Genomic DNA, 288,358 nt, shown 5'->3' on the forward strand with positions numbered 1-288,358 from the left:
TGATGGACTCATGTAGTCTCCCTTCAGTCTTTGTCACAGTGTGTGCTAATCCTCCCCGTCAGTGGCGTGTCTAGAAAACTTTTGTTGGGGGGGCCAGGTAGGGGCACAGATTTGGAGAAGGGTGGCAGATGTAATTGGCAGATAATGTTAAAAACAAATCTACCAACCGTTAACCATAATTCAATAACCCTGTAAACCTAATAACCGAATGCACTTTTAACTCTTATTATAATGAGATTTTAACCACTACGGTGCAAAGTTTTTAGATACTGCGTTGATAAAGTACAAGAGATACAATCAGTGCTTTGTCAGTGCTTACTCAGCATTCAAGGACGGCAATATTTGCACAGTATTTTTACTGACATGTAGTGCACATATGTTTTGGGCAAAAACATTTTTGAATATTAAAATACGAACATTTTTAACATACAATTGACAAATTAGCCAATGCAAAACTTTATCTGCCTGTTAAAAAAGAAGATAATCTTCTCACAAACTGGTGTTTGATTTTGAAACAGGAAAAAAGTGGGGAAACAACTGAAAAGACTAACATTTGAATAAAACCTGAAAGCAAGTAAATACTTTCTATGCTGCCTTATGTAAACTTTGGTAATATTGATAAAGAACAACACTGGCTGATGATGAAATACAGTCAGCTGGCATGGTGACACTGCCAGTATTAACCTGCAGGGCTGGACTGGGACAGAAAATCAGGCATTTTCACTACAGACCGACCCCCCAGGTATTAAAGCCATAAAGACTTTGAATGAAAACAAACGCTGTTGTGACAGTGATGTACAGTCTTGTTGGTATATGTATGATTTCTATACATTTTACGTCAGATAAAAACTTTGGTTGTAAGATTTAGATAATTATTTAATAAAAGCTAGGTATTTTAAATGAGAATAAGAAAGAAAAGTATTTCTTTGTGCCCCCCTCTCCCTGTTAATGCCCTACCTGGCCCCCTGGCAAAACTTTCCTAGACCCGCCCCTGCACAGTTACCAGCTGTCAGCTGCTTAGAAAAGGATCCTGGTGTTATTTGTCTCTCAGAAACAGTTCATAACTTCAACTCATTCATGTCACCTAAAAGGTAAACCTGTTTCTCCATCACCTGTTCAGCTCTGATGATTCAGTAAGGACATCTCCTGGTTTCATCTTCATGTTTCCCTCTCACCACATATACAAACCATCATGACCAGCAGTTTTACAGCTGTGGCTCCAGCAAACATCAGCTGATACTAGACATTAATATTAAATAAATTCTAACAACAGCTGATCAAGCTTAAACGTGCTGCTGTTGTTTAGCGTGACATCCGCTGGTTTCCTCTTTCTGGCGCAAAGTGGGCGATAAATAAACAAGAGAGCCGATCAGCTGATCATTGATCAGTTTCATGATTGAAGTAGCAACAGGAGAGGCAGGGGGAGAGAATGAGAGAAGAAGAGGCAGCTGTGCAGCGTAACAACAGAATAACTCCAGCTTTGTGTCTTTTTCCATTCTAGCTAAAGTTCGGGACAAACTGCGTCTCTTCTCAGCTCAATACGAAACGTGTAATATTTTCTCTGAATGAGGGACCATTCCATTTTTTAAGGAGCCGTTGGCAACTCTACTAACCTTATGAATAAAATAAAGTTCACTATCAGTAACATCATAGCACCCACCCAGCTGTATAGAAACTCCGTCATGCTAGCTCACGCAGTATGAGGTATTGTAACTGACGGTAAAAAGTCAGCACAACGAAAACAAACTCCACCTAAACTTGGTTTATATCTGACCCAGATAGACTGCAGGTCATAACTTCTTACCTGAAGTTCAGTTCACCTGACACTCGGACTGGTGGCTGCCTCGGGGCTCTCCTCCTGCCTCCCCTTCCCTCATCCACCTGCTGGCCTCTGCGGAAGCCCCGCCATAGCCACCACCAAACAACGGAGTTATTTCTACAGATCGACCTGCATCTGGCGAATCTACCACCTCTCATTGTTCATGCCGTTACAAAAAAAATAAATAAAATAAGTCATCAGCACACCGGGCATTTGCCCGGTATGACCGATGGCCTGTCCAGCTATCTTAACCTGTTAATCTTTCTCCGAAAAACTGTTTTCTGCGGTGCCATCTTTCATGCTTGGCTCTCCTACCTTTGCTAACATGATGCACACAGCGCAGAAGCCGATGCTGCATTCACTTGCACTCGGATATCTGAGCTTCACTGTGAAAACATAATCGAACATTTGACATTTCATTGAATTTTATTGTTTTGCCTTTGGGGTGGCACCTGGGGTGGCCAGTCTGGTTGTGGGGGTGGCCTGTGCCCCCCCAGGCCACCCCGCTGGACACGCCACTGCTCCCCGTTATCCCTTCTTGACTTTTACCTGCCTGATTTTGGATTCTCTTCATTCTCATGTTCCCAAGTTCATATTTTGGATTTACTTGATTCTAGATGAATAACTAGATTCTTTGTGGATTTGTTTGGATCTCATTGACTTCAACACAAGGTCAGTTTTATGTTAAACTGCTTGAGAGTCGTGCATCTGAGTCTTATTTTCTGGTAAAACTTGACAGTTTACACTTCTGAGAGAAAATCCAAAATAAATTCATACTTATACAACTTTTGCACCTGTAACAGGGCAGCCCTTAGCGGCTGGAAACACAGTGAGATGGACCAAGGCAAGTGTAGTGGAACAACGTATTTATTTGCTATACAGCTCTCCTTACAACAATTAACTTGTCGAGCTTCTTCACAGCACAAAAATCCATCCTCTAATGACAACTGGCAGCCTTAAATATGTTCAGCTGTCACAGACTTAACCATCATTCCACTCTCAGGTAAATTCTTAAATCCCAACCTTCCACCACAGTATACAATATATCAATAAGAATAAATAAATACATAAATACATTTCACATTTACATATTAATAAATATTTCACACTTTAATGTTACACCAAACCCAATATTATAAAAACCCAGAAACCCAAGCACAACAAGATTCACCACACTCTCTTTACCAATGGACTCTCCCGGAACCTTTAAATGGTGTCTGGACCCCCAGGGAAACATTTGCCCAAACACCTTGAAGAGGACACAGGCAAGAAAGGTGAGTAATCATTAACTTACAAGCACTTATTTGCACCACTTTTATCCCTAGATTTCACACACACATTTGCATTAGTTTTCCTTACTGGTAAACCTTAATCACAATCTCAATCACCATTCTTCTCTCCTGACAGACAACCACCACATTCCTTGACGAGGAGCAGCTGTGCAGGATCTGAAACAAGGCCACCAACTGATTTTAAAATTCCCAACAAACAGTCAACAAATATTTAAACTTCTTGTGTGCAAATCCATGCTTAAAGTGCAATGCTCATAAAGTGCTTGATAAGGTGCTTTTAATAAAGTGAAAGGTGTGCTCCAAAGTGCTATACATATAATATAAATAAATGCAGTAAGGGAGTCCTCTTCCTTACAGCACCTATTTTTCCATCCATCCATCCATCTTCATCCGCTTTGTCCGGGGCCGGGTCGCGGGGGCAGCAGCCTAAGCAAAGAGGCCCAGACCTCCCTCTCCCCAGCCACCTCCTCCAGCTTATCCGGGGGAATACCAAGGCGTTCCCAGGCCAGCCGAGAGATATAATCTCTCCAGCGTGTCCTGGGTCTGCCCCGGGGCCTCCTCCCGGTGGGACATGCCTGGAACACCTCACCCAGGAGGCGCCCAGGGGGCATCCTTGTCAGATGCCCGAACCACCTCAGCTGGCTCCTTTCGATGTGGAGCAGCAGCTGCTCTACTCTGAGCCCCTCCCGGATGGCCGAACTTCTCACCCTATCTCTAAGGGAGAGGCCAGCCACCCTTCGGAGGAAGCTCATTTCTGCCGCTTGTATCCGCGATCTCGTTCTTTCGGTCACTACCCACAGCTCGTGGCCATAGGTGAGGGTAGGGACGTAGATCGACCGGTAAATTGAGAGCTTCGCTTTTACACTCAGCTCCCTCTTCACCACGACGGACCGGTGCAGCGTCCGCATTACTGCAGCTGCAGCCCCAATCCGTCTGTCGATCTCCGGCTCCCTTCTCCCATCACTCGCGAACAGGACCCCGAGATACTTGAACTCCTCCACTTGGGGCAGGAACTCATCCCCGACCCGGAGTGGGCACTCCACCCTTTTCCGGCTGAGAACCATGGCCTCAGATTTGGAGGTGCTGATCCTCATTCCCGCTGCTTCACACTCGGCTGCGAACCGTTCCAGTGCGAGCTGGAGGCCCTCACCCGATGAAGCCAACAGAACCACATCATCTGCAAAAATCAGAGATGAGATTCTGAGGCCACCAAAGCGAAAGCCCTCCGCCACTTGGCTGCGCCTAGAAATCCTGTCCATAAAAATTATGAACAGAACCGGAGACAAAGGGCAGCCCTGGCGGAGCCCATCACCCACCGGGAACGAGTCCGACTTATTGCCGGCAATGCGAACCAAGCTCTTGCAACGGTTGTATAGGGATCGAATGGCCCATAGCAATGGGCCAGACACCCCATATTCCCGCAACACCTCCCACAGGACACCCCGAGGGACACGGTCGAATGCCTTCTCCAAGTCCACAAAACACATGTAGACTGGTTGGGCAAACTCCCATGCACCCTCAAGTATCCTGGAGAGGATAAAGAGCTGGTCCAGTGTTCCGCGACCAGGACGAAAACCGCATTGTTCCTCCTGTATCCGAGGTTCGACTAACGGACGAACTCTCCTTTCCAGCACCCTGGCATAGACTTTCCCAGGGAGGCTGAGGAGTGTGATCCCCCTGTAGTTGGAACACACCCTCCGGTCCCCTTTCTTAAAGATGGGGACCACCACCCCGGTCTGCCAGTCCACAGGTACTGCCCCTGATCTCCACGCAACATTGCAGAGGCGTGTCAACCAGGACAGCCCTACAACGTCCAGAGCCTTCAGGAACTCGGGGCGGACCTCATCAACACCAGGGGCTCTGCCACCAAGGAGTTGTTTAACTGCCTCAGTGACCTCGCCCCCGGAAATTGGCGGGTCATTCCCCTCATCCCCAGACTCTGCTTCCTCCTCGGAAGACGTGTCAGTGGGATTAAGGAGGTCCTCGAAGTATTCCTTCCACCGCCTGACAATTTTCTCAGTCGACGTCAGCAGCGCTCCGCCAGCACTATACACAGTGCAGGTAGAGCACCGCTTTCCCCTCCTGAGACGTCTGACGGTTTGCCAGAATCTCTTCGAGGCAGTCCGAAAGTCTTTTTCCATGGCCTCTCCGAACTCCTCCCACACCCGAGTTTTTGCTTCAGCCACTGCCCGAGCCGCATTCCGCTTGGCCTGTCGATACCTGTCGGCTGCCTCCGGAGTCCCACAGGCTAACCAAGCCCGATAGGACTCCTTCTTCAGCCTAGTGGCTCCCTTCACCTCTGGTGTCCACCATTTGGTTCGGGGATTACCACCACGGCAGGCACCAACCACCTTGCGGCCGCAGCTCAATGCAGCAGCTTTGGCAATGGAGACGCTGAACATGGTCCATTCGGACTCAATGTCCCCAGTCTCCCTCGGAATGCTGTTGAAGCTCTGCCGGAGGTGTGCGTTGAAGATCTCGCGGACTGGGGCCTCTGCTAGACGTTCCCAGCACACCCTCACTACGCGTTTAGGTGCACCAGGTCTGTCCAGCGTCTTCCCCCGCCACCTGATCCAACTCACCACCAGGTGGTGATCAGTTGACAGCTCAGCCCCTCTCTTTACCCGAGTGTCCAGAACATATGGTCGCAGATCTGCTGATACGATTACAAAATCGATCATCGACCTACGGCCTAGAGCGTCCTGGTGCCACGTGCACTTATGGACACTCTTATGTTCGAACAGGGTGTTCGTTATGGCCAAACTGTGATTAGCACAGAAGTCCAATAACAGACCACCGCTCGGGTTCAGATCAGGGAGGCCGTTCCTCCCAATCACGCCCCTCCAGGTCTCGCTGTCGTTACCCACGTGAGCATTGAAGTCTCCCAGCAGGACAACAGAGTCTCCAGGTGGAGCACCCTCCAACACCCCCCCCCCCCCCCCCCCCCCAGGGACTCTAAGAAGGCTGGGTACTCTGAACTGCCACTCGGCGCATAAGCACAGATGACAGTCAGGACCCGTTCCCCGACCCTAAGGCGCAGGGAACAAACCCTCTCGTCCACCGGGAAAAACCCCAACGTACCGGCAGCAAGCCGAGGGGATATTAGGATACCCACCCCAGCCCGCCGCCTCTCACCAGGGGCAACTCCAGACTGAGACAGAGTCCAGCCCCTCTCCAGGAGACTGGTTCCAGAGCCCAAGCCATGTGTAGAGGTGAGCCCGACTATATCTAGCCGGTACCTCTCAACCTCACGCACTAACTCAGGCTCCTTCCCCACCAGAGAGGTGACATTCCATGTCCCTATTGCCAGTCTTGGCAGCCGGGGGTCAGTCCGCCAGGGCCTCCGCTCCTGGCCGCCACCCGGCACACAATGCACCCGACCCCTATGGCGCCTCCTGCGGGTGGTGGGCCTGCGGGAGGATGGGCCCATGTCTCCTCATCGGGCTGTGCCCGGCCGGGCCCCATGGACTAAGGCCCGGCCACCAGACGCTCGCCCTCGGGCACCCTCCCCGGGCCTGGCTCCAGGGCGAGGCCCCGGTGACCCTATCCCGGGCAGGGTAAACTGTTCCCTCGGTGTCCTTTTCATAAGGGTCTTATGAATCGCTCTTTGTCTGGTCCCTCACCCAGGGCCAATTTGCCATGGGAGACCCTACCAGGGGGCAAAAGCCCCCAGACAACATAGCCCCTGGGATCCCTGTGACACACAAACCCCTCCACCACGATAAGGTAGCGATTCAAGGAGGAGCACCTATTTTTCTTCTTTTCTAAATTAACCTCCTAGGACCTGGTGTCCACATATGTGGACATCACATTTTGGGTTATTTAGAACAAAATACAAAATTTTGCTCTACAAGGGCCTGATATCCACTTACGGGGACATTATCCTGCTACTGTCCTATTGAAATTTTAAACGAATATCCTCATATGTGGCTGTCATTTTTCTTAGAAACAAAAATAAGGTAAAGAAAAAAGATCTGGTAATTCTTTGTTTTTACATTTATCAGGTCCCAATCAGTCCAAATATCAAAGAGAAATAAAAAATGCATGCTGTGGAAGAGTTCAGGTTTTAGGAGGTTAAAGATATATGCTGTAAAATCATTCCACCCTGATAAAATAATTTTTCAAAGAAGTCTTTTACTGCCCCAATACTTGATATTTATGTCCATGATAAGTTTATGTAAACATCTGACCTCAACTGTAAGTCAAGTACACAGTTTAACACCTACCACACATGCGTAGGTATCAAACATGATCATTATAATCGTTAGAGATCATAAAAAAGAAGTGGAGTCAAAATGCAGCCCTGATGAGAGACAAAACAGAGGCGAGGGACTGAAACACTCACATTTGCTCAAAGATCTGTAAGGTCCAACTCATAATATTATGATCAAACTTAAATGTTTTAAGTGTTTTAAAATAAGTGGACATAAAATATTAAAAGCAGATGAGAAGTCAACAAATGAGATTTTAGCATGTGTTCTAAGACCTTCTAAATATTTAAAGATGTAGTTGAGAATCACAGTACTTCTGCCCTCGGCACCTAACACCATCTTATAAGCAATCTGCATATTCTCTAATTGCCTCTTAAATCTGTTTATTTTTGACCAATTTCTCAAATTACTTAATTACCAGAGTAGTTAATGGTCTGAAGTTGTTTATCCCCTTTAGCATTAGTGGGGACTTTTTTTTGTTATAACAACTGAATGAATAAATAACAAAACATGCCAATCAGTTGCTCTGCAAAGATTTATCAGGTGTGATCAAATCTCAAAAATGCATTTTGTGTATTTTGTAAGGATATACCTGCATGTGGCACCATCACTGTGAACATTCATGCATGTGTTTCATATTGATATCAGTTAAAATCACTTTAAAAAGAAGAACTTACTGACTTTAACAAGTCACCTGTCATCTGCAGGAGTATTCAAGGGAAACACAGACGCTCTTATTCTCAAATGAACGACTGGAGTCTTTTTCTTGTTTGAAAGACTGTATGTTCAGATGCGCCTCCTATCAACCTTCCTCTGAGTGTGGAAAGCATTTCTATACAAGGTTCAAACAACAAGCAAGGTCAATTTGATTACAGTCTCCTGAGTGAAGAGTCTGAAACATCTATTTTTTGGGGTTAATCTTCTAATCTTCTCTTTCAGTCCTTTAATGTATCATTACAAAAACACGACTTCAGCAGCCCTTCAAAGATTTGTTGTGGTGCTTTCAGGGAAACAACGATGATTCTTTTTAAAAGTCATGCTGAAGTATTGAACTAGTTTGCCTCTGGAGCTTTTACCTTTATCCCTTTTAAAACAGCATGGACATGATACCCAGAAAAACAAGAGCCCATCCACTAATGGAGCTTTAACCGGATTAGATGCTCTTTCATAACAACACCGAAGGTCAGTCTTCACAGTCACCCGGGGAGACAGAAATGGGGATATGCTGAATCTAACCTAGAGTTTGTTGGGAAGTAGCCACATTATTAGTTATTTGTGTTCTGCAGCAGTGAAAAGTGTTACTGTACTTGAGTTGAATTTTCAGGTATCCATATTTTACTTGACTAAAGTTTATTATTTATATTTTTTGATTTTTCTCCCTACATTTTAGGACTGTGATCGCTATTTTCTATTCAATTCAATTTAATTTATACAGCACCAAATCACAACAACAGTCACCTCAAGGCGCTTTATATTGTAAGGTAGGCACTACAATAATACATACAGAGAAAAACCCAACAATCATATGAGCCCCTATGAGCAAGCACTTTGGCGACAGTGGGAAGGAAAAACTCCCTTTTAACAGGAAGAAACCTCCAGCAGAACCAGGCTCAGGGAGGGGCGGCCATCTGCTGCGACTGGTTTGGGCAAGAGAAGGAAGACAGGATAAAAGACATGCTGTGGAAGAGAGACAGAGATTAATAACAGATATGATTCAGTGCAGAGAGGTCTATTAACACATAGTGAGTGGGAAAGGTGACTGAAGAAGAAATACTGAATGCATCATGTGAATCCCCCAGCAACCTACGCCTACTGCAGCATAACTAAGGGAGGATTCAGGGTCACCTTGTCCAGCCCTAACTATATGCTTTAGCAAAAAGGAAAGTTTGAAGCCCAATCTTAAAAGTAGAGATAGTATCTGTCTCCCGAATCCAAACTGGAAGCTGGTTCCACAGAAGAGGGGCCTGAAAACTGAAGGCTCTCCCTCCCATTCTACTTTTAAATACTCTAGGAACAACAAGTAGGCCTGCAGTGCAAGAGTGAAGTGCTCTAATGGGGTGATATGGTACTACAAGGTCATTAAGATAAGATGGGGCCTACTCTACTCCGTACATTTTCAAAACAGGTTCATTACTTTAGATTTAACATGTATGAGTTATTATTTCATATCACAACACATCTTTTAGACCTCAAACCAATTTGAATCTAAATGCAGGGATAAAAGACAACCCTATCGGTGTATCCATGACTGGTGTTTATTGCACATGGCCCAAGATGAAGTAGATGAAAAGATCTGTGAATTTTGTCAAACTGTGTGGCTAAGAGGTGGATGAAAGGTGTAAAAAAGGCAGAACAGGAGAGGGAGAAGAGGGATTATATTTAATAATTTGATTAAATGGTTAAGTTTACAATAAAGGACCATGTAAGACTGCTGCAGAGTGCCTGTGGTGTTCATGGTCATGTCTGATTATATCAAGTGTAGCAAAGATTGATTTAAATTTAAGCTGTTGCTGCTGAATAAATTTATTCTGTTTTTAGGTGGGAGATCTTTTTTTTTACTAATAGAATCCTGAGATTAAGATATCCCATTATGTTCTTATTATTAGTTAGAACAATGTGAATTAAATTGCTTTTCTTGTGCAATGTTTTAATTTTTTCTGCCTCTTGCCTGATTCTTTGATATAGTTTGTTGTTTGAAATGTTATGGTTGATCCTCTGTGACCTTTTATTTTCCTTCAATAGCTTTTCTTCTGTTCATGAACCAAGAACTAAGTTCAGAGTTAAGGCCACCAAAAACTATATTTTCTGAGACGAATTGTACTCCTTTGCTGGTGTTGTTTTAACTGCCATACCTGAAAACTGGAGCTGGGGACACAATGGTTTATATCAGAGGGCCATGGCTCTGTTATGACAGCTCCACCTTTTAGTTAGAGATCTTTGAGTTTTGTGCATCTACAGTAGTTTCTCTGCAGATGTTATTTGCAGATGTTAACTGTTGTCATGGCAGAAGATTGTTGCCCCTTTGTGCAACCAAGTAAATTTTACGAGAATGAACCTCTTTTTAATTTACCTTGATGGATTTCAGAAGCGCATGAATAACATCAGTAAAACTTGCTTTCTTTTATTTTTAAGGCAATCAGTTACTTGCTACTCCTGTTATAATAACTACAACTAAGAAACAGTATGTTGCAGGAACATTCACTGTTTAAAATAATAACAATTCTTTACTAAGTCAAGAGTACATCTGACTTGAAATAGGTGTAGGTTTTTTCATTACATAAACTTGTGTATGTAAAACACATTGTTAGTACAACATATGTTTTAACATGTTTCTTTTAAGGCAATCTGTTTGCATGCTTCTTTTAGTATGGTTGACTAACTAGAATTCACAGTGCAGATTACACTGCAGTCAGTATATTGAATAGTTTGTAAGAACATAATGTTATCAGCTTCAATCCAGAATCACAAGTGTCAGTCTTCCTATGTTTAAGGAACTGCTGCACTTTCATTATAACTATAGAGATCTGACCAGTTCAAAAAAAGTGACAGAAGCTTTTGAGGATAATGAAGCATTGCAGACTTCCAATCCATTCCCTGAACTGTGCTTATCACTCTGTAGAAAAGTAATATGTCTGGACTCTTTTCAGCATCACATCTTTTTGAATGACACCCCTGGGAGAGTGTGCCGAAGAATATACAGTACAAAGAAGCTGCTTATTATGACTCACCACTTATTTCTTTCCTTTCCACTGCAGCTATTCTATTCGAAAAATATTTACATTTTCCTAGATGGAAAAATTGCAGAAATTAATGTGACAGAATGATTCAGCCTGTGCCAACAGATGAGCTCTGGACTCTGTTTAGAAACTGCTGAGAGAATTTAAACATGAGTAAAACGACACCTTTTGCACTGTCTTCTTGTTTGTAAAAAACTAATTAAATCCCTAAATAGCCACGCAACTTCAGTTTCTGCAGTGGAGATTATCTTTCACTACAGTGGTGCCTTGACTTTAATTGATTCCTTGTGACTCAAACTACTCATATGTTTTGCAAAATAACTGCAAGCACAAATGGACTTGAAATGGTAAATGACAGCTGATCAGCCAATCACATGGCAGGTTATTAGACATGGTTATTAGCATGGTTATGAGCTGATCTCAGTGTTTCAGAAACTGCTGGCCTGGAAGACAACAGTAACCAAAGTAAAGGCTTGTTTATTTGAATGTGAATGAATGTGGGCAAAAAATATGATATTTTTTTAATTTTTATTGACTTTGTTTACATGTTTACTCTTAGCTGTTTTACTCTCTTACCTTTTGCTGTCTTTATCTAGTTCTCTCTCCTTCTTACCCTAACCTCTTCAGGTAAATGTAACAGTGAAAGAGAATTTACCATCTAATCAATGGCTGATTTACAGTGGGGCAAAAAAGTATTTAGTCAGCCACCGATTGTGCAAGTTCCCCCACCTAAAATGATGACAGAGGTCAGTAATTTGCACCAGAGGTACACTTCAACTGTGAGAGACAGAATGTGAAAAAAAAATCCATGAATCCACATGGTAGGATTTGTAAAGAATTTATTCGTAAATCAGGGTGGAAAATAAGTATTTGGTCAATAACAAAAATACAACTCAATACTTTGTAACATAACCTTTGTTGGCAATAACAGAGGTCAAACGTTTACTATAGGTCTTTACCAGGTTTGCACACACAGTAGCTGGTATTTTGGCCCATTCCTCCATGCAGATCTTCTCGAGAGCAGTGATGTTTTGGGGCTGTCGCCGAGCAACACGGACTTTCAACTCCCGCCACAGATTTTCTATGGGGTTGAGGTCTGGAGACTGGCTAGGCTACTCCAGGACTTTCAAATGCTTCTTACAGAGCCACTCCTTTGTTGCCCGGGCGGTGTGTTTTGGATCATTGTCATGTTGGAAGACCCAGCCTCGTTTCATCTTCAAAGTTCTCACTGATGGAAGGAGGTTTTGGCTCAAAATCTCACGATACATGGCCCCATTCATTCTGTCCTTAACACGGATCAGTCGTCCTGTCCCCTTGGCAGAAAAACAGCCCCACAGCATGATGTTTCCACCCCCATGCTTCACAGTAGGTATGGTGTTCTTGGGATGCAACTCAGTATTCTTCTTCCTCCAAACACGACGAGTTGAGTTTATACCAAAAAGTTCTACTTTGGTTTCATCTGACCACATGACATTCTCCCAATCCTCTGCTGTATCATCCATGTGCTCTCTGGCAAACTTCAGACGGGCCTGGACATGCACTGGCTTCAGCAGCGGAACATGTCTGGCACTGCGGGATTTGATTCCCTGCCGTTGTAGTGTGTTACTGATGGTGACCTTTGTTACTTTGGTCCCAGCTCTCTGTAGGTCATTCACCAGGTCCCCCCGTGTGGTTCTGGGATCTTTGCTCACCGTTCTCATGATCATTTTGACCCCACGGGATGAGATCTTGCGTGGAGCCCCAGATCAAGGGAGATTATCAGTGGTCTTGTATGTCTTCCATTTTCTGATGATTGCTCCCACAGTTGATTTTTTCACACCAAGCTGCTTGCCTATTGTAGATTCACTCTTCCCAGTCTGGTGCAGGTCTACAATACTTTTCCTGGTGTCCTTCGAAAGCTCTTTGGTCTTGGCCATGGCGGAGTTTGGAGTCTGGCTGTTTGAGGCTGTGGACAGGTGTCTTTTATACAGATGATGGGTTCAAACAGGTGCCATTCATACAGGTAACGAGTGGGGGACAGAAAAGCTTCTTACAGAAGACGTTACAGGTCTGTGAGAGCCAGAGATTTTCCTTGTTTGAGGTGACCAAATACTTATTTTCCACCCTAATTTACGAATAAATTCTTTACAAATCCTACCATGTGAATTCGTGGATTTTTTTTTCACATTCTGTCTCTCACAGTTGAAGTGTACCTCTGGTGCAAATTACTGACCTCTGTCATCATTTTAAGTGGGGGAACTTGCACAATCGGTGGCTGACTAAATACTTTTTTGCCCCACTGTATATAACATGACTTTATAAAAATATTTGAATTAATAGGTAACATCCTTCTGACTCCCTCTTACATGTGCCACTGTACTGTGATCAAAAAGTAAAGTCCAATTCACCCAGAACAGGAAACTGAGTACATGAGCTCCTTGACTGGTAACTAGCAAAGTGGTAGCAGACTTATGGCCAGTGTTGGGCAAGTTACTTTGAAAAAGCAATTAACTATAGTTACTAGTTACTTCTTCAAAAAAGTAACTGAGTTAGTAGCCGAGTTACAATATTCTAAAAGTAAATAATTACTTGAAAAGTAACTATTGCGTTACTTTAAAAAAAATGTTTAACCCTCTGGGGTCCAGGGTATAATTGGCCATTTTTCACAACTTTTGATTTGACCTCTACATTTCACCTATAAAAACTATTTACTTTGCCTTGTTTGGTATCATTCTTTTCAGCACAACCTCCTGTGTCTGAATTTACAGTCATGTTTTCATTTTGACATACCTTATTAACACAATTGATCTGAAATCAGACAAAAAACATAAAATCCAAGTAGAAAGTTATATTTTTTACTGTAACAACCACAAACATGTTTATTGAATCATATTTCCTAACTTTAAATGCAAATATAAATTGTCAATTTTAAAATCATATGCACAAGTTTTACAAACAACAAAGTTATTTGCAGCCATTTACCTTTTACTCTTTTTTTATAACCATTTCAAACTATTTACATAACAATCAGGTGTTCTGCATTCAATAAGATGCCACACAAATTATTTGTGCCACTCCAAAAAAAAAAAAAAGATTTCTGTCCACTATAAAGGAGAACATCACAGCCTGATACCTGCAGGTCTGACAGCAGCAGGTGTATCACTCATCCTGTTCTCTACCTGGAGACAGCAGTCGCCTCATTGTTCTGACACACAACACAAAACGATCCACAACACTACACACTAACAACACAAGACAACACATTAACTACACACTCCAAACATGCTGAACGTCACAAATCTCTCACATCTCAAAACTCGCTCTCTCTTTTTCTGCTCTCTCTCTCTCTCTCTCGCAGTCGCTCCTAAAACTTCCCCCTCTTCCTAAACAACTAAATGTCATGTTGCCATATCATTTTTTGATTGGTCTGTTTTTTGTCGATTGGTCGACAAAAAACAGCCCTCCAACACGAGCAGGCTGTGTTTTGTTTAGTTTTTTCATTTTTTGGTCATAAGCAGAGAGTGCTTGCTAGCGCTGTCCTCAGACACTAAACGTGACAAAACTATTGAGGAAAAAACGCCACGTATATATTGTTTATCATGACTCTGGTTTTATGTGGCCTAGTAACGGTAATACGGTAATTACTAGTAACAGTAATTCATTAGATTGCTCGTTACTGAAAAAAGTAACGCGTTACTTGTAACGCCGTTATCACTGCTTATGGCTCTGAAAGCTAATGATCTGTAACTGTAACTTCAGGTAAGATTTGACCAAGTTTAGGTGTAGTTTATTTTCGTTGTGCTAACTTTTTACAGTCAGTTACAATAACTTGTGCTGCGTACTAGCTAGTTTCTATACTGCTGGATGGGTGCTATGATGTTACTGATAATTAACTTTATTTTATTCGTAAGGTTAGTCAGTAGAGTTGCCAACCGTCCTGTAAAAGACAGAATTGTCGCATATTCAGAGAAAATATTACGCGTTTTGTATTGAGCTGAAAAGGAACACAGTTTGTCCCGGACTTCAGCTACAAAGGAAAAAGACACAAAGCTGGAGTTATTCTGCGTCTTTACGCTGCAGCTGCCTCTTCTTCTCTCATTCTCTCCCCCTCCCTCTCCTGTTGCTACTCCAATCATGAAACTGATCATTGGTTACCTGATCAGTATTTCTGACGCAAGTCCCGTCTCTCTTGTTTGTTTATGGCCCACTTTGCGCCAGAAAGAGGAAACCAGCGGATGTCGCGCTAAACAGCAGCAGCACGTTTAAGGTTGATCAGCTGTTGTTAGAATTTAATTTCTAGTATCAGCTGATGTTTGCTGGAGCCACAGCTGTAAAAGCTGCTGGTCATGATACCGGTTTGGTTATCTTACTGGATCATCAGAGCTGAACAGGTGATGGAGAAACAGGTTTACCTTTTAGGTGACATGAATGAGTTGAAGGGAAGTTATGAACTGTTTCTGAGAGATAAATAACACCAGGATCCTTTTCTAAGTAGCTGACAGCTGGTAACTGTGCAGGGGTCTAGCAAAGTTTTGTCAGGGGGGCCAGGTAGGGTATTAACAGGGAAAGCGGGGAACAAAGAAATACTTTTCTTTCTTATTCTCATTTAAACTGTCTAGTTTTTAATAAATAATTATCTGAATCTTACAACCAAAGTTTTTATCTGAACAAGACAGTGTACATCACTGTCACAGCAGCATCTGTTTTCATTCAAAGGCTTTATGGCTTTTCCTATAATACCCGGTGGGCTGCTCTCTAATCAAAATGCCCAGGCTGATTTTTTTTTCCCCCAGTCCAGCCCTGGGCACGACACACAGGGCTGGACTGTGTGTCGATAAGTTTTATCGTTGCTAGATAGCAGGGAGCAGACGACTGAGTTTATTAAACTCCACCAAAATAATTTGCAAATTTCATTAAAATTTAATAAACTATCATCTTGTCTTTATTTTTAGTTAGCACAGACCTTAAACACTAAAAGCTGTAAGCAAATGATAGTTATATAAGAGCAGATGCATGCTGGTGCAATAAGCTGTACGTTTTACGTCCAATGGATGCATGATCTGACTAGTCGACTATCAAAATAATCATTTGTGGCAGCCCTAAGTCACAACACTGGTACATTAAAAATAAGGACTTGAGCATTAACAACACAAAAAGTCTTTGTGATGGCCGGTACAGAAATTTCAAGTCAAGCAAATATTAAACAAAACAAGATGATGGAAAACAGTACAGACTAAACTGTAACCAATTAAAATTTAAAGGTCACTGAAAGTTTACTTAAATGCACTTTTGCAGTGAAGACAGTAGATATGGATCTAAGCCTTTTGCAGCCCTTTCACTCTGCAAAATCTTCTTTTCATGAGTCCGTTAGTCATGTGTATGAGGGCTAGAGTGGCTGTCACATCAGCTGCAAATGGGGACGGCAGTATCATTAATGTGCTAGTTAAGTCCAAAAGTGTGTGTTGCCAGCTTGCTAGACTCTGAGCTTGGAAAAAGAAAAAGGAAAGTATAAGAGTATTGCATTTTCACATTACTCTCATATTACTCTGTCCATTTGCACCTAAAGGACAAAGGTCAGTCTTTCGAGGATGCCAATGTTCACATTTTGGACAGAGAAGACAGATGGTTTGAAAAAGGAGTGAAAGAAGCCATTTGTCTATGTATTTTAACAGAGGGGGTTGCAATAATCTTCTCATGCACCTTAACGCCCACTCACACCTTGCTTCAGCTGATCTTAGTAAGTCACATGACCTTGACTCGTGTGATGAAGCACATGATCAACAGTGGGTTAACGACCCCCTTAAGGGAAAACTCCCACTAGAGCTTAAATACCAGGGACTCTCCATCATTTGGTCTTTGAACTGAAGAAGCTTCTCGAATGAGATGTGAAAAGTCTTGAAGAAACTTTAAAAAGTCCAGACGCTTTTCTTTCCAAGCTCCTTAGACTGCCGTTACCATGACTGAGAACCGACAGATATATTCATATTACTCACTTGCTTCCAGTAAAAAGAGATTAACAGCCAATGGCATGATGGATTTCTAAGGCTAGGATTTGTAGTTAAAGGATAATGACTCATTATCCCAAATATAAATATGGAGGTTCAGGTAATCTATATGTGTTCAATAGATTTTCGGCTTCAGCATGCTAGCATGTCACCAATAACGTTTGTGTAGTTTACTAAAGATTAGATTAAGTTTATAACACTTCAGGTCATTGCATTGGAGGCTTAGTGTTACAACTGTAGCTCTACAACTGAACAATGAACTTGTGCACATCCTCTGTCATCTCATACAGAGATTTGTTGTCTTTAATAAACAAAGGGTCACATAAAACTGACTTTCTTAATTACTATTACTGATATCCAGCTGTGCACATAGCTTTGTCATGAATAGGATGTAATTTTATATCAGTGAGCTGAATGGGAATTTGTTTGTTTTTCTTTTATAGACTTAAAAAAGAACACGTGTCTTTATTAAAGCAATATCTCACTTATTTTTTGGTAATGCGCAGAACACTGGCAGCAGAATGAAAAGCACCTTTCAATGTATGCTCTTGTCTAATAAAAAAAAAATGTCCACACATATTGTCTTGATGCATGCTCAATCTTCCGGGTAAGGAATCCTCAAAAGTTGACCTTGTTCATTTGGATGTAGGCTTTTCATTGGGAGAAATGGTTCGTCACTAATCCAAGTGACTTCTATGCTACATCTAGATGAACAGAATCCAGCTGTTGTAGGAGAGAGCAGTGTGTCATTAATCAGTATGGTATGAATCATCATTAATTTGCAAATTCTGAACACGCTTTTTGCTTTCCATAATAATTAGTTAATACACCTTTCAGCTTTTCATGTATTTTTTAAACAGTTAAACACTTGGGACTTCTGTTTCTTAAATTCTTAAAATATTTTGGGTGCTCAACATTGTTACTATGCCATAACAAGTATTTCCATCTTTAAAGTTGGCGTTGCATATATGAAAGGAAGACATAAACCCACGGAGAATAAACATTTTGTTCCTCTTTGTGTTTTACTTTCATGCCCTCCGCGAACAGAAAAGCAAACCGACACGGCTGCTCCCTGGCTTCTTCACGTCTTACATACACTGTCTGTTGTGTGACTTCACAGTAAATTGCCTTATCTTATCCGAAAGTGACAAAATGTGAATGAGTCGAGTCTGCCTGAAAGCTGTTCACAGATAAAGCCAAGTCAGCCTTGCTGTGACACTGACACACAGTAACCCTTAAAAATGTCATTTTCTCTTACAGTTCAGTCAGCTTAAATGCTTATTGCCTTAATGCGTTGACAACATCGTCGCATCTTGAGTGAATTGCATTCCCCCAATGAATCAACTGAAAGAATGGCCACCATCTGAATGCATCTCTGTAATTCTGTCAAAAAGGAAGAATTCAATTATTTTCTGACAAATGGTGTTGTGTGTATCAGTAAGGGTTGGATTTCAAATCAATATGTCTCTGTAGTTCAGTCAGCAGTGGCAATTAGTTTTCTGCTGCATTCATAAGCAGGAGAGATTTAGTAACATCCCGCTTTAACGTCACATCTTTGCACTGGGGATAATAAGTGTTTTTCCATCTGCTGCCAGACAAAGGACTCCTTTTCTCCAATCATGATTCGCTGGGACTGCTTCTCCCCTTCAGCTTCAATTATTATTAACATGATCCTGATGATGACAGGTGACTGGAAGCTGTTCATATTGGGGACACTGGGCACTAAGGTACAAATGTTTTTATTAGCACTGTTAATGTGCAGCATGTCTTTAAGCTCAGTTTTTAAAACCTTACAATCTAACTTCCTTCCTCTCATCACCACCAACAGGTCTCAGTAGATGGCCGCCCCTCCCTGTGCCTGGTTCTGCCTGAGGTTTTCTCTTGTTAAAAGCACGTTTTTCCTTCCCACTGTTTAGCCTATAATATAAAATGCATTGATGTTAGTGTTGTGATATGGAACTATATTTACTAGGGACAACACACAAGCGGTTTAAGGCCTGGACAATGGCTGAAAATAAATCACTTCATCCAGCTCATAATTTTATAAATTCTGCACTCAGAAGTCTCCAATATCCTTGAAACTCAGATGCTGCGCATCTTATATGGAATGATCTTTATATCATAACTCGCACAGGACTTATGATATAAAGATCATTCTAGATCATTTTACATCACTCGTTTCTTCACTTTTTCCCGACACGCTTGTATTTAAATCCGGCTCCCTCGTCTCTCTGTGTACCTGGCGTTTATCAATCCATTTGCTATCTTCAGAACATCTGGCCCCCTTCCTTCTTTCACATAATGGTATGAACCCAGTCTGTCTTTGCATGTCATTGGCCAGCTAACCCAACTTTGATAACCCTACAAACATTTCTACATTTTAGTTTCTGTCTTGATTTATGTTCAAACTAATAGCAGAATCTCATATTTAATTTTTTTTATTTTTATAAATCAGTCAGAACATCTAGTTTTATCCTTGGTTATGAGACCATTACAACCAACAATGACAAAAAAAATAAACTAGAAAAACAAGGAATCGCTTTAATCTTTATCATTTACTGTATCAAACCCCACTGAGCTCAGACTCATTTGTGATGCACCTTTATGGTAACAGCTGGGCGACTCACTGTAGGATATTTGTGCAGTCCATATGTCGTGGTACAGTACACAGCGTCCGTGTTGCATATGGTGCCCTGAAACTCTAGACTCTAGGGTGGTTCTGTGTTGATGCAATATGCTTTAGGCAATGTCACCCAGATTATCACTGTAATTCTCATAAAAACAATGGACAATACTGGTCCATTAACAATGTTCAGCTAGTGTGAGGCATGCAAATAAACCCATCAAACCGAGAAGGCCATACTTGAAATTACCCAGTGAGCACTTGACAAATTACAAACCTAAAAACTGCCCGTATTTGATATGATTACAGATGTTTTTACTTATATTTGAACAGTGACAGCTATTCAGTGCACAAAGGGTTTTGAGGCAAGGTCACTTTCATAATAACTGCAGTGTAAGTGGCAGTGCTGGAGGTATTTCCATCATTTACTGCTTTCATTTGGTTTATAAGAGCATTGGAATGGGCAGCGCTATAATTTCTGATGTGGGGGAATGGATGAGAATGACCCATATATTACTACACTCTTCTACGGAGTGTCAGGATTGCAGACAAAAGTAATTACTCTTTTCAAGAGTAATTACTTCCAGCAAGTGAAAACTGACTGCAGTTGAAGTTGAAGATGTAGCGGGCACTATCTAAAGCCCTTTACGTCACCTTGATAAATGTGTCCAATATCACTCAAAGACTAGTTTTTCTCGTTTTCCACTAAAGGCTGTGAATGCCCTTGTGCCAGTGGCTGGCAACTTTTGCTCCATTTACTATCTGAGAAAACAGTCCCAATTCTGAGAATGATTCTGTTAACTTTATGAACAGAGAAAACAGTGGGTTATTCATCATTTCTCACCACTGAGAAATCATTTCAGAAATATTGCAATACCTTTGGTCTTCATGGATGCATGATCCAATTACCTTCTGATGAGATGGCTGAATAGAACTGAGGAATTGAAGTTGAAATGTCATTTTAAGTTGAAATGTCAAATGAGATCATGCTGAATGTCTGAACAAGGACAGGGCAGAGAGAGAAAACTCACTGACATACACAGCAGTGCCTGACAGTGAGACGTGTCTCTTGACAGGGAATATTTTAAGATCTTACTACTTAACCTTTAAAATGTGGAAATATATGAGGGGCCATATTCATCATCAGGTGATGGCCACCATATGCCTGCCAGTGTCAAAGGACAATGACATGTCATATATGGCGCATTTACAATTATAACATTCATGCATTCACTGTAACTTTTTGCTGACCTTGTTGATTATTTTCATTTCGTCTTTAAAAATAAATTTTCTCCAGCGCTGTAAGAGCTTTGACAAGGCTGAGTTTTCACTTTTATGATTTAAAGTAAATGAATTTTCTTATTAAATTCCCCCATGATGTTAATTCATATATTACTACAAAATGAAACAAAATATAGTTTGATGTTGAACACCTTCTCAATGCCGGGATCAGCAAAATGTACAAATTTTATTGTTTGTGCAATTCCTTATTATGTTCTTCTGAGTTTTCTTTAGATACTAATGTTTTTTAAGCTTTATCATCTCTCCATTCATTTTTTTTTTACCACATATCATCCTGCTACAGAGTCGGCTCTTTGTCTGCATAATAGAAACTCTGATGGACTGAGGTGTAGCATGCATTAATGCAGCACAAACAAGTGCAAGTAAGTCATCATTGGTGAACCTAACCCTACTCCTGAACCCTAACCATATATTTTTGAGATGAATAAAAAGTACTTTTATGGGGGGGGGGGGGGGGGGGGGGGGGGGGGGGGGGGGGGAATGAAGAGCTAAAACAATATTGCAAGAAAACATACAACTACCAATAAGAGGTGAGGTTCGCTAACAGTCACTGGCCGAGTTAGTATTAATGGCTCAAATGGCTTTTCCTTCTGTCAATTCTTTCTCCTTCCCCTTTCTTGTATTTCCCTTCTCTGTCATTCTCTGTGATAAAATGGTCATTTGAAGGTTATTTTACTTTATGCCACTTTACAAGCTGGGGTCACCCTTAAGGGTTTTAGTTTATGTAAATGTAGTCACTATTAGATTTAGAAATAGCATTATTTCAATCCATGCCGCTGGTATGGATGACTTGATCCTGATATAGAATCAGTTCGTTAAAATACACTGTAGATGTGATATAATAAAAACCTTGCGAGAATGATATAATATTAGTAAAAGTTTTAATTTGTCCAGTCCCTGCTTTAAAATGTCACATTTCTGGAAGTTAACTTCAGTTTGTGGTTAATTTCGTCACTCTTCAAGTTTTCCTGCGTGCAGCTGACCTTTGAATGTGTATTCTTTTGGTCAGATGAGATGTCAGAAGCCTTCAGTGTTCACAGCCACTTCACTCTCACACTTTGAGTCACTGTGCAAAATGTCCTGCTATAGTCATTCGCACATGTTAATAAACTGGCTGAGGCAACCATACACATGGACATGATTTCCCCATTTAAATGACATGCAAAGGTCTCTTCTGTAAATATGAGTTAGTGTAATGTCTAAATGACAAAATAGCTACAAAGAAGCTGGTCAGTACCGCTTCAAGGCACACTGTGTACATGGGAAAGCACCTAATAACATATACAACGAATTTCTTCGTTTTTTCTGAGAATACTGAAGGTTAGGAGTGGAACACAATTTCTTCTTTGAAAGACAAAAACGGCCAAAGCAAACAGAACCCTAGTCCTCCTAAATAAGACAGACTTGATGAATAGTTGGACAGAACTGAATAACAACTGTAAACGCTCTGAAAATCTCATTATCAGAAAGCGACACTGTCACCTGATATGAATTGCTAATTTGATACCTACTGATGTTTTTGCAGACAAGCGGCAGCGTGTAATTTGTTTGTCCGCGTGATTATATTTATCTTGCGCTAATGCTAAATGATTCAGTTATTGTCTGATACGGGACCGAGCCTGGAAATGAAAAATGGAATAATCTCCCCGTAAATAAAGCGCCTCAGTCCATTCATTAGTGCTCAAACTCCTGTGTGTGCTGTTGTCTCTGCAGCACATCAGAGCGCTGTTAAGACTTGGGAACCGCACAGTTTATTGCATTGCCTGAGAAATTATATGATTACAGGCCAAAACTGGCCCCTTGTGGGCTCTCAAGTTTCAGCATGCCCCTGCTGTGGGTAGATTGGCTTTGGGCAAGAGTGGATGATTGCTAATAGAGACATTACCAACGATGCTATTTATTGTCCCTAAATAAAACTATCTAATATAATAGTTTATTACCCCTGAGTTACAACAATGGTTTAAAACATCCCTCCAAAATGGTTTATACCTCACCAAATATTAAACAATAAGATAACACAAGTCGTGCCCCCTAGCCCTCGCCGAGGATTCAAAAAACAAGATAAAAATGAATTTATTGTCCCTGTCCCCCAGTGTGGCATCTTTACCTTCATGCCCCCGCCATCACGGTTTGTGATTACTAACCTCTCCCGTTGCAGTATGATTCAATGACTGTTGAGGGAAAGACCAACACTGTAACAATTAGAAGGAAACTAACTCAGACAACTCATTCTTGGACATTTACTAACTCGACAGTCTAAAGAGTGTCACACTTTTGCCCAATAACCAAAGAGAAGTGTGTACAGACTACATGGCAACATTCTATCACAATTTAGTTTTATAAGTGCAAATCTCTATTAGTCAAATGAATGAATTGTTGTGCTGACTTGCACCTTAGTGTGCGACATGAAATCACTGATGCTATGCAGCCTTTGTTATCGCTCATTATCTGCTATTGTGCAAAACAAATTTTTCTTTTTTTTTTATGTATATAGATTACCCCTCCACAAGTTCCCTGAGAGGCAGGGAAAGCTTTCATCAAGTACTGCTAATCTCACCGGATCTCTCTCTCTCTCTCTCTCTCTCTCTCTCTCTCTCACACACACACACACACACACACACACACACACACACACACACACACACACACACACACACACACTTCTTTGTTTGTCGTCAGCTCATCAGCAGTAATCAGAAAAAGGAAACCTGCTTTTCATTATATCAATTATACCCCCCGGATGTGGAAGAGTAAATTATCTGTCACCGATCTTAACATGTTATTATGCAGACTAAATGAACATTCACTTGTTATTTTGACAAACACAGAACCTTTTCACACAGTGTGAAAAGGTTTAAGACAATAAATCTTGTTAAGCTACAAGGAATTTGCAGTGTGAGGGTCTCATAGATTTCACTCTTGAAATTTATGAGACCCTCATAAATCTAATATCTGATTAATCTATGTTGATGTGCCAAAAATGGAATTAAACTATGTCTTTTTTTTTTGGAGAAACCGTCCTCTACCCCCATTAGACTGCTAATGCTGAGGTTTTGAAGGGGCGATACCTATCATTCAAGAGAAGACTGCAGTGATAGTGCGTCCTCAGAGCCAGTATGAATGATAATGGGGTTGCAGTGGCATCATCATTTGGCTAAAGCTAAAACCAATTAAAACAAACCTTTGCTTTTGAAAATAAAAAGCAAAATTTCTCTTTCCTAAATGCATCTCTACTGCATTTAATCGTTTGCAATTACTAAACTCTCTTCCCCTTTCTCCTTCAAATTATTGGCCACGACAGAGGGCTACCCCTACCTGAGCCTTGTTCTGCTAGAGGTTTCTTCTTGTCAAAAGGGAGTTTCTCCTTCCCACTGTTGCCAAGTGCTTGCTCAAAAGGTTGCATGATGGCTTTACTTTACAATATAAAGTGCCTTCAAGTCACTGTTCTTGTGAATTGGTGCTTCATAAATGAAAGTGAAATGAGTTGAAGTGATGAGCTAAACAAAAATAGTTAGACTGAACTAAATTACCCCAAACCAAAAGTACAAGAAATTCATCCCTCTTTTGACCAGTAATAATTTGAAGGTCTGAAGCCCAACTGTGAATTCACTCACTGTGGTGGTTGAGGTGTGAAGTGAATTGAATTTATGTGCCCTCTGAGATGAGTTTCCATTATGTCTGCATGGTGTGATGAGAGATGTGCTCAGTAGGAATGCGTACAAGCAGGAGACTTCCCATTACTTCCTGGCACTGGCCATATAATGGCTACTTCTGAAACACCCAGGCATCATGTGCAGACTCTGACCAACTCGTGAATATACTGTATCTAGATACATCATTATTGATTTACACAGACCATCTTTTGATGGATGCCGTTTCCTGTTGTGTTAGTGCTGGGATGGGAAAGTTGTTTGGCTGGTCAGGAACCAAATACATGCAGTCTTTGATTCTCTCTCTTTCAAATAAAAACCCCACAAATTTTGTTATATATATTATTCAGTAAGAACATCCACCCAATGTCAAACTTACATCTGCAACATTGTACAATTTTCAGAGTAATTAGTTTCAGCTAGTTATTCAACATTTAAATATTACTTAGGGTTATTTTGAGTCGAATGAAGAATGACTTGTTTATTTTCTCAGATTTTCACATGGTTGGCACAATCATGTAATCATCTGTTTCGATTAAAAATTCAACATTTATAAATACAAAAAAAAGAAAAAGAAAATCACCATCCAGTGAAATATCCCACCACCTTAGAATCCATCAGTGAAGCCTGCTCAGTGAGATCTGTGTCCCATCTTTTTATAGTAGTTTTATGGTTAATATTTGAAAATAACAAAGCACAATATCTGGACCGGCTTCCAGTGCCTCCAGTCAACTTATAGGACAAATGCTAATCCATTTTACCAGTCTGGAAATCCCATGTGATGTACAAGATGCATGATTCAACAGGCTAAGTATAGCCAAAAAGACAGTTGTAATATTTATGAGAACGTTTGCTAAATCTCTGCTGAAAAAACTATTTTGCAGGCTGGGGGAGGGCTGTGGAGGTGGAGCTGACAAGGATAGCTGTGATAAACAAGCACTACTCTAATGGAGGGCGCTACAGCAAAATATGGATCTTCAAAGCTGGCTTCAGGGATAGCGCTTAAAAAAACAACAACAGCAACAAGAAACTAAACATTTCTTGTTGTTTGCCACAAAATATCAGACACTCAAAAATCCTCTATAAGATTTCTTCATCAATAAAACCAAATGCACTTAAGAATTGCTTTTTAAGAAATTCTGAATATAGAAGAGCTACTGTCTTGGTTTTTATCAATACATCTCTCCCTTTTAGCCAAGCTAACATCACAACTGCAGGAATGTTGATTTGCAGCTAATCTCTCCTACTGACTTTAGTGAGTTCCCTCACTTTTCCTCCTGTTTCAGCACATACAAGTCAGAAAGTAGTGTTTGCAGACTGCTGTAAAGTGCAATCATCACTTTTTCACTCAACAACTCCAAGCCCAAGCCCTGGGTTGACAATGATGAGTAGGAAAAGGGACATCAAATAGTGGTTTTTAGTCCTGTGGGGTCTGAGTCATCTTCACTGAACAACCCAAACCTTTGCAAAATGTCCAGCTGCTCTGAGACAGGCATGGTAGGTTCTCGTTAGTCCTTGACCTTAATCAGATGTCCCACAAGTGATAATGTCCTTGTAGGAAAACTGCTTGTAATGTCTTGTGTTTTCACCAGGAGTAGCAGCCTTCTGAGGTGAATTAAAAAAAAAAGGTTTATGGGATTTAAAAATCACAGCATTTTTTTAAATTTACATTTTACACAGCATCTCAATTTGCTTGGATTTTGAAAAAAAAATTGCAAGCATCCTTTCGGCTTCAAATTCAGATTCTGACCGACCCCACAAGGCATATGGTGTAGCTCAGTGTTTGCTTAACTGAAGGAGGCTGAAGAAGAGATCCTTTGACTCATGTGTTGCCACTTTGTAGTGGCTTTTATCAGAATCAGAATCAGAATCAGAATCAGAATGGGTTTATTGCCAGATGTTGAGGTTTACAACATTAGGAAATTGCTGCGGTGCTTCAGTGCAGACAATAAGAATTAAAGTGCTATGTAGAAAGAAAGATATGTGCATGAGATATACATGAGATATATACATGAGAATAAGAATTATGAGTGCTACGTAGAAAGATATATACATGAGTGCAGGTGGTGATCAGTGCCAAACATATATACATGAGAATAAGAATTATGAGTGCTACGTAGAAAGATATATACATGAGTGCAGGTGGTGATCAGTGCCAGACATGAAATGATGCAGTGACACAGCGTAGGGTCAAGTGTTAGTGGCGGGGACAGTCATGTGGTTATTGTTCATGTGTCCAACAGCAGAGGGGAAGAAACTGTTCTTGTGGCGAGAGGTTCTGGTGCGAATGGACCGGAGCCTCCTGCCTGAGGGGAGCAGGTCAAACAGACTGTGTCCAGGGTGAGAAGGGTCAGCTGAGATCCGGGCTGCACGCCGCAGTGTCCTGGAGGTGTACAGGTCCTGCAGAGATGGGAGTCTGCAGCCAATCACCTTCTCAGCGGAGCGCACAACACGCTGCAGTCTCTGTTTGTCCCTGATAGTGGCTCCAGCGTACCACACGGTGATGGAGGAGGTGAGGATGGACTCGATGATTGCAGTGTAGAATTGCATCATCGTCCGTGTTGGCAGGTTGAATTTCTTCAGCTGCCTCAGGAAGTACATCCTCTGCTGGGCTTTCTTGATGACGGAGGTGATGGTGGGCTCCCACTTCAGGTCCTGGGTGATGGTGGTACCCAGGAAGCGGAATGAGTCCACAGAGGTGATGGGGGTGTCAGTCAGGATGATGGGGGGGAGTGGGGCTGTGTGCTTCCTGAAGTCCACAATAATCTCCACTGTCTTCTGGGCATTCAGCACCAGGTTGTTGTGGCTGCACCAAGACACCAGACGTTCAACCTCCCTCCTGTAGGCAGACTCATCCCTGTCAGAGATGAGCCCAATAACGGTGGTGTCATCTGCGAACTTGATTAGCTTGACAGACTGGTGGGTGGAGGTGCAGCAGTTGGTGTACAGGGAGAAGAGCAGAGGAGAAAGAACACAGCCCTGAGGGGAGCCGGTGCTGATGGTCCGGGAGTCCGAGACATTCTTCCCCAGCCTCACGTGCTGCTTCCTGTCCGTCAGGAAGTCAGTGATCCACCGGCAGATGGGATCAGGCACATTCATCTGGGAAAGCTTGCCTCGGAGATGGTCTGGAAGGATGGTGTTGAAGGCAGAGCTGAAGTCCACAAACAGGATCCTGGCGTAGGTTCCTGGGGAGTCCAGATGCTGCAGGATGAAGTGTAGGGCCATGTTGATGGCGTCGTCTACAGACCTGTTGGCTCTATATGCAAACTGCAGGGGGTCCAGGAGGGGGGCCGTGAGGGTCTTGAGATGGGAGAGAACTAGGCGCTCAAATGACTTCATGACCACAGATGTCAGAGCCACGGGTCTGTAGTCATTTAGTCCAGTGATCCTAGGTTTCTTGGGGACAGGGATTATGGTAGAGGACTTGAAGCAGGCAGGCACATGACATGCCTGCAGTGAGGAGTTGAAGATGCCAGAAAACACTGGGGCCAGCTCGTTTGCACAGTGTCTGAGGGTGGCAGGAGACACACCGTCTGGGCCGGGAGCTTTTCGAGCATTCAGACTCCTAAATCGCTTCCTCACATCTGCTTCATGAATATGAAGAGTTGTGGTCGGAGGAGGTGGTGTGAAATCCTCTTTTGTGTGGGGTGAGGGGGCGGGTGTTGCAGGTGAACAGTTTGAAGGTGGTGATGGCTCTATGGAGGGGGGAGAGGTGGGGGAATGAGTGTCCAAAGTGCCTCTATTGTTGGGGTCGTTGGAGGTGTGAAGGCTGCCTGATGGCTCGTCAAAACGGCAGTAGAAGTCGTTGAGGGTGTTGGCTAAGAGCAAGTCATCAGTGGAGTGGGGGGTTTTAGGCTTGTAGTTTGTAATATTCCTAAAACCTTTCCACACAGAGGCCGAGTCATTCTCTGAGATCTGCTGCTGCATCTTCTCAGAGTGCTGATGTTTGGCAATGTCCACTTCCTTAGTGAACCTGTACTTGGCCTCTCTGTAGCAGTCCCTGTCTCCGCTTCTGAACGCCTTACTCTTTTCCAGCCACAGCTTTTTGAGTTTAGGAGTAAACCAGGGTTTGTCATTGTTATAACTCACCCTGGTGCGTGATGGCACAATGCTGTCCTCACAGAAGTGGATATAGGAGGTGACAGTGTCCGTAAACTCGTCCAAGCTGTTAGAAGCAGCCTTCATTGTGTCCCAGACTGTGGTCTCCAAACACGTGCGAAGCTCCTCCACAGCCTCGTTGCTCCACAGTTTTTTGGTCCTCACGACAGGTTTGGAGAGCTTCAGCCTCTGTCTGTACGCGGGGATTAGGTGGATCATGACGTGATCAGAAAGTCCGAGTGAAGCGCGCGGCACCGCGCGATAGGCCCCGCTGATCGTGCTGTAGCAGTGGTCCAATGTCCTCTCCTCTCTGGTCGGGCATTTAATATACTGCTTGTATTTCGGAAGCTCATGGCTCAGATTGGCTTTGTTAAAGTCCCCAAGAGCAATAATGAGAGAGTCCGGGTATGTCCGCTCCGTGTGGAGAATCTGCTCTGCGAGTGCGCACTGAGCTGCTTGCGCATCCGCGTCTGGCGGGATGTAAACAGCGGCCAGGATGAATGAAGCAAACTCCCGCGGAGAATAAAACGGTTTGCAGTGAATAAAAAGATATTCCAGAGAGGGAGAGCAGTGCTGAGCAATCACTGTTACATCTGTGCACCAGCCACTATTGATGTAGAAGCAGACACCTCCACCTTTGGTTTTACCGGAGAGAGCGGCCTGCCGGTCCGCGCGCAGCAGATGAAAGCCCTCCAGCTTGAGCGCGCAGTCCGGGATGTCCTCACTGAGCCACGACTCCGTAAAACATAAGACACAGGAGGAGGCAAAGTCTCTGTTCATGCTTCTCATCAGGGCCAGTTCGTCTATCTTATTCCAGAGTGAGCGTACATTAGAAAGGAAGATCCCAGGAAGGGCCGTTCTCAGTCCGCGTTTCCTCAAACGCACGAGTACGCCGGCTCGCTTACCTCTCTTTCGACGTCTCACTTTCCTGATCAGAGTCAGCAGTAAATCTGCCGCAGATGCGACAAATATTGGAAATAAATCCACAGGCGTTGTAGTCCTGCAGTTAAGGAGCTCTTCTCTGGTGTACGAGTATCCAGAGGAGTTCCCAGACACAGAAGAAATGCACAAAAACAAGACAAAAGTAACGCACTGAAGCACCAGGGCATCCATACGCGGCGCCATCATATGGTCGCATATAATAAAGTGCATCAAGTGATCTGGTTTGACAGTGTTGTTGAACCATCCACTAACACACAATATAAGGCTGCCTTGTTCACGCCTGCAGATGTATGTTTCTGTGAGGTCAGCTATTATCCAACATACGCTTTCAGAGGCATCATAAAAATGCCAGATTCTTCAAGTCAAAAATATGCTCTTGGAAATCATATTTACATAAAGCTGTAACAGTGTTACTTCAGACATACAAAACAACTGCAGTAAAATATATTTTGAATCACATTAAATAGAGGGTCCTGGCCACATTTTACAGCCAAACAGCCATAAGATTCATACATCACAATGAATTATACAGTAGACACATCAACACTAGCATAATGTATTTCCTGCAGTTTCTGCTGCCAGTAGTATGTTGGAGAAACAACAACAAATCTCGTGCCTGCGGACGAGATTCAAATGTCTGTACTGTACTGAAAAAAGGGAACCAAATACATTATTAATGTGTCACTTCCAGCTTCGCAAAGTAAAACATACAATAAAGGAGATGGAAACCTGTCCCACATGGAGGTGTGGGCAGCAAAGAGAATCAGTAGTCTGAATAATAAAGAGAAAATGGCAGATATGAAATAAAGATAATAATGTTTTTCTCTGGTCTCTCATGGTTGTATTTATTTTTTTATGTTTGTCTTCTCTGCTTCCCTTTTTTCTTTTCTTCAGGAAAATAAATAGAAGGTAATCAAAACTGAGCAGAGGTGGGAAGTAACAAAGTACAAATACTTTGTTACTGTACTTACATACAATTCTCAGGTATGTGTACTTTACTTGATTTTTTGTTTTACTTTTACTCCCCACATTTTTAAACAAATATCTGTACTTTCCACTCCTTACATTTTCAAAACAGGCTTGTTACTTTTAGTTTGACGCATTTGGGTCAAGTTATCATTTTGTCACTGCAAACCTTCAAACATCAAACCGATTTGAGCCTAAACAGAATGACTTGAAAGGCGGTCCTGTTCGTTTATTAATCACCAGAGGATGTCGCATAAAAAGAGATGACGTGTGCCAAAGTCAGGAGTTAAAAGCGGGACAGGTTTTTTTTCTTTTTGGGTTTTTTTTGGCACAACACTGGAATGACTGCAGTGCTCTATTTCAGCATCTAGCTCGCCCTAAAGGGAATTACTTTTTTTAAGTGTCAGGGTAATTTCAAATGCAACATTTCTATCAGCTCAACAAAATCAGCAATTTTCTTTGATTGTTTTTATTTTCATTTTAGAAAATTGAGAAACTTTAGGCTCCAGTAAAAGATATTTGCTCAAGATGATATTATAAGTCTTGCTTTTACATCCCACATATCTTGCACATAGTGTTGTACATGTCTACTTTTAGTGTCACGCGACTGCCATATTATGGCATCTGTGCCAATCTGCGAATGGTAGCTGTGTGCCTCACTGACTGATACATTAAGAAAAATGTAATCCTCATCATACATCTCCCCAGTGCTAAAATGTAGAATTGAATAGATTTTAGCTAGCCAGCTAACTTTCAATTCAATTCAATTCAATTCAATTTAACCCTACAATAATAAAGAAACCCCAACAATCAACAAGAAAAGCATTTTAAATTTGATTCTGGATTTAACCAGGAACCAATATTCTCTCTCTCTCTCTCTTTAACTCACTTCTAACTTGTAGTTATTCTCAACATCACAAACTGTCTTTTTTCTTGAATGCCTGGGAAAACAGCCAGAAAAATTGGAGCATTTTACTTTTAAAGCTTGTTTGTATTTCAGAACTGAATGCGCATTTGGATATGGCTACGAAATCCAACTTAACACGTGTATATACAGCAGGATTGACGGATTGATCAAAACTGTGCAGGTGAGGTGCCATGCAGGAGAAGTGGAATCCTACAAGGAAAATGAGAGGACAAATGGAAAAACAAGCTGAAACAGAGGCAAAGCCTGAGCCATGGCAGCCTGAGGTTTTCACATTGCATAGTGCTAACCTCAACAATTAACTTATGGCTATCTCAGCAGCAAATACCTGGCAGTGGAAATGTTTTTCCTAACTTTGGCCAAGGTCTGTCAACCCTCTAACAAGAGTGTGTTGGGCTCCAACTTTTCTGCTAGAGAAAGCAAGTAAAATTAGGTTACATTTGCCACCAGCTATTCTTAAAATGTGGGTTATAGAACTGCCTTGGGCTAAATAGCGTGTCTTCAAAACAGACTCCTTCCCACACTTAGACAGTGGTAAATGAATTGGTTGTGACTTAATAGATATAATTCCAATACATTGTGGTCTTTGGGACCTGCAGTAAACAAAATTTAAATATACACCTAAGTGATGAATTCAGGTCAGACCAACAAGGAACGATGCTTTTTTATCTTCACTTCTGTTATCATTTGTCACTTCATCAAACAGTGACAGTACATAAGACAATTAATGCAACCAGATGAATGTTTATTTTTCTTCTGTTCTGTGCAGATTAAATTTAGTGTTCCTTTGCAGGATTGTATCTATTGATGTGTGTGACACTCAAATGAGGAGCTGACTGATGAGCTCTGTGTCAGGCTTCTGTGCACAACTCCCTACTAGCCGTTAGTGAGTCTTCTACATTCCCGTGTCCATGGAGCAGGCCCCCAGAGTGAAAGCCACAGGTTCCATGTATGAACATTAATGTGCATTGTGAAAAAATGCAAATGTTGTGGGGGGGTTAATTCTTAAAGATGAATGAAAAAGATTTTTTCCATTTGCAAACTGCCCATGAATCATGGTATGTGATATATAGTTAGTCCCATAAGACAAAAGTGCACAGTGAGTTCTCCAATGTGCATTCTTACTTTCTTTAAGCCATGTGTGTAGCAGTATCTGGCCTGAGTAATTAATCCAGCACAGAAGAGCCAAAAACAGGAGCTTAAAGCTGTCGTTAATTTAGTCTCTGTAGATTCCCATGTTACATTTTCCACATTCACCCATTTCCCTCCTCATAACAACTATTTGGGGTGTTTTATGTAACTCTCCTGTTTGGATTTTGTTATGTCTTAAAGTTAAAGGTGTGACAGGATATGGTTGAGACAGCTGTAGCTATCAAGCTAGCTAGACCTAACTTCTGTTTATTGAACTGGACCTCTATGTTTGATGTGCAAGTCCTTTTGATAGGATTTTATTGGAAATATCTGAAAGATACTTTTCCCCTAAATGGTTAATCATACTAAAAGTGCTTCAGGGTGACATTCTTATATTTGATTAGTCTGATACTTTACACAAGTTAGGAGGTATTTGTGTCTCAGCATTCCACACATACATTTGTGGATGTCGCCTGCCAGCCAAGCTTGGTACTGCTAACTTACTGTATATAAAAGATGCCACTATCATGTTACCAGCTGGTTTGAGTTTCACATTTTGAAGCCTAAAAGTTATCAGTTAATGCTAACAGTGTTGGTCAATAAGTTGAATTCATAACCAGTACAGTGAAAAGGCACAGATATCGATTTCTGACAATTCGTGCCAAGCAACAAACGAATATAATTTTATTTAAAATATTCCAAGAGATGCAGATTAGTTACTGAATGAGGCTTAAAAATGCATTCTAGAAACCAATGGGTGATATCACCATAGCTGCATACATTTTTTATACATTCTACGGTTAATATCAGCTGTCTCTGTAGATTCCTGCTGTACCTGCAACTATTTGAATTGCACTGCGCATATAAAGTAAACTCTAGTAATTATAATGCTCAGTCAGCATCAAATGTGTTACATATTCAGTGTGATATTTATTTTACTCCAGTATCTACTTTATAAATGCATGCATTAGTAAAAGCATCCTGCAGCAGGACTCTGTAGTGAAACACTTGACAGCTTGGTTTTTATGAGAGTGTGACAAATTTCCAATGTTTCAAGAGTCGGGTTAAGCAAAAAATTCTGCTGCATTATTGAACAGGACATTTCCTAAATTCTGCTGTCTCTGCAGCATGTACCCGAGGGGAGATTGATGGGCAGGTATTACCAAAGGAGAAATATTTTCATAGATTCTTTCTATTGCCTTCCTCCTTTTTGCCTGCAGAGCAATTTATCAGCAGGTGGTATTTCAGATGACACTCTATCAAACAAAGCCTGAGAAAAAATGACTTTCTGCTCTTAACTATGATGCCTGCCACGTGTGCTTGCATTGGTGTGTTTGTGTGTGTAGGCTGAGAACATTATTTAAAAAAAAGGAAAAATATAAATTGTTGTTAAATTACAGGTAGAACTTAATTTCCCTAAGCAAATCAACCTCCTTAGGTTTAATACATTTAACAAAACATTGAACTGGCTAAAAATGTGATCGATATCATTCACGTGAGCTGAATTAATTCAAGCAGGGATACAAGGAGGAGGCAATTCCTGTGCGACTGCACCAGAAGACCACATCTAGATATTATTTTCACTCAGACGCATTGTTATTGATTTGCCAGCTGAGACGTTGCTTCATAAACTATTCACTATACATCATAAACTATACTATCCCCATTCCTTTGGTGATATAAGAGTTGAGCTATAATAAATAAAATTCTGGAGATTGCCATCGGCTTTACAGTGCAATGAAGTGCTGATTAGAAAAGGTGTTTTTTGTTTCCAGATAGGTCTGAAGTGAAATAACACAGGGAAACAAACCCTATCACTGCATTAGTTTGATTTTGCCAAATATCAATCTAAAAAGACAAATATTAATCTTGATTATTTATGCTTGGGGATATATGAAGTGTGACACTGGCCAATAGATGCCAAGGTTAATATGTTATATATCTATAAAGAAATCTATAAAGAATAACATCATTACTATCATGGCTGAACAGCCGGTGCGTTTTAGATATGGACCCAATTGCAGACACAGGAGAACAGAACTGGAGTTTAAACACAAGCGAGCCTATGTTGGATTGATGCACGAGAAACAAGGTGCAAGGTGAGATCAGCTTGGGCAAAACTAAACTAAACAGAAACAACTATGACCACTATGATAACTATGACAACTGTGACGAGAGGTACATGACTTGAAGGGAACCGAGTAGAACAGACATCCTGACAAAGACTTAATGACAACACTAAACACACGCACAGGAGGTGATACGGGGAAACAAATGGGGAAACAGCTAACACAAATGAAGGACATGGCACCACAGGGAAAGCAAAACTAAAACAATGAACATGGAACAAAAGACCTCTCCAAAATAAAACTGGAAACAAGGAGAGACATAGACATGAACCAGGCGTGACAACATGAAAACACAGACAGGAAATAAATGACCTGACACAGAAGACCTAGGAGAAACATAAACTAAACTCAAGTTCTAGGATTATTTGTTTTGCCTTAACATCCTTTCACATAAATCACAAATACAAAAATAAACACAGACCCAGCCACTGACAATTACATCATGCAGAGAAAGACAATACTATACAGTGGCTTGCAAAAGTATTTGGCCCCCTTGAACTTTTCCACATTTTGTCACATTACAGCCACAAACATGAATCAATTTTAGTGGAATTCCACGTGAAAGACCAACACAAAGTGGTGCACACGAGAGAAGTGGAACAAAAATCATACATGATTCCAAACATTTTCTACAAATAAATAATGTTTGGAATCATGTATGATTTTCATTCCACTTCTCTCGTGTACACCACTTTGTGTTGGTCTTTCACGTGGAATTCCACTAAAATTGATTCATGTCTGTGGCTGTAATGTGACAAAATGTGGAAAAGTTTTGCAAGCCACTGTATTTTGATTCAGGATTCTGTGTCATCCTAATTCAGTATTCCCTTCACATACTCAGTCATATATAAACCATTTTATAAAGATTCTTCATTTTTCCAGATGGAGATGTTTGACACTGGTTTCAATGCATGAGTGGGAAGCACTGGAAATTGATAGGTCCTAATAAGGAAGTGTTCTGTAATAAACTTATAGGGCACTTCCTGAAATTCTGCTACAGGAAGGGTCAATGTGACTTATATGAAATGATAAAATGAAAGGTACATAAACACATTGAGAATTAATTTTTTTTTAATATAATGAAAAATCTTCAAAATGTTATTTAATACAATGCAGTGTAGCAGCTGAACGATTAGAGATTCATTACAAGCACATAGACCTCGCATCCTTGCATGAGTGCTTGATCAGCAGTGCAATCACATTCAAATTGAAGTCACAGAAAAATGCCTTTAACGAAACGGAGACTTTACAGTGTAGAAGCTGCGCGATTTAAGTAATAATAAAGTGAGGTTGTAAGGTTAACAGAGCTTTATGACAGTTTAACATTATCAAGGTACACCAAAAGCATACCAGTAAATGAATATGTTGCCATGGCTACATAATTTAACATTAAAATTCAGGTTCATTATATTTCTAAAGTATCAGCTTGTGAACCTTTTTCATATCAAAGATACAGGTTGGTCACAGTATAGTTTGTTCAGCTTTTAGACTTCATCGCAACTGTTTAAACTCAAGAAACGACCTGAACACAGACATTTGATTCTGCACTTGAGGAATAGTTTCTCTAACTTCAGTCATGTTAAAGGGGACCCACTGTTTGGTTTATACTCATGCTCATATCTATCATGAGAACACAGAAGCCCCATCAATCCACCATTCCTTCCTAAATGGAGGAATTCATCTTCTATCACCAGGGGAGAGAGCTTCGGAAATAGCTGTGGGTGGTGAAAAGCTTAACTGAGGAGTTGCATCAATACACAGTATGAGACAAATAAGGATTATTCTGAAAAAAGCTACTTTAGCCCAAGAATAAAAACATGGAAGTGTAAATGAGTAAATAAGGTTTAAAACAAAGTTCAACAGCCTGAATCAGAGGATGCTTGTATTGTCAGATCAGATCAAAAACGCTGCTGAGCTCAGTTCATTAGGAGGGAAGAGTGCCTTTAAGTTTCTTTCTGTGTGATCCTGCAGTGTTTTCAGCTGTTTTTTTTTTTTTATTTTATTTTTTTTAGAAATGCTTCAGTACTAAGTAGCAAGACAAAAACTGATAAATAATGGATATTTTGAGCTAGAACAAACTAAAATAGATGGAAAGAGCTGGCATATAAAGACAAACAAACTGACAAGAGACAAAAAGGTCAAGATGTGTTTGAATGTGATTTGTTCCCACTATCTTTTGTCCTTTTCTATTTGATGTGTTATATGATTAAATTTAAGCTGACTTACTAACACTTTGTATTGTTGTCACTATTAATGTTCATACCTCCCACCATCGTCCTCAAGAAATGAAACGCTAAACTATTTCACTTTGTTTGTGCCACTTTGGAGAGAGTGTAATAAAGAAGATCAAATAAAGACGATATGATTCAGCGAGAGCAGCCGTAACCGGAGCAGTCACGGTTGGGCTGCCAGCACAGGCTGCCTGTCTATTGAAGCGACACTGGATCCAGAGCGGGACAGTGTTTGGACAGGTCTGGGCGACGCTGCTGCGTCAGCGGGACAGACACTCTCTCCTGGCTCATCCCGTCTACTTCAGCTGATGAACACAACCTGATAGGGTTCAGCAAACGCTTTAAGAGGGCGCTGACTGATATCAGCTAGCCAGCTGCTCAGCCCAACAGCGAGCGAGCTGACATCCCATTGACAAGAGGTTTTCATATCTTTTCCTGGGGAGCACATGCACTGCCCCAGCACACAAACACCCTTGTTTGTGTATGCCTGTATTTCTAGAGCTCAGAAATGACAGATCCATGATATCAAACTTCTACCAGAAAAGTTTTTTTTCTTTTAAGTAGATCCAAGAAACATAATCATGATGGTAGATCACATTGTTACCAGTTTTCTGGTATCCTAATTAATTCCTTCTGTATGAGTTACAGTCCAAAATAATTTCTTTTTATCTAATCCTGAGCCTTCTTCTATTCAAGTGAGACTTTTTTTTTTTTTTTATCTTTTTGAAACCACTCTGTCTTTAAGGTAGCTTTCTTCTGATTTGTGCACACACACACAACAACACGAAGGTTAATAACAGTCCTGTACTTAAAAACGGGATTTGTAGCACAGTGACACAAACTCTGATGTAACTGTGTTTGGTTTTTTGGTTCATTTCCTCCGTTGCTATACTAACTCATGCTGCTCCAAAACAGCTTACCATTGCAATGAGTGATCGGACATGTGTCTGCTGACCAACTGATTCTCCAGTAAATACCAATTTTATAAATGCAAATCATTTTATAACTTCTCCAAACCTAAATCCTGGGTGGCTGTGGCACAGGAGGTAGAGGCAGTCAGCTACTAATCAGAAGGTTGATAGTTTAATCCTTGACTGCTTCATTCTACATGCCCAAGTATCACTGAGCATGATACATAGCCCCAAGTTTTTCCCAAAGTTAATCAGAGTACAATGTTACATTTACATTTTGCAGCACTCTACACATTGTATAAAGCCTTTTCAGTGCTCAATTAGAAACGTGTTGCATAAGAACACGTCCATTTACCATTTAATATATCTGAAACTTTGAAGTTGCTAACCTTATACCGAATTTGCCCACTTACTAGTTTGAATTCTGCTTGATCTTTATTTGCATTCACACCATTTAAAACTGCAGCTGCTGCTGAAAAAACTGGACTAAAATGTTCCTACACACAATGTGCAAAGGATAGGCCACTAGCACCTTCATTTAACTGTAATCTCTGTGCAGTAATGATGGGCAGTGATAGTAATAAGTGAGTTAACTGATACAGTTTTTTTGTTTTTTTTACAGTTTTGATTTTAATTATCTCACCTTTAGAGTAGAGAGCGTGTCTGTCTCCGAATCCAAACTGGGAGCTGGTTCCACAGAGGAGGAGTCTACCTCCTATTCTACTATATACCCTAGAAACCAATAGTTGGATTTAATAGAAAGCCTATGAAGAGAAGCTGATGTGTATAATAATAATAATAACAATAAAAATAATATAGAAAAATATGTCCTTTCTAACTATCACATACATAACAACACCTCAAAGAATGCATCAGGGACAAAGTGGGGTTTAGTCTCTTGCCTGGAGCTCACTCAGAAGTCTACAATATCAGTCTAAATATACTAAATGATGCCAATCATTATTTGGATGTAATATCTAACTCTTTTAAGTGTTGCTGGTGGTGTGCATGTTTATATAAACGTCTTTTTAAATATATCAGTGATGATATTTTTTTCACCCTGTTTTAATGTGTTTTTTTACCTGTGAAGCCTTTTCAACCTTTGAATGAGATTTCTGGCTGCACAAATAAAACTGACTTGATTTGACCCTGGTAATCATTAAAACAGAGTTAAACACATTCTTGTTATTAACCACAGCAGTCTGACCTTTCCTACTAAGCTACCCAGCTGACCCCTTGTGACCTTTTCTCGTGCCACTCTACTGAGTCTATGAAAGTGTCTTTTCCCCTTTTTCATTTCTCTCATTTAGTTTTCCCTCGTCTTAAATACAGAGTTTGTCCCTCCATTCTAGATGTAGAGCAATCTGGGCATAAGCTTCATGTTTATACAAGTTTGTTTTGCACTATTTTGTCTTTTTTATAGAAGTGACAAAAGAAGGAATCTAAAAGATTCTAGTGCCTTAAAGTTGTACTCACAGGTGTCTCAGACTGTCAAAAGCAGTAATTCCTTGTGCCTCTAAAAGTGCTCTTTTTTTTAAAAAAAAATTAAGTGGTTTGTTTTAGGATTGAAGCTTTCCCAATGTGCAGCACTCTTTACACTTGGGGCATTGTTTGTGTAGAGCAGTATTTTCACTAACCATTAGACTAATTGAACCATTATAAGCTTAAGAGAGACGCAAACCCTCGGGTGGTCTTTACAAATGAATTTGTCTCAAATCTGTGCTAATTATCACATGGTCCATAAAGTGTTGGCTGTTTCTTGGCAGCTACTTGTTCGGTGTTGAATGGCAGCTGGAGACTCACATTACATGGCTTATTTTTTTCAAAATAAGCCCAAGTTTAAGATTTAGGAATAAATATTATATAAACTTTAATTAATTCTCTGCAATTGAATCCTCATGAGTGGAAGATGAAAGAGTGACATTTGACTGGAACAAATTTCTGGGCCATTTAATCCTAGCAGTCAAAACCAATTTAATGTTACAGCTGTGCAGCAGGCTGGTTATTATTTCTTTGACCTTAGAGTCCCAAACGCAAAGTCATCAATCAAATTAGACGGACCTCTTCTTCCCTCTGAGTTCTCATAGCACGTTTCCCTAAATTAGTCTGGGATTAAATGATCAAAAAATAGAATAACATCTGAAAACAGGCAGATTCTCAAACAGAGAGAGCATCTCATCATCTGCAGCATATTTTTGAAGCCAGCGCTGTGCCCTACTATACCAGGCAAACCAATCAAAATTCACACTAATGCAACTGACATTTCATTTGTCTAGAAAAATCCAAACTCCAGGTAATATGTTGCAGATTGATCATCTGTCTCCATGTTTGCTTCCACTGCTCAATCACTTGAAAAAGAGCAGGAAGGAGGATTAGCATATGACAAGCTGAATCTAGCATGTCAGAAGACCATGTTTCCATGTACATATAGAATTCTTGCCACCATAAATTTTAAATTTTCCTTCCAATATATCAAAAGCACACATAGATGTATTTGCTTTCTGAAATGTCCCCTCGGTGGCATTCATCCACTCCTCTCATCTGTATAGCCACACAGGAGATCTGAAAAACATTTCTCTTGGACAGATTTCAGTTATATAGTAATGTGTGGTGCAGTCCTTTTTTGGTACTGGCTAAACTCTGATGCTTTGGTGTCTATTACGCTCTCCTCCTTCACTCTCTCTCCTGTCCTGATCATTAAACTAAAGGAATCATCAAATGCCAAAGAATTCCAAATTAATCTTTCCATTTACATGTGAACTGTGTTGTTTATCCAGTGACTTCAATAGTGTTTTTCTTCCGACTGCTCCCTGTAGGGGTCACCACAGCAAATGATCCGATCCTTAGCATCCTCTTCTGTCACACCAATCTTCTGCATGTCCTCCTTCATTATATCCATGAATCTTCTCTCCTATGCAAATTTCCAAAGGATCTCAGTTTTGCTGTTCCTTCTCTGTCTTCAAACGCCTCAACAAGAGCTGTCCTTCTGATTCACTCATTTCTAATCCCGTCCATCCTGGTGTCTCTCAGTGAAAACCTTAACACCTTCAACTCTGCCACCTCTGTCTCCTGTCTTTTTTTTTTTCACTGTCAATGTCTACAAACCATACATCATAGCAGGTTTCATCTTGTACCTTCTCGTTCACTGTTGCTGCAACCTTTTTTTTCACAAATCACCCCTAACACTCATCTCCACCCACTCCACGCTGCCTGCACTCTCTTCTTCACCTCTCTTGTGCACTGTCCATTCCTTTGGATGGTTGGATGCTTTCTACTCTTCATTCTCTTCCCCTTACTTCCTCCTTACAAGCCCTTTGCACTTCCTGATTCACCAATTATCCTACATCTCTCATTGTATTTCTTTTTTCTTCATTTATCAGGCCCTGAAAGCACTCCTTCCACCTTCTCAACACTGTCTTCACTTGTTAGTATACTTGCATCTTTATCCTTAGCCACCGTCACCTGCTGCACATCCTTTCTAGCTCGATCTCTCTGCCTACCCAATAGATACAATTATTTTTCTCCTTCCTTAGTATCCAACCTCACAATGCAGCTCAAAATAAGCCTCGTCCTTTTTCTTTGTCACATTTCTCTTTGTTAAATGCATAGCTCCCCAATACTTTCTTCATCTCCCCAACTATCCCACCTTTTCTTTGATAGCATCTTCTGTTAAATACATTCTTGTACTTCCTCATTGCCCCACCAAGTCTCTTTGTCCTCTGTCCAGAACACACCAAATATCTTTGTGGCAGTTTCCCTTGGTTTTGAAAGGCATCCTACAGACTACCAATCATTGCTGGCTAATTTCATTATCTCCTGACACCACCTTGCAGTCTCCTGTCTATTTCAGATTGTACCTTCTACATCGGATGTTGTCCACATGTGTGCACCTTCGTACACTCTTTTACATCACCATATATTCCTATAGTATGTGTTCACCACAGCCACTTTGATCCATTTCCAATAATCCAGGTAAACAAGGCACAAGTTGCAAAGTGTTGACCAGCAAAAATGGGGGAAAAAAGCAATTATTTACTTTTTTTTCTCTATTTAAGAGAAAAAACAGAGAACCTTTCATTCTAAGATGCCAGTACCACCAGGGTCACTGCTACTAGTAAGTCTTTATCCCTAAAATAGCTTTTAGTACAGCCTGCAGACTTCATATAGAGACATTTTTCTCCTTTTATGATAACAACTCTTCAAATGGAAACTGCCTTTAATACAAATGCCATTTCTATACTACAAAGCATCTTTTGAAGGAAGCACAATTGTGACCCAATTACATAAAAATGAAAAAAAAAAAACAATTATGCATTTGGGGGATGCAGATACTTTGATTCTTATCTGATCTCGAGGTATGAAGGATAAACCGTGGGTGGTAGAGATGGTGTCGTGTAGTGTGGTCCTTCTTTTACATTTTATTTATTTATTTATTTTTTTATTTTGCCATGTCACTGGTGACAGTGCCATGAATTTTTAATGAGAATTCTTGAGGTTTGCAGAAACCATCCGCGAACCGGTGACAACTAAATGGAGGAATTCATCTTCTATCGCCAGCATGTTCCCAGTTACATTAAAGATGGGCAATATTCTTAAAGGGGTATGCTTCACACACACACACACACACACACACACACACACACACACACACACATACGGGTCTATGTGGTATGGCGGGACTATACTACGTCAATCCGCCCGGTGGTGGTTTAAGTGGACTACCCTTTTGAAAGGACTTAGAGCCAAGGGAGCGAGGTTAAAGTGTTCGAAAAAATCTGAAAAAAATTTGGGTCACTTCAGACCTCATACACTCCCTATAGAAGTCTAGATACACTGATACACACCAACCAGACACTATTGTGTTTTCTGGAGACATTGTCCACTTGACAACAATGTGTTTTATGAGGTCCAAAAAAAACAATATTGGGTCTTTAAAGGGACAATGATGTAATATGTAAATAGCTCATCATTACCATGAATACACATCTGACAGGACACAGGATTACTGGAACATCATTTTATTAGTGTTCTTGGATCTGAACATTAATTTTAACCATAAATAAAAAAAGAAATCTATGGACAAAAATGCCCACGCTTCCCACAGAAATATAAAAATATAGAAAACAGAAAAATTAAAAACATTTAAAATGAATTTTAATAGTTTAAAGGTAAATATTAAGGGGAGAAAATATGCATTTATAATTTTTTATTTTAAATATAACCCGTCAAAAAAAACCCTAAATAAATTAAATGTAAAAATTATGAAATACAAACTACTTCTGTATTTAACAAGAACTTTTTTTTCTTTAAACAGAACATCAGTGTTAACAACAATTGGCAATCTGACCAAGATGTAAAACCACAGCTCTCTAAACAGTTATTTTAGTTCATTTTTTTCTGCCTTTTTGCAGTTAATCCTCTGTTTCTTACAAAATCTCTTATGTTTTGAACTGTTCTTCCTGCCAACACCGGATCTTCTACCAATTTGCAATGACTGCATTCATTTTTGGTGGCTAGTTTCCCTTCGTTTATGTGGTCTTTAAAATGCCTCATCACTGCAGCAACCTCAGCCTTGGACCACATGTTTTTGGGAGCTCTTCGGGAATTGTGGGATTGAGCAGCATTTTTCTCTGGAAGATATATAAAGTAGTAGTAGTTAAAACAAACAAAAAACCAAACAAAAAAAACAAAAAACATTTGGTGGTTAAAAGAATGGATGCTACCCTGTACTAACTTCTGAAATGTGTTGCTACCATCAATATCAAAACGAGCTAAAATTCTCTTTGAAAATTTATCAAATTTCTAAAATGAGACATTTAGTGTTCCGCTGTGAATAAAAGACTGAATAAAAAGTTGAATAAAAGTCTCTTGATGCATGCTCAATCATCCAGGTAAGTAAATCCCAAAACGTTGATTCTGTTAATCTGGACGTAGCGTTTTCAGTGGGAGAAACATTTTGTCACTCATCCAAGTGACTTTTTGCCACCACTCTGCAGTTTGCCATATGTTGCAAAGTGATGAAACAATAATAAGCTTAGAGAACCAACTGCACCCCTTACCTTCAGAGGGAGCAGCAGTCTCACTTGCTGCAGGCATTGTGAGTGGTCCTTCATCTGCTGATTACACAATTTGATTAAGTTTTAATATTTGTAACAAACATTTTATCCACAGAAACCAAGCTAGTGGTAACTTACCACAATCTACAGTGTCTTGGAGCTGCGCTGTGTTTGTGGAATCAGCTACTGCATGTACAGGCTCACTGGTGCCACACGCCAACATTGTGAGTGCTGTGTCATCATCATCTGATTCACTCTCACTGTCCTTTGTTTCAGCATCACTTAATGCAATTTCATCTGAGAAATTGTGGGAAAACCCCCCCAAAAAACCAAACACAAACCCCCCAAAAACCTCACATTAACAACGAGATATGACAAAATACAGAACAAATACTGGAAATTATAGTACATAGTTTTACTATTTAAGGCCACCACTCTGCAGTTTGCCAAATGTTGCAAAGTGATGAAACAATAGACTTCAAGAACCTTAAATCATGGACATTTAACAGAATGGTCTGTGCTTTTAGGTTTTAATTCTGTTGATAAAGCATAATATTCAACTACTGCCCTAATATTTGCTCCTTTCAATACAAACCTTCTATTTTGATCTCATCCAGTGATTTCCCCTGGATCTGGGAAAGTTGTCCTTTTTCCAGTGTTAAAAGCAGTTTGGAAATCTTGGCCAGCTGTGTTGTGGGAACTGGTAATCTGTAGAATTCGCGGTGAACGCGGATATCATGACCCAGGAAATCTGCAACCTGATCAAGTTCGTTGTTTTTCAAATTAAGGACTTGTGAGAGTGTGGCAACATGTTTTCTGAGCTGTGTCGATCTTAGATACTCAGGCTGCTTTGCTCCACACTGGTGTGCATGAACACGCAAGGAGTCCATTCCTCTGTAATGACTCATTGATCGGGGTCTTGCAAAGAGGTAGATATTAGTGGCACAAATACCACAGTCAGGCCTCCTACTAACCAGTAGTGACAGAGCATCCAGCATGCTTGGTGTTAGCAGAACTGGAACATTTCTGTCCCTTTTTCCCATTATTTCTATTCTACAGAAATAGTTACAGAGTCTCTGTTCCATTTCTGAGAGCCCCATGGCAACATCTGTGTGGAGTGCTGTTTTGTCTCTTTCAAGAAAACTTTTGAGGCGCATCTTTGAAACCTCTCCAGAACGTCTTCGGTTGAACACAATGATTTGTGAGAGTGTAACTTGTGCAAGTTGGGCATAATTCTGAGCTGTGGCTTCGTTCTCCAAGCTGCAAAAGGCACTTTCTGCAGATTTTTGAAGGTAGTGATGGAGAATCCGAACATCTTCTGTAAAGGGCAATGTTGATGGCTTGTTAAACTTTGCCTCACTCAATGTGTTCAAGGCACGGTGAGACACCATCTCAGACCATTTGGAGACATACAACTTCTTGAACGCATCAGTGGACTTGATTAGGGCTTCATCCTCTGTCATGAGGGCACGACAATGGATAATGTCAGACATTTTATGCAGTGTATGTCCCAGTTTCAGCGCAAGGCTTGGAGTTTTGTATGACAGTGTCTCTTCATCAAAACCTGAAACTTTCTTTACTGCTTGCACAACTCTCTGGAAATTAGCAGGCTTAATAGCTTCTTCCATGTTATGCACTGAGAATTCTGTGCGCAGACACAACAACAAACGTCCCGCTTCACGAAGCTTCTGTCGTATATAATCATACTTTGTAGGGTCTTGTCCATGTTTATTGTAGAGGGACTGGGCAAACTGAATAACAGTAAAGTCATTTCGCACAGCTGAGGCAATCTCATCTTGTTTCATAACAGCAAGAACCTTCCAGACTCCACTTGACACCTGCGGATAACACTGAGACTCCAGAGTTAAAGCCAGGCCGAGTACTTTGGTTCTTCCAGGTTCTTTATCCGTGTCATCTTTTGGTTTGTTAGGACATCTGCGGACATGTCTCCAAAGATCCTTGCGAACATACATCCCTTGACAATAAAAGCAATGAGCAAACTTTCCCTCTACTGCTTTAATCTTGGGTCTTCTCTTCACTTTCAGTGGTCCCACTCCACCATGCAAAACTGCAGCATTATGCTTAAAATTTCCCTTATTTCTCAATTTCTCTAACAGACTTTTACGCTCGTTTGAGTCTCTAGGCAGGGAAAATGCATGCACAACATCAGGAGCCGTTTTGTGCGTTTTCAGGTGGCGGGAAATTTTAGCTTGTGGTTTGCCACAAAAATAGCAGTAATTTCTTTTACTTAAAGTCATTTTTTCTGATTCAGTTTCGCAAAGCTCACTTTTATCTTGTGGCTTGTCCTTTGTCAAGTTGTGGATTAAATTCGTTGAATCTGATTGTTCATGCGCTTTGGAGATGTCATCTTGGCATAGCAGACCTTTTGATGTGCTTGGCAATAATGAGATGTCTTCATCTGAATCTTCATCATATGACTCTGAATCTGGCACATATTCTTCTTCTGATATGCTGTGGTTGCCATCATCATCGCTTGATATTTGATCCAGAACTGAATGTGGCAATCCATCCTCCCCTGAATATTCAGAAATTTCTTCTTTCTGGAATGTAAGAACAAAAGTTTTTTTAATTGATCAATACTTTAGACAGGTAAAAAATAAACTGAAAAAAAGTCAAGCCAAATATGAATGGGATACACACCTGTGTTGACTGGTGGCAATTCTGATTTGCCAATTTTGCAAGGCAAGATTTGTGCCAGACCCCTAAACAAACTGAAACACATTTTGATAGACTTAATTTAGCTTTGCAGTTCTATTTAAGTGAAGTAGTTTTTTGTCAAAGCATTGCAGTAATGTCAAATGCTGAAAAAAAAAAAAAAAAAAAAAACTGTTCACATTAAGGATATTTTAATGACTACACATACACTGCTAATCCCCCCCCCCCAAAAAAGGACATCCCAGATGTGAATGAAGGAATTATTCTTATTAAATACTTTGTTCTTTAGGTAGTTGAGTGGCATGAAAGTGTGTAGTTGAATGTGTGTGGCCTCCAGATGCCTGTACGACTTCCCTACAATGCCTGGGCATGCTCGGGATGAGGTGGCGGATGGTCTCCTGAAGGATCTCCTCCAAGACCTGGACTAAAGCATCTGCCAACCCCTGGACAGTTTGTGGTGGATGGAGTGAGACATGATGTCCCAGATGTGCTCAATTGGATTCAGGTCTGGGGAACAGGCGGGCCAGTCCATAGCATCAATGCCTTTGTCATGGAGGAACTGCTGACATACTCCAGCCACATGAGGCCCAGTGTCGTCTCGCATTAGGTGGACCCCAGGGCCAAATGCACCAGCATGTGGTCTCACAAAGGGTCCGAGGACCTCATCTTGTTACCCAATGACAGTCAGGCTCTCTGGCAGGCACAGAAATGCCACCCCTCACCATTACTGACCCACTGCCAATATGATCATGCTGGAGGATGTTGCAGGCAGCAGAACATTCCCCACGGCATCTCCAGACTGTCACGTGCTCAGTTTGAACCTCCTTTCAGCTGTGAGGAGCATAGGGTGCCCGTGCTGAAGTTGCCAAACTTTGTGTTTTCTGGCAAATGCCAAACATCCTGCATGGTGTTGGACTGCAAGCTCAATCCCCACCTGTGGATGCTGGACCCTCAAGCCACCCTCATGAAGTCAGTTTCTGACCATTTGAGCAGACAGATGCACATTTGTGGCCTGTTTGAGGTCATTTTGCAGGGCTCCTCTTGTTCCTCCTTGCACAAAGGTGGAGGTAGCGGTCCTGCTGCTGGGTTGTTGCCCTCCTATGGCCTACTCCACATCCAGGTAGCACCTCCATGCTCTGGACACTACACTAACAGACACAGCAAACCTTCTTGCCACAGCTCACATTGATGTGCTACGCTAGATGAGCTGCACTACCTGAGCCCCTTGTGTGGGTTGTAGACTGTCTCATGCTACCACTAAAATGAAATCACCGCCAGCATTCAAAAGTGACCATAACATCAGCCAGAAAGCATAGGTGCTGAGAAGTGGTCTGTGGTCACCACCTGCAGAACCAGTCCTTTATTATGGTGAATTGACTATAATTTCCACTTGTTGTCTACTCTATTTGCAAAACAGCATGTGAAACTGGTTGTCAGTGTTACTTCCTAAGTGAACAGTTTGATTTCACAGAAGTGTGACTGACTTGGAGTAACATCGCATTGTTTAAGTGTTCCCTTTATTATTTTGAGCAGTTTATGTTATGGAATGGGGAATTGAGGACAAGTATACCATTTTTACAAGGTCCTGCACCAATGAGGTAATACTGCATTTCTTTAATTAGACGTGACCACCCATTAATTAAAAAGGGAGCAGTGTTCATTTCAGCACGTCTTAACTTGTTGAACTCTATTAATGCTTTTTACTATACACTGTACCTATTCACTAAATGTCTCACCTTTGCACTTAAAGCCAAGCCACTTGAGGGAGGAAACCGGTCCCACACACTGAATGCACTTGTCCAAAGATGATATTGTTGTGCACACCAGACGATGATTGTGACACTGTTAGCAAAATATTGCAACATTTATTTGTTTTGGACAGTTGGAAAGGTGTGTTTTCAATTCAGTTGCAGATATCAACTAATAAACTTCGTCCATGTAAATCACATCACACCCAGGTGACTGCCAAACACACACACACACAGCATCCATAAAGAATGATGATAGATTAAATTATTAGTTCATTAAGTGGTACACTGGATTATATTTACTCTTTCAGGCTCTGGATGTTTCAGGTCCAGATCATTGTTTGGAAAGCTGTTTGGTTGCGGCTTTAGGCAGCTCACAGTCTTCTGAATCTGGCTGGTCTCAGTCTTCGTGTGTAACAGATAGAGAATGAAGACAAAAGAACAGTAATCTGACAGTTACTAAAAATGCATCACTCAAGAGGATGAATAGACCATTTCACTATCGGCAAATAGCGTAAGGTACACATCGTGCATGAGAAACATTCATTAAAATCTGTCCTAGGTCAATGTTACCTCTTCAAAATCTTGCACTGAAGAAGAATGCATGGCTTCTGAGCCTTGCTGAGGCATTTCTTCATCAAGATCCTGCAACAAAGAAAAGATGGCACAAAGATTAGACCAAGTGCTCTTCTTGCAACTGTACTGGGCAGGCCTGTGCTTCTGTCTTTAATTTGCATGTGTGTGTGTGTGTGTGTGGGGGGGGGGGGGGGGGGGGGCTTTCCACTCAAGAAATGTTTTCTTCTGAAAAAAATACTGGCTACAATAGTTAACAACTGATTCCTTTGCAATCATCCATCCTCTTCCACTTATCCTTATCAGGATTGTGGGGTAGCAGTTTTGGGGCCTATACCAGCTACCATAGGGCAGTACAACCTGGACAGATCACCAGTCTAACATGGAAGGACAAGCATTTGCATTCACACCAAAGGGCAGTTTTGAATCACCAGTTAACCTAACCCCATAAGCTACATCTTTGGACTGTGGGAAGAAGCCAGAGTACACAGCCAGAGAGAGCCCATGCACTAAAGCAGTAAAAAGTGCCTAAAACAAGTTAAGAAGTTGTATAGTACTATCTATCTTAATGTTCAAGCCTGAGTTTCAAAAAATTTCAACATAGAAACAAAGCACATGCAGTCAGCTCTGCATGCTGTAGGTCAAACTGTCAAGACATACGAGAAGACCCCTCCTAAAACCAGAGTGATGTCACCATGAAGCAAACTTTGACGGAGTCCCCCAATAACAGTGTGGTCCTCCTAAGTCACATTTGGGTGGTTAACACACACACACACACACACTCAGATGTTATCCAGACTTGCACTTTGAAACAATGAAAAGGACCTACAAGCCACGGTCCATGTAAATCACATCACACCCAGGTGACTGCCAAACACACACACACACAGCATCCATAAAGAATGATGATAGATTAAATTATTAGTTCATTAAGTGGTACACTGGATTATATTTACCCTTTCAGGCTCTGGATGTTTCAGGTCCAGATCATTGTTTGGAAAGCTGTTTGGTTGCGGCTTTAGGCAGCTCACAGTCTTCTGAATCTGGCTGGTCTCCGTCTTCGTGTGTAACAGATAGAAAATGAATATACAGTGCATTTTTGAAGAGGCTTTTGAAACATTAAATAAACTGTATGAGAAAGATAAGTTTCAAGCTATTGTCTTTAAAATATTCACTGTCATGTATAGAGAATTTAAGGCCCTATGATTAAGAGACAAATAGTCAGTGTGATTTCTTTATTTTTTAAGCCATTGCTAAAGGAGTAAAACAATCACCTGTAGCAGCAACGAACTGTCACTAGGGCCCATTTATCTTCAAGGGACAAAATTTAAAATGAATCTAACTAAAGAGGCTACACAGCAAAATCTCCAGTGTTAAATTAACACTAGAGAGTGTCTATATGGGTCCACACAACACTGTTGAGTGTTGAATTAACACTTTTGACAGTGTTATATGTTTAAAAGTAACCTAGTCAGTTTTGAAGATTAACAAAGACTAACACTGAGCAGTGCTGATTTTCTAACACTGGAATATTTCTAACATTTTGAGTTATTTTCCAGTGTTAGAAAATCAGCACTGCTCAGTGTTAGCCATTGTTAATCTTCAAAACTGACTAGGTTACTTTTAAACATATAACACTGTCAAAAGTGTTAATTTAACACTCAACAGTGTTGTATTTAACACTCAGAGGTGTGGACCCTTATAGACACTCTCCAGTGTTAATTTAACACTGGAGATTTTGCTGTGTAGAATCACATTAAACATCAATCACTGTTAAAATTTAGAAACCGAAAGCCATTTTTTATTTCTGCATACCTGCTGATATTTTTTTAGTGCTTTTAGAGGGCTTTGATGTGGCAGCCATCACAATTGCCTGTTTTCCATTAGTACCTACCCCTGTTTTTCCAGTAGGTTATAGTACCATGTAGTTTTTCAGTAACTACTGCACCAAGGTTCCAAGTGATCCAAAGTGATCAGAAAATTTGACATAGACTGAATGCCACCAGGTGGCTGGTCAATGGTGTCACTCGATAAGTTATGAGTGCGCCTCCTTCGTGAAAATCCAAGCCATCATTTCTGAAACTCTGAAATGTTTGAAATAGCGACCAAAATTAACAGCGTGATCCCTGAATTGAACACTAAAGTATAGACTGAGCAGCAGGCATTTTGTCACCTTGACGTCCATGCTTGCTGTGGCATTTATATCACTGGATGCTCGGCTGCATTGCTATAGTTACCCCAGGCACAGTAGGTGATACTCAATTTCAGTGAAAAACTAGATGCCCTAAGTCACGTTAAGCCAATTTGAGTAGGTACAAATGTAAAAATGGCTTAGGGTATGCAATTTATCAGTTCCAAAAAGTACAATTGTAGAAATACCTTGCATCTCCAGAGCCAATCCGAGTCACCATAATTATAGTCTATTTCTTCGCCTGGACTTATGTCTCTGCTTGCAAATAAGCATAGATGGGGCTTTCCATTGATATTTAATATTTTCATCTTAGCACTTGGACTGATGTGGTTGTCGTTGACAAGTCTGCCTAATGACCCATCTTCTTGAGATGCATCCACACTGTGGGGTTAGGCAAAAAAGTATTAGCTTAACTAGTTAGTTAGGAAGCTTTTTTTTTCATAAATCAAAAGCAATGTGTCATTTAATCTTAATCAAACTACACTGATATAATACGCACCACCAGAGTTTTCCATCAAACTTGAATTCAAACATGAACACCTTCAGGCTGTCATGATAAACTCTGTGTCTCCGCTCACATTCTTCTTTTGTTATGAGTTTACCTCTGTATTCCAAAAGAAAGTCTCCTTTTTGGAATGGAACAGTCGTGAAAATGCCCCGACCTGAATTGCAGAGGCATACCAAGTGAGTGACAAAAGACAAAGTGACAAACTCCAAATCTAATCCAAACTAAAGACCAACTTACCTTTGAAGGCATTTATGTAGTGGATATCAAGTCCCAGTTTGTCCCTTCCAGCAGAAACATGACAGACTGCATCCTCCCGTGGAGGAATGCGTCTCCTTCGCATGTTCTCCTGTACGATTGGCTGTATTACCAAAGCATATAAAGTATTACGATTATCGTCATCATTGTCATCATCATCAGTAGTAGCAGAACTAGCAGTAGTGTAGTTTACAGCATAAACACAGCTGACTTATTCATAGTGCTAATTTATGCCTTCTTTTAAAATGTTAAAGGCCTAGTACTCAAAATGGCGACATGTGACATTTCTGTAATGGCGACTGCAGAGAGTGATACAAGTACTGAGAAAGCTTAGGCATCAAAACTGTAAGAAGTTTTTTCTTCAGGCATATAAATAAATACACGACTAAATACACTTATACCCTTGCTTTTATTTTAGGGCTGTCAGCAGAATGGACAGACATTGGACAAACTGCCCGAAATTAGCTAACAGCGACATCAGGGATTTTGACTCAGACTGCGCTGGTTTAATTGTTAATCGCGTTAGTCGCGATGTCGGCATTAACACGTTTAAGCCACAATAATGCTTTAACACCGAGTAAATCCTAACACGGGTTAGCCCGCTTTATCGCGTTGACGCGGTTAGTCGTCAGCCCTATTTTATTTACTCAATGACAAACGCTGGGGCCGTTTTACTTCTTCAAAGACTCACTAACAGTCCATAAAGCATAAATTAAACCAGTTTAATATAGGCCTGTGCACCTATAATTTCATATAGTATTAAAGTCATGGTGCATTTTACATTAAAAAAGGCTTACCTTTGTGTTTTTAATCCGTCTTCGTATTGCCGTCGACATACACTTGTTAAAGGGCACGCGCGCGAAAGTTGTGGCGCCGTTTCCTGTAGGTACCGCCTATATATATAGCCTACCAATCACAATGACTTCCGGCCGTGTGTATTGAAAATGTGTATTAAATTGCAGTACCTACACACATCCACTCTAACTCGAAACGTCGCTGTGCAATACACTGGAATACACAAAAATCAGGTGAGGGGTATAGGTGGACTTTTAAGAAAATCAGAAAATCTTTTAATTATAGTTTAATAAATGAATTTACACTACAGTTTAAGCAAATACAGGTCAAAAGATAAATAATGACCTCATAAGAAGTAGAAAAAATTATTATTTAGACACTTAAAAATGCATTTACAAGTCATGTTTTAGGGGGACACATGAATACACAGCAAAAAGTCGAAATGTCCCCGGAGCCCAGGTACAGCGCAGGTCAAATGTCAATCCATACCACATAGACGCACTCACACACACACACACACACACACACACACACACACACACACACACACACACACACACACACACACAAACAAACACACACACACTTTGGCCTATCATTTATTCCTTGGGATTTAGTAGTGACAGTTCCATTTACCCCATGGTGGGTGTCAAGAGATGGACAGTCTTCAGCCAACCCATCTCGAATGGAGACTGCATTCAAATCTACTTAGAGATAATCTGCCCTTCAAATGATTCTTAATTGCAATACCAGAAAGTCTTCATGCTTAATGTCAAACCAACTGCCAAGCAGAGAGTAGCACAACATGACATTAAGTACCAATTGCATCAAACTGTGGTTACATTACCATTTTTTTGTTTTATTTGAAATATTTTTCCAATAAAAACTAATCCTTAAATGGCAACACATTCCTTTCATGTTACTTATTTCATCAGGATCTCACTGACAAGTTCCAACACAACGTGGTATCCTGACAACACACAGTTGCCCGCTAATAGGGAGCCTAAAAAGATGAAAGTGCCTAATAAGATGAAGACATGCAGGTGAAATGTGAGCCAGTAGGTCTGGAAAAAGCAGAAAACACTGAATTATACACATACACACATATTTGAGCCTCCACTGGGACAATCCCATAACTGTCATTAGAGAATTCCAGCAGTACTGTCCACCCAGCCTGAAAATCAATAAGCTGGCAGCCTCTGGCCCAGAGCACATAATGGTGTCATCAGCACAGGCAGCAGTCAATACTGATAGGAGAACAGTGATTACAAGCTCCGTGTAATATTTAACTAGACAAAGCTGTGCAGTAGGGTGTAAGCACTGTTTTCTACTCGGTTACTGAGAAGCTCCGTGGTTAAATGTTTCGTTAAATGTTTGGTGAACACACCATCCTGATTTTGCTAAGTCATCAGTACAGATTAGCATTAGCACTGCTGTAATTATAGTGTTGTTAAATAACGTTCAACATTCAGAAGCGAGAAGATAGGCGGGTTATGAAACTGTGCAGCATGTTCCATTTCATCGCTTTATTATAGGTTCTTTTTAATACTCAAAACTTGGTGGTAAAAAAAATAAATGAGTCTCAAATATCTATGCAGGTTTGCTATTGTTGCCATCATGCCCTTTAGTCCACAAATATTACACTTAAATACTTTTTTATTACTGAGTGAATGATTGATTAAAACTGTGGGGCAGGCCAAAAGAAGTTTGAGAACCACAGCCTTAAAGCAACAGATTGTATAGAAAAGATGGAGTTATCCACTGGTTATTTGTGGCAGTGTGAGTTGTGGTAGTCTGTCCCTGTGGTTGCAAGTGGTAATCAGAGTACTCTTTTGCTGGCCTGAAATCCACCTTAAAACACAGAGGAGGTTAAACCTTTGTTAATTAAGCTGCTAATAAATTTTGGACTAAACTACCTACTTCTGTCAGAAATCTCCCCAGAAAGTCACTTTCAAAACCCATTTTTATTCTTTATTACTTTTCATATCTTCTGCTTTAGTTGTTTTTTCTCATTTTGTGTTCTTTCTTAAATCCACTTTATTGTTTTATGTATTTTACTCAGTTTAGCTGTATCGCACTGCAACGGCTGATGGTTTTAAAAATGCTTATGAATAGATGTTACACAGATGTTATACACTGAAGTTTGCTCATTAATAAGAAAACTTCCTTGCTTATTATTGGTAGAAGCATAATTCACTGATGCTCACAAGTATTTTAAGTCCTAAAGTATCTAAGTGTGTTTCAGATCAAGTTCAACACGAGAAGATGGAATTTATTCGCTGTATGTGCACATTTGTATTGTTACCAGTTATTGATACAAATGCTTAATAATACCCTAATTGCAAAGAAAGCTCATTTAGGATATGAAGAATGGGAAAGGATTCCTTAATATAAAACAAGAACATTAGTGGAATGAAATGTGCAAATAGGCTTACATGTTTATTTGATAACTGCATGATACTACTAATAATAATAATAATATATCATATTTCGTGAAATGTTTCAAGAACAGACTTCTGAGGGAAGTGATTCATGAAGATTTGATTAAGTCAGGAATCTTTTCTGGGAGTTTCCCTGATGTGTGCTTAACATGCAGATGAGCAACCTGAAAACACAACAAAGTGGACCTAATGTGCACACATGCACACACATAAACACACAGCATTTGAGTTAAATGCTAGGGGGGTCAGACGTTAATTAAAAGTACGTGGCTTGGATTTGCATACATTACTCTATGCCCTGCAGGTGCTGCTGATAAACGTGTGCCGCTCTACATGCAACATACAGCCCAACACAACAACATTGCACATGGTAAATATGCCCCTGTTGCAAAAGATTACATTTAACAAGAAGCAGTGTTAACTCACTGGAACATTTAACAAACCATTCCACACAGTTATGTGGAAAATGGCAGTGATCCAACTAAACACTTGTTGAATCTCTGAGGAGCAGCACACATAATGAGACACCGCACAAAAAAATCATGTGCAGCTAAAGGTCAGATTCTTTCTGTTGTCGTCTCTCTGCTATTAGAATAATCTTGAGGGAATGCATGCTGTCTTACAGTGAAAATGTTTTCAAGCTCTCCCGGGCTTTGAGATTGTTAGCAATTTGGAGGGAGGCCATCTTGCTGCCCTACAGGCCCATCAGTTATGAATGAGCAGCGATTGTGGCTGAATTACAGAGTGCCAGTTGGTAACCAGCATCAATTTCTGTTTCTGATAATTGCAAACATTTGATATGCAAATCCAGGAAAACTTGTTTGAATAAAGGAACACATTTGAAAAGCTGACAGATTTATGGTGGTGATGCTGTTTCCAGGAGACGACGTGTTTTTGGGCAGCTTATGGAAGGCCTACTTAAAAATGCCTGGTAAGTTTTTTTTAATGATCTGATTGTTAACAGACAGAACTGATTTGATTAGTGTCAACATATCAAGTCATCATTTCAAGAAAAAAAAATCCAGAAGTTGACTCCTTGTGGCTGTTGACACCTGACTTCTCTGTTAGTCTCACTTTTAACAGTCTTCCAGAAGCTCTTTCACAATGACACTGGAAATCCCCTTTCTTCAGCATCAACATGATGATGACATTTAAGAGTTATAGCTATCTGGATGCATTGCCAATGAATTTGTATCGATTTATTTGTTAAATGTTATTCTGTTAAATTCCTGCAACTCCCAACATCCTTAGCTGGATTGTTCTGGCTGATGTGAAACCCAACATTCTGGGTTTTGGTCCAAACACAACACACCAATAAGTAAGCATTTTCCCCCTCAGACTTTAGGCATAAATGTTACCCAGCAAAAGTCGATGTGCATGCAAATATCCAATGCATTTATATATTTCACTGGCCAGCGTCTTGGTGAAAATTTGTGTATATGACAACATAAATACACACACACAACAAAAAAGTTGCTAATAGTCTGATGCATAAACTGCTGCCATGTGTGCTGCCACCTTGCTCTCTAAGTAGCTTTCCATCTAAACCACACAAAATATTCCCAATACTGTGAATCATTCTGAAGCGGACTATTTCCTGCTGTGTGCTATGAGAAAGGATGATGAGAAAGAACAGCCATGGAAAAGAAAGGTTCAAAATCTGAAGTTTGTGTTTAAAAACAGCTAAATGCACCCGAAGAACAGAGGTATTTCTAACATTAACACAGTCACAGTAGAGAAGCCAGGCCATCAACGAGTCAAAGGTCTACATTTGATGAAAAAAAAGTTACAAAAGAGAATTTTGAGTTTAATGAACATGAGTGCAGCTAAGTTACAGATATATAAATAACTGCAGTACAAGCTCTTTGTTTCACGTGGATAAAAAGCACATTTCACTTTACTGTGGCAACTATTGCAGTGGAGGGTGATTTTTTTCTGGACAAGGTAAAGCAACCCTCAGGAATACTTCAGTTAAATGGATAAAAGAAGAAAGTTAAGAAATTAAGTAATGCATTTTGGTGGTGCAATGGTCAGCACTGCTGCATCACAGCAAGAAGGTTCTTGGCTTGAATGTCCTTTTTGGCTGAAGCCTTTTGTGTGTGTCTGTGTGGATCATCTGCAGCTTTTCAGTAAGTACTCCGGGTTCTTCCCAACATTTATATTAGCTTAATTGTTGATTCAACAACTGGCAAAGGATATGAAGTAGCTTTCTATACTTGTAAAAAATGAAATGCAACGAAGAAACTTGGCACAAGAAATGTTATGCTTAAGTAGAGCCTCCTGGAGTCACTACCAAGGCTAGACTCTCTGATGTAAATATGAACTTGGTATATTTACTATAGCCATATTTGCCATTGTAATTCTATAGACTGTATAAACTTTACACACACAATTTTTTTTTTTCTTTGTAACTCCAGAGAATGTAGAGAAATGAGACCTGGGTAAAACACAATAGTAGCCATTCTGGCTAACCACAGGTTAATAACATTGCTGGCAAATAAATCAAAACTGTTTCCACAGACCTCTCTGTTGATCTCTTTCCATCTTACGCAGACTTACAGCCACAGCAGTTTACTATAAAAGAAACCCAAGCTCAAATTACTTAACCTGTAAAGGTGCAGGCTTTGCTGATTGCAAGGAGCTGGTTATTTACCATCATATTTTACACTGCATGCTTTCTTCTCGTGTGTGATAAGCTAAGGAAGTGATTTACTTTTTGTGACTGAGGCTTTTTTTTGTGTATCCATGACCTCAGACTTAAAGACCGGACAACGGTCTTTAAGTCTGAGGTCATTAGCCGTGTCTGGGCCCAAACTCCGCTGCAGGTCCATAAGTCAAGTGATCACTGTGGCATCACTGAGAGTTGAAAAACTGTCTAAATTCTTTAATCTGTAATAAAATGATCAGCGTTCTGCTCTACCAGGTGTAACAATTAAGTTTAACATCCAGGCATCCATGAAAACGGAATATCTGACATTTAACAGAGTTAGAAGTTAGCACGGAGTTAGCTCGCTAGCTTCCATCTAAATACAACATAGCATGTCCTGACTGAGGGATTTCGGAAACCAATTAAGATGTACAGCTCTGCTATCACTTCTGACATAAATGAAGACAGAAAACTAAACAACAGTGATGTTTGTAGGGTTACTGAAGTTTGGCTACCTGGTATATAATGATGTGCAACGTGATCGCAAGCAACACAGCTATGTCAGCATAATAAACACAGTGAAGCTGGAGGATGAGATTAAATAGAACAAGATACAAAGCATTAAAACATGTTAAAAACACAAAAGCCTTATTAAACACGGGGTAGTTTGGACGCAGAAGCAGGATTCATCATGTCATCACTTAAAGACCGGATAGGTTCATGCACATTTCTGAACTCATGTAAGAATTTATAGTCTTGTAATACAGGGAGTGCAGAATTATTAGGCAAGTTGTATTTTTGAGGAATAATTTTATTATTGAACAACAACCATGTTCTCAATGAACCCAAAAAACTCATTAATATCAAAGCTGAATGTTTTTGGAAGTAGTTTTTAGTTTGTTTTTAGTTTTAGCTATTTTAGGGGGATATCTGTGTGTGCAGGTGACTATTACTGTGCATAATTATTAGGCAACTTAACAAAAAACAAATATATACCCATTTCAATTATTTATTTTTACCAGTGAAACCAATATAACATCTCCACATTCACAAATATACATTTCTGACATTCAAAAACAAAACAAAAACAAATCAGCGACCAATATAGCCACCTTTCTTTGCAAGGACACTCAAAAGCCTGCCATCCATGGATTCTGTCAGTGTTTTGATCTGTTCACCATCAACATTGCGTGCAGCAGCAACCACAGCCTCCCAGACACTGTTCAGAGAGGTGTACTGTTTTCCCTCCTTGTAAATCTCACATTTGATGATGGACCACAGGTTCTCAACGGGGTTCAGATCAGGTGAACAAGGAGGCCATGTCATTAGTTTTTCTTCTTTTATACCCTTTCTTGCCAGCCACGCTGTGGAGTACTTGGACGCATGTGATGGAGCATTGTCCTGCATGAAAATCATGTTTTTCTTGAAGGATGCAGACTTCTTCCTGTACCACTGCTTGAAGAAGGTGTCTTCCAGAAACTGGCAGTAGGACTGGGAGTTGAGCTTGACTCCATCCTCAACCCGAAAAGGCCCCACAAGCTCATCTTTGATGATACCAGCCCAAACCAGTACTCCACCTCCACCTTTCTGGCGTCTGAGTCGGACTGGAGCTCTCTGCCCTTTACCAATCCAGCCACGGGCCCATCCATCTGGCCCATCAAGACTCACTCTCATTTCATCAGTCCATAAAACCTTAGAAGAATCAGTCTTGAGATATTTCTTGGCCCAGTCTTGACGTTTCAGCTTGTGTGTCTTGTTCAGTGGTGGTCTTCTTTCAGCCTTTCTTACCTTGGCCATGTCTCTGAGTATTGCACACCTTGTGCTTTTGGGCACTCCAGTGATGTTGCAGCTTTGAAATATGGCCAAACTGGTGGCAAGTGGCATCTTGGCAGCTGCATGCTTGACTTTTCTCAGTTCATGGGCAGTTATTTTGCGCCTTGGTTTTTCCACACGCTTCTTGCGACCCTGTTGACTATTTTGAATGAAACGCTTGATTGTTCAATGATCACGCTTCAGAAGCTTTGCAATTTTGAGACTGCTGCATCCCTCTGCAAGATATCTCACTATTTTTGACTTTTCTGAGCCTGTCAAGTCCTTCTTTTGACCCATTTTGCCAAAGGAAAGGAAGTTGCCTAATAATTATGCACACCTGATATAGGGTGTTGATGTCATTAGACCACACCCCTTCTCATTACAGGGATGCACATCACCTAATATGCTTAATTGGTAGTAGGCTTTCGAGCCTATACAGCTTGGAGTAAGACAACATGCATGAAGAGGATGATGTGGACAAAATACTCATTTGCCTAATAATTCTGCACTCCCTGTATTTGTCTGTATGTGCCATCTCCCCTTCTTCCTCATCCCTGTATATCACGTGTAAAATTTACTTCAGTAACGAGAGCAGATTTGCAGAAGGCTTCAGGGAAAGTTAAAGAGCCCGTGTTCCTGCCTCAGGAAATTATGAGGCAAAAAATTTTTTATTAATGTACCATTAAAAATTGATTCATGTTCATTACTTTCTTTGATAACTTCCATCCACTTTGTATGCAGAGAGGGAATTTAATTTCCTCCAAAGAGGAAAGTGGTTTGATGCAATAAGTGCTAAATATTCTTTACAATAGATGGTTAAGGTAGGGGTCAGTACACATACACTTACAGGAAAGTAAGAAACGTGCATGTTTTCAGTGAAGGTGCTAACTTATAATAGAAAGACAAAATTCCTGGGGGAAGGTTTAAAAGCTATTTTTGGACTGCTTTCATTTTAGCAAAGACAGTGCATGTTGATCTAAAAAAAAAGGTGGCTTGCGACTCATCATATTGAGCTATTCTGTTGTCAATGAGTTTTAGTAGTGTAAATGTGTGGACTGAGAATAGAAATGGGAAAACGACAACAAACTGCAGATAAGGCTGTAGCATAACCCTCCATATTTTGAAGCTTTAAAGCCAGAGATTTGGTCACTAGCTAATAGCTAAGGTTAGCATTACAGGTTAGCAGAATTCTTGCTAACTTGTGTTAGCTAACTCGTGCATCCATTTTCTTCTCCTTATCCAATTCAGGGTTATGGAGTACAGTATGTTAGCTAACAGAATGATAAAATAGTAGAATTTCACTCACCAAAAACTGGAGTCCATACTTGTTGGAGAGGCTGTTAGTACAATTACCTGCATAGGAAGACATAGCCTACTGTTTGTGAGGTAATTCTAACAGCACTAAAAAGTTGTGAGGTGCAGTTAAATGACTGTAATAAGTGGAAGTGAGGCGTAGCAGACAATTTTCAGCAACAACTGGAAGTTTTCTAGACCAGTGTTTGTCCTCTGTCTCGAATGCTCCCCTCTGTTTTTTACTGTGTGATTTTTCCTTGTACTGTATGATTGAATTCCAGTTTGGTTAAACTTCAATATTCCACTGGGAATTTTTTCATGAGCCACAATAAAGGCTCACCTTATTCTTGGGTCACTCTGCTACTCTACTATAAATCTTCCTTATGAAACAATCTATATTACATAAATAGTGTTTAAACACATTATTCATGCCTTTGGAGTTACTGAAGATGCTATGTATATGGAATATAAAGAATCTGGTTATTTTCTCCTGGAATTTAAACTCACTTTGTCATTTGCACATAGTTCTTCAGCAAAGCTCCTTAATTCACTTGCTAATTCCTTCACTACAGGAAAAGAGCAATTTCACATATTTTGTATGCATCGCTACAGATAGCATTAGGGATTTGCACTGGATTGGTTTGGTTCTGTCCCAGATGTATATGGCTTCTTTTCTCAGTTCTTTCTCTTCTGTTTATTCTGTCTCCTAGCTTAAATTGGCACACATGTGAGGGTGAGCTCTGGGAAAAGGAATACAGATCTCATACTCATCCACAGTCCTCAAAAATCCTCCTTTTCCTTTAAAAACAAGGCAAGAACTGCACAATCCTCCCCAACTCTTTTTTTTTATTGCTCTCATCATGTTCAGGTACAGGAGTGAAAATCACAATTCAAGCAATCAAAAGAATACCTACACATAAGCTGTGACTTTGGGTATCATAGTGCTAGGGTGTGGAATCCAGTTAAAGAGCATCCAAATGACAATGCTTGCTTCAGCTATTTAAATAATCTCATAAAGCTTTAGTAAAACTGTTGAAAAAAAGGATTGTCATCAACTAACTCCTGCAGTCTTATGATGTTTTTGCATAATGATTGATGGCTTGGCATAAAAAAGTGATACTGACAAATTGATGAATGTATGTGGTAAGATAATTTAAATGACTGTTAGAGGTCAGCAACGATGCTTTGGTAACACTGTGGCTTCCTTCCCGGCACGCCTCCTCATGCAGAAACTAATTTGGGACCTTTTCCCATTTACATTCTATGATTCAAATTTTAAAGCAGTGAATTAATGAGTCTTGTCTCTTGATGGGCCGCTGTTGTCTGCATAGCTTAATTAGAATAATCTATCATCATGGGTCAGTACACACCAACCCACACTGCCGAAAAATTTCAGTAGGAAAAAAATGTAATGTAAGGAGCTCCAAAGTAGAGAATGAAGGATACATGTAGACGATTCAAAGAGAACCATCCTTTCTGATAATCTTCTTTATCTGTATGTACTGGATATGAATCACGCATATGAAATTAATCAAAGCCTTTCATTTGTGATTGTGATTGGATTGACTTTTTTGGATTTCCTTCCTTCCAGTGGTAGCAGTGGGTTTGTGATGGTCTGGGGAGGCATATCTTTGGTGAATGACAGTTGATCTGCTTAGTGCTTGGCTGTAAGCGCAAGGCCAGGGCCTAAAGGATTGCAGAGCCTCATGCCACCCTCATGGAGTCTCTGACAATTTGATTAGAAGCATGCACATGAGTAGCTCACTAAAGGTCATACCGTAGGACTCGGCAGTGCTTCCACAGTTCCTCCTCGTACAAAGGAGCATAAACTGGTCCTGCTGATTGGATGATGTCCTTGTACAATCCTGTTCAGCTGTACTTGTATATTTGTCCATTTGCTGGTATTTCCTCCCCACTCTTGAGACTGTGCTGAACCATTGATACTTTCATTTGCACCAAAGGTGCATGGCTTCATGATGGTTTAATGCTAACACCCATACTCACACCCATTTGAATGCTACAGTATGCTAGCCACAGTGGTTAAATATTGCCTTAAATTCTTGATAAATTGTCAACAACAGTAATGTCCATTTATTATTTCCGGATCCCAGATCTTCTCTCAGCAGTTGTTTCTTTGCACCATGAAGGAAAATGTTCATCATGTTTTTTTGTGTGTTTTATTTTCTTTATTTTCTTCTTTATTTTTGGGTCTTGAGAGAGCTCACTGGTTTTACCCATCATGAGATGTTTCTTGTGTGACACCTTGGTAATATGAAATCATTTTTATAGGCCATCAGTTGGGATTGAACCAGCTGATAAACTAAGTGGGAGGATTGCTTTCTAATTACTTATATTAGAAAGCAATCTAATATTATTAGTAATATTGGTATAATATCTAATTACTTATATATTTCAGATGATGTCATGACTTTCCATGCCTTTTTGCAACCCCCTTTCTTCATGTGTTCAATATTTTTTCACTGTGTTATTTCTCATTATTACACATAACTAAATTTATGGATGTCCATGGTTTGTTTTCTTTGCATGTGTAGATTGGATGGGGTGTTACCAACGTCTGGTGATAATTTTGTGTCAGTGGCACCTTTAGAAATATATTTACTTAGAAAATTGGTGATGTGTTCAGTGCTTACTTTACCCACTGTATAACGCATATATTTGCCACTTAAACAATCGTGAGTGGAAATTCCATAACACCACAGATGGCAGTTCTTCTGCCCATCTGCTGTTATAAGGACCAGACAACATTTGCGCATACAGTATGTAGCAAAGATACCATCTGTGAAGGAAAGAAAATCCCTTTAAAACTCAACTTTTTGGCAAACCTAACTAACATTTAGGGAGGTTTCACTCAATATTTTTAGACATAACATTTTAAATTTAAAGTTAGATCTGTTTCTGCATTAATTTAGATAAGTAGTAGTCTTGTTAGCTAGTAATATCTGCCTAGACACCTTATCAAAAAGGCTGCTGTACATACCACCTACTGTAGACAAACACACTATCTCTGCTCCAGCATGTCTTCAGTGTATCATCAGGAAGTTGCTTTAACCTCCTAAGACCCGAACTCTTTCACGCCATGCATTTTCCATTTCTCTTTGTTTTTACAATATGCACAAACATCAAAGAATTACCAGATTTTTTTTTACCTTATTTTTTTTTAAGAAAAATAAGAGCGACATATGAGGATATTCGTTTAAAATTTTAATAGAACAGTAGCAGTATATTGTCCTCGTAAGTGGATATCAGGCCCATGTAGAGCAAAATTTAATATTTTAGTCTAAATAACCCAAAATGTGATGTCCACATATGTGGACGCCAGGTCCTAGGACGTTAAATTCGTCGTCATGACGTCATGAGAATGTCTTTATCTTTGTGTACATATTTTTTCAAAAATCATAAAAAAACATTCTGAATGTTTGCCTATTGATGTAACCATGGATCTATATAGTACAGACTTTTAATGCAGGATCTAATTTAGATTACAATCTAATTACAATCAGGTGCCCTACCAATAGTTGCATTTTTTACTAAAAGTACAGTGGGGCAAAAAAGTATTTAGTCAGCCACCGATTGTGCAAGTTCCTCCACCTAAAATGATGACAGAGGTCAGTAATTTGCACCAGAGGTACACTTCAACTGTGAGAGACAGAATGTGAAAAAAAAATCCATGAATCCACATGGTAGGATTTGTAAAGAATTTATTCGTAAATCAGGGTGGAAAATAAGTATTTGGTCAATAACAAAAATACAACTCAATACTTTGTAACATAACCTTTGTTGGCAATAACAGAGGTCAAACGTTTACTATAGGTCTTTACCAGGTTTGCACACACAGTAGCTGGTATTTCGGCCCATTCCTCCATGCAGATCTTCTCGAGAGCAGTGATGTTTTGGGGCTGTCGCCGAGCAACACGGACTTTCAACTCCCGCCACAGATTTTCTATGGGGTTGAGGTCTGGAGACTGGCTAGGCCACTCCAGGACTTTCAAATGCTTCTTACGGAGCCACTCCTTTGTTGCCCGGGCGGTGTGTTTTGGATCATTGTCATGTTGGAAGACCCAGCCTCGTTTCATCTTCAAAGTTCTCACTGATGGAAGGAGGTTTTGGCTCAAAATCTCACGATACATGGCCCCATTCAATCTGTCCTTAACACGGATCAGTCGTCCTGTCCCCTTGGCAGAAAAACAGCCCCATAGCATGATGTTTCCACCCCCATGCTTCACAGTAGGTATGGTGTTCTTGGGATGCAACTCAGTATTCTTCTTCCTCCAAACACGACGAGTTGAGTTTATACCAAAAAGTTCTACTTTGGTTTCATCTGACCACATGACATTCTCCCAATCCTCTGCTGTATCATCCATGTGCTCTCTGGCAAACTTCAGACGGGCCTGGACATGCACTGGCTTCAGCAGCGGAACACGTCTGGCACTGCGGGATTTGATTCCCTGCCGTTGTAGTGTGTTACTGATGGTGACCTTTGTTACTTTGGTCCCAGCTCTCTGCAGGTCATTCACCAGGTCCCCCCGTGTGGTTCTGGGATCTTTGCTCACCGTTCTCATGATCATTTTGACCCCACGGGATGAGATCTTGCGTGGAGCCCCAGATCGAGGGAGATTATCAGTGGTCTTGTATGTCTTCCATTTTCTGATGATTGCTCCACAGTTGATTTTTTCACACCAAGCTGCTTGCCTATTGTAGATTCACTCTTCCCAGTCTGGTGCAGGTCTACAATACTTTTCCTGGTGTCCTTCGAAAGCTCTTTGGTCTTGGCCATGGCGGAGTTTGGAGTCTGACTGTTTGAGGCTGTGGACAGGTGTCTTTTATACAGATGATGAGTTCAAACAGGTGCCATTCATACAGGTAACGAGTGGGGGACAGAAAAGCTTCTTACAGGAGACGTTACAGGTCTGTGAGAGCCAGAGATTTTCCTTGTTTGAGGTGACCAAATACTTATTTTCCACCCTAATTTACGAATAAATTCTTTACAAATCCTACCATGTGAATTCATGGATTTTTTTTTCACATTCTGTCTCTCACAGTTGAAGTGTACCTCTGGTGCAAATTACTGACCTCTGTCATCATTTTAAGTGGGGGAACTTGCACAACCGGTGGCTGACTAAATACTTTTTTGCCCCACTGTATATCCTATTTAGGTATTTAGTAACATAAAGGGTATTTCTGGTCAACCGAGGTGGGTCTATAGGCATTTTGAATCATAAAGGAAAATTATAATTCTCTTTATTATGACACTCTAGTTCTTTATTGGGATAAAAACATTGTGATTATGATAGCTTGTCAGTCAAAGAGATTATACAGTCATGTGAAAAACAAAGGGTTCTATGCATTTCTGTGAACACCTAAATATACTTTACCATATGTCAAAATTGCGAGGATAAGAAACAACCAGGTCATGTTAATCAAATGCACTTGATTAATTGATGTTTGACGCAACAATACTATTACTACTACTACTACTAATCTTTTAATAGTAATAATAATACAATAATTGATAAAAACATACATTTTGTCAGTTTGTTTGTCTGAGGTTCAGGTGTGTGTTAAGGATTAGAAAGCAATCCTGCCAGGAGTGGATATCCTATCAAATTCACCCCAAAGTTAGGTGAAATGCTCAGAGAAACTGCAAAATCATAGAGTAAGTAATTTTATTTAGTATAAAATAAAATATTGTACTCGGAAACATACATTTATTAGTGTGTAATCATGTCTTCTAACGACCTTATGCATTTTTATTGGAATTAATCCACTGAAAAACTCATAAGCGCGAGCACCGTTTGTTAAACCCACCGTGGTGCAGAGATGGACACTCCACCTAATCACATTGTATATATGTGGTTATAGTCTAGTCGTACACATAGTACATCAAAGGCAGAGAAGAAAAGAACTCATAGGCATTCACGTTACATTGAGCTAAATATGTTTTATCATCCAAGAAGCTAAAAAGTGAAAGCAAAAGATGTGACCATCTTTTTATTCGCAAAAAGTAGTAGAAACAAACCAGCTGTTATGGAGAAAAGTCCTACAGTGGCCACCACAGCTAGGATTATGCACTTGAACTAGGAGTAAAAAATAACAGAATTCCTTAACACCAATCTGCACTCTACAGAGTGATGTGATTTTACATAGTCTAGTTTTAAGAGAGCTGTGCACAAAAAATGCCGACAAATATCAATGAAATGAAATGACCAAAATAAAAGTGCGCCATAAGTCCTCCTCAACAATGTGAAAGACTAATAGTCCCACAGAATACGATTACTTCAAGTTGTCACTGGTAACTGTGGTTCTACACTACTGACTCACTACCTTAAAAGTTTAATGTGTTCTGATAGGATTTTTTATAATTATTAAAAATAAGATGAAAAAGCAACACAATAAAATAAACAGAAAACAACTTACAGAAGAAATCATTGCAAGTGTCTTTTATTCGTTTCTCAGACACAATAAAGCACATAACCCAGAGCACAACAGGACTAGGGGGTGTATGAGCAAAGGACATCCTGTGATGAAGGAGAAATGACTGATTCAAAGCAACGCCTGGACAGAGACGTTATTACTCAGGCTGAGCAATGCAATTCATTTTTTTCCCTCGTTGCAATAACAAATCATACGTGCATGTCTTATTTGCAATATTTAAAAAACACATTTCTAGAAATTATTCATAATGTCGTTGGCGGTGGCATCTCACACATCAGCTGGCGGCTCTGACATCAGCCAGCGACAATTCTTCCACTTTTCAAATCGAGATGATAATCTTTTTCTTTTCCTCCACAGTACAAATCTCCAGCTCCATATTTAAGTGATTTCAGCTGTCAATAACCTTAGAGGGCTGAAAAATTAAACGCTTTAACGACACAGTCAAAGCTACATGTTAATCAAACACAGGTCTGCAGTTGACACAGCACTGAAAACGATAGTAGATAAAATCTCTTACATTGTAAACAGATAGCAATTACAACTTAATCTGGTCCACAACAGTGATATATTACTCATCTATAGTTTTCCTCATAGTGCTCATTTATACAATACTGGCTTTTAAGTCAACATCTTTAATTTCTTGACATGACATGTAAGAAAGAAGAATGCTACATAAGCTTTGAATAATATATATACTGTCTATATATGTAAAGCTGAATTACCCTTTAAAACACTTCACATCAATATCAAATACTGTGAAACCATTACAGTTATACTTCAGTCCTTTCTACCTCATCTACCAACACATTCTACAAGTCTCTATGGTGGAATGGATTCAGTACATTTGAATGTTCAGCTCTCAACAGCATTGTTAAATTTCACAAAAGCATCCAGTTACACCTCCCTGAGATGAAGACCATACTGAAATGAAAGGAAATATATATTTTTTGAAACACTGACTATATATAATAGACTGTATATGCTGCATTGGACAGCAATTTAAAACAAAACAAAGTCTCTCTTTTCAACGTGCGGTAGAGATCATGTCTGGTGACATCTTTTTATAACCAAGAGAAACCTAGCTGTTCTTTGTAACAGGTGTGATCAACAACTTCCTGGACGAGGCCTAGAAAAATTAAAAACTTTTCCCAATTTAAACCATACCTGAAAAATTCAAGATCAGCTTTTCAGATCAGTCTGTGGAAGTCGCATTTTGTCTACCACTACTTGTGCCTCTGTAATTTCCACTGGCTCTCCCAGCGCAGTGTGTTTGTGTGGCCAAACATGACAGATAATTACAGTATGGTGGCACAAGACAGGTAATTTTCTGTCAGTGTTCTCCCTCAGATCCCACAGGAGCATGGTGTTGACAGTCTCACTTTGTCATGGTGCAAAATCCAGTGAATGAGTAACAACAACCATGCTTCTGGTCTCGATCATCACCTACCATTAGGCTTTGAAATTTATGTCACTTCCAAACATAATTTGAAGGTGGTCCATTGTGAAAGTTTGTAAATGTAAATGGTCAGAACAGAACTTCCAGAGAGGGATCTAAAAATAGCTGCGCTGGAAGCTGTCTGAACCTAAAACGATGATCTTGAACTGATCCAAATTGAAATCAGGTAAGGTTTTAACGCACGCAAACATATGCATGTGTATTATATATATCAGGCCCAATCCCAGAACTTTTTTCACACCTTAAAAACAACTTTAATGTAATTTTTTGTTTGATTTTGACGTCGTTTCTGTCAATGATGATAACAGATAACTTTTTATTATTGAAGTCATCTGGGACTGCTTTAAAACAAAGACAAATTTCTACAGGGGCAAGAAACATGAAACCCAAACAACCAGACAGTTAGAGTAGCTCAACTTGAAGCCCAGAGTTAGCTGAAGATGTCGGATTACAATGGCACAACCAGTGTGGTAATAATGTCTGGATGGCCTTATACATGGAAAAGATTGAGTGTATGTGTGACTTTCAGTCTTTTGGAATGTTCTAGAAATTCTTTGAGGCAGCCCTTCACTTCCCATGATGCAAAGCTGTAGGACAAGGGTGCTCCAGACATCAAAGAGTTCTTTTAGTTAGACGGTTCCTGTTTCTAAGTCTAGTTTATGCAAATGATTTGGTACCAATGGAATCAACTGGTAATAGCGCTCTTTTCTTTTTATGTCTGCAGAAGAATACTCCCACCTCAAGAGCTTGCAACGCAAATCCTTTCATGCTGAAACGAAGCTAACTGGGTGGAGAACTTGGGGCAGATGAGCTAAGTATCCTGGAGGACCCGAGGAGAAAAATATCTGTGCTGCTTTGCTTGGGATGATGCTGGGGTACATGGATAGAGTTTGGGAAATCCTTCTTTGTTTCTCCTTTAGCAAAGTTTGGCTAACTTTTTCTGACTTGTCTGATTGTTTGACAGTTTCTTACCCCACTTGATTGCTTTACAGTGATGTTAGTTGTTCCCAGATCACAGCAATTAACATGGTGAAAGCAAAGTTCTTACCATGGTCCCAGTACTGGCAAATTAAAAGTGTTGAAAGCTTCTATTTGAAACTTGTAATCCTGTGTAGATGCAGACAAATCTCACCAGTTCTGGTGGTCTTCTTACAGCACAACCAAAACCCAAGAAAAAAGAGCAATTTAGTCTTCAGTATGGCCAATAGAAGACAATACCAATGCAACTTATTGTTAGACTTCTACTAGTGTCATTATTGCCATTAACCCCTTAAAAGCTACAAGGGGATTTAGGTCCAGAATGTATGCACTAAATTACACTGTTACCTTACATAATTTAGGGCAATGATTTAACAATGTTAGACACTATGCATGTGTTACATTAAAACTGAGCAAACGCAAACAAACCCTTATATTCTTAATTCCACTTACAGTACTTAACATGTGAAAAATAAAGCTAAATTCAGTCCATGCATGTTAGAAAGGCTGCTGCGTATCAGATCCACTTTAATATTCTCAGATGGTCAGTGGACTGAAAAAACAAATAATTAAAAACAAGAAAAAGGAAAAAAAAAAAAAGCAAGCAGAGAATACAGCCGCAGTGTGAAGGTTTATGGTTTGGGAGTGGCTAACAATGTGCAGGAACTGCACTTTATATTGAAAGGTGAGGGAGCTGATGCAGTTCTAGTGTTAGAAAAAAAAAATCCAAAACAGACAGAGTAAAAAGCCAGAGAGAGATGGAAATGGAGAGATGAGGAGAGAAATTGAAATAGTTTTGAGAGGAGCGAAAAGCATGGCGGAGGCAGAAAAAGCAGGGCAAGCTGAACACAGCTTGTCTGACATCAATCCAGTAGTAGTTTTTTTTTTTTTGTTGTTTTTAATCGGCATCCCACGCTCACTGGACACATATCTGATTCTTCAGACTGTTGGAGAAAAACAGAAAGAGACGGAAAAGATTCATCAGTGATACACTTCAGATATTGTATACACAGTTTATGCAGCACATGGCAAAATAAAGGAAAAGAAACATTTTGGTGCTGGCTGCTGTCGCCATTGATTTACACCAGTTAAGAATCATAAAAATGTCAAGAAACTCATCAGTTTCACAATGGATAAGAAAACGATGTCAAAGCTTACACTCACTGGACACTATTAGGTCCACTTTGCTAGTCCTGGGTCTGACCCTGCCTTGCAGATGTCGCAGAAGAAATTGAGACTCATCAGACGAGCTAATGTTTTTTCCAGTCATTTAATGTCCAACTTTGAGAACTGCGTGTGTTGCTGGACTGAAAAAAATCAACATCTTCCACACTGCAGAGCTTGGAATGACATATACCACCAAGATATGATAAATAGGTAGAAATTGGAGTTATTCAGTCTTCAAGCTCTTCTTCTTTTTCAGAGATGCTCTTCTACATACTTTGGCTCTAATGAGTGATTATCGGAGTTACTGTTGTCGCGTTTGTTTTCTGAGAGAGGATGAACAAACTCAAAGATGAATTTTATTTATAATGAAGTTTATTAAATGGTCGAAGGTTCCAGTTACAGCACTGCGGACCTCTCTCTGTCCAGCTGTCCTGACAGAGAAAGGGTGCCACTCCTCAGGGAATAAAGTTTTAATAATAGCATAGAAATATCACATGAATATGATTGGTTAAAAATTTGGCGAGAAGCCTCAGACTTGGCTTTCCATAGATAGTGTTTGCTCCAGTTTCTGTCTCCTCCAATCAGGCATCTTTCTCTCCGTAAAAGAAAACTCCTCCCCATTTCCCTGTTGCTATGCAGTTTAGTAGTTTTTCAATTCAAGCTCACCCTGACTGCACGTGTGTGTGGGTTCCACCCAGCACCTATCTCCACACCATAACATTTTCACTTCAAACCAGTCCAGCCATTCTCCTCTTTTATCAAAAACACATTTTCAACCAGAGAAATGAGCTCACTGGATATTTTCTTTCTTTCTTTCTTTTTTTTTAATTATTCTCTGTAAAGCCGAAAAGTGGTTGTGTGGGAAGTCTCTGAAATTTAAGACTAGCTTTGTTCCCCATTCTGATGCTCAAATTTCAGCAGGAAGTCTAAATGCATTGGGCTTCTGCCATGTGGTTGGCTACTTAGAAATTTATGTTAATGAGCAGGTATATGGCGTGCCTAGCAAAGTGACCAGTGTATATATATATCAAAAGACAAACCAAAAATCTTTCAAAAGTTTTAGGCTTCCTGTTGAATTTTGCAAAAGTTTTGAATTGAAAAGAGTAAATATGAATAATTGGTTTATGGAAACCATGCAGGGTTTGGTTTGTTATATATTCTGACAGGGCAAAAAAAAAAAGATTTTGTTTGTGTTTTCTCCTCTTCAGCTGAAATTTTAAAATAAATAGAACAGAATAAATAGAAAAAAGAATACAGGAAAAGAATAAAGGTGTTATTTGGATGTAGATTATTGGATGTAGATGTAGATTATCATTTAAATTGATATGCAGAGGCTTTACCTGTTTGTTTTCTTCCTATTTTTTAAACTAATACTGCTGAAAAAAACACCAACTTGTTCTTATCCAGTTAATAAGTTTTTAGATCTTTTAATGCTCCAAACAGATGAGAGAATCTGGCTGCTTGTGTTTCTTGTCATGTTCTGTCGCCTTCAGCCTCAGTTTTCCTTTATATATCGTGTTGAATCTCCATCAATCCTGCACATGCTGTACAAAAACAATATGAGTGTGTAGTTCCACACACATATTTAAATTTAAACTGCTGTGCACAACATACAACCATACCTCAGCTGCCATCCTCAGAGCATCCCAGGATGTATAGTAGTTTCTGTTTTACTATTTTATTACAAATACAAAACTTCATTCATGTTTTTGTGGCGTGGCCCTCCAGTGTTCTAAGTAAACATTAATTCGGTCTGTTCAAAATGAAATAGAGAGACACCAGTGCCAGAGTGGCCATCGGGGGCAACGGGAGAATTAAACACATAAATTAATCCGTTCACACATTGTAAAGTTGAACCTGCACACACAGCTCTTTTTCTCTTGGGTTTTTTTTTTTGTTTGTTTTGATATTGTGAAGTTTTAAAATGCCAGAGATGACTGCACAACTGCTGAGACATAATGGTAGTTATTGTTCAAAATAATGTTGCCGGTTTTGTATTATGAAAAATATGACAGCTCAGTATGCAGCAAAGATTTGAAGAAAAAAAATATTCTAAAAAGGTTTTGGTAATCAACTTGTATTTGCAGTCAATCATGTCTCTCATTAAATAGTAAAGAAAAGAAAACAGATGTGAATCAAATTAAGGTTAATGAATCTCTTGTCACATTGCAGTTTTGTATAGTACGTTCTACATGCAGAAACTTGGTGTGCTGAAATGACAGAAGAATAACCAAAGTGTCTGTAGCCTTCTGATTTTTATGCCAGTTAATAATCACTTCATTCATCCATCTTTCTGCCCCTTGTCCTGTCACAGTTCCTACCAGTAGGACATATCCACAAGACTTAATCTAGGAGGTGTGCATGAGGCATCCAAATCACAACCACTTCAACTTGCTACTTGTTATGTGGAAGAGGACTATAACCTGTCCTAAACTACGGAGCTTTTCCAAGACAAGCTCCCACAGAAGAAGAGGAACATCCACTACATGCATGTATGGCCATAGGTGAGGGTGGGATCATAGATCAACCAGTAAAAAAATACAGCCATACAGCTGTTTACTCAATGCATTTGAAGCACTTTATCTACAACCATGGTCAAGTTTGAATCAGGAATGAACCCACAGGCTATTCTCCACATAGATGACCTCCTCTGAGCAAGCACTTGCTGAAAGCGGGAAGGAAAAAAATCATTTTAAAAAAGTTCCGCAGAACCAGGCTCAGGGAGGGGCTGCTATCTCCCGTGACCGATTAGGGGTGAGAGGAGGAAGAAAGGACAAAACAGACGCTGATGTTCTTTGTGGAGAAAGGCCATAGTTGGGTTTGAATCAAGACGCCTGCACTACCAAGACTGCAACCTTATTCTTTCAGTCACTATCCAGAGCTTGTCACCATAGTTGAGGGAGGGAATGTAAAAACAAATGAATGGCTTTGGTTTCAAGCTCAGCTGTCTCTTCACCACAAGAGACTGGGGTACACTCATCCACTTTAATTTAGCCAATGCACCTGCCAGTCTTCCACTCCACAAAGTCCTCTAGGAGTTTTCAGTGGGTTGGGTGGAGTGAACTCACCTAATCCTCAATAAGACTGGAGGTTTTTTGTAGACCCTGATTCAATGAATTGAATGCAGTTCAAAACATGACAGCATGGCCTAAAATGTATGTCCAGTTTCCTGAGGGCCTGCATGTGTCAAGGCCTAGGGCCAAAGGCAGTCAAGGGGATCTAACACCTCTGCATGAATGAGTTATTGTTTGCATGTATCAGTGATACATAATGAAAAACAAACCTAAGACCAGGCAGCAGGAACACCTGACTTTATACTTTGAACTGAAATTATGTTTCAATGGAAATGTAATTTCTTTGTAAACGTAAACATATAACATGAAACATGATTTAAAATAGATCCTCATAAGGATTAGGCCAGGTGGTTTGTTTTTAAAGAATAAATTATTTAGCATTATTTCTTTTAAAATATTTGCCTTTGAAAAATCTGGAATGGAGATACAATAACTGTATAGAAATGTAGGTTTTCTGAAAGAAAGCTGACCTTGATTTACAATATTCTTAACTTTCTAGTTCAGTGTGTCAGGTCAGAAAATATTCTTATTTTTTCTGTGGCTCAGTCCCTGAAATTTGCACAAATCTGCATGTCTTTCAAACTACCGTCAATGACTGATGCACACTTGGCCTGCAATTCATTTCAACAGCCATGTTTCTGTACTTGTGCAATGTGAGACATCTGGAGAACATTCCTTTTGAACTTTTGAAAGTATAATCTGCTGCAGATAAGTTTCAGGACTCAGTTTATACAAGTGGTTAGTTTAAGCACCGTTTTAGAGACTAATGATGTATGGTTCCCTGGAGGAAATTCTTAAAGCTATTGCAGTTGATTGAAAAATCAGATAAGTATATATCAGCAATAAGTTGATTTGCAGAATCGAAAAGGTAGAGATCTGGTCCTGTCTACCATTCTGCTCCTTTTTGTTCCATGCACTCAATGAAATCGTTTTTCTTTCTCTTGACATCCAGTGTCAAAAAGTTGCCAAGTAATCACAATCGTTGTGTGATTGAATAGGTGACTTCAAGCTTTTTCTGCATTGGTCCAGCAACCCAGACCAACAGATGGCCTCATCTTATCGCTTTATCATTACAGAGTTGCTGTCCTGACGTCTCCTCGATTAGCAGGACTGATGTACTCCCAGGTTCAATCGGTCAACACAATAAAGACTCAGTCACGACACACCAAAGGCTGCCTGTCCCTCAGACAGCACAAACAAGTGTGCCCATGGTTTGATAGAGCAGATGGGGAAAAAAATTCAGAGGCATCGTGCAATTTGCCCCAGTGGGGACACACAATAACTGCACAATTGTGAGCAGGAACATGACAGACTGGCAGTTAGCATCGCTTCTGTTGTTTGTTGCACGTAATCAAATGGCTTTTTCTCTGTCAGTGCAATGGGAATTGCATGTTGTCCTTAGTCGAACTAAGCAGAGTAATCACAGTCTGCTCTGCAAAAAGAGCATCCTGCTGTGTTTGTCTTGCAAAGACAAAAACAACTACACAAAACAAACTGTTGTGCTTATTTCACTGGTAAGCTCAACGTGGCAGAATGCACCAATGCTTCAGACTTATACCTCGACACAGAAAGTGTTTTGACTTACTACCCTGAACCTTTCTTAACAAACAGATCTTGTAACCCTCTTCCTCGTACACCAAGTATTTGGGTAGAAAAAGAAGGACAGTTTGGTCACTCAGTTGCTCAGAAATGTCCTTGCTTTTTTAAGAAAAGCACATGTGATTCTATCTAATGTAAAACTGATAGAAATGAATGATTCATAATAAACATTTATCATTTCTGATGGAATATCTGCCCATATTCAGCAACAAACACTCCTCTATTCTAATGGCAGAGGTTTAACATCCTAAAAGGCTGATTGATTTAAAAAAAATTTTTTTTGCATAGCTAACAACTGTTGTGCCGATTAAATAAGCAATCACTTTGAATTATTTGACTTTCTTAAGCAGAGAAGTCAGGCTCATTTTACATTATGTGCCACATACAGCCCACTTTGGTCTGTACATTTTACAGAAAAAGTTCTGGTTGTTTACGTCTTGATGCATGCGCAATCAATCAGGTAAGCAAATCTCCAAAAGTTGATTCTGTTCATCTGGACGTAGCGTTTTGTGGGAGAAACGTTTCGTCACTCATCCAAGTGACTTCTTCAGTCTCAGCTGATTGCAGGTTTCCCCAATCTTATAAACAGTACATTTGCATAATGACTGAAACCAGCCCACTGAAGGAACAATGGGCTGGGAGGTCCTTGCAATCTTACCCTGGAACACCACCAAGCCATTGGTTCACATATGTGGATGAACCCTGGGTGAAAATGAAATCTCTGTACGTACCACAATTCACGGATCACATTAACTTGGTGGACCGACACATCAAATTCACCAGGGAGGATATGAAAAGGGGCAGGTTAGCCTTCTTAGACTGTGAGATTTCCATCAGTAATGGGGGACATCTAAAAGCTGACGTGTACCATAAACCTACGCATACGGATCAGTATTCAAGGTTTGACTCTCATCATCCACTGGAGCACAAACTGGGTGTCATTAGGACGCTATAACACAGAGCGAACACCATCCCCACTGACACAGTGGCCAGGGAGGCAGGAGGACATCACATCAAGAAGGCCCTGAGTAAATGTGGTTTTCCCAGCTGGACTTTTGTCAAAGCTGGAAAGGCACCTAAAGAAAGCTGATCCAGGAGAGAAGGACAACCGCTGCCCAAGCGAAAACCTGTAGTGATTCCATATGTGTCAGGAGTATCGGAGCAGTTGAGACGCATTTTTTCTAAACACCGGGTCTCTGTAGCTTTTAAACCCCAAAACACGCTGCGCCAAAAATTGGTCCACCCCAAGGATCGGGTCCCCCGACACAAACAGAGTAACGTAGTGTATGCTGTCCGGATTGCCAGGATTTATACACCGGGGAAACCAAACAACCTCTGGCGAAGCGGATGGCCCAACACAGAAGAGCTACCTCGTCAGGCCAGGACTCTGCAGTCTATTCACACCTACAGGCCAGTGGACACTCTTTCAATGATGAGGATGTACACATCCTGGACAGGGAGGAACGCTGGTTTGAGTGCGGAGTCAAGGAGGCCATTTACGTGAAATGGGAAAGACCATCTCTGAATCGAGGAGGGGGCCTTAGGGTACATCTTTCGCCATCTTACAATGCTGTGATTGCAGCCATTCCCCAACTGTCTGTGAATGGGACTCATGGCCATTGATCAGTGGGCTTTGATCAGTGGGTTTTGGTCAGTGGTTGTTGATCAATGGTCATGAGAATTTGCATAATTAAGATTAAGGAACTGACCTCCCAGCCCATTGTTCCTTCAGTGGGCTGGGTTCGTACATTATGCAAATGTACTGTTTATAAGGTTGGGGAAACCTGCAGGCAGCTGAGACTGAAGAAGTCACTTGGATGAGTGACGAAACGTTTCTCCCACAAAATGCTACGTCCAGATGAACAGAATCAACTTTTGGAGATTCTGGTAGTTTATTGTCCTGACACTCCTGTAATTACTAATTATAAAGAATCGCTGTGCTCAAGACAAAGCCATCGGGATATGCAATTCCCCCGAAATCATTTGAATTAACTCCTGAGTTCATGGTAAATTTACCCTGATGAAGTGAGCTAATGCTTTTTAAATTCTAAGGGCCAATCACAATTTTTATGCCACATTTCCATCGCTGAATGTCACACATTTCATTACTCTGCTTGGTTTCAGGTAGGTCTCCAGCGTATGTGATAAAAAAAAACACTTGCGCCTTAACCCATCATTAAATCTCCATGGAAATCCAAAAATAAACAGGCTAATTTGCATTCACGTATTTGACTGTTATTGGCAGCCATGTAAATCTACCCTTTATGAAAAATTGTGTGTATGTGGCTAAAAGAAAAGTATCACATTTTATGTAAAAATATAAATTTTCACACATTAATGAAAGAATTAGCACACTAGGGAACCTTATTTTAACGCTGAATAATTTTCACAATGTGAGTCAAACATGGGGAGATATTTCTGTCTCTCCACTCATTATCATGGAAATGCAGAGTGGGATGGTGTGATATTAAAATGAAAAGGCATAGTGGAATATAAGAGCATCTCCAAAGTGAAAGAGAGAGAAAGAAACAGGCAGGAAGCCAAAAATGGGGAAAAAGGAAACAAACAGAACTGAAGACACCTTAAGACCAATGAAAGAAGGGAGGGGGAATGGAGGGCAGAGGGATCTTTCTTTTTTTATTCTGACAACAGAATTGTTTCTCAGCACTATGGTGCTTTATATATCTGAGGGTTTCATATGTATAAGTCTATACTGAGTCAAATGCTTTACAACCCCATGTTAATTAGATTCAGTATTAGGTAGAATCTCCCTTTCTTCAACGATCCCAAGACAAAAAACAAAATTATGTCATTCAAAGTCAGTGTTCTCTTTCAAAGCATTCTAAATTATTTCTTCTTACATTAAGTCATGTTACATTTGATCTGATACAGCAGAAAAAAATAGTTTTAAACAGATTTGTGTTTGTTTAATTCAGTTAACGGGTAAATGGACTGCTGTATGTTCAGTGCCTTTTTACTCTATGCGAGGACTCAAAGTGCTCCCTAAACTTCACACAGTAACACGTATCCATGCTGTGCTTTTATCTATGCCTAAGCACTTTAATTAACATTCACACGCACAGCTGTGTCATGGGCAACTCAGGGTCCAGCATCCTACCTGAGAATATTCAATGAAGGAGAGGAGAGGCCAGGATTGAACGCTTGACCTTCAATGGGTAGAAAATCTGCTCTAAGACCTGAGTCACAGCCACCCAAACACAGCAACGGTGAGCAGTCTCACTGCTTACTGTTTTTTTTTTTTGTTTACACCATTTGTTTTCTCATTTGTGTGGCCAACATAGCAGGTAGTAAGTGAGGCAAACTGGTGCACAGAGGTTTGATTTCTATAGCAGTCATTATGTTTGTCCCTGTTCACATCCAGCAGTTACAGAATATCAAATTCAGCCACCATCCTGTTCCTGTGCATAATTTAACATTTTTGTTGTCACAATCTTTCCAGGCCAGAACTGTTTATGGATTATCTTTGTGTGGACCTTTGGAAGGAACTTGTTTTGTTCATGGTTGGTGTTATATTTCTACGGTAACAGCTGGTAACAGCTTATTTTCTAGTATGTGTGTATTGCTACCATACATGGTATGACACTAAGCTTACATAAACATGCACACACAAGCAAATAGTATTGTGCTCACCATTTTCATGCTAGTTTTGTTTCTAGCCAACTAGTCCACACACAAACCTTTCCTAATCAGCTTTCCTTCACATTGATGTGAAATATCATGAGGTGCCATGGAAAATGAATAAGAAGCAAGAAAAAAAGAACAGCGGAATCTAACTGCACTTAAAGACTCCTTGGTCTTAGATGCTTTACATGTTCTTACTGTATGTATTACTATATATAACATATCACTTCCTTACCAAGGTTGAAGGTTTAAAGAAAAGGAAGCACATGACCTATAAGGTGCAATTAAATCGTTCCTTAGTATTAAGAGAATTTGAATAGCTTTTATTATGACTGCTGCAGATGCTTCACTTAGCTCAGTTAGGAACCTTCCTTAGTAATCTTGACTATGGCTACGTTCACACTGCAGGCGAAAGCGCATCAAATCCGATTTTTTTGACCCTATGCGACCCATATCCGATCATGCTATGACAGTGTGAACGGCGCAAATCCGATATTTTCAAATCCGATCTGGGTCACTTTCGTATGTGGTACTAAATCCGATACATATCCGATGTTTTAGAAAGCGACTGCTGTGTGAATGGTCAAGTCGCATTAAATTCGCCTTTTACGTCACCGACACAAGACTGAAGCCAATTATCAGCGCCAGAGAAGCGCCCGAGAAGACATCGCGAACGCTTCCTGGCCATCCAGTGTAGATGTCAGTGAAACTGTTGGGAAGACAACGTGAACATTTTATTTGTACTGTATAATCTGCAGATTCTGACAGAAATCTGCAGCTATCCTTTGAAGCACCGCTCCTCTCTTAAACAGCAATAAGGATCATTATTAGGTTATTTACATTATTATGTAAATAACAAAATAACTTAAAGCAAAAATTGGGAAACGTGAAGTCCGAAGTCTTTATATTAAGGGCCATCAGTCAAACAATACTGTTGCTCTGGGTCTAAACAGAGCGCGTTGTGTGTGACATCTTTTGCGCATGCGGGCCGCTTTGAGCGTTCACACTAGAGCGCGTTTGCTGTCGCATTTTATTTGTAGTGTGAACGAGCAGACAAAAAAATCGGATTTGATCAAAAAATCGGAATTGAGCATTAAGACCTGCAGTGTGAACGTAGCCTATGTGACTCCAAATCTGCATAATTCTTGCCTCTGCGTGCTTCGCGTCTCACTTGTAGTCACTTCCTGTTTTCTTCTTTTTCTGGTATTTGGTTCTATTTTATGTTTTTGGTTTTTTTTACATCATGTCCTTTTTTGCCAACTTCTAATTCCTTGACTGTTTTCACCTGTATTGCTTTTAATTTTTCTAGATTATCTGCCTTCATTAAGTCATGTATTAAAACTTGAATTTTGTTCAGTAATCCTGCTGCAGTGTTCTGCATTTTGGTTATCATTCTGTCGAACATGTAGCAGATTTAATCTTCTCTGGCTTTTACAGATACAGCTGTGAGCTGGTCTGACTTGATCCGAGGTTGCAATATTACAAATGTTCTGATTCTGTCACAGGTTCTCTCAGGTTTGGTATTTGCATCTGATCTAACTGGGGTCTCTACTCAGAGTCAAGTGCAGAGCTCCTGAAGCACCCTTAGCACAGTGAGTGCTGTGGCTACCTATTGACCACTTAATTAGCATGTGAAAGTATCTGCAATTTGATGCATTTCTCTCCAGCACAGCCTCATATTTCACACATCACTGCTGAGCACTTATACGAGATGTATGCTTCAAATGACTGCAAAGAAATTTTCTCATCAACAGATTCAGTCAGCAGTCTTGTATGCAGACCGATGACTGGCTTTTAAATTAGCTGGACTGTGTCATAAAACATGTGGAAAATAAATTCAAAGAAGCAAGAGGAAGCCTTCTAGGAAGAGCTGGCAATCTAGTTGTGCTGTAGGCAGGGTGAGCCAGTCCACCCTCTGTATTCCACAGGATTGCCAAGACTTGGGAAAACAATTATCCAGGCCAAAAAACTTGTTCATTACCTTTCACTGAATGATAAGAATCAAATTCTGTGTGGTTTAGTTTGATTTATTTTTCTTTTGTTCTTATGGTTATATAACTTTTGATGCAGTCATGTGACATCACTGCACCAGTTTATCCTGGGAAAAATAAAAGATCTGTATAATATGATTGTGCATTAGGGCTAAAGTTATACAAGAATTATATAGAATTCCTAGAAAATATGAAGAAGTGGCTTAGACTTTAAGGAGCTTGAGGATGATACATGGCCTCAAACACTGCCCGAAGCAATGTGCTGCTCTGCACAATCATACTTTCACAGATTTAAGTCAAGAGTAAAATTTTTCACGCTACTACTGCATAAAAAGCCCCCCAGCTAACTTCTTAAGGTGGAGAAGGGTCTCTTAAGTAATTCACAGTACAGTCGGCGTAGGTTACACTGCTTCACAACCTTCAATGGCCGAGAGCAACAGCACAACCTGACTGCATCCACCCCTCCCACATGGCAACTCTGCAACTTATGTATTCCTGTGGTGTGTGACAAATTGTATCAGGACGTTGCTCTAGTGAAGCATTTTTCATGCATAATTCATTCTCCAGCCTACATTCCACATGGACATTTTCAAATCCCTTTGAAGTTAATTCTCTCTTCATGATAAACAGCCTCCCTCGCTGTGGCTGTGCGGGTCACGATTGTCAGTGTGGTCTGTGCTGGGAGAAATCACCTGTCCCAAGCAATTTCACAATACAAGAGGTTTACATCTAATAATTCACTGTGGGAAAATGATCTGTGCCTGATCAAAATGACAGGAGGACTTAATGCTGCATGATTTACAGTTAATTGAGCACTGAACTAGTTTTGTTCTACATAAAACAAACAGAACAAACAGGAGATTATGTATAACCCTTTTGTGTACCTTTACACAGTACACTGCATGCCCTAATGACAGGTATATAGAAATAGTGCATGGTGGATTCAGCTCAGCACTCAATATAATGTTCTGCATGAAACAAACAGACCACAGGCAGTTCAGATTGGCTGCCATACCATAGCTGGCAGGTGTCATCTGCCATACTACTAAACTTAGGACTAATTCATAAATTATCTTCAAAATTTGATATATTTCGACGTACGGTGACCGCAGCTGGCATTTTACTGTAATGACTTTGTGTTAGCATAAAGATATAATAAAAGCAGGGGTGTTTCTTGAATCATAAATTGTTTCATCAGGACTCCGTGGATAGGAATGTCAGTTTTGAAAGAAATAGTGCATGCACATCTTATAATATGTTTAAGTCAGCTGAAGAAAAAGGGAGGCTGAGAGCCCAAACACAGCTACTTTTCAATTCTGTGTATTTTTGGGGTCTGTACTAAATGTGAGGTTATTAAGCATTTTAAAGAACCACAACCAGAACCAAGTGTAGAACCGCAATTTGACTGTTCTATCATGATGATAGTGCAATAATTATATAGAAAGTAACTATACTCAGCACATCCCAAAGGTGCCTTTTTGGATAGGGATCTAGTGATGCTGGATGCCATTTGAGCACAGTTAACTCATGTCATGTTTAAGAAACCAGTTTCAGATTATTTAAGCTTTGTGACTTGCACGTTACCCTGCTGAAAGTAGCCATCAGAGGATGAGGTAGGCTGTGGTATTTAAACAATGCTCAGTTGGTACAACAGGAGCCCAAAGTGTGCCAAGAAACACACCATTACACCACCACCTCCAAACTGAACCAATGATACACGTCAGGATGGATACATGCTTTCCTGGTCCTTATGACAAATTCTGACCCAACGTTCGAAATGTCACAGCAGAAACTGAGATTCATCAGTACAGATAATGTTTTTTTTTTCAAGTCATCGAATGTCCACTTATGGTTATCCTGTGTGAATTCTAGCATCAAAGTTTAGTTACTCTTGCCCTCCTATCAGCTCAAAACAGTCTGGTCATTATTCTCTGACCTCGTGTCATCTTTGTTGTCCCATCCTTTGTAAACCCTAGAGATGGATATGCAGCAAAATCCCAGCTGATCAGCAGTTTCTGAAATGCTCAGTCTGACACCAACTACCGTGTCACATTCAAAGTCCTTTAAATCATCTCGCCTCATTCCTTTGCTCGGTTCCTTGACCACTGTGCTGCTGCCATTTGACTATAATTATAGACGTTATTCAAGGATTGCTTACAATCAGCCGCAAATGTGAACGTCACGGCAGAAGCGGTGGACAGATTAGACTGTCAAAATCACTTGGATCCAACTCTATGAACCGCTGATATCTTGACAAAATTTATGGGCTAAACTGCTGCTGCGGGTTAGGAATGTCCCATAAAAAGTGAGCACCATTTCTCCTGTCATGACCACACATGCCACTTACTTGATCTTCACCCAACAACTGTGGAAATTATTTGATCTGGACCAAAGTTGACTGGTGGATCAATGAAAACAAGGGCAGCTGACTGTGAGGAGACAAAATCCTCAACACATTTATAAATCAGTTACCATGATTTCTGCAGAAACTTCTGCTAACAAAACATTAAATTGTGTTTGCACTGTTATCACAGATATGGGTGTTTATGATTTTCATTACCAAAATTATATGAAATGAGTGTAACTTATATTCAAAAGGTACCAGGAGAATTTAACTGTGGGGGCACAGCGACTTTTAGTGGGCAGATCTGGAGCACAGAGCCCTGTCCATAATGCTGACGCTGACCACAAACAAAGCTCAGAGCAAAGAGAGGCTTGAGAACCTTGTTAACAGCACTAATCATACATTATCCTGTTAGGCAGAACTACTGTTTCAGAGAGGTTTTATTACAGGAGACATTGTTTTCTTCATCATTTGAACTGGCTCCCATCCACCACACGGAGTCTGGCCTTCTTCAACAGTGATAGATGGTTTTCAATAACAAACAACAAGGAACAAAGTGAATACTTGATTACACTCCAGTGAATGACAGGGAATTAAATTAATGAGGGTTTGCATCTCATCTAACAGCAGGCCCCTGGGGGACTATCAGCCTAAGAGAGAAGCAAAAAAACAAAACAAAAACAGGTGATCTGACAGGCACTTGCCCCACTTGGAGGTTGACAATTGCTCCTCTGTAGCCAACTGCATCCCTGTGTTATCTCCCTGTGCACAGGGGAATTAATTAGGGGCTTGATGATCGGGAGAAATGAGGCTGAATAATAAAAACCTTGACGAGCACTTTCTGTGGTATTGCTCTCTTTCGCCTTTGTCCTTCCCAGCTCATGATGACTGCCAGTCCTGGAAGCTGCTCTTTTCATCCATATCCGCCTGCTACGTGCACATAAAGTGGTTTTGAAAAATCCCTCTACTGAGCAGCTAATAGGTGTGAGGTGTAAAAAGGCCCGGTCCCTTTCAGAGCTTCCCATCGTGCGCTGTTGTAAATCGCAGAGCCATTACACGGGAGATGAGTGCAGGGAAAATATGGGCAGTGAAAAATCCCCCCCTGCCTTGGTCCCGGCTATTTTGTGCTTCAGGACACAATGCACTCCGAACCACAGGTGCTCCAAGACCATTACAAAAACAGTTTTCTTTTCATTCTTTCTTCATTTTTCATATCAGATGAAGTTGTTATAGCTGAAGATCATCACTCAGAAACACACAGGACACACAATCAGTCATTTTTCCAGTCAAATTATCCCAACAGCTCCTGGGACAAACCTCACCAGAGACCAAAATTAATAATGCACTTGGCTGTCCTGCTTGGTTCATGAAGCAGAAAGATAAATATGGCATAGTAAATATCACCGTGTGATGGCAGGCTGTTGGTGTTTTTTACTGACTACAAGACAATGACAGATCACATTCAACATGGTGATAAGTAAGTTTTGTTATCTGTGGCATATTGGAGGGAGCTTCATATTTTTGAACTTGCAAAGGAAAGTGGAGAAAGAAAATAAAGAAACTAGGAAACAGAATTGAAATCTATGAATTTTTTCATAGCACTGAGGAATGGATGCATGTTTTTAAAAGAAAGCTATACTCACAGCTGTCAGTTTGGGCACACCTAGCAGCGTAAAGGTATGCAACTTTGAGAGATAAGGGTATGCAAATTACTTTGAGTTCACATTTTCAAAGGATAAGAATGTGACAGTAAAGTGGAAAGAGCTTTTGTATCTTGTGTCAAGATTCCTGCCCTGTCCTTGACTCCTCTTTTGTTTCTCTTTCGTGTTTTAAAGTGTTTTTTCCTCGCTGCTTTCCTGTCTTAGTGTTACTGAATGTGTTTTGTTTCTCTATGAAATTTGTTTTCTGTTTTATTTTTTTTAATTACTTGTGGGCTTTTTTCAGCTGATGCGCCTCTCTGTTTCTAGCTTCCGCCTCTCTAGTGTTTACAGTCTGATACTGCTGGCTGCTTGGTTCTGATTTCTGTCTGCTTGGTCCTGCAGTCAGATACTATTTTGAACCAAAACCTAATCCTTTGTCTTTAGTTCACCCTACGCCATGCCGTGCATCAAGCAGCTAATGCTTTCCATCATTAAACAGCTAATAAGGATATGTTATTATGCTTTTTAAATCAAAAACCAAAACAATGATAATTCTGATGAATTATCATCTACCCCCCCAAAAAAACAAAACAACGAAAAAGAAAAGAAAAGAAGAGAAAAACAAACAAACTAACTAACTAACTAACAAAACAAAACAACAAAAAAAAGTATAGGCTCAGAGTTAAGAGTAGGGTTGGGGTCACCAGTCATGACTTGGACATGAACAACCCCGCTTTCCTGATTACAAAGCGCTGTGTAACTGCATGTGTGAATATATTAAGTATAACACTACATTAGAAAAGAGTAATTATGACTTATTGAATAAACAGCCCCAACACGGCTGATAACTGGAACAGTGCAGGAAAATAGACTTTTGTGTGTGTGTTTTCGGCCCTGAAATGCTAATTTATTTTTTTATTTTTATTTTTTTATTATTTATTTTAATTTCAGTTGTTATAGATGGGACAGACATGACTGAGGGATAGGAAAGGGAGAGAGAAAGATGAAGGAAAAGAAAAACAGAAGGGAAGAGGGACAGTGAGAAAAGGCGCTTAAAAAGAGAAAGAAGAGAAAAAAAAATCTCCTGGATCACTCCCTTGCCTGGCACCCACCAAGGCAAGGGAGCCCAGGCCCATCCAGACCGGGGCCTACGGCATCAGGACCGCCCAGCCCCACAGGACCCGGGGCAGCCCACCCGACCCCACCGCAGAGGAAACTGTACCCACCCTAACATTCAATCATCTCCCAGACAGCACAAGACAGTAGACACCCAGGTTAAGTTTATTCTCCACCTCTCCTGTGACTCTCCCCCACCTGCAGAGTGGACTCCTGCAAGGATGGAACAAACTCCCTGCTAGTTGAAGAGCCCCCCAGTTAGGCTGATGCACCAGAGGCCCCCTGCACCAGGGCTGAGCCCCCGTGCACCCACCCGCCCACAACCTCTGCAACACACCAAGGAGGACCGAAGCCCCCAAGGCCCAGCCAGAGCCCTAGCACAGAGCACCCCCAAATCCCAAGCCCCCACGCCTGCCCGGATCCACTCAGGGGCAGCCAGGCTACCAGGCCAGTAACCTACGTCCGCCAGCACAGACCCTCCCCCAGCCCTGCTGCACGCAGCCACAAGGAGAACACCCTCTAAGAGCGACCAGAGCCACTAACCAGGTTATGACCACAACCCCTGGGTTAAGCCCTCCAGGGATAACGTCCCTAGGGATTCTCCAGACACCCTAAGCCTGTCCCTACCTCCACATCAACCACAATGGCGAAGGCGGGACCAAACCACGATCCCCCACCCCCGCTAGGTGATGGAGCCGATCAAAGGAGCCCAGAGGGATTGATCTAATGTGGTGGCAGAGGCTGTCTCGAGACTAATGTGATCTATTAGATGGTTTCTATATTGGCTAGAATTAAGATTATTTTTATTTTTCCAGTTCATGAGGACCGTTTTCTTGGCGATGCATAGGGCAGTAAAAACCATGTGGACTGTATTAGTTTCTGTAGTGACATCATCCAATTTGCCCAACAAGCACACTAAAGGGGAGGTTGGAATTTCAGACACTTTGATAAGTCTTCACATATCTCGCGCCAAAACTTCTGCACTAGTGGACAGAACCAAAGAGCGTGGATGTAATTGTCTGGTGTATTGCCTTGACAGTGTGAGCAGTTGTTGGAAGATGTAAAGCCCATCTGGAACATCCGATGACCTGTATAGTGCACTCTATGTAGTATTTTGTGCTGTATTAATTGCAGACTGGGATTTCTAATCAATTTAAAGGTTTTTAAGCATATCTGAGACCAGAAGTTTTGGTCTAAGCCGACTGATAAATCTGCTTCCCACTTTGCAATAGGAAGGGATATTGATTCATCTATTTTAGAAAGTGTTCTGTATATTTTAGACAATAATTTGGGGGATTTAAGAGTAAGAAAATGTACCGCGCTTGGTGGTGTTTGCAATTCAACTTGACTGAGGTTAAATTTCTTTTTTACTATGGATTTAATTTGTTGATATTCTAAAAATATTTTCTTGTTGATCCCATATTGTATAACTAGCCTGTCAAATGGAATAAAGTCTGTTCCTTCCTGAAATGCTAATTTAGATGGAGGCAGAATTTCAAATGGGTACACTATCTCGGGTGACTGATGTTTCCCAAGTTTGTCTCAAAGGCCATTTTGTTTTTGTGTCTAAATAAGCAGAAGTTTATTTCCCTGCAGAGATAGCTTTACCAGCCTGCGTACACTGTACAGAAAACAAATGCTACCAGCTGGAACGTTCTTTCGTTTGAACACACCGGGTAAATATGCTATCTGAATTGCAATAAGGAAAAGTGTCAAGGCTTATTAGTGATAGCTCTTTTATGCTTTGAAGATGTGATCATTTGTATGCACACGTTTTACTTCTTTGAAACTGACTGAATAGAAGGGAAGGGGGGAAGTATCATGCAGGTGCTGATGGTGATTGGTGACAGGCTGGATTGAGCCTCAAGGGGCTGATTGCTCCCCAGGCTAGCCTATTGCATCGACTGAGAGCACACTAAAGAGAGACTGTGGATAGACCTGTCAGTGCCAACCAGAAGAATTCTTTGTCGTCAGACTGCTGCGGTTTATAATCAATGGGTGGCAAGTCATTCAAAAATAACATGCAGTTTTCATACTTTTATAATTATTAGGCCATGGAGTTTATGTGAAATTCCATGATAAGCACTGACTGGCACAAACATTAAAAAACAGACAATAATATAACAACAGAACAACAGTATAACACAACACCAGGCTGTTTATTATAGTTTGACTGAAGAGTTTAAAAAAATGTGGCTTAACCTTCCAATGCCAAGTGCAACTTATTTGATACATGAGTTTTTGAGACCTCACAGTATTTTAACTTTTTTGTAGTCTTTGGTTTCCTTTCTTTTAGTCTGTTTTTGTTAATATTACTAAATTGTTAATTTCCTTGGTCATGTATTATGTCTCATTATAGCCTCCCTGGGCTCCCTGTGTTCTGTCAACTTTGTATGTTCTTGGCCTGGTCTCTGTGTTAGTCACTTCCTGTTTTATTTTGTATGTCATTTTCAATTTTGCTTCCACTGTTAGATTTTGTTTAGCTATGTTCCCAGGTGTGTCCACTCTGCCTTTCTGGGTATATATTGTTCACTTCTCCCTCTGTTTTTAGTCGTGTCCTCCCTCATAGTGTGCAAATGTTCAGCCTTCTGTTTCAGCCTTCAGTCACCTTGTTCCTGTTCAGCAAATTATTGTTTGTGCTTTTTGTTTCCTTTTACCTTTTATCAGTATTAAATCTTTGATGTTCATGTACATCAGTGTGTTGCATCCAGCATCTGGGTCCACAATTTGTTACCACACAGCCATCCACATGCTCTACATTTCAATGTGATTTTTTTTAACACTATAACCTTCTTATATGCTTTTGTTTGTTTTAGTTAAACCGGAAGCAACAAATTTCAAATGTAGCATAAGTGACACAAAGTAAAATCCATATATGCAAACAGATTTTCTTTTTGATTTTTTTTTTTTTTATTTAACTGAAGGTTTAATAAACATTTTTATGGCAATTATTAAATAGTTAAAAAATAGCAGGTAACTAGTGCTGCCCTTCAGGCTCCTAGTAGTTGTACTCCTGGTTTAAATTTGAAAATCCTAGTTGACTTCCTTGTTGTTAGTTAGTGCAGTCACAAGATTTTCAGAAAAATGACCTCTAAACTTGACCTTGGGGTTAGGGTTACCTTCTACCTTGAAGCAGAGGTCACTGAGATTCTAACTTTTAATAAATAGCAGTGCTATGTGCTACTGAAAATTTTGAGGGCCTCTACTGCCAATATCAATACCAATACTAATGTGGATACTTTTAACCTTTAAAGGTCTCTTATGTAGGTGAGAGCAGTTTTCTGTTTTTGGACACATGCACAAAAGGTTTCAAACATTTTTCATAGTTCATGTGTGAGTCATATTTTTCAATATCCAAAAAAGCCCCAATTAATTTAATACATTTCAGCAGGCCAGGCTACGTACTGAAGTTAGAGGATAGCAACAAAAAAGTATCAATCCAACCGGACTAGTACCAATGTGATACCAACACTAGTGTGGGTACCGATACGATCACTGTTTTGAGCGATTCGCCCTTCTCTAATAGATACACTTATGATATCAATTTGAAAATCCCAGCCGACATCCTTCTTGAGTTATAATGTTCACAAGATTTTCAGAAAACTTTGCAGCTCTGAGATTTGGACTCATTGGAAATTTTTGGTAGATGCAACTATGTTATTTGTCACAAAGTTGGGTGTCCACACCCAACTTTGAACCTGTAAGGCTGCACCTGTGTTTGAAGTTAAAGTTGTATTTAATGTTTTAGCATAACAAAGTTTAAAAGGTGACAAAGTAAATATGTGAGCAGTTTTTAATTATGTTTATATTTAATTATGTTTATAATTTAATCATAATGTCACACTTGTTCGCATGTTGTTGTTGTGTAACAGTACACCATCCCTTAGAGGCTGCCTCAGTAACAATTATAATAATAAATAACAATAATAATACAGCCTCCTTGTAGAGGTCTTAACTACATACTGCATGTTGTAGCCTGCATTACACATTATGCAAAACACCTGCGTGCCAAATGACAACTTAAATGTGTTTGGTTGCTTTGCTAGCGTACAAACACTCAACAACTCCCCCATCGCCTTCAAATGTTTATGTTTTACAGATGTCTCATGATATTTATGTAGCTCAAAGCACAATGGTTTCCAAGTCCTAGCTCACAGAGCTGTCACTCTTCTCACTTCTGCTCGTACTATCAAAAGACTTGTAGGTCACACTGGATAAAGCAGAGATGATTAAGTCTCAGTTTGAAGCAATGGATTTACAGTTACCAGATACAGCATTAGGTTATTGTGTGGAAATCAGTCAGAGAGGCTGATTATCCTTTATTATCCATTACTTACTCTTATTGTAACCTGTGGGCTTCAATCTGTTGCTCCCTGTAAAGTTGTCCTTGGACAGCTCCTCACTGCCAGCTGCCAACACAGCACTGGTTGTGTTGACTAAAAGAAGCACCTGCATTGTCATTGGGTCTCTGAAATAGTGTTAATTTGACCTTACGGAGAAGTTTTATTCTCTTTATTTATTAGTAGCCTCAGAGTTAAAATGTTTCCATTCAGTATCATCCAAAAAGAACTTGCCATTAAAAAAGTATCTGATTCATGTTTCTTTTGCATAGAGATGATATAAATCTTATTGCATGCTCCCTTTCCATACAGAGAAACGACTGAAGGTTGGCTGTGGCACAGGAGGTAGAGAAGGTCATCTGCTAATCAGAAGGTTGGTGGTTTGATCCCTGGCTGCCCCAGGCTGCATGCCAAACTATCTTTATGCAGGTTACTGAACCGTGAGAATGTTAGACAGAAAACACTTAAAAGAAGAACAAAATGTGTGTGAATGAGGGATAAAATACTTTGAGTGGGAAATTAGAGTATAAAAGCACTACATAAGAACTGATTAACAACGAAACCAATTTAATTGATAAAAGCATTTCTATGCTAGTTTTTATGTGTGTCACCACTCTATAGTTTTCTATCTCTCCATTATCAAAAAATTAGCATAAATGGCTAAAAAAAATCCCAACCTCAATCTTTCAAGAAAGCGCAAATGAAAAAGGAGAGCCCCATTTTAATGACCTGTTTAAATTTCAAAGGCATCAGCAAAAGGACCTTCACATCTAATGTGTTTCTGCAGCCTATTAGCATTCTTAAAAGTCTATTTGTATGCAAACACATGTGTGCTTATACATTCAGGCTAAATACACACTCATACACACATAATGGCCACTGATGGATAGATGTCCTAGGACGATGTAATGGTACAATAATTATGGTGTCAGCCTGAGCTGACCAACTGATGACAGTGCAGTCCCATCTATGTTGCAGAAATGCAGCAATTAACAAGCAATTTGTCTTGTAGAATGAAGATAATTCAAGTGAAATAATAAGCAGGAAGAGAAGCTGTACAAATGATTCCATCTGCATTCTGCTGACCTAACTGAAGCTTAAAAACATCTCAAAACACATAAAGATAAACATTATTTGTCACAGTATTAAAAACTGATATTACACTCCAGAAAACAAAACAAAAAAACAAGTGATTTAAAATCCCTTATGAAACAGATGTCTGCGGTGAAGAATATGATTCAATTTTCTGTCACTATATTCTTGCTAAAAGACGGAACGCTACACTACTTCCACAGGCAGACCTTTTGTTGGTGAGTCATGGATCATTTTATCCATCTTTGTTTGAGAAACAGACCTCAGGATAGGGCTGGGCCATATCATACCGTTCACGGTAATACCAGTATAATGTTGGGCAACGATAAGAAAATGAAATATCGCAATAGAATATGGGTAAAATGCACATGCGCAGTGCCCTTGTTTTCATATGCACATGGCAGAAAAAGCATGGCAGCGACGGAGAATGAGAAGGGCGAAAGTGGACTGTTGAATGAAACTGATGAATCAGAATTGGTTTGTAAAAATGCTGCAACTTCAGTGGTGTGGAACTGGTTTAGCGTTCGTCCGTCAGATACACAACAAAGCACTATTTTTGGTAGAGCATGCTAGCGGGCCGTCGTTATTACAGTGTTTTTTGGAAAATACGGCACACTTAAAATCAATCCTTTGATTTTAAGAAAACTGGCAGTGCCCCTTATAATCCCGTGTGCCTTATGTATGAATTCTGGTTGTGTTTACTGACTTCGAAACGATTTTATGTCGTACACGGCGCTGGAAAATCTGTCAAATGTTTTAGTACGACTTTGCTAAGCTACGAACCCGCACCGCTTGATGGATTGTCGGAGCATTACAGCTATCATAGGCAGGAGCCTGGCCGAGTGATACGTACTGTGCTTCAACATAATATTACCGTATTGTGTGTGTATAACTTCTTTTCAAGTGTTGTGGATATTCTACATGGTTATGCTGAGGATATGTCAGCCAATTTCCACTGGAAATGCCTTTTGGTTAAACTGTCAGCAAGGAATTTGCATTTGCACCGTTAAATTTTTATATAACTTTAATGCACATAAAAAACAGCTGCTCATTTAAGTGAAAATCTTTTTTTTTCTGCTCATTCTGTTGGTTTTTGTCTTTTGCCCTTCTCCCCCGTCCCTCTTCTCAGCTGTTTCTCTTTCCCTCTTTCTTTCTCCCCTTCTTTCCCCCAGTCAAGTCTGTCCTGTATTCAGTAAGTGAAAATAAAATAAACAAAAAAAAAAAAAAAATAAGTGAAAATCATTGATGTTTTGTTTTTTTGCACTAATACAGTTGTGGAGTTGTGAAGTATTTTGTCTCGTGTCAATTATATCGTCAATTATATCGTTATTGCAAATTTTCAAATGTATATCGTGATAAGTATTTTTGGTCATATCGCCCTGCTCTACCTCAGGAACTCATTCCACTGGCTTTATTTATTCTCAGTCATCACCAGTGAAGACTTAAAGGACCCTGATGCTTTATATATATTTTGTTGTTTTCTCAGCAGGTCTTTGCAATCAGGGAAGGAAAACAAAAAGAAAAAAAGGACACAGTTCTTTTGTTGCGTTTTTGAACAAACCACCATAAAATAAGCTGCAAGTAAAGTTCTGCTTCATAATTCAACAATGTGGACTATAACATTTACCTCCCCATGCTGATGTCTTCAGTGCGGTGGCTAAAGATTAATCCCACTAAAGAGCCTTGAGGTCAAAGCACTGCAAAGGTCAGTGCTCGAAAATATCAACACATATCTCCACATTGATTTTTTAAATGGTTGCTATGCACTACTTGCTTATTGGCCACAGAAAGTGGCTTCAGCACCTGATTTTCCAAGCTATTTTCCAGTTTGGAAACAGAGGAGGCAAAACAGCGGCAGAAAGAAAACTGAAAGACAAGGGGGGAAAAAAGAAACTAAAACAGGCCATGAAGCCAAGTTCACCTAATAAAAGCCCACATTAGATTAGAGATTCCTGCTTTAGGTGCCGGCAGCAAATCAGATAGTTTAAACACCAGGATTGTTGTATTCTTTTAGCGCTCTCAATAGAGGAGTATAGATCACACTTCTCATTAGTGCACCTATCATGGTGTAATTAGTCCCCTTTCCTGAGTCAAAATTGAATTTCCTCTTTGCTTTCCTAACCTTAGTTCATTGAAGCAATAAAGGCCCATATAGCCCCGAAGCCTGTGGGCTTTGTTTCCCGTTTTGCACCACAACGTGACTCTCCTTGTATCGACCCGCACACAGATCCCAGCCTCACCTGACTCGGTGAACCATGCAAAGAGTACCCACTAATGGAGTGGCATCAATAACAGCAGATACAGACTTACAGACACTAAAAGTGTTTGAGTTGCTCTCGCTCATTCACGCTACACAGAAACGTAGAACACACTGGTTTCTCAGAAAGCAAAATCCAGTTTGGGCTGGTCTCACAGATCTTCTTTGTATAAGGCATAAACAACAAACCTAGTTGTTTGTGCATAAATGTAATCAAACCAGCATCAAATGGTAAAAATAAAGTTAATAGATGACTTCTGTGTAATGTAATTATGGCCTAATTAAGTTTTACAGCTCCAACCAGATTACAGATTTAACAGATTACTCACACATACAAGGACCTCATTATGTTACCACTGATCGATACAGTGTTTAGCTCTAACGCCTCGCAGCAAGCAGGTCCTGGGTTCTACTCCTGACTGGGGCCTTTCTGTGTGGAGTTCGCTTATTTCCCTGTGCCTGAGTGGATTCTCTGAGGTACTCCAACTTCTTCCCACAGTGCAAAGACATGCATGCTAGGTTACCTGTTGGTTTTAAATAAGTCCTAGGTGTGAATGTGAGCGTGACTCTGTCTCTGAGTTAGCCCTGACAAGCTGTCAAGGATGGACTGTGCCTCGGCTCCAGCCTTCCCACTCCCCATCCCACCCGTATAAGCCAGAACTGGACAATCAATTAACAAAATGGATGAATATAAGTCCCATTAGCCATAGTGAAATGAATGGTTTCCACTTTCATTAGCTTTTGTATTACGGTGTTATTCATGTGAAACAGCTCCGATATTATCCTTAGCCTCACTCTGTAGTTTTGGAGAGCAGAGAAGCCTTTGATTCACTCCATGTGAAACAGCATTAGGCAAATGACCTAAATAGACCTGAGGCAAAGTTGTGGACTATGTGGATAAAATCAGGCTGGTTGGATGGCAACGATGGGGTGGGGTGGTTAGACGAGTGGTCTGATGTGCCAGTCCTCTGCCCTGCTCAGAGTGTGAGGTGGGATGAAAGGTTTGTGTGCCACAGAAACCCAGCGGCTCTGACAAGGTGGAGTTTTCATCCATTAATAAAGCAAAGAGGCTGTTAAACGGCACGTCACGTCTCCTGATGCTAGCATCCCCATGGAGGTGTTCTGGCAGAGCTGGCCAACAGGGGGAATTAATTCTAGGACATGCACCATGTAAGCCCCATTAATTCACAGCGGCTGCCAAAGGTCCATGTGGAATCCCACACAGTGTGCAGTCCTAAAACTGCTTTAAGTCACGTAATCTGAGCAAAGGAGAATCCCCCAGAATAATAAACAAATACACAGATAGTTGTTAATTTGAGGTCGGAAGGGAAAACAAAGTTTACGCCTTACAAGTCACAAGTACATCGTTACCCCTGAATTCAGTGTCATGACACAAGCACGTGTTATTGTTACAGAGCTTTAAGTCTGAGCTTTCAGTCAACATAAATCTAAGCTTCCTATGACTTAACACTATGTTACCCCTTTCCCTAAAGACGGGAGAGGGATGCTTCCCATTAGACTGTAGCAAATATTTCTCTGTTTATTTTTCTAATAATTCAGTTACTCTACAGTCTTTCCGGATGTTTCCAGGACAAAGTTCCCTTTAACTACACGTTTCTGCTGCTGTGTCTTTCTTTAATGTGTTTTAGAAATTTAAAACAGGTAAAGATGGAAAAGTGTGACATCTCCAGTATCCCCAGTGAGATGGAACTCTACAGGGAGCAGCCAAATAAAAAACCAACCCTGCTTCCTGTAAATTAGCCAAGTATAGAGATTAAAAGCTGTTTTATTTGGCAGACAGTAAACACGTTAATTTCATCCCTACTGGAGAGGCCTCAGAACCATCTCGGGCCACAAACAGCAGAACTCTCTGCCTGGGAGGGATGTGAGATGGGCAAATGAACTGAATCATTTCTTCAACAGATTTGACTCAGCCATGAGGCAGTCTGCAACATCGGCTGCAGACTCACCCACCCCCACTGCTGCTGTTCCACCTCAGACACTTCACACCTCCTCTATTCACCCTGCTCACTCCCCCCCACCCCCAACAACAGCATCCAATACACACTCAACACAAGGCTCCAGCCTGTCTCTCTCAACCACCCAGGTTAGGAGGGAACTGAGGAGGATTAATGGCAAGAAGGCAGCGGGTCCAGATGGCATCAGCTCGAGGGTCGTCAGGTCCTGCGCGGACCAACTGTGTGGGGTGATGGAGCACCTCTTCAACCTGAGCCTGAGGTTGGGAAGAGTCCCACAGCTCTGGAAAACCTCCTGTATTGTACCAGTGCCAAAGACTTCACGCCCCAAGGACCTCAACAGCTACAGGCCGGTGGCTCTGACATCCCACCTGATGAAGACCCTGGAGCGGTTGGTCCTGGCTCAGCTTCGGCGCCTAATAAGCTCATCACTGGACCCACTTCAGTTTGCCTACCAGCCTGGCATTGGAGCGGATGATGCCGTCATTCACCTCCTACATCGTTCCCTCGCTCACCTGGAGACCGCTGGAAGCACTGTGAGAATCATGTTCTTTGATTTCTCCAGTGCCTTCAACACCATTCTTCCCTCGGTTCTAAAGGACAAGCTGGTGAACTCTGGAGTGGACCATCACCTCACTACCTGGATCCTGGACTACCTCACCGACCGACCACAGTATGTGAGGACTCAGGGCTGTGTGTCGGACAGGGTCGTCTGCAGTACGGGGGCCCCACAGGGAACGGTTCTGGCTCCGTTCCTCTTCACCATCTACACTGCAGACTTCTCCCACAATTCCACCCAGTGCTTCCTGCAGAAGTTCTCTGATGACTCTGCAATAGTCGGCCTCATCACTGATGGGGACGACAAGGAGTACAGAGGTCTGACCCAAGACTTTGTGGACTGGTGCCAGCAGAACTACCTCCAGATCAACGCCAGTAAAACCAAGGAACTGGTGGTAGACTTCCGCAGGCACAAGCATTCTCCACTGCAACCACTGAACATCCAAGGTATGGACATTGAGGCTGTGGACAGCTACAGGTACCTTGGTGTTCATCTGAACAATAGACTGGACTGGACTCATAACTCAGACGCCCTCTACAGGAAAGGGCTGAGCAGGCTGTACCTGCTGTGGAGACTCAGGTCGTTTGGAGTGGAGGGCCCACTCCTGAAGAAATTCTATGACTCTGTTGTGGCTTCTGCTATCTTTTATGGCGTGGTCTGCTGGGGCGGCAGCATCTCTGCTGGGGACAGGAAGAGACTGAACAGGGTGATCCGAAGGGCCAGCTCTGTTCTAGGATGCCCTCTGGACCCAGTGGAGGTGGTGAGTGACAGGAGAACGGCGGCTAAGCTGTCATCCCTGATGGACAACATCTCCCACCCCATGCAGCAGACTGTGACAGCACTGAGCAGCTCCTTCAGTGGGAGACTGCGGCACCCACGGTGTGGGACGGAGAGATTTCGCAGGTCTTTCCTCCCCACTGCTGTCAGACTCCATAATAAAGACTTTAACTGATCAAGCACACACATCCATACATATGCAATAATACTAAGTGCAATAATCCTTTCTGTCATCGTTGTATTTTTACTCAGTTGTATATAGTATTTGTATTTGTATTCTATTTTTATCTTATTGTATATTTATTTTATTTTATTCTACTGTATATAGTATTTTATTTTATTCTATTCTGTACAGTTGTGTACTGTATTTATTCTTATTGTATTCTAATTTTTGCCTCATAACTTTTGCACTGTCCACTTCCTGCTGTGACAAAACAAATTTCCCACGTGTGGGACTAATAAAGGTTATCTTATCTTATCTTATCTTATCTTACAGTTAATATGGAGCCAGCCTGAAGGGTTTTTTTAGAAATGTATTTTTTTTTCTGCATAGGAGGTTGCCGTTTGTTTAAAATGGTAATGATGGTAGTTTGAAGCAGGAAACAGGCGATGTCATGAATCTCGTGATGCCATATATCTTAGCAGGAATATATTTTGTGGTAATGTAAACAGGATATGTGTGGATATAGATTATAAAAAGCTGTGGTAAGGTTTAGCCATGAGGACTTATTGTCTAGAGTAGAGATGGCACGATACCACTTTTTTATGTCCGATACCGATATCACAAATTTGGATATCTGCCGATACCGATATGAATCCGATATAATGTTTTTTAATCAACAAAACTGTTTTTTTAAAATATCTTGCTGCATTTTGTATAAGTTCATACTCAAGTTTAAAACAACAACTACACTAAAGCTATTCTGTTATACCTGTATGCAAAAAAAAAAAATTTCATAGTTCAGCAATACTGATCAATCTAATAAACTTAAACCTGCACCAGCTCTAGTCTAGAGCTATATTTCTCTTGTAACTGGCTGCAGTTTTTTGCAGATTTGGGAAAAAGAGAGATGTACGTTCCCACAACTAACTACAAAAACCAAATTCAGCCCACAATTTTAAATTGACACTCTGCCCAGTCAGCCAGACTGATTAACTCGTAGACACTTTAAGCTGAACATCAATAAGTTAGCAACAACCTAAAAGACAAACAAGGCTAAATTAGAGAGTTAATTCCCATAATAGACTGTCCTTTAATTTGTTGACTGAAATTAATTCAGAGAAAAATCTCACTGCTTGCCTCCAGCAAAAGCTCAGCAATGGCACTCACTGCAACATTCTTATTATTAGTGTAGCATGTCTGGTTCTTTGTTGAGAAGTAGAAAGAAAAATGCAAGTGAAAGCAAAGAAAACAACATGTTGGCTTTTGCCAGAGCAGCATAAGTAGTTTGATGTGTAAAGGAGCTGTAAATGAACATTAGTGGGATCCACTCACTTGTTTTGGTGCTTTGAGCCCTGCAGATGTGCATGGTACTGTGCCACTGAGTTGAGTGTGACGCTGCAGACTTCACAGGAGTAGCTTCGCTTCAGACCTGGAATCAAACAGAATAGCGCACATTACAGAAACGAATCTGGCAACTGAACAAATGCTTTACTCCAGTGAATTTTTCAAAACTTGATTCAGTAATACAATTTTTGCTCTGCTGCACGTGGCCAATATGAATCAATCCATCACAGTGAGAAGGCATGTCTGCCTTCACGCAGACGGGTCTCAGTCCTGCAGCAGATGAGCATTCATGTGACTTTGCCTTAACAAACTGGTGTTTGCTAAAGAAGACTCCCATAACTGCACTGAAGGAGAAGACTCTTTGTGCAGCAGTCATAGCTCAAAGATCTTTATAGTAAATCCATAGCAGCTGAGACCTTGAGATGTCTGAATCATTTGGAATCTACAACATTTAATGAGTTGCCTATTTTTTTTTCTAAATAGCGACAGCAATGCCCTTGGGGTGATAATGGCTGTATTGAATCAGCGCCCTGTTGCTGCAAATTATAAGCATCCTGTGTAATCGCCTTCATGTTGCACTAATCTTATTGTGGTGTGAAAAATGGCCGTCTTGATTTCCTCGCTCTCGCAATTGAGTTAGCTCCTCTATAAATATGCCTCAGAGCAAAAGGCCAAGAGAAAATAAATGCCACCCTGCACTCATTGAATCACATTTCCATATCCTCCTCAATCAAATTTCCTCACTGAATGATTGTTTGTTAAATCGCTGCGGTGAGGAAAGCGCTGCCGAAACTTTGAAAGTCTTCTTGTTTTTCTGCTTTCAGGGTTGCGGAAGGTGAAAATCTGCAGTGGGCTTGGTCTCGGGTGTTGATGTCAGCTGTTTCCCTTCTACCATTTTGATGGAGGGCAATATTCCCCACAGAGAGCGGCAAATCCCTCCCTTTCACTTCCCCGCTGATAAGCTGTACAATAACCACTCTGTCAGCTGGTCGCCACCATGACTGAGATTTCAATTTTGCACCATCGTCCCCAGACGCAGTCATGAATCGACATTAAATTTCTGCAGCAGGCGGAGAAGCTCTGCCTTGCAGTGCCCCTTTGACAGCCTGCCTCTCAAACTATTTTTGAAAGGGTGAAAGATTATACTGTGACTTCGGTATCCATCATTGGCAGCCACCTGCGGCTCTTCCCACATGGCGCTATGGTGCATGAGCGATGAAGCATCAGAAGCTTTAGGCTTCTGCAATTCCTCCCCTTCATCAACTTTGCTTCCTACTTTCTGAGGCACTGGAGACTCGTTTGTTTTGGTTAACCTGTCCCTTTGCTGAGAAAAACGAGGGTGTGGGGAGCAGCCGATGAGTGGTTGCAGCAGAAGAAAAATGTGCTCTGCAGTCTCATTTGTTTGAGTTAACTTAGGAATTTGGTAACTGTTAAATAAAATAACAGGTTGTGGAGCTGATGCATGCAGAGAAAAAAAAAACACAGACTGATGTCTTCGATCTTTATTCGATCTCACCGTATAAGAAGTATACCTCTAAAAAAGAAGTTGCCAGGAGGTAAACTACTAAACCCAAAAAGGTTAAAAAAAGATGTTTTAGTGGGTGTAATGAGATTCATATCAGCTGCCTATTTAGTTTTAACTTCAGGTCAAATATCCAAAAACATATTTAAGCTAAGAGGAGCTCAGCTCAGTTTTTAGTGTAAAAACAACTCATGCAGCATTTTAGCTGTAAAAACAGATGAAATGCATGCTGGTCTGTGAAAGCTATGAAGCTGAGAGATTTTTCTGGTATCAAGTAATTGTATGTCAAAAAATACCCACAGATACAAGCAAAGCCTTAGTAAAACTTTTTAAAAAGCAATTTATACAGAGCACACAACACCACAGATGTAACACGATGCTAGCATCAGGGTCTAAGGTTACTTCTCAAAGGAGAACACACAACATTTGCAGATATGCATGGGCCATTGACTTGTTTAGCTTGTCCAGTTACTTTCAAGCCTCAAGCCTATAATTCACAAACAGTTGATGCAATATTTTTGTCAATTCCACTGAAATAAAGCTGGGATTTTGTACTTTAATTACATTTTTATTTATTTTAAATCCTCTGTCATAGCGTACAGAGAGAAAACTACAAAAATAAAAGTGAGAAGACTATTTGTCCACAAAAGTATAGACTAACCGTACGTGCTTGCACCACTCAAACAGATTCTGAACCTGGGCAAGATCAATTTGTTTTGCAGTGAATCTTTTGCTTTCTCTTAGCTTATTGAGACCTATTGCCTGAAGCTTTGGAAGAGATACTGTTGGCAGTATGACTGATCAGCAGTGCAACATTCTTTGTTGATTGTTTATAAGCAAAGAAAAAGGTGGTACTGGTCCAGGATTCATGCTAAATTAACCAGCAAGCATCTGCCCCACTCAGATCTGGTAACTTTAGCTCATTCTCTCCCTCACTGTAGCATTGAGCCCAGGCTGAAAGAGCATACACTTAATCACTGTTTCTATGAAATCAATTGGGTGCTAAGTTGCAACTGTGAGATTTAGTATAATGAATTGCTTTGCAAAACTGACAGAATAAAATCATTACTCAAAAATGTTTTCATCCCACCGAAGCATTGACTGAAAGTTTCTTAAATTGGACGGTTCAAAAATGTGGGGTAAGAAGAGGCGTAATATCTTGAGGAGAACTCGTCCAATCTAGAGTTTTAAATTAGGGTTCAGCATTACACTTTGTTGAAAAGGACCTAGATCAGCTTGGTGTAATTTCCCCGTCTCTGAGCCTGTTGTTAACAGTATAATGGATCTATTTTAGGCTGGGGAATACAAGAGTGGAGAATACAACATACAGCTGAAAGCAACAGCTTGAGAACAGTGACTGCAAGCCTCTGTTGAAAAAGAGCTAAAAAGTGAGAGAATGAGGAGACCACATGCTAAATTTATATCTTCCAGAGAAGCATCCCTGATTAACAGCTGTGATAGTCTGACCCAACACAATTTGTCTGCTGGGTGTTGACAGGCTAGCTAGCCTGTGGTCTAAATTTAGTGGTTTCTGGTTGAGATTTGACAACATCAAAATACACTGAGAGGGACCATTAAGACGGCAAAGACAGAGACGGCCCTTACTTGACCTATGAGAACAAAACTGACAACAGGTTGCAGAAACACATTTATGAATGTTTTTTTGGTTTCATGGCCAGGTTGAAACAATTCTCATCTTGATCATTCATTACTTTTTTAAACGCAATTTTCTTTCTTATTTTCAAGCTTACTGTTATTACGAGTTGTATGCAATACTGAACACTAAGGAAGAGGAAAGGACTGTTTGTCTAGGTGAGGGGTCAGCAACCTTTAAGACCGCCACCCTGATATTGCCTTTGGGCTTTTGGAGCCTTGACCTGACTTTTAAAAAATAATTGGAAAAAAAGCACTATGCTGCTAAAAAATGAAAAATAGATATTTGCAAAATTCTGCCTAAATATGTATTTTACCTGGTTAATGTGCGTGGCGGGGCGTGGTCTGCAGCGCCACTGCAGGGGAGGTGGACGCGCCCGAGCGGCGCCCGCAATCACGCCTTGCCGCCTTAACGTCTGTGTGCTATCTATGCTGTTGTGTTGTTGTTGGTATGTGTTGGGTGGTGAGCTGAAAAGCTACAGCCGGCTGTGTGCGTACAGCAACCGTGTGAAAAGTGGTCAATAAAGAGATGCTGAAAAGCATGTTCATGGAAACATCGTCGGGTCTGCTGTGGTACGTTTACAATGGGACTTCTGCTCCTGAACTTTCATCTTTACGCAGGACTGTAAGCTGTCATCTGTGAGGCGTGAGGTGTTTGTTTTTAACATAGTTCACGGTGGAGAACAGCTGCTGATATAATGTGGATCCGAAGATCCATAATTGGCCTACCTGGGGTTGAAAGTCTCGATAAATGCACGGCGTTTCGGTGGGTACACTGGCTTTCGCGAGTGTGACGCTTATTTTGAGCGATGAAAAAAATAATAGAATATAATTTTAGAGAAGATGAATTAAAGTCAGTACAAGCAAGACAGAATATGTATGTGAAGGAGAAGGAGACAGGTGGAAAGGTGGATATGCAAACAATAGAGATAGTGAAGGTAGATACATTTAAACATCAACAGTCCAAAGCAGACAGAGAGAGAGAGAAAGAGAGGTTAGAGAGGTGAAGAAGAGAGTGCAAGCAGGGTGGAGTGGGTGAAGACAATTATCATAGAAGGATAGCTGCAAGAGTGAATGGGAAGGTTCACAAGATACTAGTGAAAGTTGGGTGTATGGTTTGTAGACTGTAGCATTACCGAAAAAGATAAAAGGTTAAGACGGAGGATGTGATGTTTGGCATGCACACTGAAGCAGCCAGAAATCGAACCACCAACCTCCGATTATTAGATGACCTGTTCTAGCTTTGCATGATTCACAGTCCAAATTAATCCTCATTTAGCTCGTGCTGGTTCTGGTACAGCCCCTCACTTCTTTATTTGTCTGAAACAAGCTGCTTTCGTTGCCTTAACGGCAAATGCCTTCTTATTGGCTGCCCCTCAAAACAAAAGATTTTAAGAGTAAATGGGTGGAGCTGTTACAGTCACAGCTGCATACCTAAGATGACCTTGGAGAGGTTAAGCCCTTCTTCTGCCATCATACACACCCAAGAGTAGAAAAATGGCAAAGAACTGAGTTCTATTGGCTCAGAGCAAACACTTCTGTATACACTGAACAGCAGTAATAGAACAAACAATAAAACCAATCATATTAGGTCCTCTTTAATTAAATAATTGTGTGCTGTACTGCTTTACTAAGCACTACCTCTTTAGAATGTAAATGTTATATTATCGCCTACATTTAATATTAACTGTGTTTTAAAGTCACTCTTAGATTTGTCTACAAACTGAGTCTCCAACTGTGCTTAGAAAGAACAATACACCACTGCCCAGAGTACACAGTGGAGTACTTAAGGATTAATCACGTTCTCTTAGTACAGAATTACTCACGCTAAGCTCCATAAACTTTTCTCGTACCTGCTCATCAGTGTGCCATAGAAGTATTAAAATGAGGATGATGGTTCCAACCACGTACCTGTCAAACCTTAGTGTGATTTCTTAGCTTCGACACACAGTCTGACTGTGTGACAGTTAGGTAATAACATGCTTTGGGAGAGTGGCCACTTCACTAGCTGCCATTTTATTCTGAAAAAAGGATGTAGTTGACTGAAAAGCAAGGAGAGGGATTGAAATGAGGTGGGGTGGGGGGGGTTCAAATGTTTCCATGCAGACTTAAGAGCAGCTTATTTTCACAGCCAATAAGGTTTGGAAGAGATGACATCACTCGGTGTTAAAGACGTAGCATCTGAAAGCTGGTGTGCAACAAAAAAAAGATAAAAACAGGTAAATTCGAATATTTCTGCAGTCTACTTTCCACTTCTCTTTCAACTGCTCTTAACACAAACGCAGTCTGCTTCTCTCCATGTGAACAGCTTTCTCCCCCACACTTCAGAGAAGCAGCCACAATATGAAAAGCACTTAGTGAATATGGGCTGCTCCACCTGAAATCATCTTTAGGGCCGGTTCAAACAAGATACTCAACAGAGGCAGAGCAGACGCGAGGACTGTTCTTCAGAGACATGGTAAGTGATAGGAGTGCAAACACCAGCTGTGGCACAGCATGGACTTAAAGTGAGTTCTGCTGTCTTCCTGCTACTATTATTCATCTTCTCACGCTGTCAGCTACACTCAAAAAAGGAAAAAAACATTGTGATTCATGCTACATAAAAGGGTGAGCAAACAGTTTATTTATATAAAAATGACGTTTAAAGTTTCCCATTTTTATTTAAAGAGTTCTCATTTTTTCATGTAAAAAGAAATGTTGTTGAAGCATTTCATTTCAAAAGCACTGAGATCCTTTGTAGTGGCACTTGCAGCTGAGTCGTGGTGCATCGTTTATACTGTAAATGAGAGCTTTGAGTCCTTTGCGGTGACAGGAGAGACTTTAGGAAGGACAACCATCGGTCAAACACTCTGCTAAAGGGCTTTATGGTAAAGTGGGTAGATGGAAGCTACTTTTTACTAAAAGGTACATGACAGCCTTTTAGAAAAAGGTAAATGTTCTGATGGACTCTTAAACCTTGAGAAGCAAAGGCAGCTGGTCAGGTAAAACAAAGATTAGAGTATTTGGTCAGCTATGTGTGTGTTATCAGGCAGTGATAATAACTCCAAATAATATTTCTTGGAAATGATGTTGAAACAAACACTTCATCTTGTGTCCTTATCAAATAGCACGACTGACTTACATACAGGGATTCTCCTGGACTAAAAGGGACATAGGATGGGCGACCAAACATGTAAGAATATTCAGCCCAGGAAATTGGCTCTGGATAAAAAGACCGAAGTTTATTAGTGTAAACGCTGATTAAGTGTTGAGTACATTCATTATATTTTTTCGTCAACTTCCTTCAACACTGTTCAACGTATTAGATTCTTTTGGACATGTGAGCTTGTATTTTTCTCATTTCTAACTTTAGTTTTTAAAATATTCAACTGTGTGGATCCAGGTACAGGGAGTACCTTTGTGTAACAGTATGTGTAACAGTATGTCAGTATTTACTTCAGTCCAACTGAAAGCTATTGGCAGTTACTTTCAGTTGGTGAATTTAAATCTATGGGAATGATAGAGCGTTCTGATTGGCACATTAACTTGCGGCCAAATTTTCATGGGTGGATTTGTCTTCAGCAGACAGGCGGTTCAAATCTGGGTAGTTGGAGTCAGTTGATGACATTAGGAATCATATTTTGTGACTGGATCATTAGAACTGAAACTATGTGCCTGCCTGTGGATTCTAGTGGATTCTCCCACATATCAAGTCGTCTAACCTCATTTAATGTCTCTGTTTTTAGTCTGTATAGCTTTTCTCCCCACTAACATAAAGTCTAAAATAAGACGCACAAAACAGTTAAAGATTTAAAACTATTTTACCTCCTAATTTGATGCCAGTTCCCCTCTTTCTCTGTATGTCACTCACTCGCTGATAAGGACACACACACACACACACACACACACACACACACACACACACACACACACACACACACACACACACACACACTACATTCCAACTTCTGTGTAAACTTCAGCTTTCAACAGTTCTGCACTCCGGCTTTCAGGTCAATGATTTGGTGTATTTTAGCTTATTAAACATTTTTTTCAACAAAGATTCAGCAATTATAAAAATTGAACTCAAACCATTCGGCTAGCAGCGCTCACACTGCATTTTCTTTAGAAAATGCATTCTGAAGTTTACTTAAGTATCATTTTACTTATTTAAAAAACTGTGAGACTGGAGAATAATAGATCTGATGTTTTGTAAGAGCACTGCCATAACGTTGTACAGCACGACTCTTTGAGGACTGCTAAACCTCCACTGCCAAAAATGGAACTGATTATGATGGGACTCTGACCACTCATTGTTCACTTCCGCAAACATAAAAATAAAGATGAAGTTTTGCTTGTTGATGCACAGGAAGAAATCCAACAGGCATTGGGAAAAAGTGGGACAAAGGGACAAACTAGATTAAATATAGCAGCCGCCCAGAAAACAGATCTGGGTTACACAAGAAGAGGGAGATCACCAAATTTAAACCACGAAGATTTTTTAAAAACATTTGTATTACATTTTTTTAGTCTCAAAACATTTTTATTGAACAAATAATGAGAACAATTACTGCATATCCAGTACTGATAGGACAAATTCATCATTCATCTCATATGAAAGCTGAAAACCTACTGAGATGGAAATCACAGATCACAGTGGTGCAGTAGTTCATCCTTTTTTTTTAGCTCCTGTGCATCGTCCTTCATCGATTCCATTATTACATTTATAATATTTTTTCTCTCTGACATGGCACAAGATGATTACAAACTGTATCTTATGTCTGCTGGTGTTGGAAATCACATTAGCTAAAGTACATTGCCCAAATGGGCATGATAAATAAAGAAAAATGACAGCACGCAGGCAGTGTTTACAACTCTGTGATGATGATGGCAAATGGTTCTAAATTAGATCAAACTTGTATAACGCCACTTCAACGCAAAGGTGATGCTTATCTCATATAACAGAGCTTTACCACTTACCGTGACTTCTACCTTTGCTGATGCTCACATCTCTGTGACAGCAGGTGTCTTATGAGTACTATAAAAAGCATTTGGCAGGCACTTAGATAGTTACATGAACTGCTGGCTGGTGGTCAGATGAACCAAGCTGTTTGCTGTGTCACATTGTCTGGTTGTGAGTCACTAAACCTGGGATGCAGCTCATGTTTCGTTTAGCCACTCTATGAACACTGAATGTGGGACAACAAAGGAGTCTATAGCATGTGTGTTATTTCAGTCTCTCTCATGAAGTCCATTATGTGCCAGTACAAGAAAGTAAAAGAAAGCTTAAAAGCAGTCATCTGTTGATTTGATGTGTTCTGATGTAAAAGTCATAAAAGGGGGCATTTTTGAAAGATTTTATTTTTTTAGTTTATCTAATCTATATTTAAACTGAAACATTAAGCTAGACTGACGGCCTGCCCTCAGTGTACCCTGCCTCTCACCTTATGACAGCTGGGAAAGTGATTTCCCGAAACTGTGGCTTGGATAACCAGTCATGAACATGGATGGATAGATTTCCACACATTTACAGGCACAGTCTGTAAACACTGACAAGAGTAAACACATGATTCCTGAGCAGCAGTGCTGGAATGGGGAGAGTTCAGCACGAATAAGAAAGTTCACCACAAATACAAGTTTAGCTATTTCTGAGATAAAATCCAACACATCTTTACTTTAATAAAAAAAGAAGAAGAAAACAAACCTGGAAAAAAGAGATCATCTGTTTTAAACTTGCTGCAGCGATAACTGGGCAAAAGTGCTTACACAATCTGTTCCCATTAGTGTCTTAATGGACTATTAACCACAAATTCATTTTCCATCCCATTTACATTTATGCAAACATTACAGTCCTCACAGTTATATCACCATCTCAATACTACTCCCTGTTAGCTTTGAACAGAATGAGCACCAGACAAAAGACCAGAGGATCAAGTAGACTATTAGAGCGCAAAGATGGAGTTTTACCAAAACAACTTAAATCAACTAAGCCAAAGAGGACAGGTGAGCAGGGACCTCGGTTTTACACTATGCTCATGCGGTTAACCTGCACTCTTTTGTATGTACACCACTTATAAAACAAAGGCTTTTATCATGAGGTTAGACACATCTGGAGGGTCTCTACACTTGTGCTAAAAGTGCTAATGGCTTGCCCATCTCTTTATCCATCTTCAACCTTATGTCTTTGCCATCAGCTTTTCAATGCTGCACAGCTCTGTACACACAACAACAACAACAAACAAGACCACTGGATGATGCTCCCTCCCATTTTATTAGAGCTTTTGAATATTTCATCACAGGACAATCTTCAGAGTCAGACTCCACATTTTCTTAACAGGTTGAGAAGTGCACAAGGTCAGGTAGAGGGGAGGAAAAAAGGGGGAAAGATGAAAGGATAAAATGCAGAGAGGAAGCAGAAAGAAGCAGCAGCATCCCGACCGCCTGCAAGGCCTGCTGCGGTCCCATTCTCCTCTCTGTGGGCTCACACTGCTGGTTTTGCCTGATAGGACAATTTGCCACTTCATTACTAATTGATAATCGCCAGAGAGTAATGCTCATTATTCCAAGTGCTGAATAGTACAGCTAGTGTGCTGACATTTTCTGTCGCTCCATAATGACTCTGTTGAAGCCGGCAAATTCATCTCCTCTTAATGCACTGTAAAAACAGGCGCCGTGCAGAACAGATGAAGGTAAAGATATAAAGGGATTAAACTGTTTTTCATTTTTACATGCAAATCTCTAATGAATTATTCATCGAGATCAACACTTGTTATAAGAGGATTGTGGAAGCAGTGCATTCTTTGATTCACTTGCAAAACACTGAACCCGTTAACAAACTACGTCTTCATTTAGAAATCTTTCCTTTTCAGTCGCTTTAGAAACCTTAGTCATACTTTTCAAACACCCTGTGATGCAAAACTTTGGACTGAAACATTGTTTCAAAAATGGCCAGTAACCAATGCTGATGCTTTATTTCACACCCCGTGTAAAGGAAACAAAGGAATCTTGCAACAAAAAATATCTCTCCTTCCAACTCTTCACTGCACTTTTTCCCAGCACAAGATTATTGGTCAATTCAATTTGATTTAGTTTAATTCAATTTTATTTACATAAATGAAAAATCACAAGTTGTCTCAAAGTGCAACTATCAGCCACAACTGGTTGGGGGTGAGAGTAGGGAGATAATCTTTCAGCCATCTGACTAGGATACATCCTGTATACCTCCTAGAAGAGTTGGTTTTGACATTTCCTAATGGAAGGAGACACAGGGGCAGAGCCAGGACATGTTTCTTGGGTATGTTGGGACAATCAGAAACACCTTTTGAGCAAGTATTTGGCAACAGTGGGAAGGAAAAACTCTCTTCTAACAGGAAGATACCTCCAACAGACCAGGCTAAAGAAGGGTCAGCAATCTGCCACAAGACATGCATATATCAGTTAATAGGCCCAATATAGGCCAATAATGATTTTTGATAACTCTAAAAAGTACCTTCTATCATATTTTATTCATTAGCTTCTTCTGCCATTATCTGTCAAACTTCAAACAAGTTTTGTAGAAACATTTAGCTGACACACAAGATGCAGCATTTAACTGTGCAGCATTTAACCTAGCACTGATGCGCAAACACAGCCTACATGAACGATTCATTGGAATCATGAAAGTCTACAAATGACTTAAAGTAAGATTACAACAAAAAAATCACACTGAGCTCATTGGTCACACTTTCCGAGCCATGTGTTTGAGAAATTCAGGAGCAGAAATGAAAATCTTGCTAGCTGTTAAGCAGAGTAGCAGAAATATTCTGCTTTGGAGTTGAGTGGCAGCCAATAGTTCAAGTAACATAACAATAGATAGAGGGAAGAGTGGATCTGGCTAAAAATAATCAAATTCTGGACGTAGACTTCAGGCAATTCGTTGAGAACTGGAACTGAGAAAAAGTTCTACAGGAGGACAATGATCCTCCTTAAAAACTGGCATGAATGTTCGAATTGACTGCCATAATCTCCTGATTTGAACCTCACCAATTTATACAAAGGTGTGAAAACATCTCTTTGTATACCAAAAATACTTATTTAGAAAAGAGCTAAAAATGCTAAGTTCCAGCCCTTTATTTATTCTGTGTCTCCCCTGTAGAGTTAATAAAGTTCACCTTTGTCTTATACTGACTCTTTATTAGGGCTGAACGATATATCGCATTTGCGATAATATCGCGACATGATCAAGTGCAATTTTCTAACCGCAAAGGCTGCGATTATACTCTGGACATGTCCAAATTCATGGGCTGCATCCTCCTGAGGCCGCATTTGTAGACCGATTACGTCACAGCGACGCGCCGAAGGCTGTCCAAATTACTACCATATCCCAGAATTCATAGCGCGGCCCAGCCAAACTCCAGTTTCCAACAATGGCGGCCGCTACTAAGTTTTAAAATTACTCATACTAATCTTTCTGGGTCACAAAATAAACTTTTAAAATATTTTCAGGCGAGAAAGTAGTTGTGTAAACATCAAATATCTGCTCGGTTTATCAAGATATCCCATATTTGCAAAAGTGCTTCGACGTTTTCAGAGGCGTCTGCTACCCACCAGCTCGACAGCTAGCCGGGAGCTCGAGGGTTACTGATGCGGCCGAGAACGGCACAACTCCCGGCACATCATTTTCAGATCACCGCGGAGTTTCGCTGCTCGGGTTAAACGTGATATATAAGTCACTTAGACAACCTAAAAATGTTATTGTTGGGCTTTTTTCAGTGTTTTGTTTGTTCGTGAGTAAATCGGTTTGGCTGAGATTAAAGTTATTAGATTAGATAAAATAAAACTTTATTAATCCCCCGGGTGGGTTCCTCCTTGGTTTTCACACAGCTGACTAAACGTCAAACAGAAAACTTATTAAACAGAAGTATGAGACAGTCGAGAATTTACACCAGTGTCTGGTTATATTTTAGATAGCAAGAAGCAGACGGCCGAGTTTATTAAACTCCACCGAGACAGCGGTGACGCTAATCAGAACTAGCCTTCTGATTCAGAAGGCTAGACCGTCCAATTTCACGCCTTTAAATTTTAAAGGCGTGTTTGTGTGTGTGTTTATACAATTGCTATTATGTTTGCACTTTATGTGTAATGTTACTGACTGCAGAGATCAGTAAGATGTGTGTATTTTTTATTTATTAGTTTTATTTATTTAATATTATTTTTTAATTGAATGACTGTCTAGTAGTTCACAGATGTCGAAAAACTGAGTGTGGTAAAGCCACTGATTTTGTTTATGTATATTTCTGCAATCTGCACATTGTACTGACTTTCATTTTAATGTTTACACCAGGGTTCCTTGTCAGCACTTTATGCTCAGATGTTTGTAAGCTAAAAATAAACTATTGTGTATGTTCAAATATACTGTTGTGATTGAAGAAGTTAAATAAAAATGTCAGTCATCAATTCATGCATCACCTCATGTCATCATAACAGAGGTCTGTCTTCCAGGAAAGAACAGTTTAAAATTAATGTAATATAGTATTGGCCATACTATATGATGTATTGCTTGTCTTTGTTTAATAATACAGAAGACAAAGACCTTAAAAAATAATCGCATATCGCATCGCAATCGCAATATTGGGGCAAAAAATCGCAATTAGATTATTTTCCATAATCGTTCAGCCCTACTCTTTATGCAGCCTCTTAGTATATTCGTAGTCTGAAACCAGTCAGTTTAACTTATGTATCCTTAATGCACAGGTTCTTATATACATACTGATATATCCACTCAAGCACTTTATACAGCATGTCTCATTCACCCATTCATACAAGCACTTTCTAAATTTCACACTCCAGTGAACACAATGGGGTAGTATCTTGCCAAAGGATATCGTAGCATGCAGACTGGAGCAGCAAGGGATCAAACCACCAGCCTTCTGATAAGTAGATGACCTGCTCTACCCCCTTAGCCACTCTCCCAGCCAGTGGTCACCATTCAATGTCACCTGGTAAAAGATTCTCAAAATAAACTGTAAACCTACTAATTTTAATATGGCCCAATCTCCCCCAAGCCAAAATGTAACCCACAGAGTACAGAACCACCATCCCCACCAACACACATTACAGCACAATATCTATGTTAATACTGTTATTATCTGCTTATTGTCCAAAACAATGGTGAATTTCTTCTTTGAATCATAAGTGTATTTATGTCCCTGTTTATAGGTTTAAATGCGGTACTGGTAACTGAAGTTGCAAACATCGGCAGTCAAACACACCATGTATAATGTTCCTGAAACAAACATCGTGGACTCAAAAGCTTGGGCAGCATAACAAAGCTGAACAAAGCAGAACCAACCAGTTTGCCCTCAACTAGCAAAAGTAGCCAATCAGGCTCTGAGTTAGAAGGTCCATGGCCAATCAGCTGTGAAGACTTGTTTCTCCCATTTGGTGCAGTCACACTCTGCTGCCCTTTACAACACCTCTGGGCTCCGTGTGCTCTTCTGGCAGCCAGCACTCTGCCAGCTGGAATAATATTATGTAATTGTTATTGACATATTGTAACTGGGAAATGATAAGCAAGAAAGTTCTCCCCTCCTCCTCTGTAAAATTAACAGCTTGTGACATGCTGGTGGGCTCCATGAAGAGTCAAGCTGACAGCTGAAGTCAAGAGGGTTACTTTTCAGCTCCACAGAGCAGGGCTTAGAAATAGTCACAGCTATTAACAAATGTAATACTGCTCTCTGTTGCTCATCAATATTAAGCTATGCAAGTCACATTTATTACCTGCAGCGTTAAACGAGACATTACTTATCCCTACCTAGTTGGATCCCATTTTTGCTTTCATAACTACCAAAAGTCTTTGTGGCACAGATTTAAGAAGGTGCTGAAAAAATTCCTCAGAAACTATGGTACGTATTGACATGACAGTCAATATGGCACAATCTCCTGTTTCACCGTATCACAAAGGTGTTCTATCGAATTGAGATCAGTCACCAGATCTTAGTGAAGTCATTTATTTTGCAGTGAAATACACGTCCAAGAAACCAGTTTGAGCTTTATGACATGCTGGATTCAGTCATAGGAAGATGAGTTCACTGTGGTGATAAAAGATGGATGTGGGCAGCACCAATGCTTACATAGGCCGTGGTATTTAGATGGTGCTTAGCTGGTATTGAGGGGCACAAACCATGATAAGAAAATATGCCCCACAACACTGCGCACCCACCACCAGCAGCCTGAACCTTTGATACAAAGCTGGATGGGTCATTGTTTTCATGCTTTTTACATTTAATTTTGACCCTACCATCCAAATTTCACAGCAAAACTAAAGATTTCATCAAACTAGGCTAAGTTTTCTCAATCTTCTATTCCCTTCACAGATAGGACTGAAAGCTGGAATTGTTGTTCTGCTGCTGTAGCAGTTCTAGTTCAAGCTTTGTTAGGCTGTGCGTTCGAAGATGCTCTTCTGCTTACTTTGGTTGTGATTATTTGACTTAGTCTTGTCTTTCTGATCTGTGGCATCAAAAAGCCATTTTCAGCCAGAGACCTGCTGATTACTGGATATTTTCTGTCCCCTTAGTCTTCACATGGTTATGCAGGGAAACCCCAGCAGTTTTTGAAATTGTAAGGCAGGCTGATCTGGCACCACAGCCAAAGCCAGTCCCTGTCATCGCTATTCAGAGGCTCAGTTTGAACTAAATGGCTAAATGTGCTGACTTGCTATCGGCTGATACATAGTTATATTGTTTGATAATGCAATAATGCAAATTGTGAAATTACCTTTCACAGTAATGCAACTCTGCTATTGGCTTACAGTTATTTCATTGTGATTTTTTTTATTGTGAGTGGTGGTATGTGTCACCTCAAAAGAAATTAGAACTGTATATACTGTATATACTGTACAATAAGATTGTACAGTATTCAGTATAAGAATTTTTTACCCTTAAAAAGGCTGGAAAACTTTTTTTGAACTTCGTTTATAAACTGTATCTGATAATGCACCTTCACAAATGCATGAACATAGTTTAAAAATGAACTGATGTACTGAAAATGTATTCATATTACCTTTCATCACTCCCATGTCCAGGGTCTTTCCCAGCTGCTCCAGGAGATCTGCTCTGGCAGCGTTCTTCTTGTGCTTTTTGCCATCATAATGTTGCTGAGCCATGCCAGGGTTGTTGAACCAGGCGTTGCATAGCTGGCAGTAGCGGTCTGAGTCACGGCGCTGTCGTGGGGAGGTCATAGGAGATGCTTCTGGGGAGGTCTTAACAGGACTGGGGGATGCCTCTGAAGGTAAAACAAGAATGATACAGATGTCTCTTGGTGATCTAGTGATAGTTTTGTAAACAAAACAAATCTGCTAAGACACTACTACTTTTTAAATAATCTCCTTTACAGCATTTTACGTAATCTGGGAACCCCTTGCCTTATACAAAGCAGAAAATTTACATATTTGACATGACCACAGTACGCGACTTGACAGAGATAGAGCCCAGCAAATTTATTGTTGCGTCAATTTTTTCAGCCAATATTAACAACTCGCTGATCTATCGGTAACGACGTTAAGAATGATTTATAGAGAAGAGAGAAACAACGCTCAGCCATGAGTGTTGATGCTGCATATCTTGTCCACCAGAGGGCACTTTGCAAACAAATATTTGAGTGCCACAAACAAAGTAACCAGATGACGTGAATAAAGTCAGACAAGACATAAACAAGTAAAAAAGTAACTACACTTGACTTAAGTGTTAGGGAAATTTGATTGTGCTTTTTTTTTAAGGCTAATAAATTGGCATTTCAGGGTTGGTATCAGTTTGAAAAATAATATATTGATCAGTCTCCACAGTATCCGCCTCCAGTAAAGCATAATCACACTCTGATTTAATATTATTTCTAGGATGCTTTATGATAGAGTGTCCAGGACATTTGTCTAGCAGCCCACCAGTTTTACCTACAGTCTTTACTTTCCATATTTGGCTCTTCACGCAGATAAGCTGCATAAAATTACTATAAATACTTTCTTACACTAAGTCTGTGAAGGTTCACAGTCATCCAGGTCATCAGAGTCTAAGGCGCTTGGAAAGAAAAGCGTCTGGACTTCTTCAAGTTTCCTTGAAGACGTTTCACCTCTCATCCGAGAAGCTTCTTCAGTTCTAAGAGCCATTGGTGGAGAGTCCCAGATTTGAAGCCCTATGGGAGTGTCCGCAAGAGGGTCATGGACCCCCTATTGATCCTCTACCTAATCACACGGGCTAAAGTGTGAAAACAGGTGTGGGTTACAACTAGCCAAAGTTTCAGGTTACCCATTGTGAAACCTAGCCGCACCCTATCATGTGATTTACTGAGGTCATATGGCCCGGGATGTGAGTGGGCAGTAAGGCGTCTGGGAAGGATTTTAAACTCTCCACCAATTACTCTTTTGAACCGAAGAAGCTTTTCGGATGAGAGGTGAAATGTCTTCAAGGAAACTTAAAGAAAACCAGACGCTTTTCCTTTTCCTTTCCAAGCTCCTTAGACTTTCTTACACTAAGTTAACCTCAAATTTCAGAGAAAGAAGTATTGTTGCTCATTGTTAGAAAAAAACTAACAATGAGCTTTAATTTCATATTTTGAAGAAACAAATACAAAGCAAAAGCAATCACAGTGACTTGAGTAAAAGATTGAAACACCAGGTCAACTTTTTTGTGTGTGTAACAGCTTTAAACGTTTGGAAAAAATAAATAAAAATAAGTGTAAAACTCAAACAACAAAACAAAATAAATACATAACCACATATCAAATTATCTTCTAACTGAGACTCATAAACGTAAGAAGCAGATCTGAACTATCTAACTAAGCTGTCAGTAATATGAAATCATTTCCAGTGGTTACGAAATGAAAAAGCTTGTGATTGTTCAGGGGAAAAGCACACTCTGACTTGCATGAATTCACTCTCTTACTTCAGGAGAATCTAAAACACTATGGGGGATTTTATGGTTTATTAAAATGGGACCATTATGTTAGGCTTAACTCTCAAACCATTGGTAGCTTGTGGGCTAACTACTAACCTGATCTGGCCTCACAGTCAAATTTTCATCTTTATTATTCATGCATTTTTGTCTCAGATGAAGAAGAGGCATGAAGAGGTACTACAGCTTAAACAGTACTCTAAGGTATTGCCATTCGACAATGGGTGCTAATTTGTACCCATGTGGTTTTGATTCAAGGACCACTTCTGATTCCTGGCAACATTTTTTAGTATAAAGTTAAAGAATGACTATTTTTTTGAAATATTATTATTTAATAAGTTGAAACAGGGAGGCATTTGTAAAATACTTGCTTGTTCTTACTGAACCCTTGAATCTTCTTTCTCTCATATCTGCCTCAGACAAGCAGACAGCAAAGCAAAGACTGAACCTAAAACCTTCTTCCTGAATTTTGCCCAAATGCTTTTTATCAAGTCTAAGAGTTAAATCAATATGCTAACTTGTTTGTTTACTAGACCCCAAACAGACTGTCTCCTCAAACTGCAATTATTTAAACCAAGAAACACCTTTTAACTTCTTGGGTATATATTTACCTTTTTAACACTGGGTACACTGTACCTGTATGGATACAAACAGACTTTTGACATTAGTTGTCATGGACTGACATAACTGATAGCAAAACAAAACAACAAAATTTAAGGACACAAATAATAAGAACAAGGTGTTCTCTGTGTTTCTAAACCATAACTTGATTTTAATGTCTGACATGACTTTTAATGCTTTTGAAATCCAGCTAATTTACTTGGGTTCTGTATGATCATGACACTTCATGTCTTTTTGGCTTATGTCAAACAGTAAACATAATGTATAAGTCCTGAAAAGGTGCTGTGAACATAATGGTGATATAATAACCCAAAATGTCACATTTTTGCTAAGACAAATGTGAGAAACTATAAATGCTCAGGAAAAACACTGCCCAGGAAAAAAATACTTTAAAATGAGCTACATTAGCAACACTTTGCCAGCTTTTTTAAAGAAAAGATTTGTAGCTGGCAGACAGAGCACAATGGGACGGCTTTAATGAGCACTCATCAGCGGCAATGTAACTGTGGCCGTGCAAGTGTAGCCCTCTGAATAACAAGCTGTTATCTCCATTAGATGCCTAAAGAGGAAAACCTAAATTCTACTTGGCAAACGGAAGAGAAGCCAGCTCTTCTTGGGGCTGCCCACTTGTGCCTTCACGCATGGATGACGGCATTAACCCCCGAACGAGCAACGTGCTGCAACGAGCACTCCCCAACACGAAGAAGCCCTATCAGCTTAATCAGTTTTAACGCTCCACTGCACAGCTCACCCTAAGTCAACATTTAGTTTTGTCCCATTAGCTTCCATTACACCAGTCAACATTTCAAAATAGCAAAGTCCAGTGAAAAACATGGCGGGAGAGAGGATGTATGGAGCCTGAAGTGTCAGGACTCGCTGTCTGCTGAGCACAGCTGGCCCTCAGTGAGGCCGTTTGCATCACACTTTACATTCAGTGCTTGGCTCATTCGCCCCTCCACAGCAAAAGGATGTTATGTAGGATTTAAATGTTGGACTTTACGGTTATAGAATGACCCCCACTATAATAGGCCAATGTAAACTGTCAGACTCAATTTAATCCCTGCAGCTGCTTTTGCAAGCAGGTCAGAGGTCAGCAGCATAACAGCAACCCTGGAGCTGAGAGAAATGTAACGCCTTGCTCAAAGAGAGGGGATTGCATTTCTGCAACCCAAATATAAAGACTACTAGGAAATCTATAGGCAGACTAATGCAGCCTCGGATTAAAGCAGGAAAAAAAGCTCTAAATTTACGAAGAACTAAAAGCGTAATACTCAGATGCAACACTCCCCCAAAAGCACAGCTCCTGGTATCATAACATTCAGGCGATTTCCAGACACAGTGATGACAGAATGAAAGAAGTTAGAGCGAATGGGAACTCAAAAGAGGTTAAATGTTTACTGTTTGCTGAGATAAAGACGTGAGAGAACAGAAAGAAGGTTAATTATCCTCACAGTACACTTCTGCACTCCAGACTGTTCAAAGAAAGGCAGCATCTCAAATATTGTTTTAAAGTTAATACAGCATTTTTGGTAAACATGTTAATTATCACTACAATGCTGTCAACATCTCTCAAGTTGTTTTACCATTTAAATGGAGAACAAAATAAAAAGTCCATGAGAAGCAGTGCACACATATTTAATTGAACACCTGTATGTAGCTAATGACTCTGCAGAAAGCCTCAGGATCTGCTGACCCCACTCTATCACGACTTACCACTAACAGTTGAACATGGAAAATTTAGTAGTAAGGAAATTCAAAACTGGACTTTTGCACAGGTAGCATCTTATTATAATACCACTCCTGAGAGCGAGCCGTTCTTTCAAAAATGTTTGTAGAAGCAGTCTGCATTTTATACACCTGTGGCCATGGAGATGATTGCCACATCTGAATTAACATCTGATTTAGATGCAGGAGTGAATTTACAGTGCTTCAATCTGCCCACAGTTGCTGCTCATCTGCAAGCTGCTTTTCAACCCACCTCCTCCTTTCACACCTCCCAGCACTGGGCCGTACCACCAGATACACCAGAAATGTCAGCTTTGTTTTGACTATAGTGGTCTTGACAGATTTCTGGTAAGTGGCTCTTAGATTTCTGTTGCACGTCAAACAGTGTTGATTATTCGATTAAATTTATCGCATGTGAAAAATTCCCAAAAGAGGAGAGACTCTGGAAAAATAATTTGCTGCAAATAGTCAGGAATTAGAGGGGCATGATTATATGGCCTAAGCAAAGAGTATTTATCATCATCAGTGCAGCCTCTCCATATAGTATCTTCCTCCAGCAAAGCATAATCACACTCTGATTTAATATTCTTTCTAGTAGGCTTTATGACAGAGTGTCCAGGCCATTTGTCTAGCAGCCCACCAGTTTTACCTAAAGTCTTTACTTTCCATATGTGGCTCCTGACTCATAACACACTGTGTTATTACAGGATGGGTCTTTGGCATCAAATAACCCAGCAGGCACATAAAGGACTGAAAGCCTTTCCTCCCATTTAGAGCATCATTAAATCCACACTGTCAAACACCCCTCTGTGCTTTGATTGAGGATTCAGTTCACTTCAGAAGGCAGGGGTCGTCACCATCACTAAGAGACAGATGGCTTCAGCTTGATGTGGCACCTGCTGTGTAAAGGACACTTTAAACTCAATGAAAAGGGCCCTGCTTCTCAATGTTACAGGTTTAAGTATCATCTGGATAAATATGGAAAGTTTTTTTCCGCAGAGATAAAATCGAGAGCTGAAACATTGCGCTAAGCACAGAGAGCGCAGTAAAAACTACTATCTGGGAAAGTAGCCTATTTTTTGTAGAGACCTAATGATTTTGACAATGATGTCTGAAAAGAACATTTTTTTAAGAGACAACCGAGTGAATCATCTGAGCCTGATGGTCTTGCTGTATCAAGTCAAACAGACAGTACACATGCCACATTTCATACTAGCAGCCTCGTAGCTGTTTAGTCCAACGACACACACACACACACACACACACACACACACACACACACACACACACACACACACACACACGCACACACGCAAACACACACGCACACACAGCAGCTGTTTATTGGCCTGATAGACCCTCTGCTGTCTGCAGATCCACAAGAGGGGATGCTACACAGTGGTAAACATGACTCTGGCCCAACATTTTTGAGACTTGTTGGCATTAAATTCAAAATGATATAGTTTTCTTAAAATGGTATGTTCTCTCAGTTTACGCATTCGATATGTTTTTTATGCTCTATTGTAAATGAAATGTGGGTTTGTGAGATTTGCAAGTCCCTGTGCTTTTTCTGTCCTAACTTTTTCAGATTTTGTAGTTTGTAGTTTGTAGGTTCAGATTGTTAAAACGAGCATGCAGGTTTACAGAAGCATTTTCAGTGTCAGCTGTTAACTTGTACAGTTTTTCTAATTGAAGTTTTATGCTAGAAAAACTGTACTTAAGAAGCTTGACAGTAAAGCAGGATGTGGCAGAGCTCTGCAGGGTCTAGTTTTGCAGGTTTACTCACCCTGCAAACACAGAATTTAGCTCTCAAATCCACTCTTCTCTGTGTCTGTGTTTCTCTCAATCCCAACCAATGACAGCAGATGGCCCCGCCCCTCCCTGAGCCTGTTCTGCAGGAGGTTTCTTCCTGTTAAAAGGGAGTTTTTCCTTCCCATGATCAAAAAGTGCCTGCTCATAGGGAGTTGTTTGATTGTTCTTACAACCTGACAACATAAAGCACCTTGAGGTGACTGTTGTTGTGATTTGGTGCTATATAAATAAAACTGAATGGAGAATCGAACCGAACTGAATCAACCAGTTATTTAAAGACTCAAGACACGAGCCGTTGCCAAACTCAAATAGGCAGGTAAATAGGTTTTGGGAAACAGTTATTAAGGGGCTGTGTACAACAGATAAGGACAGATAAAAGAGCAAGTGGGCTATCAGTCATGTAAACCTATAACACTGATACCAAGATGTTAGATAAACCCAAAGTACAGTTGGATTCAATGCTTGACAGATGCTTTTAATGTCAAACTCCTGATAACAATAGAGGCAAACTGCTGATCTCACCAAATTAATAGAATCAATCCTCTGGGCACCACGAATATGCACTCACCAGCCACTTTATTATGTGCGCATGTGTAACTGTTCATCAGTGCAAATATCAAATCAGCCAATCACCCGGCACTTGACCATGTCTACATTTAGCCATGTAGACATGGTTAAGTTGATCTGCTGGAATTCAAACGGAGCATCAGAATGTTCAAGAAAAGTAAGTGACTCTGAACGCAGCATGGTTGTTGTTGCCAGACTGGTCTGAGTATCTCAGAAAGTGCTGATCTGCTGGGATTTTCCTGTAAAACTATCTCTAAGGTTTACAGAGTATAGTCCGCGAAAATATCCAGTGAGCGGCAGTTCTCTGGATGGAAAATGCCTTGTTAATACCAACGGTAACAGGACAATGGCAAAAGTGCTTTGCGTTTATAGGACAGGAACAGTAACTCACATAACCACTTGTTATAACTAAGTTATGCAAAAGCATCTCTGAATCCACAAGCCATGCAACTTTAAAGTAGGTGGGCTACAGCAGCAGAAGACCATGGCAGTTTCAACTCCTTTCAGCTCAGAAAAAGGAAAATGAGACTATGCTCTCCTAAAAAATTGGATGACAGAAGACTGGAACATGCCTGGTGTGATGAGTTATGATTTCTGCTGCAACATTGTGATGGTAGGGTCAGATTTTGGTATAGAAGTGCAGCTGTTAGCACAAGCTTGCACAGAAATGCACAGAAAGACCTCAGCTCATCAGCTGGGATATACCTGTGTGAGGTTTGCATGTTTTCACGACTGCACAGGGTACGTGTGCAATCGTTCAGGTTCTCGCCTCATACTCTGATTTCCTCCTACAGTCCAGATTCTAGCCTGCTGTGGATGTGAGAGTGACTGTAGTGACCTCACACCATATACTCCAGCCCACTGCCACCCTCAATGAGATAAGCTTTTAAGAAAATGAATAGATAGAGTTGAGGTGTTGGATTAACCAGAGATCAAGGGAGAAAACTAGCCAAAAATCATATGAGCTCCTCTGGTGTTCATTTAGACAACAGTGAGAGTCGGTTCTCACTCCTAAGTTGTCACATGCGAAGGACCGATTGGACTTTAACCCCAGTTAAGCTCAAGCACCATTTTCAGTGTGCAGGGTAAATCCTGTGAAGTGGGTGTAAACAAAAAAAGCAAATCAAATGTAAAAAGTGATTCAAACAGTGAAAAAACAGCAGCTTAAAACCGAATGGAAAGCACAAAGCTCAAAATAAAACACCTGAGGAAAACAGACACCTCCATGCAGGCTTTTCTGTGGACACACTCATGAGTCATTTTTAGTCACATTATTCTAATTTAGTCACATTCAAGAGTCACACATTGTATCACCGTTCCTCTTCCCCACTGTTTTTCTTTCCCTCTTTCTTTCTCCCTTTTCTTTCCCCCAGTCATGTCTGTCCCGTGTGCAGCAAGTGAAAATAAAATAAAATAAACAATAAAAGCAAAGGTGAATCAAATAGACCAATACGGCAAGGGATGGTCCATTTGGTAAAGTAAATCCGTTGGACATCTTTCTTTGCCTTTGGACAATAATTCTGATGGCAAAAGAACCAAACGGGACAGGCGGGAAAAAAAGAGTCACACATTGTGCTCAGCCTGCATTATGAACAGCAGTTTGCTCTAAGCAGCCATTTTTGGACACTAATATAAATACAATTCATACATTATACATCGTAATTTGTTCGGGATTTTTTCAAACATGTAGGAAGAGCTGGGAGGTTTTGGTTTTTGAGGTTTTGACACCACAGTTAAGGCTTTTGCTGTTTAATGCTGGCTGTGTCAGCTTCCAGTTTCAAACTAATTTGGATTTATTTATGCAGCTCTTCTGCTGCTGTTTGTGTGAACACTTCTTTCATTACTGACCAGCTTAGTAAGAGAATACCAAGAATCCATTAAAAATAAAATGTACAGCACAGCAAGGCAATCCTTTCATCTGCTCAAAGTCGAAGAGAAACACACTTCCGTGTTTTCACTAATGCAACAATTTACTTTCAGCTGAAGCAGAGTGTCTCATTTTGCCCCCCATGGCATTTCTTATAAGCAGACAGAGAATCAGGGCAGTGTAGAAATCTTCTAACTCTTAAAACAGAGTCATAAATCTAAAGAGATTCCGCATCTGTGAGAAGACGGGACCAAAGTGCTCCAAATCCATTCACTGACCCTTTCCTACAATGAGGATCCCTGCTGTGCTTTCCTTCACCCCTCCACCCTCTCGGAATATAAACCCTGCTGACATGTACCACTTATAAAATGTTTTCTCAGATTTTCCTTTTGTCTTCAAAGAGAAATCTCTGAATGGAAAGCAAACAACACATCTTCATACTTGAAGTTAATTATCACCCTCTGTGCACTGCGGACAATTTGTACTTTAAAATGCTTTAAAGTGGAGGGGGGGGGGGGGGGGGCACAAGTGTACTAAGCCTGCTGCATTTGAGACAATTCTGAGTAATAAACACAGAAGACTTGAGGGCAAAGCTGCAGTTTGTGCAATTCAAAGCTTGGTCCATGTGTTTGGAAAGGAGGCTTGGTTCCCATTGCACTTGGAATACAGGCGGAACCAAAGACATCCTTTAACTAAGGGGTGTCAAAAATAAGACCTGGGGGCCTGAATCAGCCCACTGTCCCACTCAAAGGCTTTGAATATGAAATGTAGTAGAGTGCATACATTTTGAGCTTTTAACTGTACTTTTATATGTTTTACAGATTTTCCACTTTGAAATACCTCCCGTATGGTCACTCATATAACACCAAAGTATTTAACAGATAAAACATAAAAATTAAATGGTAGAAAAATTACTTTTTTTACTATCTACTACAGAATTGTGTTATGTTTGTTTCTGAAGTGTGTTCACAGTTTTAAAAAAGATCATTTTCTGTGAATTAACCACGTTTTTTTATTCATGTAATTTTACATTTGCCATATACAAAAACGGAGACACTGTTGAAATTGCATTTTTAAAAAAAAATTAAGACATTTAAGACATCTTAAGGATTAAAGACCAGTGTGGGCTGTATGTGGGCCACAATGTAAAATGAGTGACATCCCTGCTTTAAATGCAACAAACAATAAACTGCAGTAAACGTTACTGCAGCCTAAAGCTGATGCTTAAATTAGCTATGAAAAATGCAAAATATTCTCTGGGCAAGATTATTTTTATAACTAAAGTAAAAGAATATGTGAATACAGCTGCTTAAGTTTTATCACGTCGTCCTGCAGCTGCTGTGAAACATTTGAAGTCAGGCAAAGTAAAGCAGGAGGCCACAGAAGGTAACAGACGGGTCAAATGATCCGACTCGGTGTTGCATTGCTATTTGGCTGTTTGAAGATACAGAAATCTTTCCTTTCTCCCACAGTCTGCGCTTTAAAGAGGGGCACTTTAAAATGTGTGCCGCATGAAATGAAACAGGCAATTACCATCAGTGCCACTTCTCTGACATTCTATGGACAGCAAACATAATTACAAGTGTAAATTGTTTAAAGCATATAGCGGATTTTCTATTCAGCTTTTCTGTATATATTTATATACATTAAACCCACAACAATTCTTCACTCCATCTCTACTCTAGACTGCAAACTTGCATGTGAGGATGATTGCTTGGGCCTATAAATATCTTCATCATATCTGTCATTTGATCTGTAATAAGATGCCACAGATATCTGACCTGATTAAAGCAAGGCTTGGGGTTATATGAGATTATATTCACATAGTTTAAAATCAGGATATTCTAGGAGTTTATCATCCTTGACTCTATAAGTCGTGACAGCAGTTTATATCTGGCAGGCATTACATCTGATATTGCACAGATATCAGCTATAGATAACACACAGATAACAGCGAATAAGCAGAATAGGGTAGAGCAAAGGCATAGGGAAAAAATATGTGTGTGTTTGTTTGTGTCAGCATATAGAGCAAATTTAAACAACCACTGTAAGCCCTTTACATTTATTTACAGGTAACTTTTGTTTCATGGTGACTTCACATTACTGACATCACCGCTCTGTCTCTCGATGTCAGCACTATAAACCCAGTGTGCTGCTGAGTCCACCTCTGGTTTAGTTAGTTCAGCAGAATGAGAAAGGCTTCAGGATGGAAAATTAAGTTTTTGAGTAACCCTTGCAGGATGTTTTCTTTTTTTTATTGCCTTTGTTAAAGTTGCTGATGTTGTTCTATTTATTAAAGTTAATACATCTTGTAGGGCAGTCCAAACAGAATGACTAGGTCACATTTAAGAAGTATGCCTAGCAGATGGCGAGGTAACTAACCAGATTTACCAACGGGTTGCACCAGCACAAACTGGTTTAAAAACAATTACTGTCAGTACTTACAGAAACACTGCAGTTAGGAAATTGTGTGCAAGAGGTGGGAAGATTCTTTTGGAAGGTTTTTTTTTTATAGGGTGAGGAATACACACAAAATGATTTACTACCATTTGTGACACGCAATTTACTGCTAACTAAACTGACAAAAAAACACATCTTATTTTTTTGTGCAAGCAAAGTGAGACATTTCTCCATCTGTGCCAATTTAACTACTCCTACATTTGCTCAGTGAACTCAGAGTCTAGACCTAGAACCCAGAAAAGAGTCGCACGATACCAGCGGCAACTGAACTTCTTGTAACTCTTCAACTTTTAGTGCCGGGTTCTTTCCAACATACTGTGATTCAGCAGCAGGAATTTCACAGCCCGTGCAATGGGTTCACCACAAAATTGCTGAAGTGCGGAGAGAAAGGAGGAATGGTGACGTTGACTTTGTACCCAATACCGAAAATAACCAAGCCCTGGATGGACGTCGATTGATCAATGCATTTACATGAACAAACTCTAAAAACACACTTTTCTTTAACTAAGTTTTTATTACAGTCAAATTTAACCGTTAGAAATCCAGGACCATGGACAGCGCACAAGGGTTTTGCATTAGGCTTCATGCACTTTGACAGTAAGTGAGCTACAGACAATTACCAAAGCCTGTTTTGATTATAATGACTCTACCGTACACTGTACGCCCTATATTTATATGCTTTTCTGCACCTGTCCGGTTAGTTTACTGGGAGCTGAATATCATTGCTTAGTTTGCGACCTTGCTCAAAATTGCTCTGCTCTTGGTAGATTGGGTATGTTATATTCAAATGAACTGACAGCACATGTGTTAGAAAACAGCATTATTTCTGTAAATCACCCGCAAAACTAATCACACCTGTCAGCGCTGTCTGGGGATTTGCGCTCACACAATACTTTACCACAGTGACTTTCTAACATGCTCACAATAACACTACTGGCATTTATCAAGAGTTTTAATAAATTGCCATCTTGTCCCCAACTCCCACCCCTAAAAACCTAACAACACAGAAAAATAATCTGGGTTTTGGCACTAGATAAAAGGTCTGCATATGACGAAAGTTATAATAGTTAATTCATAAACGTTGTTGCTGAAATGGTTGTTTCAAACTCCATGCAAGAAAATGATGTATGTATGAAAATACAATTTAGTTAATCAAATGTAATGAAAATCTTTTGTTCTAGTGCTGATTACAGTCATTCAGGACTTAATAATTATGACCACATAATACGGCTCTCTTCACGTGTTCCATTCTAATTGCTCCACTTTCATTTTGCTCTCAAAGCAGAGCTGCTGCAACACAATGAAAGTGAAATCCATCAAATGCAAATGTGTGAATGTCTAAAATGCTGCAAATGCTTAAAGTGTCCCATTAGATAGAAACAGCAGGGAACCACAAGGCAATATAAAAATACAGGAGCTTTAAATGTTGCTGTTATGATTCATGCAGGCTTGCTGTTGATTATATGTTAACAGACAAAGACATTTAAAGTCTTAAGATAATGTCCCCAGTTAAACGTAATGGAAGGGGAACAGCTATTTTACAATATGAACAATTTAACTCCAGATTTCTCTAAATCACTTCTCGGTAAATCAGTGCAGGAGCAAAACAGCCCCACATTAAGCTGCAGATGTTAAAGGAAATGCAGCTCATGCAAGCTATTGTGCTTACGACACAGACGATGGGAAACAAGCCAGAATTTGGAAATAGCGACTGAAGAAATACAAAAATAAACGTGGCTGTGATTATATAAAAGTACTAATGACAGATCAACGCTCGTTTAGCCTGCCTCCGCTCTAAAATAGAAAGCGTATTGCAATACATTGCAACACCAGCAGTTCATTCAACAGAAAATGTGTGCAGCTGAGCATGATCTATGTGGGTCAGTGGAAATATTCAAATTTAACACAACGGTGCCCAAGTAAAAGGGCAAGCAAGGGTTACTGGTTAGCTTATAGAAGCTTTGTGTAATTTTGTGCCTGCAGGTAAAGCATTAAAGATTAATTTCAACTGTCAGATGAAATTCTCGCATCTTCAAAAAGTTTGAAATTGAGAACAATCGCTTACGCAGGACTTTTCCGTGTGTGTGTGTCTGTGACTAGAGATTGATGACAGTGCATTTCTCGAATGTTCATCGTGGGTTTTGAATAGGCATTTTGGGCACAAGAAGATGATGTACAGCATCTGTTCAAAGGCAAAAATAACATCAAGTAAAGTTTATGATGCTCTCCCATGATGCTATAAATTCTCATTAGTGTTATTGGAGGCTTTTTTTCACAGCATGTCCTGTGTGGACACCAAAGTCAGTGCTTGGAGAGCTAGAAGTTTTTGCAGCTGTATGCTGGCTGACAGTCGGCAGAACAACAACGCATCCCGAGAGGCAACTGGATCAACAGAGTCGGCTGATGTGACTTATGCAGAAATCAATAGCTGGGGCCTCTCGGCACCCTGGATTTATCTTTATGACATTATGTATTTGTGACAGATCTGAGAGGATTTAAATTACACTTCCACAGGATAAAATAACCTAAGCTAACATTTCTTTTATTTCAGCAGGACTGGAGTTTTTTGGGTAATGAAAACTCAACATTTTACTAATAGTTTCTTTTTCTTCTGATGGTTTGAACCCCTCTGTAATGAAACAGACACAAATAAAAAACAAATTCACTGTGCTTCAGGGTAATATATGAGTCTAATGTTAATGGAGCAGTTTCAATTTCATTTCTGTCATTTTCACACTAAAAGAGATGCAAGAGAAGCACTGAATAAGTGATTTTTTTCAGTGATACAAATGATTCCCCAAAGATGGATGTCAGCAACTTCAGTCAACAAAACTTAATGTGTCTGTCAGGTGGAGAAGAGGTTCCATGGTGTCCTGGTACTTTGTTGGATGTCAGTGCGATTGATAGCTGTGCCTCCCCCTCTTTTGGCTGAGACGGTTCTGCCTCTGTTCTGAACCATTGGCCACAGATGGCCTCGTTAATGGCTATGTCTGTCACTGACATGTGGCAGAAAGAAAAGCAAAGGGTGCTGTCTGAACACTACATCAGAATTTCTCAGCAGTCACAATATCTCTAAAGTACAACTACAACCAAACAGTCATGAAGTCCTCTGAAACTAAAGTCAAGGTATCTCTTTATTTCTTTGGATGTTTGGGCTATTCAAGTCTAAACAGATATAATTATGCCATTTTGAACTGTCTGGGGGTTTTTTTTGCATGGTGGTTAGAAGTATTGCCTCAACAGCAAGAAGGTTCAAATCCACCATCTGGTCTGACTCTGGTCTGCATGCTGGGATAGGCTCCACCCTCCCAATGACCCTGAAGTGAATAAGAGTATGGATGGATGTTTCCAAATGTTTCCTGTTAAACCTGAATCATTCAAATTAAACCACCAAACTAAAATCATGTCTATCCCCAGTTTTTTACATCATTAATCAGCTGTCTGCAGTCAGTGTGTAATGTATATTAACAGCATAGTAGATGCTAGACATAGACATACATCTTCATCTCCACTGCATTACAACTGCTAATTTTGTTTTATTATACTGTTTAGTTAATGTTAGATGTAGGCTATTTAAGGTTAGAAAACATCACAGTCTGAGATAAAATACACAATTTTTCAACAAAAAGCCCTTTGCTTTACATGAACTTCTTAATACAACTGGTAGATATTTCCTTAAATAAACACGGCTGTTCTCTGTTTATCACTCATCACAGTAAATGAGAGATTAGAAGATAGACTGAGCTACCTGCTGGCGAGATATAAAGGAGTGAAAACAGCCAACAATGACCAACAAGATTAGATCCAAATCAGGATTAAATTTAAACCTTTAGGATCTGAACATTTAGGCACCATGCTATCGTGTAATGTTATCTGAAAAGTCTGTGCAGAACTTTGCTGAATGCTCTTTACCCAGCCCACAGAGTCATTCTGTGTTTGTCACTGGATTGTAGCTTTTAGTCCCATCTGTCTGCTCAACCTGTCCCCCACTAACCAGTCTTGCCAGTCTGCCCTTCAGTCACAGTGCCCTCTGGAACAGTTCAGCTAGTCTGCTCTGCCTTTGGACTTGCCTGACTTGTCTTGATAGGCTTTGTGCCTGAGGTCTTCTTCCCAGTTTTCCAGCCAGTAGCCTGTCCTAACTGTCCCCAGTTGTCTGATTTTCTTGGATTTTTGTGTCCTCATGCATTTTTAATCTTCTTCTGTTTTTTTTCCCTGGAAACTTTCCCTGGGACTTTTTTTGTTTTTATTTTCCTTTTTTGTTCAGCAACACTGTTTTTCTTCATCTGTGAGGCTTTGCTACCCCCTGTAAGTTTTCATTCAGACTTTTTGTTCTTTATTCAATCTGAGCTCTTAGTGCATTTGGGTTCACACTATTCTACTTTAATCAGTTTTACAATAGCAGGAGGGAAATAACGTCCTCTATAAATATACCAGACATTTCCAAACAAAACATTTATATTTTTGTAAATGGATTTTAACCAAAAGTCTAATTATTTATTTATTTCCATTCTTTTCATTTAAGTGTCTAAGAAGATGTCAGAAATAACATACTGCATACATGTTACATGTTACAACCCATCAAGCACCACACGTTAGGTAGATTTTCTATTTGGAAAGTTAAATCTATAAAGGCTGTAGACAGCAGAGTGGATGATGATGATGATGGTGAAGATCAAGACTTCTTGAGGCCTGATTTCATTAACATATTTAGAAATATGCTTCACATATTGGCTTCTTTATGGCTGAATTCAGCATTATATCATATTACCCCCAATGAAATATATATAAACAAATGTATAAGACACAAAAAGCTGACTTAACAGTTTGCCTAATAAAGAAATGAGCTTAACAAGTGGATTTTTTCAGTACCCTTGGGCGGTGAGTCAAAAAGTTCATTTCAGATACTGTTTCTTGCATTTCAGCACCATGGAGATGTGAACAGCAGTAAGGACGAGAGACAAAACACACTTCAGTGGTATTTACTGTAAACAGACAATACAATTAGATTGACTATATATGAACATAGGGAAATGCCATGTATGGACTCTGTGATCACAATCTGCATCCCAGCATCCTGAGAGGTGAAGTTCATGCCATCTTTGCTGAATTATTGCAGAACAAAAGAAAAGCACATCCTAAACAGATCATATTTCCAGAAATCTGATGTTAATGTAACTTGTTATTTTTAAGTTATGCTTAAAAAGGCTTAGAATGCTGAGAAAAGTGTAATACAAATGACTTATGTGAGACAGAATGAAAAGTTATTCTTTAGCAGTATAACTGTGAACTTGACAGGAAAACTGCACTGAGAATTTACAAAAACTCTGTTTGGCATCAAGCTTTTTTTCAGTGACTGCCTCAGATCCTTAATATTTGAACCAGCTAAGCATGAGCAGCAAGAGATCAATTTAGATCCCGAGAATAAAAAAGCACAGAGACCACATGTGGAAACTGGGCTGTCAATGCACCAGAGGGAAGTGCCACTATGCAGCAGCATTTGGTGATCACTACCACAGTTTCGAGAGCTTTAATATTTCGACCTCACTTAAATCATAATCTGTCCTGCTATTTTTTCAGTTCACAAACACAATACAAAGAAAACGCAACTTGCCGTTGGCCTGAAGTAAAACAGAGGACCTTTCCATTACTTTCAAGTGTAAATGCTGTTCTAGAACTGCTGCGGTGAAAGAAATTATTCTATTCAGGTTTTTCAGCCAGAAGGTTAGTTAAACATAAACTCAAAGACAAGAGGTTTCTGTGCCAATCTACGGATTCAATCCTCCCACTTTGGAAGGGGGAAAAGGCTGCAGTGCCTGAGGCAGCACTAATGCTGGATAAACTCAGGATGGTCCAACAATGTGAGGCTTCAGATAATACCACTATAAAAATTTACTGCCTTATCAGCCAGCTGAACGCATCCAACAAATTAAAAGAAATGTAGCAGTGAGAGCACAAAGTAAAACACAAAGCTCTGCAGTGCATATCAATGACCTGGTCAACTGGAGCACCAACAAACCACAGGAAACAAACAAAGCTCAGTTACCCACATCCACGCTGCTCACTGTGGACTCAGGTGTTGGGCTTTAAAATGATCTAAAATTATGTTTGCCGTATTTCCTCTGTGACCTTTGCTCATTATTTTCGCAACTGCTAATATGTACGTGATTTCAAGGTAAGTAGCTCTCAGCAAATTACAACGGCAGCAGACTTTGATCACCCTGAGGTAAAGAGCAGCTGGTGATTAACTCTAAATAACACGCACACAGACTCATGAAATAAGGAAACATGCAAACACACCAACTCGTGACCTGCTGTTGGCACGTAATTAGACCCTGAATTATACCAGGTAAAATACATTTTATCACGATTATCAGATATAAGTATGACATCTTTCCATCAGCTGATACAAGATCAGACCGTGATCCAATCCCATGGTGCATCCATTCATTCTCTTCCACTTATCCAATTCAGCGGGGTGGTTGGAGCCTATCTAAGCTGTCTTAGGGTGAGAGGCAGGGCGCACCCTGGACGGGTTGCCAGTCTGTCGCAGGGCAAACACATAGAGACAGACAACCATTCGCTTCACACATTCACACCTATGGGCAATTTGGAATCATCAATTTACCCAAACCTACTAACTGCCTAACTAACTAAATGTCTTTGGACTGTGGGACCTGGAGAGAACCCACGGAAAGAACATGCAAACTCCACACAGAAAGGCTGATCTGATGGTGGAATTGAAGGCAGGACCTTATTGCTGTCAGGCAACAGTACTAACCACAGACCATCATGCGCACCTTTTGTACCCTTTTCAGGTGGTACTCAACTGTATCTTTGTTGCTCTTGCTGAGGGGCAGATAACCACAGGACAAATCGTGTGTAAAATGTCCACATAAAAAGTTCCATATTTTGTGATAATGTAATAATTTGAAACAAAGATTTAACAGATACATATTCAGAGCAATGACAGCAAGACTGGATAAGCAGTTAAAACATTGATGTATGGATGTTGAAAGCAATTTTATTAAAATATAACACAAATAAATTTTTGGAATCTAATGTGGCTCATATGTGTGTGTGTATGTATGTATAGTATATGTAAGTAAATACTGCTCCTGATTTCCCCTTCTTGAGTTTTTTGGGAATGAGAATCAACACCTGCAAATGTGAGGCCATGGCCATCAGCCAGAAAAGGGTGGAGTGCCCACTCTGGGTCAGGAACGAGTTCCTGACCCAAGTGGAGGAGTTTAAGTACCTTGGGGTCATGTTCACAAGTGATGGGAGAAGGGAGCGGGAGATCGACAGATGGATTAGTGCAGCGGGCGCAGTGATGCGGACGCCGTACCGGTCTGTTGTGGTGAAGAGAGAGCTGAGTGTAAAAGCGAAGCTCTCAATTTACCGGTCGATCTACGTCCCTACCCTCACCTATGGCCACGAGCTGTGGGTAGTGACCGAAAGAACGAGATTGCGAATACAAGCGGCGGAAATGGGCTTCCTCCGAAGGGTGGCTGGCCTCTCCCTTAGAGATAGGGTGAGAAGTTCGGCCATTTGGGAGGGGCTCAGAGTAGAGCAGCTGCTCCTCCACATTGAAAGGAGTCAGTTGAGGTGGTTCTGGCATCTGACAAGGATGCCTCGTAGGCACCTCCTCGGTGAGGTGTTCCGGGCATGTCCCACAGGGAGGAGGCCCCAGGGCAGACCCAGGACACGCTGGAGAGATTATATCTCTCGGCTGGCCTGGGAACGCCATGGTGTCCCCACGGAAAAGCTGGAGGAGGTGGCTGGGGAGAGGGAGGTCTGGGCTTCTCTGCTTGGGCTGCTGCCCCCGCGACCCGGCCCCAGATAAGCGGAAGACAATAGATGGATGGATGGAGTTTTTTGCATATTAGTCATATTTAAATGCTTCAGATTATCAAACAAATTTTAAGATGAGACAAAGATAACCTGAGTAAATACAAAGTACAATGATGTTTTTAATTGATGAATTCATTTATTAAGGGAAAAAGATATTCAAACCTAATATCTCGTCATAACATCCTTAGCATTTGATGATCTAAAATATTTAACTGTGACAAATATGCAAAAAAGTAAGAAAACAGGAATCAAGTGTTCTAAACAAAGACCATTTTCTTTAATTCTGAGTTGCTTCCATGACATAACACAGTTTCATAAGTCTTATGATTTATTTGTTATGAAGTCTCTGTAGATAAAGTATTGTGTACTTCAAAACTCAGCACAAAGGTAGGCAGAAAAACAACATAAAATTATATATATAATTATAATTATATAAATATAATTATAATTTGTTCCTCATCTCCCTGAGTATGCTACAGGTCTAGCCAGGGGTAGGGAACTCCAGGCCTCGAGAGCCAGTGTCCCGCAGGTTTTAGATCTCACCCTGGGTCAACACACCTGAATCAAATGATTATTTCATTACCAGGCCTCTGGAGAACTTCAAGACATGTTGAGGAGCTAATTTAGCCATTTAAATCAGCTGTGTTGGATCAAGGACACATCTAAAACCTTCAGGACACCGGCTCTCGAGGCCTGGATTTCCCTACCCCTGGTCTAGCCTATGGGCTCCTGCAGTATATACTGACCATACAGCACCCCTTTTTTATTTGTGACATTTTGGATCACTGATCTAAGAGTCTGTCCTATTGCATTGCTCCTAAGCTCAGATACAGTAGGTATGGAAATATAGGGAGAACAGAAAACCCGATCTGTCACATATTTAATTTCACATATACATCTACGAGACTGCCAACACATATCTTGATGGTAGCCTTAAGTACTATAACTTGTCTCTCATTCCTTAATTATTTTCTTCTCAATTATAAATCCCCTTTGAACACATGTAGCTCTTCCATCATTGATACCCATGATGAATTTTTAACAGGGGATATACCTTTGGTTGTGATGGCAGGCTGCTCTCCCAGTAGTAGTTTTAGCCTCTTTGCGTGGATTTTACCCTGGTAGTGTGACTGTGCCACAACCGCTGAGGTGAAGGACATGTTACACAGTGTGCAGCATTTATTCTTGTCCACATCGCCGTCGTCACTGCCCTAGAAAAGAAAAATGCATGATTGAGAACCACATTTATTTATTTTTGAGAGCTTTAAAAATAGGGTTCAAACATGTAATATGCATAACAAAGGAAGAACAGCATATCATTTTAGCACTTTAACACTGAATGGCTTTACTTTGGCTGACTCAACTTAGAAGATAATTCTAACATTTCCTGTCTGAAGGATAGGATCCTGGCAGAATGCAAATAGAGTCAACTCTATCCAATACAGGACCCAAAAAGCAGACAACTGAAGCCTGATAGATTAAGTGAAAAAAAAAAAAAGCAAACCTAAAGAAGAAGCAGTAAACAAAAGGTCAAAAAAAGTACAAATAACAACCAATTCTAAGAACCATAAAGACCAGATCAAGCAACTAGTAACAGAAGATTTCAGTTCGGTTGGGCATCTGAGAAACTAAGAGATTGGGTGTAGGGCTGGGCCACATTATACCATTCACAGTAATACCGGCACAATGTTAGGCAACGATAAGAAAATGAAATATCGCGATAGAAGATGGGTAAAACGCGCATGTGTAGTGCCTTTGTTTTCATACGCACATGGCCAAAAAAAGCATGGCGGCAACGGAGAATGAGAAGGGAGAAAGCGGATCGTTGAGTGAAGCGAATGAACCAGAATTAGTTTGTAAAAATTTTGCCACTTCAGTGATGTGGAACTGGTTTGGTGTTTGTCCGTCAGATACAAAACAAAGCAGTTTTTTGTAGAACATGCAAGCGGGCCGTCGTTATTGCCGTATTTGTGGGACTAAGGCGCTCGTAAATCTGGGAGTAATCTGGGTCCTAAACTCCGTCTCTTCAGGTCCCAAAGTCAAACAAACCCTGCAGGATCACTGAGAGTTAAAATGTCTAAATTCTTTCATCTTTAATAAAACGATCAGCATTGCTGCTTTACCGGGTGTAACTATGAAGTTTAACATCCAGGCACCCATGAAAACAGAATTTATTACACTTAACGGAGTTAGAAGCTAGCGGAAGTTAGCTCGCTAGTTTCACTAGTTACCTGAGCATGATATAGCATGTTCTGACTGAGAGATTTCTGAAAAATTCAAACGTACAGCTCTGCTATCACTTCCAACATAAATGAAGACAGGAAACTAAACAGCAGTGACGTTTGTAAGGTTACTGAAGTTGGGCTAGCTGGTTTGTAATGATGTGCTACGTGATCGCTAGCGACACAGCTATGTTAGCATAACATAAACGGTGAATCTGGAGGAATCAACGCTAACATTTTTCCACTCGATAAAAGTTAACGTGAAGGTTCCTGATGGTTAGAGACAAATGCAATTGCATGGCAGGATGCTGTAAACGGACCAAACTTCAGTCAGGAGAACAACTGAGACAATCCATCCACAATACGAGGTTAGTCATTAATATACTGCAACAACACGGGAATAGAGCAGCTGTGATAGAATACAGCATTAATGAATCAATGGTACAGAAGTGGAAGAAGCAAGAAGTATGAGTTGAATAAAGTTTCATTTATCTGACTGCTTTGTTTAGCTTAATGTGCCTCATAATCCCATGCACCTTATGGTCTGAAAAATACGTATTTGACTTTTTTATTTGGCACACTGCAGTTTAATGTTGCAAAGCACCTCTTTTTAACTTCAGTGGATATTATACATGGTTATGCTCAGGATATGTCAGCCCATTTCTACTGGAAATGCCTTTTGGTTAAACTTTCAGCAAGGAATTTGCATTTGCACAGTTAAATTTTTATATAGCTTTAATACACATAAACAGCTGCTTGTTTAAGTGAAAATACATGAATGGGTTTTTTTTGCGCTAGTACAGTTGTGGAGTTGTATTTTGTCTCGCGTCAATTATATCGTTAGTTATATGCACACTCCATCTTTACAAACTGCACCAAAAACCCATTATCATCAAAAAATGTAAATGGCCTGCATTTGTATAGCGCTTTTCTAGTCCATAGGACCCCAAAGCGCTTTACACTACATTCAGTCATTCACCCATTCACACACACATTCACACACTGGCGATGGCAAGCTACGTTGTAGCCACAGCTGCCCTGGGGCGCACTGACAGAGGCGAGGCTGCCGGACACAGGCGCCACCGGGCCCTCTGACCACCACTAGTAGGCAAACATGGGGTTAGTATCTTGCCCAAGGATATTTGACATGCAGCCCGGAGGCAACCTGGGATCGAACCACCGACCTTCTGACCTGCTCTGCCACCTGAGCTACAGCCACCCATATGTAGAACGATCCTAGCAGTATTGTTCACCAAGGTTGTGCTACTTTTTTTTTTTTTTACAGAGAAATGAGGAAGAAGAAGAAGATAGTGTGTTGCCAGTCAGGCCAGGTCACCGAAAGGCTGATATTCATACAGGAGGAAGAGGAGAGAAGAGGGTGAACTTCATGACATCTCTCAAATGTCTGCTCCGGTGCATGGTGCACTCTACCAGACGCAATGCGTGAACAATGAATCTGAGTGTGTGTGTGTGTGTCTTTTCAGTTCAACTGTCTCAGTCTGAGATGAAGCGAGATAATGAGCTCACTCACCTTCATGATAAATTTACTTCCAAGAGTTCAGTCAGGTAGAGAAGAAAAGCGTTTGGATTGCGACTGGTGGTTCAGGTTTTAGTCTGGAGCATATATGGTAATATTTAAACTAAAATCTGAATTTCAGGGAATGTGAAAGGAATATCTAATAACAGAAAATAATACAATATCAGCAACCCTCTCATTCTTCAGGGTAAATTTATTGCTAAAATTAACCAGTCACCAATTTTTGAGTTTGCCACATTCAATACAATAAGTGTCTTGTTAAAAAAATACTTCAAGTCCCATTGTTTTCTGGTGAAAGATACAGAGAGACCATTATATTCAGCCAGCCGTTGGTGTCCAAAATGCAAATAAAGAGCATGATGCTTCGCAAATGCAAGGTAGTGTAAAACTGCTGACAGCACACAGCTAACCTCGCTCATGGAGACATATTAAAGTATACAGTACGAAACTGCACACATCCATTTTTCCATTTTCTTCCATTTATTCAATTTAGCATCCCAGGAAGTGTTGGTGTCTATTGTGACATTGTAAGGTTACTGTGGTCCTATGTAAGGTCCTATTGTGACATTCCATACTGTTCTCACCCTGTGGCGGGTGAGAACAGTATGAAATTATTATACATTTTCTAATTTATATCTTGAAACCATCTCATGTACAAATACAAAATGTGTAGTCTTTCTTGGAAAGTATAAGGCCTCAATCCCTATTAATGCTATCAAACAATGAGTGCTCTGCTACCAGTTGAGGGAAAATGCATAACAGACACACCAATCTACAGTGTACATTTCACACGTTGCCTCTCCAAAGCATGACATGTACACACATGCAGAAGTTGCAGTAATCTGCAGTAACAGCAGAGGAAGATATTTTATTTCAAGAAAATGTGAAGCATTTAAACAGAAATTATTAACATTTTACATGTAAATAAAAATAATGTCTAGCTTTATAATTTCTGGCAATTACCAACTACCAACTTGTTCTCTTGCAGTAGTATAATGGTGTGTGCATTTCACGCTTTGGAGAGGCAGTGTGAAATGAACATGGTGGAGCGACATGTCTGTTACACTCTTTGCTGTGATATCGGGTTGTAATATCGACTACTGAATTAAAAGACTGTATACAAATGAATCTGAATGTCTTTGGCGATGCCATAACAATGAAAAACAGATTTTGTGTTTACTGTTACTTCTGTATTTAGTTAAAGAGCTCTGCAAACCTGAAAAAAATGGCAGATGCACTTAGCTTAGAATTAACGTTAGTTATATTCAAGTAAAATAAAATCAATGCCTTACCTCATTTGATATGTTAGAGTGGTCTATTCTGCTATTGGCATACTTTTTTATTTTCTTTTAAAAAATAATTTGGATAATAGGCAACCTCATTCCCAATGCAAAGTTATAATATAAGGCATGTACACAAACTTTGTACTCATTAAGAATGTTGGATATGAGTCGGGATACAACAGATGCCATTTGTTCTGTCTTTGCTTTAGAGCCGTTAAACAGTATTTCCTTGTTACTCTCAAAGGAACCAGTAGGCTATTTCAGCAGTATTCAATTACCTTCAGCACCACTCAATCAATTTCAATCAGCCAGCCGAAGGACTCTTGTATTCACTGCATTAGCCGGTTGTATACAGAGAAATGTCTTTTCTGTCTAGACGAAAGCACGGTGCATAAATGGAATGGGCTGTAATCATTAACAGACGGTAGGCAGAAAAAGTTTTTTACATTTGTCAATAACTGCACCTTTCACTTCAACTATTCAACAGTATTGGAATACATTATTGAATTTAGTTTTTGAAAAAATAAATAAATGTAAGGTATGTTCAGACGAGGCTTTCTACGCAAATATTGTATGTACACTGGATTGTGTATTTAATTTCACAACTCTTTATTCTTTTCATGGGAAGAATTCTAACTTTAACTTTGTGTACTCAAACGTTTCCAGTTAAAAGTTATAATGAGTTGCTAGGTTCATTCAGAAATTTAAATATGAGCACGACACTGGACAGGTAAAGAGTGACTGAACCAACTCAAAATCAGAAATCTGAAGATTATTTTTCAGCCTGTAATCAAGCTACTCTTTATTTTGTCTTTGCTTGTTAAAACTCCTGAAAGTACATTTCCGTCGCATTTCAAGTGGACAATGTGAGATGTTTAGTTAAATATTTAAAAATGATGCTGGGTCATTCCATGAAAAGTTAGTGAGTCCATCTGACCTCGTCAAACTTTCCTGATTTTATTTATACAACTTTAGTACATTTAAGGTTGTGTAAAATTTTACTGTCATACTATGATTTCTGAGTTTATGGCCCCTCAATTGCACAGAGTTGGGTTGAAATCTGTCACTATTCATTGTGTGTGTTTTATTTATTTCTTCTTAATAGCAATTTTGCCCCAATTTAGCCCCTCGTGGCCTAAATTCAATAGCTAGCCACATGACATGTTCAGGGCAATCTGAAAATCTGTAGCGAAGTAAGTTTTCCTATCCAGTCAGAGTATTATAGTCTAGAGCCAAAATCTTTTTTTTAATTGACTGAAATAAAGTTTCTAATATTATTTTATTATTACCTTAATGTAGCACAAGGTTTAGTTTACCTGTTCTTCTAGGAGCTACTTTTGCTTTCTTACTTTGAGTACATTTCACAGCTGGTTTTTTTTTTCACTTTTACTTGAGCAAAGAAGTTTAATAAACTTTCCCTGCAGTATTTTCTAACAGTAGTATACGTACTACTTCAGTACAGAACATCTGTACGATTGCCACCCCTGCCCGAATGCTCCAAACAAAAACAAAATATTTTATTCACAATAGAACACAGAAAACACATCCAGTGTTTACACTGACAAAATGTAAATTTTTTACAAAAATATTAACTCATTGGATTTGATGGCAGCAGAATGCCTAAAAAAAATTGGGACAGGGCCGTGTTTACAACTGTGTAGCATCCTGTGTTCTTTTAATAGTACATAAATATTTGGGAACTGATGAGGCCAGCTGCTCAACTTTTCGGAAATGAATGTCATCCCATTCTTGTTATAAGACATCACAGGGCTGATAACCATTCACATTGGCAGTACTTTAGAACTACCAATTAAGCTAAACCAACAACTTGATTGTTTTGGGGAGGAACATGGAAACGCCACACAGAAAGGTCCAGACAGATGGTGGATTGAACCCAGGACCTTCTTGCTGGGAGCTATCAGAACTAATCACTGTGCTGTCCAAAATTCAAGCACAGTGTTTACCAGATTAGTAATCTCTGCTCATCTTTACTTTTTTTCTTTTTTTTTTTGCCTGTCCCATTTGGTTCTTTAGCCGTCTGAATTGTTGTCTGAAGACCAACAAGGATACCCAATGGATTTATTTTGCCAAATGGATCATCGTGGCATTGCCGTATTGGTCCATTTGATCGACCTTTGTTTTTATTATTTATTTTATTTTATTTTCAGTTGTTACAGACGGGACAGACATAAGTGAGGGATAGGAAAGGGAGAAAGAAAGAGGAAGGAAAAGAAAAACAGAAGGGGAGAGGGACAGTGAGAAAGGGGAAAAAAATAAATAAATAAAATAAAATCTCCTGGATCACCTGTTGAGAGAGAAAGAATAGAAAACAAGCAAAAAAAAAAAATGCAAAGCAACATACTAAACACAACACCATCGCATTAATCTAGCTAAGTGTAAACAGCAGTAAATACTAAATATTCAATGTTGTTGTGCAGCACCAGGACCGACAGCGCACAATGTGCTTTGAAGTAGCAGCCAAGAAAGGTGTAATTTAAGTCTACGAACAGTGAACACCCGTGTGCACACCTGTGTGGATCAGCACGCTTGTATTCAAATGGTTTCCACATGTAATGGTCTGCAAGAGGATGTAGAGAGCCATAGCCCCGTCCCCCAGGGCATGAAGCAGGCATGGAGGAGATCCAGGCCCCAGACATCCAGAGGCCCCAGAGTGCGAGAGCCCAAGGAGGACCACCGGAGGGGCATCCGTGCCACCCTCATGGGAAGGGCTGAGGATCATCTTTACTTCTGAGAAACTTTATAAGATGCTCTTTTTACACTGACCCACCACCAGCCTAATTAGATCTGGGCTGCTTTCTTCATAGCACCACTTAATATCCAGCGTTTTGTTGCCCCATTCCAACTTTTGCTCTGCTGTCACCAAATTCAAAATTATATATTTTTTTCATGATTTGACTTGTTTTCTGTTTTGTTTTCTGTTGGACATCGCCTCCAAGTCTAATAGTCAACAATCTTTCATTGACATTTACAACTCCTCTTTCAAAAAATTCGGACTTGGACTCACATGTTTGCAAATTGTAAGCATTGTAAAGTCACTGCTCTGGTCTACTTCACAAAGCGAAACAGCCAAGCCACTGACCAACCGAAATCCCACAAAGTAGACACTGAGCATAAATTACAGATATATGCTATGGAAATGCACAGCTACAAAGCAACACTGTCTGAGTTACTCACCAAGGATGACATACGACTCATAATTATACTCCAGTGTTCCAAAATGTTTGATCAGTTTGGAAGCATTTGCATACAATCTGTTGAGTCTGCAACATTACATTAACATACATGTGATATTTTGAATTTGACAATCTTTATCAGAAAAAAAACATCCACTGGTTTCCACACCATTAGATACCCAGAAATATCAGTTGAAGGTCATAACTTTTCAACAACACTCACCACCCACATTAACATTAAGCTTGTGCCAACATGACTGTACAAATTGATTCACACAACACTCACATTAATAAGGCTAGTAATGAAGCTAATTAATTGCTTAATGATGAAAACAGATATGCAACAGCAGCTTCTGCACAGACTGTTAAAATCATCTCATGCCCTCATTTTAAAAGAGTTGAGTTCCACATCATCGTGCCCTGTTTTCTTTTTTGTTGTTTTTATGATGAAAGAGAGGTGTGTGGCTCAGACACAAAAGCTTCGCCTGAGAGGAAACTAATGTCATTGAGTGGGAGGTTCTGAATTGCAGTAGACAAACATACAGCGATCTAAATAAGCTGAGGGCAGAACATTAAAACAGCTCAGGAGAAGAAGGTGCCACCGGTTAATTTGGGTTTGTGATTGTGCCATATTTGAAATGGCTGATGCATTAAACACAAACGGATGTGCTGAATAGGGTAGGAAGAATAACAAGAAAGCACGCCTTATACCTAAACGGATCTTTAATGTTAAAGATGTAAGTTTGTCTTCTACTGGGTATAGGCACTTAAGAAATGTGATATGCTGATTATGCAAAAAAAAAAAAGGAAAAAAATGGTGTAAAAAGTACTGAAAAAAAGTTTTTTTATGACCCTCAAATCAGGAAAAGCAGAATCCAATGCATCTGTCAAGTTAAGCCAATCTCATGCACAATCCCATTTATGCTGAGCCACCTAAAGACATTTCACCACCATACTCTTATCCAAAAATTACACAACATTGAGGTTACAGAAAGGGCAAGTATCGAAGACTTGTGACCCTTGGAGTCTTATGGTTAAAGACTAATATCGATTCCAGACTGCATGACTGCTCGTACACATTCACAAGTGATCAAGCAAAGATATCTAAGTGGAAGTGAGTACAGAGTGTAAAAATATAATTGAAAGCACATTTTGAATTTAATAAATCATGCTCTTTGGGTTTTTTTTAAACTCTCTTAAATGCTTTGATCGAACACCCCACCTTCTTAACCCCTCTTTGGCCCTGGGACCATTTTTGGTCCCAGGGCCAAAGAGGGGTTAACAGTGGGATGGTCTTTTAATGTATCTGACAAATTGCAAATAAAGCCACTGAGTAAACACCTGAATCTGTATTTCCCTTTAACTCTAGATAGAGTTTTAGCTTCCTATATCTTCTAATTTTGGTTTTAGAGCTCAATAATTCCACTGCCATCGATACTATTCTCTGTACACTGCTATTTTTAGAGGAAAACCTACTGTATGCCACTTAAACACTACCTCACTAACAGTGGCTCACTGAGTCATGAGATTGTTTTACTCTCTAAATTTACAGGGCGATAGAGGAAAGTCCAGTCAAAATAAGCCTGGCTGAAAGAAAGCAATTGCAGCTTTTTAGAGAACTGCTCGGCCAAATCATATCCTATGAAACACTGCACCTGGTGGAGAATAAACACTGCCACAAATAGTTTGTGGCCTCGGCATACTCAAAGTGCCACTTTGTCTTTATAAGGACAAGTTGTGATGTCATAATGTTGCTGCACAAAGCATAGCGTACAGCCAGTTGTGGGAAGGTGTAGAATCATTTGGAAAAGGAATGTTGTATCTACTGCAGGTGCATACGATCTAAGCAAAGCTGACTTTATTGTCATTATTGTCACAGCCACAAATGATGTCACAACTGCATCAGAAATTGATGTGCGTGGTCGAACAGACTAAGAAAAGACTTACCAACAGTGAATTGTGTTGCTTTTTAGGCACGATACATAAGTGCACAAAGTAGAAACTTTGCATAGAAGTTTTACATTTTGAAGTTAATCTGTAAATACATACAATTTTTGAAAGGGATTTCTAAAACATTTGCAAGTAGAAACATCTGAAACATCAGAAATTATGTTAAAAAAAGTCTAAACTGGGCTGCATTTCTGATTTGACATGTAGTCATTGGGACAATTAGATTTCTAAACCAGGTCTAAGGTATTGTTACTGTAGATAAACCTCTACAATATGAGACACAAAACACAGCAACCATTCCCTGTCTGCAAGCATTTAGAGAGAGTGGGGAGGACGAACTCCCTACTGCCAGCAGCTGGGGGGTGCGGAGAAAGAGAAGAGAGAAAAAATGAGCACAGAGACACAAAAAATAAACAAACAGATTTCAGGAGAGAGCAGACAGAAGTTACTGACATGCTGTAATGGCACATAAAAACATCAAGAGAGAAATAAGAGAGTGGAGAAGAAATTCTCAATACATCATCAGAAGTTCCTCGTAAATATCCCCATGTTGGAGTTCTTGCTGTCGCTGTGTGTCCGCAGACTTTCCACTGGCTGTTTGTTCTGTATAAATCACTGCTCTCATTTGTGTGTCTGTATGTGTAAAAACCACAACCAGTACAGTCTACATGCTCACAATATTTGACTTTTTTCAATGAATGAGTCAATGCGACTGCTTTTGATGTTCCTCTTGTAATGGTCTGTTATTCATAAGGTCATGTGTTCACCTGTCAGTACTGAATGTCGGTTGTATTTGTTTACTTCTTATATTATATGTGTTTTATGTGTTGTCATTTCTGTTGCCTCCTTGGCCAGGGTTGCATTTTTTTTCTCAATGAGACCTTCAACTAGATAAATGAAGGATATATTAAAAAGGCCAATCTCAGACCTTCTGGTCAGGTAGGACCTGCTTTTCTATCGATTTTTTTGAATGCATCAGTGGCTTCATACCTAACCTCTGAGTACATGAACATGGGCTTCTGTTTTTACTGAAATACTATTTGTGGCGAGCTCTAATGTAGCACAGATCACAACTGCGCGTGTGTGAGAGGATAAGACAAAAACACAGCTCTTCCTCCCACAGTGTGTGATAACACAGAAACACTGCTGCACTCTGAGTCATTCTGACACACACACACACACACACACACACACACACACACACACTCAGCACACTCAGCACACACATGTACATTGGCACACACACACACAGAACCTTCCCTCAGCTACCAAGGTAGCAGCAGCAGAGCCACTACTGCACTTAATACACAGTATTTTATAGACATAATGAGCAAATATATTCAAGAAGAAGCAAAAATGCACCACCGGATGGGATGCCTATTCCAGACTGGAAAGATCTATAATTTCATGGTTAATTAAAACTGGATAAACGAGAAGCTAATTGCAGGGAAATGTAATTAATTAAGCAGTAGGTAGGTGTATGTTGCAGGCTCCCAATCACAGTGGAGACCTGGCTGAGAAACTGTTGTTTCAGGTATGAAGTAGTAATGGTGATGTGACATAAACTTGGGGAATGTGGATAAGGTCAACGACATAGTTTAAAATATCTCCTTTTTTTGTATTTCTTTTCTTAAAAAATATAATAAAATTAGCCACCTGAAGCCTGACGAATGCCATATTTCAGCAGCCATGTAGAGTGAAAATCTTTCTGTGCGTGTGTGTGTGTGTGTGTAAAATCTTAACTCAACAGTGAGAAATAATTGGAGTTCTGCATTGGCAGAATAGAGGGCTGTGCTGCACTCCTCTGAATATGTAACTGATGGGGCCAGGAGGAGAGATAGAGGGAGGAAGGGATGGGGCTGCCTCATTCCTATTCATGTAAGGCATAATAAAATAATCTTTTTGATTTGCAAGCAGTAAATCCTCTCTCCGCTGTCAGTGCTGTGCTGCACATTTTCATCTTGGTTTAGGGGAAGCACTGCCCCTGTCTTGTCTTGGAGCACTGGACTTGTGTTGTTTACTACTGTCGCTATATCACAAATGCCAAGGCTGCAACACGCTCAGCCTCACAGAGACTCTGTCTCAGATGCATGGAGTCAACAAGCTGCACCGATCCTTGAGGCGATAGCCTTGAGCTCTGGGAAACCTGGACTGGATTGGCGTGATTCTGGTGCGGATAAACACCGTATAATGCCTGAGCTAAATCTGGAGGTCAGGGAACACTCACTGTTCATGTGCATCTCCCCTAAGGCGCGCACAGAAGAAATAGGGCAGCCAAGTACAAGGGTATCCCAGCTAAAAAAAAAAAAGGATTAAAAAAAGGAATTGCTCCCAACATAGCTGTGGACAATGCAGTCTATTGCTGCCAAGCGGAGCATACAGGGGAGCACTAAGCTGGGCTGACACAGTAGTCTCTGCTGCACATGATAAAATGACCTTCACATTAAACAGCAGGCAGGGCCAGCAGGAGCTGAGAATAAACCCTGACTGGTCTTCACTGGACGATGCATCACGAGGCAGCAACGAGAATTCGAGTTTTGGGGCCTCACTTTTTACTGCAAGAGCATATTGTGCACGTCGGCACGAAGCAGTTATTCTTACTCATTGGAGGTTTTTTGTGTGAACAAGATCAACATCTCTAAATATAGAATTGAATTTGTGAGCATCATTTGCACTGATAATTATCACAAACGAGGCTGCGGATGGGTCTTAAATTAACCAGTCTATTCTGCATATAGTAGCGTTTTTCTTAATTTAGTTATGCAAAATTATGATTAATGATTAAAAGTGCCTTCAAAAATGTCCCCAATCCACTAACAGTACACATGAGAAGATAACATGAAAAAAGTCTGGTTTGCTCTCTTTAAATTTTACTCACATATTATGATTTTGCAAAGCCTCTGGATCTTACTAGGTCACTGTTTGCTAAACTACAACTAGATTCCTTTTGAGGTTATTTCCCTTCCAGTGGAGAACAGCAGAACAGAAACAGCAGGATCATTTGGCCACTGCTTTCTTTGTGTGTGCAATGGTGTGTTAGAAACAAAACTGCCAAAAAGAAAAAGAACAGACAGCTCCTTTAGAACGTGTACCTATTGTTTTTGACAATAACCTCGTATTTGAACCTCCCATGAAAAAACATGCTATAAAATGAAACATGTTTGATTTGGTCGAAATCAGAAACAAACTGGCTCCCAAGCTGTGTTTTTTTAAAAAAAGAAATTTATGAGAAACACATGCAGAATGGCACTTTTATACACAATCCCTTACAAAAACAGGCTTATACATAAACTTAAACTTAAACAACTTGACGATATGATTATTAAAAAACACGAATGAGTGCCAGTCCCTGTGTAGCAGCTGTTATGTTGCTATTTTGTCACAGGCTGAAGACCGAAAGCCGCGGCAGGAGTCAAGATCTGCAGTTAGCGTATCTGAGAGTAACAAAGTTACTCACACACACGCACACGCACACACACACACACACACACACACACACACACACACACACACACACACAGGAGGATTCAGTCCAGATATATTGCTAGTTCACATACAATTAAAATAAACACACAAATAATCAATGAGTAAACAAAATATACAAAATATGGTTAGTAGGGTTTTTAAAAAAAAAAATACTGATACATGATATTAATCAATCCTCAAATTACTACTGAATTATGACACTCCAACAACATCGATCCCAACTCTGCCGTCTTTGTCTCCTCCAGCTGACTCTATTAAGAAGTTATCATAAATCATAAAACCTAATTTTAACATTAGCCATTTAACACATTAGTCACCTGTTATCATCAATGTATCATTAATGGCAAGAGGACTGTAGCTAGAGAACAGAGTAATAATTGAGCTGTGACATTACAGACCAATGAAGAACCGGGAGGGTTTCTGGTTGGGCCGAACAGCGGGGGAACCGTGGCTGAACTGAGCAGAGAGCCCCGAGTGTGGAGACCCAATCTGAGCAAATATAGACTGACATCCGGACCAGAGCAGCTGAATCAGACGAGCAGAACTGAGGAGGTAAAGAGCTGGAGAGTAAGGTGGAGCAGTGTGAACGCTGGATGAGAGCGAGACGGCAGGCAGATGTGGAAAGGATGATAAACTTTAACGTTTCAACTTGTATGATCATTTATTAAAATCTGCTTCTCATTTAGTTGTAGAGTTTGTGATTTTGTGAGTTTAAGTGTGATTATTATTCAAAGTTATTTTGTAACTTTTCAATAATGCTATATTTTCTACATTAATTCAATCACATAAAATGTGAATTATATATAACTTAAATTCTTAAATCTAAAATCTTCATGAAACCTAACTTATAATAGGGAAAAATAGTTTCAAATAAACAGCTTTTTCAAGCAGTGACTTCTTTGGCATTACTTCTGTTGTTGCAGGATGGAGTAAAGATCTTCTCTATATCAAAAATGAGTTTTAAGTATTTTCCTGTGTGTCGGTATAAAGTTTTAAACTCTAGTATCGTAGTCGTACGAGACCATCAAAACACACGCACACCCATAATTACTAGCATACACAATTAAACATGGGCAGTCAGATGGTGAGCATTAGTTTGACAGAGCACAAATAAAAAAAAGTAAAATCCCTCAATAAATCTGCTGAGGGTCAGCAAGACTGCTCATGGAGCTACACTTTTAGACTAGTTGCCGCAAGAAACTTTTTCCCCCTCTGCTGATTTCAGACCCCCCCCCACACACACACACACACACACACACACACACACACACACACCACACACACACACACACTCGTATAGGGTGCAAGATCGTCTCAGTTCATACAGCAAGTCAGAAAAATATGCAAGAGGAGGAAAGTCTCTGACATTAGTGAGTAAACTTAGTACTTTTTTTTAACCAACTAAAACACATCAGCATTGATCTATTACATCAACCGTGAATTACCCAGGAATAAGACCACATCATGACCAACACCAGAGCAGCTACACTTAAATCAGAACTATGCAGACAGTAAAAAACATCAGCAAAAAAGCAACCAACACTGAATTATCTCCACGTTTTACAGCAGGTTTGTGTGTTGCTTTTCTCTCAACTGTCATTGGTATAATATGGACATATGGACTCAGGACCAATTTGAAATCCAGAGGAAAAGCCCATCCAGTAAACCCTGTGAATCTGACTTTCTTGCTGCAAGGCAACAGTGGACTGCACCTCTGTGACAGCAAAAACAGCATCTAAGGATAACTGTCATTTGCCTAGCTGACATCTCTTTTATGTAGCCATGCCAGGTGGTGACTGTTAATGGAGAAGGTCACATATAGACAGAGAAGGGTTAAGTAGTTAAATCGGTAGAAGCACACGAGTGTATGTGTTTTAAATTCTTGAGCTCTTCATTCCTTCAAAGGTCAGCACTGGAAGAGTAGTTTAATGTTGGTCAATAGCACAAACTCAGGTATTAAAGTCTGTTAAACTCAAAGTGAAAACATTATTAAACTATCACATAATTCATTCAAATAATTAGATTTTATAGCAAAGCAAGTGTTGCTTGCAGTTTCCTAACTAATCTATACACCTTTTCTATACAGGTTAGTCCCATTGAGACTCAATGTCTCATTTACAAGAGATCCAGGTGTACTGTACTGGATGCAGATTTAACTGCATTCAAAACTTTGACAAAGGGAAAACTGTTAGGACATGACGAATGCATCACAGCATATCAGAAATGAGCAGCAGCTTTCCAATTCACAGTCTCCACATTCTAGTTAAACAGAAAGAAGCCTCAGTCCTGAATCCTGTAGCTTTTTGTGGCTCAGCTCTCTCAGACTAGATAACTGGGAGCTATAACGCTCTTCTAATGGCTACCCGAAGCTGGCTCCAGAAGTGTTGATCCCCAAAGCCTGTCAAGAAAAAAACGAGCAACTCCAGCCACGAAAATAACTGATCTGGAAAGGGACTGAGGGAAGAGTTAGAAAAAATCTTATCAACTGCAGCTCAACTCGTGGAATGCAAGTTTCCAGTCTCATATTAGGCACGGAAGTTAACATTATGGATCATCACTTTACATCCTAATTCAGACAAGGTTTTGTATGACACACACAAAAAAAAAACAACTCTAGAGATTTAATATAACAATCTGAATGGTCTTCCATAAAGCTTATTGATTGACACGTTTGACAAGCTCCATCATCTGCAGCCTTCACCGTCTCTTCACAAGGTTAAATGATTCGCTCCTTATCCTTGCCCAAGCTTTTCACAGTGTAATGTAATTGTGAACAGCAGGTTCACACTGTGAAGGACCCAGCAGAGGGACTTGGAGGATATTCTGATTAGTTACACAAGCTCTGCTGTGATGATTGCATGGCTAATGCTTTAAATGAAGTGACTTATTTACCCAGAAAGCGTCCACTGTTAAGTCTGTCATATCACTGATGAGGTCCAGACAAATTCTAAACAGATTAAGCAGGTCTTAATTGTAATAAGCCTGATCTGCACGCTGCTGTATCCACCATCACACAGACTTTGTGCGTTCTCACACATACCTCTTTCCAGAAAGTCTTAGAAAAGTTCAGGCTGCACCGCATGTGTGAAAACTGTGTAAATCTGTTTCTGCTATCTCTGTTCTCTTTAACGTTCTTTGGAATCCTTCAGCAGAACTCCTCACAGGCCACCGAAGCAGCTTGTTGTGCTCAAAGTCCAGTAAAGTCAAAACACTTAAAAAAGTTTTCCTTTTGCTGTACGCACAATTGTGCAGCTTGCCAAGAGCGGCCAATAAGTGTTGGAATTTGGAACAGTACTTTCAGGAGACTTTACTGTTCCACAACTTGTGTGGCCAATTATCTGAGCTAATTTAAAAAGGGTTGAACCGTCTCCAGTTTGAAACCTACTTTTCAGGTATTCTTCCCTTCCTGCTTTCTTAGAAAAGAGCTTTGCACAGGGGTCTGGTGCAGAGATGTTATGCGGTTCTAGTCAACACTGTCAGCTCTCTTACACCTTCCTGTGGAACAGAAACGCTTTCTCCCCCCCCCCCCCCTTTTGTTTTTTTTTTTACAACCATTGTTTTCCGTCTTTTTGGAGGTTCAGATAGTTCACTGCTCTCACCTCTTGGTTCTAGCCTTCATTCTGCTGGGCTCTGCTTTCTGCACGGTGAGGGGTTTTTGCTAAATCCCTCCCCGTCACTGGGCATAATGGACCACCCCCCTTACAGAGCAGAAATTCACACTCATCCCTTTTCCAAAGAAGCACTGAGGATGTTTAAAATGTGGAAGCAGTTTAGGGAGAGAAATGGAGGAGTCTAGTCTCGGTTCCACACTGAGGGGAGCTGCAAATACATTTAGGCAGGTGAAAAGGCATCATCCTCTCCTCATTTCATTCTTCAAACAGCAGAAGATTGACATATCACTTTTCAGGCTTGATAGATTCCTAACACTGAGGTGCCCTTTTGTTTACTCAGCTTTGTGTTCCATAGCCTGTGTGCATTTATCCTTTTGTGCTAAGCAGTAAAGTGATACCTAACTGCTCTTTCTGAAGTGTTTCCAAGTACAGGTATGATTTAGAATACTGTTTCCAGACAGAAGAGGTTAAAAGTGCTGCATCATTGTTCCATAAAATTAGAGAAAAAATACTGTGTGTCCAAATGTTATTCATCTACAAAAACATAAGAAAAGGCACAAATGACAGCTGCACAGCTTCCACTGTAAACCAAGACGTGAATCTGGCATCTGCAACTGAATCTTGATTTTCTTCATAACTGTATGAAGCTTTGTGTTTCCACATCACAGTAGTAATAAAATAAAAGCACAGTGGTGACTCAGAATCAGAAGCAAAACAAAACATGAGGTCACCATCATCTTTATTACTAACATTGTGGATTGGAGTGACTCAATTTAGAGAAAACTAACTGCAGCAGAAAAAAATAGTCTTAAAATATAAACAAGCTTGATATGAAGCTCATGGAAGGGGAAGATCAATGAAGGAGCTTCTGATAACTTGCCATGCAACTGTACAGGAAGTCCAGCATGCTTGATGACGTTTCCTATCTTCCACTGTGATGGGTTACCTCTTTAGCTGCCATCAGGAACCACCAACTCACCATCTTGCAAAGTTATTATTGACAGATTTACAGAGTTGGTGAGACAACTGACGATTTCTGCACAAGCTGCCAGATTAGCAGCAACACTGAGAGGCATCCTGAAATGTTCTCTAATTCGGATCATAGTTCTTTTTAACATTTCTCTTTTCAGCTTTTTTTTTTTTTATATTATGAGAGAATGTTTTCAAATTATGATATCTGCTCCTCTTATTCATAATAGCATAACTTTACATTAAGTAGTGACTGACATTTAGGAGCAACCTGGTATTTATTTCAAATACTTGGAAGCAAACATTACAGACAATAAATAATATATTCTGTGCAAGTGGTGCTCCACCTGCTGTTTAGCTAAGGTGAATATGTACTAATCAAAATATGCAAATAAGAACATTATGCTCTTGTATTATTGGCATGTGAAGCAGATTTCTAATGCACGGTCTGAAATACTTTAATTATTCTTATGCTTTTCTCATGTTATGCTGTGCGTTCTAATACATTTTACATTTCAGCTGCTCATTAACACAAATAAGTTCTTGGCTCTTGACTAGAATGTAACTTTTATTATTTTTACAATTCTGTTTCTGCATTGATACCTACTTATTTTAATAAACTACATGCTGTACATATGCCATCTTATTTTTTTTAAGCTGCAACAAATTAGCAGAATGGAGTTCTGCTATTGTCCATGTGATCCCACTATGAACTTAAACCTCCAGAGGCCTTTTTTTCTGTCCCTGGTGCTTCCTCGCCATGCAGCTGATGTAGTGTATGTATACACTATTAGAAATGTGTGCAAGAGTGCAATCTGCTGCACATTGCCCAAGGAGAGGTCAAGGCAATGAAGCATAAGACTGCAGTCACTTCTTGTTCAGTCAAGGCAACGCTGGACACCTGTGCCATCTCCAGTGTGACTGCTCCATCTACCCACCAGGATATGGTGGGAATGCTTGAGGCCTGATTTAATGGAAACTGGCAGTTGAATAAACTGGCAGGCTTACACCAGAACCGTCCAACCAATTGCAAAACTCTGCGCACATGAATGTGTATAATGAATATTGGCTGTGTTTGACAAAGTAAAGTGGTGGAAATTTTATGGAACGGAATGGTTGTAAGTGTGCCTGTCAGTCCACCAGACTGTGAAACACATTTTTATATCCATGGGTACATACTTTGTTCAAGGTACAGCCATTTTTAGTCTACAGTAGTTTAATTATTACAGTGCATTATTTATGCAGAATTGGTCCCTTTCCTGATTTCTTATTTTTTCCACATTCTCCACTCTTATGTTTCTGATCATAAAAATAAATGTTATTATTAGACAAAGATAAGCTTTTGTATATTAAGGGAAACAAGCTATACAAATCAACCTGGCCCTGTATGAAAACGTTATCCCTCCCCCTTGTTAAATCATGAATTAACCATATTGAAAGCTGAAAGCTGAGTTTCACACCCAGGCCTGATTACTGCCAGACCCGATGAATCAAGAAATCATTTTCATAGACCCTGTCTGGCAACATGAAGTAGGTTAAAATATCTCAAAACGCAACACATCATGCCATAATCTACAGAAACTTAAGGGTTGTTTAGAAACAAAATCATTGACATATATCATCCTAGAAAGGGTTCCAGAACTTTGGGATGCCAGTAAACCACGGTGAGAACCATTAGCCACACTGGATGAAAACTTTGCACACTGGTGAACCTTCGAGGAGTGGCCAGTATTTTGTGCTTACTGCTGTTTAGCTATTTTTAGTTAGTTAGCACAAAGCTTGCTAAAAACCAACAAGCCAGGGTCATAAAATTTAAGTTAGCGCGCTAAAATTAGCATTTAGCTGACATCATAGTGCTGTTAGCATTGTAGGCACACAAAAATGCTAACAACCAGAAAAATAGAGAAAACAGTTTTTCACATCAGAGCAGAATTAAAAGTTTTTTTGTTTGTTTTGTTTTCCGTCAGCCTTCTGTGAGAATGAGAATTAGCTACATTTTTTCCAGTACAACATATATAGAGAGTGGGTTTGTTTATTGCATTATTTCTTCTCTTGATCACTGTGTATTGCTTCAAAATGTGGAACTGGATAAAAACAGTATTGCCTATGCATTAGTGGTACAGCATAAACATTAGTGGCTTTATTTTAACAGCCTTTAATAGGCATAAATGAAACCTACCCTGGTGTTAAGAAGTGGCACCATGAGGCATGGCAAACACATCAACACAACAATATGTAGCCATCCCTGAGGTATTGTGGAAAAATGTTTTCTCCTGTGTAGTTGTTATATGATGACTATGTTCATATTGATATGGGAAGAACATAGTGAATTTGTCCTATTATCGGGTGTCAAGAGCAAAGCTTTTATATAACATCCTGAGAAATAGTGGCACCTCATGCTGCATTTCTGCGAGAGTGGTTTCATCCAACATCAAGATGCTTACATGTTACTAGCAGTGGAACCACATTTATTCCTTAAATTAAATTTAAATAGATGGACGAGTGACTGGCACAGTAATGCAGTAGTGGTGGTGCTTCACAGAAAGGAGGCTGCGGGTTTGAATCCACCAGCTGGCTGGGGCATTTCTGTATGAAGTCAGTACTGTATGTTCTGTATTTCTGTGCTTTTGTGAACTCTCTGGCTACTTCCTTCCATATTCCAAAGACAAGCTTGTGATGTTTATTGGTGATTCAAAACTGGTCTTAACTGGATAAGTGGTTTTAAAAAACAGATGTATGGATGGATAGAAGTTCAAATATTGACATAATGGCTAGAGAGTTCAGGGTCAGCATTTCATTTCATCACTGCTCCAAGCTGGTCAAGAAGGCTCACCAGCCCCTCTTCTTCTTGAGGACTCTGAGGAAGAACCACCTGTCCTCAGACATCCTGGTGAACTTCTATCGTTGCACCATCGAGAGCATCTTGACCAACTGTATAACAGTCTGGTACGGGAACTGCTCTGCCTCGGACCGGAAGGCGTTGCAGAGGGTCGTGAAAACTGCCCAGCGCATCGCCGGAGCACCACTTCCTGCCATAAAAGACATCTACAGGAAGCGGTGTCTGAAAAGGGCTGGGAAAATCATCAAAGACCCCAGTCACCCATCACATGGACTCTTCACCCTCCTGCCCTCTGGGAGGCGCTACAGGAGCCACCGGACTAAGACCACCAGGTACCGGAACAGCTTATTCCCCACAGCCGTCAGACTCCTGAACTCTGCCTCCTGACATCTGACCCTCGTTAACACATGGACTGAACATACACACACCCACAATGGACAACCGTACCCTCAAACACACAATAATAACATGGACTGAACCACCACTCACAACCACTAACACTTTATATAGCCTCTCTAGGAATTATATCTCACTTATCTTAACTGCACTACTGTATAGCTCTGTGTAAATAATCATTCTGTACATTCGATAATTTTTAATCCTACAACTGTTTACAACTTGCATAGTTCCCATTTCTGTATAACTGTATATCTCAGATTCTGTAAAGTTATTTATTTCATATTCTGTATAGTTTTTCATATTTATATCCTGTTCATAGCCTGTTCATAGCTTGTACTCACTACAGCCTGTACATACTTATAGTTATAGAATATTCACAACATACCTCATACCGTGTACATTATAACATAATAGACCCATTTCTGTAATATACTTACATATCTATATTATTGCTAATATATATTGTAATATATCTATATCACTAAAGCACTTCTGGATGGATGCAAACTGCATTTCGTTGCCCTGTACCTGTGCATGTGCAATGACAATAAAGTTGAATTCTATTCTATTCATTAACCCGCAGAATCATGACCACCTAAGAAAGGAAAGCAAAGACAACATCTGTTTTCTGGTACTCGACTACTGGATTTGACCACTGCGGTAAATACTAACTGTAGCAAAACCTATTTCTAAACTTAGCTGTAAAACTGTCTTCACTTTTAAAAGTGAACAGATATTCACAGGTCAACCAGATGTCTGCCTCTCCTTAAGCACTGTTCTGCTGGAGGTTCTCTTCTTGAAACAGAATTAATAGACACAGTGCTATGATGTGGAAAAAACGATAAATTAAGCATTTTTCCAGTTATTGATAAAAAAGATGAATTTGATTACCATTAAAAAGTCATGTAAAATAATGATGCGAATGTGAAAATCAGCAGTCAACAAATGTCTAGCTTGCAGTAAAATAGTCTATCAAATGTACATTTTATATATTAATTTATACCGCTCAACCTTCTGTACTTGTACAACACAGGCATTTCCAATCCTGTTATCGACTGAAAGCCTTGCTGGCTCAAGGAAAATATTTTTGCGATATCAAAGCATTATCAGAGCTGAATGTGCAGATCTCATAGGGCTATCTGAATCCTAATTTTTCTTCATACTGTTCTGTTTAAATGTCAGAACAGAAGGCTGACTAACCAGCCAACACAGAAATGAAAATGCAGTAGAGTCAAACTATGGGTGCTGAACTCACGTCTGCCTGATAAAACTGTAGCATCAATAACTGCTTTGCAGTTTCACAGGTTTTCAACGTTTCTTTTAATAAACAATTTAATCTTATTTATGAGAGTCTGTCTGGCTTTAACAGAGTAAAACGTCAGTGATCGCAAAACTAATCTGACTGGTACAAAAAATCTGAACAAATGAAGCCACAATCCCAAACATGCCATTTTACAATCTCCATCCACAAAGCAAGCATTGACTGACACCCCCTCCTCCTTTACATGAGAGCAGGTTATCACCGGGACTAGCATGACCAGGAGCGTGTACAGTTGTCAGATGCCATCAGCTCAACCGGGTCCAGACATCGGGTCACGCCAGGCCGTACGCACTCCCACAGTCTCTGGAGGCTGTGCTGGCGAGTGTATTTTTAGATAGTGCCACCTTATAAGCACAGCCTGGTCGCATCACATCTGTGTAGTTTAAGTGGAGCCTTTCCCATCAAGGCAATGTGCCCTTTTACCAAGGGCCTAAGGTCAGACTACAGACCAAACACAGATTTACTGTGACATTTAAAAAAGCAAAGATGAAGCAATGTGTGAAGCTAGTCCTGGTTTGGTCATAGATTTTTTCAACCAGCTTAAAAAAAATACACAAAAAAGTTGGTGTAGATTTGCTTGAAAAATGTAAAATAATTTTGGCGATGCTGTGTAACTACAGCAAACCGTGAAGAGACTACTCTTATGAGACATTTTCAGATAGCTTTTAATGGACCAATGAAAGTTCTAATGCTAGCTGAAAGGTCCAGGAGTGAATCACCCTTTGGGAGATCAACACCACTGAAAGTTAGCAAATGTGCCTTGCTTTAAGAGAATAAAAACAACAACAGAATAAAGTAACGCACATGCAAAACTGTAAATTTGCATTTTACAATGCAGTCAGTGTTCCATAACAACAAAAAACACAAATCAATGTAACAGCCTTAAAGCCTGTAGTTCTAACCTAAGATGACAGGTAGAGTGTTCAAATTGTCCAGTGGCTCCATTTTTAAAAAAGTTTAAATTTTAAATGAATAAACAGGTGACTGTAGAGCTTAATCTTTCCTTCTCCCTGTCCAGCCCAGTGTGTACCCCAAAATGTATGTCAAGTGTCAGGAATTAAATCTAGTGAATTATTTATTTTGTATTTTGTATGTACAAAAAGAGGAGTACATTTTATGGATCAGACCATCTATTTTGGTTGTTTGGTTGACTTGTTTTATTAAACCTCAGATTCTGCCCTAATTTATCTGCACCACAAGTCTTTAAAATCATGCAACTGCCATGCACACATACTAAAAGAAAAAATCGTTTTAATCTTAGGCTTCAGACATCCGAAATACTGCCACTGAAGATATTGAATAAATTTCAAGGAACTGTAAAGATAGATGGCACATGCCTATAGACAGGCTTGTGTCTTGAACCTTTTGAGGATACACTAAAATAAAATATGTTATAGTTATACACTATCTTTCTAATCACTGTAATAATAACAGTGTAATTTTCAAATTTGGTTTGCTCAGATGACTGGTAAAGAATACAGGTATTTAAAGTATCAGTCAGTAGTCTCTACTTTTACATCAAGGGATACCCAGAACCAAATACATATTGCATACATACATACATACATATTGAGAACACGATGATCAAAAGACCAATATGCTCCAAAAGGGAAGCAAAACCCTTTGTGACTGAAATTATTTCTGTAGAAACAAGTTTAACAAAGAATATTTCAGATCTATTTTAGAAAGTCATTTGACTACAAAGCCCTCTTCTCTCATGTGATTTCAAAATTTAATGAATGTGGTGCAAACATTGGTCCAAACATACAGTATTAGTGATGAGACAAGAGGGTGCAGAAAGTAAACTATCAAAGCAAGGCTGAGAATTTGCTGCAGAAATGAGTGAACCCTTCACTCCCCATCATCCCCATCGCTCTCTAACAGTAAAACAGGAGCTCTCCCTCCTGGAGCAGACATTAACCCGGAGGTTGATTTAATTTGAATCGCAGGAAGGCTCAGAGGAGTTGTTCTGTCAGGTCCAAATGGGTCCCTTGGCTCTCATTCTAGACTAATGAAAGGATTCTGCATCAAACCACATGAACTAGAGATCCTTCTGTCCCCTCTACAGAGGTCCGTGTGCCTATTAGTTGATCTGTAAAATGCCGATGGGGAGGGAGCCTGTCTCTATAGACAGGTTTGATGGTGCTTTCCCTGTGGATGGCATCTCGTTACAAGCAATAAAATCACTGTCAGCAGTGGGTGCCACCTGGAATGTAACCTACTGTACTATGAATTCAAATTTGATTGATGCCTAATCATTTTTGTTTTTACTGTACAACTGTAGTAACAAAAAATAAATGTGAAATGTTACTTTTCTATTTGGAACCGAGCAACACACACAAGCACAGTGAAGCATCTTCAGAACTTTGAATTTAATCAAAGGTAGGCAGAAACTTTTCTGTTCCTCTGCAGGCATCAATGAAGCCCCTAAAAACTCAACTCTGTTCACCCAGTTTACAAATATATATATATATAATATTTTTTTTCTCTTCTCAATCAAAAGAATGTCTTCAGGGCGATATGACCAAAAATACTTATCACGATATACATTTGAAATTTTGCGATAACGATATAATGATATAATTGACACTAAACAAAATACTTTACAACTCTACAACTTTATTAGTGCAAAAAAAAACCATCAATGTATTTTTCCCTTAAACAAGCAGCTGTTTTTTATGTGCATTAAAGTTATATAAAAATTTTACGGTGCAAATGCAAATTCCTTGCTGACAGTTTAACCAAAAGGCATTTCCAGTGGAAATTGGCCAATATATCCTCAGCATAACCATGTACAATATCCACAAAACTTAAAAAGAGGTTATACACACGCAATACGGTAATATTATGTTGAAGCACAGTACGTATCACTCCACAAGACTCGTGCCTACAATACCCGTAATGCTCCGACAATCCATCAAGCGGTGCGGCTTCGTAGCTTAGCAAAGTCGTACTAAAATATTTGACAGATTTTCGAATGCCGTGTACGACATAAAATCGTTTCGAAGTCAGTAAACACAACCAGAATTCAGTGTGCTGTATTTTCCAAAAAACACGGTAATAACGACGGCCCGCTAGCATGCTCTACCAAAAACAGTGCTTTGTTGTGTATCTGACGGACGAAAGCTAAACCAGTTCCACACCACTGAAGTTGCAGCATTTTCATCCGTTTCATTCAACGATCCGCTTTCGCCCTTCTCATTGCCGCCATGCTTTTTCTGCCATGTGCGTATGAAAACAAAGGCACTGCGCATGCGCATTTTACCCATATTCTATCGCGATATTTCATTTTCTTATCGTTCATTTTATATGGCCTGCCTGCATTTGTATAGCGCTTTTCTAGTCCTTAAGGACCCCAAAGCGCTTTACACTACATTCAGTCATTCACCCATTCACACACTGGCGATAGCAAGCTACATATATGGACATATCTGTGTATATGAAGACTGAACAAAGCCTCATCTCTCCTTTACTTGTCTTCATCCTGACTCTTACTCTTCCATACCACACCAGCACCAGACCTCACCTACTATAAGTTGCATCACATGTGTGATCACACATACCACTAGTGATGGGAATTCCGGCTCTTTTTAGAGAACTGGCTCTTTCGGCTTGGCTCCCAACCGGCTCTTCAGGTTGTTTTGTTGCTTTAATTAATTTATTATTAACAACAATATAAAATTATGCACAAAAGGAATTACTTTAAAAAAAAAGTGGTTTTATTTATATATATAAATATATGCGGTGGCCCCTAGAGACAAATCACGTACAAACTCCAAAGCACATTTCTAGCGTTAACTGAACTTCCAAAACAGAGCTACCTACATCACTTAAATTACACAATTGAAAGCATATGTGTATTGTTTGTGTATTTATACACAAGCACTCATATATATTCAAATAATTTAAAAAAATGTTAATTTACCTGTTACTACCACATACCAAATCTGGTTGTTGGTACTTCCTGGCCTATGTAGCCACTAGGTAACAAAAGCTCAACACTGCGCCTAGCATCCTGGAGCACTTCTGTTGTGTTTTGTACGTGTTTTGGAGTTTGTATGTGCTTTGTCTCTAGGGGCCACCGTAAATATACTTTTATTTATTCACTCCACATAAAATGTAATAAATAAATCATATAATAAAAAAAACACCTGTTTACATTTCACCTTTTAACTATTTAAATTTTCAGCTTTTTCCTTTTAAACAAATTTAAAGTGAAACAACACAAAACACTGCAAACCACAACACAATTAAATATAAATTAAAATATGAAAATAAAAGGAAGATTCTCTGTCATATGGGCCTGCATGAATTAACTTTCTGAATCCTTTATCATCCGCAACTGAAAATAGTTGTGGATGATTACTATACCTTTCTAATGTGACATTGTTGTTCCTGGCTCTCTTTCTCTCTATTTCCCTCTCGCTCTGTTCCTGTGCTACTGCGAGTGTAACTACCGCCCCTCCCCCCTCTTCCCAGAGCAAGCACAAGGCTCGCGTGCGAGTGAAGCGGAAAAAAATGCGAGAGAGAAGCTGAGAGAAAGAAAAAAAAAAAAACACCCACGGCTGGCGTCGTTCACTTCAAAGAGTCGGCTCTAAGAGCTGTTTCGTTTGCGACCGACACATCACTACATACCACAAACTTCCCTCATATGAAGCAGCCTGCAATGTCAGCTCAGCAGAAAAACTTGTCAAGCTCCTCTGATTTGAACTCCCCCTCCATGTTAATGCTACAGAATGGAAGGATGTTGTAGTAATACAACAAGGTCCATGTAGAAGCCATCTTCTGGCTGTGGGTGGTGACAAAGCCATTGCAATACAGACACAAACTCTGACAGCTACACACAAAATTCTAACAGCTTTGATATTTGGACTGCAGGTCCATAAATGCTTCTCTGGATCCAGGGGGTTTACTTCAAGAAATGACTCTGATATTGGTTTGAGCTCTAAGAGAGGACATCAGCTGACTCCAGTTTAGGCATGGTGTTGCCTGACTCTGGGCCACTTTGAGGCTGAGGAACTGGGCAGCGATGAGAACAATGACACAGGCAGCTGAGGAACACAATGGTACGAGGAAGTCTAGCAGGATAAAAAAAAAGTCAAAGTTGGACTACAATACTTCTCCACAACATGGAAAGCCTTGCTTTCTTGTTGGGTGTCATCTTGAAAGCCAGTCAGGTTCCCAAGAAAAGAGAAAACTGTCAGAGTTGGAACTGGACAAGAAGCCAGTTGACTCAGGCAGCAAACAGGGTGACTATCAGGTTCCACCTGATTCATACTCTTTATATTTAGCGTGGTTGCCCATTATCCCATTAGTCTGACTTCCAGCCCATATCAGCTGATGGCTCAGTTGATAACTTTAAGCAGAGTCATGTCTGTTGTTATTGGTAGTCTGTTCTGTTCTGATGACGCTTTTATCTACCGTTTTCAATACGTCCATTTAAAAATGAAGAGAACCTAAAACAATCATACCGCATATGAAAGTAAGAGTTTCCTTTTGTCTATAGTAGTCATGACTGAACTATGCTAATGGGTAACACACATTTCTGCTTGTCAGAGTGTACAATGTTCTTATCACATCATCACATAAAAATCACATAAAAAGTTATACTGTGATGGAAGGGAGGGGGGGAGAAAACTACACTAAAGGTATAAGAGGTAATGGTGTCTGCAAGTACGGAAAGGAAAGGAAACAGGAAAGAGAAGAAAATCTATTATAAACAAAACTCTGAATATAGTGACATCTGTTGGAGGGAAAGAAGGAACAAATGATAAAGCAAAAGATCAAAGAGGAAAATACATATTAAACAAAGATAAATAAGAAACAAGAAACAGAGATAATGAGAAAAGAGAAAAGAGAAAGAGAGAGGGAAAATGAAAAGTGGACCAGAAAATGAAGCCCAAAACGAGTGCAGAGGAAATGAAGAGAGGAAAGAAAATGATCTGAGAATTAAATAAAAGAAAACAGATGACAGGAAAAGTAAAGGCAAAAAAAGAGGGGAATAAAAGTTTTGGGTAAAGAATGAAAAGAACAGAGGAGAAAAAAACTTATAAAGCAAGAAGAGAAAATATCTAATGTAAAAATAGCAACACAGGAAGGGAAAGAAAGAAGGTTAAAAAGGAAGCAAGGAAGGAGTATGAAATAAGAAATGCATCAAAACCAAAAACAGTAATAAGTAAGTGAGAAACACAAAGGAAAGAAATCAGTGGAAGAGAAACAAAAAAGTAGAAAAACATAGACTAGGACCAAAAAGGAGATAGGGTCAAGAAATTCAAGTAGAAGAGGAATGAATAAAAAAAACATAGGAAAGTAAAATAAGAGAAAACAAAGGAAACAGGAAAGGAATGCTTGGAAGGTAGAGGAAAGGAACTTATCCAAAACTAGAGAACACAGAGAATGGAGGCGTGTGACATCTTCCCAACCCGTGTAGATGGATACAAGAGGAGAAAGAACAAGAGCAGCAGGATTAGATGACAAGCTGAGGCAGCAAGCGAATGCAATAGCATCCCTTGACATGTCCTTATCTGGTTCAGAAACCCAGATTTCTTTACTGATAGCTGGCAAACCCTCAGTAATCAAAGCACAGACCTCTCCCTGTCTCTTCATCAAAGTCTGTCCACTTCTACATTCAAGTCTTTCACCACCACACTCCAACTGTAAACTTGACTTGGATTGGAAATGCACCTTTCACCATGACGCTTACATCAAATATCAGCACCCACCATGAAATTTCCACACTGTGATGCTTATCTGTGTGCTGGCAGAGCTGCAAAGAGGATGTTAGAAGCGTGTTTTCACCCTTCCTCAGTGCAGAAAAAGAGGAACAAAAGTCACACATAATTGTGTCTGTCAGACACATCGCATGCTTCAAATTTACATGACAGTAATGGCTGTGAGGGCCGGACACCAAACAATGCGCCTTTGTGTTTGATGCAAGGTTGACGTCCTCTGGCATCGCCAGCAGTGCCATCACAATCGCATTGTTCATTGGTCTAAAAATGTGGCAACGCTGTTTATCAGTCACCTATTCTGAAGCACAAGGGGCCAGCGAGTCTCACGGCTGTTGTTGTGAAAAATCCATTAAAGGTTTCCATATGAGACCAGCAGGGGTGGACTGGGGCTGAGGTGTGTGTGTGTGTGTTTCTCGGTGATTACCAAGGCTGTGGGCAAACACACAGCAGGATGAAGAGAATTCACACAGGACTCACATTGTCTGATCTGAGCTTCTTGGCAGGGCAACCTCCATCCACAGGATGTAGCATGTAATACAGTCGCACTTTGTTGGCATGTTTCCGACTCTGCAAGAGAAAAAAGAGGAAATGACTCAAATCTAAAATGTAAATAGGCATATACATCAAATATATTCTTGTCAAATAAATACATGCATATAAATTCAACAGTAAACAACAAGACAAAATACATGTATTTGGTTGAGTTTAAAAACATCACCCAAATGTGTGGATCAGAATAAAAAGAAGGCTAAATCCCATTGTCCCAGGCTTTGTCCCAGACAGTCACACAGTGGTTGGAGACCATTACACGAACAAATTATTGCAATCTTTTGCAACAAACTTGTGATCTTGTTGTCTACAAAGACTTGCAATCAATTGCTGTCGTCAGGCCTCAATACATAGGTGTGTCAAGATCGCAATAAAATGAGAATACAATGGAGTCAACTTGCTATCAGCTTATCATTGAACAAATTGACAATTACATGCAATCTATGACAGCACAGCGATTAACTATGATAAATCCCTGAAAATCACAAATCTGCAGTTGTCTGCTTACAGAGAAATTTACATTAACAACTTATATTCAGAGTCCAGTCAGAAATTCGTACATTTGAAACAGAAATTCAGAAACGTCTACATAAATGTTCAAGTAGTTGCAGCAAGATGGTAATTTGAGTGCAAAATAACACAGAGGCTTAGTAAATGTCCTATTAATTGCAAATATTTCAAGGCTACAAACCGTTGATAACACTGCAGAAACAAGAAAAAGACATTTTCACAATGAAATGGCAATACGAAAGGGGTAAGGATGAAACCATAGAGATTTCTCCGCTTCAGGCAACTACTACTACTGCCTGTCACCCCTCCCAGGGTATGGGCCGCCAAAGGTAGAGTTTTCTGTCCTGGGCCATTCTTTCTAGATGGTTCCAGGTGTAAGCCCATCATTTTTGATTTTGCCACGAAGTCTTGTCGCCAGGTGTTTCTTGGGTAGCCCCGCTTTTGCTTTTTTGCCTTGGGGTTCCACCTGAGAACCTGCCTGGTGATGTTGGTTGGCGGTTTGCGCAAAGTGTACCCTACCTAGCACCATCTTCTCTTCCTCATTTCTTCCCCTACTGGGAGTTGACAGGTTCTTTCCCCTAGTTTGATGTTACTGATTGTATCTGGCCTTCGAATGTGAAGAAACTTTCTGAGCAGCCCGTTCTCACTCCCGAGGTGTAACATGTCGACGTTTTGTCACATCCCGCGGCGTTCCTGAGGAACGCAAAAGGAGACCTTCGTCGTTCTTATGGTACGCAGCGGGTTATGGTTGGAATCCAGTGCAATGACGTTCCCGCTGTAATAGACGTTCCAGCCCTGTATTCCAGCCCTAAACCTAACCTTATCCCTAGCCCTGACCATAACCTTATTCCTGATCTTAACCAGGACTATAATGATGTTAAATAGCGTGTTTCTAAGCGATTTGAAGAAAAAGAGCGAACATGTGTAGATGGAGTCCAGACGGTTCTCATATTTCCTCTTTTTTCCGAGGTCGTCATTTAGGAACGTGGTGGGTAGCCGAAAACGTAATATGTTGACGATTTGTCACCTAGCGTAAAATGTTACGCTTTGGGAGTGAGAACGTGTTGTTCTGAGACAGCTGTTGAGGAATTTCTGGATTTTGCATTTTGAGGTTTTATTTGTCTTCCAGCTTTCAGCCCTGTACAGCAGTACTTCATTTTGGAGTTGAACAGTTGGATCTTGGTAGTCAGGGTCATCTTTCTGGATGCCCAAATGTTCTTGATCTGGATGAAGGAGACTCTTGCTTTGCCAATCCAGGCAAACCACTTGGTAATAATCACTGAAAACCTTGTCCAAGTTGCTCTGGTCTCCAACAAGTTGACTATGAGAACCGACTGTTCCCTTATCAACAAATACTATATATATACAAAACTTTGACATCCAACTCTGTTACAGGAGAAATTATGTTTCACCTGAGAATGGTAAGAATGTTATTGTTCCATCAGTGATCAGAGATCCCAAGTTATTGTGAGGCCTATTGGGACACAGAGTGTCGGGAACAGAAGATATATTTGGAACATCGGATGCCCCTGCAACATATCTTCTCTGCCACGGTACTAAGAGACACCCTGTTCATGCCTGAACCACTGCTACTGACCTATTTAAAACTGCAATATAAACTTTCCTTATATATTTTTGATCTGCCATTTATAAAGCCTGTGCTTGTACAGATGATAAATATCATGTTGAAAAACTGCCCTGTTAAGTTCCTGTGTTTCTAATAAGGCAGTTTGCTTTTAAAATATGCTTTTACAGGAAAAGCCTGAGAGATATTGCATTAACCTCCTAGGACCTGGCCTCCACATATGTGGACATCACATTTTAGGGCTGTCTAGACCAAAATACTAAATTTTACATCAGTATTTGCTGGAGCTTATTTGAAAAAAAAAAATGATGTTGTTCAAACAAAAAAGAAAAACTTTCAGAACAACTCTTCTACCCTTTAGTTCTCCCTCTTGTTTCAAATTACTGGCTTAGGTTAGAGGACCCATTAAAAATAGGTGAAGGCCGTCAAATGAGGTGCACTCTTCCGATCCCTGATACTGGACTGAATTGATAACTAGTGCTCGGTTTACTGAGGTTGAAGCAGGAGTCTTCTTACCGGCAGCCCATCAATCCCCCAGGATCTGATAGCACAGCCATGACAGGAGAAAGACGGGATTTGGGAGGGCAGATTAGTTCATCTGAAAATGACTCTGCTTAAGGATGTAATGCTTTAGAAGTCAAGGGGAATGACACAAGGTAGGAGGAGGAAGTAGGAGGTGAAGGAAAACATCCTTGGATACTGCAATTTTTCTTTTTAAAGAATGCCACAGAGGAGTGATAGCTACAAAATAAGTCTAGTGAAGCATGTATAGTAGCAGCGTTAACAGGGCCTGATGCCTTACTCCAGCGGACAGGGGTATCAGAGACATCCATGTGTATGCATTTCTTTACAAGGGCAAACTCATCCTGCCTGGGCAGCGTGGGGAGAGCAAGCCTGCGTGAATATATCTGTCTTGTCTGTCTGGTCTCCTGGCAGAGACACAGCAACATGAGCTCTGCTGCTTCTTTAAAAAGAAAACAAACAGAGCTTGAAAAGCAGGAAGGGCTCATGAATATTCACTCCGCACTTATCATTAAAATCTGAGCCGGTTTGATCACGTACGTTTTATATTATATCTGCATGAAAAAAAGAATTTTCAACTTTTAGCTCAAATAAATACAAACAAAGCATTCTAGTGTTATATAAAACTCTGGTCTTGATCTGTGCATGATGTTTTACTCTTTAGAGCAACAAGGGAATGTTTCAAACTGAAAGAAGGACGGAAATTTGACTATTTGAAATTCAAATTTTTTCCCAAACTTACCGATAAACTGGCTAAAATAAAATGATTTATTCTTTGGCAGAACCAGGCAGTGTGGTTTTGTTCAAGCAGTTTGATGATGTGTGAAGATATATTTTTGATCTGTATGCCAAAAGAGTCTCACATGACACTGCATAAAAGTTGGTACACCACACAAAATGTGTTGCTTTCACAATAAAGGCTTTAAAATGTGACAAGATTATTTTTCTTTCTTTCTTCTTTTGGTTCTTTGACTTATGTGTCGAATTTCTTCTTTCTTGTTACACGTTGTACAAAAATCTCTAAAAATGAATTTGGCCATTCACTATTTCATAAAAAACATGTAAAGAATAATCTAAATATATATTGTCCATTCATCCATCTTTTTCCGTTTATCTGGGGCTGGGTTGCAGGGGAAGCAGCCTAAGCAGAGAAGCCCAGACCTCCCTCTCCCCAGCCATGTCCTCCAGCTTATCCGGGGGAATACCGAGGTGTTCCCAGGCCAGTCGAGAGATACAATCTTTCCAGCATGTCCCAGGTCTGCCCCAGGGCCTCCCCCCGGTGAGACATGCCCGGAACGGACGATCTGATATCCTCGTGTTTGTGTTGTTCCCTCGTCATTATAAATAATGTTGTTCCAGGTTCAACATTGCAAGTGACCAATCACCTTCTGCTGACGTCATCCGCGACCTCAAAAAAAACAAACGCCTTCAAAAAATCTATTTCACTTGCGAGAAGAGAAACCGCCTCTGTAAGGACAATATGTATAATGCTTACCGTTTGTTAAAGGAAAGTATCCTGAAATGCAAAGAATTCAAGTTCCTGGATCGGCGGACAGAAGCGGTTTCTCTTGTCGCAAGTGAAGTAGATTTTTTTAAGGCGGTATTTGTTTCTCATTCACATTGTCAGCATGTTTACTCAGGAAAATCAGTTAATTACAAAAAACTGTCATGCACCAATAGCCACAATCAGAGAATCCACTATCAGGAAGCACAGCTGTTCCAAGAATCCACAAAAGAGACATTCCAGTGCTTCATATGAGAACTCAAATGAACAACTTGTTTATTTTACTTTCTGTTAAGTTATTTAAAAAATATTTCTAATGCTTGCGGCAAAAAGTTGTTGAAAGCATCTTAAGAGCAATTTTCCACTCTCTCTTGAAAATTTAATTAAAGTGTATATTTGAAAAGCTGATGTCATTTATGTGGGAGTTTTCATCCTGGCTCTTGTTTGTGCCAGGAGGACCCATGTAGCCTCCTCCCACTGTACTTTACCAAATGTTAAACCTGCACAGCACTGTTGCATGCATCCTTCAGAACTGCAGAACAAGTAGAGAATAAGCAGGGATTTGAACACAGTGCACACATGCTAAAGTCTTAAGAAGAGACACTCTAAATGAGAGTGTGCAAGATGTATGCTGTTGAATTTGCGTGACTGGATTATGATCATTACAGTGTTCTAATTCCCTTTGATATCGGTAGCCATGGCACTGGCTATTGTGGTTGAAGCAAAATTACTTTTTTCTGGCTTAGATGGCCAAACCCTACCCGTTCTTTCATCATCAACGTGGCTGCTGATGTGCAGAGCAATCTCTTTAGGTGATGAAGCAGCCAAAAGCTGATTCAAAAATTAAGAAAAAAAATGTGGAGGCCTGCAGGTAAGAAGTCACTATGTAGCCCTAACAAATTACCAGAAGGGAAGGCAGGGAAATGTTGACTAAGGCAGTGAAAAAAAAAAAAAGTACTTCTTTAAGACACAGTGCCCGTGGGAATGCTGTGTTTTCTGTGTATTGTCAGCAATGTGTGCTATCACCTGCAGGTGACTGTAAACTTTGTACAGGGTAGGGAAGTCTGGGACCCTGTCAGTTATGATGAATTGGACCTACACACAAAGCAAACATGGATATCACTGAAAAAAAAAAAGAATCTCTGTAGGTCGACATCAGCATTTGACCACGCCACATTGAAGCAGTTTTATCTATGCTGGCAGTGCAGCTTTAGGGAGGATACTGTTCACTGGCTCACCACTTCAGTCCATGCTGAAATATCTCACTACCTCTTACATAATAGAGGGCCATCAATTTTAAAGAGAGATTCCTGATCTCTGGAGGATCCACCTCAATTATTATTTTTTTAATTTGATGATGGAGACTTTTTCTTGCAGCACAACATTTGTGGTTTTAAAAGAGGTGTCCCAAAATCTGATGGACACCGTAACTACGTGGACATCTTCCGGGTCTGAAAAGTGAAGTCAAATTGAAAGGCCCTTTAAATTGCAATATATTTAATGACCACCAGAGGGCGACTGCTGTGGTTGAACAAACATTTCCAATTGCATAAAAGTCTATGGGAAAATAGCACTTGGCTCCTCTTCTTATAGACCTCAGTAAAAACTCTTTATGAGTTTATGGGTCATAACAAATAAAACACTGAGCCCAAATTTACAATTTATGGCCATTATAAGGGAAACAAAAATTGCCCAGGAGATGCTGATTGCCCAATGACTTGTCAGTCACAAGTTGACCAGCAAAAAAAAAGCTCACCAAAAGGCTGCCTGTGGTTAATTTATTTTGTTTTATTCTGAAATTTATTTAAAAATGACTTGCTGTTTGCTTTTAGGCATAGTTTTAAAACTAGACTGAAGTAGAAAATTTAAGGAAAATATATACATTTTCTTCCATTCCACAGATTCAAACTCGGGATATAAAAATAACTAAACCTCAGTGGGAGATCCTTTTATGACAGGGTGGCTGAGTGCACATCTGACATAAACAGGGATGAGAAAAAAATCCATATTGCATTACCACCACATCAGTGAGCTGATCAGTGAGCCATCCCTGTCCTTTGGGCATTGTGAAGTTAAAAGAACTGATAATCCCAAACATTCTCGCCCTGTTTTTTTTTAATATGTAAAAACTGATCCTTGTAACTTCTTCAGTATTGAGGAAGTGTACAAAGTATGTGGTGCAAACGGGCCACTGATTGATTGTGCTGCTGTTAATCTATCAGCCAGCCACAGAGAACAGCAAAGTTATAACAGAGAGAGAGCTAAAGTGAAAAAAAATCTTAAAAACACTGACGAGTCCACTGCAGTCACTGTCTGTGTGTTTCATACTCTGTTTTTTTGTCTTTCAATTTTTTTTGGTGGTTTTCCCAGAGAACTGTGCTGTTGCTCCCTTCCCTATTCCAGTCTGCTTGTCCACCAATCAGCACACTTAGGATTTTAATTCAATTCAATTCAATTTTATTTATACAGCGCCGAATCACAACAAGTCACCTCAAAGTGCTTTATATTGTTCAGTAGATCGTACAATAATAGATTCAGAGAAACCCCAACAATCATATGACGCCCTATGAGCAAGCACTTTGATGACAGTGGGAAGGAAAAACTCCCTTTTAACAGGAAGAAACCTCCAGCAGAACCAGGCTCAGGGAGGGGCGGCCATCTGAAGATGGCCGTTGGTTCGCTTGATCTGTGAGCTCAGTAAACACGTGCTTTATATTTTTAATAATAGTCATTAGTTTCAAGTCTTATTGGATACAACACGATATTAATCAACATGATCTAACCTTTTGTCCAACACACTGGTACCCAATGAGCATGCAGCATCACTCACGGTCAGATCCATTCATTGCCTTAGTTTTGCAATCAGCAAAAAAATTCCACTCAAGGCTTCAAAATGGCATCAATGGGTGATGGTCACTGTGGCTACATTCTTCTGTTATATCAAGGGTGTGTTCTAGCTTAGCAGCTGAACCTGATATTGCACCCTGCTAACTGTTTAGAAGGTTGTGGCTGTACTGGGCAACTCATTGGTGGAAATATAGATTACTCAGTATGTAATGCAATGAAAATAAAGACCTTTCCTTAAAAAAGAATAACAGTCATGAAACACCATGGCTGTCATTCAGGACAGTTTAAATCTTAATTGCGTCGGACATGATTGCATAGACTCTTGTTAAACCCCAATTCCAAAAAAGTTGAGGTGCTGTTTAAACTGTAAACACAAGTCAAATGAAATGCTTTGTTAATCTGATAAATGCAACTTATTAACAACAGAACATGGAAATCACGTTTAAATGGACATTTTTCAAATTTTGATCCATCCCAACTTTTTTGAGATGCCTTACTGTCATCAAATTCAAATCTTTTTATCATTATAATGTAAAATGTCTCAGTGTAAGGATCTGATATGTTCTCTATGTTCTACTCTGAATAACATATGGGTTTATGAGATTTGCAAAAGATTTGCAATTTGCCTTGTTTTTACAAATGAAATTGACCTTATTGAATATGTATGTGTAGGGCAGAAAGGAAGGAGAGGGAATTTAAATGAATTGTACAATGTGGTTTTTGGCTGCTCACTGTGCCATTTTTCAACAGCAAAGAAAGAGATGTCTTAATTGCCATTGACTTGTCTGCAGCAACTGTAGAGAATACGCTGGTCAGAAGAACGTGTGGTTGAAGGGAGAGAATTGTCTGAAAATATCGATTACCCCTCTGCTTCAGGACCACAGATGGCTGCATATTTTTTTCTCTGGGCTGTTAATGTTGTTGTGAAAAAATGACAGCCAGAAAGGGGATAGAGGCAAAAGTCAAAAGCAGGTTTAAATTCTGCTTATTTTAACACTATTTTAAGTGAACACCAATAAACAGAATGTTGTTTTTTGTTCCCTATAAACTAACAGTAATTCTGTACGAGATGCAGGGAACTATAAATCAGTCCTATGGTGAGGTGTACAAATTCAGACCACGTCTGACATAAATTGAGTGCTTTAGTCCAGTTTACATATATTTATACCAACAACCAATGGCTGTCTCCATCACACGTCCTTCCATTAATACATTAGTACAGTGTGTTAGTTGACACGTTGCCAACAAATGATGCTTTTACTTAAGAATTTTCACTATAAAAGTTTTAGTAATGTGATTTAGCTCCTTTCATTTTAAGTCATACCTGGAGAGTTAGTTTTTTCATTTCATCCACAAGATAAATTAGGTTGACAGCATTCTCATCCCTGGGTGTTTACGGAGCATTAGCTGCCAAAACATCCCATTTGTCTAATTCCTTAGACCAAAAATTGTGGCATTGTTGGTCCCTCAGCAGAACCACTGCAGTATAATTATCATTTCTTTCAGGTTAGTTGTAGCTGTTATAAATCTGACACAGTCAGCTGCAGTAGTGCACCATGTAGACTGCAAAGCAGCTAACTCGCCAGGGCAGATTGTCAGGAGAAAATATGATGAATCTCACATTTTTAAAGTAGGGTTATTATAGTACATCAAGCATTTAGTCCTGTCCTGTTGCTTGTCCTTCACAGGAGAAGATAAGGGCAAGATAACAATTACAATTACAATATTTCTGTCCTGGTCACTAGTCCCTAATCAAAGTGTGTCATTTGTCATAAGATACTGAGACAAATTGGATGATTGAACAGAAAATAAATAGAGTGAAGAAAATATTTGATCCCCTGTTGACAAAAATTAACAGTCTATAATATTTATGGTAGTTTCCAGAAAAAACATATTAAATTATGAACAAAATCATTTGTATATGATTGTGAAATAAATATTTAATCTCAAATTCTGGCTTCTGCAGATTTACTGTGTGCCCACGTTGCAGACAAATTGCAACCAACCAACCAACCAATCAGTCAGGACTATCTTTATCAATTAGGCCAGTCTCCAGACGTCCAGGAAGAAGCTAAAACCTTGAGTTGCAAAGCAGCAGCCAGGAAACCTAAAGGATTTAGAGAGTTTCTCTAAAGAGATGTGGGCCAAAATCCCTCCTCAGATATATGAAACCCTAGTAAAAAACTACAATTATTGTCTTACCGCTGTGGTTGCCAACAAGGTTTCTACAAGTATTAAGTAAATTTTCCTTTGGGATCAAATATTTATTTCATTTAAATGTTAAACGGGCTGATTCTTATATGGTGCTTTTCTACTCCGCCAGAGTATTCAAAGCCATAGCGCAAAGCTCAACCAGGAGGTAGAGCAGCAGAAGAGCATACCACTTTTTACCTTGCAACCAGAGGTTTTTGAAGATAAAAACACTTTTGCTTTATGAGCAAAGAAAGCCACCTACTGCTGATATGCATGGGACTGATAACTGATAAAAACCATTCAATGAGCAGATCACATTTGATATCTGTTCGAAATCCCTATATAGCTTCATATAGTTTTACCAAAACTGCACTGATTGTAAAGCAAGGATGCTTGACTAGTTTGATTTATTGTTTCATTGTTTCTCCTCAAAGCAGTTTTCAAGAGAGACTGGAGAACTTGCCACAGCTCATATGTGGATTTAGGGTTTCTGACTGTCTGCTGTCTCTTTATGTAATCCCAGACTGACTCTGTGAAGCTGAGACGGGGACTCTGTGGGGACTGCACCATCTGTTGCAGGGCTCCTTGTTTTTCCAGTGGCTGAAAATAATTTTTCATGACTCTTTCTGCATGTTTGGGCTTGTTTTTTCCTATAAAACAAATTTGGGACAAATGAAACACCTCGGCATGATGGGTAAAAATCTTGACAGCTGAAGCACCTCAACTTTTTCCACATCATTGTTCCATTTTTGTCATTTTGCTCTCAAATAAGAAGAGCTTTTATAACTTCCAAAAATATAACGTTGTAGAGTATTTCTATTCCAACTTCAAGAACTTGCCCATTCCTTGCCTAAAAGGACCAGCCTGCACCATTATTGCAGCATCATCACAGCACTCAGTGCCTCCTGTCGACACCTGTTACATAACTTGGTTAACAACAACAACAACCCTCGATGCCTCTCAGGTCATGTTTGGAAGCTTTTACCCAAATGTAACCTTGAGTGTTTCATGACTTGCACTAGACCAGTGGCTGTGTGCTTGCCTCACTGGGCCCTTCTAATTATAGCAAATCAGACGAAAATGTTGTGACACAGGTCTTAGGACACTCTGAACTGAGTTGTGTTACGTACCTGGTAGCCATCCCCTGGATTATTTAGGCAGAGGGTTTCTGACTGCTGCTGGACCCCTCAGGTCTAATACAAACCCTTTCGCTGTGGGGAACAACACTGCAGGCCACACTCACACAGGCAAAAATTCATGAATCATTTTGTTTACATCAAAACACTGGGTCCATGCAGGGTTTTGTGGAGGGATTACAGTGTGTTTACTCGGAAACACCACAGAGGGCTTAAACAGAGAATGAAAGAAAGTTTTCTTCAAAACAGCAAAATGCACAGAGTGGTTCAACTGCTGCAACACATTAACCTAAAAAATAAATAAATAGAAAAACTGTAGCTGCCAAACATAATTGGCTTCCTTTAATTTCAGACACAGCTGTGAGGAAAATAGTGTTCACAGTCCAGACTAAAACTAAAACGAAGAAGCTCCTCAGTTCCGTGTATATGTACAGGTTCTTCAGTGTACTTCTAAAACGATACAAAGGACCCCATCCTTCTATATGATACTTAAATTGACCTTGTTGCTAACAAGTGGTACAGTGGTTAGCACCATCACCTCACACAAATAGCTTCTTCTACCATTATCTCTTGGGTTTAGAGATATATGTGAGACTACTGTACTTGGAAAAACTACCATTTTTTAAAACTTTCTTGATGTTTAATGGATAGTATAGCTGAATGTCGAACATGTTCATAGTCCCAGATAGATCAGAGAAATCAGTGTGAGCGGAATAAAAATCTTTAATCCTTTGGATGAGGAAAATATGGACACTAAGGCTGAAGCATAGTTGGTGCTGTCAGGCAGTGCGCTTCCTTGTTTTCCCAGTCTGATCATTAATCAAAATTCCTCACTGTTCTCACAGAGCGACTTCATGAAGAAATAACTTGAAGCATTTCCACAATCACTTTGAGGATTTATACTTTTCCTTCCATTACTTTTCTTTTTATTTATTTTCATTTTGTATTACAGTTATTTTCACTTTGGTATGCTGCACACTGGCTTTGTAAAGCACTTTTATTGCTTGCTTATATGAAATGCCAACACCACCATGCATGAATCATCAATATAAAACAGAATAGTGAGGATGTTTTACTTCCTGCCTTTATGACCTCACCTGTGTTTGTGTATGGTGAAACCGTTAGAGGGGTTAAGCCATATACAGGGTGGGGGAGATTACCCTTTGGTGAGCAGGAGGTCACACAAACGAACCCCCAAATACACACACACACACACACACACACACACACACTCACACACACACACACACACACACACACACACACACACACACACACACACTGTTTTAACCTTTTGTGACCATAGGGGGTTTTACAATGGGTGGTGCTTGTATTCACTGTATTCAATAAAAAGGCAGCAAGGAAGGCTGTTTATTTGAAGTTGGCTAGGAGACAGGTGAGGAGCGCTCAGCTCCAAAAGCCTGGTTCCGACCAGCCTCTCTTGCTAGGAAGTAAAAACAGGTTAAAGCTCTTCGTCTTGCTTCCTTGCTTCGTTAACGGGAATAAGTCTCTAAACCAGCGGGGCCTGTGGAAGCGCAGACCCAACACAGTGCAATCCAATGCAATGCAAATTATGGGCTATTCCCTCAGCCTAGTAGTGCAGTAACTACCAATGTAGCGTGCACTGCTTGCTATGAAGTAAACCCATGTGTCTTTGGGGTTTTTTATGCAACATTTGAAAACGATTCTATTTGGTTTTGAAATGGTTGTGATCAACTGCACAACGACTACGCTATGCACAAAGTGACATCGGAGTGACATCTTTATATGTCACTTTTGGACATGCAATTTTGGTCCACTGATGGGGTTGTTTTGTGATGCCAGGCAACGTCTTTTTTTAACGTCTACTGAATGTCTATTGTTGATGTCCTTGTTGATGACCTCCATGTACGGGCTACTTATAGTTGGACTTGGTCATTTTTTATGCTGTTTCTATAGGCCCTGTTTTTCAGTGTTTCCAGGGTGAAACAGTTCTTAGTAAGTTTTGTTGGTTTTGAACTTGTAGCTTTATAAGGTGTGTATTCACAATACACTGATAAAAATTAGTGGTTATAACTTGAGCTCCTTCTTGAGAGTCTGCAAAATAATCTCTGCTCTTGTGGAGTATTTGGTGGAATACTATGTCCATAAAAGTGCATGAGTTCTGGAGCTGTATCGTTTCTTTTTGAAACGTCTGTGAAAAATCAGAACAGAGCATCTGGAATAAACAGCAGGAAACATCTTTTAGGATTTGTGCAAGATTCAATTTAAAAATCGATTTACAGACAATTTTTTAAAATTCTGAATTTGCAGGAAAGAAAATACATTGACTGACTACCCACAAGTGATACGTGGCTTCATAAGGAGTCTGTGTACGTATAATGAGAAATGGTAGAGAACTAATAGAAGTTGGTGGTTATGGGAGCACCTGCTGAGCTTCACTTGGAATAAACCTATTCATCAGCACAACCTACATCAGTATCACTGAGAGAGGTCGAATATATTGGTCCAACACTCTCATTTCAAATCATTTCACCTGTCCTCTCGCATTTGTCACTGTAATACCTGCCAACTTATCCACTGCAGGAAAATAAACCTCACTTCAGATAGCTCATACCGACACAAGCAATTGCAATCAGAGCATAAATCACAGCAGGAGTTCAATTTGTTCTCAGGACAGGAAGCAACTTCATTCTTCACTGCTGACAGTCTGATGTGAATTAGCAGCAGCCACGCCACCTCATTGCTTTGATAACCAACTTGACACCTCAGATGATTACTAGATGGATTCATTTAGATTTCTTTTATTTAATGCTTTCACACTGAAAGCTGATTGACTAAAGCTCGCTTGGCAGCAAGCCAAAGGCTGGTTTGCAGAGATCGGTAGACAATACTGGGAGCAAACCCTGAGGCTGCCGAGAGAACACTGTCAACGCTGTCAAAGTAGGCCATGCAGTCAATTCTCAAGTTCCCACTAAAAACGCAGTATCAACCACAAACAAAACCCTGTGAGATCAAAGAGAACAAGCTTGTCGGCTTAATGGGCCATCCAGTATAAAAGCTGAAGTCTGTTGAAAATGCCATGAAAGCTTCGGTTATGTTTTAATGTCTTTTTGGGGGGAAAAGGGGTGTTTCAAGGAAACATTGGACTGTTAGGCGGTACAATGTGCAAGTCCAGCATCTTCCTTTAAGCCTGAGGACTCTTCACTCTGCTGATTCTATTTTTGACAGCTACTAATATTATATCTCATTCAAATTCCCCTGAGCTTACAAAGCTTTTGTTCCTCTTTCCAAGAATTTCAAGACAATTTTTCCCAAAAGCTGGACTTTAACTTGCATATGAGGGCTGCAGTGAAAGTGTTGCCTTTTTTGTTGTTGTAGTCGTTTTTACTCACTAAATGACTAATCCATAAAAGAAACTTCCATAAGAACTCAACTGAAGCGCAGAGAGGTAATAATGCACCACTGCTGCAAAGCAAGAAGAACTACAGGTCTCATTATCATCTTGTAAAGCTCTCCTTTCACTCTCACTGCTATCCTTCTGTCACAAATCACCCCTGACACTCTCCACCCACTCCATCCTGCCTTCACTCTCTTCATCACCTCTCATGTACGTTGTATGTTGTACTTCAGGTATTACAATTTAGCTACCTTGCATTTTCACTGTTAAACCAGCCCTGCTCTCATTCACATACATATTTGGTCTTGCTTTTAGTCAGGGCTGGATCAGGTGACCCTGAAGCCTCCCTTAGTTATGCTGCAATAGGTCTAGGCTGCTGAGGATATCCCATGATGCACTGAGTATTTCTTCTTCACTCACCTATTTTAACTCTGTATGTTTATACACCACTCTGGATTTAATCATTAACTAATTTTATTTTTTGGCTCTACTCCACAATGTGTCTTTTGTCCCCTCCCTGAGCCTGGTTCTGTCGGAGGTTTCTTCCTGTTAAAAGGGAGTTGTTCCTTCCCACTGTCCCTGCTCATAGGTGGTCTTCTTACTCTCGGGGTTTGAATAGGGATGGGTATCGTTTAGGTTTTATCCGATACCGGTGCCAAACCGGTACTTTTGAAACGGTGCCGGTGCTTAAACGGTGCTCAAACTGGTGCTTAAAGAATGGAGAACACAAAATTGGTCCAAAAACCTCTCATGTTCAGCTGTTTTTTTGTAAAAAGATAACAATGTTAGCCTTTTCTGCAGCTATAGGGCATACATGGTATCACTCTTGGCTGGAAGCAGTGCTTAAACAATGGAAAAAACACAAACTTTGTCCAAAAACCTCTCATGTTTAACTGTTTTCCACTCTTTCTTTGGTCATTATAGCCTTTTTGGCCAGGGTGAAGGGAGCATCTGCCATCAAACAAGAGGACAGCTGCATGTAACTACGATGATGTTTGCTAGTTCACCTTACATGCATTGGTTAGCCTACTCAACATAAATTACACACGTACAACATTAAGCTACTCACGCAGAGAAGAACGGATGCTGCTGCCATCATCATCCGTCATCATTTCTGCTACACTGGCAGGGCTAGGGGCCAGGACTCTCCTCTTCGGGTTTTTGGGGGATGTTGCTAACTCCGGGTCCGATAACAGGCACCACACCCGCAGTAGATGCGCTCGGTGTGAGGTCTCGCAGCAAGCTATCAAATACGGCGCATTTCTCGGCTTTTTAAAAAAACGCTATGCGTTGCCAGGTGTTTCATCAGATTTGAGGTGTTACTTCCTTTGACAGTATCACAGTATCAGCTTAAAGCAGTTGTTGCAGGCTGCTGAGTTTGCATATTTTGCTGTGAAGTACAGCCAGACTTTTGACCGCTTCGCCTTGGGCATTTTTAATCTGTAGCTCTGCTCTAAAAGAACGTACGTACCTGGACCCGCCTACTATCCTCGGAAACGTAAAATGATTGGCTCAGGAAAAAAAAGCACCGAAATAAAGCACCAAAATGTGCGCTGCTTTTCGGTCTGGTTACTACCGTATATGTCAGAACCGCTGCCATGATGGCACTGGATACCGGTACCCATCCCTAGGTTTGAATTGAATTGTTTTTATTAAAAAAAAAAAAAAAAAAAAATTACACATAACATATAATGTAATTGCAAGGAGGTATTTCTGTAGTCTATTGATACTAGATAGTGGAAAAGGGGTGGGATTAAATAAGCTTATGCTTCTTCCTGCTCCTTTTTGAACATGGACGTTATTTGGAGTTGTGGTTGCTCGTTTTCCTTTTGTTTGCTTTGTTCATTTGTCTCTTTTAATTCTATTTTTTTTTTATACTTTTTCAACATGTTCAAAATAAAGATTCAATCAATCAATCAATTGTATTGCTTTTACTAACTTCCTTTACTTTTTTCTCCAAATAATGCCTCCACCTCTCCAGGTTCTCTTTCCTCTATTCACTACTCTCACTACAGATTACAATGTCATCTGCAAACATTATAGGCCTGACCTCATCAGTCAGTCGGTCGATCACTATTGCAAACAAGATGGGGTTAAGAGCCGATACCTGATGTAATCCAATCCCACCTTGAATCTGTTGCTCCTACTGCACACCTCGCCACGGTCTTGGTGTCTTCATACTTATCCTGGACCACATTCACATACTTCTCTGCCACTCCTGATCAACTCATAGATTACCAAAGTTCCTCTCCTGGGACTCTATCACATGGTTTCTCTCCAAGTTTCTCTCTCTCATGGTTTTCAGTTGTTGAATCTAAATTGCCCATGGGTGTGAATCGTTGTCTGGCTCTTTGTGTTAGCCCTACTGGTGGCCTGTCCAGCATGTACCCTGTCTCTCGCCCTATGGTAGCTGGAATAGGCCCCAACCCCCTCCTGTGATCCTGCTAAATAAAAGAGACTGGATTGACTGGAAGTCCCTGTCAAGACTCCATAATTGCTATTGACTATAATCATGATTGTAATTTTCTCTCTTTATGCTAATGATTCTCAGCATCCTCTGTATTGGTACACTGCAGCAGTGTCACAGCAGCCGCAGAGCACAAAACTTTCATGGCACACAACAAACAAATTGTACCAAACCACCAAAGGCGAGATGCAATGTTGAAAATTGGGCTTGTTGTTTGGAATTTGTGCCTCACAGAGCCAGAAGCACATGTGTGTGTGTATGTTGGGAGGGTTGAAAACCTTGCCTGGGATTATGAGCTGAGTCACAGCGAAACTGTGAGGGAATTCAATCTATTTGCAAGTGGAATATGCATTTCGCGCTCTTTTAATTTGACGCGCATCATGGGCTAAACGCCTCCCTGTCAGGAAGATTCTGGGCTGTTTGGAACTCGTTTAATCATCTTTCAAGAGCCAAAAGGACTGTTTCACCTACCTCTCTCTCTCTGCCTCTCTCTCCCTCTCTCTGCTTTAAGGACGGGCTAACAACTGATCTCGCAGGACTCTTTCTATTAATAACCACTCCTTCACTCCTCTGTTTCCCAGTGAGACAGCCTCATAATTAAACTGTGTAAACGCTGCTGCATTAGTGTTTTTTGCTTACCAGGGAAGCTTTGGGCCACTTTTCATTGTGCCAACATGTTTGGAAGCGTTTTTAATCTTCTTCTTGTTTGTGCTGTTATCGCATGGCACGGAGAGACAGACTCCTGAGGAGCTTACAATTGTCTTTTACTCTTTAATTTAATAACAGAGACTGATAATGAAGCAAAGTCGCTCTACTGTTGATTATGTTTTCCAGTGATCACACTTCAGGTTGAGTGGAACAGCACTTTTCAGTCTCATTTCTCTACTGTAGATTAGTTTCTGCCAGCACTAGAAATGGCTAATATTTCCATGCCATTAACTCCAAAGCCTGTGAAAATGACAGGAGATGGCAGATGGGGGCCATGTGGACATCAGTCTTCCAGATGCAGACAAGAGCATCTATAAACTCTCTGACGCACCTGCTGCAGGTATTAGCAGACCTCGACATTCGGCTAATGATGCATGGGAGGTAATTACAAAGGGATCACGGAAATTAGTTTCTTTCTTTATCAGACAAACACGTGGGCCAGGACCAGGGCTGCACAGAAACTGCTAGTGTATGAGACACCAGGAATTCATGAGTGAAAGGCAATTCTATGTGACTCCACTGACTGCATAAAAATCTGTTCATGGACTACCAAAGATAAAAACCTTGGTGGTAGTTACTGCTACCATACGTGTCTCCAAGAATGCATATTCTCACTCATGATAGCAGCTGGTAGAGATCCTTCCTTTGTGCCTCTTTGGAGTGATAGAAACAACTAGTACTCACACTGAACTACAGTGATTTACTAATCCTCTCCCTCAAAAAATCAATACTTGTAGAGGTCAAACTGAGCTGCATGGAAAATGCAGATTACCTCGTCAATAGCTGACACACTCTCCTACACACTCACATGCTACAGTTTAGTGATGAGCCTGTGTCAGTGAAAGGAGGAGTAACTGCTCAGGATTTATAAAATGTTGATTTCACGCTTTCTTAGGTTGTTTTGGGAGAAATTTGTTTTAAAAAGTGAGAAAAGCTGAATTTCAAATGCGATGCATATGGTCAGCAACAATATCTCTGGTAACTTTACATGATGCTCAGCTGGCCCAATGTGTGTCAAAGAAATATCCGCCACACTATCACATCACCACCAGTCTAAACTGTAGATACAAGGCAGGATAGATCCATGCTTTTATGTTGTTCATGCCAAATTCTGGCCCTACCATCTGGACATCACAGACAGTGTCTGCATGCCTGAGCTGCTGCCATACGATTGACTGATTAGATATATCTGTGTTAACATGCAACTGAACAGGTATATTTAGTTCACACCATGAAAATCACAAAAGACATGCAAGCGTTGGAAAACGAGGACATCCCGGGATGAGACAGCAATGGCAGCACCCCTGAGGGCACATGATATCGTCTGAGCCAGTCGCAGTTATTAGGCCCTGTGGTCTTCTCTAGACATCTAACGCTTCAGACATATTCAGCAGTCTGATTGGAGTGCTGAATGTGCGAATACAGCAGACACAACACTAAGCTCATGAATGAGACAGGGACTTACATGCAGTGGAGAGAATGGAAGAGGAGCAGTGTAGTGCAATGTTGCATTAAAGTAAAATCATATTAAGATATGATTTAGCCTTGTTTGTGTTCCTATCTTGGTAAAATCTTTTCCAAACTGTCAACATGAAAACATAGGCAACACTAAGACACCCACCAGTCTGTTTTATGGACTCCCTGATAACTCCTTGATAACTTAGATCATAAAATCATAAAATATAATAAACTATCTGCTCTGAATCCGGTAAAATAGTAACAAAAACTAAAGCATCACAAAATAGTCTTTCCACCATGGGATAAACTGGGATTTGGCACATTGAAAAACCCTAAGACCCAACGGAGAAAAATAAATAGTATGAAAATATCCATCCATCAATTTTTTTCTGCTTAACTGGGGCCAGGCTGCAAGGGCAGCAGACTAACTGACTAGCCCAAACCTCCCTCTCCCCATCCACCTCCTCCAGCTTATCTGGCGAAACACTGAGGTGTTCTCAGGTCAGCTGAAAGTCATAATCTCTCCTGCATGTTCTGGTCCCATGTTCTCCTGATAGATTGCACGGAACACCTCACCCAGGCGTCCAGGAAACATCCTAGTCAGATCCTAACTGACTCTTTTCTTCTGTGGGCTCACAACCTACAAGAGGCGCTGTAGAGGCCAGGTGCATGACATGACCGTGACATAAGCAGCTACAGCTGTGGTGGGCAGCATGTTTGACAGAAATAGAGAAAATCTTTGTGTCGGGTGGAAGTCAAGGGCAGAGGCCCTGGCGGTGGAGTTCAAGTTGGGACACTGTGTGAAAATAACTTTGATAAACCGATTTATACCGTGAGCTCCAGTGGACTGTACTTTTTTTGTGTACAAGCTAGATGTTCAACTAATTTTACATTGTTGATCTTAAGTTCACTGCTCTTTGTCAAATTTAGCCAACTACAATTTACAGTATGTTATCTCATGGATCGGTTATCAGGACAGGCAAGTCAATCAGTGCTTGACTAGTCAAATCAATAAAATAAACTTAATTAGCGTGAAACCAACATGAAAGCGATCTCTGTCTCAGAACAATGTTCTGTACTATAAATTATGTTTTATTGTCTGTGCACACTGTGATTTACGGTCCTCTTGTGACCAAATTTGGCATTATCTACACAAGCTAGCATGAATAGCAACTACTGCATGTATCGGAAGCAGATTTTTTTGTTGTAGTTTGAGTACACACGTTATGAATACTCCTGTATTGGTAGATGCTTTTCCTCTTTGTTGTATATTTTAAATATTTAGTGTCAGATCAAATAAACAGTGAAATATTCAGAACATCATGAAAGACACTTCTCACCTCAGCCATTTCCTGGTAAAACTGCTGCCCTCGGGCAGGTATAGGACAATCAAAGCAAGAACAAACAGATTTAAACACAGCTTCTACCCAACAGCAATATCGTATTTGAACATCAGCATTACCAACCATGCTGTGGAATAACTTGCAACTAATTGAGGCATATGTATTGGAATGAATGTAAATGTTCTGTTTTTTTATTGTTTTATTTTAAGGTTTTCAGCACCGATCGAAGACAATTCTTTTAATTTCATTGTTCAAGCGACAATTACAATAAAGATATTCAATTCAATTCGAAAAGAACACAAAAGTAGGAAAGAAAAAAAAACCACTATTATATATTAAACACTTGTTCAGCCAGAGAGCACTTCCAAAAAAGACATTCAGCACGGGAAAGAAAGGCAGTACAGAGTCATAAATGGTATGTTTTAGTCTGGTCTCTTCTCAGCACAGTAAACAGCTGCTCATTAAGATGTTGTAGGGCCGTGGTAGGGGGATGGGTGGTGGGAATAACTGGTTTATTGGCTCTGTTTGCCCCCTACACCACTATACTAGCTCAATGGACTATTTTACCATCATGGTTTCTTTTCAACCTTAAGCTTTAATAAATGTAACCAAATCTAGCCTAACACACACATGCATTATATTTAATTATGTACTGTAGTATTACACTGTATATTAGCTGAGCTCCTAAACCCTTCTCCTCTTCTTTACAAGCCAAGTGAGTCATTTGCTGTATAAAGCATAAAGCATAGCATAAAATGTTGAAAGGCAAACTCATTTTGTAATGTCTCCGAGATAATAGAAACCTATTAGTGAGGACATGAAGTGCACAAAGAGCATAGCAGTGAACAGAACAACACAAGCAGCCAATAGTGAGCTACTCGAACTTTAAGAGTGTCCCCAATGCAGTTGAATTCTGCTCTTGTTCGATCATGTTATGTACTGAGAGGAGAATCACAATGTAGTGGAGTGAAAATGCAAAATGTGAGCTTGATACAGCTTTCACGGAAAAAGTCATACATGCTGCAGCTGCTGGATTAGTGTGGTGGCATTTTGAAAATGACTCTGCAGTGCTGACAAATAGCATTTGACAGGCATTGTTCCTGGATGTGGGGAATGAGATTATTCAGCTTGAAGTGGCTGAAATACACATTGCCTTAGATTTATGAAACTGTGCAAAAGGTAGTCTGCTGTGGCATGTTTAGCTCATGCTGCTGAAATATACGATTTTACATCGTTTTCCAGGACTTCCCTCTGACTGGAAAGATCGAATCCTTGAAACCAGATTTTCCTGTATAGGTGAAAGCTCCAAACTTCATTTTGTATCTAAAGATTAAATAAAAAATTACATAACAATGGATCTCGTGTTCATTTCTCTCCTACTCATAAACCTACAGAGAATTATTTCAAAACTGAATCATAATAAGATTAACCTCAGTTCCATAATACAAGCTATTTTAGGGTATAATGATCTGATAAACCCTGCAATTTACCACACAGCAGACAGACAGAAATAACAGCTAGGTAAAATAGTGAGGCGTTTAACAAGTATTCAAATATTTCCATCCGTAGATAGTGGAGACCAAGACCACAGCAGATGTCACCAATGTCAGCTAAGAGGAAACTGAAATTACAATTCTCATGAGCTGACAAAATTGGACAGAGGAAGACTGGAAAAATGTTGTCTGGTTTGACAACTCTCAATTTCTGCGGTGATATCAAAATGTCAGGGCCAGAATTTAAAAAAGGACTGATCCATCCCGCCAACACCACCAGCACCAGTTTAGGCTGCTGGTGGTGACACAATGGTGTGGGGGGTATTTTCCTTGCACAGGTTGGGCCCCTAGTATCAACTGAGCATTGTTGTTGACTGTGTCCATCTCTTTATGACCACATTGGATCGGCCTTCTGATGCTGCTTCCAGCAGAATATCACAAAGCTGTAACATGTCACAAAGCTCGGATCATCTTAAACTATCTCTTTTCTCTGTACTCAATATAATAATACCTTTAATCAGATTTCAGTGTAATATTACCTTGGGGATGTGTGGACTGGAAGCACTAAGTATTTACATGATGTTATTAGGGCTGGGCGATATGGCCTAAAATTCATATCTCAATATTCTTTAGCTAGATGGCGATATACAATATATATCTCGATATTTTTTAAAGCCATAAAGTAAGAACTAAAAGAGAATTCTTAGTCACACTGTGTCCCAGATCTCACACAGGCACTTTTATTAACATACAGCGTAGATGTACATGAAAAAATTACTCAGAGATAAATTATCAGCATTTATTAAATAATAATTCTCCATAAATAAAATAAAACAATGTTGTTTTTGTGCATAACAAAACGCTCACAACTGTGCAGTCAAAATGTAAACTAAAAGACGCTGAGCATAACAAAGACAGACAGATTTCACCGCTGCTCTGTTCCCAAGTTCTACTGCGTGACTGACAGCCTGGAGTTTGAAATCCGCTTCGTAAGCGTGTCTCTTACAGGTGCCATTTGTGCTCGTTATGCGCACACAATACGGTAATATTATATTGAAGCACAGTATGCATTACTCCACGAGGCTCCAGACTCCGCTAGCCGTAATGCTCCAACAATCCATCAAGCGGTGCAGCTTCGTAGCTTACCAAAGTCGTACTAAAGCATTTTTGACAGATTGCTCAGCCCTTTGTACCACATAAAATCGGTTCGCGGTCAGTAAGCACAACCAGAACTCATACATTTTTGAGAAAATGAAAGGATTTTAGTGTAAGGTTATATTAGGGCTGCACGATTTTGCATAAAATGAGAATCACGATTTTTTTGGCTTAGAATTGAGATCATGATTCTCTCACGATATTCTTTTCCAGTATAAATATTTATTGCACTTATTAACTGCACATCAACTTCGCAACAGTTGAGACTGAACATAAAAACAATAAATAAACATAAAAACAACAAAAGTCTCACATTTTGTTGTTGCCGCAAAATGTTGTACTGCTTGAAATTCCATCTCCACCGTTGCTCGACACTGCGTGTATAGAGCAGGTAGTGCAACAATAGAAAAATAGTTGCGGGACGGCACTGTGTAGCGTTTGTCTAGGGTGTTGATCATTTCCTAAATCCCTCGTTTTGCACAGTGTTGATGGGAGCCATATCTTTGGTCAGGTGATAAGTGATAGCCTCCGTAATTTCTTTGTGCCTGCGGGAGTTCGACGTGAAGCGCTGTATAAGGTTCCCGTTATTGATGTTTGGGTGGTTGACCGGGACGGATTTTCTCCTGTCACTTTCTCGTCATCCCTGACGTGCTCTCCGTTGTTTTTTCCCTGCTAATTTTAGCAGCCAGCTTCTGTATCACGTGGTATAAGGCTCCGCCCTTGTCATTTGTTGAGCAGGAAGAGTGAGCGCTTGTTTTCATGCAGATTACGTCCCGGATCAAAATGCGGTACAGTCGTCGTCGTCTTTTTTTTTTTTTTTTTTTTTTAAATCGTTGTCATTCGGAAATGAGATCGGACATAAGTATGAATCGAGATCGCGATTTTCTAACGATTAATCGTGCAGCCCTAGGTTATATGTAAGGTACTTTGTTTCAGGGCAGGAGGCTGGGAGACTTCGTGGTCTGGGATACAGCACACATTTTCACACACTCTTCATTTTGCACTTTATGGCGCTGTTGTAAATGGTGAAAATACTAGTAATGCTAGCTGCACGGCGTCAACACGTTAACGAGGTAACCGTTAACGCGTTGACGCCGTGCAGCCCCACGCACGGGGCAATCCGCAGTAACTCGTTAACGGAGATTTTCCGCGTTAATACAGTTATGGCGTTAACGTCATTTTAACGAGAGTAATGCTGCAGCACTAAAATAGTAATCTCTAAATGTTTTCTTTTTACCGACCAGCTCCTCTTTGATAGCTACCGTGTCCATCTTGTCGTTAACTGCAGGTGAAGCGATGGGGGAGGGGGAGTTGTGTTCAGTGAAGGAGAGAGGCAAGGCAGAGTAACGCAGCGTAGAGACAAAAGTGGACGAAAGAGAGGCAAACTTGTGGTTCCACAAGTATAATTATAACGTAACATAGACTATATCGATATAAACGATATTGTCACATCTCTTATTTCGTATAAAAATATATTGATATATTTAAAAACTCAATATATCACCCAGTCCTAGATGCTATCATGTATATAATCTGTATATATTATCCTCATGTTAATTAATGTTATGATTAATTAATTTTTAAACAAAGGCCATGTTCTGATAACACAAAAGAACTGAAGCAAGGCAGAAATGTACACCTGTTTCAGACTATATTAAGTAATAACTGACCACAACTATGAGGTCATTATGTAGCAGTCTGATGTCCATAACAGGTCCTGTCATTAAGGTATGGCACAATGGAAGCTATGCATTGCCACATCTCAAATAACAGACTAACAGACTGCTGCTTAGATTTAATTTGTTAAAAGAGAATATATTATATAAGACTTAACTACATTCTAAAAAAAGAGAGAAACTGGTGTGGAGGTGGGTTGCAAAGCGACTTGCAGATGAGCGCCAACTGTGGACAGGCTGATGCAGCTTATATAACACATCAATATGAGATTTGGCAGTTGGATGTGAAGAAAGCTATTAGGTAAGCATTCAGCTGATCTGTCAGAACTCTATCTGAGCTTGACTTTAAGGTCTCTCTGAAGTAGGGCTGTGCGATATGACCAAAATCTCATATCCCAATATAAGACATCTATCGTCCCGATAACGATATAAATCACAAAATTTTAACATTTTCTGTAAATTCTGTGAATCTCGGGCAGCTCGACTTGGCTGAAGTGTTTCCAGCTGGGCGTCGCATACCTGGAGTCGAGTGTTTTAACAGATGCATGAAACGATACATTTTTAGACATAAGTTGTAACGGCCGCCATTTTCTTTGTGAGTATTTATTACACGGCGTGCTGCGGGGAAAAGCCTGTTCTAACGTTTGAGTCTAAGGTTCATTTTTAGCACCTGATGGGCCTTTTTTTGCTTCTCATCCGTGTGATGCCATAAAACAGTGCCTTAGATCACCCCTAAAACATGCCACACTCAAGCAAGTACTAATAAACTGCTGTTGACTCAGTAAGTGAAAGACACGTTGAACAATCAGACATTTAACGAGCTGTGTTATATTTCTTCAAGAGCAGTTACTCAACACTGCTAGGGAAAATACATTAAAACGTAATAGGCATCTAGTTTAAAAGAGGTTCTCTTGCACTGCTTGCAAGAGGGCAGCTTGTCAAGAGAGGCTGTAGTACACGCCCAAATCAGAAAACATGCAACGAGACAGATGCATAAATTAACATGCGCCACACTCATATCTTTGAACTGAGAACCAAAGGCCACTCTGATCCACTCTGCAGGGGAGCTCTTGCTTTGATGTATTTGAAAAGGAGGTTTAAAGATCAATTACATGTCTACTGTCACCCCAAAGACTGATTTAACTTTGGAGTTTAAAAATTCAAAGTAACACTGACTCGATCACAGATCATCATATTTGAGTGAGTTAGATGACCAGTCTGTCAAAAAGATTTCATCTGAAGGGGGGATACAGAAAAAGTTCTCCATTTGATAAAAAAGTCCCTACTATGGTCCAGGAAGTTTTAACTATGAATTCTTTTTCAGTTAGTTATTTAATTATTTATTCCTACCCTGAAAGCCCTTTACATGTCTGTCTCCTATTGCCTCTGATCTCTCTTGTTTTTGCAGAGTCGAACTTGAAGTCTGCACACTCTTCCCACTATACCTTATACAGTTGCGGAGGAAAACCATGACATTTGCCTGAAAGCTCACCCCACACTTCCTGACACTGGTGGTGTTGCCAGTACATCTAGAACAATATGCCTTAGGACCTACTTTCACCTCAAAATCCACCTGTAGGGCTTGAGGCCAAGGGAGGAAATCATTATTGCCTGTCTCCCTTGGAGATTCCTTGAGTGGGGGGAATCTCCAAGGGGTGATGAAGTCAGACCCTTAAGGCCAAAAATGTGAAATGGCAATAACAATAACATATTATCTGTTGCAAAAAGCTTAAAAAAATTGGTCTGCATCCCCCGTCAAAAGGAGTTTTCAACTACAGATACACAACTGGCCCAGCGCTTCACCTGAAGCATAGACGTAAAATCTTCTGGCTTCCTTCTTTCTTTGGCAAATGCACTTTTTCATTATTAATGACCATTATTATGATTTATACATATGTTCATATTTTTAATGAAAGAGGTCATGAGTTTCAGATGCAAGTTAGAAGATTTGAAGCTCTACAGTCTGATATACAGCAACTGTAAATCTTCAAATGCAGCACTGCTGGAATCAAATCGACAAAAACAAAATGCAAACACTTCACCTTTTCAAATGCAAAACTGCCATCTCGATTCAAAAGTTTACTTTGTTGTGGCACTTCCCTTTTTTCTTACTGTCGTCAACATGACCCAAACACGTCACCATGCATTAGACCCTAACTGTGCTAAAATAGAAGCCAAATACACTCTATCTCCAGGAGGCAACAGGCCAAGTGCTGTATTCTGCATTCACCACACAATAACAAAATTAATACTTGATTCGGATTGGTACAGCCACTTTCTGTCTCCTGCAACAGCCTGAAGAACACAATAGTTCTCCTGTTTCCCATAGGCAGTTAGGGCTACTTTAAATAGCACTCCGCAGCAGCAGCACAGCGAGCACTATGCCCTGCAGGAAACAGAGTCTGAGTTAAGAGTTGCAAAAGAAAAGTTGACTCAAAGTCAAGGAAAGCAAGCTTAGGACGAGGCAAAGTTAGGACAAAGTAACACTGTCAGAAAAATGTAAAAAAAGCAAACAAACAAAAAAAAATTTCGTTTTCGTTTTTGAGATTTTACCTCAGCAAACTGATGCACAACAACAGGAAATCAATAACATGCTTAATTGACTCAAGGTCTCAAACTGTTTTCTTTCAGCCTCTCAAAGAATGAAAGTCAGCTGGCCAGTCTTTGATAATATTGCCTGGATGGTAGTGTTCATATGAGTCCCTTCAACTCCTGTTACTGCAGATGTCCTGTAGCGGCAGGCTAGCCATCAGACTCACTGGTCTTGAAACTCAGTTTGACAGTGAGTGAGCGGTGGCATCTGCAGAGAGATAGAGGTCCACTACCTGATGATGCTCAGGCAGGAGGAAACCAACTGGCTGCCTTCCTCAATTTGACCTTGAGTTGACTGATTGGGGCATCGCCAGTTTCAGCGCGTCGGGTTAAAGGACAGGTACAGATGTGTTTACATAGATTTACTACATTTTTTATTTTATCTTGTCAGAAACTCCTTAAAACTCACTTGCAAGAACATTAAAGTGGACGTGAGATGGTATTTGGCATACTGCAGACAAATTTTGTGGTTTCTTTAGTCCATCTCTCTATTTTGGTAGTTACTAGCCAGCTCCAAAGCTAGCCACCAAAATATCAAAATAATAGGGCTTTACTGAGATTATTCAATAATCCTATTGATAGAATATCATTAATTAGTGGGCTTCCATGTCAGGAACTATATTAACCATTAGAAACAAAGGGCAATTCAGTTTGTGAACAGTAAGGTTAATGAAGGGAAAATTTGGGGGATTTATTTGGATACAATATTTGGCTTTGATTACCAATCTAACACCAGTCCTAAATTTATTTTGCAGTAGTTAGTTGTATCACTTTGCAATACTTAAATACAAAATGAGAGATTAGAGACTTATTTGTAACTTTAAAATGCTTTGTAGCTTTTCAGTAATGGCTTTTCTTGTTTACTGCAACTGTGCTGTCAAAGTTTGAATTCAGCAATGATCTCTTGGGGTTAAAATGTTAGGTAGTGTGGATGAATACCCCTTAAAGTATGAGCTGTGGAAAATCTCAAAGTTCAGTTTCTCTTTTGGTTATATCTGTATTTCTAGGTTTGCATTCAACTGAGGCTAAATGAAAGAACAAACAACTGGGTGAACTCAGGTGTATGTCAGTGTGGAGCTGCAGGGCTCAGGTGGATAGATTTTCCAAGTGTCTCTGGGGGCAGTGCCTAAACAGCACAAATCTTGTCATTAGCTCCAATAGAGTAGTATAGTATATCAGGGTCATGTGACTCTCACCTCATAATGGGCGACCCGCTGGGACTCGGAAATGAGCTGAGCGCTGCACACTTTGCAGTAGCTGTCTGTGAAAAGCCCTTGGTCCACCTCTGTTGACTTCATCTGGAGAAGGAGAAAATGAGTTTACTGACTGGAGTTCCGTTTTTGGCAGGTGTTTTTAAGAACTGCACACATAATGCTGACTGTTTTTGAAAGAAAAAGCCCATTTCAGACAGGATGAGTCAAAAGAAGTTAGGGAAAATGTTTTTTTATTTAAACGGCAAGTCCGAATCAAACTGGACCTCTCTGACTAACAGTTTTGACAAAATGACATAATATGTCCACTGTACATTCACACAAACACAGAAAGCTGTCTGATTTCCATTGGTACTATCAGGCAGCCTTGTTTTGTAGGTCTACAGGGAGCTGTGACAAACCAACCAAGATGTAATAGAGCAAGTAAACAACAAACTCATATTTTCAACACAGTTAATCAATATTTTATTAACTTAGTGACAGATGCTGAGCAGCTTTTGCAAGCAATGAGTCAGAAAAACTATACAAAATATCCCACTTAAGACATGAAGCTAAAATGTTATTTGTTAATGAATAAATAACAAGAGATCAAAGACGAGCTGTTCCTGGGAATTCATTAAAGTATAAAATTGAACTCCAGGCTGTGTGTTGTTGGAGAAAAAAATGTATTCTAGGTGACATGGCTGCAAAAACCTTTTATTTTCATAGCTGAGCCCTCTCTGCTTTCTATTACTAATTCAGCCTAGTTTACAACAGAAGCTCGCATTTCATATTTGGAAGCAGTCAGGCTTAACTCATCCTCATTTACAAAGGTGCAGCTTCATTTGGAGCCACGGGACAGAGGGAACTTAGGAGGAACGTATCTCAAACTTGTTTCAATTTACAAATTTGATAGCTAATAGCTCTGTGCTATTAGCAAAAGTAGGAAAATTGTAACAAGTTTTAAGAAGTCTTAAAGATTGGATGCATTGGATGCAGTTTCCCATCCGGGTGGGGATTTTGCAGTACAGGATTCTCTGTAGTGCAAAATCATAAGTCCTTCAGTCACCTGAGGTAATAACTGGTCTTCCCTCTCCGGCTGGATCCCATTCATGCTGAGAGGATGAAGGTTCTTTGCTAGTTTTCTGGTAATGTCCACTGTTATCTCTTTGTTGGTCTTACACACATTCAGCTCAAGATTGTCAAGCAATACTAAGATGCATTAACCCTCCTGCCTTCTTGGGACCTTTTTGTGCCACTGCTATGTGTTAAATGGCTGCCATTTCCACTGTGTTCAGTGGAATATAACCAAACTTGCCACAGGATAGTTTTTACCTGTCAATGTTAATATTCCAGTGTGAATTCCTTAAATCAGCCTAAAATGGCTGAGCAGCAGAAATCCCCACACCCATCACCCTGGGGACCATTTTCTGCCCATTGACTTCCATTATAAACGCTATTTTTCAACCCCAAATTATCATCATATGATTTTATTTTTTCTTCTTTTCTTGGATATCAATGAAGACTCAGGGCCTTGAAGTTTTAATTTTTAAATTGCAAAAAAAATGCAAAAAAAATAATGGCAGGTCAAAATGTATGTTGGTGCCAATCTTTGGTCCATCTAAAGGCCTACTTATAATGACAATCACATATTACTTCAACTGGTTTTTTGTGGAAATATTTAGTTTCGTTTTTTGGTTTTTGGGGCTTATAACACAGGGCGCTCATGTAATAACACTGGGATTTGAAGGGTTAAAACAACGAAAATATAATTAAAACTTTACATGAATATTTCAGGGAGAAGTAGTTTTACAAGGTTGGCTAATTTAAAGTGGAATAAAATATGGATATATGGTCTTTTTATGGCGTGGCTGAGAATGGTCCCTAGGGTGATGGGTGTGAGTTTTTTAAAGGATGGCAGGAGGGTTAATAACAAGAAGATGCATCTTGGTATTGGTTTTAGATTCAAAATCTCTACTCAAGGAATCATTGCACAGCATATGATCATCAAAGTTTTAATCCTCCTCAAATCACTTAGTAGGGCCATGGTGAGGATGAGTTTGGTCTTAAAAACTGCACCAGGTGTCCTCTGGTTTGTCAAGCACAAGCAGGAAACACAAATATTCTGACAGAGAGCTGGAAAATGCCAAGGCAAAGGGCTCATTAGAGACTTGTCAATCTCAAGGCAGACAAACCTTAAATTATACCCTACTTTAACATTTGTTTTTTGTTAAGGAGATAACATTCTATAAAAAAAATTAGTGTCACAGTGAACAGAAAAATGCTCTTAAGCAGCAACAGAGTACGCAAAAAGAGACTGAGCTCACAAATCAGAAGTAAGATCACTGTCTCAAAGTCATCATTAAATTCAGAGTTTTCAGATGATTCACCCCTGTTGGCCATAATGTTTTAGACCTAGAGGTTTCCTCTGCCTTTTACATCCAGTCTGTGTGGTTTTACAAGCTTCCCATAAGTGTACTCTTTAATATTCACAGAGAGTACCACTTAGCTTGTGGTAATGTATAATTTGCATGGCTTATTTGGGGTCGGATTTTACATTTTCATTGGCAGAAAGATGAAAAAAAATCTTTTTCCTTGTTATTACTAATTGATAGTTCATCATGCCAACAAACCAAGTGGCTAAATTTACATCCACTGGCCAGAGAATATCTACTTAGAACATAAAAAATTATATTGACTGATACAGCAAAAGAAAGAGACACACAGAAATTTGGTGGTCGTCTTTAGGCAAGGTAGGAGGATGGAAATTTATTGACAAAATGATTTTACACTAATTCTGTTTCTAGACCTGAATCTTTGTTTATTGCCCTAATGATTCATGATAAATTTTGTGTGTGGAAAAGAAATTCAGCCTACAGTAGTTTCAGCATCAGAGAAAATGTTGGATTCTTGGAATATGAAGCACCAGCAACAGAACAGAAGAATAAACTTGCATGTTATTCAAGTATGAAATATTTGCACTATCATTCAATTCAGTTTAATTCAGTTTTATCTATACAGCACCAAACAGTCACAACAACAGTCGCCTTAAGGTGCTTTATATTGTAAGGTAGGCCCTACACTACCCTACCCTCTGGCAGCAAAGACATTATGGTCAGACTGAGAAAACAGGGGCAAAACATGTCAGGAGTGTATGTGTCTGCAGATAAACAGCAAGAGAAGAAGAGAAACATAAATAAGTCAGCACTGCCACTCTCTTCCAAAGTCTTGTAATCAGTCGAGAGCACCGTCACTTCTAGTTCAGATTCTAGAGGACAAACAACATAAATAAGCATCTTTGAGAGCTCTATCAGCCTGTGCCAGTTGGAGCCACTCACTATTTTAGCAAGGGTGCACAGATGTGCAAAATGAATAATTAATCTGCCTAAATTCTGTTAAGAAGCAGAGGCATCAGGGGTAACTTCTGCAGAAGCCTGGGAATGAAAGCAACTCTTATCTCTGACTTCATTTTCCATAGTTAGAAGGAGGTCTCAGTTCTATTTCTGCCATTGTAAAGTCTGCATATTCATCTTAGTTTGGACTAAATGGCCAAAACCCTACAATGTGGAGTAAACAGAGAAATAAGTAAATATTTTTCTGTTATCTCTCTCCACAATGCATAATCCCGCGAGACACGAAAAATCATTCAGCTGGATTTATTGTTAGGATGTGAGCTCTGACCCTATATTTTGTCTGCATTTAAGGTCAGCAATGGTGGGAGTTTACTGTAAAAATCTCAACACCGCCTAATAAATAACAGTAAAACAAGGCCTCTTAAAAAGTTATTTGTTGTTAGTGGTTTTGATTTTGGGTAATGCTGTATTGACCTATTTCACTAAGAAGCGAGACCCCTTGTAACACCTTCGTTAGGCTTTTTTCCTCTTTTGTCCTGTTCTCTGAAACTCTGAAACCACCCTTGTGCATCTTCTGTTTGCCATTAGACAAACATTAGATTCATGTACTTTAAATCTGTATCTCATTGTGAGTCAGAGGTGTACCCAGACAATTTACATAACTAGAATTTGGCTAATTTGCCAAATTGTTCCCTCAAAACCTCATAATGTCCACAAAGTGGCTAGTGAATCACTTAGGGGTTAGGTTTAGGTAGCATTTTATGTATGATTCTACTTATGCGTAAGAAGGATTCTGAAAAAATACAAAACATTGCTTTTCAAGTCCAGTCTCTTACATGTATCCTTACCCTCAATCGGTCAAATGGTTGCCCCTCCCTGAGCCTTTTTAGTTAGTTTTTCCTTCCCACTGTCGCCAGGTGCTTGCTCATAGGGGGTCATCTGATTGTTGGGGTTTTCTCTGGGGTTTATAAGCACCTTGAGGTGACTATTGTTGTGATTGGGCGCTATATAATTGGATTTAACTGAACTGAATTTCGACCTAACAGATCTTCTGTTATAAGATTGGGTTTGGTTTGGGTCTGTCAGAAAATAGATGGAAGGGATAGCATTAAACCAAACCATAAGTCTACTTCCAACCCTTCAAAGGTCACCAACTCTGTGTTTCATACTTGATATTCTCAGTTATAGCCCAAAGAGTACACCTATGCTAATAGTTCCAGTCAAAAGCTTGTTAAGCCCTGTGTACATATACAACTATGTGTTATATAGCTAATGGTCGGCCATTAGTAGAGAGTTCAAGCTCTACCAACTACATTCACACTCCGATGGATGCATCGGAGAGCAACTTGGGGTTAGTATCTTGGCCAAGGATACTTGACATGCAGACTGGAGGAGCCAGGGATCGAACCGCCAACCTTCCGATCAGTAGGTGACCTGTTCTACCTCCTGAGTTACAGCCACCCCTGTGCTAACGTGGTGCCAAGTAAGCTGAAGAGGTCCTGAGAAATAAAGCCCCTTGTTGTTAGGTCTGAACCTAGTGGTCAGCTCATGTTTCATTCCTGTAAAGATTAACTTAATGAGAAGTGGTGGATGGGCAAAAATAGAAAAAAAATAATTATTTTTTACCTGAGAAGAGAACTTGTTCGTGAGTGTGTCTATCACACAAAGGCACAAGAGAGAAAGCAGGAAACGTCCTGCTGAGTATTAAGCACAGCGCTCCAAAGAGCAACAGCTTCTCACCAAATTAACATGTGCCTCTCCTTGGTGTTCAATTCATTAAGCTAATGGATTTTACTGTCAGATACATTGCTATAATTGCAAGAGGTTGACTCTCTTCTAAATGAGAAAAATATTAATTTTTACCCCGTGTAATTGGATAAGGGGAGGCATCGCACTTGTAAACCAACAGGGGGTCCTTTACACAATTCAATCATCAATATCTGATCAGAGCAGCTGTTGTTAACAACATTACAGGCAAGCTCTCTCAGCACAGCTCCGTGAGCTCATTACGGAAGTTATGTTGCCACTCTGTCCCTTGTTTCTCCTTCACCAGAGAAGTCAGAAGAAACAAACCAGCACATTTCACACCAATGATCAAATTAGCAGAAAGCCAGCTTTCCTGCTTACCGACCTTCTTTGACTACGACAAAGTGTTAGCACATCAACGGAGGCAAGCTCCGTAGAGCTGGAAAAGTGAGGCTGGGGATAGAAAAAAAGAAAAAAGCTGACGAAACAGAGGGAGAGAAAGAGTTCAGAGATGAAAAGAAGGTTACAGTGGCGAGTGCCCAGCAGATGCTGCTGCTAAAAAGGTCAGTTGTAAATCGTTATGGAGTGTGTTAAGCTGGGAAGCTGGATGAATGCCCATGCAGATGAGCTGGACTCGTGCTGGCCTTAGTGGCAGATGACCCTTTGGCTAAGAATAGTTCAGATAACAAATAATGATAACCAGCTAAATGGGCACTGCTGCTGTCACAACATAAAAATTCCAGCTTTGATCCCAATGTCAGGTAGGAAACATTTTAATACACAATTCTATCGCCTTGTCATTGCCTATCATATGAACAGACATTCTGACTTGACTATCAGAATGTCCCAGGCCTATTCTTTGGACGGGTTAGGCCTGTATTGGTTACACTGTGAATGAAAATAAAAGTGCATGAACAGGAAACACAACACGGAAAGACCTCTGGAGAGTGCACACACCCAGAAAATATCCAGTTCTCTGCCAGCTTTTAATTAGATCTTAAATTATTTTTTGTAGGCCACATGAGAATGTCAGTGAGTACGGGACAAATGCTTCTTTTGATCAGACGCTGCCAATAGGTTAAAAATGAGCTGTCTGAACAGCATGGCATTACTCTGTTACACTTGTATCAGTACTACATTTTATCCTCAGTGGACTTTTCTCTTTTTCTGAATCAATGCCAACATACCAGGAACTGCAGATGAACGTCATGAAATCCCCAAAGTTATCTGAGTATTGATTTTGGGCTAATCTGTTCAAGTAGAAAACTAAAGACGAAAAATCACAATTAGAAATGTACACAACAAATGTATGCGGCAAATTTTATAGCAACTCAGAGCTGTTGCGATAACCCACTGAAATCCAAAAATACAGTGGGAATGTGTTCCTAGACAGACAGTGGATCAAACAACACCTGAGACTTTTTTGTTTGCTATCAAACTTGAATATCTATATCAGTGACTTTTTTTATGACAATCAATTCTTGAAAGACTCTTAGAAGTCAGGAGGTCAGAAAAATTATTAGTTAATCATTCACTGACATTCATTGTTGGAATGAATTTATCAGATTTCAATAAAAGATTGATCGGAATTGGACAGAAGTGAGAGCAAATGGAAGTTGCAGGTTTTGAAGGTTTAAGAACATGTAATGTAAGTTAATATGTCACACATGTTAAACCAGCCTTCAACACTAGCCCTGCTCAATAATGCATCATCACACTGGAGACTAGCTGATAACAACAACTGGGGTACGTTGTTTGATTGTCTGGTTCGGAATAATATCAGTAAATCTTAGATTACACTGAGCAATCATCTCTTAGAAGCAAAGCCACATAAATACCAAATGTGTTGTCTCATCCTTAACTAAGTGATTTTAGAATTCCACTGTATTCACATGGGGCGATTCTGCACTTCCCACACACAGGCCTCAAATTCCTCCGGTGAGGAGCTTTAGTGACTAGCTGCCCCAGATTGTTTCCCCCATCCTTGAACTGTCAGAGAGATGTAACACACAGCAGAGTGCTTTAAAAAGAGAGAAGAGGCATTTAAAAAGCTGTAGCTGATATCAGCTTTCAACAGTATCACTGTGTTTCTCTGTGTCCTGCAGACGTACTAAGTCTTGCTACATTTGTGGCATACCAAATACACAAATAATACACAAAAACAGAGTTCCGACACAAAGAGACTTTATTTCAGTGTGCAGCCATGTTATACTAATACTATATACTAAACACTAAAGTCATATATGTATTATGTATTTTCTTTCTTTTTCTCTTTTTGTGACTTTATCAGTCTCTCTAATAGTTGAGTGAATTTCTGCCCCTTTTTTCTTTAACATTGCTTCAGTTCATCAAAGTTTGTGACGATTCCTTTATGCAATGCTCTCTTAATATTTTAAGGAAGCATTTTAATCGAGTTGAGGTCCAGCTCATTTGTACCATTTGAACTTTCTAAATAGGAAGGAGAGGATTGTTTACCATTAAGTCAACCACAGTTTGAGTTGTCCTCAGATGGATAAAAAGATTTACATATAAAAATGCTAAAATGAGTTGCCAGACTTATTTGGGCAGACATTATTATTCTTGTATACTGTCTACTTATATTTGTGTTGGATTTTTTGATACATACCAGGTTAAACGTTAACAGCCAAAATGACAGTCAGCAAGTCAAATAACATTAATAAAAACAAAAATCATCATCATCATCATCATCAATGTTGTCTCAACCAGACTGTAAAACTTTACTGTAAAAATGGAGCAAAGCTTTTTTTTGCTTTTTTTTCTCCAACTCTAAAAATGGCAAACACGACAAAACTATGGAAACATATTTGGGAAGCAATATGATGATATCACAAAATGAAGCCATTAAAAATTAAAGGTACTATAAGTAAAATTTCATCACTAGATTTCAGTACATTGCAGATTGATATCAGTACAATTCTTATTTCTTACCCCTCCCATTTCAAGTGCATCCCAGCTACAGTAGCCACTCCAGGACAAACAACTTTGGCTTCTACTCATATGTAGTGAGTAGATGCTGTCAGTCTTCTGTTTACTTCAGCTCAGCTATGTTGACAGCTTAGCTCAGCTCGGGTGTTCACATCTATTTACTTTAGAGGAGATTGTAAAACTCTGTAAAAGGAGACTGATATGATTCGATGAGACTGTGTAGCGCACTTCTGACCGACTACAGCGATACTGAGGTGAGTTGTTGAGAATATCCTAAACTTTTCTTATAAGCGCTGTTGTTAATTGCTGCTAGCTGACGTTAGTGGAATTTTAAAGTTGATTAAGTTGTAATCAATTATTTCTGTTTAATTATTTCTGTTTATGTGAATTTGTTGTTTTAAATACACATCAATTAATATATATTTATTAGTGCAAAAATGACTTACAATACCTTTAAGTTTGCATTTGCAAAGGCTGAAATACAACACCAACAAGGCTACAATCTAGGAAACATTCCAGTGAACTGCAGTCATCCTAAAACCCGCACAGTCCATTTGGTCTTTACTGAATTTTTGGCTTGCAAGTTCAATTCAAATTCATAACATTAACTGTCCTATTATTAACTGCACAAGAAGTGCTGGTCATTAGCTGCTAGCTTACTGTGTAAAGTCGTCATGGGTCTGTAGCTCTGTCCACCGTTTTAGGGAACATAGTTTGCTTTAAAGTAAGTTAATTATTATTACTTTATTATTATACCATTAAGAATAAACAATGAGGATTCTGGATCAGCACCATGACGCAAACTTGTGGTATAGTATATACAGTACTCTGGAGAAGGTATAAAATGTCACTGCATGTGCATGTGTGTGTGTTTTATGTGTATAGATTTTTTTGTTACATTCTTACACTACCACGACAACCCCGCTCTTTTGCCCTACTAATGTTCTGGTTTCAGTTTATTTCCCACAGTTTTTTTAACCTCTTGCCTTATGATTCCAAGCGCTGTCACCAATCTTTGTATTTTTTTATTATTATCTCATAACACGTCTTTAATCAGCTACCATCTTTCCTATGGATTTTTTAAATGTCTACCGTCTCAGATCAACACAGCCCTGTCCTCTAACACCACCAGGAGCAGCAGCAACCCCTCAACAGAACATTGTACCCCTTCAGTTAAAAACACGGGCTACATTTGGTTTGTGTTGTCCACACCTGATGACAGTGATACAGTATGATGTGATTTCATATTAGATTTTTGATGAATGTGGGTTGTTGTTATTCAGCCTGTTTCTATGTGCCCCTTTTTAACTTTGAGCACCCGCCCCTTCAAACATCTCTGCACAGCCCTGGCATCAGCCAACATTACAAAGAGGAAAAGGTAGAATCTTTGTCATGTTTTAGCTTTTATTTCTATTTATAAGTGCACACGTTTTGTCATCATATATAAAGACTGACTTTAATGGTGTTTGTACAGGGTTTTTTTCAGATGTAGAGTAAAAGTTAACTGATGTCAAAGGAAATAACATTTCTTTGATTCAGTAAGTATATGTGACAGTACTCAACATTTACTCTTTTTTTCTTTAAATCAGTAATAAACAGACTTGGCTACTGTGAGACTCATGCTGGAGACACTGTCTGGAACAGATATACAGATGCCCCATAAATTTCACACTTTTCTAAGTTCCTCCTGTCTTATGCCATACCTTTGGCTTTACGTTTGGTGAGAGGTCATTCTGCTGTCATGCCCTTTCTGACTTTTCGTTAAATCTTGCCTTTGGATTTCTGCTGCTAACAAGAAATTAGCAACTTTAAGTACAGCTCCTGCTTCCACAAATTGCTGATTTAGATGCTTTCACTCACTCTTTCTATTGACTTGTTATTTGGGATTATTCTTCAAGGCTCCTAAAACAAGGAATTCAGCGGCTGCTTTTGTTTTTGAACATTTCTTTTTAAATCTCACAGTCCACCAGTGATTTCTCTTTTACTTGATGTTTTAATTTGATGTTAAAGTTCAAAGACTTTTTCTGTCTCTGTCCTTACCACTTACCAGTTGCTCCGTCATATGGCTCTTTTCCACTTGTACCTACTCAGCTCAGCTTGACTCGACTCAATTCAGTTTTTAGGGTTTTCCATTAGGTGGTAGTACATGGTACTGGTAGTACCTGCTCAGCTGGGGTTCGACGCAAGCTGAGTCTGAAAATATGACATCAACAGACTGCATGCCACAAATTGGCCAATCAGTGGCATCACTTGATGAGTCATGTGAGTGATTCCTTAAAAATGGAAAAGGACAGAAACTGAGTAGATTCAAGGAACTAGTTGAAAAGAGGCTATATATTCTTTGATCTCCATGTTGCCCTCTAGCTTCAAATATTACCTCAGCAGATGTAAAGGCATCCTTAAATGAAGCATGTACCACATGGCCCTGTTATGTGTAAACAATACATCTAAAAGGAACATGTTGCACCTTTTCAGTTGCGTGCTGTTCCATCCATGATACAGATCATACTGGCAGATTTTAGGACTGGAAGAGCTGCACAAACTCTGATATCTTGAAAATTGAAAAAAAGAAGAAAAAAAAAAACGACCCGCTGCTATTTTTAGGTATACAGTGTGATGAGCAGTGTCTGGGGAACTGTAAGCATTGTTTTGAGCTGCGACGATCAGATCCAGTTGCTGTACTGGAGTTACAAAAGCAAAGTTCCTGGATAAAAAGTCACACTTCATAATAATACAATGTAAAAAGAATCCATTGTGATTTAATGTCATTTAACTCCTCATACAGCAGATCACTTTACATGTCCTTATCGTGATCTTTATATGCCTCCAGTGCCAACATGTCCATTTGTTTGGTTTTTCCTCTACTCTCACTCTTACTCTCCCTTTCTTTCTCTTTCTCCCTCTTGGCTGGGCTTTGGTTCTTGTAGGATTCTGGCTGGCTGGCACACCAGGACAATTACCTAATCACGTTGCTGCAGTATTTATAAATGAGCTCTCACCACCCACTATCTGCCAGATTGTCTGTTAGCCATGGTGTTATAAAAATTCAGACTCCATTACTGTTATCCTTTCGGATTTCTATTTTCCTTGCTGTTTTCCAGCACTGTAAACACCAAAGTGTGCACTCCAGATTTCCCACATGTCCCGACCAGCTACTTCAACCCTAAACCAGCCACCTTCTTGCTGCCAGTCCCTGCTGGTCCACTCACCACTCTCTCCACTAGTGAAACCACAGATGTGACTGCAAATTTTTGTTTTTCCTGAAAATTCCTAAAGGTCTCAAGGAGACCATTCGCTGCAGCAAACAACTTCAAGTGTGACACATGCTATCGTGCCAATACACACTTGTTCACAGAGCAGGATCTGTTCAGATACACTAACACGATCTTCACTCAGCACACACCTTACCAGATTTGTCTCCTTTCAACTTTGTTCTCTACTACAAATAAAAATTCATGTTGAAGGCTCACAGTTCTGGTACAGTGGAGGAAATCCAGCACTTACCAAAGACACAGGTCTAAATGGTCAGAATAGGAGTTCTAGGCATTGACCTAACAAAAGCAGCTGGGGTGGACGTTGTGCAGCATTGCACAAGGAGATGGCCAAATTTAAATTAAGTATATTTTTTTCTCTTTATGGGTGGCCTGAAGATGTTTCATAATTAGCAAACTATTATTATTATTACTAACTGATTTTAAAATGAGACTACAATCCTCCCAGTGAATTCAAGCCATCTAAATAATACCAAAATGTACACAAGAATGAGACACTTTCAGTTAGTGCTCAGTTGTATATTATTGTATTTCTGCAGAAAGAGGGATGCTCATTGAAATAATTTTTAATGTGCCTTCAGCCAAAATAATAATCTATTGGCAAAATAATGAACCAGACTGTAGACAGTAGACAGTAACCCTCAACTCCTAACATAAAGTAAGCTTCACCAATAAATTGTGAGCTATTTAATGAAGAATTATGACTACACATGGAGGACTGTAGAAACCCATAAATTAGAAGTTGGTCATTTATTCCATATGTAGTATAGCAAGTAGTAAAACTGCCAATTAATCATAGTAGCTCCACACATTAAGAGTAGCAGCATGAGAAAGAGAGGGGCTGCAGAGCCCTGAGTGAGCTCGTGCCACAAAGAACAGCTGAAGCGTTGATCACGTAAAATCATAATAAGGTCTTTTCTTAAAAAAGTTCACAGTATGCAAATTTCTCACTACGCTTAACTATGACGCTGACTATGACAAATTGTAGAAAGCAAGCGCTAGTGTAGTTATACAGCCCAGTTTCCACAGCAGTTAGAACATTGTGCAAAATGTAAATAAACACAAAATGCAGTCATTTAATCTGTATGTCTACTCTCTCATGGCCCTGAGGCAGCACAATTCCGCTGCTTCCCACTAGGGCTGCCACAAACGATTATTTTGATAGTCGACTAGTCACCGATTATTTATGCGATTAGTCGACTAATCAGATCATCATCCACTGGACGTAAAACGTACAGCTTATTGCACCAGCAGCATCTGCTCTTAAATAACTATCATTAGCTTACAGCTTTAAGTGTTTAAGGTGCTAACTAAAAATAAAGACAAGATGATAGTTTATTCAATTTTAATGAAATTTGCAGATTGTTTCGGTAAAGTTTAATAAACTCCTTGCTATCTAAAATATAACAGGACAACGGAGTATATTCTCCAGCATCTCACACTTTTGATAATCAGCTGTCTGCTTGACGTTTATTCAGCTGTGTAAAAACTATAACTTTAATCTCAGACAAACCGATTTACTCAGGAACAAATAAAATACAAAAAAAAAAAAGCCAAACAACAACATTTTTAATTTATCTAAGTGACTCATATATATTTAACCTGAGTAGCGAAAGACGGCGGTGGGTTAGAAAACAATTTGCCGGGAGTCCGGTGTTCTCACCGCGCTAGTGACCTAGCCCCCGGCTAGCTATCGAGCTGGTGGGTAACAGACGTCTCCGAAAACGTCGGAGCGCTTTTGAAAATATGTGGTGTCCTGATAAACTGAGCCGATATTTGAGGTTTACACAGCTACATTCTCGCCTGAAAATACGTTAAACGTTTATTTTCTGACCCAGAAAGAATAATAAGAGTAACATTAAAACTAACTAGCTGCCGCCATTGTTGGAAACTAAGCTGGGCCGCGCTATGATTTCTGGGACACAGCTGCTTCTTCTTCTTCTTCTTCTTCTTCTTCGGGGTTTAACGGCAGCTGGCATCCTTGTACATGCAGTGCTGCCATCTTCTGTTTCAGTCCGTTATTACACTCTTAAATCCTGCTACTTATTCCTGCGTCTTTTGTGATCTTACAAAGCTTCAAACGACGCGTCGACTATTAAATCAGTCGTCGACGATTTTGATAGTCGACATAATCGTGACTAGTCGACAAATCGTGGCAGCCCTACTTCCCACACAAAGACTAACGGATACGCAGAAATATTTGGTGACCGTCTGGTTTTGGCTTTTTTTTTATTGTCTACCACCAGCAATCAATTTACTAGCTTCTATTTTGAAATTCAGTCATGCCAACCAGTGACTTTTCTAGTCTCTAAATGCACTGTTTCTTACATCATGCTGTTCTACTCTACTTGAGTAGATTGATTGAACCACCAACCTTGTGATTACTGGAGAGCCTGTTCTAACAGGAGCTACAGGACCCCAGCTTCTAGTACTATTTCACTACACGATGGCTTACTGGCCATACTGCTGTTATGGAAGTTCTTGATATCATCCTACTACTTCCTCAAAAAGAATCTGGTCCATGGGTGGGACGGTCTCCAGAACCTGCAGGAGGCAGAGTGCTGTTTGTGGCACGATCAGAGACGCTGCAGAGCAGAACCACTAACCAGCAGCTTTCCAAGAGTTCATCTGAAGGATGAGACACTCCACTAATGGCACACTTCATTGTATTTTTAAGTTATGTAATTTTATCAAAGTGCTTGCCAAATAACATAATTGCTAAGGGAATTTTTAATTGGGTGCATATTCAACACTCTTACCTCCTGCATTGGAAATAAGAATCTAAATTCATGGAAAACTGAATTCTGATCTGATCTGTAAATCAGTCCCTGGGCACAAGAAAACTTCTGAAAAACATAGTTGATTACTGCCTCCACAAACATTAAAAATGCAATTCTGACAGTCCTCTGAATTTGAGCTCTTTTAAGAGTTGAAGTGAAAAGCATTCCTGTGGTGTGACCGTTCACAATTTGAAATTCCTTTTGGAAATAATGAAAGCTGCATCCTCCAGGCTACAGAGGAGAGGGACTATGAAACTGGCTGTCAGCACACAGCACTGATGGCATGGAGGGAGCATTAATGTGCATGGCATGAATAACTGACTATATAATATTTACATATTTTGAAACAACATCCAAAAAACAATGCAAAACTACAGTCAGCATGTATCACACTATCATGGTACAACTTCAGAAATGGAAACCCAGAGGTTAGGAGTGCAGCACCCTTTCAACTGCAAGGCAGTTGCACAGATCACCTGGTGGAAGGCAACTTGTCTCCAAGTCATTGTCGTGCGACTCAGACTGATTGCAATTACTCTCGGACGGATAGGCAAGGGTTTGAATCAGAGTACAACTGGTCGCAGACTTGGTCCCCATCTTCAAAGCAACCATTTCTAATGCAACAAGACTCCAAGTTCATTGCACACCGTCTCCAACGGTCTCCAACCACTGTTTTCCGAAGTCTGACTGTAGCCTAATTATATGGATTATTAGGAGATTTATGAATGAATGAATGAATGCTTTATTGGCCATATGCAGGTTGCCCCACAGAGGAATAGGACCCCCCCCCGACTTACACACACAACAACAAAGACATCACATGGGAATACAGTCGGAGACCGGCAGCGTTGGGAGAATAACACTGAAAAAATTACACAACATTGGGAAAAGTACAAGAGGAAAAAAAAGAGACCTCTTCACACGCTGGGCAACCTATGGGAGGACAGCATGAGAACAGGAAACAAAAAATATATTACATATTGATCACGGTTTTCATATATATTGATCGGTTTTATGTGTTTGACTTGTGTTTGACTTTCAATAAGAACATGTTTCTCTGCATGCAGGGAGGAGCTTCACCATCTTCATTTTAAAATGAGTAAAAACAGAAGGAGTGCTGGTTTTAATTTAGAGCTTACTGTAATAGTGCTTTTAAAGAGACGGTAGTACGTGAGTGTGTCTGTGAAGGACTCTTCTGTGTGTGAAGAGGGCACAGTCCACAGTCGAGGCGAGACAGGTAAACCATGTTATACACATAAAAACAAATTGAACAACAGGCCTCAACGGTGGAAAAAGGTTTTCTTTTTTCTTGAAAAGAGCCAATGTGACTTTTATGAAATATTGCTGTTTTGGCTGTGCATCCTTCTACTTGTATTTACCTATTACTCTAGGCTAAATCATCCATCATTTAGGAAAGTTAGACTAGCCTACTGGTAAATATGTTATTCTCTTTTGGGCCTGGAGGATGAAACTGTCAAATCTCTCTTTCTCTTCCTCTAACCAGTAGCAGTATATTAAACACTGAGCATGTAGTGGAAAAATCTTTTTTTTTCAAATGTGAACTGTACCATATATACACAACCTGATATCACGGCAAAGCGCGTAATAGACACGCCAGTCAACCGTGTTCATTTCACGCTTTGCCTCTCTAAAATGTGAAATCTAAATGCATGCAGACGTTACATTACCAGTAGGGGAGATAATATATTTAAAGCTACAAAGTTGGTAGTGAGCAGAAAACGTATTAAGTACAGTCAAGGGTCCTTCGTCATCAGAAACAATGAACCTAGGCAGCTAATATGTATATACATGTAAAGGTGCTAATAATGTCTGTTTAAATGCTTTCTTGTGATTATCTTCATGCTGGCTTGAAATAAAATATTTCCCTGTGCTGGTACTTCGGATTACTGCATCTTCTGCGTGCGTGTACATTTCATGTTTTGGAGAGGCGAAGCGTGAAATGGACACGGTGGACCGGAGTGTCTATTACACCTTTTGCCATAATACTAGGTTGATACATACACCAAAAGTATTGTATTTCATTTCATATGCAGAAAATCCATCCTCAAAAAGAAGTTGATGTTGAGCTGATCCTGATCTTTCTAAACAAGAAAAGGAAGAAACTGAGATTCTGGATTCATCCAGTTCTCAAACGAAGGCAGCAGCAGGGAGAATTTCATGGTTTGATCCAGGAGTTGAGGCTGTATCATGACTGCTTTCGTACATATTTCAAGATGTTAGTGGGGCATTTTGAACTCTTGCTGGCAGAGTTGGGACCACATCTGAGGAGGCAGAGTAATAACTTCAAAGTCGAATGACCCATAGCAAAGTTTATATGTCTGAGGTAAAACAGTATTATTGTGCAACCTATATATTCAGCACTGGTGCATGTTGTTGCCGAATGTAATGGTCCCAGTGGTCAGATCTATTCATTCATATCCAAAAAATCTGCATGTTAAACATACAGCCCAGTGATGGCAAACATTTTTACCAAATGACAATGGGACAATCGCCAAATCCCACTCTGTAAGCAATTCTAACAGGAAAAATAAAATCAAGGTGATCTCTAAATTAGAAAGATTAAAGTTAAATCGCCAACAGTTACAATAACTGTTTTTGTGCTTAATAATAAGCACAAAACAGCTTTGTTTTGGTTAAGATCTTGACTGATTAGTTCCAGTGACCCATGCAGACCACCAGGGAAACAACAGTGTAGTGGAAATGCATGTATTCATGACTTGGCACAGTGAAGTGCAACTAGAGCTGACGATACCAGGTCTGAGGAGAACCAGTGTTTGGGTGTGTGTAGACTTGTAAAGTACTTCTGATAACCAAGTCAAAGTGTGGCGGGTGGCGAGTAGTTTCCATATGCAGAATCTTGGTCTGAAACTAAGTTTTGCACAAGTGGACCACCTACTTGTAAAAATAAGTGAACTAACAACTGACTGTCCAACCCCAATGAACACTATGAAGAAATGCCATGAGTAAAGTGAAACCCTTTGCCAGCACTGTTTAGGATAATGGTCAAACCAGCAGAATTTGCAGCCAGTACATACTGACAACATTGGGCCAACACTGACCATGGGCTAAGCTTTCATGTGAGATCACCAGCCAACCATTGTTAGAGCTTTTGTTACATTTGTGTTTAGATATAGACAAGATGTGCTGTAGTAATACATGTGCTGTAGATATGTAATAAATTGATCAATTTATTACATATCCACAGTGATTGTCTTTAAGTATGACTCTCTAAGTCACTTGGAACAGTTGCTGAAGTTGTTGAAGAATGCAATAATTCTGATCACTGCAGACTTTTACAGTTCTATGATGGCATGAATCATGTTAAATGATTTTTCAGCTTTCCTAGTCTCTGAAACCCTCATGATGAAAGAGCAAGCTTTATTCAAAAACGCAAAAACTCAGCTTTTTAGATTTTGATGCATTACTCTGAAACCTACATTATCCACTTTTGTCTGAAAATTGATGCATAGAAAATGAACAAAATTGCAATCTGAGCAGCTTGCAATGACGAAATTTTCAAAAGGTATAGACCTCATGGTCCACTATTTATTCGCATTCACCCTAAGTCCTCTCCACAGCACCTCCATTTTTCTCATTTTGCCTGACTTTGCAAGTGAAACAAATGGGTGCTAAATGTCCAGCACAGCAGAAATAATCAATCAGTGATATGGTACAATGGCCAGTATTCTACTGTGTGAATAAATGGGACTATAGTTATCTTTGCTCACCTGTTGCTGACAATGAATTATTATAAGGAATAAAGTGAGCTTGTCGGTCACCAGTTTTGGAGGGCCTCCAGCACTGTTCTCTGGGGCCAGATATTGGTGTAAAATCCAACGTGGGCAATAATCCTCTGACTAAGAAAACGCCATCTGAAAGTCCCATAGCTCAATCTATGCTGAGTGGAAGACAGAGATGGTGCAGAGAACTCCTGGATCAATGCCATAACTAAATAAAAGCAAAGCATTACAGAATAAAATGGCAATAATTCTTCTTGTTAATCAGATCTACACTGATTTTTGTTTCAGTTACTTACACACTCACTAGCACACAGATGTAGAACGTATCAATTAAATCACAGTATGACTAATATGACCTTTTGTAGTAATTCTCACTATCAGTATCCCTTGTAAAGCTATTTACGCATACGTAAACACAATATTTATACCCCACTAGTATTAATTGGGCTACTACTGATTTTGTGTATTTGGAATCTATTTTTATTCAGCTACATTTAGTGAAAGGCAAACACAGCATATCAGCTTAAACACCTCCAATAACCAACTGTCAGTCACAGTGGTGGTGAGGGGTAATGAGCTGGGCTTGTTTTCCAGCCACAGAATCTGGCAACTTGCCATCTTTGAGTCAACCATCAAGTATTGTAGGGTCAACTGTGAGGTCATCAGTCCAAGAGGACAATGAACATGAAAACCCACAGAACTGGGATTTATAATAAATCTTTAGAAAAACAAACAAACATCTAGATGTTAATCATTTCTCTTTGTGTGAAGATGATCGTACAATGTTTTGTTGAGATTAGACAACACAATAAGAAGGAGGTAGGCTACTGAAAGAAGGTGTACTTTCTTTTAAGCATGGTTTTACATTCACAACTACCTGTTAACTGCACATATGTAAAGAGTTAAGCTTCCTTCTTTCAGGGACAGCGAGGACACTGGACTTTGACTTTTTAGGGTTTGACTGGACACTAAAAACTCCCAGGGTTGGAAATATCTATTATTGGTGTTCACCAAGACAGAATAAAAAAGGAAAATAGCAGGTTGCTTTTTTAGTAAAACACAGAAAACCCAGATAATAAATATCTGACATTTTTGCTTCAAAGATTGATGACAATGATTTACAAACTTTCTTCTTAGTTAAACTGTGATTGACTAGTTTGAGTAGAATTTTAATCTGGATCAGAGCAAAAGCCTTAGATCTTGATACGGTATTAATGAAGGAATCAGTATCTAAATAGCTACACTGGTGACGTTGCTTTCTAGCATGCATTGTTCCTTTAGCTTATTCAGAGATGGATAAAAAATCATTTGAAATTCATTCTCAGTTCTCACTCAAATCATTTGAACTAAATCTCATCTGTAAAACTGAACTCTGACAGTTTTGACACACAAAAAAAGAAGAAGAAATCAGTTAGTGGTAAATCAATCTGTACCCGACCAGGACTGTCTGTATACGACTGAAGTTATCCTGAACTGAAATCCAATAACACTGATATATACATATGACAAAACTGAATCCATTTTACATACAATAACTATCGTCGTCACCATCCTCATCTTCATTGTCCTCTTTATCACCATCTCTGGCATCATCATCAAATCCAAGCAGGATGTCTGTAGTAATCACTGTTCCTGCCACTCTCTGAATGTTGATTACCCCACAACTTGATTGCAAAGGACTTCACTCTCAGTCTCAGTAGAGGTCTCATGTTTGGCCTAATTGCAAGTCTTGTTAGCCAATGTAATGGGTGGTCTGCTGCTTACATATCCCAAAAGACATGAGCTTCAATCTCTGCAGACACCACAATGAGAGGCAACAACCCATGAAATACAAGCATTGTCTTATCCTTATATCTAAGAGGGTCATCAGTGACACATCTGGGGTTAGTGGTAGTGTTTGAGTTTAGTTAATGTTCACCTATTTTATTGCCCATTTGTAGAAGGTTTTAACAGAAAAAACATGATACCAAAATAACTGGATGAGACTTTATCTGAAAAAGGCAATAAAGGCTCTAAACTGACAGTCAGTCACTTAAGATACTTAAGATGATATCATATTTAACTGTCTGGGTATTTGCTAGGTAAGTAGTAATTCCTTTTCCTTAACAATTTGCAATTAAAAATACCAAGCCTGCATAATTTTTTTCTTTTGGTTCAAATCAAGCGCTTTCAGTCAAATTCTTTATGCAATTTAATGTCACATACTTTTATTTTCAATTTTCACCTTTACTGAGAACATGACACACAATGTTTTGGCCCAGTTACACACCATCACTGCTTCATGGGAAACTGAAGGATGATTTTGGGTTTGCTAAATGTCATATAAGACCATTTTTAAACTTTGACAAAATGATTTAATTCTGTCATACATGTCACTTTTACGTTATTATTCAGACATACTAGTGCCATTGTTTGTCACAGTACACACTCTCACTCTCGCCACCACTGTCACTAAGAGCAGGCTCTCTCTCTCTCTGCCTGTTTCTGTGTGCATGTCTGCATCTTCGTGTGCATGGCACAGTGCTGCTAAAAATTTGTACCCTCCTACACAAGTCTCTCTTCCTGATTGGCTGAAGTAAAAGTCCACAGAGAGATAATTTTCTTTTATAGCAACTTGTAGATAGTTGGTAAGAGTTAATATCACATATGTGCATGCATTTGCTCTTAAGCAAGCAGAACAACTAGCTTAGATACACAACAGACACGCACAGTCAGTATCTTGTGCATACTTTTCCATTAATGCAACTGCTCTCGGAGACTGCAATAAATGTTAGATGCCAATGTTGCTAGGTCCAGCCAAGTAAGACTATTAACGCTTTTTCTTTGCAAAAGTTTAACTCTAAAGTTGACAAGTTCAGACACCTTCAGATTACTGAAAAGCAGTGCATGTTTGAAAGAAAATATAGTGTCTTTTAGGAAATGCAGCTAAAAAAAAAAGGAAATCATCTAAAAATACATGGGACTGAAGCAACTTGGTGCTGGTCAAGGATTTAGTAAGGAAGGAACAAAGGAAAGTACATATATAATAAGAGCAGCTGTCTCACTTCTCCGTGCACACTTTGAGCTGTAAGCTCTATAGAATCTGCCTACTCTATCATCGGCAGCATTTTGTCCAGCTGGTGCTCCGGGGCCATGTGAGAGATTCTAACATTGCTCTCAGGGGGGCAAATTAGCCGGACTGGTTGAGCGAGGCTGCAAAGACACTTTACATCCTATTCCACAGACCTGTGCACTGATCTGCCTCCCATTCTGTCTCTATTATTCTGCTGCTCTGGCTTTGGGGAGGCAAAGGCTGGCCAAATTGTAATGTCATGCCTTGAGGTCGAAACAATGAGCATTTGCTTTGTGTTTGCTGCTAAGTGGCCTATTCCCATGCAGTGTGACCCAAGCGGCATCCACAGATCTGCTGAGTGAAAACATTAGCACTCACACTGGGCATACTGCCTGCACTTCAGTAATATAATCAGCTTGGTGTTCAGCCAGAACAGACATTTAGGGCAAATGTTGAGTCGGTGCAACAATAAAATAGTGACACTGGTCGGTCTGATGAGATTAATTCTTCCCAGCGTGGGCATGAGATCAAGGAGGATTCAAACTCAAATAATCAAATAATATGCTGTCAGAGACATAGCGTGGCTTGGGACATGACAGCACAAACCTGTTGGATGATCCTGTAGTTAAAGTAACTTGGAAATTACATCCATAACAGCTTACACAAAAGCACTTAACTACAAGGTGACATATCCATGCATCTAAGATTTAAAAGACTCTTTTGGGACACCAGAAGTGTTTGCAAGCAAGGTGAAACAAGCGTTGTGTTCGACCAATGCCTTAGTAAATACATGGATAATTATTTTTCCATCTACTGGCTTGATTTCACTAAAGTCCTTAACCCTTTAACATCTGGGTTTAGGGTTAAGATAGATAATGTCTTTAAAAACACATAAAGGGAGGAGGCCTTAACAAAAAAAACCCTGTAATCTAACATTCTACACTCACTGGTCATTTTGTTAGGTACACCTTAGTACTGCTGGGCTGAACACCCTTTTGCCTTTAGAACTGTTTTAATTCTTCACAGCATGGACTATTTAAAAAATTCCTGAAAACATCCCTCTGAGATTTTATTCCATATTGTCATAAAAGCATTCCACATATGCTGCATACCCATTATGCAAATTTCCTGTTCCATTGCATCAACTATCTCTACTGGATTGAGATCTGCTGACCGTGAAGGCCATCTGCGTATAATGAACTCACTGTCATGTTTGCAAAATCAGTTTGAGATAAATTGAGCTTTGTGACATGCTTTATCCTGCTGGAAGTGGCCATCAGAAGATGGATTTAGTGTGGTGATAAAGGGGTGAACATGGTTAAGGAGCAATACTCAGGTAGTCTGTGGTGTTTAAACAATGCTCAGCTGATACTAAGGGGACGAAAGTATATCAAGAAAATATCATCCACACCATTATACAACCAACAACAACTTGGATCCATGTTTTCATGTTGTCCACACTTAATTCTGACCCTAACATCTTAATGACACACATCACATCAGGCAGTGTTTTTCCAATCCTGCTGGTGTGGTCTTCTGCTGCTGTAAGATTTGACGTGATGTGCATTCACAGATGCTCTTCTGCATACCTTGGTTGTACCGAGCGATTATTTGTAATTACTGTGGCCTTCCTGCCTCCTTAAAGCAGTCTGGCTGTGATTAAATATTTGCATTAACAAGCAGCTGAATGGGTGCACTGAATAAAATGGCTTTTGAGTATTTTGAATTTCTGAAAATATGCCTGTTAAGCACAAACTAAATACACAACTCTAACATTAGATGGATAGCCGATGACCTGGTTAAGAGGTAAAAAGAACCATGCTTTGTTTTATTCTTTATAAACAGGGGCACTTTTTGGATGCTTTGTTTAACATCTTATTCAGTAACTGCATTTTTATAAGCAGATACAAGTGGTTCTGCATATTTGAGCTGGAGCTTGTCTGGAAGCTGAGAGAAGATTCCACACCTTTGATAAAGCACACATTATCTTCTGTGATGCAGCTGAGTTTTCTTAGTTGTTTCCTTCAAAACAACTTCCAAGCTCTGTGTAATAAATGTGCTCAGTGCCAATGGTTGGAGCACTTGGTTACTTTGTGTGCTATTTATAAAAATCTCAAGCCCCATCTCAGTTGACCTTCTGTGAAAGGAATAACGGAGAGAGAATGGAAACAACTTTGGGAAGGATGCAATGGAAAGCAACAAAGAAGCAGAGCAATTTTAACTCTGCAAAACAAACACATTATTGATGATGTGGAAGTGCAGAGCTTCAAAGCCTCTTATTTATAGGCATCACAAATTACAGACAGCATGCGGGGGAATGGAAGTGCTCTTTTCTTCAATTGAAGGTTTTCACAAACAGAAAGGATTGTAGTCATCCTTGGTGGTTGAAAAAAATCACTGGAATATTAAAGATAGGGTTGAAGGAGCTTTATTATCTGACACACTTTATAACATGTTGCTGTTTTGGTGCAGAACCTTACTGCTGAGCTTTAAAAGAGAAATGTTTGTGTCCCAGGGAAAACTTGGAAGCCTTCAACAGTGCCATCTATTGTTCCGCACGAGGGGAAACTTGATGATATAACTTTAAACGTTCGTATTACTTTAAATAAGGCAGATGGCACTTTGAGCACCCACTTGGTAAAATGGTGCATAATTCTTTTATTCCTTTTCTCATCTTGCTGGGGGCTGCAGAATAAAACACACCTGGGATGTGTCTGGGATCCTTAAGTATGTGTTGAAATGATGCTGCAAGAGCCTTAGGTAAGAAAACACGTACAATACTCATATAGAACATGAAAGCAAACAGCCTTGAAAAAAGTTTCCTTTCTATTGATCTGCATGGGTTTCCTCCTTACTTTTTTCTTGTTTTACAAAGGGAGGCATTAAATATCAGCGGCCATATACACTATAGTGCCAAATCATTGAGTTCAGGCGTTCCGATCATGAACACAGGTGTATAGAATCTACAAACATTTGTTAAAGAATAGCTCTCTTTCTCTAGATCTCAGTGAATTCCAGCATATTACCGTGATAAGATGCCACCTGTGCAAGTAGAGTCATGAAATTTTCTCACTAAACATTTTAGTGGTATTATAACAAAGTGGAAGCCACTTTGCCTGGGCCTGGGCGCCTCCTGGGTGAGGTGTTCCAGGCATGTCCCACCGGGAGGAGGCCCCGGGGCAGACCCAGGACACGCTGGAGAGATTATATCTCTCGGCTGGCCTGGGAACGCCTTGGTATTCCCCCGGATAAGCTGGAGGAGGTGGCTGGGGAGAGGGAGGTCTGGGCCTCTTTGCTTAGGCTGCTGCCCCCGCGACCCGGCCCCGGACAAAGCGGATGAAGATGGATGGATGGATGGAAGCCACTGGGAATGACTGCAACTCCATGAAGTGGTAGGGCAAGTAAAATAACAGCAGCTTTCGGCAGATTCAAGACTTCATGTGGCCTTCATATTAGCTCAAGAACAATGCGTAGAGAGCTTCATGGAAGGGGTTTCCATGGCCGAGCAGCTGCATCCATGCCTTACATCACCGAGCACAATGCAATATGTCGGATGCAGTGGTTTAAAGCACCACACCACTGGACTCTAAAGCAGTGGAGACATTTTCTCTGGAGTGAGGACTCGTGCTTATCTGTCTAGGAATCTGAAGGACAAGTCTGGGTATGGCAGTTGCCAAGAAAACATTACTTGTCTGACTGCATTGTGCCAAGTCTAATTTGGTGGAAGGGGGAATGTGGTGTTTTTTCCTAACTTGGGCTCAGCCCCTTAGTTCCAGTGAAAGGAACTCTTAATGGTTGAGCATACCAAAACATGTTGGACATGCTCCCAACTTTGTTTCCCAACAGTTTTGGGCCAGTCCTTCTCATCCAACATGTCTGACCTCAAAAATGTCTTCTGTGAGAAAGGTCAAAAATTCCTATAAACACACTTCTAAACCTGTGGAAAGCCTTCCCAGAAGAGTTGAAGCTGTTATAGCTGCAAAGGGTGGGCTGACATCATATTAAACCCTATGTATTAATAATAGGATGCAACTAAGTTTTTATGTGTGTGAAGGCAAACAAACAAATTCTTTTGGGAATATAGTGTACTACTGGCTAATACGCAGAGCCTTCTGCCAGTGCAGAGCCAGGTTTGCGCAGCATCAAGGTGTTGCTGTAGTTAGAAATACTGCATTTTAATGCCATTTAAGCCAGCTATTTTTATTAAACTGATGTGAATGTGTTGTATTGTGGTGCTACAGTGTAACCCTCCAGATATCCATCCAGAGATCAGTTGTTACTAGTGGAACTGGCAGCTACTGAGAAAAGGGCAACTGTCAGCGGCTGGAACAGCATTAAAAAGGAAAATGCCTTTTTCCCTGTTTTGGAGTACTTGGGGACATGTTTTGTGTGTGTGTGTGTGTGTGTGTGTGTGTGTGTGTGTGTGTGTGTGTGTGTCCACTCTTCTCACATAACTTTCACTGACAGCCCACTGATGTGTCGATGTCGGCTAAGGCAAAAAACATCGCCATCACCAGCGCCCGATATGAATGCCAGAACTGTCAGCAAGTTATCTATGTATGAAAAAAGGGCTCCTATAGTCATCCACATATGCCAGTCCCAATCCAAGTATTTCTAAATCATACCTAATACACTGAAAAATATTGATGGTCAACACACCTTTTGATACAATTGGAAAAAAAAACATTAAAACGCCGAGTGTAGAGCATTGTGAGAACGTATGTATCAGTCGCTGCATTGTGCTGCACAACAAACAAACAATTATAAGTTATCATTATCTGTGGAATAACAGTAATTTCAATAAGAGCACAAAGAGTACATATCACCACAAAGAAACACGAAGGAAGTTATGCAACAAAATTTCACCAAGTGCAGTTTCCTTAATTTATTATTATTATTATTAATAATAATAATAAACATCATCATCATCATCATTATCATCATCATCATCATCATCATCATAATAATAATAATTTATGATTTCTATTCATCCTCTTTATCCTTTTAAAGTATAAAACATGAAGTAGTTGCTAGAAATTTCACATTAGTTTGAAAATTGAATGTTTATTGAATCTTTCTTTAAATTAATTAAATATTAATTTGCATATATGACCATATATGAGTGATTTGCTACATTCCTACAGCATTTTTGTTTTGTTTTTATTACTTAAAAATGTATGATGCAATTTAATTGTGTGTTTCGATGGGGAGGATGGGGGTTATATGTTGACAAGTGCATTTACAGTGGGTAACTTGGTCATTCCACTTCTGATGCTGTACAGACACTAAGCGAACAGCTTCAGTTCCATTCACCACCAAACACAACTAAAGAAAAAGTTCTTCTGTTTTTAAATCTGGTGTTGGGAACCATTCAGGTCAGTCAATACTTTTGAAACTCTTCCCTGAGGCTGACACAGGTGTCTTCAGCTCCTTCCAATCCATCTTACTTGTCATCTTTAAGAATCAGAAAGGGCGTTATTATGCATGTTACGAGCAACCTGGGCTGCTCTATGGGGGGCAGCTGATCGCTTAATGATTACAGTTTGTCCTGCACTGGATGAAGAAGCTACAGACTGCAGGAGAAAGCTTAATGTGAAGAGTGACACACACTCTCCAAAGGTTATTGGAGGATTTTGCCCCCGGGGTAGAAGAGTGTTTGCAGCATTGTGTGTACAGTACTGGACCGCGTGTTGAATTATTTAAAGTTAAATCTCTGAATGGACTAATACACTGAGATTGTTTCTGAATATGTCTTCATTTATAGCTTATCGAGAGGGACTCCCTCGGGGATCGACCAGGGACTGTCACCTTTTCAGCACGCAGGAACATTACACGAGACATAAGGTCAACCTAAAGCAACCAGGCTGCTCTGCTCACTTTTTCACCCCGGTGTGCGCCGCAGCGCGCCGGCAGCAGCACAGCTGCGCTGCGCTCCTTCTGACAGGATCCTCCGTGCAACAAGGACCTCGGTGTTAAAGATATCAGCATGCAACACCACAACCATGCTTGTCCCCTGCAGCAAGGCATCTACATAAAGTCACACTCATTCACTCCTAAACTCGCGTGCACGTCTCTCATCACAGTCTAGAAAAAACCGAGCGAAGAAAGAAAGAAGAAGAAAGCAGACAAGAGCGGTAACGCGTGCAGATCATACCTGTAACTCCACGCTGTAGCCCTGATGGAAATGCGTCGGGAACACCGCCAGCTGATGTTGCACTTGGAGGGAAACTGTATAATCCATGAACCAGAAGAAGATGCTGAAGAGCGGGAGTGAGCAGGAGACGCGTCTGCTGCTGGCAGCGGTACTACACTGTAGTACAATCTAAGCGTGCTCTCCGCCCCGCTGCGCTCCCATTGGCCGCGCGCCGCTCATCAGCCACGTCAGTTGACTTTGAGGCAGCAGGTAGGCAGCGCATCTCCCATTAGCAAATGTCATCAGCTCAGTCGTTTGTGATGTGCAGGCAGGAGCCGGGGCTGGGGATGAAACGGTCTGTAAAGAGCCTTTTATGATTCATGTGGGAGTATCGTTATTACTGACATGAGCAGTGGACATTACGTGTGGCAAAAGCTTTTCATTTTATCTCATTTTTAGTTTTTATTTCATGTATACATCGTTAACCTGACATTACATTCAGCCTTAGCATTTAAGTGCTGAGATTAGCCTGTTGGACAACTCAGCAGAGTAAGTTTAAAAAGCAGAGGTAAAGGACATTTGTGCCCTGCAAAGTAAAGGGTCCTTAAAGGGTGCTATCCAGAACCTACACAGCATGCTGTAGCTGTCTACTGCCACTAGGGGACAGTGTCAAAAACATGCGTAATGGTCACAGACTGTATAAAACATGGACATAGCTTCCAGGTCAGAATAATTAAAGACCCTGTCACATGACCATAAGTGGTGTTAAAGTTGGTGCTGTTTTGCGTCTCTTGATTTTGTAACCTGATGGGTTGCCAACTGGAAGACACGAGTATATGATCATTTCGGCTTTTGCAGCTGTTTTAATGATGTGTCTGTGCAGAAACTCAGAGATTCAGAGATTACACAGAGGGAGGTGCTGCAACAGTTTGAAAACTTGAGACTTTGTGGATAGAAATTTGAAAAAAAAAGAAAAAGAAAACACTGCAATGTCTTTGCTTCCTGTTTTGACTTCTTCTCTGTCTATGTCAGTGCTGAGGTGGAGGTATTGTCTGAGTGGTGACAACTAGGCAACTAGACAACAAGGCTATGAAACATTTACTTCAACTCCAAACTTTTGAGCTTTATTTAGTGCTTGCAGAAGAAGAAATGGCAATAGTGAATGAAGGCTTAGTCAACCGTAACTAATGCAGAAATACAGAATGAATCACTATTTGATTTGAATTACTACTTTGCTCAGAGCCTGTTAGAATTCTGTGAAACTCATTTTTTACTGATGACTGAAAAATAAGCTGGTGTATAATGAAAAAAAAGAAACAAAGGATAATAAAATCAAATCAAATTTTAAAAAAATGTTTTGCAAATTTGCAGCAGAGCCAGGCAATCCTCAGCTGTATTCAGCTATATACAGAGGCCTTCCCAAACCTTAAGATCAGCTGGAGGTTTGGAAAGTTCTCTCGCAAGGCACAAACTCCCCCTCACTTGTTTGATCAGTATCCTCAAGCAGCTTCTCAAAATTCAGAGTCTGTATAACGCTTTCAGTAGTTGGATATATGATGTAGGCTTATAGTTCAGTTGCCATCAAATCAAATTGAGTTATTTTGCCCGTGACAACATGATCAGACATATTTTGTTACCACTGTTAACTTTTGATTATGTGTAATATTTGATTCTAACTATGATTATGCTGACTAAACACTTCAGTGTGGCTGTGTATCAGTAAATAATAAATGAATAAAAATCCTCTTTGGTAGTCAAATTAGGGGAAACTCAAAACTATGTAAACATGTGAAAACAACCTTGTTATGTAGAATAACTTAAATCTCATTCATGTATAAAGCTCAGCTTAATGTTAGAGAATGTTTTAGGGAAAGATAAAAATTCAAATTCAAATTTTATTTGTCACGTACACAGTCATACACAGTACGATATGTAGTGAAATGCTTGGACAACTGCTCGTGACCTAAAGAAAACAAAAAAAGAAAAGGCTATGAATAAGATAGGAAATAAATATGAAAAATTAAAAAGGTTAAATTTAACTAGGAAGGAATAAAATATAAATTAAGGTTAAAAATGAAATAACTGTACAACACAAATTAGAATGAAGGGTAAATTTAACTGGGAAAGAATAAGATAAAATATATAAATTAAAGTTGAAAATAAAATAACTGTACAACACAAATTAGAATGTAACAATGAGATATTAGGTGCTTCTATGTCTGTCTCATCATTATTATTTGAGATTCACCAAGCACTAATATTTATTCCCATTTGCACAACATGCTGAAAGTAGACTGGATTAAAAAAAAATCTTTGCAAATTCTTTCTTTCTTGTTATGGTAGGAAGTCAATAATTCGCTTTGCACGAATTTTCTTTTCTCTTTTTTTGGAAATATGGACTTAACAGATTTGTTTTGCTTTCAAATTATAAAGTTATGGCTTAGATGAGTGATGAAACATTTCTCCAACTGAAAACGATACGTCCAGATGAACAGAATCAACTTTTGGAGATTTACTTTCCTGGATGATTGAGAATGCATCAAGACCTGTTCTATCATTGAACTGTTTATTACTTAAGTACTTTCGTTTAGTATGAATGGCTGTTGTGAGTCTGTGCAGTCTTACACGCCTCTCTGCAGCTTCTCTCCTCCTGCTACCCCCCCCCCCCCCTCCAAAAAAAACCCCCATCTCCATAGAGACTGTGTCAGCTCCCAAAGAGCCAAAAAACAAACTAAAAACCAGCAATAAACATAAACAATCACAAAGAAAGAACAATACAGTATCCACATCTGAACCAAAGAGTAAAACAGTGAAATGTGGATTATTAAATATTAGGTCTCTCTCCTCCAAGTCTCTGTTAGTACATGACTTAATAATTGATCAACAAATCGATTTACTCTGTCTTACAGAAACCTGGCTGCAGCAGGATGATTATGTTAGTTTAAATGAATCAACACCCCCGAGTCATTCTAACTACCAGAAACCTCGAAGCACAGGCCGAGGGGGCGGTGTGGCAGCAATTTTTCACACCAGCCTGTCAATCAATGAAAGACCAAGACAGACTTTTAATTCATTTGAAAGCCTGATGCTTAGCCTCGTCCACCCCAGCTGTAAAACTCAGACACCAGTCTTACTTGTTACCATCTATCGTCCACCTGGGCCTTACACAGAGTTTCTGTCTGATTTCTCAGGCTTTATATCTAATTTAGTTCTGATCTCAGATAAAATAATTATTGTGGGTGATTTTAACATCCATGTAGATGCTAAAAATGACAGCCTCAACATGGCATTTAATCTGTTATTAGACTCAATTGGCTTCTCTCAAAATGTAAAAGAACCCACCCACCACTTTAATCACACTCTAGATCTTGTTTTAACATATGGAATAGAAACTGAACATTTAACAGTGTTTCCTGAAAACCCTCTCCTGTCTGATCATTTCCTGATAACATTTACATTTACAATAATTGATTACACAGTGGTGGAGAGTAGACTTTATCAAAGTAGATGTCTTTCTGAAAGCGCTGTAACTAAGTTTAAGAATATAATCCACCCACTGCTATCATCTTCAATGCCCTGTACCAACACAGAGCAGAGCAGCTATCTGAACGCTACCCCAACAGAGGTCGATTATCTTGTTAATAATTTCACCTCCTCACTGCGTACGACTCTGGATACTGTAGCTCCTGTGAAAACTAAGGTCTCAAATCAGAAGTACCTGACTCCGTGGTATAATTCTCAAACACGTAGCCTAAAGCAGATGACTCGTAAGCTGGAAAGGAAATGGCGTGTCACAAATTTAGAGGATCATCATTTAGCCTGGAGAAATAGTTTGCTGCTTTATAAGAAAGCCCTCCGCAAAGCCAGAACATCTTACTATTCGTCACTGATTGAAGAAAATAAGAACAACCCCAGGTTGCTCTTCAGCACTGTAGCCAGGCTGACAAAAAGTCAGAGCTCTTTTGAGCCAACCATCCCTTTAACGTTAACTAGTAATGACTTCATGAACTTCTTCACAAATAAAATTTTTATCATTAGAGAAAAAATTACCAATAATCATCCCACAGATGTAATATTATCTACAGTTACTCTTATTACCATTGATGTTAAGTTAAGGCTCTTTTTCTCCAATTGATCTTTCTGAGTTAACTTCAATAATTACTTCCTCCAAACCATCAACGTGTCTTTTAGACCCCATTCCTACAAAACTGCTCAAAGAAGTCCTGCCATTAATTAATCCTTCAATCTTAAATATGATCAACCTCTCTAATAATCGGCTATGTACCATAGGCCTTCAAGCTAGCTGTAGTTAAACCTTTACTCAAAAAGCCATCTCTAGACCCAGCAGTCTTAGCTAATTATAGGCCAATCTCCAACCTTCCTTTCATATCAAAAATCCTTGAAAGAGTAGTTGTCAAACAGCTAACAGACCATCTGCAGAGGAATGGCTTATTTGAAGAGTTTCAGTCAGGTTTCAGAGCTCATCACAGCACAGAAACAGCTTTAGTGAAGGTTACAAATGATCTTCTTATGGCCTCTGACAGTGGACTCATCTCTGTGCTTGTCCTGCTAGACCTTAGTGCAGCATTCGATACTGTCGACCATAATATCCTATTAGAGCGATTAGAACATGCTGTAGGTATTACAGGTACTGTGCTGCAGTGGTTTGTATCATATCTATCTAATAGACACCAATTTGTGCATGTAAATGGAGAGTCCTCTTCACACACTGAGGTTAATTATGGAGTTCCACAAGGTTCAGTGCTAGGACCAATTCTGTTTACATTATACATGCTTCCCTTAGGCAGCATCATTAGAAGACATAGCATACATTTTCACTGCTATGCAGATGACACCCAGCTCTATCTATCCATGAAGCCAGGTAACACACACCAATAAGTTAAACTGCAGGAATGTCTTAAAGACACAAAGACCTGGATGGCCGCTAACTTTCTGCTTCTTAATTCAGATAAAACTGAGGTTATTGTACTCGGCCCTGAAAATCTTAGAAATATGGTATCTAACCAGATTCTTACTCTGGATGGCATTACCTTGGCCTCCAGTAACGCTGTGAGGAACCTTGGAGTCATTTTTGACCAGGATATGTCCTTCAATGCACATATTAAACAAATATGTAAGACTGCTTTCCTCCATTTGCGCAACATCTCTAAAATTAGAAATATCCTGTCTCAGAGTGACGCTGAAAAACTAGTTCATGCATTTATTACTTCCAGGCTGGACTACTGTAATTCATTATTATCAGGGTGTCCAAAAAACTCGTTGAAAAGCCTTCAGTTAATCCAAAATGCTGCAGCAAGAGTCCTGACAGGGACTAGAAAGAGAGAGCATGCAGCAATAGACGTAGGCTGCCGGGGGATTCCCATGATGCATTGAGTTTTTCCTTTCCAGTCACCTTTCTCACTCACTATGTGTTAATAGACCTCTGCATTGAATCATATCTGTTATTAACCTCTGTCTCTCTTCCACAGCATGTCTTTTATCCTGTCTTCCTTCTCTCACTCCAACTGGTCGCAGCAGATGGCCCCGCCCCTCCCTGAGCCTGGTTCTGCCGAAGGTTTCTTCCTGTTAAAAGGGAGTTTTTCCTTCCCACTGTCGCCAAAGTGCTTGCTCAGAGGGTCATATGATTGTTGGGTTTTTCTCTGTATCTATGAAGCGCCTTGAGGCGACTTTTGTTGTGATTCGGCGGTATATAAATAAAATTGAATTGAATTGAATTGAACTGAACTGTTGGGAGGTCTGTATCAGCAGCAGCAGATTGGAGTCTTTGCCAGGCCATTTCTGGCCCCCGTGCCTTATGTTTGGCACTTCTGCTCTATGTGATGATGACAATGACATAGTTATCACGCCCACCTACCTGCTGTTTAAATCAACCTGCTGTAGCAAATCAAAAACGTCATCTTCCTTTTTTACTGTGGCTTCTCTAGGCACATGTTCTGGTGCTGTTTACTCTTTGTTGTCCAACAATTGACCAACTTCAGCTGAACAAGCTTTGTTTGCGTTGCAGTAAAACAGTCTGTGTAGAGGGGAACCATTAACCTCTGTGTGTCTCATGCAGCTGTGTTAGGCTGATGGTGTTTCTGAGTCACACTGTTTATATGGCAATGCAGCTGTGGCACTACCTGCACACACTAGGGTGCTATTTAGACATTGATAGGGTAAGCTCTTGGAAATGGTCCAGCTCTGTTTCAGAATGTGGGTTAAGGTCTAAAGGCGGTGCATAGCTGCAGGACTACATTTATGTGCAAACAGGGTCAGCACTGCAATTTGAAAAAAACATCTCCACTGCTTCCAACTAGGTCAGAATACCAGGTCAGAACAGTTTCATTTGTTAGAGAGGGAGACCAAAAAAAAAAGGTTAGAGGTGGAAAAAGTCTTTCATCTGCCAACGGGTCCAGATGGTTAGTATGTCACAACAAGCGAGGTTCGAAACAGGAAATGTGTCACGTTGCCAGAGGCCTTATTTCACCACATTTTCATTCAGTGTGTTTATTGAAGCTGTCATACAGTTAACTTGCCTTTACTGTAGGTAGGAGGATACACAACCAGCAACTGATGTAGAACTGCTGCAGGAATCAGACCTGTGAACTTCTGGAGCCCGCCTCACTGCCAGGCCACACAGCTCCCTCTGGAGAAGCGTTCTTTGATCGCCGCCGCATGTTCGCAACCGAACGGAGCTCTAAGTTGAAAGTGTGTCAGAGCCAGATGATTTTTGCTCATTTCTGGATTCCTTTGCTTCTCATTACTCAGTACTCTGTAGCCAAATGTATTCACGACATGCATTATGGAGGAGTGGTTGTAACTGAGCGCTGAATATTAATTCTACCCTTTTTTCCCCCCACATCATTTCCAAAATCACATCCCATCCTCCTTTACAGGCTTAGCACATTAGGCAGATATTTGCATTACGCCATTTAGAGTGCATCTTTAATATGATTTGTCATAAACTGCAGCGTTTGAGACGCACCCCCCGAGCACAAAAAGTGCTAACACTCAGATGCATTATGAGGCCTGATAGGCAAAATATAGGCCACTTCTAAATTTGGTGGAATTCTGGGTAGAGTCTCTGCCTCTAGTAACAAAATACAAATCTCACTGGGCTCCCTGTGGGCAGAAGCAGGAACCATTTTACCAAAGACAGAGAGAGGATTCTCACTAGAATTTCAAACAAGTGCGCCTGCAAGACTTCATATTATCATAAACTACTGTAAGCAGGCAGCTGCAATTAAGCCTTTCAAACCTGGCCCAGTTTGTTGTGAGGAGCCATGCTGTAAGTCTGTAGCACACATGCCTGTCTGTGGCTGGCACATTGCTTTTGGCTCCTTGTCTGCCTCCGTTTTATTTATGTCTTCCAGCTGGAGCTGCCACACAAAGAGAGGGAATGCCACCATCAGTCAGTCACAGCCGGCTAGCCCATAAAAAGCAAACCCCATAGCCACCAGAGTGGCTGTGGCTGGGAGCACAGTGAAAGAAAAACCAGCCGGTGCTCGTAGTCATATTTTATCCTTAAAACAAGCAACTGTTGTAACTGTCATGCACTATGGCTGAAAAGGTAAAATGTGACCAAGTGATGTATTTGGGGTTATTTGTACTGCACAAAAATGCAAAAATACTGTATGACAATATGATAAGTAAGGTTAATAACATTCAGGGTTGAAAAGAACCTTTAAAAATAAAGACTTGTTGAAATAGTGAACTGGACCTCGCTGTCAGAGTCAAAAACAAGTCTTGATGATGAAAATCCTTTTTAAATGTTTAGTAATAAATAGCAAGTGAAAAAGTTTTTGAATTCTATTTTGATTTCCAAACAAACAATAAATAATAAAGATAGTTTTAAAAAGCTCCATATGGCATTATTATCACTTTGACTTTCAGATCAATCTATTGACTTTGATGGAGGGGTCAGAGGTCAAATGTGACATGATAAATCTTTATACTTTTTGCATATTGACAACATACAGCACATTTCATAGTGCATAGTAGTGTTTAAGTTAAAAGGCTTTTTGTCAGTTGTCGACCAACTAATCACTGAGTCGACCTTGAAGGCCTTGGTGGATGTAGGCCAAATTTAAAGGGATAGTTAACATGACTCCACTCTACATACCTACAAAGTTTTATCAGAATTTATTCAAAGGTTTTCGAGCTATTGTGTTTACAGACTAAAAGAACACCATGCATGCAAACGCTGGTGGGGGTCATGATGATCATTCACAGATGAAACAAATATTTTGATTACTTTTTTAAAAGGAATATGCCGAGATCTGGAACATATGAGAAAGAGACTGAACAGCCTGTTCTTGCAGTCAGTCGCTTGGTTTAGGAGACAGTGGCAAAACCAAAGATCTTACACAGAGAAGGAGAAAATAGCTAAAGCCACACGTGTCCGGAATGGAAAGGATTGTATGATGGTGAATATCTAAGAACAGCGGTGTGGAACTGGAAACAGGATGCTTTGAGGAATAGATGCTGTATTTTCTCCAGCTTACTGGGCTTACTGGGCTTTACCTCATCACAGGTGATAACCCTAGCCCTCCCAGAATATGTATTTATTTCTGCTTCTCTTTCTCTTTTTTTAAAGAAAATTGTTCTCCAAATCTGTGTGTCTTCTATTTGCCAACAATTGTTTTCCAATTTCTGAAAAAGAAATCAGCTTTTTTTTTTTTTATCTGCAAAACAAAGGGTCAGGATTGAGTTCATGTCATCATCACGGAGGATGGGTTAGACCTCAGGAGGTTGAATGTTCTGCAGGTAATCCTCAGATGTCTTTTAGATTTTATTTCTAGTACATAAATGACGGACAAACACTATAAAAGGAAGCTTTGGTCATAAACTTGAACTTTTGGTTCATCATTTTGTGATACGAGAGCAAAAGGTAAGCTGTTATTACTTGGTGTGAAAAACGTCTGGAAAAAAAATCTATTATGTGCTCAGAGAAAATAAGGTCGTAAACCTTAGAATAGAAGGCTAAGGACCTTATCAGTGTCCAGATGTAATGAGATGTTAGGACATCCCAGGCTATTTAAATATGCCCTGTATGCCAGAGTGATGTCACATGTCATTAACTTCCTCACATCCAGCAGGTCATTAGGGAACCAACCGAGAGTAGGAGTTAGGGTTGGGCTTTGTCTTAGCATGCTAAATAAGCACATTTTATGGACAATTTAAAAAAAAAGGCATGGACATAAACTTAACCCATATCCCATCCCTAATTCTCTACGCGACTCTGGTGGGTGTTAACCCTCTCAAGGCAAGCGTTGCAGATTTGCAACAGTTAAAAGCTAACAACCTGATTACCCCACATACATATTTTATGAGGTTTTTTTTACTCAGAAGTACCACTGCAAGTATTCTTTTGTGCATTAGCAACAAAAACTTAATTTGAGCCTGAGAGGGTTAAGAGTTTATATGTAGTGACTGAAAAGATATCTGAAGCATTAAAAAGGGGGAAAGTTATTCAGTGACTTTTAAAATGCTGGTTTGCTGTTTCATTACATTTTATATGCAATTTTAAAAACAGGTACAATATACTTTACCTGTTAGCTTACATACTGATTATACTGAATAGCAATATACTCCAAGTTTCAACTGTCAGCCCAGATACCAGACGTGGATGTCCTAACTCCAAATGGAACAGTCTCATAAGCGTTTACATTGCTGTGGAAAAGTATTTGCTCCTTTTCTAATTGCTTGTTCTTTTGTTGATATATATTGATCACATAGTGTGATAAATATGCAAAAGAATTGGAGATTAAACAAGATGCAAAAACCTTTTCACAGCCCTGTAATTCAAGCATCTGTTTCGAATGACCGAAACAGATGCTTTCAGGCCTCTGACTACTTTTTAGAATAGCTTGACCATTTCTGTGGTCAACTCTGTTTTTATTTTTTCTACTAAGTAAATTTTAACAGTCAACATTGGGATTTTAGGCTTCACTTTAATTTGGGCTGCACCTTTCATATTTTTTGTAGTACTTTTTCTGCATTGTCCTCCATGTTGAATTTGAATTTTAAATATTCTTATAGTTTTAATAGTGATTTTGCAGGCTTTTTCAACATTACTGGGTGTATAGTTCTCTGTGTGCACGGTGCTGATGACCCATGGACCTTGCCTGAAGAATGCCAGAGGATCAGCATGTGAAGGACTCGCTGTCTGTCTCTACTCGTTTTTGAAGTTGACCTGCCAGCTGGCAACTGTAGTTGTAGTTTTGCTCTGGAAATCTGCCTCGAGCTGAAGGAACTGCAGCACATGGAGGGCTGGTTCATGTACCACTACACCGATCTCACAGAGGCCACAGAGCAGAACAAGGACTACTGTCAATGGCAGCAATAGCACAGTATTTCCTACAGAATGTAAACCTGCAGGAAGCACTGCACTGTTGCTAACGAAAACTAAAAGCTCAGCATTCTTGTAGTTGCACATTTGGCCTTCATCAATATATAATATGACTTGCTTGTTGCCTATCACTGCTTTGTAGGGGTTTGTAACAACTGGTCACCAGAGGACAGCAGATTAGATTTCATCGGTAACCATATGCCAGTGTATCTCTCTGGATGTTCTTTCTGGGGTTCCTTATATTGATAATATTGAGATTAAAGAAGGAAAAGTGTGAAACTGCTTTCATTTCTTCAGGGCCTGTGGCTCATTCGACCGCTCATTCTGTTGCTCTATTCCCTTTGTTCGTGGGGCTTATTTAGCACATACATGGTGTTTTAGCACAGCAACAAGAAGCTGCAGACTGGCCATCATGGGCACATTCACTAACACAGCAGCGCAAAAGCCCAACCTGGTTCAGTGACTTCTAATTTCTCATGTGTTTCTTTCTACTTTATTTCTCCACGTTAATTCATTTGTTTCCTCTCTGAGAAGACGGAGTGTTTGTTGTGTGATTCAGCTGCAGAGGTTGCTGGACTGCAACCTGCTGTATCTGTTTAACCGGAAAAAATGACAGCATCTGTTACATCACACTCTGACAAGATATTGCTGCCAAAACCCCCGCCGGCATCGACAGCCCTAAATTATCTCCTCAGAATTAAACATAATTTTATACTTTGAATTTGGATGTTCTCACTCAGTCAGGGGTAAACCTGACGCAACTGCTGGCACAGCTTCAGAGCAAAGGCGCTGCTTTTATTAAAATGTAATGCATGGTTACAATGAAAAGCCTTCACGAGGTAAAGATTCATAAATGTTTAATGAAAGAATTTTACTGCACATTATACACAAGAGTAATCTAATGAAATAATAATAATGATAATAGGCAACCAGATCACAGGGGAACCTTAAGTTAGATTGACTGTCACGGTCTGGCATGGCACACCGTGGAAGGAGTGGGGAAGGAGGACCCAGGCGCGGTGCTCTATGTACAAACAGTGTTTATTTACAGAGTGAAAACAACGTAACAATAAATCCCCGTGTTCTCCCAGACTCCCGTGTCGTGTCTCCCGTGAATAGTCCGTGTGCTCTCTGCTCCCGTGTCAGCACCCCCCGGTGCTCGCTGCTCTCCGTGCCTTCCACGCTCTTCCTGCGGGAAACAATAGCGCAGCTGTCAGGACACTCAGAAATGGCAGGCATACACTTTCTGACTAAACTTAGACAGGGTGACTAACGTGGAGTCTCATGCAAATGATCCCGCGTCGGTGGGAGCTCCAACTCTCTCCTAAGTAGTTCCCCCGACGAGGCCTGATCAGCAGCAGGTGTGTGACTTCGGGTGTGGCCAGTCCTTCCGCAGGGTCACACCCCTCAGGCCTGCAGGTGGCTGAGCTCCATCCTCCAAGCATACCCGCAGACACACACACACACACACACACACACACACACTCACATCTACAAGCATGGAGAAGAGCAGCAGCAACACCAAAATACATATAATAATAATAATAATATAATTCATAACTGCTCAGGGATCCTGGGTCGCCCAGTCCCAGGACCCTGATATTATTAGGGTTTTAATAAAAAGATGAAGACAGACACACATGCATGCACACGCACGCATCAGCTAAAAAAAAGCCAACAGGCCAGGCAGAGGAAGCTTGGGGACGGGGAAGACAGCAGTGGAGATGACAGATCCTGACAGGTGAAATATGAGTTCCACTGATGCAGTGAGCAGGGGAATAAGCCACCGGGGGTTCTCTGGCACACATCTAAACTCACCCTTACAAATCCCATTCTTTCTTTCGCTCAGAGCTCTCATACGCTGCCGCGAAGTCTCAAATATAGAGGAACATTGAGTCATTCTTCTTTCATAAATAGATCATCGCATACCTACAGACATCACCTGCTCTCAAGTGGAGGGGAGGGTTGGTTCTTGATAAGGTCACGCAGTAGTCAGAGGAACAAGCTCCTGGGACAAAAATGGAGCTTACTAACCCCCTCCAATCCCATGCAATCTAAAACAAATGTAAAATAAATAAAACCTTGAAGAATATCTAAAATAAATATGTAATGTTTTTGAACATTATACATTTACATGAGCAGTTTTGCATACGTTATCATGGAAGCATAGTTTAAAGTTTTGTCCTGGCAGAGAATAGCGTTGACGTAAGCTTTGTACAAAAATCACAGCTGGTGGTCGCCGCCTACCTGCTCATGAAACCACTTGTGAATTGTCCAATTATTTTGGGTTCTTTGATAACAGGGAACCATGTACACAAATAATAAACCCATTGAATTAAAGCTGAAAGTCTGCACTTCAGTCTCATCTTGGCTGTATGATTTAAAATCCACTGTGATTGTGTGCAGTTAGCAAAATAACAAAACTGTATCATTATGCAACAATTTATAGACCTAACTATTTAATATGGGTCCTCTTAAACAATATTCTTTCTCCTAGTAATTACAACCATTAACAACCAAATCACTTTCCTACTTACATTATAGTGCTAATGTAATTGCTCACTGTTCACTGAAAAGTCATCTTTTTTATTTTCATGTCCCTGAAAATAATGTCAAATTTATGTACTATAACAGAATGATCATTAAGTGGTTCAGATAAATGTTAAGTGTACAAGGCTGATGATCATTACATGTAAGCAACAAGTGCCTTAACCTAAGCCTAAGGTCAGGGAAAGGCAATAGTTTTGGTTAAATATCATTAAAAGTGCAATAAAATCACATCAGCCTTATTCTGTTAAAATTTCCATCCTGTTACAGTAAACTCCAAGCTGTACCGAAAGCTAACTCTAACCAAGTCCTGCCTCTCTACAGCATTACTAACAGTACTGTTCAATTCGCTATTTAGTACAGATAGTGTTGATGTGTAGCCAAATATTTGGTGAACACTACAAGGTGTCATCATAAAGTTTTGTTTATTGAAACATTAAAATCAAAAACCTTACCAGATTAAATCCACAGTTCAAAGCCATCTTCCCAGACTTACAGCACATCTGCTACTTTTAGTTTAAACTGACCAAAGCCATTCTGAGCTTTTTAAAACTTTTTTTTAGATAATAAGGATTAAAGTTCTGCACCATGAATTTTCCTCCCAGACTACTGTCACTGTGGAGTACATTAGCAGTGTGCTACAGTATACCAGCACAGTTCATTAAAACAAGTAATTCCTCGGACCACCTGACAGATTTGGCTCTCTGCAATTTAGTCCACTTCCCCAAAATGAAGATAACGTAGAACAATCACTGGAAGAGATCCAGCACAAATCGCTGAAGCACAAGTACAAAACTGGATTTATGGGCATATTCCAAAAATTACTTTGTAATTTTATGAGTTGCTTGTTTATGTTTTGTAGGTTTCAGCAAGTTAGGCCCGTCCCAAGATTCCTGGACTACACAGGTAAAATGTAGTCAGATCGAAGCAAGTGAGCAAGTTCCCCCCCTTTGAGGCATCTTAATATAACAATGCCTGACTGATCACATGGGGTCACAGCTGACTAGCGAGTTTGATTTTATCCTTCTCCGTCCCTGTCTGTCTTTTCTTATTTGTTGCTCACTCTCTAAATAATGCAGACCTCCTGATTTATATTCTGGACAGGCAAATGGGTAAATGGGTAGATATGGTAAGCGGGCATAGAAGGCTGGACATACTCTAGTGCGCCATTGTTGAGGGCTTGATTGAAATTGCTTGGTGCATCGCTGGAGCACACGAGGCAATTACTCACACACATTGCAATTATGGCACAGTATGGGTTGGCAGGCAAAAGAACTTGGGGTTGAGTGAGAAAACAGTGCACTTTACAGAGATTTAGTACTACATGCTCACAAATGAATAAAGCATGCCCATGCTGGAGGTCTGCAGCTGTTGATGGAGTTATGGCCTTTTGATTTGTAATTTCCCACTCATTCATCTTGCAGTGATAATATCAGTCCATGTCATTTGCAAGATATGAATACACTGGTAAAGAGGAAAAGATAGAATAGCTAAATAATGTTAGCAATTCTGAGACCAGGAAGTGAAACACAATAAGCCTAAGTGTGCTGTTGCTGTTTCCTCAGACATATGGACACATTTTGCATTTAAATAAAATAAGATGCTTTATACACTGTGTGGAGCAACTGACAAAAAAAACAACAAACATTTAAACTTATGACTAAAACTAAATGAAATCTTAGTCAAAGGACTATAGCTAAATCAAAACTTGAGATCAAAATGAACACTGTTTCAAAGCTGCCTGATGCCCTGGAAACATGTTTGATGAAAATGCTGAAACAGAATAAAACTAGGACTTTTAGGACATGTTCAACAGTGACAGAAAAGGGTGTCACCAGGATGAGGATGGATTTTTTTAAATCCTGTCATGCAGACTCTCCAGTCTGAGTCAAGCACGTCTGCTATCTGGCAGACAGGCTCTCTGAGTCCAAAATAATACTGCCAGCCCAAACATGCAGCTCTGAGTCAAGGATCCCTTGGCAGTATGCTGTCTTCACATCTCAATGCCCAAAGGCTGAAAATCTCAGGGTCATCACAGGCATCGTTATTTGATGCTGGCAGCTACTACTGAAGGAACTATGACTCCATTGTGCTACAAGGGTATGTGACAGGGAACGGCCTTGTCCTGTGTTCAAGATGACTCTAATCTCATGCCGCCTTTTGTCTCTGCTTATTCATCTAGAGTTTTTTTCTCAGGGTCTCTAAAAGACAAAAGAATGAGTTTCTGAGCTGCACAGTCTTTTGTAGATTTCTTTTCACTGCTGTTGTTCTGGAATATATGTCTTTGTCTCGGTTTATAGAAAAGCAACTCAGTTCCTTATTTTAAGCCTTAAAAGCCTCCAGTCATTACGCTGCTTTGGTATATGTAACATATCAAGTGCAGCTGTTTGCATGATAACACACACACACGCAAAGACATTCCACTTAGGTGCACTCATAAAATGCAATGGCGCATTCTCAGGCACGTGCTAATCGACTAACATAAAAGCTCAACCAGCTTTTATTACCATTGCAGACAGTGAAAAGTGGATTGCTTGAAGTTAAATTTGCCACACAAATCACCAGTATGTATCAACCATCAACATCTACCTGGAATATTGTAGGGAACTAAAATCTATGAGGTACAAAGAACGGAGGGCTTCTGCCATCAGTGCTTCCTGGCAGTTGAACAGATAATACTGCAACTCCTATCCCTGCTAGTGCTGGTACTTCTGCTAATATGGTGTCTCATGGCTTTTACTTGAACCAACAATTCCATAACAACTTGCAGGTTATTTTTTATTTCTTTCCATGCCAGTCATGAAATTTGAATGTGAAATCTCTGCACAACTGAATGAGCAACAGGGGTGCTGAAAAAGTGCTTCATAAAAACAATAAAATAGAGCTCCCACAAGCTTTTGCTTACTGTTTATTTGCTTACACAAATCAGAAATACCAGCTCTTTATGTATTTTAATTTTCAATGTGCAACACATGTGAGTGAATGGAATAAACATAACTAAAACTGTTACTCTCACAATCATATAGTGGATTGCAAACTGAAATGGCAAAATGACACAGAAATAATCAGGGTGTATTATCAATAACTTGTAACAATGGTATTCAATAAATGCTATCTTTAAAATAACAGCAAATGCATTGCCGTACAACTCCAAATGATCTGATCTGAGTCCAGGATCTGTGGAATGTGGTCTGCAATGTTTTGATTTAGAGCTACTATCTTTTATTCTAATTTTATTTTTTATATGAAGTTTTGAACCTTTACAGATGTTGTAAGAAACTAGTGTTGTCCCATTAATGACCCCATTAATAATACAGGCTCAGTCCTGGAACTCTTACTTGCAAGGTGGCCATTTGTCAGACTGTTCTCATTAGACCTTTTTTTTTGCCTGTCCCGTTTGGCTCTTTTGCCATCAGAACTGTTGTCTAAAGGCAAAGAAAGATGCCCAACGGATTTACTTTACCCAATGGACCATCCCAGCCTTGCTGGTCTATTTGATTCACCTTTGCTTTTATTGTTTATTTTATTTTCATTTGCTGAACACGGGACAGACTTGACTGGGGAAAAGAAAAGGGAGAAAGAAAGAGGGAAAGAAAAAGAGCGGGGAAGAGGGACGAGGATAAGGGGCAAAAAACAAAAAAAACAAACAGACAAAAAATACATAACAATCACCTGGATCACCTGTTGAGAAAGAAAAAAGAGAAAACAAGCAAAGAAAAAGAGAGAAATATAATAAACAACATCATCGCGATGATCTATGTGAATATAACAGTAAATACTAAATATTAAAGATTATTGTGCAGCACGTAAGATTGACAGCGCACAGTGTACTTTGAGGTAGCAGCCAAAAAGGGTGTAGTTTGTGAGCACCTGTGTGTACACCTGTGAGCATGAACGCGCTTGTATTAGATTGAAGCATTCCTTATACGTGGGTGCAGGAATGTTGTCCATGTACATGATGAAGGTCAAATATTTAAAATGAATGAATATGGTAAGTGGTAAGTGAAACAGTCTGCACAAGTTCTGTTTAATGTTCTTTTGTTTTATGATGCCATGAATTTCTGCTCTGTTGGCTGTCTGGTTTTTGTTGGTTTTTTTTGCCAGAAGTAAGTAACTACCGGTAAGCTGGATTTCAAATGCCATTTTACAATGTGCTCTTTGTTGTATGGAATAAGGAATGATATGGATCGATCAAATATTAGGCTTCTCGATTAATTACCTGCCTCATCTCTGGCTCTGTGCTGTTACCATCTGCACCGTATCTGCAGACTCTCAGCCACAAAGGGCTTTCAGTCCAACGGGGTGATTTATTAGGAAATACATGCTAGATCAGCTCCCGGGAGCACTACATGGACCTGTACTGCTGGCTGTGGATTCTGTTTGCAAATCTCATTCATCATCCCACCCACCACCCTCTTCTACTCAAACAGAGGGAGGGAAATTAACACTGGCCAGCAATTATGAACCAGCACTGAAAATCCAATCAAGCCTCTGACACTCATCTCGTGGCGTGGCAGAGCTGCCTGATGGCACCTTTTTAGATTCAGCCTTTGTTGATGGTATTCATTAGGAGCCTGTTGAAATGGCATTCAGAAATGCACCGAATACTGCTCAGAAGTGTACATTAAACGCCTATAAAGTCAACTGAAAGTTAATATGCTTAAATGTACTTACATGTACATGTTGTACATGTGCTTGGCTGCCCCAAAATTTTGAATGATAGTTTGCTGCAGTGGAGACAAAGTTTTGTGTTTTACACTACAGACAGGTTAGGCATAAGTGACTCTATTGGGCTTGCATGACAGATGAAAAGCAGTATTATTAGCACCTTTATGCCTTATAATGCAAAGGCTTTACAAGCCTCCTCCATCCATTGCACATTTTATTGCCTTTTCACAGAACGGCATTCTTCAGTTCATTTCTTCTCAATTCAAACTCCTTTATGTTTGACAGGAAAGTACTGCAGAGGGTCATCAACACAGCCCAGAAGATCACTGGCTGCTCTCTGCCCAGCCTGGAGGTCACTGCAAACTCTCGGTACCTCAGCAGAGCTGGCAATATATTCAAGGATCACTCTCACCCCAGCAATCAACTGTTTGAACTATTACCGTCAGGCCGACGGTACAGGTCACATAAAACCAGGACAAACAGATTCAGGAATAGCTTCTTTCCCAGAGCTATCACCGTAGTAAATAAGCACAAAAACAATTGAACCTGCTTAGCTATACCAGCTATACCATACGTCACTGCCATTATATTATGCTGCTATTCATACTGTCATTATATTAATGCTGCTATCCTGTATATATCTTACTTACTATTGTTTGAATACTTGCGATTGTTTTATTGTACTTTTTATATTTTACATTTATATTTATTATTGAATCTTGCACCAAGGGAGTGGCACTCCAATTTCGTTGTACTCTGTACAATGACAATAAAGCCTATTCTATTCTATTCTATTCTATTTAAAACAGCCACCAACAGAGTTGTTGGATTGGTATGGAAGATTTTTAGAGTTACAGACCGTGATGTTTTCATCTGCACAGGTGCTGTGATCAATGGAAACCCATCTCAGTGCTATTTTTCAGGGGTTCTCTGTGCTGGTGTGAAATGGTCAAGTCCCTGTGAAATTGGGAGCAGGTAATCGAGTGCTGATCAGCCAGTCTATTGGCTCTGAGACAATATACTGTGAATCCTGCTGGATGCTTGTGCTCTATGTTGTACAGCCAGCCACAAGTTAAACCTGCCGCTAGCCTCCTGTTATGAGCCTTATCCAGAGTCGAAACTTGCATTTTGACGAGGATAGAGAGGGAAAGTACACTGTACAAAAAATACATCATAATTAAATGGTAGCAACCAGAATCAACAATAAATTTTATGCTCAACATATTTTGCCTCTTTATTGATCGACATAAACTAAAGCTGACTTATTATCAGAGTTTCACTTTACACCTATTGTGGAATTGTAGACGAATGCATGAGCTCTACAGACATTTAGAAAATGTCTGGTTAAACCTGTCCTTAATTTAGCAGAGTTTTGTTTTTACTTTACTATAGTGCCTTATAAGGCAATTTACTTACTCACTGAAATAGGATTACTAAACTACAGTGGCTCAGTCAGTTTAATTTCAGGAATGAAGTGATCAGCAGCAGAGAATTTATAGTAGCAGCCCCTTGATCACACTCACCTTCAACCATAAAAATATCCTGTACTAAGGAGAAGCAGATGACAATGGATGATGTAATTTCTAAAGTCCAATTATTCTTTATAATGAACTGTCATAAATCCTGAAAGTATAACTTGTTGATTACAGTTTTTTGTTAAATCATATATGTGTAATGTGAAAAGGTTATGCATGACTTCATGCTTTTAAAAACAAAGTCTAAAGTTCAAAATGCTTTTCCCCCGACACATACCTTAATTCAAGTTCATACAAACATCTTAATTCAATTAATTCATTGCTGAGCGTGTTCTCAGTGCTGCTGTTTAATTCCAAAGTTACAGCTGCCCATTAGAGCTCTGAAGCTTTAAACTGGATGCATTTAAACATCAAAGGTTACAGTCCCACAGCCAAATGAAGGAGAGGTGGAAATAGCTGAACATTTATTCCCTCCGTGTGTTCGGTGTTTTTGTAGCAGTGATTCCAGCAATGTAAAAGAGACTTAGCAGCAGATTAGAGGCAAGTAAGTAAAACATATTTTTCTGCAGCCAAATGAATACAAAGTGAAAGGTATGGCTTAACAAGCTGCACATATGAAGTGTATTCCCCTGTTGTAAAGGCTCACCTTTCAGCACACTCACTTCACCAGATGCACCTTGTTTCTTTTCCTCACCTTTGATTGGGTGTGGTGCTTGCCTTTAATTGCACTCACCTGTCACCCATTATATAAGGACTGCACTCACCTACAGCTCACTCTTTCTTCACTCCCACAGCTGAGGTGAGTTTCTGTTTGCTCTCCTGAGTTCATCTGTTATTTTGAGTTACTTAAATCATACTTTATTTCCTTTCAGAGATAGCAGTCCATGTGTCTTTCCTTTTGCTCATTATTCAACAAAACGAAAAACCCTGCAAGTGACTACTGACTGTTCATTCTCATCCTGACCCGATGATCTCCAACCTTCTCTGAACCTTCCTCCAAAACACCCCCAGTAGATCATTTATTTTGCACTTAAACATGCTTTGTCTTTTATCCTGTCTTCCTTCTCTCTCCCCAACCGGTCACGGCAGATGGCCCCGCCCCTCCCTGAGCCTGGTTCTGCTGGAGGTTTCTTCCTGTTAAAAGGGAGTTTTTCCTTCCCACTGTCGCCAAAGTGCTTGCTCATAGGGGGTCAAAAGATTGTTGGGTTTTTCTCTATATGTATAGGGTCTACTTTACACAATCGTCTTGAGGCAACTGTTGTTGTGATTTGGCCCTGTATAAATAAAATTGAATTGAACTGAATAAATAAGACCCAATGAACATGTGGCACTTCCACCAGATTTTAAACCAAGCCTTGGAACATAACACCAGTTTTAGCTTTAGTTACTTCACCTCAAGTACAGTGTAGGTGTGTAGTGTTAGGGTCATATGTTAATGCTTTTGGAGCAATACAGGTATTGCAAAATCATTTGCAGGAAAAAAGGAGAAAGTCTCCTTCTGATATACTTAAAGTTGGACACAAACGACATGGCTTGTGTGGTTTGTATATTTGTATTCTGCTCCATTTGTTTTGTGCAAAAATCGTCATATTGGTTAGAATAAATAAGTACTGTCTCCACACAGGGGAAGAAACAAAGCATGATTTTATGCATCTGACAGCTGTGGTGTTATCTGAGTTATTGTAAAAGCTGTCCAATTTGTTTAGATTTCCTTCTGTTTATCATATTCAAAATATGAGCATGAGAAATCTGACAGACATGTGCATCAGGATGTTTCTTTATAGGGTGGGTCGAACAAAGAGACACACAGTATGTACAATACTGTGCTCAAGTCACCCCGGATTTGACATTTGGATTCATTACTCCTTAAGATCTCCATAAAACCATACATGTTTGTCTGATCCAGATAGGTGTGTGTTTTTTTTTTTTTTTTTTTTTTTTTTTTGTTTTCTTTTTTTAGGCCCTCCAGTTCCTCTTTTGCACTCCACTTTTCCAGTTCTTTCAAATCGCTTGACACACTTTAAACCATGCCCAGATATTTAGCAAATAGCGCTTCAAGAGCTATTAGCCACGGATGTAGTCTTTGAGGATTTTTAGATCAAACCAAAGAAATGTTAAAAAAGTTGTCCATTATGTATTCACATAACAGTTGCTGTTAGAGGAGATAGTGGATCACATTTACTCGAAATCACTCCCAAGTTGTTACCTTGCACTTGTCCTCAGCTTACCAGACAGACATACAGACACAGGGGGAAAGAGGAAAAAAAAAAAAACCGACACTAGAGGATTAAAGCTCAGTACCTCTGCTAGGGTGACAGGAAAGAGAGGAAAACAATGCCAAGCAGTAAACCACTCAGTAAATCCTTTGCTAAACTCATTATAACCTCAAAGAGAGATAACTGAGGCAGAAAGAGAAAATCCCCCAGCTCTCAGTCATGACAGAGAGCTGATCATTCCTTATCAGCATCACGGACCTTCAGTTCTCTCAATGAAGGTTTTAGAAGGGAGCAGACGGCAGCTTTTTACTGCATATGCAAATATTTATTTTTCCAGATTTGACAAATGTATGAAATGAAATTAATAACCACAGAAGTGTTGCTACAATTAACATTGACAAACATTTCTACAGGTCTCATTTAACCACAAAGCTGGGAGTTAAATCATCCACTTCATTTTTCTCCCACCATCCACTAAAACAGTCATTGGGAGATTTCCTATGCTTGTGGTGAGCATGGGCCACACAGCTGCTGATTAACTGTTCAGCCAGCAGAATGGCCTCTTGTTAGAGGATCATTGGCTCTCTGGAGATGATACAGAGGACGGGAAAGCACATCTACGTGTAGTAACTGATCAATAGTGCACAGCTGAACCAATCAATCACACAGACACATGGGACCCTGAGGCACATTGCCTCATACCCTCATTCATGATTATGAATAAACCATGACTCCTGGGGCAATCTATCCAAACCTCAAAGGAATCTGTTCTCAATCTTCAATGTACAATAGGATAGCATAAGAAATATTAGAAGGTTCCTTTCAGTAGATGTGTGGCGCTGGCTGCCTTTCAGTAACATTGGAGAACAGCACCATCTTCAGGTAATTTGGATAAAGGACATCTGCATGGCCTACATTTTTTCAGGGGTCTGAATCTGTTGCATCATAATGTTTTTTTTTCACCCTTTTTTGCATAAATATATGGGTTCCTTTGAAGTAATGTAATGAAGTAAATGTACCATGCAGGCAAATGTGAAACATTTTCTACTACTGCAGAGAAGGCTTTGCATAGATTATAAAGAAAAATAAATGACAACAAACAAAATAAAACTAATGTTCTTAACAAAGTGTGCTGAAAAGCATGACAATGTCCATCATTTATCATCTGCATAAAGCTAATAAATCAGCCTTCCACCTGATTTGTTAAAGTTCCACTATTCCATATAACATTGTTACATCACAATTAGTTCCTTTTCTCACTTTTCCCTGTGTGCCGTCACCAAAGTGAGCACTGAAAATAAAATATGATCAGTTTAATGTTCAGAGATGAATCACTGACCATTTCTGATCTGAATCACAGTAGTTATAATATGAAGAAACACTGGGATGCTACTAGTGTACTCTTCTGTTATCCAGCCGAGACTTACTCTCTCACTGCTCTCACCTCACATCATCTACCTCATGAAGACACTGAAAGAAAGATCCCTGTAGCTGATTACATTTAATCAGTCGTTAGTAAAGCTACCTATCATAGCCAAGGACAATTACACAGCACAGTCTGAGTGTGTTCTAAATGAAAAGCTATAGTTGTCTACAATAAATTAGACATGCAGAACATGAAGAATTTATAGTTTGCTCAGAATTTCTGTGGCCTTTCTGACAAGTATAATGTCTGATGTTTGCTTGAGTATAACTGATTAATCAAACACCAAAAACATTTCCACTCAAGAGAATTGCCCTTTTTCTGACAGAAATATTTCCACAATTACAATTCATACTCAAAATGAGCTGTTTATATTACTGCTGGTGTTTACGGAAATATGCATTGTGATTATAGAGCTGTTGTCCAATATTTACAACTTCTGAAAAATAAGTGGGGAAAAAAATGGTGGTGGTGGTGGGGGGGGGTTACTGAAATAGGCTGTAAGTCATCATAGGCTGTAAAAGAAAGTTATTTATGCTTATTATTTTCACTTGGATAACAGATGGCCCCTTTAAAGGCAGTCACGCATTGAGACATTTAAAATGACTGCAATGAAAAACAAATTATTGTCTCGTGTTTTCTTTCTCTCTACATTTTCCACATTAAAAAATTCTTAAAAGCACATCAAGTTTTTCTCCCAGGACTGAGAAATTATGGATCTTATGCAAATATGCTGTTTATTTAATGCTCATGGCCAAATCCCAAAGCAAATTGGAAATGATCACTGGACTGCAATAAGGTGAAATCAGGGTAAAGCTTCACTTTCAGAATTTAAAATGGCCCAGTGTCAAACCAAACATATATGATTACGAAATGTGTCTGAGTGATACATTTGTTGGTTCTTGTAAATATGGGCACTCTAAAGTGCAGGTTAATTGTTTAAAAAATATCTGCAGCTTTAAAAACATATCTGGTTTATTCTGATTATTTCTGTTTTTATAGGTCCAATTAATCTTTAATTTTTAAATTTCCCTATTTCACAGCTGAAAGGAAGCAAGTAGAGGAAGAAAATGGTGCATGAGGGGAAACATATAAGGGTTCACCCTTCCACACCTCATTTAATAGCATTTTAACGTAAACCACTGCCATCCCGCTCCAGCAGCCACAAACAGGCAATTAGGACTGTTTCCATTTAAGAACAGGATTCCAGAGAGTTTGAAAAAAAAAAAATAGAGTTAGGGTAAATCACTGGGGTGAGGGGAGTGGGTACTCACTACTTGTGACCACAGAGATGAAGCACTGTCAGGCAGCTGCATGTTTGTCTTGCATTCAGACGTGGTGCGAATGGAGAATAAGGAACCCCCTGCGCTGCCAAGGACAAGGATTGAATATCGGTGTAAATGTCCAACAGCATCTCTCACTTCATCTTGTCCAGGCCAGAAGAGAGAAGAAGCCAGTTTCCAGAGACCAGACCTGAGGTCATGCGGTATGCGAGAATCACTTTATCAACTTGGTTTAAACTACTTGGAAGCCCTGTTTGGTTGGATTTAGTGGACTCAGCTTTCAGCCAGAAAGGGATAATAAATTTAAAATGCTGTCAAATTTGTGGCTCTAGCACTATCCTTAATCTTTTAAGAATAAGGTTTTTAAGTAAATAATCTTTGACATTTTCAAATGGTATGTTTTCAGTCAAAATCAGTGGCTGATGTAATAGCCATTTAGAAAATGTGGAGAAAAAGCAAAAAAAGAAAGAAAGAGAATGTGGGAGGAAATATGAAATTGCATTTACATATAAATAAATATTCAGAGGGCTTCTAGATGAAGACTTGTCAACTCCCCAGCCAGAGTGCTTATTTAGGCACTTGCACTAAATAAATAACTTGTAGTAGTATTTGCTAAATTAACTTTACCTTAAAAATTACCAAGACAAACACCCCCCCCCCCCCAAACCCCCCCCCCCCCCCCCCCCCAAAACTACATGTCCTAAATCACCATTAAAAAACCCCGTTATTCTGCACTCAGTCTAAGCTGTGTTTTGTTGTGAATTTGCGCTCGTGTAACACTAGAGGGAGCCCCGTGCCAGCCTGTCATACCCCTCTGTTGAGTTACATTAGAGAAACAGTTGAAAACATTTAAACAAAAGCATATCACTATTTAGTGTCGTCCCAAGGCATGTATTGTGAAATTTATTCCTTAACTCAGAGGTGGGGAGCATATTCAGAGGTCAAACAGACCTAAAGAAGGCACAGGGCTACATGGATAACTTAATCAAAACATGCTTACAGGATAGAATGAGAACATTAAGAAAGCAAAAGAAAAAGCCATGTTAATGCTATGTGAACATTTGAATTAGCCTGCGTCTTGCCAGTTGTCTGATGCATGTGCAAATGGCAACACAAACTCATTGCCTTGAGATTCCTTAGCAAATGTTGCCTTTTATTCATTTGGGAGGACTAAAAGTACTAATACCTACATTATTAAAAAATGGTTAGGACAAGAGAACCCAAGGTTTGAACTCACTGGCTGGGTCTTTCTGTCTCAAGTCTCCCTGTGCCTGTATGAGTTCTATGTGTGTACTCTGGCTTCCTACCATGATCCAGAGATGTGCATGCTGGGTAATTTATTACAGTAATTGGCAATGTTAAATTAACTGTTGTTGACTGGTTGTCTGTTAGCCTCGTGACAGACCGGTGACCTGTATTGTTTCAATGTTCACTTCTCACCCTAGGGCTGCTGGGAAGGATTAATAATCTGTCTGTCTGTCTGTCTGTCTGCCTGCCTGCCTGCCTGCCTGTCTTTCTGCCTGTCTGTCTGTCGGTCTTCTTTCCAATACCAATTGCTGCTGCTTATCCGTCTCAATCTCATCTTGTTTTCAACTACCTTTGTTGGTGTCTCCCATTGGGACATGGGGAATTCAAGTCCAAATGTGGCACAAATTCTCCTGTGTAGTATACAATTTCCCAGCCACTTTCATTGTACAAGCTTGCATTTTTTTTCTGTATGTTGGATAGTTTCTTGTGCACCTTTGCAGACTTTGCAACTCCATGGCTCTAGTGCTTAGGGCCTGTTCTTGTGCTGCCATGATCAGACCCTCTGTCTTGTCCTTTTGGCTGGGTTTTTCTAGCTGCTAGCAGGATGTCTTGATGTCAGCCACTTAATCTATCTGTCAGTGGTACAGCCCACGCAGGAGCTTGGTCATCCATGATAATTCAATTCAATTCAATTTTATTTATATAGCGCCAAATCACAACAAAAGTCGCCTCAAGGCGCTTCATAGGTACAGAGAAAAACCCAACAATCATATGACCCCCTATGAGCAAGCACTTTGGCGACAGTGGGAAGGAAAAACTCCCTTTTAACAGGAAGAAACCTCCGGCAGAACCAGGCTCAGGGAGGGGTGGCCATCTGCTGCGACCGGTTGGGATGAGAGAAGGAAGACAGGATAAAAGACATGCTGTGGAAGAGAGACAGAGGTTAATAACAGATATGATTCAATGCAGAGAGGTCTGTTAATACATAGTGAGTGAGAAAGGTGACTGGAAAGGAAAAACTCAATGCATCATGGGAATCCCCCGGCAGCCTACGTCTATTGCAGCATAACTAAGGGAGGATTTAGGGTCACCTGCTCCAGCCCTAACTATATGCTTTAGCAAAAAGGAAAGTTTTAAGCTTAATCTTAAAAGTAGAGATAGTGTCTGTCTCCTGAATCCAAACTGGAAGCTGGTTCCACAGAAGAGGGGCCTGAAAACTGAAGGCTCTCCCTCCCATTCTACTTTTAAATACTCTAGGAACAACAAGTAGGCCTGCAGAGCGAGAGCGAAGTGCTCTAATAGGGTGATATGGTACTACAAGGTCATTAAGATAAGATGGGGCCTTATTATTTAAGACCTTGTATGTGAGGAGCAGGATTTTGAATTCAATTCTGGATTTAACAGGAAGCCAATGAAGGGAAGCCAAAACAGGAGAAATATGCTCTCTCTTTCTAGTCCCTGTCAGGACTCTTGCTGCAGCATTTTGGATTAGCTGAAGGCTTTTCAGTGAGTTTTTTGGACATCCTGATAATAATGAATTACAGTAGTCCAGCCTGGAAGTAATAAATGCGTGAACTAGTTTTTCAGCGTCACTCTGAGACAGGATATTTCTAATTTTAGAGATGTTGCGCAAATGGAAGAACGCAGTCTTACATATTTGTTTAATATGTGCATTGAAGGACATGTCCTGGTCAAAAATGACTCCAAGGTTCCTCACAGCGTTACTGGAGGCCAAGGTAATGCCATCCAGAGTAAGAATCTGGTTAGATATCATATTTCTAAGATTTTCAGGGCCGAGTACAATAACCTCAGTTTTATCTGAATTAAGAAGCAGAAAGTTAGCGGCCATCCAGGTCTTTATGTCTTTAAGACATTCCTGCAGTTTAACTTATTGGTGTGTGTTATCTGGCTTCATGGATAGATAGAGCTGGGTGTCATCAGCATAGCAGTGAAAATGTATGCTATGTCTTCTAATGATGCTGCCTAAGGGAAGCATGTAAAATGTAAATGTGTGTGTGTGAATGTGAGAGTGAATGAATAGTGGCATTGTAAAGCGCTTTGGGTGCCTTGAAAAGCGCTATATAAATCCTATCCATTATTATTATTATTATTAAACAGAATTGGTCCTAGCACTGAACCCTGTGGAACTCCATAATTAACCTCAGTGTGTGAAGAGGACTCCCCATTTACATGCACAAATTGGAGTCTATTAGATAGATATGATACAAACCACTGCAGCACAGTACCTGTAATACCTACAGCATGTTAGATTAGATTAGATAGAACTTTATTAATCCCTCGGGTGGGTTCCTCTGGGAAATTCGATTTCCAAAAAGCACAGCACCGACAGAAGTTTCAGAGTTACAGAATATTATATATATATATATATATATATATATATATATATATACACACACACACACACACACACACACATATATATATAAATACAGAGACAATATAAATAAAATATACGAAGGGGATAAATAGAATAAATAGGAATAAAAAATAAAAATACAAGTGAATGAATTGCACATTTCGAGTATTGAGGTCTATTGCACTGTTGACTATTTACAAAAGTATTGCACAAAAGGTATTGCACAGTGAGGTGAAGAGGCACTACAGCTTAGTTGTTCCCCCCTCCTTTGTCCTCCTGTTTCCCCTCCCTCTCCCCTCCAGAGAGGAGTTAAACAGTTTGATGGCGTGTGGGACAAAGGAGTTTTTAAGTCTGTTAGTTCTTGTCTTGGGGAGAAGCAACCTGTCACTGAACAGACTCTTCTGGTTGTTAATGGCCGTGTGCAGAGGATGCCTGGCATTGTCCATAATGTCCATCAGTTTCTTTAGTGTCCTTTTCTCTGCCACTGTCACCAGAGTGTCCAGCTTCATGCCGACCACAGAGCCAGCCCTCCTGATCAGTTTTTCCAGCCTGGATGAGTCCTTCTTTGCTGTGCTGCTCCCCCAGCACACCACAGCATAGAAAAGTACTCCAGCAACCACTGACTCGTAAAACATCCTCAGGAGCTTCCTGCAGATGTTAAAAGACCTCAGCCTCCTGAGGAAGTACAGTCGGCTTTGGGCTTTTTTATACAGGTGCTCTGTGTTGCATGACCAGTCCAGTTTATTGTCCACCCACAGCCCGAGGTACTTGTACTTGTTGACCACCTCCACCTCCTCCCCCTCTATCTGAACTGGCAGTGGACCTGCTCTAGACCTCCCGAAGTCCACAACCAGTTCCTTAGTCTTTGAGGTGTTGAGTTGCAGGTGGTTTGTGTGACTCCATGCGACAAAGTTCCTCACCAGACTTCTGTACTCCTCTTCCTGATCATCCCAGATACACCCCATGATGGCTGTGTCGTCTGCAAACTTCTGAATGTGGCATAATTCAGAGTTGTAGCAGAAGTCAGAGGTGTACAGGGTGAAGAGAAGAGGGGACAGCACAGTTCCCTGTGGTGCTCCTGTGCTGCTGACCACTGTGTCAGACGTGATGTCCTTCAGCCTGACGTACTGTGGTCTGTCGGTGAGGTAGTCGGAGATCCAACCCACCAGGCAGGGGTCCACCTCCATCCTGTTCAGTTTTTCCTGAAGCATACAGGGCCGGATGGTATTAAAGGCACTGGAAAAGTCGAGAAACAGGATCCTGACCGTGCCTTTTCCCCCATCCAGGTGTGAGTGGGCTCTGTGTAGGAGGTACAGGATGGCATCCTCCACTCCGACACCCGCCTTGTATGCAAACTGTAGTGGGTCCTGGGCATGTTGTACCTGTGGTCGGAGGAGGTTGAGGAAGAGCCGCTCTAGAGTCTTCATAAGATGTGACGTCAGTGCCACCGGTCGGAAGTCATTCAGCTCATTGGGCCGGTTCTTTTTGGGGACCGGGACGATGCAGGATGTCTTCCATAGGGCGGGCACTCTCCCCAGTCGCAGACTGAGGTTGAAGACTCGTTGTAGCGGCTCCCCAAGTTCAGCAGCACACGCCTTTAGCATCCTAGGACACACCTTGTCCTAGGATGCTAAAGGCGTGTGCTGCTGTTCTAATGTTCTAATCGCTCTAATAGGATATTATGGTCGACAGTATCGAATGCTGCACTAAGGTCTAGCAGGACAAGCACAGAGATGAGTCCACTGTCAGAGGCCATAAGAAGATCATTTGTAACCTTCACTAAAGCTGTTTCTGTGCTGTGATGAACTCTGAAACCTGACTGAAACTCTTCAAATAAGCCATTCCTCTGCAGATGGTCTGTTAGCTGTTTGACAACTACTCTTTCAAGGATTTTTGATATGAAAGGAAGGTTGGAGATTGGCCTATAATTAGCTAAGACTGCTGGGTCTAGAGATGGCTTTTTGAGTAAAGGTTTAACTACAGCTAGCTTGAAGGCCTATGGTACATAGCCGATTATTAGAGATAGGTTGATCATATTTAAGATCGAAGAATTAATTAATGGCAGGACTTCTTTGAGCAGTTTTGTAGGAATGGGGTCTAAAAGACACGTTGATGGTTTGGAGGAAGTAATTATTGAAGTTAACTCAGAAAGATCAATTGGAGAAAAAGAGTCTAACTTAACATCAATGGTACTAAGAGTAGCTGTAGATAATATTACATCTGTGGGATGATTATTGGTAATTTTTTCTCTAATGATAAAAATTTTATTTGTGAAGAAGTTCATGAAGTCATTACTAGTTAACGTTAAAGGGATTGTTGGCTCAAAAGAGCTCTGACTTTTTGTCAGCCTGGCTACAGTGCTGAAGAGAAACCTGGGGTTATTCTTATTTACTTCAATCAGTGATGAATAGTAAGATGTTCTGGCTTTGCGGAGGGCTTTCTTATAAAGCAACAAACTATTTCTCCAGGCTAAATGATGATCCTCTAAATTTGTAACACGCCATTTCCTCTCCAGATTACGAGTCATCTGCTTTAGGGTACGTGTTTGAGAATTATACAACGGAGTCAGGTACTTCTGATTAGAGACCTTAGTTTTCACTGGAGCTACAGTATCCAGAGTCGTACGTAGTGAGGAGGTGAAATTATCAACAAGATAATCGACTTTTGTTGGGGTAGCGTTCAGATAGCTGCTCTGCTCTGTGTTGGTACAGGGCATTGAAGATGATAACAGTGGCTGGATTATATTCTTAAACTTAGTTACAGCATTTTCCGAAAGACATCTACTTTGATAAAGTCTACTCTCCACCGCTGTGTAATCAATTATTGTAAATGTAAATGTTATCAGGAAATGATCAGACAGGAGAGGGTTTTCAGGAAACACTGTTAAATGTTCAGTTTCTATTCCATATGTTAAAACAAGATCTAGAGTGTGATTAAAGTGGTGGGTGGGTTCTTTTACATTTTGAGAGAAACCAATTGAGTCTAATAACAGATTAAATGCCATGTTGAGGCTGTCATTTTTAGCATCTACATGGATGTTAAAATCACCCACAATAATTATTTTATCTGAGCTCAGAACTAAATTAGATATAAAGTCTGAGAAATCAGACAGAAACTCTGTGTAAGGCCCAGGTGGACGATAGATGATAACAAGTAAGACTGGTTTCTGAGTTTTACAGCTGGGGTGGACGAGGCTAAGCATCAGGCTTTCAAATGAATTAAAAGTCTGTCTTGGTCTTTCATTAATTAATAGGCTGGTGTGAAACATTGCTGTCCCACCTCCCCCTCGGCCTGTGCTTCGAGATTTCTGGTAGTTAGAATGATTCGGGGGTGTTGATTCATTTAAACTAACATAATCATCCTGCTGCAGCCAGGTTTCTGTAAGGCAGAGTAAATCAATTTGTTGATTGTTGGGTTGATAGTTCTTCCTCACTGAGTGTTTGCCCAAGGCACTCTTAGAGCAACTCATATTGGTGGACCATCTTCCTGTTGTATTCGCGGAGGCTCCTTTATCCTGGTTTGTGGCTCTAACAGTCACTAATCCTCACCCTCCCTCTTTCCATTGCTCATAGAGCCTTAAGGTTCTAGTCTTTGGGTGGAGACCTCCATGTATTGTGAGTTTATGTGTTTCCTCCTGTTACCAGCTTATAATTCCATGACCAGTAGATCCATGGTCTGGATCTTATTCCTACTGGCTTCTAACCACCTATCTTGTCCTCTGAATGTATGTGGGTCACGTTCCCTCTCGTTGCAACCATTAGGCCACAATTATCCAATCTGACTGACATCTCGATATCCTTGTTGTAGATCCTGGTGAGCTGTATTAGTGAGTCAAGGCTGAGGGTTACTGCACTTCTGAATCTAAATCCATGTCAACTCTTGCATCTTAGGGGGTTGAGGCCTATGCAGAACAACAGCATGGACAGTGGATGACCTTGGTTAGGTGAGTCCAGGTGCTCAGGTTAGTCTACCTGGTCTTAAAGTCTTGCATACTGCTCTATCAACCAGGAGCTAGTCCTGTAGTGTTATTTCCACTGCCTTCCTGCGTTGTGAATCATGTATTGACTCATGTGCCTACTCAGTTTGGTTGCTGTGATGCCTGAGAGGAGCTTCCATCTTTTGGAGAGGCAGGTGCTCAGCTGATAGTTTGATACTGCAGTACCCTTGATGTTGACTGGTTTTTGCTCTGGGAGGTTGCTGTGGGTTACATTTAGGGCCACTAGCCACTGTGGTCTTGGTGTTGTCTCCTGTCTCTTTCTCCATGATGTTCTTCAAGTATTGCTTTGTTGAGTTCTGGTTGTGTTTGCCCTTGTATTATTTTTCCCTTGTAGCTGAGAGAAAATCCTGGATAGATCTTTGGAGAACAGGGCATTTATTCTCGTGGTCTATGCTTTTCTGGTATATTTCTTCAACCAAGTGACCAGAGCTGTGAATCTTTGTTTTGCATTTTCTACAGCCTTAGTTATGCCATCTTGCTGTACTTCTTATTTATCTGGGACCTATCTTTAATGACACCCTTCTGCACCTCAGTTAACCAACCAACATCCTTCTGGGCTCCTTGATTTTGGCATCCAGCCTTCTTCTCCATAGGAATGCTTTCTCTACATGCATCCTCCATGTTTCCATGTTACCATGTTACTGTTGCAAAGGCATATATAAGTTCACTATCTGGATTTCCAAATCAAATGTGCACATGTGAATATAGGTGTGCTTTTCTTTTGGTCCTAGTGTACCTTGGGCTCAAAAATATAAAAAAGCATGGACATAGAGAACTTTATTACTTTAACTTTCATTTGATTATCTGAAGTAAAAACTGATGTTGTACACTTTAATCTAAACTTTAATCCACTCATCCATTTTCTGCTACCTATCCAGTTCAATGTCAAATCCCAGTTGTTAAAGAACAAGAGGCACAAGTAGAGTTTGTAAACCAGCTAAGTTGGGTAAAATAAGGATAGGTAAAACTAAACTCGAAAATTTTGTTGCTTCTTCACGTTATGTTTTGTTTTCAAAATGTTATATAAATAGCACGCAATAGTAATTTCAAGCAGACTATTCTATAAAGTTTTCTTTTAACCTGCAAATTTAAGGCCTACTATGTTTGTTTTATTTACCACCTGTTGATTTGTTTATAGTTAATAATTAATAGTTATGTAAGTATGTTATGTATAATCTTTTGCCTTCTTGGAAAGACATGATGTTTTTTCCATGAAAAAACATCGCCTCTATCCCTTTGACTTACTACTTACTGTGATGTGTGCTATGCCTTCCCATAATTAAGATTTATGTCAGCCTTGGAGGCAGGAACAGTGATTTTATGTGGGGTTTCCCTCTCCTACGTCAGCCTATATAGTATATGGAGGCAAAGAAAAATATTTGCTGAAATGACCCTTGAAAAGGAGAGATTGAAGAGTTTGAACTAGAGATACATGGAGGCTGTGTGCAGGGCTATCCACGGCGGTTAACAGAGTTTTTGTTTTCCCCTGCTGTAATTTAGTTTGTCACCTTATTGACACAGAATCCATCTACAGATACATTTGGATCTCAGAGGTTGTTTCCAGACCATCTGATCTAGGTTTTTAATGGTATCTCAGTAATGACCTTTCAATAAATGACAGCCCCCTAACCTCTTCATTTAACATTTTCTTATAAGCAGCTTTTGTGCAAAGATACCCCTCAGATTCAGCTTTCAGAAACAAACCCATCTCAGTTGAAGTCCAGGCAGTATTGTTTTTTGCTGACACTTTTGAAATATAACCTGATACCATTGCTCTAACAGAAACACCATGTAGGTCATTATGAGCCCTGCAGGCATGGGCAAATAGCAATTCAGTCTCCCATTCAGGGTCAGTGAAATATGAGTCAGGCCTTTCTCCAGACTCATTTCTTCAGATTATCCTTCTGTCCAAGGTTAGCACAGGCATTCCTCTATTTCGACTGTAACCTAGCTAATAATGGGTAATGCAGCACAAGGTGTGCATTATTTCCGCAAGCAGGAAACCAGTGTCACTGTTCATGGGTAGTTATTCATCTTTGGAAGACGCAGATGATAAGTTGAATGATGAAAATCTTTCTGCGTTGTATCATTTCCTTAGAAAGATGTCATTCAATCACTCATTTATCATCCTCTCTGAAGTTTCACAAAGCTTATATCCTTATGTGAAGCTCAAAACGAGTGAGTTATAGGACAGATTCATTTTCAGTCCAATCAATCAAGAAGCCTTGTCTTGAAAATACATTTAAAATCTGGGACTCAGTGAAGGATCTCATGTTTGTTATTTGAATTTCAATTTCCTTCCCATGCAGCTCTACTAAAGCACAGTATGGCTTTAGAAAAATTAAAGTCCAAAGTGCTTCCTCACATAAATTATGTGGTGTCAATATGTCACCTGTCACAATGCAGATATTTTGACTTGATGTAACAGAAAAAGCAACAGTGAAACTAAGTTCGTTGCCTGCAATGGCTTAGTTCCATTAAAGGTCTCAGCAAAGCATGGCAGACAGCAGGCATTTACATTTTAGAACTCATCTGTATTCTCAATAAGGTTTACAGAAAGGACTTTTTTTATAACTTTTTTTTCACAAATCTTATTGTAATGAGAGTATTCTTGGTATAAGGAGCTTGGAAAGCGTCTGGACTTCGCTTTTCTTTCCAAGCTCCTTAGACTACAATGACCTAGATGACTGAGAACCTTCACAGACGAGAGTGTTCTTGATTTCCTACAGTCCTTCCTTTTTAACCAGCCAATGATAAAAGGCATTGAATATTCTATAAATTGTCCATCCATCCATCTTCATCCGCTTTGTCCGGGGCCGGGTCGCGGGGGCAGCAGCCTAAGCAAAGAGGCCCAGACCTCCCTCTCCCCAGCCACCTCCTCCAGCTTGTCCGGGGGAATACCAAGGCGTTCCCAGGCCAGCCGAGAGATATAATCTCTCCAGCGTGTCCTGGGTCTGCCCCGGGGCCTCCTCCCGGTGGGACATGCCTGGAACACCTCACCCAGGAGGCGCCCAGGGGGCATCCTTGTCAGATGCCCGAACCACCTCAGCTGGCTCCTTTCGATGTGGAGCAGCAGCTGCTCTACTCTGAGCCCCTCCCGGATGGCCGAACTTCTCACCCTATCTCTAAGGGAGAGGCCAGCCACCCTTCGGAGGAAGCTCATTTCTGCCGCTTGTATCCGCGATCTTGTTCTTTCGGTCACCACCCACAGCTCGTGGCCATAGGTGAGGGTAGGGACGTAGATCGACCGGTAAATTGAGAGCTTCGCTTTTACACTCATCTCCCTCTTCACCACGACGGACCGGTGCAGCGTCCGCATTACTGCAGCTGCAGCCCCAATCCGTCTGTCGATCTCCGGCTCCCTTCTCCCATCACTCGCGAACAAGACCCCAAGATACTTGAACTCCTCCACTTGGGGCAGGAACTCATCCCCGACCCGGAGTGGGCACTCCACCCTTTTCCGGCTGAGAACCATGGCCTCAGATTTGGAGGTGCTGATCCTCATTCCCGCTGCTTCACACTCGGCTGCGAACCGTTCCAGTGCGAGCTGGAGGCCTTCACCCGATGAAGCCAACAGAACCACATCGTCTGCAAAAATCAGAGATGAGATTCTGAGGCCACCAAAGCGAAAGCCCTCCGCCACTTGGCTGCGCCTAGAAATCCTGTCCATAAAAATTATGAACAGAACCGGAGACAAAGGGCAGCCCTGGTGAAGCCCATCACCCACCGGGAACGAGTCTGACTAATTGCCGGCAATGCGAACCAAGCTCTTGCAACGGTTGTATAGGGATCGAATGGCCCGTAGCAATGGGCCAGACACCCCATATTCCCGCAACACCTCCCACAGGACACCCCGAGGGACACGGTCGAATGCCTTCTCCAAGTCCACAAAACACATGTAGACTGGTTGGGCAAACTCCCATGCACCCTCAAGTATCCTGGAGAGGATAAAGAGCTGGTCCAGTGTTCCGCGACCAGGACGAAAACCGCATTGTTCCTCCTGTATCCGAGGTTCGACTAACGGACGAACTCTCCTTTCCAGCACCCTGGCATAGGAGTGTGATCCCCCTGTAGTTGGAACACACCCTCCGGTCCCCTTTCTTAAAGATGGGGACCACCACCCCGGTCTGCCAGTCCACAGGTACTGCCCCTGATCTCCACGCAACATTGCAGAGGCGTGTCAACCAGGACAGCCCTACAACGTCCAGAGCCTTCAGGAACTCGGGGCGGACCTCATCAACACCAGGGGCTCTGCCACCAAGGAGTTGTTTAACTGCCTCAGTGACCTCGCCCCCGGAAATTGGCGGGTCATTCCCCTCATCCCCAGACTCTGCTTCCTCCTCGGAAGACGTGTCAGTGGGATTAAGGAGGTCCTCGAAGTATTCCTTCCACCACCTGAAATTTCTCAGTCGACGTCAGCAGCGCTCCGCCAGCACTATACACAGTGCAGGTAGAGCCCTGCTTTCCCCTCCTGAGACGTCTGACGGTTTGCCAGAATCTCTTCGAGGCAGTCCGAAAGTCTTTTTCCATGGCCTCTCCGAACTCCTCCCACACCCGAGTTTTTGCTTCAGCCACTGCCCGAGCCGCATTCCGCTTGGCCTGTCGATACCTGTCGGCTGCCTCCGGAGTCCCACAGGCTAACCAAGCCCGATAGGACTCCTTCTTCAGCCTGGTGGCTCCCTTCACCTCTGGTGTCCACCATTTGGTTCGGGGATTACCACCACGGCAGGCACCCACCACCTTGCGGCCGCAGCTCAATGCAGCAGCTTCGGCAATGGAGACGCTGAACATGGTCCATTCGGACTCAATGTCCCCAGTCTCCCTCGGAATGCTGTTGAAGCTCTGCCGGAGGTGTGCGTTGAAGATCTCGCGGACTGGGGCCTCTGCTAGACGTTCCCAGCACACCCTCACTACGCGTTTAGGTGCACCAGGTCTGATCCCCCGCCACCTGATCCAACTCACCACCAGGTGGTGATCAGTTGACAGCTCAGCCCCTCTCTTTACCCGAGTGTCCAGAACATATGGTCGCAGGTCTGCTGATACGATTACAAAATCGATCATCGACCTACGGCCTAGAGCGTCCTGGTGCCACGTGCACTTATGGACACTCTTATGTTCGAACAGGGTGTTCGTTATGGCCAAACTGTGGTTAGCACAGAAGTCCAATAACAGAGCACCGCTCGGGTTCAGATCAGGGAGGCCGTTCCTCCCAATCACGCCCCTCCAGGTCTCGCTGTCGTTACCCACGTGAGCATTGAAGTCTCCCAGCAGGACAACAGAGTCTCCAGGTGGAGCACCCTCCAACACCCCCCCCCCCCCCCCCCCCCCCCCCCCAGGGACTCTAAGAAGGCTGGGTACTCTGAACTGCCACTCGGCGCATAAGCGCAGATGACAGTCAGGACCCGTTCCCCGACCCTAAGGCGCAGGGACTATAAATAGTCTATAAGTAAAATAAGAAAATAAGGGTACTACATAGGATAAATCCCCCAGTTTCTTCTCCCACTACTCTGAAGGCAATGTGGAAAGATACAGAAACTTGACAATCACAAATTTAGAGTTTGTTGTGCCAAAGTTAACACGTTTTAGAGTATTTCAGCCTAAAAAAGGGTAGAGACCTGAGCTGATAGACTTACAATGTCATTCTAAGAGTCCTAATACTGGAAAGTCTATAAGATGTCTTGTTCGGAGCAATTTTTGTTGAAATAGCTTTAGGATTAGCTTAAGAACCGTGGTCGATATTTTGACAAGTACATTTAAAATTAGCTGTGTGCTTCTGGTTGTGGTTAAATGGAGAAAAAACAACAACAACAGAATAACACCCACCAAAAACTGTAAACTCCTCTCACAGAAGAAAACGTCTTGGCATAAGGTTGGAATTAAAAGCAGATCTTCAGGGCTTGGAGTAAATGCGTCCATCCAACCTCCTCAACCTTGCTTTCATTTCAATGCCAAACTGCTTATTTCTCAACAACTCTTTCATTTTGTCCTTTGGTGGAAGGGAAATGTGTTTTTAAAGTATGGAGCACAGCCTGAATTCATTGAAAAAGGCTGTCATTACACCGTTGTGAAAAGTCCATCATTGACATATGGAGAGTTTTGAGTCTTGTTATACCTTGGCTCACTGAGATCTAACCCTAACCCTTTGCCAGACTTGAAAAAACTGTACGTTCTCTCAAGTCTTGGCTTTAAAGGGAAAAAGAAAATATTAATTCTAACTGATATGTCAAAATCTATTTACATTTTATCATAGCAAGTAATTTTTGCTTGTTCCAATTTCAGGGTTGTGGTTCAGGTCTGGTGTTCAGCTTATCACCAGTACTCAGTCAGACTTCTGAGGATTAAACAGTATTCTTACATCAAATTAAAGAACTAGGCTCCTGAAATATCTTCTTATGGTGAATGGTAATTGGATTGGTACTTTTCTACTCTGAATAACCACTCAAAACACGTACTAATTCAAGCCACATTCATTCATGTGGTTTGGAGGTGCTAGGGTTTGGTCAATTAATCTTTAAATTAGGAGATGATTCACTTATTTAGTGTTTTATTCTGGTAGGAAGGCCATTTGAGAAACCTAATTATCTCAGATGGATTTCTAACAGAAAACACACATTACTTGGGACTTTACAATGATGACAAATGCTTTTAAATTTCTGTCTGCTTCCCAGTTGGTAGCAAATCTATGCTTTACATCAGTTCCATTTCCCCAGCTCATTGCGACATCACTGGTCTGACCATCTTCTTTAGACCAATCAGGCTCCGCTCTGCATACTTTAAATATCAGTGCTCATATGTCATTTTCCATTGCAGATGCCTTCCTGCAACCCACCTCCTCACAATCTCCAGCTCTCCCATATTACTCAGGCTCCAAGGCGCTATCTTCATCTCTAACACCAGCGTCTAGACTCTGGGGGGTCCGGCCCAAATCCCTATAAATGCTGGGATTCTGTTCTGCTGTGATGGGTCATGAGAGTCTAATCACCAAATAGCTTAATTAAATTCTGTATATCACTAAGTCATGTTCAAACCTTCAAATGATCTCTGCTTACTGAACTGAAATTATCAGCTGATGTTCTTTGTTTGATACTGTAAGCCCTATCAGTAAGCAAGACTTAACAGGAATGTAATTTTTCACAAACAAAGTACTGGGAAACATCCAATTTTGACCTGATGATAGATCTTACAATACATAACAATATTGCGGATGAAGTAAAAGATACTGGCATTAACAGAACACTGCCTATAATTTATAGAGAGAGATTTACACTCACTAATGGTAAGTGCACAAGTTTGTGCTTTTCAACAACATATCAAATTTCTACTAGTGATTGGGAAATTGGCAGGTTAGCATACAATACCTGATCAAACTGTTTGGGAAATGTAGGCACTGTTATAGGAATGTTCAGGACTGCAGTATAAATATCTACAATTATCCAATGTTCAGCGTGCCCTGACCAAACTTGAAGACAGTGATACTTCCCAGCATCTGCTTTTGGGCCAAGAAGTCATTTGGAGTTCCAGGAATCTACTGTTAAGAAAGTGTGTTATCAAATCCTTGATAAGGCCTGCCCCTTATCGGCAGGTGATAAGAAAACTAAAAGACTGGATAAAGGAATGAAAGCAATGAGATGCAGAATTATTTGTGGAGGAGAGTACAATATCCAGTAAGTCTGAAGCAATGACCAAGATAGTCACACTTGTGATGATGCATTTCCTTACCTTCATCATTCTTGAATTGGAATACAACTGTAATGGAAACAATAACCATTCTTAAATGGTTAAAGTATGAAGACTTCGATGTAGTCATGCAGAGATTTGAAATTGTTGTTCATAGAGCCGTAGCATGTGACATAATTCACAAGCTAATATTAAAGCCTTGAAAATGCTTAGCACTGAGGTTTTGATTGCGATTCCTTTTATAACAAAAGTTTGTTGAATATAAAGAAGAAAAAACAGGTGGGGAAAGTGTACCACACCATGACTGTTAGACCACACTTGACTGAGAGATAAGTGTAGAAAAATGTGTTGATGAGGCATGACTTCCACTTGAGTATGTGGGCGTGAGTATGTGTGCACACCTAACAACATGAAACAGAGGCCCTCGGGGAGATCTTTTTGTTTCCCTTAAGTGAGTTATATAAACAGATAGAGCTGGAAAAATCCTCCCACTGGAATATCAGTCTACAATCAGATTTATGTTTTTCCTAGCAGCTTGTGATTTCAAGTTTATTTAATCAGTGCGATCACAAAGGGACAAACCATTCGGCATGTTGTTAACAAACCACTGTCAAAAGCCGTGCCCAGGCTTGATAGGCTCATTATGGGGTGCCGAGCAGCCTCTGGTCTTTTTTTTTTCTTTTTTTGATGAGCTGTGACTTGGCAGCAGCTTTCAGTGTCAAATGTGGTAGTGAACAAACAGACTAGACAAAAACAAGATGTGTTTTTTGTGATGTAGACTGACAAGACGGCAGATTCTGTGTGAAATAGTAAGAAAAAGTGAGAGAGTGTGAACCCTTTCATGCATTATGTGGTTGGGGATTTTCGACTATGGAGATACAACTCTTCTGATTCACATGAAGCAGAATAAATGATAAATGTGCTTTTTAGAAAGAGGAGGGAAAAGATCACACCCAAGACTTTCACCCAAGAGACTGGCTTTGTGTCCTGTCTGTGCTGACCATTGGTAATTATTTCTTTCAAGTTCCTTGAATTTTCCATCACTGTTTCGTTGCAATTTATGGTTTACATTTTATCACTGATTGCTTAGATTTGAGCACAATGAATGGATTAAGGATGTCAACACAGCTGATGTTTTTCAGTAAGACAATTGTGCCATTGCGACCATTTAGTGTGTGTCTCCTGATCATGGTAACCAAGACAACGAAAAATAAACGTATCTCTTTCCTGGGCGTTGACATATTTATTGAGCCTATTGTGTGCCACCACAACATAATTTAATACGTAGAGGTTGGGTGATCTCTGACACTTGTCTGAATGTTTTCACTTTAAACATCACTCATTTATCATCAACATAATGAATAAAGGCTGCTAGTTATGATTTTTTAAACTACTTTAGGCCCCCAAAACACAGACCTGGAGACAGGTCTGCAAACGCCTGGCAACCTGAGGTCTCTAGGAAAAAATGCATATTGTTATACAAGTAGTTGCTGGCTTTTGCAGGTTGGAAGCGGTTGCACCAAAAACCTCTTTGCAATCACTTTGGCCACTGGTAGATTGCTGTGGTCACCTGTCATTTGCATGAAAGATGACATCATCTGTAAACTAACCACTAGGCAGTTGTGAAAGTGAGAAGAGTGCAACATAAACCAGGAAGAGAAAAGTTGTGCCTTTCTTCTCTCTTTTTGGTTACTGAAGTTATTTACTGAACTCAACATATTTTAAAAGGCACAACATTTATTTTGAAAGTTCTCAACTTTCAGCTTGTGGTGCACTCATAGTTTCACTACTGCTCAGTGAGTAGTTGATTCAATTCAATTCAGATCAATTCAATTTTATTTATATAGCGCCAAATCACAACAAAATTCGCCTCAAGGTGCTTTATATGAATAAAGACATGCTGTGGAAGAGAGACAGAGGTTAATAACAAATATGATTCAATGCAGAGAGGTCTATTAACACATAGTGAGTGAGAAAGGTGACTGGAAAGGAAAAACTCAATGCATCATGGGAATCCCCGGCAGCCTACGTCTATTGCAGCATAACTAAGGGAGGATTCAGGGTCACCTGGTCCAGCCCTAACTATATGCTTTAGCAAAAAGGAAAGTTTTAAGCCTAATCTTGAAAGTAGAGATAGTGTCTGTCTCCCGAATCCAAACTGGAAGCTGGTTCCACAGAAGAGGGGCCTGAAAACTGAAGGCTCTCCCTCCCATTTTAAACACTAGGAACAACAAGTAGACCTGCAGTGCGAGAGCGAAGTGCTCTAATAGGGTGATATGGTACTACAAGGTCATTAAGTTTATGACTGCTTGCTGACAACGGTGTTTCCCATACAAACTAGAGGTGAATGCTCCAATGTAATAACGGCCACAATAATTGCAAAGATGCTTTTGGTGCAGGACTGTACACCTTTGCGTGACCAATTTCACCTAGCAACAGTAAACCACCTCCGGCAACCACTCGGTAACTGGTTGGGGAGTGCACATTTTTACTAGTGATTACTGGTTATCAGCGGGTCGCTGGTGTAATGAGAGATCTCTAGGCCTGCATGTCTATACCCTAACACTGTACAAGCACTAAGCTGCTGTGGACTAGACATAGTTCAAGAGAACTGCACAACGTTAGGAACAGGATTTTTGAATTAAGTTGGTTACTGGAATATATGGAAACAGCTGTAACATGAGTGCTCCAATGAAAGTAAATTTTCACTAAAGCATGCTAACACATAAAATTGTTAAATACATAATTTAAACACACAAATTGTTGTTTAATCTTTTAAGGTTGATTGAGGCTTTTAAACTTCTAATAGCCAGCAGCTGCAGCAGGCACACACTTGTTCTAAGATGGATTTAATATTTTAAATTCAATTGAAAATGTAGCTAATGCTCATGAAAACAACAGCTAGCTTACAGACATGATGCCAGTATTATTTTCTGCTCTTAAAGAGATGTACAGTTCTACGGGGCAGGGGGCTGAACTGCTTATACAGCCAGCTAAAACAACCAATTACATCATGCTTGTTAAGCCACCATTTTCATTTCCTGTCACACACAGTAAACACTCCATTAGGCTATGTTATGTTTATAGCTGTAATCTTTCACCTCCTTTTTACAGCTGGTTTTGTAGAATAGATTTTTTTTGCTTTCTTTTTTAAACTTTAGTGAGCAGAGTAAATGGGTTAGATCATAAATGGGTTAGAGAGAGGTTTGTATGGAAGCTGATGTCTACCAGGGGAAAAACAGATGGACAGAATGAGACTTATGAGATCTTATGCCAACACTTTGATTTACTGAGTCATGATCAAGGCATAGTTATTCAAAATTATTTTTCCCCCTTGCAGATATGAGTTTCCATATAGTTTCAAAAGCACCTGTTTAGTAGTGCAATGCACATAATGACTCACGGGGCTGATCCAATTCATGTACCAAATCAGAGTTAACTTTAATTTGCCTCAGCAATGAAAATTATAGGCTTCGAAAAAAGTCTCAATTGCAGGCCATTAAGCAAACAGACACTAGACTGTTTTTCCACATCACCTGCAGCCACCATCAACCATAATTTAGAATTATCTGAGCGTTACAAGCATAAATTTGTCTTTTCATATGTCTCTGAATTGTCAACGTGCCCACGTGTTTCACAGTAATTGTGGTTTTTACGGCAGCTTTAACGAAACCTTTGTTCCCAGGTCATTTTTCTTGCCATGCAGCATCTAAACACATAGAAAGATGTAGCTAACATTTTCTGAGTGGCTCTACTTTTCATTGTTTTCTAGGGAGATATTCATAATTAAAAATAAGAAGCACATGTTTTTTCTAAAGACTTAACCTTCAGCATTTTCCAAGGGGAACTCTGCCAGGAAAACTAAATATGCCTTGTTCATTCAATTCAGGTGGAAACCCCCCAAAGAAGTAATTTTTCCCCCCTAAATATACCATGATAACATAATAACTAAGCAGCCACGGTTCAAAGCCGCCCATAAGAGTGAGGAGAGAAAGTCAGCCGGGGACATAATGACTTATGTACGGGCGTTACAAAGAGCATGATGGAACTAACCAAAGAGAGCTATTATTCAGTGAAGGCTGTCATTATAAACGATTAAATACCTTTGGATAGATACACTGTTAATTTTCCAGTAGACAGTACCCTTCCTGGAGACACTGGAGTCCAAAACAGAGATATATATTTGGTTATGCTGCTGCATCTGAATGTATGGTATTATTTCACCTACATATGACTGGGAAAATTACTCATTTTACAGAACAGTGTAGGAAAAGAGACAATGCTGCTTCTGTATCAGTCTGTCAGTATAAAACCTTGTGCCACCTACCTTTACAGAATATTCAATACATTTATATATTTTCTAAGACACTCTTAGTATCCGGAACATGGCTCCTAGAGCCTCTGGTGATCTGGGTTTTCCTCTACAGTGCCCCCACAGAAAATCAGATTTTTCATAAGTGGTTAAGAACATGATAAATAGATGGATTTCGCTGTCTCTGGTGATCTACTGATATAGATCTGATATCAGAGTTAAATTTGAATGATTTTAAATGAATACTATTGGATTTTTTCCTCTTAAAATGAACCTCACATTCAAATCTACCTTAAGATAAGATTTTAGATAAGATAAGACATAATGGTCATTTAAAGTAGCATGATCACTTGTTACAAAAGCTTAATAATTCCTGTCATCTGAGAGCATTTTAGCTTCATAAACTCATTACCATTAGTGCTGTTCTTTGAGACCTGATTGTGATTACTGGCCATGTGCACTGCCCAAATCTTCTATTTATTGCGCATAGACTAAAAGTTGTAAAAGACATTTCATATCATGCAAAGAACAAATAGTGCTGCAAAACTTTTAGAAAATGACAACTGCAGCCTTTTTCTTTAAAATTATACGATTATTGCAGGGAGAGGTGTGATGACACATGGGAACTATCGGGAAAGAAGTTTAAAAAAGTTTGGATTGCTCTGTAGTTCTTCTGAGATTGGCAGGTGTTCATGTCTTCAGTTTCTCATCCATCTGTGTTCATTTTCGTGTACTTGTCCTGCTTTTTCCCTTTTACATTACAAATTTCCATTCAGTAAAAGACATTTCTTCATAGCAGAGTTTTGTTTTGAGTAATCAGTAACACAGATAACAAATGAGAGTCATTTATAATCACATTTAATAAGTCAGAATCAAAATCGTGTTTTAAAAAATATCAAAACTGCTAACAAAATTGTTTAGCTGGCAGATAAATAATTGGAGATCTTTCAGTCTTACCAAAAATAAACAAAATCTAAGCAACACTTGGGGGGGGGGCATTAAGGTGGAAATGATGCAGAGCCAGTATTTGTACACAATGAGGAACAACAAACCGTCAAAACAAAAGACATGACCCTTTACCAGTTTATATATATATGTATAAATCAGCTGAATTGTGTATCAGATCCAGTGATTACTGCTTGTTGGGGTCTGGGTTGTAGGTATATCAGTCTTAGCAGAGATTACCTCTTTTTTCTTGTTATCCCATCTAGCTCTTTGATGGCTTTGCCATCTCCATATCTCGACTGTGTCCTAGGTCTGCTCCCAGGTTTTCTCCCATCACACAGAGGAGGCATCCTGGTTAGATGTCCAAACCAAGCTAAGTTCTGCTGCTGATATCTGGGATCTCATCCTTTTGGCGACTACCCAAAGTCAGAGGCATAAGTAGGAACACAGACCTGTATTATTGCTTGGGGCACTTCACACTTTTCTGGGTAAGAACCATGGCCTCATACTTGAATGTGCTAATTCTCATTGTACCAATTTTACAGTGGACAACAAACCGCCCCAGCCCACAGAGAGTGGAGGTCATCACTCAGTGAAGCAAACAGAGCAATGTCAAAGCACAGATAAGGTACTGAAACCTCCTTATCCAGTACTCTCTTTATCATTTTAAAGGAGAAACTCCTTCCATAAGAATTCTGAACAGAATTGGTGACAAAGGGCAGCCCTGGTAAGGAAGGACAATGAGAAACAAGCTCTGATTATGGTTGTACAGAGACAAAAAAGCATGCAACAGTTCAAACTGCATTCCTCCTCCTGAATGTGAGGTTCAACTAAAGTATTGTTCTGTCCACTATTGGTATACATTTTCCCAGGGAGTCAGAAGAGTGTGACCCCCCTGACAGTACCCTCTTAATAAAAAGGGGTACCACCATAATAGTTTGCCATTCCAGGGACACTGTCCCTGAATTCCACATGATGTTGTATAATTGTCTACCAGGGCAGTCCTACAACATTCAGAGCATACTTTTATTTATTCACTCCACATAAAATGTAATAAATAAATCATATAATACAAAAACCAACTAGTCACAGTTCAACTTTTAACTATTTAAATTTTCAGCTTTTTCCTTTTAAACAAATTTTAAGTGAAACAACAGAAAACACTGCAAACCACAACACAATTAAATATAAATTAAAATATGAAAACAAAAAGAACATGCATATTCTCTGTCATATGGACCTGCATGATTAAACTTTCTGAATCCTTTATCATCTGCAACTGAAAATAGTTGTGGATGATTACTATACCTTTCTAATGTGACGTTGTTGTCCCTGGCTCTCTTTCTCTGTCTCTCCCTCCCGCTCTGTTCCTGTGCTACTGCTAGTGTAACTACCGCCCCTCCCCCCTCTTCCCAGCGCAAGCACAAGGCTCGCATGCGGAGTGAAGCAGAAAAAAGTGCGAGAGTACGGAGCCCCTCTGATGACATGGTCCAAAGATTAAATAAATTGTGGCCACAAAATACTACTTTGTGCCATCAAAATAGTATAACGTGCCCACGAAATACTTATTTGTGGCCATGAAATACTATTTCGAGGGCACGAAATGGGAATAACGTCGCAACGAATTACGCATTTGTGGCAACGAAACAGAGAACGTGCGCACATCATATTGATACAATTCCTGAACAGCTGCGTAGAGACATAAGCATAAGAGTAGGCTAAACCATAGAGACAGTATGATTGAGTTTTATTTTAGGCTGGGAATGAGCAACAAATGCATTTTGAAAAGCCTGGCAATGCAAGGAACCATTATTACGGAGAAACATTTAAACAGGATATTGAGAGCCTACTGCTCTACAGACGTCAGTAGGACCTGGACGCCAGGATAGATTTTATTGTCAAGTGTTTCGTGCCCACAAATTAACATTTCGTGTGCACGTTATACCTATTTCGTGCCCTTGAAATAGTATTTCGTGGGCACAAATAAGTATTTTATGGGCACGTTATACCCATTTTTGTGCCCACGAAGTAGTATTTTGTGGCCACAATTTATTTATTTTTTGGACCATGTCATCAGAGGGGCTCCGTACGAGAGAGAGGGTGAAAGAAAGAAAAAAATCCCCCACGGCTCGCGATAAGGAGTCGGCTCACGTCGCTCACGTCAAAGATCCGGCTCTAAGAGCCGTTTCATTCGCGACCGACACATCACTACAGCCCACAGAGAGCTTTTGAAGTAACAGTAATGGGTAAGCTATCCACCAATCCCCAGACTCTGCTTTCTTTACAGAGGTTGAGAAGAACCTCAAATTATTTCTTCCACTGCCTGACAAAATCCTCATTTGAGGTAAGCACCCCATCCCTATTTTAAACAGAGTGGGCAGGAAACTGCTTACTAATCCTGAGTCAACTGGGGGTTTGCCAGAATCACTTTGAGGCCAATTGAACATCTTGTTCCAAGTGAATTTCTGTTTCAGCCACTTTCCACTTGGGCTAACGTACCTGTTAAAGCTTGATAATTCTTCAGTTTGATGGCTCACTTTATATCTGGTGTTCACCATGTGGTTTGGGGCTTGGCATCAACCAACATACGAGGCAGCAGGTTTCGGCAGTGGAGGTGTGGAATATGGTTAAACATAGACTTAAGCCTCCCTTAACCATGGAAGGCCCTAATATTACTGGCTCTGGCAAGGGTTCCATGAATCCATCATCACAGATGTCTTTTGAATTGCACTTAGTATGGGTCCTCATCAAGGACCAATATATTACTGTATGTGTGGTTTTAGTTAAATTGCTTTGGTAATGAAGATGCATGTCACAGTTCTGAGTATACTCCTTTGTTCAGAGAAAATGGGTTTAGGTGGGTTTTATCCTCCCCTATGCTCCCCTAGTCAGAATTTTTCAAAGTAACAACCACATGTGGTTTATTGGAGGAACAATTTATGAAATTCACCTTAGATTGTTGGCTTTAGAAGCAGTAAAGTCATTATTGAGCAACAACTGAATTTAAACAGCCCCTGATGATGGATTCAGTCGCAAAGCTCTCTTTTCATGCTTCAGCTAAAACTCTGTTGCTGTCAGTGTGCTTTGTATGTGGGGTACAAATAGAAAAAACATGCCACAATTTTATTTGCAGAATAGTTTACGGTACTTTTTAAAAATCTAGTAAGAGGTAAATTTAAAAAATTTATATTATGCAGATTTATTGTTTTGTGAGCAATGATGACACCAATTAATGCTAAATGGTTTGAATAACCGTAAAACCAGGAATCTAGTCAAAACCGGTTACAAACTTATTACAGATTCATTTCAGTATGTGATTCTTGTTAAAAGCAGTGAGTAACAAGAGTCAATACTCTTCAATAATCAATCATCTGAGAAATTTTAACATCAGGTCTATAACACCGACCTAGCTGCTTGCATTGCAGGACAACTTCTAAATACTTTCTGTGGCTGTTTCTGACAGGTCTTCATGGTTTTTAATGACTAATCATAAATCTTCATTTTTTTCACCACATGTTTTTACAACCTGGGGCTGGTCACCGCTGATTGATAGTCACTAAAGTGCTCCCAAAAGAGAACAGCCATGTTGACGCTGGCACTACGTCTTATCCATAGACTTGTAATTGCTCACATCTTCACCCAAGTCCACAGGCAAAGAGGATAAGCCTCTCTGAGAGGTTTCTTAAGAGGAAGACTTTTAACTGCTTGCTGAAAGCTATGATTTAACATTAGAGTGAATCTAAAATCCAGCACAACTGCAAGTATAAGTATATATATATTGCCTTTATTTCTAATGTAACCAAAACCTAATTTGATTTAAATCTACACATGTCAAACTCTGGAAACATACTTACCAATCAGTCCAGTGCAAATAGCTCTTCATGTTTCTCAGTGAGGATTAAGAATCATTCATGGCAGGAGTCATTTAAGGGATCAGATCCAGGACTGTGAGAATATAGTTACTGGAACAGCAAACCTACAGTGACATCATCCTCTTAAAACTAATGGCTATTATTCAAAAAAATATGGCCGCTGGCCACGTATGTAGTCTCCCTCTCTCTCTCAAACACTCATACACACAACCCCACACACGCACACACACGCACGCACACCTCCCCCAGCTCCCTTGTCGACCTGCGTGAAACAGAAAACAATTGTTTCTCTGTTCTATTTTCTTTGCAGGTTGTCCACTTTTCTGCCAGGATTTCAGTGACTGTTATAGTTATATCACATGCCGCAAGCGCAGCTAGCGGGAGGCAAACAGCCTGAGGTGTAACCAGATGATTGATGTGAATAGTCTGCCAATTTGACTGCAGTCCCAGAATTCCAGAGGAACCAGGTCTGCAGTGCTGTGTGCAGACTCATCCCTCCTGAATCCTGCATACAAGCCAAAGACATTAGAGGTTATAGCTCTGTAGCTCAGGGTCAACAAGGGAGCCAAAACACCACTTCTGCATTTAAATAACTGGAAATTTATACACTCTCACACACTGAAGTTCTAGAAAAAAGGCTAATGTTGTCTTTTAAATTGTAAAACTTCAGTCCAAACTGTGTTAAAGAGGATATATTTCTTATTTGTAGCTATAGGAAATCATTTTAATGTTACATCTAAAAATGATTTGTATTCCTGTTCTAGCTTTATGACACCGCACATAATGGCTGCGTGAAATGCCAAAACAAAATCGTCCAAAATGTTCCTTTTAAATTGCTGGCTACTGACTGTGGATCATGAAACAGAGTATATAGCTATACCTTTAAATACAAAGGATGGTTTTATAGCAGGTGGGGGGAAGTGGCAGCAGCTTTGAAGGCACAAACATGGATTACGAACAGAGAAGGGCCTCACTTTTTAAAACCTCCAGGCTCAGGGATCCATAAAATGAAACATTTGGACATGGTGAAAGAAAAAAAAAAAAAACATGTTACGATAGCTTATTTGCTGCCAAATATTTAAGCTATAAGTCTTAATAGCACTTTATTGTTTCCTCCTGTTAATGTGAGGATGTGGAGTTGCATCTTAAACAGACAGTGGTGCCCAAGAGTTCTCCAGATGTTTCTTTAAATCACAGAGGAGAGGAAGACTGGAGCCTCTTCTGCTATGCGGTTGTTCGAAATAACATCCATCTTGACCTCTGTCTCAGGTGAAGCATATTTTTGGGTGCGCAAACTTTAAACTATACACAACTGTATAGAAAATGTCTCAGTACAACACAGTTTTCAGTTTTTGCCCAACTTAAAATGATTTTTCTATAGTTGGAAATCACACAAAATGTTTTCCCAATGTGCAGTGGAAATTAAAAGCAAACTATTTACACAACAAGAATATAGCCCCCCACCCCACCCTCCACCCAACTGGTGAAGGCACATGGTTCTTTTTCTTGTTAAAGAGGAATTCTTCCTTCCCACGGTTGCCAAATGCTTGATCATAAAGGATCATCTGATACCTGGGGTTCTGCTGTTGTGAAAGAACGTTATATAATTAAGCCCAAACCAAATTTGCCAAGGTATTTCACAAGATCTGATGCACACAGTGTCTAACCCTAAGCTCTCAATCCAGCTGTCAACTTGGTGACTGAAATCAAGTGTGCGGTATTAATACTGGAGGGATAAATAAATACAGTGCCTGACTGTGACGTGGAACAAATCAAAATAATACTTCATCAGCTTTGTCAATTTGAGGTTTTCAGTAAAAGGATGAATCCAACAGGATATTTTTCGCAGATCATCTCTTAATAGGACAAAGCTGCATTTTGGCCCCTAGTTTTCTGGCGCTCTTTTGAAGGCAGCTGAAGTGATGATTAGAAAGCAAAGTCAACATCTGAGATATATTTTCCACTACCAAAGCCATTGCTGAAACCAGATGGGCAAGACACTGGTCTGTTTGATACCGCCTTGTTTTTAACAAGCGTTTTTATTAACAGAATGGTTTCATGTTTTGCAGTTTATACATGTTGTACTGACACGATGAATTTCAATTCTGAAAAGCATTTATATTAAAATATTTATCAATGGGCTGCTGAGATCTACTGCTTATCTTGGGGGCAGCTTCTGTGACTCTTGCATTAGAAAGTCATAGCTGTTCAACTACAGACACTTGATTAGACAGTGCTGCCCTTTGGTTAAGAAAGCATTACAGTTCACCATCAACATGAGCTTTTAATGATGCATAACTCGGGACTGGCATTTACACTCAACATACCAACGCACCAACAGCCCATGAAACCACAATAAACCTGGATTCAAAGCCACCCAGACAAGAGTTTAACATCACTGGAGAAGTGGTGGGAGTAAAAACATGCATGCGTCAGAGATCCTCTGGCATGGAGATCTGGCAACGCGATGCTTTATCTTTCCATAAAGCATGCAAATGTTAGATTGACACGGCCCTGTTTGACATGTCAAGGCAGAAGCCAGTTGTTCTGGCAGTGTCACACATCGTGTACAAAGAGCAAAATAACATCTTACATAAAGATATGAGACTGTTGTGTATCTGAAAGAAAGTTTTAAAAACAACAAGTGTTTACATGTAGTAAAGATGTAGCTTTGAGAAAGTAATTTTTTTCCCAATATTTTAGATTTTCACTCAGACTTTGGTTATATTTATTTACACTTCACTTAGTGGTATGACTGACAGTGTTCTATTTGGTATTATATAAAAGCATTTTGCAATGTATGAAGCTGTCACTGGGGACAAAAACAAGACTGTCTACTTTGCCCCAGCAGGTTCGTTACTCATCAGTTACTGTATCATAATTGGATTACCTAAATAACTGAAACTAGAAGGCTGTAACACAGTAATTTTACACATACGTTCCATGCAAGAGGTGCTTTAAGCAAGAATTACAACATCTTTGAGTCCGTGAAATTTCATTCGATAGCAAATACGGCTCTGCTGTCTCCACTGCCAGTCTTTCATATGCTCTTTTTTTTTACGATTGTAACTCACTTAACAAATTCACTATAGACGCTGTGCATGATGTCATGTGCACATTGCTTGTGAGTTGGCTGACATGTTAGATATAATACAGCTTCTGGTCATTTTGAAAAAAAAAACTGTATTTCCCAACTGGCTGCTGGTTGTTGCTAGGTGAAATAGTTACAAAAAAGGTGCTTCATCTTAGCCCTTTTTGTGATTGCTTTTGTCACTAGCAGATTGCCTTAGTCACCTCTAGTTTGCATGATAGACAGCAACTTTTCTGTAAGAAGAAAGAAAATCTATCTGAAAATACAAAAAGGTTACCTGTTAATTTCACTTAATAACTACTTAGCCAACTTGGCTGGGGTGGCAATGCGATTTAAATAATCTGTTTCTTGAGAGACTCAAATTTTAAACAAATTTAACCTAAATCTTTCACTGGATGATAACACTGGAGGAATGTCAGTATTCATATTTTAGTAACAACGTGAAACCAAGAATTTCAATTTTAAAGATATTTTACTGAACCAAGTTTTGGTCCAACCACCAGATAGAAAATGAATGACAAAAAACAATCAAGAAAATAATCTCGGCAACACATTTAGTTTTTTTTTTTTTTTTTATACATTTATGTAAAATTTGTATGTACATGTAATAGGCAACAATGTACTGCTGACATTCCAATTTGCAATAATAGAGTGCTGAAAATGAAACATGAGCAGAACAAACGAGAAAAACAGAATTGCCAATACTTGCTCTTTGATAAGTTTTGCAAAACTGTACGACTACAAGGCGTATTCCATGACCAAAGAATAATGAATACTGCAGACTAAACGTATACCAACATAAAAAGAAATATTTAAAAAAGGCAAAATCAAGTAATCTGCCACCCAGGCTTACAAATTACTCTGTGATTGGTGTTAATGCTTCTCTTATGGATTTCAAACAACAATGTTTAATGATGAAATGAATGAGCTTCAGAGAAATGTTCATAACTGCTGATAGTGCAGTCTTCAGTTAGACAGAATAATCATGGCAGCATATTCAGACTTCTGTCAATAAGTTATTCTACAACAAACCTTTATTGGCTTTTAAAGTTTAAAATACACTGATTTTAAGAGTTTCTTTATGATCAGAAAGAGCCATTTTATAAAAGGCTGTTGGATGTATTTATAACAGTTAGCCAGCAGATTGTTAGCCTACATTAATACAAAGCCTTAAAGTAAAAGGGAACAGCTAGCTTGACTCTACCCCTGTTTAAAATAATACATTTTATTTGTAATACACAGAAAACTCAATGTAAAATGACAGTTTATGCTTTCTTTTATTAAAAGGTTTAGACAGAGACAAGCTAGCAGTTTCCTTCTTGCTGAGCTAACACTTTTTCTTCTTCCTTTTTCAGAAAAAAAGGGTAAGCTAACAGTTTACTGGCTTTAGCTTCAAATTTACACACACAAAAACACATTCTTGGAAAGTGGTGTTAGACATCTCCTCTAATTGCTAGCAAAAAAAAAAAGAAGTATGTATATTTTCCCAAAATGCACAACAAATCCACAGACCTTTTGAGAAAGCATGTGAATGAAGTATCTATATACTGGAAATGATTTCACCAAGGTAGGGCTTTTACTACAATGTCCTTTTAAGTTGAAGCGGGGAAAAAAAGAAAACCCAACCCTGTCGTCACATCTTCAACATAACACGACAGACAGTCCACAGTATCGGCTATCTGCAAATGTACAAAGACATAAAGATATATTAAGAGAACAACAGAAAGTTTGTGAATGCTTGTGCAAGTTCATATGTATGATGAGATGCAACCAGTGATGAAGGGGTAGGTCACATTATTTGAAAACATTCTCAAATACGGGACATTTGTAGGTCTTCATTTTCTTGATGGCATTTTTGAACTCTCTGCTGGACTTGTTCCACTTGTGGATGCCTGTGAGGAGGTACTGCTTATCAACCTTGCGGCCCATGATTAGATACTGGTTTCCCAAGTTGTCCAGCTGCTGGCAGGGGCAGTCAGCACCATTCTTCAAGTACAACACTAACTTCTTTGTGTCCTTCTTCTTCAGGTTTCCCGGTTTCAACATCTTCTTCTTCTTCTGCAGGATCACCTTACGGTCCGTGTTTTCTCGCTTTACCTCCTTGATCTTGGCCTTGAAAGCTGTGGGCGGAGGAACAACAGAAAGATGAGTTTACTCTAAAATGTGAATGTCATTTTGAACTCAACGTGTTGTACAGTGCTGCGTCTGACAGCTCCTGGTAGTGTAGTGCACTAGTAAAATTAATCATCATGAAGGATATTAGGCAGGTCAGTCTCCCGTGATCAGAATCAGAATCAGAAACTTTATTGTCAATCTCATGAGAACAACGAAATTAAGAATGGTCCCCGATCATTGCATCATCCCTAGCAATATCAAAATATAAATAAAACAATAACACAATAATAGATATAGATATAATAGATCAGATATAAGGAAACATGCCACTATGGTTCCCCATCCTTTACAGATGATTCTTAATCATTTTTACCTCATATACACAACTAATTTTTCCAAATGAGAACCATTAAAATTCAAGGAATCAAACCCATAAAAAAATATATCATTGTACTCTTTACAGTACAATGATAGAATGAGTGTAATATTAAACTTTAAGAGAATGTTTTTGGTGCTTTAAACTTGCATTTTCAATTCGCAAAACATGACTTCCTGTTGTATAGAAGTATATGGGAAAATACTTTTTATTTGACATTAATAAAAAACTCTTGTTGAATCAGTTATAGTCTCAATCGCTGCCATACTTAATACAATATGAAGTACATTACCACACTCTTAACATTGCCAAAGTAGCAATGTTTATTTTAGTAGTAGCACTTATAACATACTTGCTAAGTAAAAGTGGTCTATGTACATCATGGGCCCATTATTCAAATCAACTATTGAACAGTGTGGCAGTAAGTCTAATAATGGGAATAATCAGTAAGAATGAGGTTAAAAAGTCGTGTGAAGCGCACGACTGCTAAAGCACAAAAATGTGTGTTTTATTTCAGAATGCATACACAATCAAAGTACATTCATAATCTTAATACTATTGGTGGCTCAGGTCAACAGTATTACACAATAACATGGATTAATGACGAATAGCTAGCCAAGATACCGCCTTATACAATTTGCTGTTTACTCATGTTTGATTAAAAATTGGATCACCGTTTATTAATAATACATAAGTAATTTAATTAACATAGACTGAAACTCATTTTCCCACAAACAGTGCATTGTTGCAAATCCTGTTCATGCAAAAGAACTTATCCATGATCCTCTTAATTCTGGGGTTTAGCCTAATACTAATAAATAATGCGGTATGTTTTTTCAGTGACTTCTGATGTTCAAAGACCAAATCCAATTATGGACAAAGCCACTTAATTTTTCTGCTTTTCACGACATAACAAACAAACAAACAAAGCACAAATAAATTCTCAGGAATACTGCGCTGGGCTTCCAGCTTGTCAATAGTGAACCACATAGGGTTAGGGTTAGGCTATATTTTAGCCACATGGTGAACAACCAATGTTTCAGAAACTAAATGTTCCCTTAAAATCCAGCCTCTTACCTGCGCATCACAAACACATCACTAGTGACCTGGCGGATGTTACGAGGTTAAGGTGTAAATATAGACAAAGCATATATCTTTATCACAATTAGCAATGCAATATAATTTTTTTTCACCTTCATTTAAGTCCAAGTATGTTTTTCAGATTGACCAAAATACCCCTGATCTTTCACTAAACTCTATTTAACCTTCTAATCTCTAAGTTTCCTCTGAAACAGAGCACGAGTTGGACTTTGGTGGTCCAAATGTCCATTACCCCCCCCCCCCCCCCCCCCCCACACACACACACACACACACACACACACACATTATGACCTGTCATATAGTATATCTAGGTGCATTATGTCTGACTTAACTGACATTTGTGTCAGGATAAATCACGATCAAGCTGGGAATAAAGCCTTGTGACCTTCAGTAGCGGAACAGCCTGACCAAGCATTTCCCCACTCCAGTAAGAAGAGAACAAACTTAGGCTTCAATCTAATTTTCTCCACGATTTTAAACACCAGATCACTTGCTTTTTTACAGAATTATAGTAGACAGAAAAACCTGTACTGGATCCTTGCTCTCCAGTTGCACTCGTATTGCTAATTGCTAATTAAAGTGTTGAAAAATAAATAAATAAAGAGCCTCCCCCTGTATTAACAGTGCACATGGTACGGATTAAGACTTATCCCCCGTCAAACAGTCTCTGTGAGGGGGCTTAGTGTTCAGAGAAGTCAAAATGCAGCGGTCATAATTAGTGTGTAATAAAAGAAAAGGTCTGGCCCACCACTGAAAGGACTTCATCTTGATAAATCCTCCAACCTCGATAATCCTTTAACGCCCTGAACTTTCTTTGCACCTCGCGTTGTTTGAGGGCTTAATCTCTTCAGCAGCAGAATACAATAAGACGTTCAAATGATCAAATAACTGACAACAGTGTTTCTTTTCTCATGGTCAGTGAAACTGCCCTTGTTTGTGTTTCTTCCTACATTAGTTTTTAAAATATTTTCAATTTTTAAAGTTACCAAACAAAAAAATAAATTCATCTTATACAGTGAGCAAAAGAAAGAAAAGAAAAGAGAAGATAGCCTTTCTGTGAGAAAGCATTTCTCAAATCTGCCCACTTAATTCTTATGTCATAACCTATAACATTAGCATATTAACTGTAAAACAGCTATGAATATGTTCACACTGACGTGACCGTGTTTTCAGAAGCCCTTCCTGGATCAGAAGATCAAACAATGCTCTTAGATGCATTTGGGCCTTACAGTTTTCCTGTGACAAGATATTTATTTGAGTAAGACTTTTGGGTAAAAGTCCACTGTCAATTAGTTGGATGTTAAGAGATTAAAGTTACTGTCACTAATTATTTTCCTACTCCAGTGTCAAGGTATTAACCCACCAGTTTTACAGTGTAAAAAAACCCCCAAAAGGTCAGAACTAGTACATATATGCAGCTTATAACAAGGGTTTTCATTTTTAGGAGTCAAAAATAGACGATTCTTTAAATAAAATGGGAACGTCTTCAGTGGAATCAAATATATGTGCATGCTGCACCTTTGTTACAGTACAAAAGTTAAAAGGAAGATATACTGTCAGTGATTTGGATGCTTTTACGCATGCCAGCACACTAAAATAAAATGACTTCTATTGTAAGATTTCTTTTTGTGATGTTGTCTCTGAAACCTGACTCGATTACCTCTGCTGGGTCAGATGTATTAATGGGATCCTTAAGTGCCCAACGTGTCATAAACCCAGCAGGAGGGCGAGCAGTGCTCCTCATTCACAATAATGGCAAGTGGTCCAAGCTAGACTGAACAGTCATCCAGCACAGGAATGCCCTGTTGTTTATCACATCAGCAAAGGGAGGGAGCAATTCGGAAAAGGACAAAGTGAACAGTTGGAAGCCGAGGAGATTTAATTGAAGGGCTTCTGGAGGTTTTGGGACAATGAGGTACCATAAAACCTTAAGCACGGAGAAAAATTGCAGTGGGAAGAAAAAGCTGATGTTGTGATGATGTTTGAAATCATTTACAGCTGAGTGCGGCAAATAGGACGTGTGTGCATAAATACATGCCCAACAGCTATATTAATCATGAGGATTTCAGGGAAATAAGCGATATTTGTCCTCACCAGGGAAACCTGTTACTCGTTCTTCTAACTCTGATGCATTAGCTCAACAACACACAACTTACAGCCATCCTTCCTCCTGTGCCAGAAAAACTCCACATCCAGGGGACACAAGTCAAAAGTTTCACCACAGAATTCTCCACTTTTATCAAACCACATGGAAAAATCAAACATGCTCAATTTAAATGCTGGGAAGCACTGCAGTGCAATGCATGATAGACACTATTTTTGGCATCTTTCATTTTGCAGCTTCAAGTAAATGAGATGGACAAAAATTCTAATTCACTGCTAGGTTGAGTTTTTTTTTTTTTTTTAATGAACACATGATTGGTCCACGCAGATTAACAAAGGCTTCAGTCTCTGGTTCATCCCTCAAGCCCCTCTATGGTTTTCCATCCCTGTGTTCCACTGAGAAAAGCAAAGAAATCCATCACATCTATTTTTGCAGTCTTCTCCAAACAAAACAGGCTTGGATTTAAGATGCTGCCTTGTTAAAGTTTACTGTCCAAATATTTTTTTTGGAACTCAAGAAAGATATCGGGATGACCTTGTGGGATAAAACACATAATGATTAAAGCGTGGGATATTTCCATCTGCACATTTTCCTTTTTGCTCAAGACAAGGCATTAACTCATGTTTAGCTTCTGCTGTTTAGCTGCTGTTGGATGTATTTATAGCATTTCTCTCCAGACCAAAACTGAATTCCGTCGGTCTGCTGAAAAAAAAAATTAACAAACAAATCTTTGGCAAGCTGCAGCGCTGTGTCGTGTCAGGCTACGCATTAGTCGTTTACCCGCCACAATCGAGCCATACTGAAGCAATAGAGAAGTTTGTTGCATTCCAGACTATGTCCCTCCCTCGCAGGGTCAACACAAGCAACAAGGTCTCATCCTCAGCCTGACACTAAATCTGTCTGTGTATCCTCATATGTCAGCTGGTTAGGTGACTTATGACAAGCAAGCAAAACAACATCTGTCTTCATCCAAGATGAAACAAGCCAATAATGCAGCCCGCTCCCTTGGCAAACCGGGACGCAGACTCAAAGGGGCAAGTCTCATCACCGCAGCATAAACACCGATGCAATTTGTTAAACAAATGTAACTTTAAACTTTTTCTTGAGAACTGGAAGAATGTGTGTTTTCAATGTGCGTCCAGTCTATGTTTGCTTAGCCTGGCACCTGGAATTCGTGCTGCCACAAGCTTTGGTGAATAAAAGATGAAAGTAGAACAACTTGCATCTTGTGTGCATCATGTGTGTATTATTTCTGAACGTTCTCATGTCTGCAGTTCAATCTGTGTTTGTGTTATTAATTGAACTCAAAGCTTTCAATTTCCTTTTTTTAAGTACATATGGTTTATACTGGATTCCTCATGTAAGACCTCCAAATTTCCACAATTAAAACAAGTGCCCTCATCAGCTTAAGATCGTCCTTCCTTCCTGTTTTTTTTTTAATGTTGTTTTCCATTCAAGTTGGACTGAGGATCCTCTAATGAAAAGAATGTGTGAAGCTGGCTGCAGCAGATTCTGAGCCATCTCTTAATATTTCCAAATAGGCTCTGACGTGTTCAAAACCCACTTCCAAATCCCCTTCAGAATATGTCTTTAGATTTGATAATGTTCCAAAAGAACATTTCTGGTACGACCTCAGAACATGACTGCAGAGCTGAAGAATGGCCTTTCAAAATGAACAACATCCTTCTAAAACTGATCTTCTGATCATCACCAAGCTTTTGATCTTACAACTACTCTTAAAGTAAAAAGTTGACATATTAACTGCAGAAAATAAGAAATTGTGTTGTCTTTCAGCAGGAAACATGTTTTACAAAGTTGAGAAAAGGTCAACGAAAGACTGGAAAAGTTGTGTAATGGCAAAGAACCCTCAAGGTGGAACATGAGACACTGACTTAACTGTCAATACTAGATTCAGTTGACGTAAGAAAGAACATCCCAGAATGGGTTTCTTGAAATTCAGATGGGAAGACGGAGAGTACTTCTCCCTTAAAAGATTAGATTCATGGGAAAAATAGCTCCACAATTTAAAATTTTCTCAACCTAACATTGTGAAACATTTGGAGATTTCATATCTTTGGTATGCAATATGATTGAAAGATTAAAAGTATCTAGAAGAATCCCAATAAACAAGGCCAAAAATTGGCAGTTGAGCTATTCGTCAGCCATTCAGTTGAGAATAGCCGTGAATTTTAGATCCTCGAGAAGCAATGCATTTAAAACAGCAAGTTCTCTGGCAGAAATCACCACACAGGCTCATTTCTGAAAACCTTTGTAAGGAAACACAGTCCGTCACTGTGTCCATAAATGCAAGTTGAAACTAGCTAGTAATTCTCTGCATTCTGTTTTCACTCAGATCTTATTCTGACCAAAAACGGTGATACCAATCAGGCTTCTACTCACTTCATGTTTATGGAAAAAAACATAAAAAACCCATGCACTACTAGGAATGACATTTAAGGAGCGTCCCATTTTTGTTGGAAACAGGTTTGTATTTGGGAAATCACCTAACAACCTGAACTAAAAATTTTAAATCCATAAAGCTAACACTAAAGTAAACACGAGCATTTTTTTTTAACATCTGAATAAAATCCAATGCCTTGCATGTAGCAAATAATTACGTGTGTTAATTCTCATTTACCCAATAATTCTGTGTTGCAATTCTCCAACAATAACCCAGCAGGGTTTCCTGCATTGTATTAAGTTGTGGCCTGTGCACTGGAGTTTTACAACTACAGCAATTAAGCTTGCTAATGGTTCTTGTTAGCCTACCCTTCCAGTTGACCATTTGTAGATTTAAAATAACAGTTTGAGAAAAAGCTATAGATGAATGGAACGCTAAAATTCTATTAAAAAAAACAAAACAAACAAACAGACAAATGTTGGAGAGCAAGTTTTCAGAACACCTATCACTCTTGAATGCTAACCAGGATATTAGTTGTGCTTCTGAGTGGAAATTTCTTGTTGAAAGTGATACCACGTATTAAATAGAATATTTATTAGCCTATATTAGCTTAGATGTATGAACTATTTCACTCAAAGACCTTCAAGCTCAGTTAGATTTTATTACCATAGAACCAGTTCACTAGAACAGCTACCTCGGCTCTTTATATTACAAGATAACAGTTGCAGAATATTAACACAAGTCAAACACCCAATGTCAACACAATGAGAAACAAATTCTTATCTTTTTCCATGAAGAAATGGTATTAGCATTTAAGAATTGTTTTTGGAGATGGTTTATCATTAACTTTTTTTCCCATTTAGGATATGAAGAAGGTAATCTGTAACATCAGTCAGCCCAGACAACAGAACAAACATCCCAGTTTACAACTGCAAAGATCTGCCACTTAAAGACTTCAATGACCCCAATTCATTAGTCACAGAACATCATGGTCCACCAGACCAGACAGGGATAGTATATCTAACCAAGAGATAAAACGTCACATTAAATTGAACTGCCAAATATGACCAAGTACCGCCAGGACACAGTGTACTATGGGGGGAAAAATAAAAGTTGCACACTTTATAAAACTTTATGAACTTTGAAGATGGGAAATACAGTAAAGAGTTCTTTTGATTTTATGCAGTGCATCCAACTGTCTGTGTTTTGTGGGTGTTGGGACGCCGCTTACCAAACTCGCTGGCACACATGTGCTCAAGAATGGTGTCTGTTTTCATTTCGTTGTCACATGGAGGGCAGATGGGAGAGTAACCTGTGGATGAAAACACACACACACAAAAAACAAAGAAACAATTGGACAAGAAATCGGTGCAAATAGAAGACAAAATGTCAAATGGAATTTATGTTGCCCGTTTGGTGACCAGGTCAGGAGTGCTCATATTCAACTTCAGTCAGTTATCCTGCAGACTTCTACGCATCTTAACATCTCTGAGGATGCACAGATCCTGTTTACTGTCAGTAGTCAGTCACCTACTCCCTTGGGTTTCGTACACTCTGATGACCTGATGTCAGTGAGGAATGCCTTAAGCTTTTATAGCCAGCTGTAACTAAGAGCCGCTCTTCTTTACTTTTTGCTACACTAAGGCAGTTTTCAAAATGCATCTGCTCAACACTCATCTATACACCTTTAAAAAAGTATTAGAAATATGGAAGGAATAAATGGTAAAGATATTAAATTCAACCTTAAAAGAATGTTCTGAGATTCCAGAGTTTAAAAAGGGTGTAGAGGTGTATAATAGCCAGCTCAAAGACAAAAATCCCAAAAGAGCCAAAAAGTGTTTTTGCCAAAAAGTAACTCAGTTGAGGCATATCTGCGAACTTTTTACTGACACAATTTTTCAATTCTTTTGAATACCACAAACGATCGTTTCATGCCAAACAGCTGAGCCGACCTTCCAAACAAACTTGGACCTGCATTGCGATCGCAGCGTCCTTGCAACATTAACCCCGACTACACTGCGGTGTCCCACTGTGGGCCTGGATCGATCAACCAAAGGGGAAGGTAACAGCACTCTACTCTCTTCCAGTTGTCCATTTACATGTGTTTAACGAATGCTTGTGAAAGCATCGCTCGGGTGTGAAGAGCTTGTGAAAACAGACAATGTTTACAGAGTCACTGGGTCCCTTTGCCTCTGAGCGCCTGGTTCATCTTTAAATCACTTATCACGGGTCCCTATGCTGCAGTATTCAAGCACTGTTAGCTGGCCTCTATTAACAATCATTAAGCTTCAGCCGACCTGTGGGAACAGGCTGGCTTTATTTAACCCCAGTGCTGACAAATGATAACAGGTGAAGTCTGGAGAGCATGGAGCTCTGTGTGGTCCCTTCGTCTTACCTTGAAAAAGGAGTCTTTTTCAGAAAAACAGGCCTCCATCCATACCACTATGTCAGTCAGCAACAACCCCCCCCCCCCCCCCCCCCCCCCCCCGACAAAACACACACTCACAAACACGTCCCTTCTCCCCCAAAGATACAGTGAGCTCTGTGTTATCGCAGGAAGATCCACAGTCCCTCCATTTATGGCCAACATGTTCAGTAAGGGGCTTTAGATTGAAATATAAGTAGAGGCCCCACCCCTTTAACTTTATGGTTCAAGTGAATGAGGCAGTTGTAGTCCCTCCACCCCCACCCCTCGGCGTACACCTCACCTCGCCTGAGCAACCGATAGAGAACCTGGCACTGCAGCCTTGCTCTCAGCTTTATCATCCAGAGAATTGTTATTTTCTGCGATTTTTATGGGCTTCTCTGGCATTTCTCAACTTGGCTTGCAGAGGTTAGTGCTGGAAGACAGTTTTGCTGGACTAATGCTATTGCCCTCTACAACCCCATTTGCTGATGCAGCGTCTTGGGGAATCTGCACCAAAGCACCCATTAGTGATAGATGATAGGGGTAAAAGAATGTCCTTGGGAGCTCTGTTTACAAACCGCCCTCCCGACGTCAACTTGGACGCCGATTTTCCAGATCTCCATCTTTTCATCAGATGCACAACATTTGCCAGAGCACAGGGCTTAAATATATTAAGGTATTCACATTTTTTTCCTCCAACCTTTTTATTCTTTGTTTTTTTGCTGCTTGACTTCCTCCCAGCATTGTCCTCCAGCTCAGCGAACACCTTGAAATAAATGACTAACATCTGTTTGAGCTTTTGCAATATTACAACATCACTCGTTGTCAATAGCAAGCAACTTCACCTGCACATTAAAGCCAGGGGATTATAGAGTGAAAGGAAAACGTAAACGTGATAGACTTTCTTTAAAAAACATGAGGGGTGGTGGGTGTTAAAACAGGATCAAATCCAGGTTTTCATGGCTGAATTTGCTCCCCCAAAAGGTCGCATTTGCTTTGTTTGTGCTCGGATTTGCATCTGCAAACACACTTTTCACCCCTGAAACAACAGTTGCATGCCCATTTAACTGCACCGGTGTCGTCTTTTACACGGTGGCAAAAGTGCTGGCTGTTTGTTTTCTAAGTGAGCAAGTTAGTCAGGGTTAGGTAGTTAATACTATATTAAGAAATTGGAACTGATTCAAAGAATGAATATTTATTCATCAAGCTACACTGCAAAATATCTCGTTTTCAACTTCTTCCTTATGAGACAACTTGAAGATTGTTTTCTTTCACTGGAATTTTAAGGGAATGCCTTTAAAATTTTTTAATATAAACCCCTCACCTGAACTCTTTATTTAAACATCCGTCCTCTTCCGCTTTTCCTTATCAGGGTTGCAGGGGTAATATATTATTTATACAGAATATATAAATATATATATAAAAAGTATAATTCTCTTAAAAGGTTTTCAACTTTATATTGAAGTTTGACTTCAAATTTCTACATTTAAATTTCACCTTGAGAAAGTTTGTTTATTTAACAAAAATAAATAAATAAATAAATAAATAAATAAAAATATACATCATATAGACAACATGTTAATAAACCTTTTAAATGGCAGGTTTATGCCCAGGAAATATTCAGCTATTAATTTGCATATTTCCTTGTCAAACATTTATTCACAAATATACAGTGTGTGTGTGTCTGTGTGTGTGTGTGTGTTTGACCTTTTGAAGTTGCTGTTAGGTGAGTTACCTGTGGGTTTTGTAACCTCCGTGGCGTTGGGTGTCGTCATGGCAATGCACACTTCACCTTCGGGAAACTTGTCACAGGTGAGCATCTCCGGCCAGGGGAAGCCGAAGGCCTCCATGATGGGGGCGCAGCCGTCCCTCACGGCCTCGCACATCCAGCGGCACGGGTAGATCGGCCGCTCCAGGCACACGGGAGCAAAGAGCGAGCACAGGAAGACCTGCGTGTCCGGGTGGCAGTTCTTGTGCACCAGAGGCACCCAGCTGCTGGCCTGCTGCTTCACCTCGGCCATGGTCTCGTGCTCCAGCAGGTTGGGCAGCATCATCCGGTTGTAGCCCACGTTGTGACAGAGCCGCAGGTCGTCCGGAATGTCCACGCACTGGGGCGACTTGCCGTAGACGGGCGTATTCCAGGGCAAGTACTCGTACTCTGACGCCCTGCACCCTGACAGAAGTGCCACCGTCACCAGCAGCCGGAACATCCTGCAGAAGCACTCACAAGTAGAGCTCATGATGTGTCTTTGCAGCCACTGAATGATTGCTAACCGGAGTGCCAGGCAACACTCAGTTCATGAAGAAACGCACAGCGACAGCGACGCAGGAGAAAGGCGCTCTGCAATAAGTCCACTATCTCCTCTGGCTGTAGTCCCGCTGCTGGGCTGCGTGCGGCTCCTGCGAGAGTTTGGGGAGGTAATGCGCTGAGACTGTGCGGTGCTCGGAAACAAGAGGGGGTTGTAAAGTGCGCTCTGACCAATCGGAGCGCGTCTGCGCCTTTTGGCACTCGGCTGTCAGTCAAAGCGCTTAATGACCGCGTGTGTAAAAACTCTCCGGGAGACTCCCCAGCGTTCCCTTTGCGCTTCATTTGTCGATATAAAGTAATAATAATAATAAATATATTTGGATATGTGCGCATAAACTGGGAATACTTTCAGACTGACTGGGGTGTAGGAATAAGCTCGATTAGAAGTTGCACAGCTTTAAAGTGTGACACTGGGTTTGTTTTATGCCTGTAACAAGAACGTGGTGCAGGGAACAACACGAGCCCCTCGCATCCCCGAATGTGAGGAAATCCTGATTTCATTCATATTAAATAAAGCAGCTCTATAAGCTTGTTGCCATCAGCTGTTACTGTACGGAGGCCTGAAACAGCCTAAACGCAGAAACAACTCCAAATGCATTTCCTTTCTTTTATTTTCATCTATTGTTATTTTCCTTTCATTTTTACACCTGTACATATTTACGTATTCATTGTTGTATTCTTTTTAACTCATTTATTCTTTTGGCAATTTATGTTCTTCCATATAATGGAGCACAAACCCAGATCATCTCCTAAAGCATATCCACTGTAATGCCTGCCTGATGCACACATTATTTGGTTCAGAAAATATGATAGACAAATAAAAAAAATTCGACTTTTATAACTTTATTGAAGAAACATGACAGTTTTGGGTGTCATCTTTGACTCAGCAAAAACTCAGCAAAAAACTCAGTAAAAAATAACATTATTATTATTATTACTTTATATCACTTTATTCTTACTTTATATCACTTTATTTCCTTGAAGGTTGAAGTTTCTTTGAGGATTTTGAATTTAAGAGTCTGAGCCAAGACTTAGTGAGTAATAATAATGATAATAATAACACTTATTTAGAGGTTTTCTTTTAATTCCACTGCTTCTAAAATGTCCTGCAGGGAACACGCCGAGACACAGAGGATAAGAAGCCTCCCAAGTAAAGACAGGAAATAGTGTTTTCATTCATAATAATTATCTCTGCAGGAGAAAGGTTCTGAAGGAAAATACCCGATAAGCTGCCTCTGGGAGTTCTTGGGTACATTAACTTATCAAATGGGGAGCTGATGATTTAATACTGCTCTGTTTGTGCTTGTTGTACTTGCAACCTGCTGGGGAACACTTTCCTTATCCAGCTCAGTTTAACACTTGAGGCTAAAGTCAATTTGCTGAGCCCCAAGTGTCCATCTCCTCCCTCCTCCCAGCCTGCCCATATCCAATGATAAGGGCAAAGGTGTGAAATCCCTCTATTTAAATGGAGGTCAATTTACAGTCCATTGTGATGTTAACAGCCCTTGTAGAGCAAGAGGAAAAAGAAAACAGAGGATTTAATTTGATTTTAAGTGTGCACATAGCAAACAGAGGCCTTTGAGAGGAACGGCCTAGTTGAACTTACAGAATAAATGTGTTTTACAGCTGTCTCTGCTGCAAGAGACGCCACTCACCTAGACATTTTCCTCTCATTGAACTGAGGCCAAGAGAAAATGTTCTGCAACAGCATGCAGAATGTTTAGTACATCATGTGCAGGATGGATGGACAGTGACAGATGGTACCACTTTAAAGAAAAAACACGATTTACTGGGTGCAAAAGCTGAAATGAAAAATAAAGATGTTGAAAGAAAACTGTAAATCATCTCAGAGTTATAATCAAATCAGAAATAATCCAACTTCAGATTGCTCATGAGTTAAATTATCCATTAACTCAGACCTCTGTGCTGCAATCTGCATGCCAGAGTGGTGATGTGTGCTCAAAAGAAGGCCAAGTGATTCTCTGAAGCACTTTAAAGATGACACCTCAGTTAACATTTTAAATTAATGGTGAAGGTTTAACAAGCAGGGCTGTGTTTGAGGCGATGCTGTACAGACTGCTTTATGGGCTGATGGCATCCAACAACAGTTTGTGCATAGGTGGTTGCTAAAGCAAATTCCAAATTTTGGAGACAGGAGGCTTGTTTTCTTTTTCTTCTCCAGACGAGACCTGGCTTTGCTCAAATGCATGGGGAAGCCTCCCATCCAGCGTGACGGGCCTGCTAAAAACTACCGTCAGCACAGCAGCAAGCCAACAAAACTGAGCGAGACAAAAGAAAGGCTGCAAGAGGAGAGGTCTACAGTGACTTTCCATTTGAGAACAGAGCAGAGAAATGGATACTAAAAAAAAAAAAAGGTCCTACAAACAAGAGCATTTTGGCCCATTAGGCTCTGGTGCTTTAACAGCGTGTGACTTACACAAGAAAGACTAAATATTTGGACTTATAGGCCTGCAGGAGAACAGAGTTTCTTAAAGACCACCAATCCATCTATATTCACCAGGGTTTAAAGCCACAGTCTGCATCTGGGGGTGAATGTGCATGTATTGCCTTGAAAGGGCATTTTTGGCCCTGGCAGAATGAACATATATGTTCATTTAGAGTCATCTGTCACCAGCGAGCCCTGGCTAAACACTGGATCTGCTCCAGAACACGACGTCAGCCGTGCGCTGATGAGGTGCATGACGGACGCTGAAAAAAAAAAAGCTTCATTATAACACTGTCAAGGTTTGGAGAAACAAGCACACCTGCTTTTTGTCAGGTAACACTGGGAGAGAGTGGAGAGCTTCTTGATTTGGCATCATTTTATTTAGCAACGGCCTGCAAGGTTTCATTTAGCTTTGCCCAAAGTCTCATGAGAAGTCCTTTATGATGGATGAGGTGTGCTTGACTTTTCCATGAGCAGAGCTTTAGAAAGATTGTCTTGGAAAAATCATAATTGCTGCACCAATCGGTGATTGGAGAATGATTGTGTGTGTGTGTGTGTGTGTGTGTGTGTGTGTGTGTGTGTGTGTGTGTGTGTGTGTGTGTGTGTGTGTGTAGACTTCCAAGAACTGAAAGTGGCGTATCTTATTTATGACCTTTTCTTTACAGTGTTTCTGACGAAGATGGATAGCGCTCTTTGCATTTTTGGAGCTGTATTATATCAGAAACATTGGAAGGAGGAGACATGGCACTGCATGAATTCTGGATAGAAATCATTGGGAGAAATTCCACAATGCTAAAGACAGTGGTTGTCCTGCCCCCATAGAGCTGATCGACAGCCAAATCTGGAAATATACGAACCACGTGTTGCTCTAAAATATGCAAAACAGCAGAGTTTCGTGCCAGTTTCAGCTGTATCCTGTATCTGCTGGTCTGCTAGGATACTGCAAGCAAAGACAATAAAACAATAACATGAATTAACATGGACATGGGACTGAATTGACTAAGCTGCTAATGAAGTCATAATGTTGTGTAACTTTGTGCATTTGCAGTGGAAGTATAACCTGCATGGGGGGAAAAGTTTTCTAAACCATATTTTGGGGCAAAGTCAGAGTTTATGAAGTGGTTTCTATCAGATTTGACTGGTGATTCTGTGCAATCAGTCTGTGCATGATCCCAATAATCACTGAAACTGACGTTCTGGCTTTTAATGTTGGATGGATCATAATTACTGCCTGGGTCCAACACACAATTAGATGACCTGCTCTTCCTCCAGAGCCACAGCCATCCCTCCATGTAGTATCTGCATCATAATTTCCAACTTCTGTTTGGTTTGAAGTAAAAAAAAACCAGGCCTCTTCCTCTTAACTCCATAAAGGAATAATTATTTATGACATTATTTAGCATCACCAGTTACTTAAGAAGCATCTCTTTGTGGGACTGTGGGAAGAAGCCAGAGTACTCAGAGTAGCCCACACAGGCATAAGGAGAACATGCAAATGTTCCAAGAGGTTTGAACCAGGAACTGTCTTAATGTGAGGATAACCACTGCATTGTTGGGCTGCCAAACATCCAATATGATTGTCTTGCTGGAGGACTTGGCTCATGCATGCAGATATCCTCCATATGAAATATGACTTTTGACAAAATCCTCCAAGTACTCACATGCGACACCGTTGTTATCTCAGTTACACTGGCTTCCTGTTAAATTTAGAGTCAATTTTAAGATCCTGATCTTGACTTACAGAGCTGTGCACGGACTGGCACCAGCCTACATCTTTGATCTGCTACAGCCCTATGTCCCTAGCAGGTCTTTGAGGTCATCTGATCAGGGCTTACTTGCTTTAAAAAATACTAAGAGGAGGACTAAGGGTGATAGAGCTTTTGCCACTGTGGCCCCTAGACTGTGGAACTCTCTCCCCCAAACATTAAGAACTGCAGACTCAGTAGCTGTTTTTAAAAAACAACTCAAAACTCACCTTTTTAAAACTGCTTTTGGTTAATTTTTGCCTGTTTTATTTTCTCTTTTTAAATCTTTTTATGACTTGTAATCTTATGTGCAGCACTTTGTGATTCTGTCTTGAAAGGTGCTATATAAATAAAAATGTATTTATTTAGTTATTATATGAAGGATTAAATAAAAAGGTAAAGGTAAATATAAAGGTAATATAAAGATTTTGCATAACTTTATACTGTATTGCCAGAGGTTATACACTACTAAAAAAGAAAAGAAACATTAAAGGAACATCTTTTAATCAGAGTGTACCATCAAACCAATAAAACCTCCGGGACACTAATCTAGTTGGTTAAACAGCAGAGGAGGTTGTTAATCAGTTTCAGCGACTTTGGAACTACCTGGACTCGAGGACCCCGTACATAGGTTCCACAGGAAATCCAACTCCTCCAGGATGGCACGTCATTATATACCATTGCCAGATAGTTTGCTGTGTCTTCCAGCATCGTGTCAAGAGCATGATGATTGGATAGATGATTACGGTGGCTGGGAAGTGCAAAGCGCAACAAATTAAAAAACGGCAACAAATTAAAAATCCACAACAAATTAAAAAACGGCAACAAATTAAAAATCCACAACAAATTAAAAAACGGCAACAAATTAAAAATCCACAACAAATTAAACAACTGCAACAAATTAAAAAACGGCAACAAATTAAAAATCCACAACAAATTAAAAAAACGCAACAAATTAAAAATCCACAACAAATTAAAAAACCGCAACAAATTAAAAAACCGCAACAAATTAAAAATCCACAACAAATTAAAAAACCGCAACAAATTAAAAATCCACAACAAATTAAAAATCCACAACAAATTAAAAAACCGCAACAAATTAAAAAACCACAACAAATTAAAAATCCACAACAAATTAAAAAACCGCAACAAATTAAAAATCCACAACAAATTAAAAAACCGCAACAAATTAAAAAACCGCAACAAATTAAAAAACCGCAACAAATTAAAAATCCACAACAAATTAAAAAAACGGCAACAAATTAAAAATCCACAACAAATTAAAAAAACGCAACAAATTAAAAATCCACAACAAATTAAAAAACCGCAACAAATTAAAAAACCGCAACAAATTAAAAATCCACAACAAATTAAAAAACCGCAACAAATTAAAAAACCACAACAAATTAAAAATCCACAACAAATTAAAAAACCGCAACAAATTAAAAATCCACAACAAATTAAAAAACCGCAACAAATTAAAAAACCGCAACAAATTAAAAAACCGCAACAAATTAAAAATCCACAACAAATTAAAAAAACCGCAACAAATTAAAAAACCACAACAAATTAAAAATCCACAACAAATTAAAAAACCGCAACAAATTAAAAATCCACAACAAATTAAAAAACCGCAACAAATTAAAAATCCACAACAAATTAAAAAACCGCAACAAATTAAAAATCCACAACAAATTAAAAAACGGCAACAAATTAAAAATCCACAACAAATTAAAAAACCGCAACAAATTAAAAATCCTTGACGGAAAGGGATTGTCTGAAATACCGGAAGTGGAGAGTGATGTCACGAGAGGGGGCGTGGCCAGGATTTTTGGTTGAGGCGCCATGTTTCTGGGCCGAACAAAGCGCTAGCGAAAGAGGAGCGAAAGTACACGGATAACACCAGCTATGGTTCGTACTTGCTGTGCAGTCGGTTGTAAAGTTAGATCGCACGACCGGCAAGGGAATAAGGTTGAAAATGGTTTATCTTTTCATTCTTTCCCCACCTGGAAGCAACATGAGGCAGCTCATGTATCGGATGTTACCAAAAGAAGGCGTCTAGTCTGGATAGCAGCTGTGAGACCAGCT

At 40.0% G+C, this 288,358-nt stretch overlaps 4 protein-coding genes and 1 long non-coding RNA gene across 8 annotated transcripts; 1 reads left to right on the plus strand and 4 right to left on the minus strand.

Annotated features, from left to right (window-relative positions):
- Positions 1 to 43,289: 43,289 nt before the first annotated feature.
- LOC146620841 (uncharacterized) lies at positions 43,290 to 48,514 on the minus strand. Of its 2 annotated transcripts, none has more exons than XM_085367901.1 (6): positions 48,420 to 48,514; positions 46,669 to 46,739; positions 44,603 to 46,568; positions 44,146 to 44,304; positions 44,011 to 44,064; positions 43,290 to 43,581 (listed from the first exon to the last, which is right to left on the minus strand). In XM_085367901.1, exons 3-6 carry the CDS (start codon positions 46,263 to 46,265, stop codon positions 43,334 to 43,336), a joined length of 2,124 nt encoding a protein of 707 aa, XP_085224027.1. In that variant the 5' UTR covers positions 46,266 to 46,568; positions 46,669 to 46,739; positions 48,420 to 48,514; the 3' UTR covers positions 43,290 to 43,333. The 2 variants fall into 2 exon arrangements, with proteins under 2 accessions (XP_085224027.1, XP_085224026.1); XM_085367900.1 differs by having other exon boundaries at positions 44,011 to 44,067.
- A 1,419-nt stretch (positions 48,515 to 49,933) lies between these two features.
- Positions 49,934 to 53,071, minus strand: LOC146620842 (histone-lysine N-methyltransferase set-1-like). Its single transcript, XM_085367902.1, has 4 exons — positions 51,941 to 53,071; positions 51,695 to 51,857; positions 51,384 to 51,576; positions 49,934 to 50,062 (listed from the first exon to the last, which is right to left on the minus strand). Exons 1-4 carry the CDS (start codon positions 52,041 to 52,043, stop codon positions 49,934 to 49,936), a joined length of 588 nt encoding a protein of 195 aa, XP_085224028.1. The 5' UTR covers positions 52,044 to 53,071.
- A 15,431-nt stretch (positions 53,072 to 68,502) lies between these two features.
- Positions 68,503 to 217,893, minus strand: LOC146620843 (zinc finger matrin-type protein 4-like). The gene is made up of 7 exons (XM_085367094.1): positions 217,807 to 217,893; positions 190,749 to 190,850; positions 162,913 to 163,002; positions 133,948 to 134,104; positions 114,108 to 114,329; positions 98,903 to 98,999; positions 68,503 to 70,777 (listed from the first exon to the last, which is right to left on the minus strand). Exons 1-7 carry the CDS (start codon positions 217,891 to 217,893, stop codon positions 70,750 to 70,752), a joined length of 783 nt encoding a protein of 260 aa, XP_085223220.1. The 3' UTR covers positions 68,503 to 70,749.
- Positions 104,407 to 137,762, plus strand: LOC146620844 (uncharacterized). Of its 3 annotated transcripts, XR_014906610.1 has the most exons (4): positions 104,407 to 104,547; positions 114,130 to 114,335; positions 118,556 to 118,684; positions 136,401 to 137,762. It is a non-coding gene; the product is annotated as an uncharacterized LOC146620844 (long non-coding RNA). The 3 variants fall into 3 exon arrangements; XR_014906611.1 differs by lacking the exon at positions 136,401 to 137,762 and having other exon boundaries at positions 104,407 to 104,696; positions 118,556 to 119,734; XR_014906609.1 differs by lacking the exon at positions 136,401 to 137,762 and having other exon boundaries at positions 118,556 to 119,734.
- A 52,220-nt stretch (positions 217,894 to 270,113) lies between the features above and the next one.
- Positions 270,114 to 282,177, minus strand: LOC146620845 (secreted frizzled-related protein 1-like). The gene is made up of 3 exons (XM_085367093.1): positions 281,507 to 282,177; positions 278,596 to 278,676; positions 270,114 to 271,387 (listed from the first exon to the last, which is right to left on the minus strand). Exons 1-3 carry the CDS (start codon positions 282,009 to 282,011, stop codon positions 271,062 to 271,064), a joined length of 912 nt encoding a protein of 303 aa, XP_085223219.1. The 5' UTR covers positions 282,012 to 282,177; the 3' UTR covers positions 270,114 to 271,061.
- Between the last annotated feature and the right edge of the window lie 6,181 nt (positions 282,178 to 288,358).

This window comes from Diplotaxodon limnothrissa, linkage group LG12 (assembly GCF_057381915.1).
Source record: "Diplotaxodon limnothrissa isolate DT_005_m linkage group LG12, D_limnothrissa_male_GT1.1, whole genome shotgun sequence".
Lineage (NCBI taxonomy): Eukaryota > Metazoa > Chordata > Actinopteri > Cichliformes > Cichlidae > Diplotaxodon > Diplotaxodon limnothrissa.

Excerpts from the sequence above, each read along its gene's own strand:
- LOC146620841 (XM_085367900.1), bottom strand. The coding sequence starts at position 46,265 with ATGACTTTAAGTAAAAGAAATTACTGCTATTTTTGTGGCAAACCACAA. Across the intron at positions 44,068-44,145 it reads CCAAGACACTGTAGATTGTG|CAGATGAAGGACCACTCACA; the intron begins GTAAGTTACCAC and ends TTGTGTAATCAG. Across the intron at positions 43,582-44,010 it reads GACTGCTGCTCCCTCTGAAG|AGAAAAATGCTGCTCAATCC; the intron begins GTAAGGGGTGCA and ends TATATCTTCCAG.
- LOC146620842 (XM_085367902.1), bottom strand. The coding sequence starts at position 52,043 with ATGCGAAGGAGACGCATTCCTCCACGGGAGGATGCAGTCTGTCATGTT. Across the intron at positions 51,577-51,694 it reads TTTGATGGAAAACTCTGGTG|TGTGGATGCATCTCAAGAAG; the intron begins GTGCGTATTATA and ends CTAACCCCACAG. Across the intron at positions 50,063-51,383 it reads ATTGGCTCTGGAGATGCAAG|ACGGAGACCAGCCAGATTCA; the intron begins GTATTTCTACAA and ends TTACACACGAAG.
- LOC146620843 (XM_085367094.1), bottom strand. The coding sequence starts at position 217,893 with ATGGATTATACAGTTTCCCTCCAAGTGCAACATCAGCTGGCGGTGTTC. Across the intron at positions 163,003-190,748 it reads AGCGGGTCGCCCATTATGAG|AGTCGGAAACATGCCAACAA; the intron begins GTGAGAGTCACA and ends TTTCTCTTGCAG. Across the intron at positions 134,105-162,912 it reads AGAAGCTCAGATCAGACAAT|GGCAGTGACGACGGCGATGT; the intron begins GTGAGTCCTGTG and ends TTTCTTTTCTAG.
- LOC146620845 (XM_085367093.1), bottom strand. The coding sequence starts at position 282,011 with ATGAGCTCTACTTGTGAGTGCTTCTGCAGGATGTTCCGGCTGCTGGTG. Across the intron at positions 278,677-281,506 it reads GGAGGTTACAAAACCCACAG|GTTACTCTCCCATCTGCCCT; the intron begins GTAACTCACCTA and ends TTTCATCCACAG. Across the intron at positions 271,388-278,595 it reads CATGTGTGCCAGCGAGTTTG|CTTTCAAGGCCAAGATCAAG; the intron begins GTAAGCGGCGTC and ends CTCCGCCCACAG.